Source organism: Mastacembelus armatus, chromosome 6, assembly GCF_900324485.2.
Source record: "Mastacembelus armatus chromosome 6, fMasArm1.2, whole genome shotgun sequence".
NCBI classification, from domain to species: Eukaryota; Metazoa; Chordata; class Actinopteri; order Synbranchiformes; family Mastacembelidae; genus Mastacembelus; species Mastacembelus armatus.
In genome coordinates, this window is record NC_046638.1 from 1,461,618 (window position 1) to 1,747,727 (window position 286,110).

Genomic DNA, 286,110 nt, shown 5'->3' on the forward strand with positions numbered 1-286,110 from the left:
ACTGAGATGCAGTTTGTTGTCGGACCTAAATGTTTATGTGAAGCCTCTGGGAAAACATAATGAAATTCCTCACAATGGATTTCCAACATATTTCTTGGTTTAGTGACAGCTTGTAAACACGCACCTCATCACGACACTTTATTTCCTCCTCTTGTCATGTGACCTCTGCTCTTTGTCCCACAGTCGGGCCCTTGGTGCTCTGTTATGCTAATGAGGGGTTGTTCAGTAATGACGCCACTTCATTACTGTGACAGATGCTGGACAGCCGCTTGGGTTAATGATGTCCCCTCCTGACTGGGCCTCATTATGTACACGACTTAGAGCCAAGCTGGTCCCAGTTAGCCAGGAGGAAGGTGTACTGGGGCAAAAGGCAGAGAAACAGCCACGGTGTCAGTGAGTCTGGACTAAGTTCTCACCACAGGTTTGGTCGTGGAGCCGAGTAGGGATTTCTGGCACCTGCATCCAAGGTGCATGAGTTGGGAAAACTCCAGCAACACCCACGCCGACGCTCATGGACATATCGGCAGGGAATATTTTTTGACATTTGAACTTTTGAAACCCTTAGGCTGGTTGGTAAAAACAGCCAAGCTTCATTTTCTAGTTGTGTCTCTGCAGGTTTGGGCCTGTGGTGGTTTCCAGCTGCAGAATAGGTGGAAGTGTTGGTGATTGTGGATTTGTTTGGCAGCTGTTCAGTGCAAACTTAGCGGTGACTCTGGGCGAGGCAGCAGGTCATATAAAATCAAACCACCAAAAGACATTCCAACCATAAAACCCATTAACGTCCAACCAGCTAATGAATCTGTCAGCTCAGGAATTTAAAAAGACATTTGTCTCTCTGCTTTGTTTCTGTAAAACTTTTTATGACCTTACAGCTGTAATCTGTGGAGTTGACTCTAAGAAAAATGCTAGGAATAACTGAACTTGACTGTATCAGAAAATGGCTCTGCACAGGTGAAAATATGAAGTTGCAGTAGATTTTAAGGAATACAAAGACATAAATGTTCAAATAAACGAGCATCTTTCTTTTTCTGTCTTGCAGCTGGAGCATACGCATACAGGAATCAGCGCAAGTTCTCAGAAGACATCGACTGGTCGTACGCAGGTGAGCAGATTATAAATGACACATGACTCCAACTGTGCATATACGTCTAATTCTATCTGTGTAGCTCAGGACTCAACCACAACATTTAATGTAGTGTGTGTGCAGCAGCGTCGGACGATCCTACATCTGTTCATTGTGGTTTTGGTTATTTATGGACTGCAGATTTCGATGATTCTGGCCTCAGGTCTTCTGGTTTGCATGAAGTCCTGCAGAACTGCTGACACACGTTTTGAAGGCACTGGAGAATTTTCTGTTGCTGAATTTGGGAATATTGAGATATATATATATATATATACAGTGGGTACGGAAAGTATTCAGACCCCTTTAAATTTTTCACTCTTTGTGTCATTGCAGCCATTTGCCAAAATCAAAAAAGTTCATTTTATTTCTCATTAATGTACACTCAGCACCCCATCTTGACAGAAAAAAACAGAAATGTAGAAATTTTTGCAAATTTATTAAAAAAGAAAAACTGAAATATCACATGGTCATAAGTATTCAGACCCTTTGCAGTGACACTCATATTTAACTCACATGCTGTCCATTTCTTCTGATCCTCCTTGAGATGGTTCTGCTCCTTCATTGGAGTCCAGCTGTGTTTAATTAAACTGATTGGACTTGATTAGGAAAGGCTCACACCTGTCTATATAAGACCTTACAGCTCACAGTGCATGTCAGAGCAAATGAGAATCATGAGGTCGAAGGAACTGCCCAAGGAGCTCAGAGACAGAGTTGTGGCAAGGCACAGATCTGGCCAAGGTTACAAAAGAATTTCTGCAGCACTCAAGGTTCCTAAGAGCACAGTGGCCTCCATAATCCTCAAATGGAAAAAGTGTGGGACGACCAGAACTCTTCCTAGACCTGGCCGTCCAGCCAAACTGAGCAATTGTGGGAGAAGAGCCTTGGTGAGAGAGGTAAAGAAGAACCCAAAGATCACTGTGGCTGAGCTCCAGAGATGCAGGAGGGAGATGGGAGAAAGTTCCACAAAGTCAACTATCACTGCAGGCGCTTTATGGCAGAGTGGCCCGACGGAAGCCTCTCCTCAGTGCATGAAAGCCCGCATAGAGTTTGCCAAAAAACACATGAAGGACTCCCAGACTATGAGAAATAAGATTCTCTGGTCTGATGAGACCAAGATTGAACTTTTTGGCGTTAATTCTAAGCGGTATGTGTGGAGAAAACCAGGCACTGCTCATCACCTGCTCAATACAATCCCTACAGTGAAACATGGTGGTGGGAGCATCATGTTGTGGGGGTGTTTTTCAGCTGCAGGGACAGGACGACTGGTTGCAATTGAAGGAAAGATGAATGCGGCCAAGTACAGAGATATCCTGGAAGAAAACCTCTTCCAGAGTGCTCAGGACCTCAGACTGGGCCGAAGGTTCACCTTTCAACAGGACAATGACCCTAAGCACACAGCTAAAATAACAAAGGAGTGGCTTCGGAATAACTCTGTGACCGTTCTTGACTGGCCCAGCCAGAGCCCTGACCTAAACCCAATTGAGCATCTCTGGAGAGACCTGAAAATGGCTGTCCACCAACGTTCACCATCCAACCTGACAGAACTGGAGAGGATCTGCAAGGAAGAATGGCAGAGGATCCCCAAATCCAGGTGTGAAAAACTTGTTGCATCATTCCCAAGAAGACTCATGGCTGTACTAGCTCAAAAGGGTGCTTCTACTCAATACTGAGCACAGGGTCTGAATACTTATGACCATGTGATATTTCAGTTTTTCTTTTTTAATAAATTTGCAAAAATTTCTACATTTCTGTTTTTTTCTGTCAAGATGGGGTGCTGAGTGTACATTAATGAGAAATAAAATGAACTTTTTTGATTTTGGCAAATGGCTGCAATGACACAAAGAGTGAAAAATTTAAAGGGGTCTGAATACTTTCCGTACCCACTGTATATATATATATATATATATATATATATATATATTTTATGTGATTGAACTGAGTTATCGATGAGATTTGACCTTTAACCTGATTTATTTATCTATTTGTGGTTGTTCTATGCATCTATTCATAGTTTTGCATGTATTTCTGGTTGTTTTATATATTTATTATATATATTTTTGCATGTTTGTGGTTGTTTTGCATATATTTCTAATTTTCCATTTGTTTTGGTAGTTTTGCATTTTGTGTCATAATTAATGAAATGAACTTGAGTCTCAGTCAGAACAGCAGTTTATATTTGGAGACTGCTGCTCCTGCTCAAAACTCTGCCTCAACCCTTGAGCAACAGCCTGGACACTGTTGTTACTCGAGCTTCTTTAGAGCAGCTCAGACTCTGAGCTAAAAAGATTATATGGAAATGATCCTGTTGCATCACATGACTCAAGTGTTACTCCCTTTAATCTCACTTCAGGATTTGTATGTGTAAGAACAAAGTTATTTGATATTTAACTGGCTTGTTAAACTTTAGAGATCTGAGAGAAAAGGTCTGTAACAGGATTAACAAGAATAATGTTTATATCATGCTGCCATATATGGATCCTGGTTCTAACTTTATGATTAATTTAAGTGGAATTTGAAGGTAAATATTTAGGATTCAGGTGAATTTATGATCCTTTTAAGGGAAGCTTCATATTCACATATGTGTTCAGACAAATCATCCCAGAAATGTCTTAAAAGCCACTTTTATGGCCTTTTTAGCTGTTTTGTACTTTGATTTGTGTGTCTGTGTGTGTCTGTGTGTGTCTGTGTGTGTCTGTGTGTGTCTGTGTGTGTGTGTCCGTCCATTGACATGCTAATATCCGTCCTGACCCAGAAGTCTGTCTGACCTGGTTGGACTCTTTGTCCTGTAGATGAAGAAGCTCTGACAGCCAATCAGAGTGAGGACAGAGTGTCATGTGACCACTGGTGTACCTGCTGAAAAACACAATACTGTTTGAAACAACATGACACAGTGAAATAGCTGCACACACTTGAGTCTATAATACAAAGCAGTAGTGGAAAGTAACATTTACTGTATTTTAGTACAATTCAGAGGTATTTTTACTTCACCTGAGTATTTGCATGTTGTGCTACTTCATCCTTGAACTTTTATCCTTTCCAGTAATTGTACTTTTACTGCAGTAACATTTTGAATCCAGGACTTTTACTTGGAACAGATGGTTTTCACACTGCAGTATTTTTTTACTGTTACTGCAGTATTTGACAACTGTGACAAGTGTTGCTTTCATTTTTTTTTTTTTTTAACCCAGGTTTGTCTGTAAGACCTTTACAGCAACATCTGGATCAGTTACACATAAAAAATGCAACTTTTATAGTCACAAACAAGATGAAAAGAACATTCATTCATTCATTCATTCATTCATTCATTCATTCATCATCTATACCCGCTTATTCCTAATTAGGATCACATGAATGAACATAACACATGGTGGTGAACACACAGGAATCATTTTTAAAACAGGCAGGTCAGAGCCGATTACTGGTCTTTGAATAACGTATAGCTGCAGCTCTTATCTACGTTAAGATCCAGTTATTCCAGCTCTTTAATTTTCACATCCTGATGTACTCAGCTGGGTAGGAGGGAGTTTTAGAAGCAAATAATGATAATAATCATGATAATGGGGCCGGGGCACGCAGGTGGAGCTGCACCTTTACATGTTGCACAGAAGCTGCATGACAGGTTGTGTATTGTGTTGTAATTCTGGGTTTTCCACGTTACGTTCAGCTGACACATGCTTTTGTCCAGAGCAGCTTGTGATAAATGAAGCCGGATATTATAGAAAGTCAGGACTGAGTCCATTTTAAATAAGTGGCTAAAAGCATGTTGTTCATTTTTATCCTTCACATCTGCAGCAAATCACCAGAGAACTTTTGTCTTTTAGTTTGGAGAAATAAAACATCTCAGCTGCCATTGAAAACTTAATTTATGCAAATGAAAAGGTCAACAAGAACCATAGAACATCTGATCTGACAGTAGTTAAGGTTTGGTTAGGATTAAACACTGGTTAAGGTTAGGGAAAGAGTGTGGTTTAATTAATTAAAATAGGCAAGTAAGGTAAAAAAAAAAAAGAACATCTTGCTTTTGGTTAAGATTTTTATTTCCTTCACTTAATGTAGAAACCAAGAAAATCACCGGCTACTTCCTGTAAAGGACCTTCATTGCCTCAGTTCCAGTAAAAAGCACTTTGGTTACAGAACATTTACGATGGTGGTTAAAAGAAACCAGAGTTCACTGTGAGGCAGCAGCTTCTCGTCCGTGTCTTATCTCCGTTTCAGAAACAGAGTGTGCAGAGAGCAACTCTAACCAGATGTGGACAAATCCACATGTAGTCTGCACTCAGCAGCCGGATATACGAGCAGAACATGCAGTGGTTCTGGTTGTACCTCACATGCTGCTCAGATCGTTTTTGCAACATAGAGCCTGAGGCTGTAGATCTGTTTGACATGAACATGAGCTGCTGCATGACATCTGTGTGCTTCACTTTTCAGGTGCAGCTGATGGATGAATGGACAAACTCTTTGAGGGATAATCTGTTTCTTGCTGTAACATTTTCCATACTGTGTTTATGTCATTCATCATGTCGGGCTGGTCTTTGTGTTTGAAAGTAAAGGGAAACCTGATGCTGAGCCCTTCCTCTGAGCAGCAGTTAAGGAGCTGCAGCTTTTGTCTTAGAAAAGTCTCCCTGAAGGTCGAACAGTCTCGGCTCTGACCTTAATGAAGCTCGGAGTGAAAAGAGTGAGCTGATGTTGTGAGAGCAGCAGAACAGCTGCAGGTCATGACCTCACTGGCTCATTAGCTTGTTAGTGCTATCAGGGCAACTCACTGAATCTGAATCAGTTTGTCCGACTAATGAAGAGACAACAAAGTATTATCAGGGTTATTTATTATCTACATGTGATGTACACTCAGTGGCCACTTTATTAGGTACAACAGTTCTGACAGAAAGTAGAACTTTACACAGGTTTTCAGTACAGAATGATTTCCTAACCTGAACCAGGAGAGGTTACTGCAGGCAGTGTACGTCTTGGTGACGTGTTTCCTGTGTAAGTGAACCCACTTCCTGTTGTTATCATGTTGTGTGTGTTTCTACACAGCTCCTTAACGGATTAGCTCCAGTCTAACTCACCTAAAATCCATCTAGATTCTCTGTACAGCAGTTCATATATCGTATATCATATCATATATGTCCCCTGTACTAGTCAAGTACCGTCTTTTTCTGTCCGGTTCTTCTTGCTCTTTCCGGACTCGCGACCCTCCGTTTGTTAGCTCAGGTAGCTGCTAGCATGGCCTCTCCCTGTGTCTCCTGCTGGATGTGCCACATGTTTAGTTTTTCCTCTGCCTCCTTTAGTCACAATAAGACCTGGAATAAGTGGAGGCTTCTGGCGGCTTTGGAGGCGAGGATCACTGAACTGGAAGCTCCGCACCTTCGAGTAAAAGCCCGATAGCCTAGCCCCGTTAGCGGTTAGCCTGTTAGTGGTTAGCGGTTAGCCCCGTTAGCGGTTAGCCTGTTAGTGGTTAGCCTGTAAGCGGTTAGCCTGTTAGTGGTTAGCCTGTAAGCGGTTAGCCTGTTAGTGGTTAGCGGTTAGCCTGTTAGCTGTCCGACGGAAACATCCTGCAGAGCAGAAGCCCACGGCTCATCCCCTGCCTGTTCACGTTCCTGCCCGGTGTGTAACTTTGCTAAAACAATCTTGGACTGTGTAATTTTCTCTGGGCTCCTCCACAATCTGACCAGCCATGACATGTTGTTCCGTGGCTGGCTGTCCAGGTGCTGGACACCACAGAGAAACTCTTTCGTCTAAATCTCTGTTAGTAAATGATTTGATGACTGATCATCAAATTGACTTATTCACTGAAACCTGGCTGCAGCAGGATGAATATGAATCAACCCCCCTCAGTCATAAAAACTATCACGTTCCTTGAAGCACAGGTCGATCAATCTTCCACTCAAACTTATTAAACTCTCCACCTGTCCCAACTCACTGATTGACAACATTTAATAGTTCTTCCCCAAAATCCTGTTTTGTCAGATCATTCTTTAATAACTTTTGAATTTAAGATGATGGATCATGCAGCATTTGGAAGAAAATTCCACTACAGCAGATGTTTATCTGACTACGCTGTTAATAATGATAAGAAAATGATTCCATCTTTATTTCCATCTATGCCAAGTATGAACACAGTGGAGGGCAGCTGCCTCAGTCCCACAACTTACCAAACTGATCATGTTGACAGTGCTGTGAAACGCTTGATACTGTGGCCCCTCTGAAAAAGAAGTTGGTGAATCAGAGGAGATTAGCCCCATGGTACAGTTCACGCATCCAGGCATCACAAAGGCATCTACAGCCTATTACATCTGTATTCTGTAAGTGCTGTTGTTATGGTGCATTCAAGAGCTTTTTGGACATGCCAATATGTCAGACTTAAGTCTGCTGAGAAAAGAGTAATATCTGATTTTCTGTTCATTAGTTTTCTGGGTAGGATTTTCTTATTCCAGGAGCTACCTCGGTCCTCTGGATGCTATGCTGATGCTTCTTGTTCCCCTCTGTCTTCCAGGAACATTAAACCAAAACAACTGGGCCAAGAAGTTTCCTTCCTGCAGCAACGCCAAGCAGTCTCCCATCAACATCAAGGAGGACTTGGCCCAGGTGAAGCTGCAGTACCAGAAGCTGAGGTTCGAAGGCTGGGACAGTCTGACAAAGGACAGGACAGCCATCAAGAACGATGGCAAGACTGGTGAGAACTTGCTAGACCGATTCAGCCATAGGCATGTTGTCCATCAGCTACTGCCTAGGCCTCGGTCCAAGACTATCAGTAGACCAGAAGCAAGTTCACGTATTGGTTATCTGCAGTTATTGTAATAAGAAAAATCATAAAAATCCTTCCTGTTGCCACCAAACTAAACTACTAAAACCAAAGATATGGAGGTTATCTACTGTCACTCCTGAGACTTGTTGAGTAAAAGATATTAATCCTGGCTTCTGTCTATCAATCTATAACCTTCTCTTTTCTTCTTTTTCTCCTCCCTTCTTCCTCCCTCTCAGCAAAAAGTAAAAGGTTCAACCTCCTGTTTTCCTGACGGTTCTCTCCCAGTTACACACTTACTGACACACAAAGGTGTCCTATTGTGAAGGATACAGTTACCTGTCTCGGATTTGACAGGGTCGAGAGCCTTTTATAGATTTCTCTTTCTCTAAGTGGTGTGAAACACTATAACCTCCACTCTGCCTTCAAGGTAACTGTTAAGTGAAATTGTAGACAAGAGGGATCCCGCCCCGCTTTTTGAAAAGCTCCAAACAGACGAGTCCAACGCTTCTTAGCAACAGCACTCAGCGAAATAAGAAGTACTCTGCTGCACCAAAGGCTTTTATTAATGGAGATGTTTGGTGGGCAATCTGAGCGTGGTTCAGGCTGACAGGAAAACAAACGGGCCCAGTGTAAGTTCAAGGCACAGACTGCCGCAAACACGACCACAAATGGAAGATCTCAGTTCCAGAAAAAAAAAAAAAAAAAGAGGTGATAGATGGGCCACGCAGATCGGTTCGTGCCTTTTTATACGACGCAAACTTTTCAACACAAATGAATCAGCGACAAGATGAGTCAATATTTACCCTCCCACAAGGGGAAATTAGATGTCAGATGAGGTTAAAAGAAAGCACGATAAGAGCCATCACAGACAACAAAGAGGACATGAGTGAGGCTAACCACACACAGATCAAAGTTTAATAAAAGAATAAAAACCTACCAGTAACAAACGGTCCTTCAGGTCTGCAGGTCTGGAAACACTGAATTTCATCAGTGCATTCACATGTATAAAGGTACTATCTTCTCAAAACAATAGTCATGGTCATGGCCATTTGATTTTGAAACTGATGGGCTGGGATGTACAGTGGAGCACAGAAGATGAAAGGACTGTGTGATGCTCCACCTTTTCAAGACATCAAAGAAGGTTTCGATCCTGGAGGGGACTTTTTGTCAGGTCCAACAAAGACAAACCTGAGGAACATGTCCCTGTTGATTCTCTCATTGTATGATGATCCAAAGAAGGTGTTGATGGACAATCATGTGGTGTACAAGCTCATCGAGCTCATGGTTTGATCTAGTGTCAATTTATAATCAGTTATTTTCAGGGAGAGGTTTGTCTGTGTTGAGTTCGAGGCCTCAGAGCTGTAAAAGCAGAAGACAGTTTGTTGTGTAACGTTTTCTTTATAGATGATGAGTGTCGTGCATCCGCTCATGTCTGTGTTTTCTGCTTTCAGTGGCGGTGGATGTGCACGGGGAGTTTTATGTCAGCGGAGGGGGTCTCAGGTCAAAATTCAGAGTCGGACGTATCACCTTCCACTGGGGGCGCTGCAACGCCTCGTCAGACGGCTCCGAACACGGTCTAGATGGAGTCAGATACCCTCTGGAGGTGAATAGAATATGTGGTAGAGGAAGTATTCAGATCCTTTATGTAAGCAAAAGTACTAATACCCAACTGTAAGAATACTGCAAGTAAATATAAAACATATTAATGTAAGGGATAGTCAACAGAAAATTGGAATATCTACCAACTGACTGATGGTTTCAGCTGTCCCTGTATGTTTAGGTAGTTTAATCTTTAACTTAGGTTACAGTCTAACTTTCTGTGAGCAGATCATGTGTTTGTAAAGCTGTTAAATAATTGTCGAGGATTAAAAAATAAAACCTATTTCTGTGTATGTCAGTGCAGTACAAGTATAAGGTTGTGCAAATAAGAAATGTGACTGTGCTGGTGTTTGTGTAGTTTGACATCTTTCCATTTCCTCCCTCAGATGCAGATCTACTGTTATGAAGCCCATCGCTTCGACTCCGTAGACGAAGCCGTTAAGGCGGGAGGCAGGATCGCCGCGCTCGCCGTGCTGTTTGAGGTGTGAGATGACGTGCACGCTCTTTACGAGGCAGGCGGTCGTGTACCCCGATCACACTGAGGTTACAGACAGTGAAGTGGGCGTTTAAATAAAATAAACCAAAGCTAACCAACAGTGTTCAACTCCTAAACTGACCCAGACTCTTTCAGCTGCCATGCTTTAGTAGCTAAAGTCAATCATTAGCTAAAAACAACCAAAATATTTGAATCACTGAACAACTTTTATTAACAGCTACAAACTGAGACACGGTCTCTGCTTTAGCTGTTTATTTTAGCTGGTAGCTAACATGCTAGTTTCAAAGTGTTGTTTTCACTAAATGTCCAAATAGCATGGAATGTATTTTAGATTTAACTTCAATAAAGTGGCCTGCTTCTTTTTTTATTAGTTTTTTCTAAGCGTTTTTGGTATGAGGGGGCAGTCGGGATCAGGGGTCATGCTGCTAACTGTCGTTAGCTCTGTGCTAACAGTTTGACTGTATCTGAGTATTATGGAACAGTATTATTGGAGGGTGACAGGTCTCTTGGCTTTTTCACAACACAGACACTAGTTTAAGATGAGCTTTCAAAGTTTTCTTAAATCCCAAAAGTTCGCAGAATGACCTTATTCATGTCGATTTCTGTGGAGTCAAAGTCTTGCAGTATTTTGCTGTAGTACCACCCCAGTGAGAACGCTGTGTTTGGACGGTTTGATTCATAGCTTTGGCTCAGGATCATTGCAGAGTCTGGTCTGTTTTCATTGGCAGGGCTGGGGTTGTACCAAGCGTTCTGCATACTTTTCTGTCTCTTCCTGCGCTCTGCTTTGTGAGTCGCGTCGCCTGCGGCCACGTTGGCGTGTTCGAACCGACCGAGGCCATGTTGGAGCGAAACTCAGAAAAAACATTTGATGTGAAGCTGCAGGCTGTGTCTGTTGTTTTGGACTTCAGGTTGGGTGGAGAGCAGGGTGGGAAAACTACCAACCAACACAAAAAAGAAAAATGTTTTTCTGCTCTGCCAGTGCCTTGGCAGGTACCTGGGCTGGGGTTTGGGCTTTTTAATTCTCCAAAATTCATGTTGAGAGGTGTCTGGTGGCTTTGTTGTGTAACCCACGAGTCCTGGGTTTAAATCTGGCCTGAGGGTTTTATTTTATGTCATTCCCCTCCTTTTCATTTTCTTCTTTCTGTCTCGGTTGTGAAATACATGTAGTGCCAACCCTTCAAGCTGTCTCAAAAACAGCAAAACAGTTTTACTGCTCTTCTGCTTCTATTTAACCAAACTCATCCACATATTACAGTTCTGATGCTTTCAGCCTGGGCGTGGCATACAGAGCTCTGATGGAGTCCTGAAATCACCTGTGGTCACAATGATTAGGTGATCACCAACAGCCAAGTCTGTTTAAAGATAAAAAGTTCTAACCTGATGTTCAACCTCTTTAGATCCTCCAGGCATCTAAATATTAACAATTGATATATATCAATAGAAAAACTGATTGTCTTCACAGACGAGCATTGAAGACAATGTCAACTACGCTGCCATCATAGACGGCATCTCCAGCGTGAGCAGATACGGTACGTCACTTTCTTCTTCCGTCTTCTCTTCCTTCTGTTGACTTTATTCAACTCGCTTCATCTTCTGTTCAGGGAAGAGTGCAGAGATTTCGCCCTTCACCCTGCGAGGTCTCCTGCCAAACTCCACCGAGAAGTACTTCATCTACAACGGTTCTCTGACCACGCCACCCTGCAGCGAGACCGTGGAATGGATCATCTTCAAATCCACGGTGGCCATCTCTGACGAACAGGTAAGAAATACTGTGCCAGGATGTTAAGGCCAAGGCAGTCATCAAATTCGTACGTAAGATATAGAAATATACTGTGATAGAATGAAATTTAAGGCATCAGCCCTGTTCCCTCAAACTTACATCCAACCCACCTAAGGCAAAAGAACATGTGCTAAAGCAGAACACAGGTTAATGTTATTAAAAGGGATAAAAAGCCAAATATGTAATTATACAAAGGGATCATAAAGGCTTGAAGCAGTCAGAGGTTCAAAACAATCTCTTCTTCATGTGATTTCACTGAACAGGCAGGTTTTCAGGTCAAAGTTCATTTACTTGCACCTGCATCATCACATGACAATAAAACAGTTTGAGCAAAAAACAAAAAGACTTTTTTTGCTAAGAGTGGAAACGTCTGTCAGATAATTTTTACAAAGCGAAACTAAAGGCTGCCTGAGAGGAGGAAAGTGTTCGCCAGGACGGAGGCCAGGAGTCAACCTTGGAGTTTTGTTCAAGATGAAAAGACACAAAGTGACACAATTACAGAAATGTGCGTAAACGAGCTTTTAGAAATGTGTTCAAGATGTTGAAAGGAGGAATTATCATACCAGAGCTCAGGAAACACAAGTGATGGGTGAGGCCGACAGCAGGCTGTCTGTGTGTGTGTGTGTGTGTGTGTGTGTGTGTGTGTGTGTGTGTGTGTGTGTGTGTGTGTGTGTGTGTGTGTGTGTGTGTGTGTGTGTGTGTGTGTGTGTGTGTGTGTGTGAGAGAGACTGCCCTCAGGCTGAGTTTGATTGACAGCCGTACTGACACCGTCATCACATTAGGCAAACAAAAGCTCTTTATGGTATTTAATCTGAAACACACGAGACAATGTGATTTTCAGCATCGACTGGTCTTTGAATGAATTCATGCCACTGAATCATCTTTGTATGCAACCACACCGTGTCCTCAACGAAACAATAGATCAGATGATGTTCAAAGTTGACAGAGCTAGAAGTTAAGGTGCACATGGACGTATTGAAATCTTTGTTGTGACCTAATCACCAGGAATAGCCTTAAATCCTGACAAATATCTGATAAATAATCTGTCAAAGATGAAGAATTAGCTCTCAGAATTGACAAGATCGGTGCAACTTTAGCTTATTTACTTTTCTCTTGAACCTTGTGGCTGTTCTAGGTCTTCCAGGTTTTCCAGGTCTTTCCAAACCTCGGTGACGTGCCTCAGCCCGTCTGCATTCCAGCTCAGTTCAGGCTGCTAATGGTTTAAAATCACAACTTTAACATCAGCAAATGGCTTTAATGGGCCCTGCAGCTCAGATCTGTGTCAGATGATGCACCTCAGTTAAAGGACTAGTCCAATATGGTTTATGGCTCCTCCTTGGACACACTGTACAGAGACCTGCTGCTGTGTGTCCTGGATGTGTTATACTTTGTTTTGGTGCAGTAGAAAACAGATTAGGTGCCTCTGCAGTGACGTGGATGTCTTCATTAAGCACTTTGTATATTTTCACATTTCTGTTTAGTTAATGTCACATGTCATTATCTGCAGTTAAACATGGACAATATTTCTTCAATCTGACTGAAATCATTCCACCTTAACTGTTCACATGGAGCTGATCTATAACAGAATAAACTTCCTGACATGTGCAAAGTGGCTCCACCTGCTGTGAGGTGTTAATAAACAGGAAATACAACAGAAGAAGAAGAATTTAGTCTGACTGGGTTGATGGTTCTGTGGATTCAGGCTTCGTTAATCAACTGGTTGTTTGGAGCCTTTGACCATCAACAATCCTTAAATCTTTGAAAGGCTCCAACAAAAACGTCGTATCAGCCACAGAGCAGTTTGGTTTTGGTGCCTCCATGTTTCTGTCCCCCCCAGAAACACGTCCCATCACCTAATGTTCCCCCCACGTGGGTCAGACATGAGCAGAAAGAACCTGTTTATTCGAACAAGACAGAAATGATGGGATCAAGTGTTTCATGGCCAATATTTTCCTATTGATCGGAGTATTAAAGGTCTCGTAGTTTGTTGTGGCTCCTGGGTCCTTCAGTCTGCTCCTCAGGGTGAATGCAGGAACTGATGGTGCTGATGTTGGTTATCATGTTGTTGTTTGCTGCTGTGTTGCAGCTGGAGATGTTCTGCGAGGTGATGACGATGCAGCAGGCCGGCTACGTGATGTTGAGCGACTACCTGCAGAACAACTACCGGGAGCAGCAGCAGCAGTTCATGGGTCAGGTGTTCGCCTCCTACACTGGCACCGAGGAAGTCCAGAACCCAGGTCAGCATCCAGAATCCTCCCACTGTTCTGCCTCTGCACATCCCAAATAAACAGTAACCTGCAGTGCTTTTACTTAAAGTCTTAATGTTTCTTAAACCTCAGGTGAAATCCTTTTAGTATTCCAAAGAATAACAGGTTTATTTAGCACCAGAGCTAATTAAAGTGTAAATGAAGCAGAGACAAGTGGATCACAGACGATGGAAACAACTGACAGAGGGATTAGCAGAAAACCAGCGACCTAAATTAAACTGCAGCAGATGAGTCGACTGGGTTAACCATTGATTTCTACGCTGCTCGCTGGTTGAACATGATAATCAGCTATGAAGTGGTATTGATCTGTTTCTCTGGGCTTTATTAATGTTTTTATTTGTTGTCTGACCACATAAAAGCCTGAGTTGTGTTTGACCATCATCATCAAACATGTAAAGACAAAAAAAAAAAAGACACGGACATGTTTTTCAAGAACTCGGGGTGGGATGAAGTTTGTTGAGATGGAGGAAGGAGATTTTGCAGATCAGAGGATTTGATGCAGGTGAAGAAAGGTTTGGTTTTTAAGCTGGAGTGGATCCTAATGTAGATGTTGAAGAACTTCTAACAGAATTTCAGCACGTACTGGAGCATTTCTGTCAGAGATTGACCTGGTGGTGAAACTGTAAAAATTACCCATCAGTACTGGCATCTGCTGCCCTCTGCTGGACAACCACACACATCAGCCTCCTCTGGTAAAACCAGTCAGATGAATGTCTGCACCTCAGACACAGTGTGTTGGTTTCACTTTGACCCCTGAAGGAGGATGAAGGTCAGAGGTTTAGTTCAGTGTTTGGAACGATGGAGTCTCTTTCTGACTGTTGTCATCGACGCTCAGACCATTTCTGTTCTGTGTTAATCCCGGAGGTTCTGTCACCTCTAATCTCAGTCATTGTTCTGGTGCAGGAGATGACTCTCAGAACCATAAAGGAGCAGCTCTTGTGTACACATGAAATAATAATTAGGATTAATACGGTGAAGGGACATGGATGCACAAGTACTCATACCCTTCATTTAGAATGAAGTACCACAGTAAATCCACCTTGAAGTAGTATCAGCAAAATTCAAAGTAAAAGTACTTGTTCAGCAGTGAAAACTTGTGTTTGTTCCCGTCTGTGTGTTCCTTCAGTGTGCAGTTCGGAGCCAGAAAACATCCAGGCGTTCCCACAAAACCTCAGCAGCCTGCTGGTGACGTGGGAGCGTCCACGGGCGGTTTACGACGCCAACATTGAGAAATACTCCGTCAGCTACCGCCTGGCCAGTGTGGAGAACTCTGCCCCCTCTGTATACCTGACTGACGGAGACCAGGACGTGGTGAGAGTCCACGATTTATACCAATAACAGGTTCCATCAGTCTTCCACCTCCATCCAGCCTGAACCAGCTGCTCTGAAAATCTAAACACGTCAAACCCACTGGATAAAGAGCAGAGATGGGCAAACCTTTACTCCAATTTAAAAAAGAACATAAACAATTCAGTTTTGAATCCATCTGCATCTTATAAATATCAACGTGATCACTGATTAAAGTCTTTATTTATGCTGTTTCTAAAAAAGATGAAATGTTTGACAGGTTATCCATCTGCATTTATTAATCAAAAGAAGAAAACCAGAAAACTGATGGTCCGTCCTTCTCTCTCCACCAGGGGGCGCTACTCGATGACCTGTCAGCCAACACCAGCTATGTGGTCCAGGTGGTGGCGGTCTGCACCAACGGTCTGTACGGACGTGAGAGTGACCAGCTGACCCTGGTTATGCCCGTCGATGACCCCGGTAAGAGCGACCGAGCCCGAGAACAAGCTTAGAGTTTGGCAGACAAACCGATTCTAGTGAAGTAAAAATGTGAAAACTTGTTTTATAGAACCAATAAAAATAAAAATGAAAGAGTGAAGGGAGACTAGGTGAAATGATTTCATAAAAACAAAACATCAAAGTGAGCTGGTGTAGTATAATTTAACTTTGACATGATAAATCACATGATAGTTAAAAGTCTGGTGTCCCTTGTTTTCCATGTAATGTTTTTAGCCTAGCTTAGCATAAAGACTGGAAGTAAAGGGAAACTGCTAGCATTGGTAAAATAATAAATAAAGTAAAAACTAAATCTTGTGTAAATGATCTGGGAGCAGTTTCTCTGTATAAACTTAGAGGAGAGAACTGACGTAAACTCACCTCTTGTGTTTCTTCATCAATGTTTCTTCTCCAGTCTCTTATTTTAGAAACATCTCCATCCTCCCACTCTTCCTGTCTGTGACCCCTCCATGATAGATCTGTATTTTTTATCTCTACACCTTCTCACCCTTCACTCTGGGCTTTACATTTTCTGTTTTGTCAGGATTTAGTCACAATCACACGCTGCTGTTGTTTGACTCGTGTTTCTTCTTGTACTCTTCTTGTATTTTTCTGTATTTCTGAGATGAAGCTTTTGTTCTTCCATGTCACATTAAAAGTTCGCCATCTTTGTTTTCGTGGTCACAATGTGGCGTCACTTCCTTCTGCCTCTCACAGGAAGACAAATGTTTGCATGTGTGCCGCAGCGTTTTGAGGAACATGGATCGGAACAACGATCGTAGTGACTTTGTATTTGAACTGAACTTCATATGAAATAAACTCATTCGTCTTGTTAAAAAGCAGTGTTGACATACCAGTAGCTTGTTAGACAATGAAGAGAAAAAAGGGCTTTAAATTTAAACATGTCTTCACATTAGTTTGTTTCAGATTCAGAATCTGCAGATTAAGACGATGGGACGTCACACTGAATATTCTGGTAATTAAATAGTTCTAGTTAAACTAAACTAAGCTGCAGTTTACAGTAACAACAGCCTGTGTCTTGGTGGAATAATCATTTGTGCCTTTCAAAGCACAATTAATGTTCTTACTTATTAGATTTAATTAATCAATACAGTGTCAGCAGTGCAGCTAATTCTAGTTGAGATAAATAAATTATGTAGGTGCCACGTCATCCAAAATGTGACGCCTGCACCCTCACTTCAAAGACAGACATTTATTTAATGACGTTTCGATCCATTTTGGGTCTTTGTCAGGTCACGACCCTCAGTTTCAACAGGGAAACAGGTGAATCAATCGCCAGTTAGAGCAGCAGAAACCCTCAAGAGGTCCAACTTGTTTAAGACATAAAAATTACAGCGGCTGAGGACAGTATATTAGGATGTGGCACTGGATTTTAGAATATTTTCTACAATTGTGACCTGACGAAGATCCAAAATGGATTGAGATGTTGTCATTGAATAAATTTCTGGCGTCACGTTTCTGTAGTGAACTAATTCCAGTTCCAAGACCCATAGAATAATTCACAGTGTTATTTTTAGCAGTTGAGTTATTGATTGACAGTTGACTAAACCCTGAGTATCTTCCCATTGAGAAATAAAGTTATTCTTAGACATTTCTGCTCCTGCCTCACTCGTCTCCCTTAAACTCAGTTCGTTAAACTTGTAAAACGTCGCCTCGAACCAGTTCGATCTGGTCTCCATGATGTCACTTGGCCAGGTAAGAGCCACACCTGCCCACCTGTCCCCTGACATGCCCACTGTGTGCTTTGTTGTTGTTGTTGTTCTACCCTCTTGGGTGACGGATGGGTGACACTGTGAAAACCAAGAAGCTAAGATAAAAGTTAGAAGGTGAAGTTTAATGAGGATGAAGCAGAAAATCGATTAGTTGCTTTTGGTCCAAGGTTTTCTGTGTTTGTCTGATCCATGCATGACAGTCCAGTGTGTCTGACGTGTCGCATGCAAACATTTATGAAGCCAACGTGTTAAACCTTCCCTCGTTTCCAGTTCACACATTCGCTTTCAAATCTCAGTATTGTGTTTTTTTTTTAGCTTTTGGAAAAACAGATTTCTTCTTCTTCCCTGAATGTTTTCATCCTATTGTGTCCAAATAGTTTTACTCCTTTGTCACGTCTGTTTTTATTTGTACATTTTCAAACACCAGTGTGATTATAGAGACAGTCTCTTCCATGGTCTTGAAATTTGCTGGGAGCTATTTTAGTTTGTTTACTTTGAGTAACTAATGATGCAATCTGTGCCTTTTTCCAGAAGATGCACTGGATCTGGATTCAGAATTTGAAGTGAGTAATCAGCCTCTGTTTTTTCTTCATGACATTTTACTTATTTATTGGTGTCTATAAAATGTTACTCTCATCAACAGGACCGTAGAAACGGCTTAGACGAGTTTTTGTACTTCATTCGACGGCTCGAAGAAGGGGATTATGATTTCACCGAGATTCCTACAGACTCCCCAAGGACCGCGGCTTCTGGATCACCTCCACCTGGCGTCAGAACCACTACAGCAAAATCGGGTCAGAGAAGAACAAGCACTGATCTGGCTCCCCCCATCAGATCCACCCAGTCTAGTCAATCACTGAGCCATTCAGATGAGGTTACACACTACAGTACCACCACTCAGCCAGCAGGGGTCACCCTGCCACCAGAGACCAATGCTGATGTCGGCAGGAACCTTCCCTTTTACTCCACGACATCATCAACAACAGAAACAACCAGTGACGTGTTTGTTTCCACTACCCCTTTAAAAGCTGATATCGATGATGTTCATGAAGGCATTGGTCCGGACTTGGGTCTTAGCACCACGAGTCCTTCAAAGACAGAAGGTGGTAAAAGTATTTCTTCATTCAGCGCCACAATGGCCACATTGTCTCGTACCAGCAACACTAGCAACACAACATCATCACCCTTCATCCAGACTGAGACTGACCAAGACCTGGTGGATCCATTAAATGAAGACACCACCTCTGGACCCCGAGGTCTTCCAGAGGTCCAAACCTTGACCTCCCAAACTTCCTCTGAGGGTGAAGCTGTTCTGCATAGGCCAACAACTCCCAGCATGCCTCATTTTTCATCTACCACCTCCTCTGTCTGGTCGAATGGCGTTCTCTTGCAGACCACGCGGTCGCTGTCCGACGGTGAGAGCCCCTATGCCCTACCCTCCTCCTCTTCCTCCTCTTCCTCCTCCTTCACCTCCTCCCCTCCGTGTGACACCGCGGACCCCAACGTTGCTTCCTCCACCTGCCTGCATGACCCTCCCTCCTCGTCCTGGCCTGTGCTGTCTGCCTCTGCGTTGGACTCCCAGCATGCCGCTACCGCACTGTTGTCTAGCAAAGACCTGGCTTCTCCTTCAACCCCCACACTCCCTGCCTCCACCCTGCCTCACTCTCCTTACCCCTCACACCCCTTGTCTGATTGGGAGACTGACTCCATCTTCCCCAGTGTTGGGTTTGATGATGATGGTGATGCTGATTTGTTGTCTGGGTCCTCATCTTCATCAGTCTCTTCAGGTGACCCCTTAGTGTTTAGTGATACTCCTCCTCTCCAAACAGTGCTGGAACCATCTGGCACCACCGCCGCCGCCGAGCCGTCCGAATCTTCCTGGGATCCGTCACTCACAACAGTCTCTCTGTCACTCACCCCCACCCTCCAGCCTTCAGTTATCCTCTCTAGTGACTTCACCCTTTCTGGTGCGACCCCTAGTTTATCCCGCTCTTTCTCAGCTGGGTTTGAGGACTTAAGGTATGCCACAGGGAGCACAATGGAGTCTTTTGTCTCAGAAGGCAGTGGTGATGGGTTTCCATTAGTTAGTGATGTGGATGCAATGTGCGCCTGTTCTCTGGAGCCATTGGCGTCCTCGTCGTGGTTGCATGCCTCCCCTCATGCCCCCCTGCCGTCTCACCCGTGGGACTCTGCTAGCTTAGAGCTCTACTCTAGCGTGGGCTTCCTTTCGGCCTCTGGTGTTGGTACAGATAACCTTCTACGTTCTCAGTCTGTGGCAGGTTCTGATGGTCTGTCCTTAGACCAGTCTCTGCCCTCCCTTAGCACCATCTCTCCCTCGTCGTCCTCTCCCCACTCCCACCTTCTCCAAGCCACCCATAGTGACCTTCCCATTTCTGTTGCAGCCACAGTCTCTGGCGTCGGGGATCCCTGGTTCTCGGCGTCAGATGGGAACTCCGCCCTCCATAAACCTGCCCTCCTTTCCTCACCCACAGCCTCCCCCTTCACCCCTACCCCAGAGGGACAGATGTTAGACTCTAGCAGCAGCGCATCAGGCTCAGCCCTGTTCCCCGACTCACAGGAGGGTGTAGATCAGGAGGGGGACAGGGATCAACCTTCTGCCTTTGGGGAGAGCGCACTCCCCTATTCCACTGCAGCCACTAACACCATTCCCCTGACTACGACCTCAGACCAGTCTGGCCAGACAACAGATGATTTGGACGACCGCTCCTCTGCATTTTATTTTGAAAGTGAGAGTGGTAGCGCCGCCACCTCTGAGGTAGGAGGCGCTGCAGCTTCTCCCGTCCCTGTGGTAACCTCGGCTTCACCGTGGTTGCTGGGCGGGGAGGACGAGAGCGGCTCAGGGCAGGGCGAAAGCCTGTACGACAACGAGACCTCCTCTGACTTCAGTATCCCAGAGCGCATGGACCGAGAGTCGGAGGACGAGGAGCCAGTCGCAGGTAAAAAATAAACCGTCCTGTGGGAACATTACCAAGATGAAGTCGAGTTCAGGACATCGTAAAGACGACTAATCCGCCATCTGCCAACAACAAAACCACATTTCACTCTTTCATTTTTGTCTGTTTAAGCAAAATTCACCAACAGGATCCCAAAACTTCACCTTCATCAACATTTGAGGTTCAATCATTTTAGCATCCATCCATTTTCTTACCTGCAGCCTATCCCAGCATGCATTTGGTGAGACTGAATTATTTCACTGACTAAAACAAAGAGACAGTCCAGTAATAACCACAAATTAGTCACAGTGTTTATTCCCTGATGAACCAAAACACGTCAGCAGGTTTGATGGTCCGTTACTTGAAACAAAAACATGTGGAGACTCATTTTTATTATTACTGGACAACTGTCTTTTGTTTTGGCAGAAACACTTTAACTTAACTCATCCATGTTCCTACATTCTTACATTCACCAGCAGGACTTTCACTAACATTTATTCCTTTGTTGTTGTAGACGTTTAAATGTCAGAAATCCACTTTACAACTAAGGGTCATTGAGATCTTTTCTACCTTGTGACCACCAGAGAGCAGCAGAGTCTCAAACACCGTCCAGGTCCATACAGCCTGACTGCACCTTAAAGGACCCTCAGTCCTCAGGAGACAGAGCCCAGTTTAGCAGCAGGTCTGATCCTGCACATTAACAGCCACTGGTCGATTGTTAAGGTGTAATGTTTTAGACTTAGATGGACAGAAATCAACCACAAATCTGCAGGAAAATCGATATGCAGATATTCAGAACGTGCTGCAGATCTGTAATCCAGGATTTCACTCAGCAGTGAAGCACTTTTAGTTACAGTAGAAGGAAGCTAATGGATTACTTATTTAAAAATGATGTAGTGAGGCAGTCGTACGTCGTTCAAATGGTAAAACCAGCCTGGAGTTTTTTAAGATGCAGAAACACACCTACCTTTCCTGCGTTTCCATGATCTTCTGACAGGCAGCTGCACGGTGGCACAGCTTCATCTTCATCTATTAATTTGAATCTTTTCAAAGGAAACTTTGAGGAGAAGTTTTCTGTTCTTATTTCTCATCACGTCTTCGCTTTCTCTCTTCAGTCTCTGCACCGAAACCTTTTCCATCTTCCGTCTGGGCTTTTTCTTTTCTTTGCACATTATCATCATCACCCGTGTGTTCGTGGTTTCTGAAAGTCAGAAACGTTGGATGTTGGATAGACGAGTTGAATGAATGGGTTTTATTCTGAGCGTGCACAGAGTAGAGGGTGCACAACAGGCTCTTTTTGAGCTCCTCAACAGACTTGACCCAGCCATTCAAGGCTGAACTGGGTCCGTTTGTGCGGAAGAGCTAAGTTCTGACAAACAGCCTCCCAGTCAAGGTTAATGCACACTGGTGTTTTCTTCGCTGGTTGTCAGACGATAAAGGGAAGCCTCAGCGGCTCAGCGAGGTCAGGTTCATCCATTAGGTTTTCATTTCCCAGTTCCGAGTTACAATAATGCTGTTTGATTGACTCCAGCTCAGCTTCGCTTGTGCTGCAGTAACGTGTTCTCGCCTGATCTGTGGCGGAGTTTGACGATGGGCCTTTGTGCGTCTCTGTGTTTCTTTCAAGTAGTTTGGCAGGTGTTTTGAATGTGATGAGTTTTGTGCTCGTGAAAGAAGGCGGCTGAATGTGAAGGGGGGCACATTGTGTTTCAGCGCTCGGCTGTTAATACAGTTCGCGTTTCTTTCTGAAGTGCATTATGAGAGATCTGAGAGTTTTGCTTGAGCAAACAGCTCAAGGAGGCAGGAAAAGTTGAGTTAAACCTCAGGAATCTCAGCTCGTCCTTTGGCTCCTCGTACTTTTAGTGTTTTATTCCAGAGAGCAGCACTAAATAGAAGTCAGAAATCATGTGTCAAGAGGACGGAGGACGTATATGGAGATTTTAAGAAACACTCAAACAAAAGTATTAAGTCTGTCCTGATGTTTGAATGTTTCCATTATTTTTTAAAATTTTTTTATATTTTTATTCTGCTTCTGCTTGACGTGCATCAGAACATAGAGTTTAAAATGATCCATAATAAGAGAAATAAGCTTCAGCTGTAGATCAACAATCAACACTGTTCCTGCTGATCATCAACAGCTTATTTAAAATACAGAGCTGGACTGAAGAGTCAGTTTCACAATAAGTGTGAATTAACCTGCAGTTTAATCACTGACTGGTTGTGGGGGCACATCAGGTAAATGAGGCATTTAAGGCCTTGCTGTTTAAACCAGAGCAGCTTTTCCTCTGAGGCACCTTCTCTTCTTTAACTTCCACCTCTTGGTCTGTTCTCTCGCTGCAGACGCCAGTAACAGCAGCCATGAGTCCAGGGTCGGGTCCATCTGGGAAAGCGAGAAGAAGGCCGTGGTTCCTCTGGCCGTCATCTCCAGCCTCACCGTCGTCGGCATGGTCGTCCTCATCGGCATCCTGGTCTACTGGAGGTCAGTGCTGAACAAAGTAATGACACATCAGGTCCCTTCTCTGGGACTGCGGCTCCATCTGGTCCCTCAGTGCTAATCAAAGTGTTTGCATCCAGAGATTCCAGATATAAGAAGGAGCCACAGGTCTGGATCTGATGTGTTTTGTGTGCCAGGTCTGCACGATGTGTTGGATTTGTGTCTCTTTGGAAAACCCTAGTTCCTGCCTTGTCCCCAGACACCACAGAATATAAGTCCCAGTACTTTCTGTGAGAAACTGCAGCTGCAGATCCTGATTATCTCTCTCTCTGTCAAAGTGTGGATCATATATAAACACACCTGAGCACAGGTGGAAGCTCCGCCCCCTCCCTGCCCTCCATTGTATCTCATACAGTGCAAGTGAAGAGGCGCCGTCGGGCCGTGTTGCGGCTCGTTGTCGGTCTCACATTGTGCTGTGTGTTTTTACTTGTGTGTGTGTGTTCACCAACAGGCCTTTGACCAACAACACAGTCCTGAGCTGTTTCTGATTCCTGTCGACCTTGACAGATGCTGTTTTTTTTTTTTTTTGTTATGCTGAATTTAGAGCAAACGGGACTTTTCAGAGGAGAGTTTGAAAGATGTTTTAACGTGTGTTTAGGCAAAACAGTTTCTTCTTGTGCTGAAAACATCTCTCGGGGTGAGGGAGGAAAAAAAAGCCTTCCTGCCCCCTCAGACCGTGAAATAACCAACTTCAGAAATCCGATCAGGGACGTGTCAAACGCTGTGTAAACACTTCTAGTCATATTTTCACAGACTGCACATTTCTCATCTGCCGTGGGGGGAGGCTCAGCATATTGTTCTTGTTTTGCTCTCTGCTTGTTGTTGTATCTCCAAGATTGAGCAGTGCTAAACCGGTAATAATCTGAGGAGCAGAGGGTTTAATCCCCACTGAAGGATGTACCTTGGCTGCAGCCCGGCCAGAGTCCACTCAGCTGAGAGCGTCCAGAGCGTGTCGGCGGATAGAAAAGGACATCCGCCTGATTATGTCAGACAGAAGGAATCGTGTCGGCGAGCGGCAGGAGGCCAAACGGCTCTAATCCTGCTCCCGTCCTGTCCTCCTTCACGCCCTCGTGGCAGCGCGGTGCTCATTTGGACTCTGCTGCTGCTGCTGCGCATTTGAGGTCAAGCAGTTTGAGTGGACTCAGGTCGACTTTACGAGTTTACAACAAGCTGAGAGATGCACAGCAAATTAGCAATAAGTCGTTTTTTAAGGCATCTGATCAAATCCTACTTTAGGACACATGGCTGGATTATCAAACAGGCATCCCAGGGGCCCCCGGGAAAGAATGTGCTAATACTTCTGTTTTTCTTTAACTCTCTTTATTGGACATGCATGTAAAATGTTTGGCCCCCACAGGCTCCACAGTCTAGTCGCTGTTTGTGTTTTTCTACCTCACAGCTAAAAAACACAGGACGACCAAAGACAAAACACTACAAAGACACACAAATCACCATCATATATAGAGCGGACAGCAAAAATACCAAGCTGACCACAACAAGACTCACAAAGACCAGCAGGACTGACCATAAACACACACTAATCAATCATAAACAAACAAATCCACCATATGGGACCATTTCCTGGCCCATAATCCACCTCTGCGTCTTAGAAAAGTTAGTAAAAAGATCAATAAGAGAGAGCAGCATGTTATTAGTGTCCATAAGGTTTCAGATTGATTCTTTCCAGAAATGTCACTGCAGATTAATTTGACTTTCCTGCACCTGCAGACAAACGTCCCTAAGAGGAAACACACACACGTTCAGACTGTTCGGTGCCAAAACATGTAGAAGCTAAATGAGACTGTGTGCGAGTGTTAATGAGCAGCAGCTGTTTCTTATTTAGGGTTAAAGTCCACATGAACATAATCACACCAAGTAGTTTGAGTCTCGGTGGATAAACAGGGAAATGAACTGAATGGACCAATGAACAGCAGCAGAGTTGCAGCTTTGACTGGTGATGTGTGGATGAAACACCATCTGTCAGAAGAGGAACTTTACCCTTAAAACTCCTTAATGATGAAACCAAATATGTACTGAAGCAGTGATGAATCTGACAGCTTTATTGATTAATCTTCAGATTTTGATCAACTAATAAATCCTTTAAGTAGATTTTATTAACAGACGTATATCAAACATAAAAAACAAACAAGCATTTGTCCCTGAGTCCTGATCCCAGTTAAGGTCCCACATCAGATTTAGTTTTTTAATGACTTAGAGAGCAGTCGCTTCATGGCAGCTCTGTCCTCAAGGCTGATCTTCTGTCCTGGATTGTACAGTTCTGGTCCCACCCCTGAGGTGTAACGTCCCCCATGTCCCCCATTTGGTTTAGCAGGTGCTAACGTTTGCTAATTAGCACTAAACACAAAGCAGGAAACCAAAATATCAGACAGTGTTTTGACATGATGACAAACCAGCATCAACAAATAAAAGTTTATTTTACACCTGGAGCAGGAAGAAAGTCACGTTTTTTTTTACCTTTGACCTTGAGGTTGACAATACAAATGAAAACAGCCGAATGAATGAGCAGCTACGGAAACTGAGTGTTTGTGTCCTCAGTGTTTAATCTCACGGCTCAACCCGTCCTCTGTTTGTGTGTCGCTGATAATCCGACAGCACAGGTTCATCACAGCCGATCTGATCCCTTTAAAAACTTGTCTCGGATTAACACGACATCTTTTTTCTTGTGTTTGTGGGAAGATTAACGTGTTTTCTCCACAATCTGGGCTGACACACAGTCGCATGAAAACAAAAGCAGCTCCGGCCTTTTCCCCTTTTGTTTTGCTGCCAAACAAAACTCGTCTGTGTTTTGTGGCAATAACATTTTCCTTCTTTCTTTCTTTCTTTAAAACAGTTTTCTCAGCATTTTTCTGAATGTTTGACATGTTTTGATTGTGGATCATTTTCACACAGTGAAATAAAAAATGGTCCTTTAAATCCAGCGTGTGTGTGTTTTTGTGTGCAGGACCTGTTTTCAGACCGCTCACTTCTACATCGACGACAGCTCCTCACCCAGAGTCATCGCTGCTCCGTCCACAGCTGCATTGACATCTGGTAACACACACACACACACACACACGTTTGTATATGTATGTTTGACAAATATCTAAATGTAGAACCTGTTTATTTTATTATAGTATCTTCATTTTCTAAAAATTATGCTAAGATAGATTTTAAAATTATGCTCCATCTTTTCGTTAACACAATCACTTTCCAAATATACAGATTTTTAAAAAATATCTTCAGTGAACAGAGTCAGGATAAGATGTCACTTTTCCAGAATGTCCTTTTATTATAATAAAAATCATCATTATTTATGATAATGTAGCATCTTTCAGAGTTTTTGTTTAACAAAAATAAAAATATTCCAGTAAAACATTTTGCAGTGTCATTTTCCAAATAAACACGCAGAGACACAATTTGACCAGGTGTTGTTCTTCTTCTTCTTCTGTGGTTGTTCGGTGTCGCTTCCTGTTTCTCTTGCAGACAAACACGCGACGTTTCCAGTCAAAGACTTTGTCCGACACGTGGCTGAACTTCACGACACTCGTGGTTTCCAGCGAGAGTTCGAGGTATGAAACATGATTGAACCTCAGCTGAAAATGAGTTTTGTGATATTTCTTCCCAGTCTGACTGCAGTGTGTGTCTGTGTGCGTGTGTTTGTGGGTTCTGGTTGTTGTCTGCACGATGCATGATCACACTGTCCGGCCTGATGCAGGGCTGCAACATCACAGTTGTTTCATTCTCACTGGGAACAGAAAGAATCTGTGGCGACTGGATGTTGCAGCCCTGACTCGGCTTTTTCTGAGGAGCCTCCATTCACCTGTGGGCAGAGCGTCGGTGTTTTTACCTGTCGACCTGCAGACACATCTGGCGTCTGTCCCCTGATGAATCAAAGCTCCTTTTGTTTTGTTCTGAAAAAAGGAAAAATCAACTCAAACCTAATGAGGCTGCGGAGGAACAGAGGGCTCGAAAAAAAGATGCAGTAAAAGTATCAGCATCCAAATATACTTGAAGTATCCAAAGTAAAAGTGGTCATTGTGCAGAATGGCAGAAAACTGACTGTGTACTCTGTAGTAGAAGTTATATAGTGAGTCCAGAATCCAGCTCGTTTTCGTTTGGGTTGATTTTCCCGCCGTGTGGCAGCAGCATGAGCTGCTCTCTGAGCTGAATTAGCCTGGATGTGTTTTTTCTTTTGTGTCGTCTTGTAATTTGTATTTTTGCACCTCTTTGGTTGACTCCGTCCTGGCTGCCTGCTGCTTCCTCACCCTGGTCATTAGATACTGAAGGAGAGTTACGAGGTAAGACGCTCTCCTGACGGACGCCGCTGCACTCAGACTGTTGTCTCGTCTTGTTAGTGTGAAAGATGCACAAAGCCTGTTGGCTCTTATCGATTATTGGACCACAGTCAGGGATGGTTAGACCAAATCATTTTACTAGTATTGAAACTTCATGGTTTTACAGATGTTTGTTAAAAGTTACTGAGTCCAGATCCCATCCAGAGACCAACAGCACCAGTGAATGTGTGTGAATCCAGAACCTGGTTCAGCTTATGGGTCTGAGCCGTAGACCTCCATTGTTGTCCAAAAACCATTAAAAACCCAGCAGGAAGCCACACCGCTGACCTGGCTCACATGGTTCTTCCTCACCAACAATGGGAGGCCCGTCTGTTTCCAAAAACATCACACTGATTGTTGCTGCTGGTCTCTGGATGGGATTTGGACTCACACACACACACACACACACACACAAACACCAGCTGCTTCCTTTAAGTAATAGTGGTCTGTGGTGAAAATGATGCAGTACCATCACTGGCCACTGAGGCAAACTGGCACTGTGGTCCATCTCCTACATTACATGTATTTGCTTGAGTAGGATTAGACCGTGAAAAGTTGTTTATGTGTTTGTTTTGCACATATTTCCACAGTAAACATCCATTTAGACAGTTTTAGTTTAGTTTCGTGAATAGACTAGTTTGTCATACTGATCACTTTGAAAAATTACATTTGAATATTGTTTCCCACCAGAGATAAAATACTGAAATCTGTCCCCACTGTCTCTGAGGAACAGTCCTGATGCAAAACCAGTACAAATAGAAGCAAAATGACCACAGAGACTGAAAATGAGTAAACTGCTCCCAGTCATGCAAAGTTATGTAAATTACTTCTCAGGCGTTTTATAGTCTTTGCTCTGTGTGTTCAGGAGGTGCAGACGTGCACGGTGGACATGGGGATGACGAGCGACAGCTCCAACCACCCGGACAACAAGACTAAAAACAGATACAGCAACATCCTGGCCTGTGAGTCCAGTCCAGTCCAGTCCACATGGCGCAACATGTTCACTGCAGGTTTCAGATCATAACACTTTGACTACAGGTGGCTCAGTCTTTGTCGTCTGTCTGTGCATACTGGACCAAAACTGACTTTGGACTCGTTGTGACTCTGTTGCTTTTAATCTTTACTCAATAAATGGATCGTTTTTAGGCACCAGACATAAAGTGAGAAAGACCATGAGTAGTTCTAATAATCAATAAACTTGACATGTACAGCCTGGGTCAGATCGGTATTTGCTTTGACCCCGTGTTGGTCTGTTTTTTAAAAGTTCTTTTGTTTTTTGTCTCCAACCTGCAGATGACCACAGCCGGGTGCGACTGACGCCACAGGCCAATAAAGAAGGGAGGACGAGAGATTACATCAATGCAAATTATGTGGATGTAAGGAAACGTTTCGCGCCGTTTTTATTCCTGAGCTCCATACAAACCGAGGCCTTCATCTTCACCCTCTTCTCACGTCTGTGTGTTGAATCTGTCAAAAGTTATTTTCCTTTATTCTCGGCCTCTGCACCTTTTCTGTGTTGTCTGAAGGGAACTTCAGGCTGTCAGTCATCTGAAGGATAATAAACTATGAACGCTGCCCTCCGCTGAGAACGTGACACTTCACTGAGCCCATTCCTAACTTTTGCGTTAACAGTAAACTTTAATATCCTAGATGACTTTTAGTTTTGTCTTTTTTTTTCCTCTAACATGAGAGCTGCCTCAGCAGAGCTCAGTGTTTCTGACCCAGTGACCTTGTGATTTGCTCCCAGCATTGTCACCAAGACTTGGTGAATTGGACTTCTTGTTGTGAATTTCACTGTTTTATTTTGAAAAGCAGGAAGAGACCTCTGTAGAAAATGAATAAATGTCAAACTGTGTAAATGCCACAAAATGAACCCAGAGCTCTGAAATCTGATGAACTATTTGCTCAGTCTAATGAGATCGAGTCAGACTGGAAATTCAATTGAGCTGATTTTGTTCTTCATACTTTTTCACCTTATCACCTTTAGCTGTGACTCACATGTTGGTAAATGGTTCCTGTTTCCTCGTCCAGCCAACAAGAAGGTTATTCCCATTATTATTCCACATTCACTCTCATTTCAGTTTTTTTGTCTCCACCAACTCCAAATATGTGTTAGTTAAATCCAGTGTTTTGGAGCTAAAAGTCAGGATTTCTTTTGTCCACACACTGAAATATCTTAACACTAATAGTCAATGGATTAATGACACGCTGGATCCCCTCGTTTTTCTTCTAGATTCACTTAATATCTCAACTTAGCACTGAAGTCATATGGCGTTCATGGTCCCCGGAAGATGAGTCCTGCTGGCTTCAGTCTGGGTGACTCTTCTTCTGTCTCCATGAACAACTTATTTGTTGTTTACTTAGTGTCTGGTGCATCTTGTGTGTTTCTTCAGGGTTTTAAAAAGCCCAGGTCGTACGTCGCGGCTCAGGGTCCTCTGAGGTCCAGCACCGAGGACTTCTGGAGGATGATCTGGGAACAAAACGTCAGCGTGATCGTCATGATCACCAACCTGGTGGAGAAGGGAAGAGTGAGTGATTTGAAATCAGTCTGTTAATTCATTGAACATTTACTCCACTCAACAAATCAACCATGTCTGATTTGACACAAATTGTTGTTCAGACTGTGGCTGCTCTGCTACTAAACGCTGCTGTTACAAAGTTCACAAGTTGTTTTACATTCGTTCATTTTAACCTTTGGTCATGACTCGAGAATCAAATGTCGCTGACTTGTCTCCTCAGAGGAAGTGTGACCAGTACTGGCCAACGGAGGTGCAGGAGGAGTACGGCAACTTCCTGGTGACGATGAAAAGCAGCAGAACGCTCGCCTACTACACCCAGAGGACCTTCTCCGTCAGGAACACCCACACCAAAAAGGTCCGATACAGTCTACAGATGCTCTCATAAACACATTCATTCCTGAGGTCAGCCAGTCTCCGTTACTGACTTGGTTTGGTGTCATGCACCTGCAGGGCTCCCAGAAGGGACGGAGCCACGAGCGGATGGTGACACAGTATCACTACACCCAGTGGCCCGACATGGGCGTCCCTGACTTTGCTCTGCCGCTGCTCAGCTTCGTCCGCAAGTCGTCCAGCACCAGGACAGACGACATGGGGCCAGTGGTGGTCCACTGCAGGCAAGAGCTGACAGGACCAGATGGGCTCATGATTTATATCAACATACACCACAGGGCTGTACTTAAGTCCAGTTCTGAGATATTTGTACTTTACAAGAATCATCTGGTTTGGTTTGGAAACTGAGTTGTATGAGTGCAATGCTCTAACTCGCTGTATGAGATGTTTATGTGAACAAATAATGTAGAGCACAGGTGAAGCTTCGTTTGATGTGGATTTTCTGTCTTGTTGCTGTGCAGTGCGGGGGTGGGCCGGACGGGGACCTACATCGTCCTGGACAGCATGCTGAAGCAGATAAGAGACGAAGGCACCGTCAACATCACGGGCTTCCTCCGACACATCCGCACCCAGAGGAACTACCTGGTTCAGACAGAGGTCAGAGGTCATCTGATGTCCAGTCCAAACATTATATTTGCTTAATATTCAGCTGGGCTTTAGGTTTTGTGTACTAATTAGTGAACATTATACCTGGTAGAAATCAGCATCGTCACTGATGTCTTATCATGCTAAGATTGTGTATGTATTGAACAACATGGTAAAAATGTTCCACTAGCATGTTCCACTAGTACTGACTCAGCCTTTCAACCAAACGCAGCCTAGTTTAAACTTGGATATAAATATTTGACCTGCAGTAAAATAGTCGTCGAATCATAAAATAATAATAAATAAAAGAATCATAAATCAGCATAAAAACAGTCTGATTCCTCAAAATTAATTTATTTTCCTTAGTCGGTTTGCCCCCTAAAGCTTTGCATGAGTACTAGTTTGATGGATATTTGCATGAGTACTAGTTTGATGGATATGTGCATGAGTACTAGTTTGATGGATATGTACTTGAGTACTAGTTTGATGGATATTTGCATGAGTACTAGTTTGATGGATATTTGCATGAGTACTAGTTTGATGGATATGTGCATGAGTACTAGTTTGATGGATATGTACTTGAGTACTAGTTTGATGGATATTTGCATGAGTACTAGTTTGATGGATATGTGCATGAGTACTAGTTTGATGGATATGTACTTGAGTACTAGTTTGATGGATATTTGCATGAGTACTAGTTTGATGGATATTTGCATGAGTACTAGTTTGATGGATATGTGCATGAGTACTAGTTTGATGGATATGTACTTGAGTACTAGTTTGATGGATATTTGCATGAGTACTAGTTTGATGGATATGTGCATGAGTACTAGTTTGATGGATATGTACTTGAGTACTAGTTTGATGGATATGTACTTGAGTACTAGTTTGATGGATATGTACTTGTGTACTAGTTTGATGGATATTTGCATGAGTACTAGTTTGATGGATATGTACTTGAGTACTAGTTTGATGGATATGTACTTGAGTACTAGTTTGATGGATATGTACTTGAGTACTAGTTTGATGGATATGTACTTGAGTACTAGTTTGATGGATATTTGCATGAGTACTAGTTTGATGGATATTTGCATGAGTACTAGTTTGATGGATATGTGCATGAGTACTAGTTTGATGGATATGTGCATGAGTACTAGTTTGATGGATATGTACTTGAGTACTAGTTTGATGGATATTTGCATGAGTACTAGTTTGATGGATATGTGCATGAGTACTAGTTTGATGGATATGTACTTGAGTACTAGTTTGATGGATATGTACTTGAGTACTAGTTTGATGGATATGTACTTGTGTACTAGTTTGATGGATATTTGCATGAGTACTAGTTTGATGGATATGTACTTGAGTACTAGTTTGATGGATATGTACTTGAGTACTAGTTTGATGGATATGTACTTGAGTACTAGTTTGATGGATATGTACTTGAGTACTAGTTTGATGGATATGTACTTGAGTACTAGTTTGATGGATATTTGCATGAGTACTAGTTTGATGGATATGTACTTGAGTACTAGTTTGATGGATATTTGCATGAGTACAAGTTTGATGGATATTTGCATGAGTACTAGTTTAATGAAAACTTAATAGTTTTAATATCAAAATACAAATAAGACTGAGTCGTATCTCAGCAGAACAAAGTGAGTACATGTCAAACTCTTCGCTCTATTTTCGTGTCTCCTGTCTGCAGGAACAGTACGTTTTCATCCACGATGCCTTGGTGGAAGCCATCTTGTCCGGTGAGACAGAGGTGGCAGCAGCTCACCTGCACAGGTACGTGAACGAGCTGCTGACCCCTGGGCCTGCTGGGAGGACGCACCTGGAGAAACAGTTCAAGGTGAGCAGCTCTTCATGTTATTTCATGACCAATTCATTTAAATATGTAATAGTACTACTGAACTATTCGAATACAGAATATACAACAGGTTTTTAACTTTATTATTATGTTTTTCTCAGAGAAAATGTCTTATTTTAATTGAACAAAGTGACATTACATTGTCTTTGGACTGGCAATGAGAGAAGAACTTACAGGTTCATATAAGACCACATCTTCAGATAAAAAAATCTAAATTAAGAAACCAATAAAACAAAAAAATATTTGTTTATTGAAATAAAATTGTAAAAAAAAATGTTTTTGTTGTAATTCACATCTAAATAAAGAACTGTAACAGTAAAACAAATGCAGAACTTAATTTAAAAATGTTCATATTTAGAGAAGACTCATGTTCTCAGCTAAACAGCTTGTTTCAGTCACTAACAGATGTTTTCCCACAGCTGGTTTGTCACGCCGGAGTGAAGCAGTGTGACTACTCTGCAGCTCTGCAGGACTGCAACCGCAGCAGGAACAGAAGCTGCTCTGTGATACCGGGTGAGTCTGAAGACCTCGGTCTGTTAATGGTGAAGCTTTAATTCACTTCTTCAGATATAGTTTGCTCAAATAAGATCATGTGAATATGGAAAACACAGCACAACTCAGATTATTATTTTTCTCCACATCTTTACTGACTCTGCAGTGGAGCGGTCACGAGTGCGTCTGTCCACGTCAGCAGGGGAAACATCGGACTACATCAACGCGTCCTACATCACAGTAAGAGCAAATTCTTTCTACTCCACTTTAAGATCTGGATCTCATAATTACTTATGGGGACTGGAACGCTATGTACATACAATAGTGTACTTAATGTTCCAAACTGTAAACACACACAGGATATAAAGAAAGGCCTCAGTGTGTAACACGATAGTTTCAGAACTTGCCTGAGTCATAGGATTTTAAAGATTTCTTTATTTACTGACGGTACGTTCAGTAGCACACAGCAGGACTGAACTGTTCATGGTTAAATCAGGATAAAATAAAATGTAAACAAATACGGGATAAAACATGCTGCCCACATTGTGACACTGTATCCATGGCAACATTATACTTCCTGTTTCCAGTAAACATTTATATTTGTTCAGATGAGTCAATATTTACATTTGTTTTCTTCTGATGAAAATATGACCTTAACTGGAAACAGGAAGTATAACGTTGCCATGGATACAGAACGTGGGTGCAGGTTTTATTTATGTACTGGACTGTTATAAATACACTGACTTCACTATAAACACTTCAGTTCTGCTCTGTGCTGTTGGGTGTTCTGACAGGTACTAAAAACACTTCACAACCTGGTGATTTTCAGTAACGTTCTGCAGTGTTTGTCTGTATGTTAGTTATCTCTTAATTACAAGATCAGAGATTCTTATTTTCCAGGTTCTAGGTAATAATTATTAGGTGTTTCATTGGTGAATGCAGCTTCCATTGTTTAGCTTCCTCTGTCTTTACTGTGGAAAAGAGCTTCTATGTGCAGCCTTTTTTATTTAAATGTGGTGGTTCCCTTTTACACAGAACTCACAGCAGCAGTCACAAGGCCATACCGAGTAACTTAGCTGCATCACTTTCTAAACGATTCAAGTCTGAATCCAGTGCTGTCAGATTAAAGCTAAAAGTCAGTCTGCAGTGAATCCTTCACATGGAGGCTGCAGTTTGTGCTGCTGTTGGATTGTATGGAGTTATATCAATAATCTGTCCATCCCCTGTTCATCACTGAGGCAAAGCTAAGTAACAAACAGAGACATAATTGACTGATTGTCACATAAGTCACTTAAGTAAATATATTATCTGTCTTCTGTTATAGACAAATAAAATAAAATGGGTTTTAATAGGTTTAAACCATGAAAGACTCAATTTGAAAGTGCTGAGGAAATGAAATACAGAATATAGACATTTGTCTCTCAGAGTGATTGGACTAAAAGAGGTTAATAAACCTGTGAACAGTCTCTGTCTGAATGACATTAACACTTAGATGAGGTTAGAAACTTGAAATATTCCATGTCTGAAAATGATTTAATCTCCTGACCTGTGTGGATTTTACAAACCCTTTATGTTGTTTCTGCAGGGCTACAGGCAGAGCAGTGAGTTCATCATTACCCAGAATCCTCTGCCAGGCACCATAAAGGACTTCTGGAGGATGATATGGGACAACAACACCCACGTCATTGTGTCACTGTCAGGAGGGGTGAGGACCTGGATTTTAAATACCCATAACATTAGTCTTTGGTGATTATTATATTAATAGCTTGGGAATCACACCCAATATTCAACACACAGAGTAAACCTTAAGTAAATTTGTCTCTACTCCTGGGTTCAGTCTGGATCAGCTTGCTTGTCTGTTCTGTAGACTACATCAGACACACTGGACACATGAAAATTCAACTGCACATGTTAAAGAGCTGCTGAGATGTTAAGTGAAGATCTCATACACACACAGTTAACTTCAATTCCAGGTTTAAAGTTCATTACCAAAGAAACGTGTCCCAGTGTGTCGCTAATCTGTTAATATTGTCTAGACAACAGACGAACAAACCTCTAGTGTTGCTGTTGAGTTTGACCTAACTGTGGTTGGTCTGTGTCATCAGACAGAGGAAGAAGACGAGGAGGAGGCGGAGCTGTGCGACTTCTGGCCCCACAAAGGGCAGCCAATCAGCTACGAGATGTTCACTGTCACCCAGAGGAGCGAGAATCATGTCTGTCTGGCCAACGAGGACATGCTGGTGGTCCAGGAGTATGTACTGGAAGCTACACAGGTTAGACCAACCTAGAATAGGATCATAAACAAGTGACAGTTTGCAGATACAGGTAGTGTTTGGACAATGACACCGTTTTTGTGATTTTGCAAAAGGTTAGAAACCGACACTTATGGGTTGCTGTTGCTAATGTCTGTGGTGTCTCCTCCTCATCCTGACAGGATGACTATGTTCTGGAGGTGAAACACTACCGCGCCCCCTGTTGGCTGAACCCTGACAGTCCCATCAGCAACACCTTCGAGCTCCTCAACCTGGTGAAGGCGGACAGTGCTGCCAAGGACGGGCCTGCTGTGGTGCACGATGAGTAAGGCCTTCTCTGATAACATTTGACGAGTTCTCCAGCCTGCTGCTGTTCTGCAGTGAAAATCAAGAAACGTTTTGATTTTTCCTTCTTAGTGTGGGTGGAGTCACAGCAGGAACCTTCTGTGCTTTACTGTCTCTGACTTGCCAGCTGGAGGCTGAAGGTTCGGTCGACGTCTTCCAAGTGGCCAAACTGACAAACCTCATGAGACCAGGAATGTTCAGCGACATCGTAAGACTTTTCTCTGTGGCATTAAAGAAATTTCACTTGAATATCCATAATTACATTTCAGATACATAAAGTTATAATTATGACCAGTTACATAGTCAAAGGGTAATTCAAGATATACAAGTCTCACTTTTTTACTTCACTTAGCTTATTTTCCAGGCTATAAGTTGCATTTGTAATTATACTAATAGGCTAAATTTAGCCTATGAAGAACGTAGACCAGGCGTAACAACAAGCAGAAGTGCATTAGCAAATTCATTTATCCATGTCAAGTAATGTTTAACTACTGCACCTACATCAGGGTGGGGGAGATGAAACAGCATCTCCTCTCTCAGGTTGTCTGAATGTTGACACTCAGTCCAAACTGTGTTTCAGCTGCAGACTTTATTACCTGCACTTTGTTTTGGCAGCTTTTTCACTGGTGTTACACTAGGAATTAGAGTTTAGGAGTTAGAGTTTAGTGTGAACATAAACGTTTTTACTTTTGCGGCGGAGTCAAGAGTGCTATCTAACACTAGTGACTACTCGACACAATTACTCTAAATGTACACATATAAGTCACTTTGCTGAATAAGTATATGTGTCTTTACAGTAATTGTGTCGAGTGGTCACTAGCGTTAGTTGGCACTTTTGACTCAGTTGAAGATAATATTGTACCGCTGAAAAAGTAAAAACGTTTATGTTCATGCTAAACTAACAGTAACAGAAAAAGCTATACTGCATTGAATGTGGTAATGCATTTGTTGTTATGCCTGACCTACGTTCTTCATAGGCTAATTTACACTATAATTAGAAATATACTGTTTTTTTTTCTTCTGTTTAATAAGGCTGTTTTTGATAAGCTCAATTTATACTCTGGAAAATACAGTAAATGCACATGGAGCCTAAAAAACACACAGGTTAAGGAGAACGAGGGTTTCATGCCTGTATCTTAAAGTCCAACAGATAAAACGGAAGTCTGTCTGCTCAGGGAGATGCACAAATTACACATGTACTGAGCAGGAACTGATTGCTACAGAAATTACTTGACAATTACAGTATTCTTAAAATAAATAAATTATATATATATATTAAGAATACTGTGATCGAGTAATTTCCTCAATTCCTCACATAAACAAATACAGGCTAGAACATGTGCCCTGTTGTAACACATGGTATCCATGGCAACATTATACTTCCTGTTTCCAGTTCTTGGTAATAGTGTAAATCACAAACGCTGGGATCAATTATGATAAATGATAACCACTCTAAGCTTCAAACAGGAAGTATAATGTTGCCATGGATACAGTGTGGGCTGTATGTTTTATCCTGCATTTGTTTACATTTTGGAGCATTGGGTATCCTGATCTAACCATTATCTCTGTGCTACCGAATGTACCGTCAGTAAATAAAGAAAACTTAAAATGCCAATCCTATGACTTGGGCAAGTTATCTTAAAATTACAGGAGTTGTTTTCTTTGGTGTCCATTACACTGATACTGAATCGGCTAATAACTGGTTACCTGTTGCTGTTTTCCAGGAGCAGTATCAGTTCCTGTACAGAGCCATGCTGAGTCTCATCGGGACACAAGAAGACGAGAAAACGCTCCAGTCCTCTGACAACAATGGTACCGTGGTAGTGGGAACTGCCAGCACCGCCGAGAGCCTCGAGTCCCTGGTGTAACTGCAACAACACACAATGAACTTTTAGAAATGAGCAACAGCATTTTGTCCTTCTCTTCAACCAACAGAACTTCTCCTGATGCCAGACTTGTGTTATAGCTAAATAAAAATCCTCGCCCTTCTGGACTTTGTGTTGACGTGTGAGGCTGGTGGGTTTTTCTTTGCTGTATCTGGACACCCTACGGTTTTGTAATGTGTGCCTTTTTGTATTTTTCATCCTGTACTTCTAACTTTCATACAAGCTGTATACTAACTGCCTGATGTTTTAACTGTACTGCCCTGAGACATTTCACTCACTAACAAACCTTTCCTAATCTTTGTATTTATTGGCACTGAGCCAAATGGGGGAAAAAAGGGAAAAACTTTTTACATCAGATGATATTTGTTAGCTTGTCTTTTTAGAGCTCCTGCACTGAACTCCTTTCTGTAAATGCCATCGCAACGGTAGCCGCAGTGTGCTTAAAAGTCAAATATAAAATAAGGGCCTGGAATAATAATCTAATGTAAATAATATTACAGTAATCGCCTCAATGGACCAAATTTCTATTTATATGTTTAGATTTTTATATTTGACCATATTAGTGCATTGAAATGTTATGTTTTAATTACTTAGTTGGAGACCATTAACGCTTTTATATTCTGGATTTTGTAACAGACTAAATATGATGACATGCTTGTTTTTTTTTAGCTGGACATGAAACATTGCTGGATTCTTAGATAGGGGATAAAATTAAAGTGAAGAAGAACACCAAAGACACTGTTGGACTGTTTTGTTCCTGAATACACACCCACAAATACATGGCATCTAAAATTAACTACACATTTTGAATAAGATATTCATGTGTTTTGTGAAATGATTTGGAGGCTTATTCCTGCCTTATTCAAACAAAGCTTTTTTGTGTTCAGATTTCTTCAAATTTGTGCAATTAGTTTTATATCTGAGAGAAGATATAAAACTACAGTTTTGAGCACGAGCAGAGCAAGGACAGGGATTTGAGAGAAAGCATTTGAAAATCTGAACATCAAACAGTCAGACTGCTCCTGAATAAAGACAGAAATAAACCCACAGTTGTTACATGCCGTTTGACTTTCATGGATTACCCAGAATCCCCAGAGCCTCGCCACAGAAAGTTACAACATGTCACTGCTCTGTCTTGCAAACAACCTAGCAAACTAACCTGCTGGAGCACAGGCCAAATAGTAAATTATGTCATTGTTAAATCAAGGGAGTCCATTCACAACAATGGACAATAACCATTTAAAAGTTTGGACACACTCTCATTCAATTCAGTGGTAAAGTGTGTCTAAACTTTTGACCGGTGGATCTGTATAATAAAATTCAATTAAATTCAATTTTATTTGTATAGCGCCAAATCACAATACAAATCATCTCAAGGCACTTTACAAAAACTAAAACTAAAAACCCAACAAATCCCTTATGAGCAGCACTTGGCGACAGTGGAGAGGAAAAACTCCCTATAACGGAAGAAAAACACCTCCAGCAGAACCGGGCTCAGTTTGGGCGGCCATCTGCCTCAACCGGTTGGGGTGAGTACACTGAGTAATGAGTAAATACACTGTGGAAAGGCTCTGAGGGGTGTGTCAAACTCCAGTCCTCGAGGGCCACTGTCCTGCTTCTTTTCCAACTACCCTTGCAGCTTCTTTTTGGCTGAACAGACCTAATCCTGGTAATCAGCAGAGGGTAGGGCAGGGATAGTTGGAAAATAAGCAGAGCAGTGGTCCTCGAGGACTGGAGTTTGACACCTGTAGTCTGAGAAAATCAGGGAATATCAAATTTTAAAGTTTAACATTCTGGAGTAAAGTGAATTAGATGTACATTAGCTGTTAAATAGGGTCTTTAGCTGATGCAAAGTGACTTACGGCAGCAGAATGAACCTCAGCTCCACAGTCAGCAGCGTCTCAGATGAGCAACAGGAAGGAGGTTAAAGGCCTGAAGTCACAACATCCAGACAAAAGATGGAGCAAACGCCACTGTGAACCTGACAGGAGAGAGGTGTTAGTGAAACAGAAAAAATGAAGATTTGGGCTGATGAAAAACGAGTCCCGTCTGACCTGTGGATTATATTTTTCCCTTTATGGACTCATGCTTTAATCCCTGCCCTAAACTGGTTATTCCAACTGATTTCCCATGTGTTAATCCGGGCTAAGACACTGCAAGAAACGTGTCTTTTCAGGACAGAAAATAGGTCAAGTGTCCAGACGTAGTCTTGACCAGCCGCCATAACCACACCTTCATTTGCATTTCTGACTTTTAATAATTACATGCCCAATTATCCCCCTGCTTGGTGGCCTAGTTTGCATGGCTGCCTCCTAATTGAGTGGAAGCTACCAGACTCTCCTTCCAGATGAGCTGAGCTAAAGGCCAAGACGACATGAGGGCAGGATCAGGAATACGAAATCTGGAAAATGTTTTAACTTAAATCTAATAGGTCAGCGTTTAGGTAGACACAGGTGGAAGGAGGAGTCAGATTTATAACATTAAAATTCAAGTGGTTCTGTGTTTAAAATTTCAGTGGAGTAATGTAAGGTAAAATCCACTAAAGGAAGAGCATAGAAAACTTATATATATTCACTATCATGAAAACAGTATTTTAATGGAGTTAGCTGAGTGAAAGCTAATGCTACCTAATTTATAAACCGCTGCATAGTTTACAGGGCTGAGTCATTTACAAACAGGCAATAATAATAATTAGACATTTCAAGTTGCTGCCTTGGCCTCTGGAAACATGGGACTGGCCTTTTTCCAGTGATCTCGCTTCACACACTAAAGGATTAATCAGTTAAAGATATACTGCTCTAATTAATCAAATATTTTTAAAAAACACATTTCAGGTGCAACTCCGTAATGCAGGTTTCCACTTTATGCTAATCTTCTTTTAAATATGTACTTACTATTGCAAACAAATCTGCATTTGATCAAATTACCTCAGCTTCAGCTTCAAATGGTTTCAGCCTGTTTCAGTTCATCAGGAAGGTACAGCATTCACCATGAGCACCTGCATGAACACCTGCAATACACAAATTCAGAAGGAAGTGAACGTTTTATAGAATAAAACCAATCGTGGTTGATCAGACCTAAAAATGCCTTGAAAGTTAAAAACACAGTGTTGAGAAAGCTGATCCTAAAACAAACAAAAACAGAAGGCATTCTCACCTGTACAGGTACATAATCAGGACCGAGTGAGATTTGTTTTGTGAAGCTGGAAGCTCTCATTAAATAAATATGGTGGCTGTAATGTGAGCAAAGACTTCAAGTGTTTAACTGGAAAATTAAACTAATAAATGTAAAAAATGACTGACAATTTTAAGATTTGAAGAAGGGCATTTATAAACCTAAGTGAGTAGAAATAACAAATGCAAATTAATTTTGTGTTTAAATGAAAGAACAAAATAAGGAACCTAAACAAAAAATATTTTTTATTTATGACCATTTTTTTATTTTTATAAAGCAAAAACGTGCTTTCACAAAAAAACTTTACAAACGTGTATTTTAATTGTCAACTCAAACCTTAAATGACAAAAATTCTGTTTATGGGAATCAATATCAATATTTTCCATTTTCACGTTTTAGTTAAGGTGAACCTGATTTGGTAAAGCATGAATATCATATTATTCTGCTTTTCAGAGCCCTATATAGGAACATAACCACATCTCAGATATACACATGTGGATATACTTCTTAAAAAATATATCTTAGGCATAGCTTTTTTTAATATATCAATTTAAAGCATGTAAGAAACTGTTAACAAGGTGACACCACCGTGAACAAAATAAAATAAATATTTCTCAGGCAAAACATATTCACCAGCAAAAACAACTTATGTTCTTTAAAACCAATCAAAGTGTTGAGCTCTAAGCTCCACATGAGCTGAGAACAGCTAATGATAATGTTTGTCACCCAGATCATGAGTTAATCAATAATATTTCAGGTCCTAGTTATTTTAAAGACTGAAGTTTAAACAGCTATTGTCTATAAATTTACCTTCATGTCCTTAGAGACATGCTTGTATCAGGAAATCACTAATTTAAAGCTGTTTTTATTGCTCACTTTAAACACAAAAACACAGCCCACCACAGCCAGGATTCAGGATTTAGCTGCAACAATATTATAATTTACATAATAATAATAATTTTAAACGTTATATTCTCCGACTAGTAGAACAAACTAGATTTAGCTTAACAGCCTGACGAGACAAGCTAACGTTAGCATCAAACAGCTAATGTTCACGGATTGATGGGACGTGCTAACGCTAATTATTAGCGCAAGTGACATAGCCGTGTAAGACAAACTAATGTTTGCTTGACAAAGTGTCAGGACAAGATAACATTTGTGTTACAGACGAGACAAAATAATGTCAGCTGCCCAAACGTATATTAGCTTGATAGACTGACACGGGCGGTTTAGCTTTAACCGAATCCGCTAATGTTAGCTTCGCATGCTAACGGAGGGCGCTAATGTTAGCTTCGCATGCTAACGGAGGGCGCTAACGTTACAAACTTGACAAGACGCACTAACATTAGTCCTGAATCCTGCCGGTCGTGGATTTATTATTGAAACATATGATGTACTTACAAAGTTTAGCTTAGTTTCCACTAGTCCCCATCGCCGTCCGTGAGTTAGCTTTAGTTAACACAGCTAACGGCACTAAGCTAGTTACCCGCTCACCAACGTTGCTTGACTGAACACAACACGAGGCAATCAGCTCAATCGATTACCTAATCGATGATTCATGTAAACTGTACGCAAACCAGACATTAGCAGCTGACAGCTGTAGTGTTGTTCAGATTCGTTAAATGTGTAAAACTGTCATATTTAAGAAGGAGTCAGTCGTTTTGTCTCGACATAAAATAAAATGCAGTGTTGACAGTTTGCTTGGATGAACCTTGACCCTTGGCTGACACACAATCAGATATTTAGAAGGGATTATATCATATTATAGCATATGTTTCTGTGGGTAACATCAAATATCTCACAGGGATTTTTTAAGTTTGCTTTTTTTTTTCTAAGTAACAAAAATACAAAAAAACAGAAATGGCAGTCATTAGATACTAAACTCAGTTGTTTGAATTCTGAATCATACTTTTAATTCTAGCACTCTGAATTGTTTCTTTTCAAGGGCATTACAAACTCATTTTGTAGTATTATTATAATACACTTTAAGATGCTGAAATAGTCAGGTCATTTAGTTCAGTTCATATTGTATAAGCACCAGAAAACCATAAATTCTGACCAGCAAAATAACATTAACTCATCATCATGTGCAAACCAGCTGAAAATCATCATTAACAACTGTTCCTGGGCTCATTAGAGTTCAGTGTGAACATGAACTTCATAACCTGTTATTAAATCACGTGGCGGTAAAATGATTAAAATGATTTTGTGAAAACACTGAAGAGGGGTCAGTAGCTAAGGTGAGGTCTTTACAGTACTGATCTGGCTTTTTTCGACCTTTTAATACAGGAATCCCTTGATACAGGTACTGTATCAACTGAGAAAAAACAGTTAAAATATGTAAAGGTTCAACATATTTGTGGATTTCTAACCAAATGACACTTAAAAAAAAGACTAACAATAAAGGTTTGCAGATATATGATTGCACACAGGTTACAAAACATGCTTGACATACTCTCAAATCTGTGCAAGACCTGGTTTCTACAGTAAGTGTATGTATTTAATGCTTCAAAAATCTTGGTTCCTAAAATAGCACTTGATCTATTAAGCGTCTATACATCTTCACAGAAGAAGTTTCTATGAAACACTCGATGCCAGAGGAGAAACTCAGGATTGTGGATCTTAATCTCACTGGACATCACCACCAGATGCCTTTTTTGACCTAACACTAACAACTGCTCATCAAATAGGCGTAAAAATTTCTTTTGAACTCTGGGGATAAAAAACATCTGATCTTTGGAGGTTGTTTTCTCTATCAAACCTTTTTGACTTTCACATTTATTTTGGAAAATAAATTACTGTTACTATCACATTAGTAAGATTTATTTATCAGCCACGGGCAAGTGAAAGAAAATGTAAGATGATCTAAGTCAGTTGGTTCATAAAAAGACAAACAGCATGCAACTCGACTAGCGTGCAAATCTTCTACATTTTCTCTGAGTTTTTTGGCCATGACCTAGCCCTACTCCTGCAGGGTGCTCTTGGACATGAAGTGGAGTCCTTCCTCCTTCAGTCGGGCTAATGCCGGCCCATAGATTTCCTTTGCCATAGGGACCACCAGGCCCTTTGTACTGATTTCACCTGCAGAGAGAAAACGCAGACTGAGGGTGAGCTCTAATCTCACTATCATTATCTCACATCTTCAAAACTATATATGCTGCTCAGTGAAGGGTCTTTTCATTTTCTACGTTCAGACAGCCACTGGTTTCTGTTCGTTTTGCAGCAGGACGTCACATGTCAATAAAAGAACCATCTAATTTTGGCTTTACAGATGATCATACTAATTTATTTTAACAGACTGAAAAACAAACATTAGCTTCACAGAAGAAAAGACTAACGTTAGGTTCTAACCAGACTAACTATTATCTTCTTGTGCCAACAGGACAAACAAAAATTAGCTTCCCAGACTCATAAACTGTTGTTAGCATCACAACTTTATTTATTTATTCAATAATTTCTTTCTTTCTTTTAAAACCTTGTACCTGGCCAGAGGTACAAATTCCAAATATCAGCTTCAAAAGTTCAAATAATTTTTTTTTCAAAGTGCAGTAAATAAATAAGTCAGTTTAATAAGTGTTTTATTGTGTTTTTTTTATTGTTTTAATTTCAGAATTATATTACTGACCGTCAAGGACCATGCGAGCAGTAATGGCTGTTGGGTATCCTACAGTCTTAGCCATGGCAGAGAAGCCAGAGGGGTCACCATAGACCACCAGGCTGATGTGTTTGGTCTCCAGTTCACCGGTTGGGTGACGAAGACCCACATCGTTCCTCAAGATGATCATGTCCCGCTCGCCTTTATCTGACCATGAGAGAGGAGTCATGAGTAGTTAAATTTAAGACATCTTTAATGCTAAAGGCAATTATTATAAATAAAAACCCAAAGTGAGATAAAACGGACTAGAATTACTCTCCAGGTCCAACATTTATTCCCTTCCAGCTGTGTGTAATACAAAAGAACTCGTTTCAGCACACAGCAACCAACATCTGGAAAGAAAGATGTTTAAGCCCTTTGTAAACGAAATGAACAAATCTTTTAAGGATTTTTAAAAACAAAATCAATGCTTGGTAGAACTTTACGACGCTCCGATTCTATTTTCTTTGCATGTTCTTCAAATCAGTGGCAATAAAATTAGCTTGTGTCTCACCAAAGGCAAGTTTGACTTCCAGATGTTTTGTCAGAGCAGCCAGCACACTCTCAGCAGGAGGGACTGGTTCGTCGCTCAGCATCCCAAACCTGAACACACACACACAAAAAAAAAAAAAAAGGACTTTTTCCTCTCAATAAAATAACCTTCACAAAAGTGTATTAAAAGCTTTAAAAGAAAATTACTCTGCTTTAACACCTCAGCAGCACTGCGGCAGCAGCCCAAACATCCTTGGCTACATCTAAAGAGATGAGCAATTGCTTTTTGTCGCTGCTTTGCTGGTGAATTGAATAAATGAACAACAAGTCATTCAATTTCAGCTGCGAGCACCTTGGCTTTTTACCCTTTTAACAGCACAGCTTTACCGTGGGAGGAATTTACGTTTCAATGCCAGCACAGCCCTCTTTGCCTCACCGCCAGCGACAGCCGAACAATGATGGCACGGAGGCTTGGTCTGAAGAGACCCTTGGAAAAGTTGATTTAAAATGAAGAGTGTGCACGCTACACCACTTCAGGCGTACTCATTAGGGAAGGAAGCGAAAGGTGCTTGCAGCAGAGAAGCAGCCTCGACCTTGCTCTCAGCTCACCATCCACAGGACCAACTAACTTTCAAGAGCAGCCGACATCACATCTGTTCACGGCCGGGCAGCACAGACAAATGGACATCCAAAGCACTGGTTTAAAGGGGCATCACGCAGGATTTGGACTGGATATGTAGCACCAAGTGACTATTGTTCAATTGAAAATGTTTAAGAAGAACTGAATTTGACTTTTATCACTTTTAAAACTCACTTTCTGACATGAAGAGGAAAAAAAAGTATATTCTCCCCTACAAAGTTCAGGAATAAAAGATTCTGGCTTTGGGTCTCTGTCTCAGTGAGGAGAAAAGTATCATGTCATAGAAATACAGGATGTATTTTCATTAACGGCAAATAAAATCTGAAGCAACTTTAAAGCTTTAGCTGAGACTACATTTGTTTACTGGTGTTAGCTCTACCCCTTCATCTTGAATTAAAACCTATTATCTGCGTCTAATGTCCAGTTTCTTTAGGATAAACAGCTTCAGTCTGTTGTTCTGCATTACAAGATGAGGCAGCATGTCAAATGTAACTACTAGCTCAGTTTATGACTCTAGTGAAACTGATGTAAAACGTTCTCACAACCTTAAAGGATCCAGATCAAGAGGAGATGCAGAGGTCGTTGTTTGTATCGGGGAGGTTTAAATATTAACAACTCAACCATCTTTGGTCTCTCACCATCTCAGGGTGTCCATCCTGGTGTTGTCCAGTCCAAGGCGCTCGTAAACGGCTTCTTCGAAGGCATCATGGGACACGGCAGCAGACAATCCCATGTGCTGACAGAGGAACCCTTTCTGTAAACAGAACAGATAACAATAAATGTATTGTACCTTTTATTCTCTCTTCTTTGATCCTCTTCATCTCCTAGACTGGCTCTTTAAGATGCTCTTCAGTACCTGGCCCATCTTCTGGCTCCTCTTTATGCCCTTATCTGTCTTTCTAAGTTCCTCTTTATATCTCTGCCTCTTCTTAGCTCCTCTTTATCTCCTAGTCTCTCTACTTAAGTTCCTCTTTAGCCCCTTGTTTGTCTCCTAGCTCCGGTTCGTATCTTAGCTTTTTCTCTGCATCTCATCTCCAAACAAAAACAACTGTTTTTGAATGTCTTCGTGAAGTGTTAGGATTTGCTAATCATGCTTTGCTTTCTGACAAACACATCCTCAACATATACCTCCGTGTTCATATTTCTTCTCAAAAGAATAAAAAAGTCAGTGCAAACATTGTTCGCTGTAAACTCTCATCTCGGTCAGAAACCCTCAGCTCGCTGCAGCCTTGACAATAATAGACTCTTCAACAAATCCACTTCCTACATTCAGTCACTTGAAGTGGAAAAGTGCAAAAGAGCTCGATTTATAAAAGTGAATGACAGAACCAAGTGGGAGGCACTGCTCAGAGGCTGCCTTTCACCCGTGTGTCTGTGTGCTTTCATCACCCCTATGAAACGCCAACGGATGGATCCTCAGCAGAGGTTCTTACCCAGGAAACAGGAGATGAAGTGGGCTGCAGGATGGGACACGGCTCGCCGTTGATCAGACCCAGTTTGACAAACCCACTCATGGCCTTGGAGAAGCCCTGCGACACAGAACGAGAGCTCAGCTGAGTCACACCAAACACAAAAAAAGCCAAAGATACTGAGAAAAATCAGGTTCACGCAGGAACATATTTCCTGTTTCTGCTGTGCCTGTTTAGAGACAGCACACATACAGTGCACGTCAGCAAAGATCAAGTGAAATGGGAGGCACCTGAATTTAAACAATTGTAGCATCAGGCTGTAACGTAACAGTTTCTGAATGTGCTGTACGTGCAGAGCATCCGTCCAACCTGGACACCATGACGACTAAACTGTACGTTAATGTTTAGCTGAATATCCAACGCTACAATGGGCGTGACATTGGGACGCACCAAATGCAATGCATCCTGGGATTTTTCAACTTTGGGAGCTTTTGGGCATAGTTTTTTGAATGTGTGTGTGTGTGTGTGTGTGTGTGTGTGTGCTGTACCTGGAACCTCAGTGTTCCTCTGATCAGTGTGTGTGCAGTTTGGATGCCGTACATCTCGGCGTACTTGGTGCTGTCGCGGTTGGGAAATCCCTCCAGGTTGAACCCTGGAAACAGGTCCATCGGTACAGCAGAGTCCATGAGAGAGCCACCAGCTGGGATGCTCACCAACTGGAAACAACACACACACACATCCAGTTCCTTTCACCTCAATTCTGGCCACTGTGTTTATACCAAAGAAGAAAATATTGCAGATGAATCTCCTGAGGCCCACATACCTGGCCGTCTTTGAGGAAGACAGCGGGACTGATGGTGTTGAGGAGGACGCCTTGTGGACTCCAGCTGAACTTATAGCGAAGAGGATTGTCTGAACATTCAGGAGCAGGAAGCCCACCACAGAACGAGCTGTAGGACTCTACCTGAATGGCACATTTATTCACAGTGTCCATTTATTTTTCTGTCAGACAACTCCCTCATCACATTCACATATTCTTTAACCGTGCTCCAGAATTCTTCAGTAAGGCGAGCAGTGTTGCTGCTTAATTACCACATCGTGCCCTGTGTAAAAGTTTGGAAGCATGAGCATCAGTGCTTAATGGTTTGTCAAAGAACTGCAGCTCCAAATGTGCCAGGAACCAAAACACAGACTGATGACGAGGCAGGTTACTGATATGCTACATGTGATTCAGTGATGCTGCTGATCTGATGATTTCTGCTCAGTCACTAAACATTTTGGTTCGGTTAGAACCACCTGGACCTAAACCACTTTAGATCAACAGGTTTAAATGTTCATTTTCCAGTTGTACTTTGATTCAGAAATAAAACACAGAAATATCCAGGGCACACCAGGGATCATCTTCATTTATTTAACCTACGGAAATATTTTTTTTAAAAATTGCTTTGCAGCTTCTTCTGGGTCCCTCAGTACGTAATCACCAACAGGTGTGTGTTTTCTGCATGTTGTGTCTTGTTCTGGCTCGGCACCTCGCTGGACGGGAGAACGATCGGCAGTGCACAGGATTATTATGTTTAAAATCATCTCAGTTATTTTATGTCATGTTGTTTTGTTTTCAGGAGCTGATTAACATCTGGACAGAGACAACAGCGGATAACAAGCCTTTCCTGGTTAACTTGCTGTCCTGCTACATGAATGATGAAAAGTGTGTCCTGACTCACGGTGCAGCCGTCGGCTTTGGCCCGATCGATACACTCCATGGCCAGCATGTGGTCAATACCCGGGTCCAGTCCTGTCTCGTTCACTATGGTGATCCCCGCCTCCTCCGCACTGACACACACACACAACAACAACTACAAGTCTGAAGTCCATAAATAAATCACATTATATTATAAAAACCTATAATAGTGAATGTAAAAGTTTTCTTTTACTACTAGTACTACTAAAAGTACTACTAAATACTGCACAAACATTTGAATGAAAATGGCGATGAAATGCAAATAAATCCTGTTTTATGTTTGGTTGTTGTGTAAATGTTGATCACCTGCCCTGCAGCTCCTTCATGGCAGGACTCAGGTAACTGGCCGTCACCAGGTTTACCTTCATCTTGATGCAGTGTTTGGCAACGAGAGGGTGAAATGCGTACGGCAGCAGACTGGGGAGCAGAGGGAGGACATTCAGCACAGATCCCTGACTAATTTGTAATTTATAAGTGAAATGATTAAAGTGGAGTCAGTGCAGCCCATTATTCATCCATCCACTAAACACAACACCCCCATAGGGCTGCCAGGGAGGCTACCCACTTCAATATGACTGGAGACACATGAAGAAATAACAGCATTAATTAACTATTACAAAGAAATAACAAGGAGCCTTTCCAGGACTGATTAAATGACCAGGTGCATGTTTTCTTCAGCACTGACACTGTATTTTGAGGATCCTGAATTTTACAGCTAATTTCCTGGAAACTTTCCTCGTTATTTAGTAGAAAAAAAAGCTAAATAAACAAAGTGTTAATTGCTGCAGTTACTCATAATATTTGAGTTGTATATTCTGTAGTAGGTAAGTGAAAAAGTTTATACACTGACTTTAATATCCATCAGAATTTTCTATAAATAACAAAAAGTCTTAATTAAATGGAAAATAAAGTCTTATCTTTTTTAAAACAAACATTAACTTTGGTTGGTGGAAACAGCAGCGTAGCATAAAAACTAGAGTTTAATCAGAAGCCAAACAAAGTTGACACAGACAACGTGTGTGTGTGTGTGTGTGTGTGTGTGTGTGTGTGTGTGTGTGTGTGTGTGTGTGTGTGTGTGTGTGTGTGTGTGTGCGTGCAGTGTGTGCTCCACCTGATGACCAGGTCGTGATCTTTGACCAGAGAGTTGAGGTGTCCTTCCTGGCTGCTGACGTCCAGTGTGACCGGGATGGTGTTGGGATATTTGGCCGCCAGCTCCTCCGCCTGCCTCAGCAGCACAGATGCTGAACACGAACACAGAATTAAACAACAGGAAAACACAGTTATTGGAAAATCACATCTGTTCAGGTACAGCTGGATCTTAGGTCACTGTGGTGGATGACTGATGGAAAACTGCTGAGAGCACTGTTTCAAACACTTAACTTAGTTTCTCTCTGAAACTTGAGACTCAGATCACATTTAGGTGACAGTTCTTCCCAAGCCACATTGATGTCTTCAAGGTTGTAAATACAAAACACAGCTTATCTGCACTTACTCCCATAAAACTTTCTCAAGCGTCCATGTACAAATGCTGTGTAGTAGTAGAGTGATTTGTTCTTTCCTCGCCCCGAATACTTGATTTCATTAAACGAGACCTGAGACCGCAAAGTTCATCTGAGAGGAACTGATCCAGAAGAAGTTGTCGTGTCTCATGTTTGCAGATTTTCAAAGCTTGTCAGATTAACTCACCCACAGTGACTTGGGTCCTCTCATCCCGAGTCAAATACTCGACCACGGGCCCAGAAACGAATCCTGACCCCAGCAGCAGAACTCGCTTCATCCCAGCTTTCTTCATGATCTGAGCCTTCTCCCTGCAGGACGCGAGATGGACTTAGTTAGAACCAGACCATGGCAACACAGTTCCAGACCATGAAAAACACAGTTCCAGACCATGGAAACACAGTTCCAGACCATAAAAACACAGTTCCAGACCATGGAAACACAGTTGCAGACCATGAAAACACAGTTGCAGACCATGAAAACACAGTTGCAGACCATGAACACACAGTTGCAGACCATAAAAACACAGTTCCAGACCATGGAAACACAGTTCCAGACCATGGAAACACAGTTCCAGACCATGGAAACACAGTTCCAGACCATGAAAAACACAGTTCAAGACCATGGAAACACAGTTCCAGACCATGAAAACAGTTCCAGACCATGGAAACACAGTTCCAGACCATGGAAACACAGTTCCAGACCATGAAAACACAGTTCAAGACCATGAAAACACAGTTCCAGACCATGGAAACACAGTTCCAGACCATGGAAACACAGTTCCAGACCATGGAAACACAGTTCCAGACCATGGAAACACAGTTCCAGACCATGGAAACACAGTTCCAGACCATGGAAACACAGTTCCAGACCATGAAAACACAGTTCAAGACCATGAAAACACAGTTCAAGACCATGAAAACAGTTTTCCCCAGCTCCACTGCTGGGTCTGCGTTTCCATCCAACAGGCTGGAAATCTGTGTCGTTAAAGATGGAAGCACCACGAAGAAAATCTGGGTTTAATTTACAACAAATGACAAATAAAATGCTCCAGTTTCATTATTATCTATGTCACTTTTTATAACAAACTAATTCAGCCTTTCATATTTGATCATCATTAACTTCGAAACAGAAGAGTTTCTATCTGGTCAATCAAATCCTCTTTACTGGGGAGATGTGCTTCCATCTGTGGATGACTGGATGGGAACCAGACTCACCAGTGTTGCAGTAACAAGATTCAGCCACTACATTTTTTGACTCATTAAAAAAGTAATGAAAATAATATAGAGCTAGAGAGAGAAATAATTTAATGATTAAATGTTACAGAACAGGATGTTTGTAAAAAAGGAAGCAATCACTGCCACTTTCAATCTTAATATTCATTGTTTTTCCAGTTCTGAGTCGCCTTAGTGCAGCAGGAAGCGTTAGCTCAAAGCCTTAATTAAACTGAGAGGTCATCTCCAGACAAATGGCTTCAGTTAAAAAGTCTGTGATTTTGCATGTTGGATTATCTAAACACCATTACAACAATAACGCCATAATGGAGGCATCACCCCGAGTGGCCTATGGTATTAATATCCCAGCACCACCCGGGAGTCAGACCCCTGGACTCGTCAGCGTTGGCCTAATTGGATGCGACACCACGAGCGGCAGCGGGGCCGACTGGAGGTCCGAGCCTCCTCGTCTTAATTAAAAAAGAAAGAAAAGAGCCGTTCCCTCAGGAGGATTTCACCCTGAGTTTACATATCTTAAGGAGCCAAACTCAATCAAAAGGATTAAGATTTGGGGGCATAGCTTGTCTGGAAAAACGATACTGAGGATCAATTAGGAAGAAAACTCATCAAGTCTTAGAGGTGGCCTAAATATGAGTGAGCAGCCAAAAAAAACACCAAGGCTGGAGTCTGAAGAAGCTGAAATTGTTAATCATCTACAGAAAGGAACGTTACTGGAGGGTTACGATGTCCACGGCTCATTAAACTGTTTTCAGCAGCAGCGTTGACTCAAACTGCACATAAGCTGAGACGCTGCAAAATAAGCAAAATGTGCAATGGATGGACAGAAATTAATCAAAGCAGGTTTAGAAGACAGAACGACAGGAAGATGACGAGGATTAGAAATAATAAACATGTAGATAAATGAATTTTTAAACTGATTTTGGTTTGTTTTTTTTCTTAGAAATCTCTGGTTTTAAGTCAGATGATTGAATTCATGTCTGCATGTCCGGCATAGAGTGAGATTCAGCTTAGACCCAAAACGGGAAACAGGGACACTGCTAGCCTCCATTAGAAGTAAAATAAGTGGCATTAAGAGCCATCTAGGAAAAGGACCTGGACCATCAGGTGACTCAGTGATCATTAAATAGATTTAATATGTCCTGCATGAACCACACTCACAGAACATGCAGGGAGAAAACTAAAAAGCCAAGGTGCCATTAAGGTGTGCGTACTTACCTGTGTGGTGAGCAGCAGTCTGAGTAAACACATAACAGCTCAGACCTGCTAACGTTGTTTAACCCGCCTGTCTGATCACATGGTAAATCATTTCTGTTTTGGTTTGAGGCTGTAGGAACACGCCCTTTTATACACACACAGGTTGTTGCATAATATCTGGGAATGTCTGAAGGTGGGTTTGGCTCTCTTTTGGCAGGTAAGCATGCCTTGGATCTCTGTACTGGATTTGCACGAATGAATCCTCTCACCTTGCGAACGATTCCCAGTCTCTCAAAACTTCAAGTCAGAACCAGACAAAAAACGAGAAGCGTGAAGACGCTTTTTGTGTATAGTGAGAAGAAAAGATGTTTCTACCCCTCAACACCCAGGGGCAAACTCCAGGAGCTGAGGTCGAATAGCAGCTGTGGCTTATTAGCACACTAGCCATGCAAGGTGTTAATACAGGGGCAGGTTGGCACAGCAGGCACCAGTGGGCAGGGACAACCTGCAGGTGATGTTAGTCCAGATTTCAGCGCTGCTGGCTGAGGGATGCTAAAACATAAAAAAAATGCAAAGCTAAAAAAAAGATGAGTTCATATGGAAAAGATCAGCAACAGGACAAATGTGAGTGCGACTTTAAAGCTACTATTAAAGGTAAAGTCAGAGATTTTACCTCATTACACTCATTACAGCTCTGGGACCTGAAAGACACGAGGACGGACGGACTTTTTCGGCTGCACAGGTTGGTAAACTGTGTTATATTCCACTGAAAACCATTACGGTCAATGTGATGCTGTTCATTTATCTGTGGTAACATTATGTTGATCATTTACATAACCAGTGTCTCCATGGACATTCATCTACAGTGTCAGTTTGACTGTTCTGACACGTCCTAACCAACTGGAGGGATGAAATGTACATTACACTGAATGAAAGTAAATATTTCACAGCTGCAACAACCTGGACAGAAACCTAAGACTGAGTCCGACCTCCCCACGGGTATCGCCTCATGTTCACGAAGCCTGAGCGAGCTGGTCGATCTGCAGACGTGCTGATCAAAATATCAGCTGTTGCACCAGAATCGCTGACTTTACCTTTGTAATGAACAAATGCTGGAAAGTCAAATTAAAATGGGAGAAACAGCCTTTAAATGTTACCTGTGTCGTAATCTTTACACGTCATCATCTATAGGTTGGTTGCATTAACTCGTAAATTAATTTTTATGAATATTTCAAATGAGAGAATTAGCCGCAAACACACACACACACACACACACACACACACACACACACACACACGCTGGACACACAAAGCTGGACTTCATTTCTCAAACACAAACACAAAGTTTTACCTTCTTTCTCGAAGTTTTTCTATGTATTCAAACTTTGGGGTGAGTGCTCCGTTTGAGGTGATCACAGCCTTTAGAAACAAAAAAAATATGACATATGTAAAACAATCCCTCTCTAATAAATATAACTATATAGAGATGGATCTAACGGTGCATTGACTAAATGAATCTTTGGTGCTTACTGACCTTTGATCAAATCCAAATTCAGTCTAAAATCCACTCGTCTAATCCAAATCCTCATGAATCTTTAAGTTCAGATTTCACCATTTGTAAACAAGAACTGCAGTTTTTAGCAGCAGCGACTAAACGAATCAGCGTTAATTAAACTAGTCCAAAAACGCTGACAACACAGTGAGCAGCAGAAGATATTCCAAATACTACAGCTCCTAATTAGCTCCTAACTATGAGCTTCAGAGATGTTATAGAGTGATGTGTCTTTTCAGTAACAAATAATCTGTGGCAGAGTCCAGTCAGCAGCTGGGAGAGAACAGATTAACCACATTAACAACAAAAGAGGGTCTATGCATAATCCACAAGAGCTCCATGTTTCTGTGCTAATACTGAAGATATCACCTAAAAGATATGCTAAAAATATGACCTGCATCAGACACTCATGCATCTGACTAAAGAGTCAACTATACTGACATAAAAGAATAAATATAAATATCATCTGTTGCTCATTTTCCATCACATCGTGACATAAATGACCAAATCATGAATATTCATCTGTGATGTTGAACTGACAGAGATATTTCAGTCAGACAAACATTACAGTTCTTACGTCTCTGACTTGAGGGCTGAAGTCCTCTTCGTCCAGAGGCCTGGTGGCGTCAGAAGGCAGCTGAAAATGACACGAGAATTACCAAAGCACGCAGAAACCCACACAAAACCTGTCCGTCGGGGATTTGATCAGTTCACCAGGTGACACCTGCAGCAGAGCTCTCCCAACAGCAAACTCAACCGGGTCTAAACCAGACGCAGAAAGCAGCACAGAGCGAAGCAGAAACCAGATGAAAACACCGGCTGGTCCCACCTCCCCTGCAGCCCGCACGTCTTACCATCTCCCAGATGTAGGGGAAGAGTCGGTCGCCAAAGTACTCCGTGGCTTCGATGGGGAGCTGAGCGGGAAGGTTGTCAATGGAGCACATGAGGATCCCATTTCCCTCCACGCTGCCGAGACCACAGGCAAAATACTGTTCACTGCTTAGAAGCCCCACAGGCTAGGCAGGGTGGGTTTATTTGTAAAGCACGTTATCACAGAAAAACACAAGTCAAAGGGCTTTGGGCAATGTAGAAAATCTACAACATCAAATCATTCAAAACTACTGACATCAGTGACGAAGGAACATACTTTACTAATAAAGGAGGAGGGCTGCATTTTTTCAGCCTCTGCTAATGAACCAACCAAAGGTGAAAAATGGTCACAGCCTCACCTGTTCCTGAGTCATGGCCAGAAAAGTTCTACTCTACCTGTCATGGTCTATGTGCTGGTCGGCGTCGTACATGCAGAAAGGCTTATCGATGGTGGTGCACTCGTTCATGAACTCTATGGAGCCTCCGGCGTCAGCAGAGATGTCACAGATGGCCAGCAGCCTGCGCAGAGACAGAGCAGACATGCATGTGACCTTTGACCTCTGAGGAGATACAGCAGCTACCACTTTAATTCATCCACTGCAGCATTTCACTGATGATACTTTTGCAGTTTTACCTCGGTCAGACTGGGAGCACAGGATTACTGTATATTCCTGCCTGTAAACCTCAGAACTCTCTGTGGTCAGTTCTACATCCTCATCAATTTTTAGTTTTAGCTTGAGTTACACAAACAGAGGTGAGCAGATGTTGGTTCAAGTTGAAATGATACTATAGCGTTAAAATAAAAGGTGATATCCCAGCGCTCACTTGTGCGGCAGCCTTGGTGATCCCTCATTGGCTGCAGACAAGGTTCTGGGCGGTCGCCTCAGCTTCTGGGCATCCAGTCGTCTGAGGAGTCTGGGGGTGTTGGGATCCCAGTAAATACCATTGATCAGGCAGGTCGTGTACGGTGCCACCTGTGGTTCAAATGAGACATATAAGACAAGATAAAATAAAAACTACAACAGGCTGGTGTTTCTGTTTGTGCATTTGGGGGTTTTTCTGCAGCATATCATAAAACCCTGAGAGATTTCAGTGAAAACCACTAGTGAAGGAAGTTTGGATCATCAATCCTAAAATATGAGCCATAGAAGTTGGTCTACTCTGTTTCTAGCACAAAGGCTCAGGTCCAGGTCCAAATGACTCTCTGCACATGGCTGAGCTAATCCTGAAACTTATTCTGGACCCATTTTCTTCAAAATAATTTCTATACGTTGGGATCCTGTCATGGATCAAGTACAAGCTTCTGAACCAGCTGAGTTTAATTCAAAACCTCAACAGGCTCCAGTGAGTTTTGCTAAAAGAAACTGTGCACAGTCATTTACATGTTTGGCAGAGAAACTTCACATTCGGGCAAAACCAAAAATAGCTTTTTATTTAATTTTACTCATAGGTCAAAGTATCTAGTAACCAACTGCCAGACTTCTGTGTTTGGACAAACTGCCCTAAAACTTTGTATTTTATTTTACTTTTAAAACTTTTTAGGCATTTTACACTTTCCCTGAAGCGCAGACAAGAGAAATGAAGTGAGAGACAGGCAGGAGAAGAGTCAGCTACGTAAACACCTGGAACAACATCCTGACACTCACACTAATCCTGTCCGACCTGCCGACACTCTGTAAACCAACTTAAATCATGCAGGTCACCGTGCAGGAACATTTTGGCTGCAGGTCGAGCTGCAGTAACATGACAAACAGTCAGGTGTTTCAAAATTTGCATAAGTCCTCAGTTAATAAAGCTCTGAGGGTTTGTGGAGACTCTCTGTCACTGTGTGCGTCAAAGCTCAGATCAAACTGGACTTTTTGACAAACAGACGTGTGCATGTGTGAGAAATTTCTACTTTTCTTTTCTCCATTTCCACAGTCAACTTCCACATGAGGTTAAATAGGGTCACAGTTGCGTAACACCTGCCGTGTGTTTCGAAACCTGACAGCGGCCACGTGTTCAGGGCTGAAATAGAGATCGAGGCCTCTGAGTGAGTGACGGGAGCAGCTGGAGGAATGTGGGAACGGGGGGGGGGGTTAGTGAACAGACTCACGCTGGTCCTGAAGTGGGAGGTGTACAGCTCCGGATGGTTCTCGTACTCCATGGGGTCATAGATGCCGTCGCTCTTCCTCACCAGGTGATGGTGTCGGCTCAGAACGGTGGCGTACACTTTGGTCATGTCTGACGGGAAACGACAAGGTTAAACCATCATCTGCCTCACATTCACATCACCTGCTGTCTGATTACTGTAGTTAACACATACACATACTATAATACTTTCTGTATTAGTGAACAGAAATCACATAAATCACATTTTTAGCATAGAACAACCAACGTTGTGCTGCTGCTGAACAGTTTCCCACTGTCCGCCCACTTCCTGTGATCGGCATCAAACCTACCTCCTGTTTCCGAGACGTCCTTCAGCTCATGAGGCTCAACATATTCAACAGGAAGCTCATTGATTATGTCTTGGGCTCCCTGCAGAGAAGGGTAAAGTCACTCAAAGGACTACATTTCCCAAAATGCCTCACTGGAGCGTGTTGGGTTGTATGGTTTTTACCTTGGAGACGTTGCCGGTTCCGGTGAAACAAAAGGTAACGGGTCCAATGGATTTGGGCATGAGCCCCATGGAAATCTCATACCCACAATCCCTCACTGCCTGGACGGCCTGGCTGACGTTCCTGTAGTTATGAGTCATGCCGATGTGCTGGGAGCGGCAGGGAGACAGGAAGTGACATGAAGATGAAGCTGTTTTCATGTCTAAATATTTGACTCTTCACAGCTGACAGGATCAGGGCTAAACAACAATAAACGCTCTAAAATCAAACGTTTTCTTCTTGGATCAAATTTATGGAGCGTGACTTTTCGTACCATGAAGGGAGTGTGGTGACCAAGAGCCAGGAAGCGCAGCCCCAGTCCGTGCAAAATGTTGATCATTCCTACAAAAGACAGAAAAGGGGATTCAGCTATGAAAAAAATACCATAATCATCTTGAAATGTATTAACATGTTTGAAAAGTCTATGCAGAATATTATTAAAATATTAAAAAATACTACTGAATGGTACAGTTACTGTAACTTTATTTATGAAATGCTTTAAAAAAGAAAGTGTTCAAAACACATATTATAGAGAAATGTCAGATGTCAACGCTTTTTATTCTAAACAACATTAGTTGAATTTCTGAAAATAATTTTATAAAGCTCCAAAGAATAAAAATATAGAGAGCACTAAAACATTAGTACAAATGCATTATAGAAATAATATATTGTATACTATCAGAAAAATCTGATTAAAATCCCTGACTGATCTGAAAGTAGTAATAAAAAAAACTGCACTGGGCCATTTCTCTAAACAGCATCTATCAGACTCTCCTGTGTTTACACCTGCATTAACACAATAACAGGAAGTGCAGAGATTTATGGAACCATAAACCTGCTTGTCTTCAGGTTAGTGAGACGTTCGAACCACAGGCCTGATGTGTCTGGACACTTCCTGCTGAGAATCAGCTGAACGTTTCTTACAAACAGGTTGATCAGAGTGAGAAGAAAAACTGATCCTGATTCAGCAGCTGGTCACAGGTGTCACGTCTGTTGGTTGAGTCCATCTCTGATCTTTACTGTTGCACTAGTTTCACCACAGCTGCTGTCGTCACACACTTTCACTACACACTCAGCAGCTGAGGCAAACTGCAAAGCCTCAGAGGACCTTTCCATCTTACCTGCGACTCCGGCCCACTGACCAAACGCTACGATGCGGAAGCCGTTAGCATCCACCATCTTCTCATAGTCGATCAGACGAACTTCCTGAAAAGACAAAATAAACTTCATTTTATTCGATATTTGGGTCTCCCATGTTGTGTCTGTGTGTATTCAGCTTTACTTCAAATTCAAATTGGGCTCTGATTGTCTTATTTCCATATTCAGCTGCTGTTCTGTCTGTTCTCTCTGGGAATCAGCACAAAGAGAAGCATTTCACCCCATTGTCATGCAGGACATTTGCATAAACCTTTCTCTGCTCTCAGCTCACACTTGGCACGTCAGACACTAGCGGCTCCTCGTGTCACAGGTTTTCATTCAAGTCCTGCTGCTTCTTGACCCACAAGACATTTACATACTTTGAATCTGGCTCTTTAAATGTCATGCAAGTGAGAATCTGGTCTTTAAAACCAGAGTAGGGTAGATTTCACCTGGCAAGAGAAACTGAAACTAACACAAATGAATCTCAAATGAAAACACTGCCCTGTGTGCATTAGTAAACACTGATGTTTACATGACGAGTGTCCCATGCTGGGCTTAGGGTCACTGCAGGAGCTTACTGTTCTTCTGAGCTCTCACCTTCTTCAGCAGGTCTTCCAGAAGGCCCATGTTGGCTTCTTGAGCTTTGATTGTGTGGGAGAAAAAAGCGTACGTCTTCCTGGGAATGATCTTCTCCTCAGGCGGCCTCTTCACCCCGATTATCAGCGACGCCTCCGAAATGTCTTCCTGAATGACGGCCCCGGCCCTCATGTAGTACTGAAACCAAAACACGCGATGAATTACATGAAATACTTGAATTACTCCTACTGTACTGTGTTTTTACTACACATTTTTACTTGTGTGAACGCAGATAAGACTGAACTCGTCACCTCACCTTTTCGTGGATGGCTCTGCGGTTGGATGGTTGCACCAGGACCTTGACGCCGGCGTGGGTGAGCTCCTTGACGTGGCGTGGGGCCAGCGGCGCCCTCCTTTCCCAGGGGTTGATGTCTTCCCGGCGGATGGCCATGACAGCACTGTGGTGCTCATAGCGCCGCTGGCTTGAGACGCAGCTCTGCGCCCTTTTACCATGATGATGTAGGAGCCTAAACATGACTTCACCCCCCTGCTCGAGATACAAACATGCAGCCAGAGACTGCTGACCACAGCACATTTAAAATACATATCATAACTATGTGGCACAACCTTCTGCACAGACTTTATAGAATAATAAACGGAAATGTGAGTGTGTTTCTACAGACACACTTCGACAAAACAGCATGGGAAAACTGCACTAATGACTGTTTTAATTATCAGTAAAAAAAAATAAAATAAAATAAAAAAATGTTGTTGCAAAGTTACAATTTCTTTTAAAATGAGGGTCAATGTTTTTGACTAAGAAATGCAGCTAATTCTAGTAGCTTTGAAACGTGTCAGCCAGAGAACGCTTCTCATTTTTGGCTTAACAGAACGACTACATGACAAATATTTGTCTGTCAGTGAACCAGCTGGTTAACCTGTGCAGCACTGACAGTTACAGGCCAGAGGGTAATCAAGAAGTCAAAGGTCAAGTAAATTTTGCTGCTGGGAAAGAGCTGCTGACAAACAGGTGACACAAAAACTCTGTGATGAAACTGAACCAGCATGAACATTAGTAAACAGCACACACATCATAACTAACCAATGACATGGGAACTCAAATAGTTTTAACATTTGAACAAATCTGCTTGTTTGCTTTGTGGCGACGAGTTAGATGAGAAGGATGTGTTCAAATTCAGCTCATTTTAACTGGGACATACACTTTTTAGAGACAGTGGCACTGAGACAAAGACAGGAAGCAGAGCTGGAGGTAGCAGAGCTGAAGATGTTGAGGTTCTCTCTGGGAGTGACGAGGATGGATAGGATCAGGAATGAGGACATCAGAGGGACAGCTCATGTTAGATGGTTTGGAGAAAAAGCCAGGGAAGCCAGATTGAGATGGTTTGGACATGTTCAGAGGAGGGACAGTGAATACATTGGTAAAAGGATGCTGAGGTTAGAGCTGCCAGGAAGGAGGCCTAGAGGAAGACCAAAGAGGAGGTTCTTGGATGTAGTGAAGGAGGACATGAGGATAGTTGGTGTGGGTGAGGAGGATACAGAGGATAGGGTTAAATGGAGGCAGATGATTCACTGTGGAGACCCCTGAAGGGAGCAGCCCAAAGAAGAAGAAGAGGATACACTTTTGATTTAACAAGCTATGAGAATGTAGTCTAAGGCCACCACCTGCAATAACGTCCACACTCACATCATCCTGACTTTGCAAAAACACAGCACACAATCTGAACCCACTCTGACACAATGCACCAGCAGTCATTACATTAGCTTAGCTTAGCACAAAGACTGGAAACAAAGGGAAACTCCTAGCCTGACTCTGTTAAATGACCAAAGCTCCTTAATTTACATCTGGTTTGTTTAATTCACAGAAAAACCAACGCATAAATTCTTTTCTACATAATAAAGTGACAGAGAGAAATAAGAAAATATAGCAATATGTGTCCTAACAATAGTAAAATCAAACTAATGTAACATATTGCCAAAACTAAATTTAATAACATTTGCCTATTAATAATAACTGTGCAGCTAGATTTTAACCATAGCCATGACACAAAATATACATGCCAGCTTTAACACGTGGGATTTTGTACAGATTAGAACAAACAAACAAACAAAAACATATAATGCAGTAATTAGTGAGCTTTGCTGTTGCTGGCTAACTGTTTCCCTCTGTTTCCAGTCTTTGTGCTAAGCTAAGCTAAACAGCTGCACATATTAAGTGTATGGACATCACCTCATACAACTCAGAGCAAGAAAAGAAATAAATATTATTTCCCAAATTGTGCAAATGTTCCTCAAACTTTCTGTGATACCTCAGATTTATCCTGGTTGCCCTTCAGGTGTCCTGTTCCCAGAAAGTTCCCATCAACCTGACCTCAGTCAAATTTATCACAAATATTCCAACAAAACCGTAAATCACGATTTCACAGCATTGTATACAGTGAATACTTAGTACTACATATGTACTGCATGTAGGGTTAATATACTACTGTATTATCAATCCGACGAGTAGAATAAGTCACTGTGAACTGAAGTAACAGTCACTATAAAATCTATATCAATCCCTCAATACTCAGATTTAAAAATTGGAAAAATGTCAAAGGAGTTCCGTGTTGATTTTACCGGAAGCAGATTAGTACAGTTACAATTACGGTATCGATACCGAGTAAGGGACAGAAGGTTATCAATACAGATCAATAAAACCCACCTTTCCGACTGCGTGTCTGTGAACCAATACCGAACTAATGTGGCGACGTTTCACGGGCAACCCGCACGGCCACGCAGAGGAGAATCGCGCTAACCTGCTTCCGGTCAACTTCAAAATAAGACTCCAGTTTCAAAGCTTTCTACTTTTTACTGCCAAACTTTTTAGTCAAACCTTGTACTTTTTCCTGCCCTAAGTTTATCTGATATACTTCAAATTAGAAGTATATAAGGTAGTTAACGTCAGCTACCCAGCGGTATATAAAGTACTTCAAATTAGAAGTATATAAGGTAGTTAACATCAGCTACCCAGCAGTACATAAAGTACTTCAAATTAGAAGTATATAAGGTAGTTAACATCAGCTCCAACATTAAAGTGATCAACACAATAATCATCAATAATTAGAATCCAATAATATCAGATCCATTCATGGGAAATGGGCCATTCTGCACAATGAGTACTTTTACTTTGGATACTTCAAGTACATTTGGATGATGGTACTTTTGGACTGGACTTGGTTCATTCTAATGCTGAAGCTGGTAAAAGAAAAGATCATTACAATGACATTATATAGTGTTTCATTCAACAGTGCACGGACATTTAAAGAAAGTCCATTATAAAGTTATTTACAATTTGCTGTGCCATTTAGTTATATGTAGTTTTCCTAATTATAAATCATTTTGAGTTTTATTTTGAGGAGGCAGTCTCAGCTTTCCCGGTGTGTCTGCAGGCAGCTTGTTTTTCCAGATTAAAAAAAAGGTGGAAGTTACAAGACAAGGGTGAGTTTGTTATTTCTAACAGCGTACCCCGTAGGCGCTTCAATGATGCATAAAAGTGCATGTGACGAGCAAAATCTAACAAGTGCACATCGACACCTGGTTGTGCTTGAACTCAGAAAAATGAAGTGAAGTATATTTTGATTGATTTCTGTAGCGCGGGTGGACCTACCCTAATATGACCGCCCGTCAGAGTCGGCGCAGGTGTTAAAAGCCGAGCTCACACCTGGTGAGGAGGCCTGGCTGTGAGTTCTGCAGATCTACAGCAAAGCTGGAGCCGCGTCTGACGCTGTTTGCGGCGGCGCAGAGCGTTTAGAAATCTGCCCTGTGCGGAAGCGTCTCCACCAATCAGCTTCCAGAGCCGAGGAGACGCCCCTGACGACCAGACCTGGACGAGAGGATCCGGAAAGGTGGTGCGACTTTTTCTGGAGCTTATCCCGACCGGTCGTGGCGACTGCTGCTTCATCTGACACCCAGTTCACCCCCACCCGGCCCAGGCTGCCGTCACCCCCCGCTGCGCCGGTCGCGCTGTGATGACGCACAATTAACACATACACTATAACCACATGATTGAAAACCTATTTAATCGGATTTCATTTTATTTTGATGGTTAGTTCCCTTGTCATTTTGTTTTTCTCTTCATACACTGTAAAACATGGCACAGGGATTTAGGAATTAGCTTCTCTGGTTAATGTTGAATAATGTAATAGAAATAAACACATAAATACTTTTCCTAATGTCTCTAAGTTTCTGTTTGTTTTTCCACCCTCATTAAACTAGGTTAGTTTCATTAAAGTAGTTTAGTTTTACAAAACTCAGAAAAACAATGTTGAATTAATTTCACTTACAAGTTGAACTAGTTTGAATTCACACTTTAAAACTTGAAGGTGTTGACAATATTTAATGAAAAGAAAACGTATCTTTGATTAATAAACTGCAGCTAAAAACAGCCCTGGTCTGTCTCCCTGAAATAATCTTTCAATTGAGAGAAATTAGGTGAGTGTAAATACTATCTACATAACATCAAATCCCTGTTTCTTCATATAGTCAAATATAAAAGTCACCAAAATGTTTATCACATCAGTAAATGACGTCCTTTTGTGTTTTTATTTAATAAGACTTCACAGATTACTCACTGGGTCTACTTTAATTTCAGTCTGATTAACAAAAGCTTAGCCTGTTTTTAAAGTCCATCCATTATCTACCCTCCAGGGTCACCGTGGGCCAGGGCCAATCCCAGCATGCAGTGGGTGAGAGGCGGGTCCCCCCCTGGACGGATCAGCAGCCAATCACAGAGACACACACTCACATTTACACCTACCAACAATTTAGAGTCACCAACCAACCTAAGCTGCATGTGTTTGGACTGTGGGAGGGACAACATGCAGACTCCACACAGAAAGGCCCCGGGGTCCACTGGGGCTCAGACCCACAACCTTCAGGGCAACAGTGCCCTGTTCATAAAATACAGTTTTTACTGCCTGTGCTGGTCAATAGAGAATTACAACAATATGAAAAGTTTTACTTTAACTTGCTCTTTTATATGTGAAACGACCGTTAATGTATTTTCTTAAACAAGAAACCTTTCAGGCCGAACACAAACTCTTCCAAAGCAAATGTCCAGCATAAGGATAAAAAAAAGTATTTATTTATGTTTGTACTTTTGTTTTGGCTAATATGCAGTAAACATATATTATTTAAAATATACAGTGGAATACTTTTAAAGTGTTTGACTTTTGACATGTTTGACTTTATTTCTTATGCTTCCTTGTGAAGCGACTGCAGCAGGAGGCCTGAAACTTTCCACTGGGACCAACAGTTTGTTGTTTTTGTTTTTTTTCTCCAGGTAATGTAGTCTTCAGTTCAGCTCATCTCTTTAGGTTCTAACAGTAGCACAGTTTAAAATAAATATCATAAAACACTTCTTTTTACAACAATCCTGAGACCGAAATCAAAAATATTAACAAGACCGACTGACGGCAAAAAGCTTCAGCTCGTCTTCCTCCGTCAGTCCCAACCAGAGATGTAGAGGTGAAGCAGCATAAGACTGAACTTTACAGGAAGCAGAGGTGAAATTTGTTACTCCCAGAATTCATTTGGGGTTTTTTCACACCCCAGTGACGTGCACAGCATGGCCGGATTAACCTGTTGTGAGGCTCCGGGCCAGAAATTAGTTGTTGGGCCCCCATTGACCCCCAGTTTACATGGCTCTACATCCTAATTTCCCGAGACACCAACCAGAACCAGAGTGCTTCATTAACTGATTGACAGAAAATGATTTGGCAACATTTTTGAGCAAAAATGCCAAAAATTCACTGGTATCAGTTTCTAAATTGTGATTTTTTGTTGGTTTTCACACTTTTCTCTGATGGTAAACAACATTTGGGTCTTTTGACTCTTTCAATCGAGTCTTTCTGGTATTTAATACATTGAACAAGCAACTGAAGAAAACAACTATCACATATTGGAAACATAAATAATTGTTGCTGCTCACTGAGCTGAATATTAGTTTGACACTTTTCTATGGCAGTAATCTCAACATCTGTGTTTTTGACTGTTGGCCTCACAAAAACAAATTATTCAAATATGCCGTTTCCACAGGACAATCAATTATTAGAAACAGTCATCAGGTGTATTGATAAAGGAGCCAGCTGCAGCCGTAGACTTCTCCTGTGGTGGATTAATATTGACCCTCGATAAACAAAGAATATAAAACAAGTTAAGTTCGAGAGCTCTGACCTTAAAGCTTAAATTCTGACACAGCCAGGGTTTGTTGGGGCCTCTGCTTAGTTTGCCTCCCAGTTATTTTTAAAACATGCAGCACTGAAGCTTAAAGGGTTTTTCTATGTGAATACAACTTTGGTTTTATTTGTGCAGTGTTTTTTGTTTTTAATCATTTGCATGAGTAATACTGACATCAGACATGTTGGAACCAAACCAACACTTCATCTTTATGGAGGTCAAACACAAAGTGAGTTTAACCAGAGATATCTGAATAATCTCTCATTTTAAAAAAACAAAAACAGTGTGACAGTAATGGGAGTAACTCACACCGTTTCACACAGTTTAATAATAACGTGCCGAGGTTTGTTTCCAACATGGATGAGCTCGTGTTTCTCGATTCATCAGACGTTGAACTTGGTGAGTGAAGTCTCGGATTTAAGTTGAAATAAAAAGGCTTCAAACCTCACAGTGTTCAGATCTCGGACATGTGTAAAAACTGTAATTCCACACTGAGAAACAGGCCTGGATCTAAAATATTACTGAACTGAAAATAAGTTAAAAAAACAAAAGCACTAAATACAGAAAAAAAAACACCCTTGTCAAGGTTATACTATTTTATATGATTATTGTTGTTGTTGTATATGCTGTTGGACAGTTTACTGTAGAGCTGTGCATCATATTTCATAAGATCATCAGTAGGTTTGTTGTAAAATCATAATGTACGCGTTAAAGCTGTCAGATAAATGTAGTAAAGTGGCTAAAAATGGAAAAACTCAAATACAAGTATTTTATATTTGTTCAGTATTTGAGTAAATGTACTTTCTACTGCTGCTCCAGTGTGGACAGAAACACGTCCAAACACAGAGGCCGTGTGTTTTTTGGACATGCATGGCCACCTGTTGTCATGTGACCAAAGTTCAATATTTGGGTCATGTGACAAGATCGGCTGGCTATTTTATCTGCTGTCTCTCAACGTTCGTCTTTAACACGTTAAACACAAATCTGGTTCTAGTCCTTATTTTCTTACCGTGGACAAACCTCATGGGCAAAGTGACTCTCTACAGTAAAATCTGTGGTTCACCTCTGCTACATCTCTGGTCTCAGAGTTGATCAGTCTCACATCCTGAGATGCAACGGAAAAGGAATCAGAGCTATTGATCACTGGTGGTTAATGACGTAACGATTGGCCACCATACTAACGTGGGAGTTGAACAATGATCAGAGGACGGCAGGGACAAAGTTCAGTCTGTCCTCAGTCCAACACCGGCTGAGAGAGGCAGAAGTGTCGCAGCAGGTCGGGAGGTTTCTTCTGGTGAGCCTGATGTCGGGGCGAGAGGTCAGGGGTCAGGGGTCAGCATGAGGATAAATTAGGTCAGAGGGATTCTGAGGGATGAGGAAGTGTCCTGATGTTTTTTTTTTTTTGTTTATTTATTTATTTTTTGCAGGGTCAAGTTCAGGGCAAAGGTCAAATTAGGGGTCAGAAGACTTGAGAAGCAAGTGGAGGAGTCGAGGAAGTGGCTTCATATTTCGGGTCAAGCACTGGAAGAATCTGCTGCGTTTGGTTTTACTGGGAATTTGCATTTGAAACTGTCGACTTTGTGAACAAATGAACAGATGAGATTCTCATGTTTAAGTGACAGAAATAAAAACATAATCAAAGTCTTTCTTGGCCTGTAATGACCCAAATCTGCCTAATTTTATAGATTTGAGGTAAAAAAAAAAAAAAGTCTTTTTTCAGCAGAACTGTAGCTGAGGTTTCAGAAAATATTGTTCCTGCTGTCAGGAATAAAGTTGTACACTGTTCACTTCTGAAGGGGTCGACACAACAGGTTTCCTCAAAGTTATAAATTAAAAACTCATTTTATAGTTGCAGAGGTCAGAGGTCAGTGCAGAGGGCGATTAGTGCTTTAAGGAAACCTATTGAAGGCTCCAAGTGCCTAATTTCAGTGACAAAGCACAGTACTGAGCACACAAAACGGTGTGTTTGGGGGAAACATTTGAAGTTTGAGACTTTTTGAAGGAGGAATTTCATAGCTGCACAAGAGAGAAGCAAGTGGCCGAACTGAGTCACCCGAGAACAGGATTTAGTGATTTCTGAACACCTGTAAAGGATTTGGGTCACTGCAGGCTGCAAATGACACAAATCATTTATACGAGGCCATGAGTTACTCAAGTCTTCTCCCTGACGCCGACAGACCATCGTGAATCGTCTGAGGACTGAAGTTTAGGCCCCGGCCTGGTGGGGGCGGTCTCGGACTCCAGGAGTTTCTCAGGCCTGGGGGGGCGACTGCGGGCTGGCCGGGTCGTGCAGCTTCCGGACATGTTTCTTCAGATCAAAGTTCCTGCAGAAGCCCTTGCCACAGGTTGGGCAGGTGAAAGGCTTCTTGTCGTTGTGCGTGTGCATGTGGAAGGTGAGGTTGTACACCTGGTGGAACGCCTTGCTGCAGATTGAACACTTGAACTGCTTCTCGCCGCTGTGGGTCAGCTTGTGGTTCTTGTAGTTTCCTGCACAAAGTGAGCGAGATGATGTCAGATCAGGACAAAAAACAACAGAACACCCACGGCACCTTTACCTGCACATTTAAGAATAAGCACAATAATAATATTTGTAAGTCAAAATACCACATAAGGGAAAAAGCCATTTTGAAGATGAATTTCATCATAGTGTTATTTTTTTTTTAGATCTATAGAAAAGTGTAAAATGGAGGGAAGCTCGTTTACTTAGAGTGAATTTATTTTCAGTACAAACGAGGCTCCTGTGTCGGGAAACATCAAACTGTCTGACGGAAAAATTTAGTTCATAAAATTATTTCTCATAGCTGTGATGGGGCATCTGACACAACAACCATAGAGAGGAGCACTGCATCATATACAATCAATACTTATAATCCCAAAATAAACATTAACAAGACATTATGCACCGTTAAAAAACAGCCTGCCTGTCAATGACATGTTCACATTATTTTGTCTACCCTCTGCATAAAGCATCTGGTTTCTGCAGCATCTACAAGTGAAAATAAGACAAAACATTTCAAGTGTTTCTGTTGGATTTAAATCATAAAATATCACAGTGAATTATTATTATAACACACAGAAACACCTGATTAAGATCAATGTGTGAGGGAGGAAAAATGTTTTGTGATCAGTGTTATTTATATAAAAGCTATAATGTTTGTGTAAAGAAAAATAATGTTTGTGTAAATAAGATATTAAAATATTACAGTGGTTGTGTCTTGGTCTTTGTTTTTTCAATGAACAGCTTTAAAACATTTAGACATTTTAGTGTCCTCACCTTTCTGGTGAAATCCTTTCCCGCAAAACTCGCACACGAAAGGTTTGTATCCCGCGTGGATGCGCGTGTGCGTGTTGAGGGTGGAGCTGCGGTTGAAGGCTTTCCCGCACTGGTTGCATTTGTGCGGTTTTTCCTTTTTAAAAAAAAAAAAAAGAGGTGAGAAAATGACACATCAGCTAGAAACATTAAAGAAAATGCGATGAGGTAGATAAAGTCTCTGATGAGCATCAATATCATCTGATCAATTAAAAAAACTATTTCAATTCACTTTAATCAGAATAAAGAAAAAACATCCTTGGAATATTTTACAGGATGTTTATGTGTTGCAGTGAAAATTGTGTTCAACTGTCATTATAATCTGTATTTATATGTATAAATATTACATCTTTGGCTCTAAGGCATAAAAAATATTTTCAGTTTTAATTTTTAGCCTCGACAGACAAAATATATTTTAGTTTCACTGGAGGTGAAATTAAATTTGTTTTATTAATTATTACTTTATTTGTTGCAGATGAAACACCCATGAAGTTTCTATTAATAATTAATGATCGTTTTTAATGATCTACACCTTTTGTCCCGCCCACTAACAATTATTGAAACATATGATTGGACACTGTCATCACTCTATTATTGATCGACAGGTCCTTTAATGTTGGACTTTAAATGTTTGGGTTTTATCAACAACCAGAAAAACTTTCAATCCTAAATCGATACTCAACACGATCGATACGACGGCAGGAACGTAAATAAAGATGTGAACAGTTTGGTGGCAAAAACCATCAATAAATACCAAACGGGATAGATAAACATCAAAACAAATAATAAAATAATATCGTAATAAGGTTCTTTATAAGTGACTAGTTTTCTTTAAGAAAATGATCATTAAAATCGAAGTAAACGATTGTTGGTTCAGTAAATCAAACAAAAAGACTCCAACATAAGGATTGGTCCATGTAAACAAACAAACAACCAACGGTGCATGAGTAACATGAGTAACACTGGGTCGTTACCTGAGTGTGGATGATTTTGTGCCGGCACAGTGTGCTCGCCTGTCTGAAGCCTTTGCCGCAAATTTTACACACGAACGGCCGCGCACCGGTGTGCACGGGCATGTGGCGCGTCAGGTTGTAGTGCGCGTTAAACACCTGAGAGGAAAAAATAAACCACAACAATAATAATAATAATAATAATATCACAAACACTCGAAATCAAACCATTAAAAAATAAATGTGAATTAGAGAGAAATGTCTTCACTTTTGTTAGAAATGATCATTATTCTCCAAAACAAATTCATTTAACTCCCATTAATTATTTAATCCCAGTTTAAGGGCCGTTTTTTAAATTAAACCTTCAATTATCAGATTGAATGTAATTTAACCTAAACTGTCAGGAGCCATTTAATTGGCTCTTTAGAAGAACAATAACCGTGTCAATCTACAGCTAAATAAATAAAAAAACACTAAAGCAGCCAAAGAACCATTTAAGGTCCTTAAATCCTTGTTCGATCAGACCCACTTCAGGCTGAGTTTGGGTTCAGGACGCGTGTGGTTCCAGGACTGTCAGTGTTTGACCAGGTCCTTAAAACGAGAAATAAAAATAAAAAGTGAAGGATGATGAAGACACGACGTGTCCAGGTGTGTTGGACCAAAGGAGAATCTCTAAAGGAGCAAATTAAAAGCCCTGATTTATTTATTATTAAACAATAGGTCAAATAAAGTGATTTATCGCTAAACACAAAATAAATGTATCAGATTTAGTTAATCTCAGGTTAAAGTTCAGCTCATTATTCTGCGAATGTGACGAATTAAAATCACTTCTGAATTTGATGTCACTCGGGTTTAATGAAGCGACATCTAATAATCGATCACACTGATCACTTTATAATCAAACTCTGCTTCACTTTGTTCCCTAACGTTTGGACTTTATTCTGAAAGTCCAGTAAAAATGTTAAACTCGAGCCCCCGGTGTGTCTGTCTGACTAACACGGACCCTCCTGTGGGTTTCGAGTCTCTGCTGTGATCTGGATTAGTTTCCTCGGACCCTCGGTGCGGGACTCACCTTTCCGCAGACCTCGCAGGTGAAAACTTTGGGCTTGCTGCCCGGACAGGAGCCGTTCAGACGCGCCGCCGCCGCGGAGCCCTTGAAGATTTTGTCTGTTAAGATCTGGTCCCGCTCCTTCATGTAGTGCTGGAACTGGCTCTGGGATAGCTCCTTGAAGGCCTGCACCCCGGACACCGGGTACCGCTCCCCGGCCTGCTGCAGGCCCGGCTTACTCTTCTCCGCCATAAAGGCTTTGTGCCGGGCGGTGAGCAGGTACGAGGCCATCGGATGCAAATTCACCAAACCCGCAGGCGGGGGACAAGCGCCGCCGTCCCCGCTGCAATTCAGGTAGCACACCGTGCCCATGGTGGGGAAGGAGGACTGGTTCACCACCCGGGGTCTGAAGAGTTTGTACTGGCCGGCGGTTTGGCTCGGAACAGAGTCCTCCTGCTGGTTCTTATAGTTCAACCCAAAGCCCAGAAAGTCTGCGGGCGCGGCGAGAGAGGACGTGTCAAAGTGGCCCGGATCCAGCCCGGTGATGCTGATCCGGTGGCCCGACTCGTACCCGAGCGGAACCAGAGGGATCATGCAGTGCAGCGAGGACGGACAGACGTCGGGTTTCCCCACGGGAGCGGACTGGAACCAGGTGGGGAGCGGTATCGACTTGGGCTCGGGCGTCCTGGCCATAATCCGGTCGATGGAGAAAGCGAGAGGCTTGCTGCTGCTGCTGCCGCCGGAGGTGAGCATGTCGGAGCCCGCGGGCTGGCTCCCAGAAGCCGGGGGGGAGCCGAGGATCCCCGCTGGGCGGCGGAGAGGGCCGTCCATCACCTCCGCATCAACCGCGCCGCGACAACGACAACAACAAGAAGCTGCTGGAGGGAAGCCGGGGATCGGTGCTGCTCCTCACCGGCCCGTAGGAAAGGGCATCATCTACCGTGGACCCCCCCTCCCCACTCCACCGACTCACCGGGCCCGTTCCTCTTGCTTACTGACGACAATCAGTGAGGCTGCGGCTCGCTCGATAACGGCGTGCGGAGAGCCGGGACCTCGCCGATCGTTACGTCCACAAAGGTAAACGGAAAAGTAGATAATTTGCTCAATTCTCCTCCGTCGATTCTGTGCACTTGTCGCTGCTGGAGGAGGAGGAGGAGGAGGAGGAGAGGAGGTTGTCCTTTACTTGGCAGGACTCCTGCTCAACTGGAAGGTATTTGGTAAATCCCAGGTCCCCTTGTGGCTTCGCGTGACATCATTTTTTTTTTTTAATCGCAATACGCCAGACGCGCAGCGGCCGCGGGGTCGGGAGCTGTCAGAGTTTTAGACCAGATTTAGGCGCATTTTTTGGCTCCAGAAACTCAGCCCTTTACGCACGGTTCAGTGGAGACAGGGCTGTCATGTGGGTGAAGTTCAGACAGAAACCGGATCGCGATATTAGGCGGAAAACGGATTTGAAGCCATTTAATCTCAGCTGGGTGGGCTCCGGGTCTGTGTGCCACAAACTTTGACTCTTTAAGATTCTCTGACGGCGCTTAAAGACAGAAGAAACGGGCTGAAAAATATCTAGTGAAAAACCAGGATGAGAAAAAAAAAACCGTGCGCGCTCTTCTCTTACCACGCACTGCCTTTTTACGCACAGACAGCAGATGATGAAAAACGCAAATTCCACAGGATGAATCCGCGAGTGACGGCGAACAAACCGACAGCAGCACGTCCACCCTGTCACCGAGGAGCGTGTTTGCTGAATGAGCTGAATTTGCTCTTATTAAAGCGCCTGAACAAAAGATAGAGAGAAATAAAAGCGAGGGCCAGAAAACAGCCCGAAGACACGTTAACAAAGGTTGTTGGTGTTACTGCACTGACGCTCATCTTTTTACATGAGCAGCAAACAAATACACTGCAACACCAATAATAATAATCAATATTATTAATCATTAACAATGTTAATTAATAATAATAATAATAAATAAAAGTAATACTACTATAAACAATACATACGCAGTGTGAATGAAGGCAGGACCAAAGAGACATTTACTTCAAATGCCACTAGTCGTCACTTCTGAAAGGTAAAAAAAAAAAAAAAGTATTGATTCATGAATATAGGGGAAATATTCTTTATATGTAAAACCTAAACATTGATATGAAATGAAGGCAGGATGAGATCATTTTAGATTAAGGAGAATAAAATATGTAAAGATGACTATTGATTTCTATAATAAATACTTATAATTGGTATTATATGAGTATAAATATCACTCCTGTCTCAGACTATTTTACAAATAAATACATTTTCTTTAACTCCACAGTTTTAATAGGCCTGTGTAGTGTTTTTTTTATTATAAATAAAATTAATGACCACTCTTACAATAATTTGTGAGCACCTGACATGCACATGACTTACTGCCATTTATTTTATTTTTGAAAATATCTTTTCTTAGTGTTATTTTAAATATTTTAGGTTTTCATTTTATTTTACCATTTTGTTTGTGGCTTTGAAATTGATTTACATTTGTTTTAGAAAGACACTAATAATGAAATACTTTATTTTGTGTCTTCATATTTAATATTTATTTCTAAGTAGATATAAAATAAATCGAAGACGCTATAATTTCAGGTAAAACATTTAGTAGCCTAATTGTTTGTCCTTCTGGGCAGCTGCTCTCTGTATAAACAGATAATGAATGACAATACAGTAAAAGTCAGTGGTTATAATATAAAAAAATATAAAAGTTAAATTTTCTAACATAATAATTTATATTAATAAACAGCATTGTCTTTACAGCTACACAACTACATCATGTTATGACTCATTATATTCTTACTAGATAATATAATGTTATATTGTATTATTGGAAACACACATTAGCTTTATAAATACATCAATAAATACATTTTGATGGAGAATATGATCAAAAAACCTAAATGTGGTTATAATATTACAGTGACAGAACAAATACTACAGGAAATACTAGTAACAAGAGCATATGCAGTAAAAAATAAATAAATAAACACATCGACTAAAACTTAATTGTTCGGTGAGAAAAGGAGCAAAACGTTCAAAAAGGTAAACAAATTAAATTCACATGAGAAAAAATTCAAATTTTGCCATTATTATTATTAATATTTCTAGTGAAAGCACAAAGCAGCTGAAATGATTTATGAGGCCTGGAAATTTAAACCTAAACCTTTAAAAAGTGCACATTATTTAAATATCATCAGTAGCTTGAAATCATTCAGGCAACTGGGTTTATTTTCCTGTTTCCTCTTTCATTTTTGACTTCTGAAATAAAATCTGAGCAATATTAGGGTGAAAAAGCAGGACATCTGGTACCGTCTATTCATCTCTAACACATCTTTTATTTTGGAATCCATTTGGATATCAGAATTTAGACTTAATTTTGTTGTATTTGCTCTTTTTCTCTGTGTGTGGCTGCAGCAGCAGGATTCAGACTCGTGTTTTGTTGGAGGAAAAAGGTCTGATGCTCATTTCAGTGAGGAGAGAAAAGACGCAGCCGCTGATGGACGACAGCCAGCAGACAGCGCGCAGGAAACAAAACCCTTCAAAACCTGCTTAAACCTGCTAGATTACTGTGAGAACCCTGGTTTCTTTTCATTATTCCTGTAAAGAAACAACTTTAAATTCTTAACTTTAATTCTTAATCTGACCCATTGGGATCTGGCTGAACCATTTCTTCAGGTATATATTTCCCCTGATTCAGCATGGCACACCTGCTAACACCAGAGTCTCTGTGGGTGAAGTTTCAACAGTTCTTCCACGTACCTTTGTGTGTTCTAGTTTGATGCTTGTGGACGTTAATCGGCTGCTGCCGCGGCCTCGACTCGTCTGGCTTTGGTTTGACACTGAACCTGCTGCTGGGATTTTCTTCCGTTCTGACACAAGAGCATCGGGGAGGTCCAATACTGATGTGTTTCAGCTCATCCCACAGGTGTTGTATCGAGTCCAGGTCGGAGCTCCGTGTGGGCCAGTCATCTTCCTCCAACAGGGAAAACTATTTCTTCACGTCGTTGACTTTGTGGCTCAGGGGCTTTGTCAGGAAGGGAAAGGGGACAAACACAAACTGTTGCCACAAAGCTGGAGAAACACTCCTGTCTTCTAAAAAACCATTTCACACTGGAGCATTTTGATCTTCCCCATTTGTTCAAGGCCAAAGGCCGGGGAGGCCGTCCAAATACTTTTGACAACCTGCTGAGGTTTAAAGTTGGACTGTTCCATGGCCCCCAAACCTTAAAATTTGTCAAATGCATAAGTGGGATTTCATTCAAATTATTTGCAAATAAAAAAAAAAAAAAGAAAAAAAAAAGAAAATATGAATGAAGGCAGATTCTCTTCTCAAACAAAGTCAGTATTATTTTTCAGTCTTTAGTGTTATTGTGCCCATTATCTCTGATGCCTGTTTCATGAATTTATTTCCTCTGTGGCTGCAAAAAAAAAAAAAAAGTCACACAAGCTTTTAGAAAGTCCTGCAGGTTGGCCTGTGCTAAGAAAACACTGTCAGTGCTGACTAAGTCACAAAGACTCTATAAATGGACTGAAAACATGTGCTAGCACGGTAACACTAAGGCCACAAATAACCCACAATGCAACAGTCTCTGCAGAAGAAGTGTTACTAACCCTACTCGCTTCATTCGTCCTCGAAATGAAAGATGCTGCTCATATTTTTACACTTTAAATTCAGGCCAATATGATGAGTTTCATTTTGACTGAATAACAAGGCACAATGTGAAAACACAGGTGCTTTAAAAACACTTTTAATAGTGACACTTAAGATAAGACACCTGAACAAAACAGGTGCACAATGAGACAATATAAATATACTTCTTCATACAGGTGTTTGTCCTTTAGTTTTTTGGCCTTTGACTGCACGGACACAAAGTGGATCGGACAGTTAAAACAAACGCCATCGGAGGCCTGCACAAAATTCACACGTTAAACTGTTTTTCTTTTCTCTCAACGACAACACACAAACAGATGGTAGCCAATAAACAAACAGCAGCGACGGGATGCTTCCTCCACTCGCAGATGATCAGACTGGACACAGAAATGTGATTAAAAACATCCGTGTCCCTGGTCTGTGCCGCTCGTTGGCACGTTTCTAAGAATTTGATCGATGCTGGATATGATGCACAGCAGGCAGTACGACCATATCACTCCACAGCTCAGAATTATTCTTCACAACAGTAAACATCAAAATGAATAGAGACGACAGCAGAGCTACACCAACATGTAGTCGTGTTCATGGACACATTTTCCCCAGAATTCCAGTTTCTCAGCACGTTCTAATCCAACTGGTACCTAAACCTCTTTAGGTTCATTCACTATAACCTGTAGATCTATTTAATTTTTTATTTTTTTTTGCATCTCTCACCACCTGAGCCCACCTATTTAGCAGTGGGGCGACTTCGAGCTACAGAAAATTCATATTCAGAAGGTACAGCGGTGCCGCAGCGTTTAGCTTGGAGTTGTAAGGCTTTGTCTTCAGATGTGAAACACCGAAGGACAAGCTTTGAGAAGAGGGTTTTTGTTCCGAAGGCTCAGACAACACACGAGCAGTCAGGCGTTCAGACAGGTTGGAAACCAACTATTAGGTTTGCCAAGCTTATTTGGCAGGGGAAACAAAGGCTAATGGGTATGAGTCAAACTGTCCAATGACCCATTTTGCTTCGACTTTGACTCACTGTACTTACTATAATAGTGTGCACTCAGTTTTTCTGTGCAGTGAGGGGTCATTAGATCATCAGATGTGCTCAGATTCAGCTTGACATCCAAACAAAGTGGTTTGGATGATCTGGATCTGGGTTGTTTCTTAGCTGCAGATGTTTCCTGACTTCTTGTCGTTTTCTCAGGTATCCCAGGACCACAAAGACCTAAGCTGTAAAACGTTAATTATCCTTTCAAAGTGTAGGCAGCTGAAACACTTGGCCTAAGCTTAGGGAAAGATCATGAAAGTTAAAAACTGAGTTTGATTGTTTGGTTTGTGATGGGGTGGAAACTGGTCCGCATTATTTTCTGCCATGCTACATTAAAAACACACAGACCTGTGTAGTGTCTACCAGCAGCGCTGTCAGGCCAACCTTTCCACCTTTACAACACAAACACTGGTATCTAATGAGCCAATTTCCATTAATGGACTGCACTTACATTGTTATGGAGTCCTGGGCCTTCGGTGTAGTGTCACTAAGAGGGCAACAACAAGGTTCAGAGCTAAACACTGCAGCCTAAAAACAAAACGTCAACTTCTACAATGACACAACAGTGATTTCTGTTTATCTGCCACCTGTATTGTTAATATTTGGCCACACTGATTGATAAAACTCAAAGAACAGTGCAGGTCAGATAGGACCTTACAAGTCCAAGCTTCAAACAAACATGTCAGTTTAGCTGATTGTGTTGCCGAGTGAAACGAAGGCGGTGAGGTTGCTGAAGGCGTTACCATTTTGAACAATAAGCTTCAACAGTGGATGACAACAGAACAGGACAGTGCTGCACTGATGAGCTCTACTGTACAAAGTGACATCAGTCAGAGTATGGCTGCATGTGGCGGAGGGCGGGGCTTCCCGTCCTGCAGGTGAGAGAGGCAGGACAAGGTTTGCCTCAGCACCGTGCAGGTCGTCTTTCGGGTGCCTCGCCTCACCTTGACTTCCTTTGTGTCATTCATTCTGTCTCATGTACGTTTCAACACGTATGTACATTAGTGTCCCAGCGAGGAGTGTGTGACGAGTGTGCAACGTGTCGCTACCTGAACATCCCTTCCTCCCCTGATCAGGACCTTCAGTCATGATGAATGAGCCGTTTAATCCTAAAAGACGGAAACTAGGGTTTTTATTTCTTTTCTTCCAGATAGGTTCCAGTTTATGGACAGAGGGTTTACCGGCATAAAAAGGTTTCAATCAATCATCAAGTAGTGAGAGAATGACTAAAGCCTTGTTTGTTTTAGTCTGAACAGAAACAATGTACAACTGTCTTCTTTAACTTGTGAATATTATCTAGTTGAACAAAATGAATTAAATCTCATGGTTTCCAAGCAGAAATTTGTGGGAGCTGGGTCACTATGAACCAATAAAGCCATGCAACCGCTGGACTATGTGATATTTATATTTTAGTAACCTATTACTGTAACAAATGACACAAATGGCTTTTGTTCCCTGTTAGCTAATAAGATCACGCTAGCTAGTGAGATTACATTAGCTAGTGAGATTACATTAGCTAGTAAAATCACGCCAGCTAGTGAGATCTCGTTAGCTAATGAGATCACATTAGCTAACGAGACCACGTTTGCTGCTGAGATCACATTAGCTAATGAGATCAAGTTAGCTAGTGAGATCACGTTAGCTAGCTAGCATATGTAACGGTTAATGTAATGACAGGTCATTCATTCATTTTAGTTCACAATGCAACTAAACCTGTTTGTATTACACAACTTTTATAAAATTAAAATGGTCATTCTTGAGAATGCATGAAGTAGAAAATGTGTTAACAGGATGACTCGTTAGCTAACGTTAACTTGTCTTGCTGTTAAAAAAAACTGACAGCTATTATTCTATTGTTTATTCTCGTCTTACAATAAATGTGTATATTATTCTATTTATCGTATATTTATTTGTTCATAATCGCAGTTTTTCCATTTATTCAGTCTATTGACAGTAGAGTAGAGAAAATGCATCGCAGCATGGTTTGTTAGCTAACATTAGCATAGCCTGTCCTGTTCTTTAATACTGGCAAGTTTATTTTGCCCATTTCTGTCTTGTTTTACGATATTTGCTGATTTTTTAAAAATATTATTTATTTTATATTGAGTGAGACTGACTGAGGCGGAGCCACCTGCTACTTGGCATTAAAGCTGTGCCTTTAAATTATTTCCATTTCATTTTTAAAACATTTGTTGACTTTGGTTTCAGTTTTTAGTTTTCATTGATGTTTCATGTTCATAACACGAGCTGGCTGTAGTATTGCTTGCCCTGTTGCACTTGTGGACTGTAGTTTGAACTTGAGTCTCAGTTTTAGTTTCTAAGGAGAACTGCTAGTGGAGTAGAGGCCTCATATCATGAACACTGGATAGAGGGCCCTGATCCAATAGGAAGACTGATGGTCAGGTACCAACGGGTTGCGTGAAGGGAGGATGTGTGTGTGTTTAGTCGTCGTCCTCATCGCTGTCTCTCATGCTGATGCCCTGCAGGCCATCTCCCGCCTTGACAGCAGCAGTGGCTTCCTCCATCGTCAGCCGGTTGTAAATGGTCTCGTAGCTCTTGTTGTTCAGCGTGACGTCCAGGACGCCCTGCAGCCTGAAGTCACGGTAGGTCTTCTGTTGGGGTGTGAGGGAAAAAGAAGAAGTGGCGTTAAAACAGAGAGCATCTTAGGAGGCGGCTGCTGTTCATCCTTCGGCGAGACAAAAGCGGGAACACGCTGAGCCTCAAGGACGAGCTGATTCTTTTATGTGTTGGACCGAGGAGCCTGAGGGATGTTACCTTCATGTAGAAGCCATTATCATCACCTGTCTTATTGCTTGCAAGTTAAACTGTGTATTAGCAAACTATGAACAGACAAAAGCAGCAGCACGCAGTTGAGCAGTTTTCCTTTTTGTGTCTCATCGTCTTTTCACACCACTGCTGCTTTCAAGGACGCCTCAGCGTGGCTTGATTTGTTTTTAATTCTCCTGTTTTGCTTCAGTGTCAGTTCTGACTGTTTTTACATGAATAGGCCACAGTTTTTTCTTCTAGCCGGTCTCATTGTCACTTGTCTAACAGCAAAGCAAAGGAGAATCTGACAGGTAAAAGGAAACTGTCACTATCTGACTATCATTGTGCGAATGTGCACCTTAAGATTCATTTTTATTTATTTATTTTTCAATTTTGACAATTCTAATTTAAGCGTTTGTTTTTACCTTGACAATCTTGATGAGTGTTTTCAGCTGGTACATGTGGAGCTGCAGGTCCAGTCGGTCCGTCAGCCAAACACACACTGCCTTCATGGAGCCCGTATACCATTGCTGTAAAAATGCCAAACAAAAAGAATAAAAGATGTATTTGGAAAAGAAAACAAAGACAAATGGTGAAATTACCACACAAACCGTCAGGTCTTCTACCCATCACAGTTACTTAGACCTACCTGTCTTACAAAATCTGCAACTGGACAGTATTATTGGTTATTACTCACCTTTCTATGTGCTCATCTCCAAGTAAAGTCGTTTATATTTGTCTTACTGACAGTTTGTGTTTCTTCAACTATTCTTGTGTCTGTCCTTTTATTCTCAAAGGCGTCAACTTGGTGACTACAGTCAATCAATCAGTTAAATCGTTTGTTTTGTTCAAGGCTGCACAAAATTTCATGAATTCACAAACTGTTCCTAAACAAAAGTACCTGCTGTGTGTTGACTTTCCCCATCAGCTTTAATACAGTCAGTTTTATTGTGAATAAAAACAATACGTTAATGCTCTGTGGACAAGGGTGGTCTGTGCTTGGCTTTTGTTCGCCTTCACAGAAGTTCAGATAATTGTTTGCTTTCTTACAGCTACTGAAACTCCTTCCTTCAATCACGACGGGGACGCGACAACACAAGGTCAACTGATGTGCGGCATCACAACAGCAGGACTCAAAGAGGGTAAAACATTTACTCATTCAAAGACATTAATTTACTGGAAAACTCTCGAATGTGGCCCTTCAAGGGAAGAGGTCACGGCTCCGCTTCGAACTTCAAAGAAAAAAAAAAAAAAAATTAATCTGATGCCATCTCATTTTCATTAAATGCTTTTCTTTTACGCCTTCCGCTACCAGGCCACAGCTGCAGGGAAATCAAACGCACCTTTTCTCACCTGAAGAGTGAGCCTCACTTACAGCAGCATTCATCACACTTCTGGTTAAATGTACATATTGGGTGGCTTTATTCTGTTACCAGTCAAACAAGAATGCTCGGCGAAATTGCTCTGAGACAGTAATTACCTGTAATATTCAGATCTTCTTTAAGCGCCACCGGCAGACTTAATTTCACACTGACAAGGACTGTAATTACCTTCCAATTTAAGAGAGGAAAACAGTCCAAAGGTTATTTCATGCACTTGAAAAAAGCCAAAACACATGCGTTATAATTCACTGGTCACAGTAACATTGGATTCCATCTATTGTGAGAGTGGCCTCTGACCTCCTTCACACCGACTCAGGGTAATTATATTAAACTAATGAAGCAGTTTTTCACTCTAAATAGTTAAGCATCAACTAAATGCAATAAAAACGTATGTTAACTTACAAATGAAGGTTCAAGTTTAATCATAGGTCCTGATTTTATTTCTTTGCTGCCCAGACAGAACAAACATGTTAGCTCTCTGAAAGAGTCCAACCTCACAGTCTGTAAAGTCACCACAGAGCCACATATTTGGCATCTTCTCGAAATGACTTTGAAACCCAATCTAACGCCTAACTTTCTATACTGTCAAAGTATGTTTGTCGTTTTAAGCCATTTCCGTTGTTTTCTTATGGCAGTTCACATACAGAAGATGCATTTCTCCCATGTGTCACTTGACTGTCACGCAGAAAACATTTAATTCCAGGAAATCTATCCCCATAAACTCTGAAATGAACGCACGCTACATTTTTTTATGCTTCATGTCGATTCTTTCCTCTGCCATGCGTAGTGAAGTGTAATCTCCACAGATCAATGTTTAGATCACACAGATCTCCTCTTATTTATGTGTTGCACATTTTTTTTTGTTGGCATCTGCAGCGACCGATCACGTTCCTGGTGTCACATTGTTGGTACCGAGTCACATTAATCAGTGTGCCAAAACTTTCAAGATGATTTTTAATTGTATAGACATATTGTTTATTACTAAAGGGAATGTAAAGAAGGTGTTTATATGTGAGACATCAGTAATAATCTCAGTGGGTGGGTCTGTTTTTGATTGACAGCTGTCAAAACATGGCAGAGACAGTGTAAACACACTTGTGGTACAAAATGAGAAAAGAGTGTTTTCTTTTTAGTGCAATTATGGACCAAAACAGATTAGGACCTAAAACCACAGACCCCTACCTCTACTGGACACATGGGACTTTTTTCTATTTTCCAAATGTGACATTTTCATCTTATTACTGAAACAAAACTTTGCTTGATGTTTGTGCTATTGCTGGAAAAACACATCAGTCCCTGTTACATTCAACACACAGCATCCGAAGCATTAAGCGCACACCAGATGTGTTTTAAAAACAGTGGACATAGTGACAACAGCTGGAATGTGCAGATGCAGAAACTAAAATAGTTTAGTTTGAATAGATTTAATATAGGACACAGGTTGTACATCTCAGAGCTCTGCTCGCTCCAAGAAATACACCAAAACCTTTACTAATTTCTTATAAAACAATGTGATGAAGTACAATTCTAACATGTTTTTCATATTTTTAATACATTATGTAAGGCACTTTCAATAACGTTTGTGTGTGAAACCCATACCCTTGCTAATGTTTTGCATTTCACGTATTGTTCAGTTTTAAAACGATGAAATGCGAAAACTCAGGACAGTTTCAGCCTTTTCTGCCACAGTATTGTCTCTTTTTCTTTGCCTCCCTCCTCCCTCCATCATTTTCTGCTCCTCTCTCTCTCCGTGACTGTTTGTATTTTTGTGCCGGGATTCGAGCTGAATGCTAATCAGCTTGTCTGACAATCGCCTCGCACTCCGAGTTACTCAAAGATGTTGAAAAAAACTGGATGATATGTGCTGCCCCTTTGATAATTTCTCATTTCTTCTCCCCACTCCTCCTCCCCGTCTCCACCCGCTCAGCGAAACACTTATTTAAGACTGTTTCCTCAGAGCGCCTAATCAGCTGCATGACAGCCGCCTCACAAGCGGCGTTAACTGTCGTGGAAATTGAGGACGAAGCGCTCCTTAATTGAGCCGATTAGAAGATGAGAGTGAAAACAGATGGAGGGAATATGTGGGGGAAGTGGGTGGAGGGTACACAGCATTGTGGTCCTGTCAGAAAAATATCCACATGATGAACAGGAGGTGGGCAGTAATAATGTTCATTTAAAGATCTGACATATATTCTGCTTGTGGCACAAAAAATAATTTCACAATTAAAATCTTATTTAAGTCTTAGAATTATCTTAACATCTTATTTTTATCTGAACGGGTCATTTTTATTTGGCCACTGGCTTGATTCTGGTACAAACAGCTGCTTTATATTGTCTTGTTTCACTTTAATTTCCAGGAAATTTCTAAACATAAATAAAACAAAAACAAAAGAGTTTATTGTTCCTTAAATCTCACTGAGGTTTTTGTCTTCGAGCCAAATTAAATCCTAATTATTTACGTCTTCTACTTCAACATCTAGGTTTTATGTTGTCGTTTCAAGACGTTGGCATCGATTCCTAGAAATTTCTACACTTCATCTTTTACAATAAATCTTGAAGGCTGGAACTGACATTGAATTGCTTTTTTTTTTTTTTGTATCCGTCAGTGCCAACAAACCTTCTGGTAAAAGAAAAGGCCCTGCAGATGAATTTGAGGTCAGCTCGCTCAGACACACGTAAACAAGACAATTGCATACCCATAATGCTGCTGGCAGGAGGCCTGCCGGTGCTGTGTGAACACAAGGTTTTCTTTGTTACCCACAAACTGTATGTTTGTGTGTGCGGTACACGTGGAAGGGCTGAGCGGAGACACTTCGAGGCCCCGCCGTCGCCTCCTCATCGGCGCATGACTGAGAGCTTCTGAGCTCCATTAGACCGATTCTCCTCAAACATACCCCTCTTCAAACACACACACACACACACACACACACACACACACACACACACACACGAATCAGCACAGCGCAGCTCGAGCCACAGCCACATCACTCGAACCCTCAAAGGAGGCGGTGGGCGGCAGAAATCCATCGCTCGGCTTCATGCTGCTAATGTGTGTGAAGGCCTGAGCTGCCATGTCTGCTGCATTGACTCACGGCAGAGAGCCGGGGCGTGTTTGACAACTCTGTGCTGAAATATTCGTATAAATCTGCCTCCTGGAGGGGGGTGGTAGGTGAGGAGAATGGACAGCGTGGGACAGACAGATGGATGTAAAGGTGGAGGTGTGAAGGAGTGTTTGGAGCTCCCGCAGAGCGAGCCGGCAGCTCTCTGTGCTTCCTAAGTGATAAACAGGTCAACAGAAGCGGTCGGTGTTTTCAGCCTCGAAGCGACCTGCTGCTGCTCGGAAACTGCAAAATCAAACTTCACACAACAAACACCCGACTTAGTGCGATCTGGAAAGATTGTTACCAGCCGAATGTTTCCATACAATCAGGAACAGATCCAACGCAATAAAACTTTATCATCACATCTCCCAGTCTGACCAGTGTTTCCGTGATCCTGGTTTTATTTGTGCGTAAAAACAACCCGAGTGTCAACGCTGGAAATACTGTGTAGATGAAAAAGTGTCTGTGTGGTGTTTATTGTCAGCTAGACAAGTCTGACGACTTTGAGCTGCAGAGACTCGTCCATGGCTGCTGTTGGAAACCGCTACTGGCTTCTTCTGACCTTGGCCAGGTGGCAGGGGGGCTCGTTGACGGAGCGGACTTCACCAACACACGGTAGAGAAACTGGAATAACAACTGAAGGGCTGCAGGTAGCAGAGAGTCCTGGGGCGGTAGTATAGCTGAGAGACACCAGGGCCTGGATCTGGGCACCTGCACTTATTAGACCATGTAAAAAATCTTAGTTCATACACCTTTAACTCTGACCTACTGCAGTTATTGTCGGTGTGCACACATGACCCTTCAATGCAATCGGGTTATTACCCAGATCCACCCACTTTCAGTTCGATCGCTCGGGTCTCTTGACCTGCTGGATGTGTAACGGTGACGTCACTGTGCTTTATTCTACAATCTTATTATGACAAAACTACCAAAACAGTTATCCTTTAAAATAACAACGTGCACTCACATCAAACACCTGCTCGATGTAGAGCTCATCGTTGACGCGGTCTCGGAGGACGTCCTGGTTCTGTCGTACAAAGGTGATGTAGGTGTCGGCCAGATCCATCCCCGGTTTCTGCAGGAAAAGAGAACACAGAGACGCCATAACACAGGTGAAGGTTGGATACAGAGAACAACATCAGCAGGCAGTTCAAACAAAGGTGGATATTCATGGGTACATCTCACTTCAGCCATGCTGGTCATATGATAATACCACACTGCAGAACAAGCCAATCAGAAGACAGCCTGCTGGAGGTATGGGATGATGGTGAAGACTGAAATTTAGCTTTTTATTTCAGTGAGATGGAACAAACTCCCAAATAATGTCAACAGGAAGAACATACAGTGATGGACAGGTCAAGTACTGGCCTCGATGCAGACAGATGTGGGTGGAATAAAAAGATTTGTAATACCAAACCCACATCATTCAAAACATACACGTCTCCTGCACTACATTTATCTCATAGCTTTAGTTCCTTTTCTGATTGTCAGGCACACACAAAACCAGCAAACACACGTTTTAATTATGGATTAGTCATTTATTTCTGTTAAAAAAGACAAAAAACATTTATAAACACACAGATTTTCTGCTCACTGTGCCATAAAACATCAGCTTGGTGATGTCCTCCATAAATCCTCCGGTTGTTAATTTAAAAGCCGTCTGATTTATTTCACTGACCAGTCTAGCAGTTCATGAACAATCTGTAAATATGTTTTCATGATCAGTATCAAAAGGACATTGTTGGAAATGTTTGGCTTGATTGAACCTTTAGCAAAAACCTAAATGAAGCAGTGAGTCACTGATCTATTAAGACGTTTCACCCACAGAAACCTCCCTGGGTTTGTGTCACTGGTATCACTGGTCTACAGTCGCAACAAGACGGGGGACAAACATTCAGCATCACCTGCTGCTTCCTGGGTGAAAAGGAGAAAGGAATCATCTACCCTCCCCGTGCTGGAGCAACAAGAAGCTGCTTTCCTCCGTTACGCCGCAGGAAACTTTAACTGCTGTGGAAGCAGCGGTGTGTTGGGTGGGGAGAGGCCAGAGCGAGAGAAGTGGTTAAAGCCCTGTTCATTCACACTCCCTGTTGTCAGGGGAGATTACTACCGTAATGCTTATTGTAATTGCTTTGACATCTTTCACACCCGTTTTCTCTGAGCCGGCATGCGTCGGCCCTGGGGGGTTGTTGTTCTGCTACAGCGCCGCTGAGCGTGGCACGTCAGGTCCCCCATGGAAAAACAAGGAAATGGGGTCTTAAGAAACCTTTTGGCTCCACTTAAAGGCAAAAGGCAGGTTGGAGACTGATTATAAATTTGGGAATGTGACCTTTTGCTTATCAAAGACACACAAACACAAAAGAAACACAAACTGTCACATTCTAATGTCTGAGGACAAACAGCATCAAGTGCCTCAATCTGGGTTTGAGGCAGCTGTGGGAACGTGGACCAGCCGGGGAGATCACAGGAAGCTGCTGTTCCCAAAACTGCTTCACTGCTGCAGAGGTGACTTTCTGTGATGGAAGCTTGAGATTTTGGAAAATCATCTACGGTGCAAATAAACAAACTCTTCTCTCAGCACGGAGGTCACAGTGTACTTCACAGTGTGTGTTGCTGGTACATGCATGGTACCTGAGTCGATTCATCAATTAAAAGCAACCTGTTGTTAATGGTGTGAAGATTTTCATCTGTAGAGATATGAAACACAAGGGTGCACCCCGAACTGTTGGTCCGGAGGCTCTAACGCTGAATGACAGACCCACATCAGTCAGAGGCGCTCAGTTGTAATTCAGACAGACCACTGGACGAGAAAACCTGCAGATACCAGGGGTTAAAGTGGGGTCACGTGGCTGCAGGGCGTGCGGGACTAGGAGGGGCCGCGAGAGCGAAGTGTTCAGCCGGAGAGAGGAGGGGTCAGGCCCAGTGAGTGACAGGCCTGTCGGAGAGGAGAGCTGAGGGGCCAGTGGATCGAGGATCGTTGTCAAAACCTTGATGTCAACGAAACACGTGTGTGTTACTTGTCATGGTGTCTCTGATCCGTTGCAGCAGATGCTTTCAGGTCATGTCCACAGTAATGCAGGTACATTTCAAAAACACACACAACATTCACATGCAGCTCTGCAGGCACGCACGCCGAGTGTCCGTTAACGCTAAAACAGGAAGGATCTGGGTCTGGATGCTACGTCAACACTGTCATTGTTGATGAACGACAACAAGATTACATTTAATATGCAGCCATGTGGAAGATTGTTGTTCTGTGGCTGCACTTTGAGACTCTTTGATATCAGAGTCCTCCTCCACAAACTAACCCTGTCTGCTGTTTCAGGACTCAGCTGGGCCCAACAAGCCTGAAAAAGATCCTCCTTTGTCAGTGCACCTGTGTCCACCCAGCAGCTTCAGACACAGGTGACATTGTGGTCACAGCTCAAACCTTCACAATGGAGGCCTTGAATGCTCAGGATCTAAGCAACGTTCCCAATGTTGCTGGAGAAACATCTGTGGAGTGTGAGGACCAGAGACCAAGACTTACTGGACCTCACAGACCCCCTGATTCAATGCATGACTGTGTGGTGGGTTGACTGACATATAGATGCAGATACATTAATACAAAGCTCATCATCCCTGGTCCTTTTATTGACCTCCACACACTCAGGCAAAGCCATCGCTGCTGGACCTCACTGATGCTCTTGTATCTCAATGGGAACAAATGCTTGCAGCTGGTTCAACATCTGGTGGGAAGCAGGTTGCTGCTTATTGTCTTGGATCACATGTTCAGATGCCCCACGGGGGTAATGCTCTGGGCGTCCGTATACTTTTGTAAATTTCTCATGATACTGAAGCAAAGTAACGTGAGGCGGGAAGGAAAACAGCAAGCGATTAAGCTGAATTTTTAAAAATAAAAAGATAAAATCTGTTGTACAACATTCACCTGTGTGTCACTGGAAACATATCACTGCCCGTGCTGTCACTCGAGACATCAGTACCCCCCTTTCCATCCCCCTAAGGCTTAGTCGCAATCATTTACTCCTCTTTTCTCTCATTCTGACGAGGCGACAAAGCTCCGTGACAGCTGAGAGACGTCGGCACAGTTCCAGCCACCGAGATTAAGATTCGAACACGAGAGGAAATAAAGGCAGACAGAAACAACAACAAAAAAAAAAAAAAACATACAAGCAGCTCAGCGCTCTTGTCACGCTCTGCCCTGCTTTGTCTCCTTCACTGTTTCTTCACGTGTAGCCAAACACCAGTAATCCCCTGTGCGCCTGGATAATGGCGGCCAGCTTACCCGTCAACATTTGACAACAAAAAAACTGAGTGTAAAATTAAGCAGAGCCAGTACGGGCAGGGAAGGGGTGGAGGACTGGGGGCTGGGGAGGGAGGAGAGGCCTGTGGATAATGAGCAGTTAGCAGGGGAGGAGGGCAGTGAAATGCCAGGTAATTACATATCACTACCAGCCCCATTTCCTGCCCTGGATTCATTTCACTTCTGCCAGGTGCACATTGTGCGTGTACAAATATGTGTGTTAGCACGTCACAGCACTAAGTCCCTCTATAATTTAAAATAACTACGCTAATGGTGCTAAAATACAGGGGAGAAAATATCGATTCACTGCCCATTTACTGTAATAGTTAATGGGTGACGCACTGAAAGGGGCTCATTAAACGTCAGTGACGGCTTTATTTTACTGACAAATGTGGATCATCGCTCCAGAGTGTTGTTCATATCGTCTGTTTGGTCCGACCAACGGTCTGAACAGCTTATCATCAAATCCAGCAAAACAGCAGATCTTTGTATTTTAGAAATGGCAACCAGAGGATTGGTATTTTTCATTTCAGTGACTTTGTGTTCATGGATTAATCTCTTATAATTAGTCATTGAAGTCTGAAAGGGCTTAAACAGGGTTTTATTTTGAAGCCAATATTCTTTAACTCTGAACTTTCTAATACATTTTCACCCACATTATATTCACACATGGAACATATATTTTACCCTGAGAAACTTCAAACTATTTCAACTAAAATCAGACTTTTACCAACGGAAACTCCAGCTGGTGGTTAAATTAGAAGCTTACACACAAATTCAGTGTTTCTCATATTTGCATATTTAAATTGTGATCCTACAACAGCAGATTCTGGCAAAGAGGCTGCAGCTACAGGTAAACCTTCACTTGTTTTGACTGACAAAACCATCGGTCAGACTCAAACTGGGGACTTCAACACCTTGAACCTGTCGACCTCTGGCAGGAGTTGGTCGATATATTTTAAATTATTGCGCCGTCCTGCAGGATCGCGTCGTGATGCCAGTGATGAGGCTCGCTCTTCCAATGTTTGTGTTCCTGCGTTGCCAGTGTGCATATGCTTGGTATGAGCATGTGTGGCTGTCAGTCACTAGTATCTTGGCTGTACAGGCGTGAACACGTGTGAGTCACTGTGTGAAACACACATTGAACCACTCCAAGCCTTTACAGTGTCCGGGGGCTGAGAGCTGTAATTCACATAAAATAAAGTATAAATAGTAAAAATCAACATGTGATCCAGACTAGTCCGAGAAGGGTCAAAGGGTAAACACACTCCAAGGAGCTGATGTATTCCCACCTGGGACACGTTACAGTAGAACTATTGGCTAAAGAATTGAGACTAAATTAGAAAATTTAAACTCACATGGAAAAACGAGGGTAAAAATAAAAATACACCTCAATCACGACTTAAAATCCAATATTTGATCAGTATTAGTGCAGGAAACCACATAGATTCACGTCTACCTGTGGTGATAATAGAGATAACACCACTGGGAAACTTAAAATTATATTATTACAATAATGATAATTACTTTGAAATTGTGGTACTTAAAGCCTCAGAACACAGTTAATGCTAAACACTACAAAGTCTCCATTGCTCAGCTAATGTTTCATTAGCAAACACCAACACTGGCTAATGTGACTGTTACAGGACGAGCTGCTGCTGAGGTCCCACTTAGAGTAAGAGCCAAAAATATTGATGCGATCCAAGTTATTTCTTCTGTGCTGGTGTTAACTAACTGACGGGCACGTGAGGAAAGGCCCGTCGACAGACTCGTCCCTGCGTCGGCCGGTTCAAACACCAAAATAACACAAATTAATTAGCCAACTTGTTGACAAAACTGTAGAGAACAGTGACGACAAACCATCTGCGGTCAAGTGATGCACGTTACCTAACTCACATATTTAACAATCAACTAAAGCTGATAAAATCTGAACGTGATGAGGGTTGAGGAGTCGGCACTAACAACATGACTCAGACCTGGAAACAACAGGGCACAGGCAGACTGTGGACATTTTATGTTTGAAATGTTATTATTATTGCTCTGGAGCAAACTACTACAAAATGCACTAAAGGTCCAGAGTAAATTACAGTTTTTTTAAACACAAGTTCAGGTTAGTTTACTGAAAAAACACAAATCCTCAGCTTTAATGACATAAAAAGCCTCAGTCTGAGCTGGAACAAGCTCCTGCAAATAAAAAACAAAGCTCCGACTGTTGATTAAAGTGTGTGAAATATTAAAGTATAAAACAAAGACTTGTAATTGTCAGGCAAAGGACAATATTTCCTTCTGAAACGTAGTGAGAGAAAAGCAGAAAGTCTCCAACATCTAAACTCCCCAGGGGCAAAGCTTCACCATCTCGTGACAAGGTCTGAGGGGGTGGAGCCATCTGGCGAAGAGGCTTACCTGCGTCAGGTTCCCTCCACACAAAGGACCAAAACGCCGAGGTAGCAGTTACATTATAATTTTATGGGAGGAGGCGACTGAGGAGGAAGTCTGGATGGGAACCAGAGAGCATGATGGGATAGGTGGGATGTACCGCGGCGGGGAAAGGGATTAAGGAGGTTAATTGAGGTTGTTGTGTTGCTCTTTATCTCAGCTGTTCAATGACTCAGTGCAGGATATTCTTACACCTGGTGTTTCAGGTGTTTTCATTAAATACAAGGTGGAAAATGCAGAATTCAGGAAGCAGAAAGAGTTTCTGAATTTTTTTTTCTGTTTTGCTCTTAGTTTAGTGATTTGCACGTCTGAATCAACAACTGTGACTTAGAAATGCTCTTTTATCATTTCAAGCACATTTTTCACGTCAGCTCCGAGGATCTTAAACTTTGTTTGGCCTTGACGCTGCTGTAGAATGAAACACAAACTTTATTCTCTAAAGACTTCTACGGTTTTGTCAACACACAACTGGCTCCAACAACCAGTATCATTCTACACTACCTACAGATGTGACGTTCATAAATCAACAGCAGATTATCAGTTAATGCAATAATACATCTACACAGCATGAATCTGTATTAACTGGAATAAAGTGGCAATAACAAAAGGTTTGAACGTGGAGCCTGTTTTCATGTCTCCTCAGTCCAAAGAGGTTTTTTATCTTCAAACCTTATTTGGATTCAACTGTATCACACCAAAATAATTTATAGTGAGTCAACTGGAATGAAGCTCATTTAACAGCAGTGATTTTAGAGGATGGTGATTTCTGAAACCCTGGATTAGTTTTAGTGGTTGTGTTTCATTCTTTCTACCCACAGCAGCTACTGTACGGTTAAAAAGCAGTTTAACGTTTGAGAAAATATGCAGATTTAAAGTGTGAGTTAGCTTAGCTTAAAGAGGATGTTTTGTTAGCTTGAGGCTAGGCTATCTCTTGGTCCATTTCTACTCTTTATGCTAAGCTAAGCTATCTAGTTACCCGGTCTGTGTAAGGTTAATGAAGGTTTGAAGTGTCTGTGATGGGACAAGGACAGGTTCAGTGGGTGGCACCTGTCAATCAACTAATATTATTTTACAGCTATCATTAAATAAATCTCCTGGCAGCGTCACTAATATTGAATGTGAGGCTTTTTTTTTTATTACAGTAGTCACAAACATTTCATTACAGCCTAAGTGGCCCTTCAGGGAAAATAATTGACTTTTTTTTTTTTTTTATTAATTTTCTTTTTGGGTGAAACTCTCCTGCAGTGCTTGGATTAGCCTGAGAGGTTTGGAAAAACTGATTTTAAAATATCTCTGATCCCTGTGGATGCTCTTAAAATCTGCCAGAATTCATATTAAAGAGATGGAGAATGTGCAAAAACCCAAGTCACGGAGGAATTGTACGTTGTTAATTTTGAGCTGCTAATCACATTAGAAAACGTGGGGTCATCTTAAGCTGCGAGAGCTAATTCTGGAGCCTAAACCTCTTCCTCCTTCGCACCTCAGACATCGCCAAACGTCACCGCCTCATCACCTCGACACTGTAGCTCCTGCATCATACACGTCGTCGTCTCCTCCTCCTGCTCACCTCGCTGCACGGCGCCGTCATTCATGACTCGACACCCAAACGCCACCGCCGCCCACAAAACTGACAATTCAGCAAAACACATCTCTAAGGACAAGAGTGCAATTAATTAGGCTTGTAGTGTGATCTTTGGCTCTGGAGCTGCAGATGGAAGAAAAACCCTCTTTATCTTTCACACACGTTTAATACTGTGTGATGACAAACTCAGCAACAACAACAACAACAAGCGCATGACTGAATGCAAAGAATGGCTGCTTTGTATTTCCATGCTCCTTCAACTTTCCAGCCGGCGCTTGGACTGTCTGAATGTGGATGGGAACAAAAATATGGAGACTAACTGTGACGGACAGGGTGAATAATAAGCAGCGGGCAGATCGACGGACTCACAGGGACTTCCACATATTTGGCAGCTGTTTTCACCTTTCGGGGGTGGGGGAGGCGGCAACAGGAGGAGGAGGAGGAGGAGGAATGAAGAAGAAGAAGAAGAATGACACTGAAGTTCAGCTGGGAAGATCTGGTTTCCAGCAAATAACAGGTTGGCTCTGAGCAGTGGAAGAAACAGCTCTGCGCTCTCTGTTCCCAGAACAAAAACATGGCTACTCACTGTGAAAGAGAGGATTGAAGAGAAGAATGTGCCTTCATCGTATCTCGAGAGCTTGGAGAGGACGCCGTCTAAAACACCGGCAAACTGCAGACAGAGGGAGGACACACAACAATTACCTGCCTTCATTTGGAGTGTGCAGAAACTTTTAAGGCTGAAAAATGTCCCTCTCACCATGTCACTGTCTGCAAATGAGTCCTTAACTTCTTATTGATAAGTCTAAAAATGGTAGAATAACTTGCATTCAACTTATTTCAAGTAGGTTTGAAAAGGAAGGTACATTTTTATTGATTCTAATTCAGTGACCTTCTTGTTTCAGATTTTTTTTTTTTTTTAGAAATGTGAAACAGGTGATAGATTATTGTCTCTAAGATGCTATTTTAAGAGAAAATAAAGTAATAAAAATCTCATAGCTGCAACAAAGACCAAAGCTGAGCCAGAAAACCCAAAATAATGACACTAAGAGATAAAAAAAGCCTGAAAAAATTAAAAAAAAGACAAATCTGTAAAATAATTAAGTTAATAGATAAAAATGTCAATAATTAAAATAAATTAGACTAAAACGACCATATAAATCATAAAACAAGAGAAAAAGAAATGAACTAATAAAAACCAAAAGCCCCATAAAATGAATAAAGGTTTAAAACCCATCATCACTTCAGTAAAGGCTATTTGCCCCTGCAAATAAGAGAAAAACGCTAAAATAAAATGAAATCTAAAGAAAAACAAAACTGCCCCCTTCAAGAAAAGAAACCCCCCCAAAAAAAAAAAGATGGTGGAGGATTTGACTGGAGGATAAAAAGACATTTACCTTTGACACAAGGGAGGAAATCATTTCTTTGAACGCCTCGTCAATCAGGACATCGATTTTGGAGTGGTACTGTTGCTGTGGGGGGGGGGGGGACAAAAAGACAAAAACAAAACAAAAAAATGTTTTATTATTTTCAGGAAACTGATGGGGCACAAAGGCTAAAAATGACTCTGTGCCTCCCAGATACTGAACAGCAGTGAGGACATAAAACCGCACAACACTCTAGCATGAACATCGAGTCTGCACACACACACACACACACACACACACACACACACACACACACACGCACACACCCCCCCTCCAGACACGGCGAGGTGTGAAAAACCTTCCCATCCGTGTAACGCTGCTGAGTTAAGCAGCTAATAGGACCATTATGTGGCTGAATAACATTCCTGTCCGCACTGGAAAAGCGAAGGAATCTGAAGGATACTTTTTGTGCGCCTCCCTACAATTAGAGCAGCCTTGTATTTCTCTAAAGCACCGGTCCAGCTGCGAGGACCAAAGGCTCACACAAGATTCAATTAATCCGCCATTTCATGTCTCGTTTGGCCCCCCCAAAATCATATTCATGGCACCTTTTCCCTTGAAGGAAGGAGAGGAAAAAAGGCTGGGGCTGAGTGCTGAATGGCAGCAGCAGCAGGGGAGTTCATCTCTTGGCGACAATGCCCTTTCACTGGCCGTCTAAAGAACACCCAAATTAAAAATTTCAATCAACAAAGCGGACAGATCACTGACAAATTGCAGGTCCAGGGAGGTCACCGCCGTCGGCCCTAATTTAGTTTTTTTTTCTCTCCACAAGTCGGCAAAATGGCAGCTCTCTTTCTGCATGCCGCATCTTCCTGACAAATCATGAGAGCGCTTCGTTTTTTTCCCTCTTCTTCCCTCAATTAATGTGGCTGCTTCTGCCTCATTTTTTCCTAATAGGGTAGCAACAAAAAGCAGAGACGAGGAGAAGAAATTGTTTGGTCTTTGCCATGTGCGCGGCAAAAATTGAAAAGAACAATTATTGCTTTTAAAAACATTTATCTGGTCATTGAGCTGCAGTCGCTGCTGCTCCTTCAGCTCTGAGAGATGTTTGAGATTCTGCATGGGGCCACATTTTCAACGTGACCCCCCGCACCATTTAAAGAACCTCAGCAGGCAAATTAGCATTTTCATTGATTTCGGGTTGATCACCCCCGTTTAACTGGGGCCTGTAAAAGCATAATTCAGGAATCCAGCAGAGAAGTTTCTCGTCTGGATTAAACGGTCAAGTGCAGATTTCTCACCGCTGCCTGCTCGCCTGCCAGTTGAACTCCACACAATCAAAATGTGGCCGGTGTTTTCTCTGGAAACGAGAAGGAGAAAGGAAGAGGGGGCGGCACGGTTTGTACTGAGGCATCAGAAGCGGTCGATTGCTTTTCTGCACATCAACGCACCGTTGGCAGAAAACTGACCACACCAAAGGTCCGGATCAAGTTCAGACTGACCCCTCAGAGCCCTGATCTAAGGTCAGGAGCCCTCATTCACAACACCTACTGGCAGCTGGACATGGACATGCATCAACAAAATCACAGGCATGGAATATCAGGCTGTCTGCTGATATCAGAAAATTTGTCCGATATGTTTTAAGACCACAAAGAAAGACGTGATGAAATCTACAGCGAGGGCTGGAGCCGCAAATTCTGTAACAAACAAAAGGCTTTGTGGGCTGCATCAATGCTGAGCCCTTTTTTAAGACGCTGTCAATGGAAAACAAGCTAACAAACATGCAAAAGAAACAGAAAACCAAGACCATGATCAGTCAGTTATTATTCACTCATGTCAGGTCAGAGTACAGGTCATAGTCTCCTACTACAGACATCAGGAAACAACAAGGCCTCATTATACTGATTCACAGTGAGTGAAAGGTTTTCTCATTAAAACTAATGTCTCACTACCACGACAAAACTGGAACACTGGGAACCCCCGTGGTACTAAAAACACTTCTGTATAGTCTGGACTGCACACACAGGAACATCAACATGACTGCAGTTGCCTTATTGTGGTCATGTTATATGACTTTATTTAATATTAGAATTTCCAATGTCAAAATGTTCTTACCTCCTCCCCAGTACCAAACAAACATTACAGCGTATACCGACGATGTGATGCTTTACATTAGTGGAACTAACTCCAGGTCCTGGAGAGTCTCAACACTGCTGCATTGTTTTGCCTTTTATTTACTTCACCTACACCTAATTAGGTGATTTAGGTGTGTTTAGCTAATGAAGAGTGGTTCAGGTGTAGGACGAGTAAAGATGGGTGGGACACAATAACTGAAGCGACGATTATAAGCAGGATTTTGGCCGTGACGACGGACTGGACTGAGTCAGTTTCAGTCTGGTGTTGACAGTCAGCAGATAAAGTTACATACTGTGTCATGTAAGAGTCTAGTGTTTAAGTCTTAATATCGAAGATTTAAAAATCCTTTAATAAACAAATGACAGAAGGTACAGATCATGAATGAAAAGCAAATATTCAAAGAGCATTTGACAGATGAAATGGAGAAAACCTGACTGGTCTGTGGAAGGAGAGTTAATGCCTCTACAACATTAACACAATCCACAATAGTACTGACAAGGTTCCAGTTCCCTCTGCAGACTATACAGTCCACAATATCCATGCTTCTCCATGAATGCATTGCTTCTAAACACTGCAGGCTTCTGCTTAGCCTCCATGCTTGTTTTGATACAAGGACACACAAGAACTGGCATGATCTTGCTGGATGTGCTGGATCATCTAGTGCCAGAAGTTCCCGTTTTTACAGAACAGTTCTTCTCCGTGACCTGTCCAGGCTCAGAAGGTTTGAGACAGTGTCCCCGCCTTAAGGAAAGATGCAAAATATGCAGTGCTGGGGCTCTCCAGAACAACATGTGGACGCCACCACAGCTGATAAAGACTCAAAACGTTTTGGTTTTTTTCATTTTTCCAAAGGGCATGATGGTATATGAGCCTCCCGTCAATTGGTAATTTTGGTTCAATTTTCCACCTGGGAGGAGGATTTCAAACATTTCTCCATGGAGATCATGTGAGGGGGGAAAAAAGCTGATGAGGCGATGGAAGGACTTACCCATTGTTTGTCAATCTGGGATTCAAACAATGACGTGCAGGACACATGCAAATGAGGGACGGGGAGGTCACGAGACAGAGAAGAGAAGGGAAACAGTCAGTTACATTAACGTCAGTGACATTTGAAACTTTTCTCTTAAAACATTAGAACAAACACATCTTCAAATGAAACGTCCACAGACGTCACACAGAACCTGACAGTGTATAATTGATTTTAAAAACCAGCGTTTGATTAACTGTGCAGGGTGTGATGAGGCTGCACATCCTCCATTTACACTCTTTTGGTTTTTACTCGGGTCTTTTCTGGAATTACCTGGAAAATGTTTAGCAGAAATGTTAAGCTATAGAAGAAGAAGCAGTCTGATGTGTGTAACACTGGTCGATCTATCAGTGTCTGCAGGCAGGTTTTCAGTGGGTGTTAGTGGAAGCTGCAGAAGAGAGGAAGCTCAAGGTTAAGAGAATAGTGAGCTTAGCTCTCTGTCAAGACTGCCGGCGGCCAAGGGTTTCGCTCTCAGCGATGCCAAGGCTGCTGCCTCACACAGGCTTCACGGTCATCCATTTAACAGCTCGTGTCGAGCGCTTGGCCGCTTCAAGTGAACACGACTACACCTGAACTCCCCATCTGCTGGATGTTTGGAGGCAAACGTCACGTTTTAGTGGCTGATCTGACAGTTTGACCCGACCTGTTCAGTGTGAAGCTGAAAATAAAAAGACGGCTGAGGGTTTTAGGAGCTGACACGCTTTGGCTGTGTGAGGAACGAGCCTCTGATGATGAGCTGTGAGTTGCAGGCTGAAAAACACAAACATCCATCCATCTTAAGTGATTTAGTCTGATATGAAGCCAATTTGGTTTTCTACAAACAAGAAAATGATTCTGCCAACGTGGAGATGGTTTCTCTTGGTCCAAGTTCAGTTTCTTCCCTCGTTTCAGCTTTTTTTCTGGAAATGAGTTTAGTCTTTTGAAACTTCACAGATGAGGCTTTGGTAGCACCAGCATCAATACCAGCAAAACCAGTTCTTTTCTACGGATCTGAGACAATACAGATTCTTCAAAGGGTGAAGTGAGTTTATTCATCTACTAGTCCATTAGTTTAGGCTGAGTGTCTACATGAAGCTTCTTCTTCTGCTTCAGGTGTGTGCTAATCTGTCTTAATTCTCCTAAATGACACAGAAAGCCTCATTTTAGTGCTGTAACGAACAGAACTGGTTCAGACCTGCATCTCTGTCTACGGTGGCTGGTTAGCACCGGCATGTGACCCAATACCTTCCAGCTAGTCCCTACATTAATGTTTTACATTACATTTTGTTGACCAGGCGCTAAGAACACTAGAACATGAGAACACTAGAATAATCCAGCTTTCAGTGGGCTGAGGAAACTGCAACAATCTCCCTCGTTATCAGAAACGTATTTAAAATGTGTTTTGCTTGTATAGAGAAGCAGCTAAGAGGTTAGAAGAACAGCTGTCTCATTCAGAGCTGATTTCTTGTGTGTGTGACACCTTCAGTTAAAAACCGAGAAGTGAGTGTAGTCAGGGACCGTTAGCTCACCTCCTGACCGGTGTCCAGCACGCACAGTTTAGAGCACTGCTTCTTGGCGTCCATCAGCACGTTGAACATGGTGCAGACCGACAGCGGCACCCGGAAGTCAGTTGACTTACTCGCTTTCTGCATTTTGGCATCAAATGCAGATTTTGTCCTGTGGGACAAAACACAAAGAGGTTTCGAGCTTTGTTGTTGCACACAATTACAGACAGTTTTTGCCCTTTGTTTTCACATTACAACAGATTGTGGCATTTAAAAACATCTACAGGATCATTTTCATTGAAATATTATCTAGAGGAGTCAAAGACAACTAGCGTGACAAAAGAAAAAGTTGGTTTCCAGATAAAATGTTTTGCATTTCCGGATTTTCAGGTTAGAAATGAGTTTGCTCAGAAGCCAGAGGTGCAGATGTGGTGAGCTCTGGTCTGACCTGTTGACACAGGCCTCCATCATGTCACTGGCCATCAGTTTGAGTCTCTGCTCCAGATGTTTGGCAAACTCAGGTTCTGGCCAGTGCAGGTCCATCACGAACATCTGCAGAGCATCCAGCTTCCAAAACAAATCCTCAGAGGTGGCCGAGCCATTACTGCAGGAAAGGAAGCAACACCACAAACACCGAATGAACACACATTTTAAAACCAGTCCGGATGGTGTTTGCAACACGGCCGGGGGGACTCTTATTTTGGTAAGAATGTGCAGAAGTGAGTATCTCTGTTGTAGAGTTGCATTTTGAGTGACCAACTTTTTATGACTCTTCCTAATTTACCAACATGAGACATTTTCACTTGAATAAACACGATTCAGTAGAGTAACAGTTTGATTTCTGTACCTGTTGCATGAATATATATATGTTTATATGTTCCGGAGTTAGATTTTTACCTGTTGTGCTCTGTCTTTTGCTGTGTGCAACTGTTTTTTCTATGAGTGCTCAGCTTTTATTTACATATATAAAAACACACAGCAGAAAGAATAATCCCAGACAACAATGTTCTGCTGTCTCAATGCAATGCAGCTGTGAGCAGGGACCTATTTTAGAAAACCACTTGGTCGTGGTGCATTCAAGAAAACTCCAACACCTGAGGCTTCATTCTGCTTTTCAAAAAATTATTTGGAAATGCTACAATTATGCAAGTCTGTACACTAATTTTCTTGGAAGTTTCCTGGAAAGAACCATGTCATTTGGGCCAACATATCTGCTATTATTAGGAGACCGCACACTAATGAAATCAACTATTGCCAATTTAATATAAGGAGCAACCAAATTCACATCACCATTTTCATTATTTCATTCCATGTTATCTTTTAATATTTGCTCCCTAATGGTTGATTTTCTGGCAACACGGGTCACTAAAAACATTTCAGACTGTCAATTAAATCCCTGCAACAAACTTCTTCACAAACAGGAGCATGAATCTAAAAACAGACCTAAAAATATTACTTTTTTTTTTTTTGCATTGAATCTGCACTAAAATGTAGATTCACAGCACAATCCTTTCTTCAGTCAGTGGCATCTTGAGAAAGACTCATAGAAGACAAGTGTCTTTGGGTTCTGGTCTGGTTCCTCAACAGGTTTTGTGTTTTTTGGAGCAGAGCTGTGTGGTTTCAGTCAGTAAACACAGCACCAGGCTGAAACGGAGACAGATGGACGTCTCCCCGCCTTCTCCCCTGCGCACAGGTTACACAGCAACACATGGCAACGCTCGCCGCCACCGACATCCAAGTGTACAGCGCCCGGCTAGAATGACAGCCACAGGAGGATGGAGGAGGGAGGAGGTGGGTGACAGAGGGGTTACGACAAGCACCACTCACTCCCTCACTATTCTCACTTCGCCTTTAAAAGACTGTTACCTTAACAAGTGGCGCACAGGAATAAACGCTTTGGGCTGAGTCCACAGTGCAATTAAATGCTCGGTGGCTATCCCCCTCATGTCTAATTAGTGGTGCTCTTCTCTGAGCGCGCTCCGCCCTGCTCCCCGGGGAACGGGACGATCCCACTCGCCCGTCTGTGCTCGCTAATGAAGTGCCAGCTTTTTTTTCTCTCTTCTTTCATTGGATCGAGGAGGGCCAAGTGAAGTGAGGTAGAGGAACAGTGCGGTCTGTGTTGTGGGAAAGGCTGGGGGAGTCGGAATGAGGAGCCTTTTTAAGAAACACACCCTCGACCAGCCTCCTGAGACCCCCCCTCCCCGAAAACCTCACCCCCCCCAACATGGCCACCAACGCTGACACTTCTGTTGCAGACTCAACAGACAGACACATAAAAACCTCTGATTTCTCTGATTTAGCAGCTGAATGTACAGGACACATTCACTGTTTTACATGCACTCATTTATTTTGGTAATTATCAGTCAATAAGATGTCAGGAAAGACTGATAAATATCTGAGTCCAAGGTAAGGCCTGGAACAACCTGTTTGCCGTTTGGTTTGCTGATAAACAGACAAAAGCAAATCCTCACACTGGAGAAGCTGCAAAAGCAGAAAATGTGCTTTGGAACTTACATTTCATATTTTCTACCTGCCTGAAGGCTTCGTTGGTCAAAACCAACAAAACTAAACTCAAGATAAAGTAAATCTGGGTCTAATCCAACGCTGGTGAACTTCAACACACGAATCTTCTCCAGTGAATAATAAAGAGTCGACTCAAACGGAGGGAGCCATCTTAGCTTATTAAACTTGTCGGCCCGTCGGGTTTTAATTAAAATCCTCTGAGAAAGTAAAAACTGCTCAATAAAGAGACATCACTGAGACTCATGGGACAGATATGTTTTTTGGATAAATGGTGTGAACGTATTGTCCCCTTAGCAGCCAAGCTAACACGTTTGCTAACTGAAACGTAAAAACTAGGAGCTGCAACCAAATGTGGACCGTGACACTTTAAAAACCCTGCGCTCGGTTGTTTATCTTCTCTGTGCATCATCTCCCTGCTCCTGATTTCACATGTTTAACAAATAATTAGCATAAGAACAAGGGGATAAAATAAAACTCAACTAAAATAGTTAGTATTATATACTATAGGTGCAGAATAGATTCTAACTGTGATCAGCAGCTTGAAGTCACAGTGTTTCCTATGATGTTTAGTTGCAGCTCATCACTTTAAGTTATTGCCATTAGTCCTTATATATTAGTGTTGTGCATTAGAGACTGATTACATTTGCAAAGATGCTTCACCCTGAGGTGTCAGTTTCAGTACACTAACACAGAGACTGCTGTTAAGACTCATTTACGTGATGACAGGAAGTCTCTTAAATTATCTTTGCAGATCAGCTCTTATTTGCTGCCTGATGTACGTTGAATTAATTTGTAATCACAGTGTTAGCCAGACAAACATTAAGTGCCTTATATAGAAACACGCTTACTTTGGTTCCTGGGAAATTACCGCCTGAAAGTAAATATGTAAGAAAACTGACTTCCTGAAACTCTAAGATGTTTTTAGACAGCAAACCCTCAAGGACAATATTCTTGATTCATTTCTAATATTCTGCCTCGCGTGATACTCGGGAGCTTTTAGGGGTGAAAAGGGGCAGGTGGGTTTTCTCACATGCGAAACACAGAACATCTCTCAACTTACAAGATGTCAGGCAGATTTACTCCTTGCAAGCTGCAACAGAAAATTGAGGTGGTGCGTTAATATTCTTGTGTGACATTCTTCACATTGTGACATGCACACTGCACACCACAAGGACCGGAGACACAGGGTGTATCATAAAACCTTCACAGACCCTCTGAGGAACCACGGCATGCAGGCAGCCACAGTGTCAAAGGAAACAATTTGAAACCACAAACCTCCCTCTCATGCTGGAAATAATGCGGCACGCTCTTCAGCTGACACTCAGATACCACATTTGAATGGCAAAACAAACTTTTTCTACATTTCAATAATTCACTTTACAAGAGCGACTCAAGCAGGGCTTCATGCGGGGAAGTAAAAAAAGAGCTCTGACTGGAGGAGTTGATGATAAATCGATATAGTGACGCTGACAAACATGCAAATGGGTGAACGGAGACAAAAGTGCAAAGCAACTGCTGAGCATCCAAACAGGCAGAGGACAGTCCGGGCTAGAGGTCTTCACCCACACCTGAGACCCTAAAAAACCAAAAAGACCAGACCTGATCTGATCCAGGTCTCTGGGTCACTTGAATTCTGATTCAGGTCTATCTACAAGCTTCCATTTTGAATTGTACATTGTTGACTTGCACAGGTCTGAGGTTAGTGAGCGAGTGCAGGAGCTTTTCCCATGTGTGTTTTATTTATTTATTTATTAATTCATATATTTATTAAGTTGTACTGCTGCTAATGCTAGCATGCTAAGGCTACATCAGACCTGACAGTAACCCTGAACTGATCATTATGCAAAACGAATATGCTAATATGCCAAAGTGCAGAAATGACGTTAGTTTTTTAATGACTATTAGTTTATTGTGCAGCTGAGTGACAAAATACACAGCTGAGACATTGGAGCTTTGGCACAGACCAGGTGGATTTTTGAGGATCTTCTACCCAGCAGACCACAAGCTCTATTCTGATTCCAAACATCAGCAAAGTCAGGGGCTGCTGTCTTTGCATCTAATTGGTCTTAGTGAGGGACCCCATCCTGGTTTCAGGTGAGGTGGTTCTTCACAAATTCTCAGATCACGCGAAGACCTCTAGTCCAGACCACACGGATGCCTCTGAGGAACCTGAACCTGACCCCCCGCCCCCCGTCGTACGTACGTGTTCTCGCAGAGCGGCCCCATCCAGGCGGGCGCTGAGAAACTGGGCATCTGCGGCAGAGTGAGGGGAAGGCTGGGGACTTTGGGAAGAGGAACGCTCGCTAGATTGTTAGTTAATGACCTGCCGGGTGAGAGGCAGCGGTGAGGTCGATCGATGGCAGCAAAGCAAAACGTTAAAAGACAAAGAGAAAGAGAAGAAATTGTGACAGTGGGCGTTCTTCACCACACTGAACACACACAGACACTGAGCAGCATTAGAATAACAGCCACTTGTTCTTTCTGCAGGAATTCACGAATAGCGAACACCAATAAAAGAGAAAAGTCACTTCTCACTTCTATTCATTCTATTTTCTTTCAGTTCAGGTGCTTTTTGTTCAAGCAGCTCTCAGCACATTGTTCCTGACTGCAGTGTGTCCTTGCTGTGTTGTACATTCAGCTCTGCCTCCTCTGCTGTCCTCACTTTGTGCAGCTCGCTCAGCTTTCATTGTTTCTGTGACATTCATGCAGCTGCGAGTATCACTCTTCAGCAAATCATGGCTGCTGATAGTAAACAGGAGGTAAAAGCGGCAATAAGAGCCAGTAAAGGAACTACTGAAACAGACCGAGGGGGGAATTATATCACAGAAAAATGGATATTTAGACCAGAAGTAATTTACAATTTTAATAAAAAATGTCTGTGTGTGTGTGTGTGTGTGTGTGTGTGTCAGCCTTGATCTGTCCAGCAGTAGATGAAACATTTGCCTTATTAGTGCTTGTCTTTACATTCAGGAGCTGCAGTCTGATACTCACCTTGTAAACGATGCACTTTCTTAACTGCAGGTGAACATGTTGGAAATATTTGGTGCAACAAGTGAAAGATGTATTAAAAAGAGTAATAATCAAAGTATAGAAGACACATGTCCATGTTTACTTCACAGTATGCCGGATCCTAACTCCTGTAACTGAATGTGAATAAACTCCTGTTAAAACAAATTAAATGTAGCTTCAAATTTCATCTAAAACACAGGTAACGTCAAAATCCAGGTGCCCCTTGACCTTCAAATCACCAAAACAGTGACGGGAAAGAGTAAAAATGTACCATGTGAGAAAACTGGACATTCTGTACCTGTGTAAGTTCAGTCTGTGTGGTGCTAGTTAGTTGAGTAGCAGCTAAAGCTAATGCTAGTCGCTCATGCAGGTGAGGAACAGGTGGGCGGACTCCTACTTAACCGACTGCCAGGTCTCCTGCTCGAAGCCGCGGTGGATGGACTGGGCGATGGACGACTCCATCAGGTCTATGTAGCGGACCACCAGGGGGACGAACAGGTCCTGCAGGTGTTTGTGGAACGCTCCATTGCACAGGTGAGCTGTAAGGGGCGGGGCCAAAAGGAAACCAGGTGAGTCCACATATATTTTCATTAAATCTCAAACATGTTGTCATCGTGAAATGAACAGACCCAGACGGCACCTATAGACATGACATATCCCGCACGTGATCTCGATAATTAAAGTCTTTTGTGTATTTTTGTTCTGTGATGTCGTGGCGGAACATTGTCGTGTTTACTCATTAGCATGTTGAAGCTAAGCTAACCAGCAACAGGGTATTTCTCAAAATATCCCAAACTACGTCTTCAGTGCTACAGTAAACAATATCATCATAAACAATAGTGTCTCCACAACATGACCTTAAGGAGACGGTTTCTGGACCGACCCCAACCCATCAGAAAACCTTCTGAAGAAATTTGAATCTGACATTTGTAGCCAGAAGTGAACATGACACACTTTCCAAAGCAGTGATGAACATGACCGCACAGGTGTTCAAGATATCACCCCCCACGACGCCCCTCGCCCCAGCCCGTCACCGCAGGTTTGAGACAGACAGTCAAACAGACAGACGAATCCTCTGTGACACAAACAGTCCACAAGCCAGGAGAGACAAAGACAAAGTGCTGGGTAGGGAAGCGAGCAGGCTGGTCTCTCAGGACTTCATTAGTTTTAATTCCTCTCACTCTGCTCCATCATGATTAACACTAGCCTTTTTGCCCTCCAGAGAGTAAAATCCACCTCCCTCGCAACCGCTCGCTTCACATGCTGACAATCAAGTGAGCATTTAAATAATCTACAGAACAACTGAGAGATAATACACTTGGTGAAATATAGTCGCGTCACCTGAGATCAGCTGAGGAGGTTATATGGTGGTTCTCCTCAACCGTTTGAAAGTGGAGGACGGTTCATGTTTGATTATCGGTGATGTTCAGGCAAGGTAACCTTAAGCCAACGTCATTTTCCTTCACTCTCGTCAGTATCAGACTTGGCTGAAATCTCTTTCCTCCCACTTTCCATGTAATTATCAAGGAGGGAAGACCTCATTTGTGCAAACAGTCAAAACTATGGTTTTACTCGTTCTGTGTTCCGGCTCGATCCATTGCCTCATTACGCTCCAATTCAAGTCAGCTAATGTTGTGACACTTGGAATAATTAGAGCATTAGGATGGTAATTAGAAAAAGAAATATAAAAGATATGAGCCACAAAGAAGAGATCTGTGAGTTCTTCACATAATGAAACGCTGAGTTTTTGTTCCCAACAGTGCCCTTGGGCTGTCTGTCTATCTGCGTGCCTGTCTGTTACTGTATTTGAGGTACTTTGGCATCAGCCATGTTAAATAACGCCTCGCATCTCGCCAAATCTCTGCTGGCGCCGAGACAAAGCCTCGGAGCCGACGGAGGGCTTGGAGAGAGGAAACAATGAGCCGAGCTTTTTCCTCCAGCAGTCAAATGAAATCTTAACAGTTTATCAGGAAGAAAATGCTGCAACAATCTGAGACGCGGCCGTGCAATGTCGATGTTTGTCATACTTTAATCTAAAGTTTCCACTTTCATTTCTGAGGTTTTTGTTTTTTTCACACCACTGGGACCTTGAGACATAGAAATGCACATTTCAAAAATAAGTGGGTGTCCAACAAAATGTTTGCTTACTTCTGAAATCATGTTGTTTGTTGCTGCAGTGATATGTTCCAGAAAACGGTTTGCTATTCAAAAATTCACAAAATGGATGGATGATGATTAGAAATGATGATATGAGCAATGAAATCTAATCTTCTGCTTTGATGTGTCTTTATTTTCTCCTTTATTTAATCCCTGTCTGTGTTTAACTCTGCCTTTCTTTGAGTCCTGAAGCCCCCATCATGCTTCGCTGTTACAATACAACTTAAAACAAATTATCTTTCCGTTTTTACATCTGCCGAAAAGAAAAACAACAACTCAAAAGTTCAGATGAAGTGAGACGTCCTCTGCAGGCACCTGCTGACAGGTGCACAGGTTACCTGAGCATAAACCACCAACTGTGCTGCTGGTTCGGCCTCCACACTTTTCTCCGCCGCTTGTGTTAATTATCTCTGACGGAGCGAGCGAGGTGGCGTTGACCTCATGTCTGATCGTTAGTCGCAAGGTGATCAGTGGGTCACAAAGCTAATTCTTAGTTCCTGTGTATTTATTTTTAATCCTGCGCAGGCGAGTTTTAATTTGTTATTGTTACATTACATGTTTACTTTAATGCTGAACATGTTTTCAGTTTAAATATGCATCTTAAAGACTCCATTACCCAGAAACCCTGTGGGGTCAATAAGCCAAATGTCATTTTGTCATTGTGAGTATTGGGGGAAGGTTTTTTGGATTTTAGTTTGGATCTTTCACTTTCAGTGTGCAGCAGATTTCCCGTCATAACCAGCACTAGTCTGGACCTGAGCCTCCTCACTGGAGGGTAGTGGTCCACGGGTTGGTTCTGAGGGGGTCGTGCATGTGCCAACTTTAAAAAAGACGCAGTGAAGAATTTGGCAAAAAAAATATCCCTAAAGAATCTTTAATGAAAAAAAAGAAACATGAAAAATACTGAATTTCTAAATTATTTTTGAGTTTCTGCTCCTCAAGAGACTAAATAATTAATCAAACACTAAATATTCGACCTAGTTTTAATTAAACCAGACCCAAAAGACTAACTGCTCTGTTGCTCCAGTGATTCTTGGTTTACTGAGCTTTAGGTCTCCTTATTTTCATTTTCATTTTGGAAACTAAAATGGAAGTTTAGTGGGAAAGTTTTATGAGGCTCTAACTTCTTACTGTTTCTGAATCTCCACAACAAAAGGTGGTGGAACTTTTCTTTTCAACGACCTTTAAAAGTGCAAACACAGCTGTCCTCAACGACAAGTCTGACAGAATCAGTTCACCTGTAGAAACAAAAGCTGAGACTCACGGTCTGTTCGCAGGAAGTTGTTAAGGAGCTGGAATAGCGGGAAGCTGTCCCAGGAGTCCACAGGCTGCACCTGCAGTGCGGCATCCATGTCGGTTCTGTACAGAGACAGAAAGGTCTCGGCGTGATCGGCCATCAGCTCTGGCCACCAGGAGAACGCCTGAGAAGACAGAGAGACGTGACAAAGTGAGTCCAGAGGAAAAAAAATCTGTGTTCTGTTGTTTTATTCTGAGGACTGGCTGGTCCCTCACAGGTTTCTGGAGGTCCAGCCTTAAGTTTGGTGGATGGTGAGACCCAATGAAGTGAGTCTGTTTCTTCTCCTGTTCTGTCTTTGCTCATTAACACAGTGTTTAAATTTGAAATATTCACATTGTTCATCCCGTTTAGAAAGAAAATGAAGAATCCATTTCCAGAGTCAGGCGCCCTGCTGCAGCTTTTGACTCAGAACCGTTTGGACTCAGCTTCTCTGACTGGAAACACTGATCAGAGGCTTCGGTCACAGCTCTCACTGAAATGTTCTACGTTCAACTGTCGTTTCAGCCTTTCAACACAGATTTTCTTTCATTTGTTTGGCGTCTTCATCGCAGGAGTTTAGACCTCTCAGACACAGGTGCAGCATTTCTACTAAAATAAATTAGATTTTATTGGGTTATATGTCTGGACAATGCAAATTAATTATTACTGTTTATTTCTGTTAACTTGGTTCAACTGTTCTAACTCTGCGACTTTTCCACTGATGGCTGTGGTTTGTACTGCAGGTAAATATTAATGCAAACATCTGTAATTACTATAGACGAGTTTGGAGAGATCTGTTTTTGCTTCGGCATTAAAGTGTTTTTTCACATTAAAACATCTGACTAAACGTTGGAAAACAATAAAACATAAAAGGCTTGAACCTGATCTCACTCCAACATGCACAAAGGGAAACACAGTGTGTTATTTGTGCACCAAACACCAATTTCACATCCAGCACATAAACCCAGTTATGCCAGTATGGCAGATGGTCATGATGAGGATGAGGGATCAGGGCGTCATGTGCATTTCCACTGCACACAAAATGGCAAACTTCTTTCCAAAGTGTGTTATTTGGATACGTTGATACATTAACTGGAGTTAAACAGTTTGTACTTTATTGCTTCTTCCACGTCTAATGTTTTATACAAGGTCTTAAGGACCAAAGCGTTTGAATCTGAATAAGGACGACGGTCCGTTAAAAGCTGCAGAAATCTGAATAAATGGGGGCAGATGTGTCTTCAGTTGCTGTGCTCTTAAAACTGGAGAGGAAAGAAAAAAAGCCCAGAGGTGCTGCTGGGAAAGTACTGCAGATACCTTCGGTCTAAAGAGCATCCAGGCTGCGTGCTCGCCGCTGGACGGAGGTCAGCCTGCTCAGATGACCACAGCTATTGACGGCTAAAGGACCTCTGAGAGAAAAGTGCAAGCAGCCTTGAATCACGCGCTGATGGACTGAGGTCGGTATTCAGGTACGGCAGAGGACAAAGAGGCAGAGATGGAAGATGAGGAAAAGAGAAACCACATGGCAGAGCCTCGTACTCGTGACCTTGCAGGACGACTCGTCAGGCCTTTCAAAAGCGCCTTTTTAGTTTCCTGCTACTGACGACAAACCGCTCGATGAAACTGGTCTTTGGTCTCAAGACACCCAGTTCAACCACAGCTGCTGATGAATAGATGCTGCTGTCATCAGGAGAAACAAAGGAAAAGGCAGAAGACGAGAAAAAGGGGATGCAAAGAAATAAACGGAATAAAGGGCGTTTGGAAGAACAGATTTAATTAAGAAAGGTTGGGAGAGAGTAAGAAGTATGAAAAATGAACGAGAGAAAGGTGATGAAAAGGGAAACAAATGAAAATAAGACAAGAAGAAGAGAGAAAGAAATATCAGGAGGAAGGGAATAAAGAGAAAATGGACTAGACAAAGAATAAAATTGGAGGAGGTGAAGAAAGCAAGAAATCAAAGAAGCAGAGAAGGTGCGGAAATGAATGAAAGAAAGAAAAAATAAGAAAAACAAAAACGGAGGAGAGATAAAGGAAGGAAAAATGAGGGGAAGCTAAATGCGAAGAGAAAAAGAGGTAGAAATAAAAGACAAACAGTAGAGGAATAAGAGAAGGGACAAAAAATGATGCTGATGTAGAAAATGGGAATAAAGAGAGTGAAGAACATGAGGAGGCAGAAATAAGATGATGAGAATAAAAAGGGAAGTGCTTTGTTTTTCACACTGTGGACGGAGAAGAAGCGTCTGGGAGGTGAAGCACATGTTGGGCTCATTCAGCCACCAGAGCATTTAATGAGGCGACGAGACTCCAGCTCATCCCGAAGGTGCTGGACCAGGCTGAGATCACGACTCTGTGTGGAAACATCCAGCTGTTGAGCAACAAACTGGGAAAACAGTTTCTTCTTCGTGGAGCCTGAAGGTGAAAGCTCCTGTTAGAGGCAGATATTTACATTTGCATGCAGGGATAAAAGTCAGACTTATGAAAAAAGGATTTATTTTCAGGGCCTTTCTTTCATGTTTACATTATTAATCCTATCTGACCTGCATTTCCTGCTTCTTATGTTTGTGATTCGCTGCTGCAGTGACCTTCAGCTCACACAGCGGGCACAGCAGCAAAATAATTAACCTCAAACTACACTTAACAGGAGCAGAGAGGTTACTAACAGTCTGGATTGTCACGCACAGATGAAATCACAGGGGAGACGGTGTTGCTCTGTGTTTTCAATGGAACCATGGATGAACCTGAACAGGTTCTTCTCTTCTTTAATCTCTAGTTCCTTTGTTCCAGAACAGCTTTAATTCTTTCTCTCTTCAACATATCGTTGTTTACGAGGTTTGGACCTTGTTTGACTTGGTCAGGAATAATTTACTTAAGTTTGACTTTGGCTTCATACATCAGCTCCTTTTTCCTGCATGTTTGAAATTAGACCATTGACAAACTGCAGCATTAGTCTGGTGGTTTTAGTCTGATCCATAGGTGACACTGAGCGCTCTGATTGGCTGTTAGTGGATCAGTGTGGTCTCCATGATCATTTAGTCCAGTTTTTTATTTTTCTTCCTTTCTTCTTCTTCTTCCCCAACCAAAGACCAAGTCCTGCCAACGGCAGCTCCCCCTGCAGCTTCTTCTCAGACAGGTTCTGGATCAGAAGCAGCTATAAACCGTCTGTGGTGTGTATACCTGGAGTATAGGTCTTCGAAGGACCAATACAGACTACTGCCCCCTGCTGGTGTGGAGAGGTATTTCCTCTCACCAGGTGTGGAACAAACGAGCTGGTTGGCCGTAGGCTGGAGTCTGTGTGGTGCGTTCAGTGACACTTCTTGGTCCAGTCAAAGACGACGTTCAGAGACGCAGCAGTCGGTCTTTGGTGATGCTGGTTCTTTACCGTCAGCCCAGTGTTTCTCTACCAACTGGGCACTGATTGAATCTGGGGAAATTAGGATAATATTTCCTGGGAAATCTCACCAAAGTTTACTCCTGTCCAGGAGAAATGCCTGCAGGAACTGTAGGATCAGTTTTTAGCTGCACGTTATTTAGGAGGACGAGGACCATCCAGATCCAAGAACAATGATCCAAACCAACAAAACCACAAATGGAAACGGCTCCAATCAGCCTGTTGTTTCCTTATAACTGCTCATGATTTAGAGAAATTAAAGAGGATATTCTGAAAAACACATCTAGTTAAGTTTAGTTTTCATCTGTAGCTGTGGAATCACAGAAATTCTTCAAACATCTGTTGGACTAACAACCTCATGTGTTTCACAGGAGAAGACTGAACGATCCACTCACAGTGAAACTCAACAGTCAGAGGGTCGGCAGGGCCCCGTGGAGAACAGGCTGTGATGAAAACAAAACCAGAAAGATGAGAAACTCACCTCTCTCCCCTTCCCATGGTGGAAACCAGAAAGAGAGAAAGAGGAAGGAGAAACAGATAAATCAGATAAATAAAACGTTCAGTGTCACATTTTGGGCCTAATGCGCTTCAGTACATTTGACATTAATGTGAATGTTTTCAGCTTCAGTTTTCACATCCCCCAGTGCACAAACACCATGATCATGTGATCAGCAGCTAAATTATGAAATGAACAATATCTGCATTTTCAGAGAAAGTTTTCTTGGTGAGGGAGGAGCTGTGATTCATACACATTATCTCAAGCAGCGGTTTCACATATCTGGAGGGATCTTTAAATAAAACGAGGGCAAAGAGAAGAAAGCAGTGTCTATGTGTCCAAACTCAAACAGCAGCTCGTCCCTTTGACACCTTCGTAAAGAAACACCGGCAAAAAAAAAATACACAACCACCACCAGCAGCGGAGAGGCAGCGGGCACGCCGGTGACGCTGACAGTAACCGGGTAAACAATTATGATTCATCTCTAAATTTAAGATGTGACAGCTTGTGATGGTGCTCTGATAAAAAGCCTCTAATTTGCAGTTAACTTCACATCTGAAGCTCGGAGCAGAGATCCACCGGTCGCCATGGCAGCGGCAGAGCGCGGCGTGTTATTATTAGCTCAGAAACAGATGCCTGAGCGCCACGCTGCCACTTAAGGACGATCAAACCGCCACGTTTCAACACCTATGATTGATCAGTTTTACACTGTGCCGTGCATATGGGCCGTGGGCGTTGTTTTCATGGTGCCTCCGCCGCAGACGTTATTGCAGCAGCACCGCTCGCCGTGTCATATGCCACTTTGGTGCGAGTGCTGCCAAAGGAAGAAAATGGACAGTGCTGCGAAAAGTGATCAAAGAACATTAATGAAATGATCAAGCGACTCGTGGCGTCTTCGCTGCTGTCACTCAGAGAGAAAAGACGAGTTTGTGCTAAAGAGTCTGAGGGTTTCGTCCTTAGAATAAACAACCTGAAGCTAAAGACATCCATTTATTTTGACACTTTACAGAGCCAATCATTCTCCAGTTAATTCCAACTAAAAGAACTCGTAATGAAAATGCTTTATCTTCCACCACTGTGTTACTGCAGCAGCTGAGTCAAATGGTCTGGTTCTAAAATTAAACGTCTTCCATGATATTTCCCAAACATCAGACCTTTTTTTTTTAAAGCTCATCTGCTCACATCTTCTCTGCACGTGATGTGCGAAAAAAGCAAACCAACAAACAACAAAAATATTAAAAATAAAGAAACTACCTCAGAGTGATGTTCGTCGTTCTGCTGAAGGACCTCGATGCAGAGCTCCCCCAGTCGCATCACGTCCTCCAGTCTTTTCTCTGGAGCCGCCTGAGAATCCGCTGAAGGGCCGAACACAACAGGACACATGGACATTATGCACAGACGTTCACATAACTACATTCCCCACAATCCTATGCTGCGTGCACAGCACTGTGGCCTCTAGGTCGGTCAGTGCCGGATGTTCCTGCCCCACAGAGGATGAACCGTTTAGATTTGAAAATGGTCAGTCTGAATTTAGAGCCTTTAGATTCGGTTTTTTAGGAACATGCATCCTGAGCGGGACAGTTCAGGCCTCTAACAGTGTCATGCATTGTGTCTTCAGTGTCTGAAGCTACAAACTCACCCTTGATCTGAGAGTATTCGATCAGCTGACTGTAGTTGATCCGAGCCGCTTTTTCCAGACACCTCCGCACCAGCTTCTTCATGTCGTCCGGAGGGACGGGCGTGGTGATGTCCTTCATCAGAACCTGAAACGACACAAACGTCGTCTCCATCTCACTGACGTTTGGAGCCATCACCCACACAGAACAGAAACACAGCAGCCGCTTTGATAAGATCAGGGCACAGAGCAGAAACTCAGTGCGCTGCAGTTTTGGTTTTACTTTGAGGCTTCAGAGGATTTTCTCAACTTTCCTAACTTGGTAAATCACTGCTCTCTGTGCTGAGACAGTGCTCAAGTAGAGATGTGTTGATTTGTTGTCTGCAACAACTGAAAAATATTGGAAATATCTGAGTGTGTCTCTGTACCCGTTCCTGCAGGGACAGCATCGCCTTCAGGGCCCCATCTGGTCGTCCGAAAGGAAAACAGTACCTGCAGATGCAAGACGTCGATGAGCATCACATTTAGAAACGATCTCAAGGACAACTGTGCGGAAAACAAAAAGGAAGGAGCAGAATGGGAGGATGGAAGCAGGGGCAGGAAGACGTCGGTCAGCATCAACAGATGGCTGCATCCTTTCATCTAATTACACTGACGGAGGAAGCGTTTCTCACCTCCAGCTCCGCCTGAGCGCAGACAAGACAGTTCAGGGAGGTTTCACGTAGCTAATTGACAAGTGAAGAGTACTTAACAAACAAAAGGCACGCAGTCACACAGGTCAGACATTTATTGGACAAAAACCCACAGGCAGATGTCCTGTTACTTCACACTGACGCCACTGAAAAAATGATAAAACAAAGTGGGTTATTATCAGGCAGGACTTTGTTTGAAGGTTCTGTTCATACTTGAAATAAAGTCACAAGTTCATGATGTTCACTTAAATTAAAATTCATTACAGAGCACGGTATGGTGAAAAGGCCTGGGCTGTCTTTGAGGGATGCATTGTGCAGGCCGTCGACAGAATATGTCAGAACATGTGATATTTGAACTTTTATGACACATGAATGAAAAGGCAATGAAAACACATCAGGAGAAAAATTAGAATAAAAAGACTTTCAGCACAAAGAAAGATTTATTGATTCACTTGATTCAGTAATTAAATCATTTTAGTCAGACGTTAAATACTAATATTGACTTTCAGACCGACACAGAGCTGTAGGACAATCCTGGGTCGGTGGTTTGCAAAGTAAAAACTGGCTTCTCTCCTAAAAATTGAATTTATACCTGTGATTTCCTTTGTCTAAAGCATTTGGAGAGAAATGTCATTTGTTTGTGTTCAGTCAGACTTTTTTATATTATTTTTTTTAGTGAAAATCAGATTTCGCCCCCAGAGACCACGGCTGGTTTGGACGGACGGGCCGAGCAGGGTCAATGTTACCACTCATTCAATGGCCTGTTATCACTTGTTATCAGACCATAGTTATGGTCCTCAGTAGGTCCCTGCTCACCTACTGGAACACTGAGAGCTCCAAATTTAAAGTCGTCCTTAGGTCAACGCACAAAAGCTACTAGGCATTTACATTAGACATTAAATCTCCTCTTAGACCCTTAGGCAAAGACTGGTATGTGGCTGATGATCGTGGAGAACAAAATGAATAAGAGATAAGAGCCTCCTGAGCCTACTAGTAGGGGCTGTGGCTCATACTGACGGAGGAGGCCGCAGATCAAGGCCCATGACATGGTCGCCCGTCCACATATTTTTGGCCGTATGCTGGTGTTGAGGACCTAAAACCAAACAGCGAGTAAGACTGAAGTCTTAAATGTCTGGACAAAGAGTAAGAACCATCAGAGGCAGCACAGCAGCTGCAGGTCTTAACATTTAGGACCAAACATGGATCTTTAGCGACTGAGCTCAGCTTTAATCTAAACCAAACTCTGGAAATCCTTCTCTTGTCTCGGGGATGTCGGCATAATCCCGGCTTTGTCCCGGCCTTTGTTTACCAGCATTAGCCTCTTGTTGAGGTGAGTTAGTAAAGCCCCCCCCCCTCCGCTCTCCTCTCTGGGGCCCGATGGGGGGCCCCTGGGCCGGGCTCTGGGACAGTTAATGGCACAGGCCCATTCAGACAAGTGTTGCTCAAGGTCTCGGGGCTGTTGCTTTCACACCGCGCTCACAATGTGTTCACACGGCGTCGGCGGCGCTGAATAGCAGCACGCAGATGCAGGGAGGTCTCTTCAGCCGCTGTCGACGCACGTCCTGCACCTGTTGTGTGCCGCTCACGGGGCTAAAAACACCCAGACAACCTCAGTTCATTATGACGGAGGTAAAGGAGCAGGCCGGCGGTTTGACGTGTTTTCGGTGTTTGCTTTTCAAATCACTTCTCAGCTCAGCGCTTAGCAAGACGTGCCGACGTATTTTAGAGGTCAAGATATATTATATACGTAGAAGTTCTGACGGTAAAGTCTGGCCCAGAGTCACAACCACCTCTGGCTCATCCTCAGCTTTCTCTGTTCATTCATTCATCCATTAATGTGCTTTATCCAGGACAAATGTCTAAACAAAAGCAAACATCACCGAGGACACTGAGAATGTTTACATGCATGTTCGTAGACTGGGGTTGTTCTTGTTATGTGATGTTACATGATAAAACTGATTTCTCATATGCAGGTTTCTTACAGTGTCAGTCCAGATCTGTATCCAGAGTCCAGTCCAGGATGAACTCAGGTTTTTCAGCAGTTACTCCATTTTTACATCCTTTATTTACATCCAACTCAGTTGCCAACACACGTGGAGGTGGCAGAGTGTGGACAGAAACCTGCATGAGGCGCTTAAAACCCACGGTTTACTCGAACACCTGATGATCACCAGGACACTGCCGCATGTGGACACACACTCAGTGTCTTTGAAAGAGATGATGACAAAAAAAACACAAACTAGAACTAGAAGACGGATTTTTGTGTGTTTTCTGTGACTGATGGAAAAAGTGTTCATACCTAAAATGTGTGATCTGGTTCTCCAGCAGAGTCATGAGGCGACTCCTCACGGCCTCAAACCGCTCCTTCTCCTCCAGGGTCACCGTCCCCATCCCGTCCGGCCTGACGAGAGACAAAAAAGAGAGACAGGCCTCCCATTGTTGGTGAGGAAGAACCATGTGAGCCAGTGCAGCGGTGTGATTACTGCTAGTATTAGTATTTGTACAGTACTGTACTGTACATAAATGATAATATACTGTAAAAGCTGTTTCAAACAAAGGCCTGCTTCAGTTTTCAGTTCATGCAAAATAACCTTTTCCATCAGTTGAGTGTCTTTGTTATGCTGTTAGCATTTTAGCACAAGGAGCCTGTTGTTCAGATTTATCACAGCAAATTGTGCAGGTCATTTCTATAAGTAACACCACTGCACATACTAAAGTCCTAAACACATCAAGAACCCAAAGAGTCTGTGCAGGAATCACTATTTTCTGTCAAAGCAGGAAAAACAAAGACAAACTGGGCTGCTTTTCTGTTTTTTTTGTTTTTTTTTTTCTTGCTCTGACAAGTTTGACTGGCTTGTTTTCACAAAACTAACTGATCAAGCAGCCAAATTCTCCACGCTGACCTCAGAGTCAACCAATCGCACTGAGAGCTGCTCAGGCTCCTCTGCCTCCTCCACAACTCGTCCGGTCGCCAGGAGGAGAGTCGATAAAGAAAAAACTGTTAGCTGAGCGCTTCATTAATGTTTGTAAAGCTTTCATTCCCTGCTTGCCTTCGTCTGAATAGGCACTCTGGCAAAAAAGGGGAAAAATGCAATCAGTACCCAGAGCGAGCAGCCTTGACTTTCTGGGCTTTCTCTGTGCAGCTGAAAGAGAAAAGCACCCTCTCCAAACGGCACTCGCGGTCGCCGGAGGGAAGAAGCGAGAAGGTTGTCTGTTAATGAGTTGTTCTTATAAAAGCCTTCTCTGGTTCAGCCTGACCGCCGCGCCTCCAGCACCTCGCCGCCCGCTCCAGAGATGAAAATCAAAATATGACGAGAGAGGAGCAGAGTCAGGTGAGGCGAGGATACTGAAGCATCGGCGATTAACTGCCTTTAATTATCACTGTGAAAAGAATAACTTGTTTTAACCCAGAAGATTTTCGGCCTATTTTACAGGAGACCCCTGAACGTGACATCAGCCCAGAGCTTATACAACAATACAAACAGATGCTGCAGATATGGATCTGTTCAAAATGAATAAAACTAAATTACACAGAAGGAAATGACCTGTATGTGTCACGTGAGCCGATCGAAGATGAATAATAAAAAGAAATAATTGAAGAACCTGAATAAAGTGAAATGAATTATAACAAAACATCTAAATAATCATTTAACAAAAAACATTAAATGAATAATAAAACATTTAAAACACATTTGGAAAATATAAATAAAAACTAGACATTCAGTCATTCAAAATTTTAAATAATATAAAATTTGAGTTATTTCATATAAAAATGAAACATAAATACACAATAAATAACAAAAGCTGAAATAAAGCTACAAATAAATATAGGAAAAGATAAAATAAACAGCCTGCACTGACACTGAGGTTGTTTCTGCTCAGTTTAACCCCGTGTGCTCGGAGCAGGGTGGCGTTCGGGGGGTGGAGGCTGGACGTGGAAGTGTTGGTGTTTTGTGCGAGCGCGTCAGGTCCACTCTACGTAATGAGAGGCAGCTTTCTCTGCACAACAGCACTTGTTAGCACAACTTCTAAACTCTGTTGTTCCCCAAATCTGTCAACTCATTACCCCCACCCTCCCCTCCCCATATTTAACAAGCACCAGTTAATCCTGAGGACAGATAAAGCAGGGCTGATGGGAGGGGCAGCGCACTCACTCATGTAAAGGCAAGAAAAGCTCGCTTTCATGTCGGAGCGGCCGAAAGCCTCTGTGCACCCCTGCTGACAAATGAAGACGTGAGGACCCTGGTCACAGCGAGGGCTTTGGAGGGTGGAGGGACGGATGTTAATGCCAGCTGTCCTGTCATCTCAAACAACCATGTTTCACATGCAGAAAATAAAACTGACTGATCAGTTTTGCAGCTGCACCGTAGGTTCAGAATATAAACTTTCACTTCAGAGCAATAACCTTAGTCGTTGCTTCTTTTATTTCTAAAAGACTTCTGCAAACTGTCAGCGAAAAATAAAAGACAAAAAATAAAAGACAAAACAGACCCAACCATCCAAACACAAATCCTCCATTTTCAATCATATAACAGAGAAGAGCCTCCCCCTTTACATTTAAATATCCACAGGATCATTTGATAGTTTCAGGGCTGATAGTTGGGTCATTCAAGTGATGCTGGGAAACCAAAACAAGGAAAAAGTCCCTCAAAGCTGCTGGTTACAACCTGTGAAGCCTGATAAAATATCAGCACACAAATTAAATCTACTTCATAAACCTTTGTCATAATGGACAACACATAGCACTTTCTGCTGTTTCTATGAAAAGAAGAAATCTGTTCTAAGGGGCGTCTGTGTATACTCAAATCACTCCAGTGAAATGTTTTCCTCCAGCTGTCACAAAGAGCTTTGAAACGATATGACCCCCCCCACACACAAATGTCACTCACACCCTCCACTTCCTCCGAACATGACGACGAACAACAAATCTGAAGAGGAACAAGTCGGCAGGAAGCCAGATGAGGAAACGCAGCGAGTTCAGGAAAACGCAGCGCATGGTTTGGTTTGGTAGCTCTCCTCGTGGTGCCATCAATGCCAGTCAGATGTGTGTTCATGCTTGGGCTCACATGGTGATGCGACAGCTTGCCGCGGTTCAGACACATTGTTGCCACTAAATGAAGCGAGCGAGTTGGAGGCAAGGCTGCCGTCAGCGCCGCTCTGGGGCCGAGGAGGGTGAAGGTGGCGGTGGGGTTTATAGACTCACTTTAGCGTGTTTAGACTCCATGTGGCTCAAGTGTAAAACAATAAGTACCATATCTGCCTGCAGGCTCCGCAGGACCCTCTGGAGGTTTGGGTCTGATGTCAGGAGCCGTCATGAGTCGGACTCCTGGAGCAGCATGGCAGGGTACTGGGTGTGGATGCCACTCGACCTTAAGAGGTGTGGAAAGGAGATGAGACAGGTGATCATGGGTGCCACCTTCCACCTCCCCCATCACCCTCGGGAGACGGGGGGCTGCTGTGTGAAGGGTTGGGGAGGTAAAAGCTCCCGTCACATCTCGTGTCGCTGAGGTGTAGACGTCTTGGCGAGAAGGAGATCTGACGTGACAGGTGAGAGGAAGGCGACGGAGGCAAGTGGACCCCCCCCCTCCCCTCACCAGCCCTGGTTCTTGTAATGCTCCTTTAATCCAGACCCCAGTCCAAAGGCAGTCACAGCTCCTGACAGTCGGATCTCATCGCAGTGTAAAAATCAGCCTCGGAAACACCGTGTGGTGTGTGCGCCTGACGCCTGTTTCACACGCACATACACTCCAAACTCCAGTTATGCCACTAGGGGCGATGTTCTTGCTACCAAAACCCGTACGGGATCCACTACACAGAAAATAAGCGTTGGGCATACAACCCGCACGGTGCTTCTAAAGCTCATTCGTATTTGCTGGGGTGAGATTTTTCTGCTTTATCAAATCCTGCAGGACCAGGCTCATATTCTTTCGCTCCTGTGACTAAATCGTGTGCACAAACTAGTAAAACAGCAGAGTCCACCAGGCCCAGATGTGCCACGTTGCAGCCGCTGTCATGTGAACAGAGGCCAGACACTAACTTCAGAGATATGAGGGTTTATTGTTGCACGCTCATAAAACGTTTGTGTCTTTAAAGCCTCTTCTCAGACTGATCAATCCTACGACACTGAAACAGCAGCTGAAACTAAAAAAAATTCACTTATGGATAAAATCTTTCATCAAAGTACAAAGTGCGGCATAAGATGAAAACCTGCTTTAAGGTGTCATCTGAAAATGACCCAATAGCTGAAGTGATCTCAGACCACTAAAGGTTTGAAAGAGTCTCCAACAAAGCAAAGACTTTCACATATCAGGAAAATATTTACATCTTCAATCAAGGTCCAACATGTTTCTCTCAGTCAGAACTGAGTTTTCTGAAGAAAAGCACAGTCTGATACTCTCTCAATAAATCGCCTTGAAGTATTAGTCAAGTACTCGGCTGTTGATCGTTCTGTGGCATCTCTCTTTGTCCTCTCTGCCTCCCGCCGTAGTTTCGTCTCTTCGAGCAGCCCTCCGGGGAAAACTCGAGTTCTGTAATTAAGTTTGTTTTTTTTCCACCTCCGAGCCTGCCAGCCATCCAAAAACCTCTTTTTCCCATCCACACCCACTCAGGCAGCTCCAGGAGCCCTGAATGGGCATCAATTATTCAAATTAGAGCTCCAACTGACAAAAAGCCAATTCCAGTAAATCACCCCCTCCCCCAAATTTATATCTGGTGATTAGCTTGGGAAGCTAATCATTGCGCTTTCTAATTGACTAAATGAGTCAACAAAGAGAGAAAGCACAGATATCAGTAATTACCAGCCGGGGAGTCAAGCAGGGGCTGCTGGGAAGGGAAGTGGAGAACTGAACTGCTGGAGCGACGCTGGTGCCAACAAGTGGAACAAGTGGCTAAAAGCTGCCGCTGCTGCTCATATCTGTGCAGGTCAACGCCGACGAGGCTGAGCTGCCCTGAAGAGACGTCCAGCCAACGCAGGAGGAGGAGCACCAGTCGAGTTTTATGTCCATTGGCTCTTCTGATACAAACTTTGACCGGAGGTGTATATAACAACATCTAACTGCCCTCGACGTCTCGTATAATAACTGAACCTAAACATGTGGTTCATGTCTGTGAGTTCAAGTCATGACTTAGCGAAAAACGTCACCGTCAGAAATTTATTTTTGCCTCCATGAGCTGCATCACAGCAGCTGCAAACGAGTTCCAGATGTTGTCAGGCAACACCTGCACACACCTGTCCCCCCTTCTGCCACAGTCTGGACACCTGACTTAGCTTAGCCAAGTTGTTTTTCTGCTTCAGCCCAACCAGCTGTTGCACTGTCCCATGTTAAACCTTTATTTGTCATCGGTAACAAGAACGTTGTCCTGCAGACACCGCCCTCACTATTCAAATTTAATCTGGGAAATAATAGTTTGACCGAGCCAGTTTCTTGCTTTTAACGTCAAATAAAAGAGCTAATTCATCATGAGGCTTAGTGCATGAGTTACATAGATGTCTTTAAATACATATGGTGCATTAAGGCTGCAGCGGTATAACAAGTCTTCCTTCACACATGCTGGACACATGACTGGTGAAAGTCTGCACCCGGACTGGACTTCCTGGACGACTGCAGAAGAAAAGGCACTTGATGAAACGTGGATTTGGACAGCGCTCTGCAGTCCAGACTTTAGGACTGTGTGCCCAAAAATCTGCAAACGTGTGGAAGTCCAGACATTGGATGCAGCCTGAGCGTGTGGCTGAAAAAGAGCATGTGTGCCCAGTGAAGATATACAGAATAAATTAAAGGTCAAACTGCAGTCTGTTCACACGACTGTTCTGAGATTGTATTTCAGGGCTGGTACAGCACATATACAGTAACCGTAAATGTGCTGTACTGAATTCACTCAATGAAATGTATTGTCTTCCCGTACACTGCAGGAGTCAAAGTGGGGAATAAGAATGAGATCCCACACCGGCTTCCCACCCACAGAAACACCCAGATGTGTTGTTTGCACTGTAAGGACAAGGCGCGTGGTCACACCGGTACGTCCTGTGACTCGTCTCAGTCTAACGGGACAGAAATGCTGGGCGTACCTGTTTCCGTGGACGTGTGAGGCGCAGAAGGCGTAGCTGTAGTGCAGCAGCGTGGGGTCGATCAGCGCGTTGTTCTCGGAATAATCCATCAGATCCTTCAGGTAGCTCAGGTGACGGTGGCAGCCTCGAACGCCGTACCGAGCACAGTATTCGTCCAGGACAAACACTTGACCAGGACTGAACCAACCCTGAAGACAGAACAACAATTTACTCAGTTTACATTCACAGTCTGTAATTCAGTCATTCTCATCGTCCATATGTTAAATATTGTGTTGTCTGTTCCTCTTCCTGAGGTTTCTTCTTTTGTCCAGTCACAGGGTATTAGTGACATCTTTGTATTTCAGCTGTTTGACACATAAACAGCTGTATTAAATAATAATTCTAATAATAATCGTCTGTGGAGCAGTGGGTTGTTCCCTTCAGGTGACAGCAGCTGTTTGTTTTGTGCTGCATAAAATAAGCAGATTAACGAGACTTCCTGTCAGATCGGCCTCATGACTACGACGATAAAGACCCAACAGCAGCAGCAGCCGTGTCGTTTTGGTGTGGTCACTTTCTGAGTGTGCTCTAAAAAAGTACGGTGTTGACGCATCATCGTACCATCAAATTGGTTTTCGGCCCCGAGAAACAGCCTGAGCTTGGGAGGGTGCAGCTACCTGGAGAACATGAACTGCAGTTTGTTCTGAGCTTGACTGAAGCCTCCTGTTACCATTGGAGGTGTAAACAGACTTGAACCAACATCATTCACCTTCCGGTGCCACAGACGCAATAAAAATCCCCTCGATTCTTTACCACAATTAAACACAGAGGGGGAAAGGTTAACTCTTCAACTGTTAATTCTTGGCTGGAGTGAAAACGAAGCAGCATGAAGGTGTGGAACAACTGGAACATCATTAGTTCATTCATCCTGCACGTAATCACTAAATTAGGCATGAAACCTACAACGCTAATTAAGATTCCTCACGGAACCGGCATTAACAAATTAGCACCTCCACCGAGCCTATGTGCGCACACACACACACACGTGCACACACACGCGCGCACGCACACACACACGCACGCACGCACGCACGCACACACACACACGCGTGCACACACACACACACGCACACACACACCCTGCCTCACGGTGGCTCTCCGCCCGGCACCAGGCCGCCCAGGAGAGAAGAGGAGCAGCAGAGAAAATACAGTGTCTGATTCTCTGCTGCTTGAAAGACGAAACAGTTTCCACAGTGAAATGACAGTAAATACATCCAGTTTGTATTTTAATGAAACCAGAGGATTTTTAATGTCTAACTGCAGAATATTAAATTAGAAAGCGAAGGGTTTATTTTTTTTACTCTGAACATACTGAGTTTCTTCCTCAGTGCAGACAAACATGATGCCTGAACATGAAACGATTATTTTTGGGGTGATAGTTCCTGATTCTGTACGTTAATATAAAAAAAATAAATCATGATGTCAGAGGAGTCACAGCTTTAAGACCCATCAGGCCCAGTTTAAACTCATTTTCATCTAATCCACATATTATGTGTGATCTATGCTCATTTACAGCATTTTAAAACATGTTGGGATGGTTAATATCAGGAGAAGGTTTCGCTTGATTTGTGTCACTCACTAAATAACCATGAAGAAAAACTGGGCCTGGTAGATTCCTCCCCTGCAGGCCTTTTAGTGTCTCCTCTCCTCCCCATCCCTCCGTTTCCAGTTTGTTTGTCTTCTCTCTCCGGTTTCTTTCTTTCTTCATGTCTGTCTCCGTCTGTGAGCCCGAGCTATTAATATCACACCAGAGAGAGAGAGAGGGGCCTGTCGACGGGCGTGAAGCGACAAGATGTTCCTCTGTGACAAACAGATGGCGAACTCCAGTCTTGGCGGTGACCGCTCAATTAGTGGCTAACGAGCCAACTGCCTCGTTAGCTCAGTCAGCCGTAGCTGCACGTCTCCGTGTCACAGCGCCAGCATCCGCGGCCTCCCTCCGAGGAATGACACGACCCCCCCCCCCCCCCACCACCCCACCCAAAAAAAAAGTGAAAGCAGCGTGTGGTTGTGAAGCGGCGACCACCCCGGCTCGCTGCTCGGCACCTGGGGGGAGCCGAGCTGAACATCCTGAGGATCCGTCATGTTTTACCTCGGGGGTTCTCAGACTTTTTATGGCCCGTGAAACCATTTACTGGTCCAAAAATCCATCTGACCCCAACAGTCGGAGAGTTGCCACTTTGCCACATGACACGGTTCTACATGTGCTATTTCCGAAAGCACAGAGGAAGCAGATTTACTCAAAAATACACACATATAAAAATACTACTGGCTGTGTTTTAGAAAACTTAGGAAAAAATCCATCCTGTCTGCAAATTAAGGGCCAAGGCTGGTGTTCAAACCCTTGGCTGGACTACTGAAGACGCCTACTGGGCACAGGCCAGAGCCTCTGTCTGAAGTGACTGTTCACATTTCATGTTGGAAAATCCACCAGAATGAATTAAAGAGGACCCGAAACATCCACAGAGTCACAGAGGTACTGCACAAATACAGTAATACTAAAACAGAGCTCCATCATAGCAGGGGCCTGCTGCTAATTATTCTAATGTTCCCGTACAGCTGGGTTTATATTTTGTCATAGCTCTAGAAACAAGATATAAGGGTCCTTAGAAACAAACTGCGGTATAATAAGTCTCAACACTGGCTGCTACCTGCTGAACGTTGTTGTTGTTTATCCTGTTTAGCAGCAGACTGATGAGTTATTTTCTCAGATGGCCACTGCATTAATCAAAAACAGGCAGTAAACACAAATATTGGTAAATCTCTCCCAACATTTTGGTTGGTTTGGCTTTTTTCCTTCGAGGTCAGCGGTTCGTCTCCATGCGAACACTGCAATGCAATCTGGAGCCGCTCTCTTCTTCTGCACATTCCTCTAATTAGCACAAATGTAAGTGAATCACCGGGAAGCCTCCGATTTGAAAGAAGCGGGAGCCTGAACCGTGTGCAGGCATAGAGCTGAGTGATTATATTACAGCGTGTAATGGTAGAGCTCCACAGGAAGCTAATTTGACAGCAGGACCCTCATCAGGACCGAAGCGAGGACAGGACACCTGCGCCCTCGACCTCCAGAAGTAAAGGTGGAGAAAGAGAAGTGTCTATGTTTTGTAGAGTCAAGCTCGTCTGAAGTGGGTCAGAAGACGTTAAAAGACCACAGACGGCTACAGACTGGTCTTCGGATGGCGTCCAGCTCATTCACACTCCATCATCGCACGTCGAAGGAAGCCGGAGGATCGTGGGATGACAACACTTTGTTATTCTGGAAGTTTTTCTTTTCACGTTTGCAGTTTATGTTCAAACTTAAATTTATTTTCAATTTTAGGCTCCAAAAGATGCTAATCACACCAGGCTGTGTCGTCTAAAGACAAACAAACAAGTGCTGCAACAACACGGTGACACTAGACTACAGCACGGTAAGACCAGGAATTAAACAACATTCATCATTTACGAGGTTAAATAACAGCTGGATGAACAAACCCTGTCCTGTTGATCACTTCCTAAATGAATCCTGACAGATGTGTAACTGCTGCTTTCTGCTGTGTCTGGGCTACAGCGTCTCCCAACGGAAGGAGGAACGTGAAACGATGGTAACACGCACTTTTAACCATTTTTGAGCCGCTTGGCCACAAACCTTATTGTTTCTAAGCTGGTAAATATGTCGGGGGCTGTGTATTGATCTCCTTCTGCTGATTAAAACACGGATTAGTGAGGTTTTAAGGAAGAAGCTAAACCACCTGAGTCCTGTTTTGATAAAACCTAATCTAGTCTAAACTTTCATTTTCATCCTATAGAGGATTTAATGTAATAAAACATGTCCGAGATCTGGCTCCTATTTAAACCTCTCACCTGTATCTCAAACGATTACACACATTAGTCTAAATGAATGTTGACTTTTAATTTTCGAGTTCTGGATCAAACTGAAAACCAAAACGTTTGGACAAAGAATAAAGTTCTTTCTTGTTGGTTCTGCAGAAAGAGGATTTTTCCTGGCGCAGGTCTGAGGACCGACATGGTCTAATGTGGTTTGCTCTCACTTTAAAGACATTTCCACTCTACTTATTTGTGAACATTGTCTTATGGTTCAGGATTAAACAAATGCAATAAAAACATTTTGAGCTGGACGACCAGCAGCAGCTCCACTGGAGGATTTAACCCTTCAATCACCAGATAGCAGGACTCTGGGCTCCAGCTACAAACTACATTGCTGCCTAATTACTGTTGTTGTTGTTGGGTTCAACTCTTTGTGAATAAAATATGACCCCGTCTATGACATGAATCCGAGCCACTTCTCAACAGATGTCCCCCCACGCCGAGGCACTGGCCTTTTCTCTGAGTGTTTGGTGAAAAGGGGCTCAGGTTGGAACACAAAGCCCTCAAGCTCTCACAAAAGGCTGAGCAGAGAAGAGCTGGAGGGGCGGCGTGAATGGACGGGTCTAATTGCAGGGCTGGAAGGAGTCCTGGTGAGGCAGGTAGAGAAATGAAAGCAGCACAGATGTCACTCTGGTGAAGATCTTCTCGTTCGACTGCTTTTAAAAGATGAGAACACAATGCAACACATGTCAGGATGAGCCGACTCCTCGAGACCGGTCCTAGTTGGTGTTTCAGTAGAAGGATGTTGTCCACAGGGGCAGGAGGATTCCTTCAGGTTTTTATGAAGTGGGTCAAAAACAGACAGTTAATCTTTGGTAAAACTGGCAATGGTTGAAACTCTAATAAGATTCTTCAGCTTTAAGGTTCGTTCATCGGTTGAAAGGGATGTAAATTCTAATTTAACCATCTGGAACCTGCAAAAACATGTTGCTGGTCTGTAAATCCCAGTTTCCATTGGACACAGTGGAAATTTAAAGCACAACTTTTTAGAAGCTGCAGCAACAGGACAAGGCGTCTCTTTCAGCAGCCAGAAAAACTGTCTCACTGCAGGCACTATAATCACAACTCCTACAGAGAAGTTTTATTTTTGATATTGAGGGTTGATTTTCCCTCCCATGTAGCTGCTCCTGTACCTTTTTCCATCCAAAAAGCTCCCAGTCAATGTGGCGGTTCCCAACTTTTGGACACGTGTGCGTGTGTTTTAAGCTGCTGCACCACACTAACAGACAGATGTTTAAACAGATGTGTTTCCTGGAGTCAGCGAGGACTGATCTGTCTGCAGGAGGACCTGTTCTCTAAGCTTGATGAGGACCAACCTGAGAAAAGCTCCAGGAGCTTCAAAATGCTGCCCATGTGCTTTTTCCCTTCACATCATCTCCACATTAAGGTGGATCAAGATAAAAACGCAGATTACGTGTGAAAAGGACAGAAAAGGACATGCACCCAACACCAGTGTCTTACAGGTCAGTTGTGAAAAGTCCTCTGTCCACACAGAAACAACCAAATCAGTCTTTTCTCCTCCTCTTTGCTGCCATCATGTGCCTGCGGTGCAAACGAGCAGCGTCTGACGTAGCCAGACTCAGGGCTGCTTTCAAAGCCAAAGCCTCAGCGACGTGAAGGTGAATGACGCTGCACGTCGAGTCTTCAGGCCTCAAGTCTTTCATGAAAACCAAGAAAATGTCAGTTAAACATGTAGTTTTCAATGTTGTTGACAGCAACACTTTACACAGACAGATACGCTGTTGTTTTCCAGAGCCTCCATTTGTCCAGACCATAATACCCTGCAAAGCTGTTGGGTTTAGGGTCGTCCACAGTCAACAGATCTGGGACTGAGCTGGACCCGTTCCTGTTCCAAAAGCCTCGGCCGTAACGGTGAAAACCTAAAACTAAATAAGAAGCATTTCTGCACAGTTTGAGGTTCATGTCTCTTGCTTAGTTGCACACAACACAAAACCCTTCACTTCACCCCCCACACACTGATTTAGGCTTCAGCCTCCTCCCCCTCCTCCACTGAGCCCACCCAGCAGTTGTCCATGAGGGTCATGTTCCTATTTGGAAAGTATTGATTAGAGCGTTTATCCCCTCAATCAGTGTGAGAAGGCCCCAGGCTGTACAGAGAGAGGGAGAGCCCATTCTGTTCCTCTCACTTTCTCCATCTTTTAGTTTCACAGGCTTCCAGAGTCCAAACGACCAAACCTGGAATCTCTTTTTGAGCAACCAGCGTCTCAAAAGCTTCTCAGTTTACTATGAAATCAATAAATATTCACATTTGAGAAGCTGGGAGCAGTAAATGACATGAAGTAGATCTGCAGACACTGAGCTGATCTGAACACTGACTGCACTTTAACATCTAAAGCTCAGGAACCAAAGAGAGGACACCTTTCATGACCACACCAAAACAAATGAAATGCACCAATTGGTGCGTGGAACCTATTTCCAAAGCCAGTCCTGCATTTGTTTAGATATTTGACAAGAAACTTTAAATATTTTTACAATTAAATACAACTATTTTCATTAGTGCAAAAATATCTGCTGTACAGAAAAAATAGTTTTTAGAGTTTGAGGTCAAAACCCAGACCTGACTTGAATCCTCCTCCTCTTTTAATGCCGACCTGTGGTACATTACACATCATGGCCAGGACTGAATGCTTTAATTAACACGGTAAGAAGTGAACGACACAAAAAGTGCATTTTCATATATAATCTATGGCTGCGACTAATCAAACAACTGAGCCACAGTGAGTCAGTTCATCTATTATCAAAATATTTCCTGAAAAATGTTCAATTCAGTCAATTCAGTTCAATGAATCATTCCCTTCAGCTTGAACAGTGTGTTAGTCTCTAACTAAATACACAGACACGGTTCAGAAAAATGCTTCCACTTCCTCTGTGGCTGCTCTTTCCACATGCGGCCAACGTTTAAAGCTTCCTTGAAAAGAACAACAGAAGAAGAACTGAAGTTTGTGTCAGCAGTGACCAAAGACCAAAAGCTGCTACACTGAGAAACTCACAGACTGAACATGAGTCTCGCCCACATGGTTTGACTCAGAGCTGATCTCTGGGTCGTGGAGTTAAAAAATAAATAAATAAATAAATAAATATATAAAAATCACTGAGCTCGGACTAGAGGCCGAGAGCGTGTCACGTACCAGGCAGGAGAAGGAGTCGTTCATCCGGTGCTGCAGAGTGTGTTTCTGTAAAATGGTGAAGAGGGCGGCGTGGTCGAAGCGACACGGCGCTGCAGAGATCAGCTCCTCGACCCCCTGACGCTGGGACGGATCCAGACCTGAACAGGACACACAGGGAAGGAGGAAAAAGGCTGAGAGCTGCACAAACCTGTAGACACTCACACTGGATGTTCAGTTTGGTTATATGGGAACTTTCAGAGCACTATGAAACACCAGTAGGATTAAAACCCGGTTAACGTTAAAGGAAGATGCTCATGATTTAAACAACAAGTGGTCAATGAATTATCATCAATGGACTCCTGAGGATACTGGGCCATGATGAGCATCACTACAGACACACACAACACACTGAGCTGGTAACACCACATGTTGTGGCCTCTGGATACACGGATTTGAACAAACCCTGGATCTAGACTCCTGTGAAGAATGTGGGACAAAGACAAAAGACACTGGATCGACCACGTCTGGCTTCTTACAGCACCTGGAAACGATAATGCTGAGGAAAGGTGTGATGGTCTGTGGCAGCTCAGTAAAGTCACTGTAAAGTCAACTACACACTGGAACAGACACATACAGGTGGGAACATCAGACACTTGGGGATGAGCACAGTCCACCTCCTGGACACAGATATCGATCACCTGTTAAATGAATCTTACACAGACATGGTGATGGACTCTTATGAAAGGCTCCCTTCAGGTGAAACCATTAAAGCTGCTCCATCAGGACAACCATCATTGTATTTATGGACAATCCAAGCAGATTTAAGTTTGTGGTCTTGGGAAGGTGGTTTTTGTAAACGAGGGGAAGAAGAAGAAGCAACAAACAAAGAGCTGAAAAACAAAAGAGACACCGAGGACTGTACAGATTTCTTTACGTAGTCCCCTCAGCTAAACCACAGCTAAAGAGGTGCTACATAAATGTGATCTGATTCACAACCATTTACGCCTCTGTTCGAGCACACACACACACACACACACACAGGACTACATTGGCAGTGTCAGTTCTCAGTGCTGTGGTTAATAGTTCCCACCTCGGTTGGCTACAGATCCTCTGTGAAGCTGTCAGGACGCTCAGCTGACACCAAACACTCGCCAACATGGACGACATGTGAGGGAAAACACTGGAAGTGACTCACGGAGTCGAGAAACCAGCCAGGAAGACAAAAGACGGCAACACATCCCTGATCGACTGCAGCAGGAGATCAGGCTTCATGAAATGCGATATTTCACTTGCAGCAGGCTCAAAGCAGGAAATGTGTCAAGACCAACTCACTATGTAAATAAACACACCCTGGAAAACTGGGTGGATTAGTCTGAAATTAATTAATGGAGTTAATGATTATACACACGTGAAAAATCAATGACTAGAAAACAAAAGACTGAGCATCTCTGGTCTGAGCCCGAGGGTGAAGTGTGAATGAAATCCAGCTACAAAGACACAAAACTACTAAAGACAGAGATGCAAAACCTCAAAATGGGCAAAAACTGGCTAAAAAAGACACAAACTGGCAACAAATCACACGGTTGCTCCTTCAAACTTGAAATAAAGGGACTTTCACGTGTGTGTGCCCAGAGTTAGTCGTCCTCCACCCTCAGCTATTGATATATTCAAAACAATATTTGGATTATAATAATCCAGAAGCCCAGCAGCTTCCCAAGCTTTCCACCACACGTCACAGTGTTCGCTCAGGTGTCATCACAGACGTACCTTCACCTTTGTAGGTCACGTGACACCTGAGCAAACTTTGTTCAACACAGGCACGATGTGATTCTCGGTTCACCTTACAGGATGTTTTCTTAAAGCAGACGCTGTCGTTCTTAATGTCACGTCAGGAAACAGGAAGATTTTCCTATTAATCGGATTATTAAAGGTTTAACCCCCCCCCCCACCCCACCCCTTGGAAAGCCCTTCTGATCAGGTCAGACCACTGAGGTGGTCACATGATGCGGTTTGGGTCTGATTGAATATCAGGGTCCAGGTAAAAACAGCTACTGATGAAGCTACTGAAACGTATGGAAAAACACAGAAAACCTGCAGTGAGTTGGGAGCAGAGGCAGCATCTGTGTGTGACATCAATCCATATTTTCTGTCAGACACACTCATTCACACACATCCCCCCTTCTTTAACACACACACACACACACGAACACACACACTCAGGAGATAATAGCTGAAAGTTGGACTTGACACGGATCAACATCACTCCTCCGCCGTCTGTTGCCCAATCAATACTCCCCCTCCCGACCCTTCCTCTTATTATCAGCACTAATCTATATCTCTTTGTCTCGTTTTCTTTGGAGTCGCGTCCTTCACTCCCTGTCTTTCCTACAAATTACATTAAGGACCAATCCCGTTTATTTGGATGTAACGAATGTAAAATGACCTACATTGGAATCGGACAGAGGGAAAACAGGCCACTGCAGCCAAAGGGCAGCCAGAGACAGAGAGGTGGGAGAATCTGAAGGAAGGAAAGGAGAAGAGCGTTGATTGGAAGTTGATTGTGAACATTTCACTTTTGCTGCCTTTTTTCTCTTTTGGACAAAAGCGACAAAGAAAGGATGGAGGAGGGGGCGACGAAACTCAAATGTCTGAGAGTCCTTGCGGGCTTCTCTGTGTCCAGACAAAAACAAAATGGCAGCGTTAATAAAAAGCGATCACTAATGGTCGTCTCAAGCACGAGGCCGCAGGCGTGGAAACAGCGCCAGCATTCTTCGGCGAGCCGCGTTCTTTTGTGGTCCCATGTGTCGCACTCAGAAACTTCCCATCCCGAAATGTACTCCCACAATAAAAGCAGAGTGGAGAGTGTTAGGCTTTTCATTTGGCGGGGCCATTAACAGGAAGGCCTGAAAGGACTGGAAATGAACCCAGGTTTGCTCAGGCCAGGACGCCATGTGCCTCTTCTGTTTCTTTTATTTTTACGTTTTCTGTTTAGTCTGACCCCAAAGCCTCGTTATCATCTGCTGCTTCAGGCGCTTGAAGTGTCTGTGGAAAAATACCTAACTAGTGGTCTTACCCAGTTAGTGGCACTCGCAGTCTAAGTTCGGTCAATAATCCAAGGAAAACCCACAAACCAACAACTTGTAACGAGTCATGTTGTGATGCGGTTCGAGCACGTCTTGGTATCCTATTCACAAAATGAGTGAGGATGTTGAGGGCTGTGTGTGTGTGTGTGTGTGTGTGTGTGTGTTGGGGTAGGAGGGTGGGGGTAGTTTTCTCTGCTCGATCTCTCCATATCCATCTTGTCTGGGCTCCGTCGGTATCGTCACGGCAACAGTCACATCTATGTGACATCCTGCTCTGAGAGGTGGCGGCGGCCGCTGATGGCAGGTTATTGATGCAGACGAGGAGCAGGAGGACGGAGAGTGTTTGAGTGTGTGACTTGATCTGCCTGTCGGAGCGTGGCGGCGCAGACGAAGATGAGGACGGACAAGCCCATCAGCCTCCGTCTGGCTGAGCGAGGCTTCTCGCCGCGCACGGCGCAAATGGACAAACTCAGGGAAAAGTTTGAGATGAGAGCACAGACACGTCCTCGGCCGCTCTGCCGTGTTTGAGGAAGGTTAAGACGAACGGACAGCTTGGCGTCACTCCTCAGGATCATCCTCGTTGTGAAACTGACCACCTGCTTCTTCAAAAACACAACTGACAGGTGTAAACATCGGCGAAAAACACCTTAAGGTGTGAGTCCCGACCCCCAGCAGGCCCGTCCGGTGATACTGCAGACAGAAGTCACGGTCCGTGAGATAAAAGTGGATTTCAGGTCAGAGGCCACAGCCAAACGTCCCTGCAGCTGCTGCTGATTTCACTTGTTTGGACTCAGTCTGAACCTGGTCCATGTGATCCGCTGGCTGCACAGAACAGGCAGTGAAGGCGAAGCCTGCTGGAGTTTGTCCTTTTCTTTACACTTTTCACTTCAGAGCAACGAACATCACGAAGGCCACCTGTTGAAATCTGCTCACAAAGCAGTAAAACCTAAAGGCCTCGTTCTTCTTCTTCTCAAAACGTTTTTTTTCCCCTTCCTTTGTTACTTTCCATCTTTTTTCCTTAAATAAGGTCACCAGTCTTTTCACTGAGAAAACACAACGTGAAGAACGTCACGGTTCTTTTGACTTTTCTCGTGATGTCATTGTTGGTATCTTCGGTCTTCTGACCGCAGCAGGAACCGCCTCAAGCTGCCTTAGTTTTTCCATGTCAGTCAGAAATGATTAAAGAGGTTGTTTAATGCTGGAACCTGAGGAGATGAAAACACATATATAATATAAACATAAATAAATGCTCATGAAGGACATTAAAAATTTGTCATATCTTAAAAACGAATCAAAGACAAAAGTCTCCTCGGTGCAAACAAAGTCCTAAAGGTGAGAATCAAACATGCGTACGTGCACCCCAGGGTGTCTGCATAAATATCTGAATATATTTCACACACGTGCAGCTGCAACGGAAATGATTCTTTATAATCCAGCATTTTGCTTTTCTAGGCACAGAAACCTCGTGGACATGAGCAGCAGATTTACATCAACACAGCACCGCAGGATAAATCTGCCTTTAGTTGTACCGTGTGTGTTCATCTCCAGTAACAGCTAAACTTTACACACATTAAGAGGAAGATTCGAGTCTCTAAACCTGCCTGTCTTTGTGACGGAACGGGATTTACTCAACCTCAGTCAAAAGTTCACTGATACCACTGCTAGTGATCGTCACCGTTGCACATATTGTAATTTAACAGAGGGTGTGAGTGTGTCTGCGGGAAGAACAAAATGGTTTGTTGTTCCAAATAAAAATCCGGACATCAGGTGAAAAAGGAAGCTGAGGATTCATTCAGCAGCCTGCTCTCTCTGAGCCTCCGACACGACGTCCACCTGCAAACAGCCTCATTACTCGCTCTCACACGCCGCTCAATAAAACGTGATGTCGACGCCGCCTGCTCGCTCTTTGTGCCCCAACACATGGAGCTGAAAACAGACAAAGGGAAGGTGTTGCTGTCACCGTCTCACCTGAGTTATTAATATTTAACAGACAAGGAGAAGAAGAAGAAGGAGAAGAAGAAGAACGGCTCTTTTGTGTTCAAAACCACATGTGTTTACATGGAGTCGCTCAGGAAGTACAACTTTATTCAGGGTAAATAACTCATCTTAGTTTGTGTGTGTGTGGTTGTGTATCAGTGTTCAGTGTGCACATACCAGTCATTAGTGTAATTTAACCTCAGTTTTACAGTGATATGAGAAATGGCTGCAAAGAAGCAGATTCACAACACAATCACTGTTAAAGAGAGAGAGCAGCTCACACACACACACACACACACACACACACACACAGGTACTTAGCATCCAGTTAAGAGCTATTTCAGGGACACCTTCTATTTCCCCCTGCAAACAGCATGTCAGCACCTCTCACCATTAGCGCTTCAATCTGTTCCATTAAACGCTAACAAGTGGTGGTGAGAACGGGCCGGTGCCGCACCACATTACACAAATACTGCCCTAATCAGCTCTCAGTGTGAGGCTCTTCATGTCACAATGCTCGCCTGGGAGGCCGGCAAACACGCACACACCGACGCCCTCCACACCCCGCTAATAAATAAAATGATTTGTAGATGAAAGAGAAGACCTGCAAGAAGAAAACCGCATGAAAGAAAGCAAAGGGAGAAAGAAAGGAGTATAAATAAATATTGGGGAAAAAAGGAAAAACCTAAAAGTACCTTTAGAGATTTTGGCCACTGGGAGCGCTGCAGAGAAATTTTTTAATAGTTTAACAGTTTTACTTGTTGGCACCGAAGAGAAGCCGCAAAGTCTTGAAAAAGGAATTTCCCTTGTGGATCAATAAAGTTTATCTTATCTAATCTAATCTAAAGATGCAAACTATGTACAGTTTAAAATATTTAACATTCGAGCTTCATTTGTCAGCAAGAAATCTTCACAGAAACAAAAGGAGAAGAGACTAAAGGTGGAAGAGAGAAAACACTGAATAAAGGAAGAAAGAGGAGTGACAGAAGAAGCAGATGGAAAAAGATGAATGAAAGTGTGAAGAAAAAACATGAGAAGAAGAAATAAACTGGACTAAATTTTGATGGAAGATGAAGAAAGAGAGATGATCTAAGGCAGAAAATGAGAGAGAGAGGAAAAAGAAAAAGAAATGTGGTGTGTGTTGTCCTGAAGAAGCAGCGTCCCTCCTTTTGTGTCTTTGTCATTCTCTTCATCCTTTTTTCCATCTCTCCCAGTGTGTTGTCTCTCTCACAGAGGCACAAACTGCACACTGGTAACCTGTTTCAATCCACCTCCTGCTGTGTGTGTGTGTGCACCTGCAACCAATCAGCACTCTGCAAATAAACCAAATTTCAGTCCTGATGTGTCTCTAATAAGGACAGTTCCAATGTTTTTCAACCCAGGGTCGACTAAAACTTTAATGAAGAAATGGAAATGGATCAATTCAGAAACGAAGTGAAGGAAGGGCAGATGGAGCGAGGAAATGTTGAGAAAGGGAGCAATCAAAAACAACTGAGAGGGAGAAAGGGAAGGAAAGAAAAAAGTTAAAACAATGTGAAAATATTAAATATGCTTAAGGTGTTTTGTCATGTTTGCTGCAGACCTGATGATGTGAAACACAAATTAATTCATCTTCTCTAAGTTAAAAAATACGTATCAGAACCACATGACAACCCACCTGCATCCAACATGCAAAGAAAAGAACCAAAAGCCTAAAACCAAGACAGTGTGAGTCCAGCATCGAGAGAACCTTCAAACATGATAACTGTACACTGCAAAAACATGGAGACAATTGTAACCATGGTAACCGCACACTGCAGAGATGGAGACGGCTGTAACCATAGTAACCCCACACTGCAAAGATGGAGAGGGCTGTAACCATAGTAACCACACACTGCAAAGATGGAGACGGCTGTAACCATAGTAACCACACACTGCAAAGATGGAGACGGCTGTAACCATAGTAACCACACACTGCAAAGATGGAGACGGCTGTAACCATAGTAACCACACACTGCAAAGATGGAGACGGCTGTAACCATAGTAACCACACACTGCAAAGATGGAGACGGCTGTAACCATAGTAACCACACACTGCAAAGATGGAGACGGCTGTAACCATAGTAACCACACACTGCAAAGATGGAGACGGCTGTAACCATGGTAACCACACACTGCAAAGATGGAGACGGCTGTAACCATAGTAACCACACACTGCAAAGATGGAGACGGCTGTAACCATGGTAAAATGAGCAGTGGAGCTACAGTGAATGTTTTTCTTTTAATTCTCCTGCTTTTGTTTCGTTTCAGTCAGAATCAGAACCTACTGATCGGAGACGCCGCTTTCTGGTTTCCTCCTCTGCAGTTCATGGTTTTGTTCTGTGGCGGGGGGACCGGTTTGTAGGACTGTCCGGTGGCTCGGTACATAGCCTGAACCCACAGCACCCGATCCTGCTCGTCATCACAGGCGAACATGACCAGGTCGCCCTCCTTCACGGCGTTAAAGAACACCCGGCCGCCCTGCAGACCTGAGGAGGAGGAAGAGTAAAAAGTACAAGGCTCTGCACCAAATGCTATAAAGATCAACCAACATAATGAAACGCTAAGAAACCCTTACATCAGGCTGAAGACTGGTCATGTGTTGTGTTACTGGTTTTACTGTTAAATGTTTTAATGTCCTATTGTCCTTTTCTTCATTAGAGGCTGTTTTTGAAATTCAATTAATCTAATTCATGAAGAAGTAAAAACCACGTTCAGTGGGTGCCTCATTTTTTCTCTCAAATCTTTTGTGTTTCTGATTTTTCCAAAATAACATTCACATTTCATAACCACTGCTCAACACATGAAGTTAAACGTGCTAAGACCAGGCTGTCTGTGTGATGATGTCCCTTCAGCTCAGCTCAGGTGCACCCACCTGGCTGTGGGTCGCAGTAGTCCACCGTGTAGCCCTCCAGCTGCATCAGCTCCTGGGGCTCGGCCTTCTTCTCCCTGTAGCTGCACATGGCGAACGTGTACTGACTCACCTGCAGGACAAAGACACGGTGATGAGCTGCAACTCTTAATGCTAATTTCAGCTGTAAGACAGATTTTGGTCTCCACCATCTCTGGCTCTTTAGCTGCCGAACGCTCCAGTGTGTGATAAAGAAAATTAGTAAAACGCAGCAGGTCATTTTGAAGGTTTCTTTCCTGTTGATGTGAACAACAGTCAACAGTCCAACTGCAAACTGAAGCTGATTTCTTTTTTTTTTGCCAAGTTTCACATGAGGAGGGATTCAATGGGTCAAGGTTTGGGGACAGATGACACCTGAAGTCCACATCAGCCTGCAGCTGGAACAGCCTACACTCTACTGGTTTCAGGTTTTCCACCAGATGTTGAATCTTCTGCAGGGATTTCAGGTTCAGCTCTGGCATAAAGTTTTTCTCCCAGGTGGGTTTTCAGTTCATCCTGGTCCCCAAACTGGGAAAATCATTTCCTTACTGGGCTCAATTTGTCCAACACTCTCAGGCAGTGATTCACACAAAAGTTTAAAAAACCCCAGCCAGAATATTTTTCACACCTTTAGAAGAGAAGAGTCACTACCAAACTCTAAACAACCATTCACATCATCAGCTGAAATCAATGAGGCTTAAGTGACACTCAGTCTCTTAATGTATTTAAAGCGCTTTCAAAACAGACTTTTACTTCACAAAGGAAACTAAATTTTCATGTAGATGTTTGCCCTTGCCCTCAAAGATCCTGAGATCACTGTGCTCAAAAGAAAAAGTGCAATAATGTTCCAATTTCCAAAACTTAATTAACTTTGCTTTAGTGGGACTCTTGTGTTCAGATGGGATGTAAAAAGCCTTTAGAGTAGATTTTATTTTTCTCTTTCGATCGCCTCCTCGCTGCAAAATCGAAACATGAAATGAGAGTTTCTGGAAGAGCGACGCTTCAGTGCGAAGGCTGAAGCTTCAATCTAATACACGTCAAATACTCAAACACTTTTCTTCTGGAGATTTATTTCAGTTCCACCCTGAACCTTTAGTCCCCGTGGTGCATCTCTGATCTTCAGGACCAATACACTAATCGATCATAAATCAATATATGTCATCGGAGCTCACTTTCTCACCTGAACCAGAACAAAATATCTTCTTTTCCAGCGTTTCCAGACTCTCTGTCCCTGAGCGAACATGTACCTGAAACACAAACGACAACATGACACCAACTCAAAGGACAAACTTAGACACTGGCAGGTGTTTCTGTCAATTTCATCATTTTTCTGACCAGGCTGGAGACGGTTTTCTTCCCTGGACCACTTGGTCTACATCCCCAGACAAAGAGGGAGTGATATCTGCACATGTGGTCTTAAATACACTTTCACATGTGAGCTGTGATTTTTCAGGCAGCAGCTGAGACTCCTGACTTATTATAGTTATGTCATGTGATGCACGTAAACAAAAGCCACCAGGAGCCTGTAAAAGTCGTCAACAATCAGCAGGATCCGTACGGAGCCTCCTTATATGTCCCCACATTGTGTTATTTACTGTAGGACACAGACAGCAGCTCATTGAGGAAGTCTTGAAGAAAAAGGAAGAATGACCAGCGTGGCCTCTCAATCAATGGCTGCTCCCGAGCCTCCTGAAGCGTGGGATACAGGCAAGTGCAAGTGAGGAAAATCAATCGATGGCGAGACCTCTTTCTTCAGCCCTGCAGCCCGCCCTTAAAGAAAAGGCCTCCAGTCAAGGCTGCGGCACGTCTGGACCGAGAATCTGGGCCATTCTGTACAACGCCGGGTTAACATGTGGCACCGCTCACCGGCCACTTGTGAAAATTAGGTTTCAAACATCCATTCAGCCGCAGGACGCCGTGGCCGGACAGACAGAGAGTTCACTGCAGTCATTTAACAGCCCTCCCTGTGAACAAACGCTTCCTGTCACTGGTCATTTAGCTGGAAATTCAGCCTCAGGAAAAAAAAAGAAAGAAAAACAAACCTTTCCCATCTCGCAGCAACTTTCTAGAGATTAGTCAGTAAATTAAAATAACACAGAAAAGACACTTTGCTGCATCACAATCAAAAAAACTGACACTTGCAAGAATTTGTGCAGAAGAACAGGTGAAATCATGTCACTACACTGGCTGATCAAAGATTTTATTGATGGAAAAACTCCTTAAAAATAAATAAGAAGAAAGGATTCCTCCCACTGGTACCTGCAGAAAATCTAATCATCCTGAGCTGCTTTTACACAAAAAAAAACATATTCTATTTTCTACTTGTTTTTAAGAAGCATGTTTTTGAGATCAATCTATTAAAGCACTGATAAGGAGTTTTTTGTCTTTTTGGAAACGGCACCTGCAGAGCCAATAATTTTCTGTTCGTCTTTTTCAGTTTTTCAGACTTATAATTTTTTTTAAAAAATTGTATTGTATTTATTTTTCACCAGGCTTCTTGTTCCCAGGCATCCAAACATTGTTGTGTTTTATGAGATGAAATAATAAAAGTAAATCATTTGTAAGAAACAGTTTTGTTGTGGGATTTGTCAGATTCCACTGACGCTCAATTTTTTTTCACTTTCAGAAAAGATTTTTTTTCTTTTACAAACAAATTGTCTTAAATTGATTTTAACTATTTCTCCCCCTCCAGTTGCTAAAGTCATTTAATTTCCTGTGAAGTGGAATAATGTCACTACACTCACAGCCTTTTTTGACTTCTTCTGCACGAATGCACCATAATTACATTAAATATTTATACATACATGATGACGCCTTTTGTTGAGAGTCTCTCTCCCCCTGATAAAATCACTCTAGGCAGGAGAAGTTAGCACAAAGCCTTTTTCTAATGATCTGAATTATTAATGGGATTAGTTTTCCTGCTGCGTCTGTACAATCAGGAAGAAAAAGACAAAAACAACCAAGAGTCGTGCATCTGTCGCCCTGTTAAATGATTCACGTTTTTGTTTTGTTTTTATTTAGCCTGAACTAGGAATAAAAGGAATAAACACAAATGTCAAACTGTTATGACGGAAACATTTTCTGCTATTTGTGGCTCTTCTCGGACGTTACGTATTTGGCTTTTTCTGTCTGGCTCCTGTCAGGCCTCCGATCAAAGACTCTCAGGGAGAGAACAGCAACAAACAAAAAGAAAAACACAGGAGACAGACAAGGCTCCTGCAAACACATGAAGAAGAGCTGATCCAGAGTCAGGCCAACACTGACCCCTGCTGGAGGTTTTTAAATGCTAAACTGTGCAGTCAGATCAGAGACCTCAGGTTAAACACAGTGTGATGCGCTTTAAGACGAGGAGTGGTGAGTATTTAATTCATTTATTTAGTCCAGTATGTGGTTCTGATGAGTGAAAAGCTTTGGGAACACAGCAGGAACCTGTTCTTTAGCAAACACTAACAGTTCGGATGTTTGAAATGTGGGAAACAGCTGCACTGGAACAACAAAGACGTGTTGTGTTTTTGATATGGCTCATCATAAGGTGCTGGCTCAAAAGTAAGATTTTGCTGCCACCTTCTGGCTGCAAAGAAGAACTAAACTTATAATAACTCCACATAAACATGGCCTCAGCAGGTTTTATATGGTTGTGTTACTTTGAAACACTGCAGTGATAAATTTTATTTTTTTATTTTCAGCTGGATCCAAGAACAAACATTAATAAATTCTGTCAAAGGACAATTTGGGGATTTTTCATGTCTGATGATTACAATCGAGAATATATCCAAAGTTGGAGCCTTTTTAAAGATGAATTTCCAGATACTATGGTCGTGTGAAGGTTTGTTGTTTGGTCCTTATTTCTGAATAAATTTGGCAGTAAATTTGTTCAGATGTGAAAACCGCAGGATATTTGAAGTTAGCGGGTTCTGGGTTTGAAGTAGATTTGTTTCTGGCCCATCTCCGTCTCACAAAACACAGAACAAAGTCTGATTCTGTTTATTCAGAGTCTTCTGAAAGAATCAATCCACAGATTTCTCCTTAGAGCTCCATGCTGAGGCTGCCAGCAGTCAAAACACAGTAAATACATAAAAACACTTTATGTATTTAGTTCTGGCACAGCTGGAACATCAGAAACTAAAGCAGATGATTGGAGAAATGTAAAGAAACACCTTGTAGGTGTTTTTATGTTCCCTATTAAAGTGTAAGAGTCCAAAGTCCAAAACAGCTCTGATGGTTCTGACACTGTCCTTATTCCTCCCCTCGGCCCGTCGGTGTTGACCTCCACCCCACACACAGACAAGTTAACAGACCTACAACAAAACATCCACCAAAGGTTTCCCTCCACAGCTCAACATGGGCCGAGGTCTTAAATCCACTTTAGAGACTCATTTAGCTCAGTGGGACAGAGTCTGAACTCTGGACTGTGTTTGTAGAACTCAGAACTCAGAACATGTGTGCAGTCTGTCCAATATCACTCTCAGTGGAGATGAGCCAAGCTTCAGGGACCATGAGCTCCTCTCATGTACATATTGCACAAGACGTGTCCTTTAAAATGACTTTGGAAGATTTTTAATTGAGCTGATGTTAGATCTATAAAATCTATGACTTCATTTAACCAGCAGGTGGCGCCAACAGCCTGCACATGCATCAAACACACTGTCTATTAAAGCTGTGCAGAGCTTTGAATAAAATGTCATATTATTATATATATTTCAGAAACCGCTCATTAATGTGAAATCCTCGTCTTGTCTCTGCACGTTTCCTGTTTGTGTCTAAAGACCGAGAAGCAGCTCGACTCACCCGCTGTGCTTCATGTTGGGGGGTTTGTCCATGCGGACCGCCAGCTTGATCTTCAGCTCCGTGTCCTGACTGCTCTTGGGCACGACCATCCGGTGGAACTCGGCCTGCTTCGGCCCGTTTGTGGTTGGGTTCAGCACCACCTGGGGGCAGGGGGACCGGTTAGTAAGGCTCATAAAAGGAAGTCATAACTTTTCTTTTTTTGAGTTGTCAGGACTTTTGTCTGCATGTTTTCTAACTGTGTGTAAACAAACCCTGAGGTTCATCAGAAGGATCATAAATCCCCATAGTCCCACTTCATTTTCATTTTAAGTTCAATCCAGATTCACCACCGATCTGTGTTCTCAGTGAGCGCCGTGCAAACGCAAACACAGGAGACTGGTGGGTGATCAGATCTGCTGTAGCTGCATCAGGACCGATTGGGTGATGATCATCACTGATAGAAACAGAATTTACAGGAAGTGGAAATCCACTTGTTTATCTCACCTCAAATCAGTTGTCGGCTGGTTCTGGACGTGAAGACTCATGGAATAAAATCGCTCCATTAAAGTGCAACCATCTCTGCTGCTTTTGTTTACTGTGTTTCGTCTTCAGTGTCCTTCGTCTGTCGGCTTCCATTACAACAGTCTGAGCTGTGTCTTCAGTCCACTCTGGACTCTGCTGACACAGACTGGTGCCGTGTGTGATTCACGTTAACGTCTCCACGTCTTGAAGGACGTTCTTCCCGTCCAGGCCAATCAGAACCTGTCAGTAATTAAAGGGTCTTAACCTTGACCAGTGGTTTTATTTCTCCAGGGGAGGTTACCGCTGATTTAATATTTCATCAGCTCCTCTATGATTCTCTTTCTCCTCTGGTTTATTTATTTTCATATCCAGTAATTAGTCTGTAGAGATTGTAAACACTGGATCCCATCGTTTGTCTCTCGTTCTTTCTGCTCATGTCTGACCCACGTGGGGGGAACATTAGGTGACGGGACGAGTTTCTGGAGGGGACAGAAACATGGAGGCACCAAAACCAAACTGGTCTGTGGCTGATACGACATTTTTGTTGGAGCCTTTCAAAGATTCTCTAATCAGAAAGATTTCAGTCATAATACAGTTGGAAACATTAGATGTTGTTAGAACTGATAGCAGGTGGGATCCATCGCTCACAGGGACCCATGGGGATCATTTGTCAGGGAGACAGGTCGCTGGACTTTATTTAGAAACCAGAGTGTGTGTCAGCGTATGTGTGTGTGTGTGTGTGTGTGTGTGTGTGGCACAGTGTGCCTGGACTCACCCGGCCCAGCTCCTTGTCCTCCAGAGCCAGGACCCCGGTGCTCTCTGTGAACAGCTTCACTTTGACCGAGGGCAGAGGGTGAGTCGTGGTGAAGTCGCCCTGGGTCCCCCACCTGAAACACAATATGTGTTTTCATTAATACACACAGACAGGCTGTGAGCTCTGCTCGGCACAAACTGGTCATCGGACATGAACGTGTGTTTGGTCAGCAGGTCGGATTTAAACCTCACAGCTGCAGGTGACAGACTCTTGCTGCGGCTCGTCTAAACCAACACACCTGTAACCATCATTTGGTTCTGGAAAATCTCTCCCAGACTCAAAATGAGGAGAAACTCTGCTTCTGTCCTGCTTCCTGTTGTATCAGTAACAGTGTTTGCTGGCTGAGCTAAAACAAACAGCACCCGTCAGGCTCGGATGAATCTCGGCCCATATTTTCCAGGTTTGAAATCTCACGGGGAGAGAGGCGAGCGTGTGGGTTTCAGTCGGGCTTTGTGTGGGTATGAGTTTTTTACGTCCTGAATCCTCAAGAGCCCGACAGTCAGAAAGCTTTCAGGTGTGAATCCCCGGTGCTGACACCGGAGCATGAACAAAGTGAGGCTGCGCTGCACAGGAATCAATCTATCGTGCATTTCAAACCTGTTGGTGTTTTACACCTGCACGACGAGGCGACTGCTGCGGCTTCACGGGCTGCAAAGTTAACTTCAACAAGAGGCGACGCCGCGAACGCCGCTCCGTTTCCTGCAGCAACGCTACACCAGGTCTCTGTAAACAGTCCAACAGTCCCATCAGCTGTTATCAAGAACCACATATTGTTCATCTCTCAGACGCTAATGGAGCTGAGGATGATGGAGACAGGGCCATTATACACGCTCCTGTGATTACATGCCTTTATGTCAAAACTGTCATTTTAAGTGACTGTGCAAGTGTGTGTGTGTGTGTGTGTGTGTTTGTGGTGCACAGATGACAAGTGACCCCTTCACTTGTGGAGGACGTGAAGCGAAGCTGAGCTCCATATTCAGTTTCCCCAGTTTCCAAGGCAACATCGTACAGAAAGGTGTGTTTGCTACACACACACACACACACACACACACACACACACACTATTTTTTTAGGTAATCACAGAGACATCAGACACGAATGACAGAGGACAGACACTGATCCAAAGAGCTCTGACCTCCTGACCTGCTGTAATGGCTTTAATGTGAGTGATAACACGAGCGCGGCTGTTACTCCACTTTCCATCTGAGTCTTGTCTGGTTCTCAACTTCACCTTGAGAATTAAACACCTTGAAAGCAGCAGGCGTGGGTGAAAATGTAGGACGGAGCGAAAAGTGAAATCTGTGAAGCTGATTAGTGAAAAGCTCCAAACACACCTCCAGTGTCTGGGTTTGACAACAATAAAATACACTATTATTTCATAATAATATTATGGTACAATTCTCCAGTTGAAATGAACTTTTATTTTGCCTATGGCTGCATTCAGTAGAGGGGATTTCTGGTTTTATCTTTATTTAGTATTTATATTTACAGCACTAATTTAACTGGCTCTTACATACTAATTATTGTTATTAAATATTTACACTCATTAACTGTCAGGTGAAACTCAATTAACTGGCACTAACCTTCTGATAAATTACCTGCTAAAATGGATTATACTTAAAAGGATGTGACATTTTATTTTCAAAATAAAACAATATACAAACGCAGGGTGCATGAGAACATTTTTTTTAGCTCTAATTAAAACTGGTTAACACAATAATGTAGTGGTGGTTTAACCAACAGCTGAGTTCTTCACCATTTTCTGGAAGATGTCCTGGATTTGTGTGTGAAGCCCTGCACCAGGTGACGCAGCAGCAAAATAACTGAACTTCAGAACAGATTTCATTCATAAGCCTTTTGCACCTCTGTCTATTTTCACCAGGAGTGGAGGAAGCTAAATTCAAGGCTGGAGGAAACATGAAGGAACCGTGTTTTGGTTCTTCAAGTGAACTATAAATGAAGGGTGTTATTATTGAAAAGGCCCTGAGTGATTAAAGAGCTGCAGGACTCGCAGCTAATCATGTCGTCTGTGTGATTACAGTTCACTGCAGCACGGGCTAATTACAGTGAAGGTTACAGCACGTTACACCTCAGGATCCAGGCTGACCGGCGAGGTCACCAGGTGACACTGAGCTGCCCTAATTGGCTCTGTTTGGTTGACTCAAGCAGACAGAGGCCTGCAGGAAAGAACAGGGAAACGAAAACCCAGCACCAACAGCTGGAGGATGTGAAAGGGCAGCCTCATTACTGCACGGCCCCCCGCTGTCCGCCCTGCATCCAGCGACCGACAACCGCTGCCAACTTTGAGCCGAGCGGCGCTCACTCGCTAGCAGGTTGTGACATCACAGCAAAGAAAAAAATAACACAGCTATAAATCAAAGGTTCTGGATGAGAACCAATAAGCTCAACTGGGTATTTGGTCGTTTTCCTGCAGGAGATTCAGGTAAATTGTTGATTTTTGATTTGTTTCCAAAGTGTGATGGGGCTGATCTCTGTTAGGATGTTATATTTCTCTTTCACTGCACAGTCAACTTGATTACTAACACAAATCTATTTTTATGATCTCTGGGTAACGTCATGGCCGCACAACAGTTTTTGAACCTGAATGCTGGTTTAGTGTGGAGCCCTGTTAGAAACACTGATAGCTTCACGCTAAATCTCAGACTCCTACGGAGAGAGGACAGAATCATCCACCAGGGACTCGCAGCAGCAACAGCAATATTCCCCCATTTATTCTTATCGCCTTATGTGAAATGCTAAACCTGAGCACTGTGCAGCTGTAAATCCTGACTTGGTATGGCAGCACTGTAACATACTGACATGAATAGACTGTGGAGGGGCCTAAAGTGCAGAGAGACTCCAGGTTTCTGCCCTGATCTCTGGACTGGGAGGTTTAATCTGGATGAAGTGAATCAGCCTCATTACTAGACACAGCAGCTGTAGTAAAGTTTCATTATGCTCCATTTCATTTGTTACTGACTTTGTCTTAATTAGATCTTGTTGTATGTGTTTAGCGACAGAGACAGAGGAAAAACAAAGAGAACAGAACCTGCTGCTTTCTGTGCTCGCCGGGTTTTAATGGAGCTGAATTCCCAACAGAGACGTTCCCCATTGACACACGTTTTGGTTTGAGCATGTTGAACATGTTAGAGGTCGAGTCGGGGCAACTGGACTTCTAGCTTTAACTACTCATCCAAGGGGCTTCATCAGTCTGAGAAAATGCTGCAAGTCATCAGTCCAGCTGGTCTGGAACCTCCAATTTATCTTTCAGGTTGGTTTCACTCCACCCTTAGTCCAAGTCAGAGTCCTTAGACCCACAGTCCTGAGTTGGTTTGTGCAACCTGTGTGTGCAACCAAAGTGCAGCCTGGCTTCTCTTACTCCTCTCTCAAACCATCCAGAATCTCCACAAACACGTTAGCATGATAATAGGACTGTAAGAAGACTGTATCTGCTGACACTGAGTCAGAGATGTCCTAAAAGGGCCACCGTACAGAGGAGAAGATGATCATAAAGCTCCAACACAAACCGACGTGTGTCTTTCTGTTTATGAGACCGACTCCGTCACTGTAACATCGCTGCCTTATCTCCTCGCCGAACGTGGCTCAGCTCTTCCTCTCTTACACTAAACGTGGAGTTATCTACAGTCCGCAGAGCGCCGAGTGCATTTCACAGCTGTGTGCGTCTGCTGTGGTTCAGCTTCAGGTAACTGCGTTAAAGCTTTCCACAGAGGCCTGTGTGTTCATTTCATCTTCACAGCCTCGGACGATAAATCTGATTAGGCTTCAAGGCTTAGCCAGCTAAAAGCACAGAACTGAACCGAGTAATTGAGCTCTGATCACCGCTGGCGTCTCCTCGGTATCAGCACAGACTACAGCTCCGTCACACTCACACGCAGCCTTTATCTCTGCACAATGAAAATAAAATGAGGGTTTGTCTTTAGAAGAACAACAACAGGCAGATAAACACCACATGAAGCTATAGCTGTGCAGAAACTGAGACCTTATTATCTGAACCTTAAAACTTCAGTTTGAGCGTGGAGTCTGCACGTTCTCCTCACGTCTGTGTCTCCAGCGTCTCCTCACAGCCCAAACACCTGTTGTCAGACTGACTGCAGGTAAAAAACTCACTAACTTTGGTTATTTCTGTCTATTTAATCCAGATGTGTAGAGCCAAAAGTGTTGAATACTGAAAGCTGAAGGCAAACACTTGGTCAGATTACTGAGCATGTTTACTTATTCCTGTCATCATCAGATATTTATTGATTTGAATGAGGAAACTTTTCTAACTTAGACGTACGGTCAGTAACCTTTTCCACACATCGATTCATTTTTTAGGTCAGACAGCTGAAAGAAAAAATCCCTCAGAGCCTCAACAATGCTGCTTTCTCCTTTCAAGTGCCCTGCGCTCAAGCATGAGTTCAGTTTTTTGTTATTTCACTTGGATGTTTGACCTTCACTGTGCAGCTTCACAATAAGAGGCTGCAGGAGAAGGTTTCCCATGTGTTCTCCTTAAATTCTCAGCCAGAGGTGAATTAAAGGAAAAACCGTAACAACTAAATGGAAGATAAATGAACGCAGATGCTTCAGTGCAGATTACTGAAAGGTAATGATGTAAATCATGGCCTTTACCCATCAAACACCTACGGGAGACTCTGCACCAACGTGACACACTGCACTTAATTTATTTTATCAAGAAAAACACATTATTTAACATAATTATAACATCTGCAGCCCCAGGTGTGTTGATGTTACACATTAAATGACGTTGCACAAAAATAAAGATCATAAAACATCAACAGGTTGTTTATCCCTTCAGGAAAGAATCAATGAAATTTAAATTAAAGGTAAAAAAAGGTCATTTTTTGGTTTTTCCTTTAACGAGTCACATGACAACTAGTCTGGAGCCAGTCGTGGCCCAGGGCGACATGACAAATACTAGAAATCTGCACATTTTTATCTCTTTGAGGACCAACAAAGACTCTGAGCAGAGGACAGAAGGACTCACTGTGGTCTGGAAGCCTCAGCTTGGTCCGTCTGCAGCTTCTCTCCTCCCTCCACCTCCATGGTGCAGTAAACAATCCGGTTTGGGGCTACAGACCTCAGTCCCTGAACCTCCACAATCACAATCTGAAACCAGCAGCAGAAGGTTGGACTCATACTCTGCTCTGAGTGAACAGACACAAAAACTAAACTAAGACACTGGGCTGCTTAACATTTCCATTCTTTAAAGGTTCAGGTCCCCTCATGTGCAACAGTCCTGTCTATCCCAACAATATTAGATTTCAGCCACAGGGTGCTGGGCTGCTGGAGGATCCAACATTTACATCACATTTGCTGAAGAGTTTTCATTTGCATGTTTGCTTGTTTCTGCTTTTAACTTCAGACACACAGAGAAATTACACACATTTTATAAGAGCTGGAACAAGAGCAGGGCGAGCTCTCTAGCTGCTCCACAACACTAACTACCAGCAGATCCTTGAGCTGTTTCTGGGGCTTTTATTTTGGTAATTTTTCCAGTAAAGGAGGAAAGAATTATTATCACTGGGGAAAATGTTTGTTTTACTTTACAAAAACATTATCTACAAAATGTAATGACCTGCAGAAAATCACACATACAAGAACTATTGTACTACTGTAATATTGTGCTACTGTATAGAAATACTTCTACTAGTATTGTGATCATGTTCCTAGACCCCAACTCGAACCTTGACCTTGAGCCCTAAAATCAGGACAGTCCTCTGAAGGTGTGAGGACCAAACAAACTTCACGACCATAAAACGACACACAGACCTCCAGAGTGAAGGACAGCACCACGTCAGACTTGGACAGGATGTCTGCCTCGTCTCCCAAGTCCAGGAAGGAGTTGTTCACCGAGGAGCGCTTGAGCTTCTGTTTGAAGTCCGGGCCTCCTTTGGACACCGGCAGACTCTCCAGGTTCGCCATCAGCAGGTTGACGGACGAGCGCAGCTCCTCCACATACAGAGCTTCCATGTCAGGGGACGCAAACTTTGGGTGTCTCTTCTCCTGCAAGACACAGGCTCAGTTACTGAACAGTTTCCTTCACGTCAACATGAAGCTCTTAATCACAAGTAATAACTGTGTGTGTGTGTGTGTGTGTGTGTGTGTGTGTGTCTCACCCTGGCGATCTTCTCGGCCAGCTGTAACCTGCCGTCGAGCTCTCTGCGGATCTGAGCTGCCTGCTCATCCACATTGTCCAGCTGGGGAACAAAAGGAAACGATCGGGATCAATAAACCAATCACATTGTTTAACAGAGCAGGACATTCAGTTGTGTATCGATAAACCAATCAGCAGCTGAAGTGGTAACAGTAATGAGCCAATTAGGATGGACACAACCTTTTATGCCTGTTGGTGTTAATACTCTTTTATCATCACATGGAGTCAGGGGCCACTTAGACCAGAGACCTCTGAACGGACCGTTCACCTTTCCCCTGGGAAGTCGATCAAATGACAACAATCTGACTATGAAAACCACAAAACAAGGAAAATGTGATGCAAATCTGCACAAACTGTTAAAAAGAGACACCAACTCTCTGAAAAGTCACAGAAAATAACCCTGAAGACAGTAAAACAACCAAAAGAGACACAAAACAACCAAAAATGATTTTAAAATGACCATGAAGTGAAGCAAAATGAGTCACAGTTACCATATTACCTCTAAAAAACACACACAGTTCAACACAAACTGACTACAGGTCAGTGGTTCCTCAATCTGTGAATGAGAGGCCTTCCACACGTCTGTACTCATGGGCCCATGATCCATCCACGGGTTTCACCATCCTCTAAAGCGAGCCGAGTCTGTGCGAGAGCAGCCGGCAGGTCGTCAGCGAGACTCAGAGAGGAGACGAAATGTGTGAAAAGTGAAAGAAGGTTTGCTTACTGTGCAGAAAACAGCTTCATCGCGCAAATCTGCGATGAGCGAAGGCGTTTAAAACGACAGTCGCAGATAAAACGGCTCCGATGGAAACGGCCTGAAGCCAGAGGAGCTTTCTGAGCTGATAACAGACAGAAAAGATAAGCCGTTTAATTTGAGCCTGTTTCAGTTCAAAATCAGCCGCCAGAGTCTCATTTGCACTGATCCAAACTGCCTTTGGTCACAGTCCTGCACAAAATCACTGAACAGACAAGTCTGCAGCACAAAATGAAACAAATGCCACAGTTACAGACGGTTATTTCTGGGTTGTTTACATGAGGCCCTGAAAGCCTCTTCACTCCTCTCAGACTCCGGATCCTGGACTCATCAGATCTGTGGCTGCAGCTCTTTCCCGCCAACACAGCCTCAGCTCAAAGAAAAGAGAAGCCGACCTTGTCTGGTCCTTCACCCGGCTGCTAAATCGACTCACACAGACACGTATCCACCGCAGCCTCCTTTATGTTTCTGTTTGTAGTTTCTCTAAAAGGAGAAAACACCCTGCAAGTCTCAAACGTCTGCCTTCAGGCTGTTTGCAATAAAAAAAACATGGAATCTGGTGGATAAAGGTAACTGGTAACTGATACCTACAGTGGGAAGGTCAGAGCATGTTTATGCTTTAATAATAAATAATATAAAAATAAGACTGGTTCATAATCTTTTTAACACGTTCGGTTTCCGTCTAACGATATTTCTATCATTTTGTTTTGTGAATTTTTTTTACTTTTCCTTTTTTAAACTTTCAGAAGCTGTGCCAACATAAAACAGGGTCTCAGTCCTTAAAAAGTCTGCAAAACAAACCGTGAACCGTTGTGTTTACATACAATGCAAATATCTAATATTTATTTATTTCCCTCAGCCTTCCTGTCTTTTGTTGTTTGTTTGTCTGAAATGTGCCTCAGCGTGTTGGAAAATGTTCTTATTGTTAATAAAGGCTGAATGAATGAAGCTAGTCTCTAGACCCCTGATGACGATGATGATGATGATGATGATGAAAGTGTGACCCAGAGGCAGTTTGACTTTATGTGTTTGTGCAGTGAGAAATGTGATTACGTTGCTGTGGTGAGAAAAACATCTACAGGCTGTGACTTTGGTCAAGTCTCTGGTTAATAGGAGTCAAATCAACTGTAGTGACATCACAGAGCTCTGTCTGTCCATCAGTCTCTGTCTGTCCATCAGTCTCTGTCTGTCCATCAGTCTCTGTCTGTCCATCAGTCTCTGTCTGTCCATCAGTCTCTGTCTGCACAGCAAGTTTCACTTTCACAAATAATCCTGATTATGAAATAACAGCAACAGCCATCAACACAAATCCAACATGTTGCAAGCAAAAATATGATAAATCTGTAGGATCAAGAAGGAAATATATCATCCTGGATTACATCCATCCATCATCTGTACCCCCTTAGTCCTAACCAGGGTCCCAGGGATCTGCTGGAGCCTATCCCAGCTCTCTCTGGGTGAAAGGCAGGGGTCCACCCTGGACAGGTCCCCAGTCCATCACAGGGCCACATAGAGACAAACAACCTCACACACTCACACTCACTCCTATGGGCAATTTAGAGTCACCAATCAACCTGACATACATGTTTTTGGACTGTGGGAGGAAACCAGAGTACCTGGAGAAAACCCACACAAGCACAGGGAGAACATGCAGACTCCACACAGAAAGGCCCCTGATGGGTTTCAGACCAGGAACCTTCTTGATGTGAGGCAACAGTGCTAACCACTAACCCACCATGCTGCCTAAATATTTGTTTATTTAACAGATAAAACTGTTTAAACATGTAAAACAGCTGTAATATTCTGACGACTGAGGCACCAATAAAATAAATTCTGAATATTTCTATCACATAAAAAACTAAAATACAATTTGTGGCTTTAATTTTATATTAAATATTGTGTTTATGTTTAAAAAAGACAACCTATATACGTCACAGTTTTACGTTGGAAACAGTTGTTTGGTTTTGAAACAGACTTTTCAGGAGTAAAATGTTTGAGACATTTCATAGATGAAGTTAAATCCCTGCTCTGAACCAAACCCAGTGCTCACTACAGTCCAAGATAGAAACTTCAACTGAAAACTTCAAAGTTCAGGTGCCAACTGTTAAAATCACACAGAAGAAATTAATGATCGAGCATTTAATTGATCTAAAATTCATTAGAGCGTCTGTTGATCAGTCATCGTCCCCTGAACAAGGACATCAGAGACAATTACTGACACACCCCCAGTTTGACTGCATGTGCTAAAATTAACACACACACACACACACACACACACACACACACACACACACACACACACACACACACACACACACACACACACACACACACACACACACACACACACACACACACACACAGGCTTTGTTACCATGACTTCTATTATGCGGTCTTTGTTGGCAGCCTTTCTAGTTCCACCTCACAGAGCATTTCTATGACAACCAGCCCTCGGATGAAGCTGTTAATCAAAGTCTCTGCATCGCGTCAACACGTCAGAGACGCCGAATCCACATCCAACTGTTAGACGACAACAACAACAACACACATGAAGAAATGTGTCCGCTGAGAGCTGTGAGGGCGGAGGCAGACGTCAACATCACTGCATCTCTGACACTTTCCCTGCTTTGCTTTGGACCAGTTCAGCTTCAGCCCCAGACCCGAGCTGTTCACATGGAGGTGACCTGAACTTTGACCTGTGGTGGGTTAGGGTTAAAGAACGCAGACGATCAGCAGCTCAGTGTTTCTGTTTGGTGGTGGATTAAAGTTTGGACTCTTCAATTAAACGTGTGTGTTTCCATAGCAAAACACTTATAGGTAGTAACACAAGGTTAATACAGCGTTACCCAGAACGAGCCTCGAGGTGTTTCTGTTCTTTCTTCTTCTAGTTGTGAAAATAAATGAAAAGCGTATTCATGAACCGATATCACCACAACATTTTCTCACAATTCTGTTATTAATTTATTTCTCAGTGACCCAAATCTATGCCCAGTGTATCAGCAGAGGTCAGAGTCGCAGTCTGACTATTGGATCAGACAAACTTCTGGTTCTGCAGAAATGAAATTAAAGACACCAGGAAAAGACGTGAGCTGCATGTTCACACGTGACAGGCGAACAAAACAAATGGAGCTCTAGTCTCATATATATCATTAAAAAGATGGATGACGACTGATACACAACGTTGTGAAAAACTATTTGCCCCATTCCTGCTTTTTCAGACCATCAAACACATTTTAATATTACACGAAGACAACCTGAGCAAATACAAAATGCAGTTTTTTAAATGATGGTTCCATTTATCAGGGGGAGAAAGTGTCCAAATCTGTGTGGCCCTGTGTGAAAGACTAATTGCCCCCTAACCCTAATAACTGGCTGTGCAGCAACAACTGCAAACAAGCATTTGCAATAACTGGCAATGAGCCTTTCACATCAGTGTGGAGGAATTTAGGCCCAATGTTCTGTTATTTATTACTTTATTTCAGCCACATTAGAGGGTTTTCCAGCATGAACAACCTGATGAAGGTCACGCCACAGCATCTCAATCGATTTAAGTCTGGACTCACTTTCATATGATCCTGGACGGGTCGTCATTGTGGCTCTTGGAGTCACTCTGGGAGACCAGCCGATCCTGGGGAAGGATTTAGTTTTTATCAGTCAGGTTCTGTTTTAGTGGCAGTAATCAGGCCTGGGTGTGGGACGTGAAATTTAACTCTGCTTTTCCCAAAGAAATGTGGTTAATCACAGTCCATTCATGATTTAGCATGTGGGGGCAATTACTTTTTCCACACAGGGCCATGCATCATTTAAAAAACTGCATTTTGCATTTAGGCATCTTATCTTTGTGTCATATTAAAATGTGAATCGTTTCAACGTGACAAAGATGCTAAAAAACTAAAAAAAAAAAAGCAGGAATGGGGCAAATAGTTTTTCACAGCAATGTACTTCAAAAATATTTTAAGGCCATGGTCCAGACTCGCACCAAACCTGCAGCTGGTCCGACAGTAGAACATCTAATTATTCTGCATAATGAAGCAAACACGAAACAACAAACAACAAAGTCAGACAGCTAATATTCCCTCTGCAGAGAACGTGTCCTTCAGATCAGAATCAGCAAGTGGCTCTTTCTATGCTGATGTTAAATGGTGTGGAAACTGAACCAGCGTGATCCAGAAAACAACCACTAAAATATTTTATTCAGGAAGCTTCATTGCTGCAGTCGCAAACTAACACGCATCATAACAAAAAGGGGTTACGGAAAAGTCACAAAAGACCAGTGACATTAGCCGTGAAGTAACAGACGTCTGACTGGATGGTTCCTGCAGCAAAGGACTCTGGGACTTATTTCATTCACATAAAAATAACAAATCTGATATCCACAGAAAGTATTGAGGCAAATACTTCGCATTTTTATTTAAGCAATATTGTTTCCCACCAAAGCAAAAGGCCTCTCATGTTGAAGAGCTGTTGTCTTACAAACTGTCCTCAGACGAATCATCAGACACAGATTAAAAACTAAAGTTACAGTCGCAGCAAGAATCAAAAGATGGAGAGATCAGAAGACATGGAGCTTCAGTTCAAAAGGATGAGACAGGGAAATAAAGCAGCAAAGAAGAAAAAGAAAGCAGCTCGAGGGCAGAAAGCAGGTTTGCAGACAGAACTAAAGAGGCCACTGTCTCACACTGGCCTGGAGCTGCTGCTCATTTATTAGAGCGTCATCTACCTGGCTCTTACCCATAATCAGAGCCGACACCCAGACGGAGCCGAAACAGAAATCGATGGATCCCGTCCACAGCTGATTGGCCCCCGGTTTTTGGTTAAAACACCCAGGAAGGAGAAGAAGAAGCTAAAACACCAGAGACGACTGGGCTGGGCTGAAAAGGCTGCGTTCACAACCTGCACTTTGCTTTGGACGACATGCAAACTCTCAGAGACAGACTGAAGAGGAGGATCTGGGTCCAACCAGTAAAAACCAGTATCTCCAGTTGGGGGAACCAGAGGTTAGTATAAATGCTCTGATAATAAACTTGCTCTTGAGAATTCAAGAGCAATTTGGACTTTTAGTGTCAGAAATTTAACAATGAACAGCAGAAAACAAAATAAACACCTTTAGCTTCACTGCAGCAAAAGGTTAATGTGACAATGGGATAAATTACATTACATTTATTTACACTGTCATCACGTCTCTGCACTTTAATTAAACATCTGCCCTGTGGTTCACCATCAGACTAATATATACACACACACACACACACACACACACACACACACACACACACACACACACACACACACACACACACACACACACACACACACACACACACACACACACACACACACACACACACACACACACACACACACACACACACACACACACACACACACACTTCTGTGCTCTAATTATGCATCCACACATACGTATGAGTGAAACGGGCAGCACACACTCAGACCACTGGAGTGGAGACAAACAGACCTCGTCATTTCACACTGGAGGCTTTTCTTGTATATTTATATAAAGTCTGATTCTAAAAGAACAGGAGTTTTATTTATTTTCAGCTGCTTGTCTGCAAAGTGCAAAGTGGAGGTGGAGGCACAGGATGAATTCACTTTGTGAGAGGCATCAATGAAAAACTGAGAAAACTCTGGTCAGATTCGGTGTGAACAGGAGGAGACCTGCAAAAACAGGCACTAACACAATGAAAACACAAATTATGATTCAATTTGTAAAGAACGTCTGACGACGAGAGAATCCAGAGGTGACGTTCCTGTAACAGTGGAGAATGTAAATCCTCTGAAATCACTATGAAATGTTTTTGGAGACTTTGGCAGCACATCAGTAAACAAACGCACAGGTGTGGTGGACTGTCACTGCTGTTTATCCTCAGGGACCAGCTGATCTGAACAGCTGGGCCCCTCTCTCCTCCTCCCTCTGATCTATTTTTATCTATTTTATTTTTTCCCCAGACAGAAAGAGAAAGGTACACCCTCTCTCCTCCATGTTCTCAGCTGAAGAGGAGGCTCAGGATCCACCACACTGGGAGCTCTGGTATCAACGTTCAGCCTCACACAGACAACACAAAAACAGCTTTTTACCATCAGTGTGAACGTGACGTTGACGTGGTCACACAAACATCAAACTCTCGACAATCGCAGCTGTAATCCATCGAAAACAGACGTATTCTTCTTCTCTGCAAACAGATTGTTGTGAATATAGCAGGAGCTGCTGAATTCTAATAGCCTGATTTTATTACTCCATCTATTCAGGAGCAGTGGTGCTTTTAGGGAATGAGCTGTTAGTCATGAGTCATTATCATCACAATAAATATTTCACAACTAGTTTGGTTTTTAACAAGTCCCCAAATCCAACAGACGGCAAGAATTCAACAGACACTGTCAGTGCAAACACAGATTTTAGGACGTTACTTCCATTTAGCTGCTCAGCAGTATGGAAAGTACTTCAAATAAGAAGTATATAAGGTAGTTGACGTCAGCTACCCAGCGGTATATAAAGTACTTCAAATCAGAAGTATATAAGGTAGTTGACGTCAGCTACCCAGCGGTATATAAAGTACTTCAAATCAGAAGTATATAAGGTAGTTGACGTCAGCTACCCAGCGGTATATAAAGTACTTCAAATCAGAAGTATATAAGGTAGTTGACGTCAGCTACCCAGCGGTATATAAAGTACTTCAAATCAGAAGTATATAAGGTAGTTGACGTCAGCTACCCAGCGGTATATAAAGTACTTCAAATCAGAAGTATATAAGGTAGTTGACGTCAGCTACCCAGCGGTATATAAAGTACTTCAAATCAGAAGTATATAAGGTAGTTGACGTCAGCTACCCAGCGGTATATAAAGTACTTCAAATCAGAAGTATATAAGGTAGTTGACGTCAGCTACCCAGCGGTATATAAAGTACTTCAAATCAGAAGTATATAAGGTAGTTGACGTCAGCTACCCAGCGGTATATAAAGTACTTCAAATCAGAAGTATATAAGGTAGTTGACGTCAGCTACCCAGCGGTATATAAAGTACTTCAAATCAGAAGTATATAAGGTAGTTGACGTCAGCTACCCAGCGGTATATAAAGTACTTCAAATCAGAAGTATATAAGGTAGTTGACGTCAGCTACCCAGCGGTATATAAAGTACTTCAAATCAGAAGTATATAAGGTAGTTGACGTCAGCTACCCAGCGGTATATAAAGTACTTCAAATCAGAAGTATATAAGGTAGTTGACGTCAGCTACCCAGCGGTATATAAAGTACTTCAAATCAGAAGTATATAAGGTAGTTGACGTCAGCTACCCAGCGGTATATAAAGTACTTCAAATCAGAAGTATATAAGGTAGCTGACGTCAGCTACCCAGCGGTATATAAAGTACTTCAAATCAGAAGTATATAAGGTAGTTGACGTCAGCTACCCAGCGGTATATAAAGTACTTCAAATCAGAAGTATATAAGGTAGTTAACGTCAGCTACCCAGCGGTATATAAAGTACTTCAAATCAGAAGTATATAAGGTAGTTAACGTCAGCTACCCAGCGGTATATAAAGTACTTCAAATCAGAAGTATATAAGGTAGTTAACGTCAGCTACCCAGCGGTATATTTAAAAGTCCTCAGAGGTCAGAGGTGAATCATGGATGTATCCAGCAGCACTGAGGTGTGTTTAGTCCAAAAGTCCCTCTGTGATCCAGGATTAATGTTCATGTCGAGTTGGTTCCAGGGAGAAAAATCACTGACACCGTCTAAAAAAGTGAAGAGCTGTTGCTGGCAGATTTCAATGAAACCCTGGAGACACGGCAGAGAGTTTAAAAATGGAATTAGCTCTGGTTGCTTTTAATTTCTCCCCTCTCGTCTGCTCCTTCAGCCTTTCTTCTTCTTTCCACACTGGGCTCTAATGAAGCGGGACAATAATAGAATCTGTCCTGGCAACAGACACATCCTGGTTGGTATACGGCCGAGGACGGCGTCTCAATGGGCCGTGAAGTGATCTGTAAATGGAGGCTATTTATGTTTGCAGCCAGTTACCGAGAAGGAAATAATCAGCAGAGAATCGCTGAGGATTCCTGATGCACAGGTTCTTCTGCAGGTTTGCAGAGACTGGTCTTTAAACTGGTCTGCTCACTCAAACTGAATAAAGAACCTGATTTCTTCTCTTCTCTCTGGGGGTAAAACAAACCATGCAGATCGTTTTCATTGGCTTCACTTGTCTGGGTTGATTTAAAAAACAAACATCTGCCCATCTGGTGTTCAGCTTCCCTGAGTTCTCAGTTCTCCTCTGGTCCCTGTTGCATCCTCTCAGGAGTCTGGAGCTGGAAAACCTAATTTCCTCCTCTGCCTCTGGGCAGCTGCTCAGTCAAAATGACTGCCACACTTTGACAGATATGTTCTGATCACCTTCTCCATAAGGAACCTGATCACAAAGACTTTAGGTTCTTTCTGTGCCCAGTCGCCATCAAAAGGCTCAAATAATCAGACCTGAACTTCATCCATCCATGATCCACCACTGGTCGTACTGTCCAGTGCCGGTTGCAGAACCAATTTACGGTAATAAAGCTGAAGTTGTTCTAAATGTCTGGTTCAGATCTAACAGAACCAGCACACACAAAGAGAGGACTGCACAGGCAGACAGAGATGATACACAGACTCTTTCCTACAAAAACCACTAAAAGATCCCATGGTACCATGAACACGTGTTAATGTGGAGAAACGGAACAAATGTGGAGCTGAAAGGTCCGTTTTATTCTGCGTTGTTCTCAAACTGCCGACCGAACACGCCGATTATTCATTTTCAGCGTCTGACCTTTAAATTTGACCTTTACGTAGCAGCAGATTGAAGACGGCCGAGGTCCCTGCAGGTCAGGAGACGGACTCTGAACCAGTCAGACCTGAAGACCGAGCACACAGGCTGAGTGGGATTAATGAGACCTGACTGTCAGGGGGGTCAGAGTTCAACAGGCTCCCTGCAGTGATCTTGACATTTGATCAACAAACTGATTCAGACATGAATCTTCCAGTAACATTCACTATTTAGATCAACAGCCGATGAGTCCTTCGGACTGACGGGGTTCAGGTTTGAATCTGTAGTTTCTGGCTCGATGAAGCTCAAAATAAAAATCTGCTTCCCAGATGATTAAAGTTTTTAAAGTCACGTCTTCCCACAGAGACGTGAACCTGCAGCAGCTTCTCTAGCAGCAAAACGCAGAACGGATTTAGGTCTAACCTCATAATATCAGACATGATCTAAAGGTTGAAGGACTGAAAGCAGCAAATTCAACAACTAACCCACACACAGTGACACGGCTAGTTATACTTTACCCTAACCTGTTAGCAATTAACATATTCATAATGCTAAACCTGGTCTTAGGAAAGATCCACATGAAACACACAAAACGCTTTGAGTAACAAGTTCTCTCATTAACAAGACGTCAGACGTTTGTGTTGGATTAGTGTTCACCGCTTCTGACAGAAAAACCCAGCCGAGCTGAATCATGGGTAGTTTCCTTTGCCCAAATAATGTGAAACAAATCAATTATGGATTTGATTCTTGGTCGGGCAGCACTTCACAGCTGCCGCCCACAGCATCTCGTGTCCACACCGAGAGATCAGAGCAAACCACTGATCCTGATAAACAAACCACGGCCCTGTATGTGCGTGTGGTTTCTAGAGAGAGATTTACGTCACTCGGTACCATTTTCCTCCATAACACAGTGGAAACAGGTAGAGCAGCTCTGCAGCTACAATTACCTGCATCCATCTACTGCTGCTGCTCCAGACCACATGGCGTTCACTGTGCAGAGCCGGTGACCGTCTAATTACCGAGCAGCAGTTTGTGGAGACACCGAGACTCACGGATGAGGCTCTGCAGCGTCTGCTGCTAATTAGGCTGTTTGCCCTAAAAAGAAATCTCAAAATTCCCCACGTTCATATTAAATTTATTCGTAATCAGAAGTGTAAAAACGAAAGAAATGTCAGGTCCAATAATGAGACAGCAGCGGGCTAAAGGTCGGAGAGGTCAGACCTGAAAGCTGCTGGTTGGAGTTTTTTTGGGTTTATGAGGGGAGAAAATGAAAAATACACGAAGTGAGAAAAGGATTTGAGTGACGTTCGGATCAAACTGCTCATCAGCGAATATGTTCTAATAGAGACGTAAACCACAATTAAACTGTTGACACAGCTCAAGGACAATTAAAGCAACAATTTGCAGCCACAGCAGATCCTGTGGATGTTTCTGTAATTCCACCCATTTAAAATTTCAAATTCAAATTAAATCTACAATATGACGACGTGAAGAAAAGTGAAGAACAGTTTCTGAAGCCGCTGTTTGTTGATATTTCTCAGCAGATTTGTCACTGAACATTAACCACAACACGACTCAACCGACAACTAAATCAGTCAGAGGTTCAGGTTTGTTGTTGCAGCTGCAGGAATCAGGTTTGTTTTTTTTCTTCTCAAACTTACACTGAGCTGAGTGAAACTTACTGTAAATCACTTTAGGAAACTCCATATGGACCCTATAGGAACCAGGACTAGTCCCAACACATGCAAACAGATTTTGATGTGAACATTTTTGCATCTGGGGCTTGTCTGCAGCCAGTGAGTTTCCACTTGTCCAAAAAAAAGTCGAAGAAACTATCAAAAAGTTTTACAGCAAACTGAAAGTTTGAACCAACTTCCACCGCTTTTTCCTATTCCAGAGGGTGAGAGGTCGGTCCACCTGGACAGAGCAGCAGCCAATCACAGGCTGACACACACTCACATTGATTTAGAGTCACCGACCAACAGAACCTGCATGGGTTTGGACTGTGACACAGAAAGGCCCTGGGTCCCACCAGGATTTGACGCTAATCAGAGATGCTTCCTCTCAGAGTCAGTGTGGTTAGGGCGACCTCAGCTCTGATCACCATCCCAATGTGCTTCAGGCCTGAAGCGGAGTGTTCAAACAGGAATACACAGCGTGTTAGTGCTGGTGTGTGTGAAGCTGTTAACCACTCACCTGACAGGCGTTGTACAGAAGCTGATGCTCAAACTTGCGGATGCCGAGGATCTGCTGGAACATCTCGTACAGCTGCTCCTTGCTGAGGATGAGCTCTGACACGGCGCTCAGGTGCGCCCGCTGTGGCTGGCGCCGCATGTCCTCATCCCCCCTGTAGATGGCGTCATACTTGGCGATCCAGGAGCTCAGCACCGTCTCTTTGCTCAGGCCGTTGATCTCCGGGAGGCTCCGAACGCGCCGCTCGATGTTCTTCTTGAAGACCTCGCGGAAGTCGTTGGCCGAGCAGCCGCCGCTCTGAACCATCCGGGTAACTCGCTCGCTCTTCAGGAAGCCCTGCCCGAGAACAGACGGGGAGAATGATCAATACTCACAGCCTTACTAATCGATCAAGATATTCTAAACGACATCTACATGTTCAAGTCGACTCCGTCAGGAGAAAGCTCCTCAGATTATCATGTTTCCTCCACAAACACAAACCAGCGGACAGATAAGAGCTCAGGATAGATACCATCATAAAAGTGATGCAGAGCAGCTCCAGGCAAACGAAGCGTTAGAGATAAACAGGACCATAAAAGAGGAGCTGATCATCTTAATTTGAGATGTAAGAGACACAAACTGCTTTAAACAGTAACGGTGGTTGGAATAAATGAGCTCAGGCTTGAACACTGACTGCTGAACGGCTGGAATCACAGTAACTCAGAGTCTAATGTTAAACCCGCAGCTGATTCTCCTTTTCGACTTTCAGCAGAAGCTCCTCATCCACCGAGTCTCACAGAGGAATAAGAGGTGAAGAAGCAGCTCGATGGGGCATTAGAGAGTCTCTCAGCTGGCTGCTTCACCTCTTCCTGCGAGTCGCTCCGAGACGCCAAACGCCACAACATCAGTGACAAAATGATTCATTTAAAGGAGACGGAGCTTTAGGGAGCAGCGGCTGAGGACAGGCACAAACACCAAAATGGACTGAATCATTACAGTTGGGGAAAAACATTTTACTTCTTCAGCTTCTCTGGAGGGGTCACACAGGTTTTATCGAATTTTACTAAATCATTAGCACAAATTGGAGAAACGAGAGAACAAAGTACTAAAATGTGAACCCAAAATACTTCAGATGTGCATACAAATGAGGAAATGAGGCAAAGAAATCTATATCAGAAACCTGAAACACCCTCATGTGAAAAACTTTGAAAACCATTAAAACAGTATATAGAAGTGTCAAAGCATGATTGATTCTCCTGTTCTAACGGTTATTGTAGTGTTCTAGCTGCTCAGGATCAACGTGCACATCTACAAATACCTGAACAGCATCTTGTGCCCTAAATGAACATAAACCTGAGAATAAATTATATCATGTGCACATGCAATAGGATGAAGTGCTAAATGTTGTTAATTAAACTCGGCATTGATGTGGATCTTTTCCACTTCTGTCAAAACACAGGTGGCTCCATAGAAACCAGACGCCGGTCGTTTTTAGATTAGGGAACATTTCTAGGAAACGAATGTGAGTCACTGTAAATTCCCCGTGACGGACGAAAACCACCAATCTGCAGGTAAAGAAAGCAGCGAGAAGAAAAACAAGTTTTAAAGATGGAAAAACACTGAATCCTTTCAGCCACTTGGTTCCTCTGTGTCTGATTTAAGTTAAACGTATAGAGGAAAAGTGATTAAACGATAAAAGCAGAACTTCATTGAAGTTGTAAACTAGTAGAATTGATGCAGCAGGTAAGACGTCCTGGGAGCTACAGTGAGCAGCTACACGTTCGTGCAATCATTTCAGATTTATGAGAGCCAGTGGGATGAAAACACAGGTTTTAATGTGGGCCCCAGTCTGCAGAGAGTTTGTGCAATTACACATAATGGATAACTTCTCCAGGGGCAGAGACACTGGCAGCGTCTGCACATATAAACAAGCTTTTCCCTCCATCTCATTTATTCTCCGTTAGCGCCCAGAACTGATTCCTGTCTGATTAAATACTAATTATATAATAACATTTTTTTAAATAGATTTATTTACGCACATAAACGTTTTATCTGACACTTTATGTTCAAGCTCTTAATTATTTAACAGAATCTAATAAATAATTCTCAAACCAACAGTGAACTGGTTCTGTAGTTTTCTCTCAGCTCCATGACAAACACAGTTAAACACCAGCAGCTGATGTTAAACAGCTCAGGTAACAGTAAGCTGACCTAAAATATTCACACGGTAGTCAAACACAGACACTTTGGTAATACAGGCATGATCAGCGGACGTCACAAACGCAAACCAGTAACTTTGCTCCTTCCTAAACGACAACAGGTGGAAATGTGCTCGTCTGGGTTTCATTACGTTTGGATTTATGGCCACAGATTCTTGTTTTTGTGAGTCAAATGTGAGTTAACTGTTGTTTAAGCCCCAACTCCCCTCTTCCCTTTTACACACAGTCACAACAGTCGTGGCAGTTTTTTTGGACTCTAGTGTCGGAGCAACAGTGAAAACAGATCCCTCCTCAAACGGGCACTATCCTGTGACACACACCTGTGGATCAGGCCTTAACTTACAGCTGAGATTTCACCTGTTTAAACACATAACATGATCAGATTTTCTGCAGTAACTGCTTTCATTTCATTTCTGATAGAGACTGTAAAAAAAACCTTGTCACATGAAAAAGGATGTTTAGATGCTGATACTCTGCAACTTCTGTTCCCTGATGTCGCTTCATGACAGCGACAGACCTGCAGAGATGGAGGAACCGAGCTTCAGGTGTGACGACGTGGAACAGGAGAGTCAGTCCTGTTCTCCGCAGAGTCAACTAGGAGATAAAAGAGAAGCACCAGAGAAAACAAACGTTTCGGTGCCAAAGAAATCAGCAGTGAGATTTGAAACCACGACGCAGAAGGGCTTCCTCTTTACGGTGATAAATGGAAATGGGCAAACGTTAAGTGGATGAAGTGGGAGGTGACAGATGCAGCTGCCACCAGAGGCGCCTGCTAAGAGCAGCTAATCTGCCTCCCTGCATCACTCAGCACAAACTGCACAGGACAAAAAGTCATTAAACAGGACGCAGGAAGGCCCAACACCACAAAGCTCAGCGTTTCAACCGATCCCAGCTCAAACAAGGGCAGAGATGTTTGAGCTTCTGGTGCGGATTAAGCCCCGACTACGTAATGAGGCTGCTAAGTGACTGGCTGGTTTCAGGTTTATCCAGCCATCCAGGTGGGACAGGAAGATCTGTTCCTGTCTGTTTAATTTTCCGTTCAGCTCTTAATCCAAAACGAAAAGTCAGGCGGCCGAGACAGACGCCTGTAAATTAAGTGTTAGCGACTATATCTGATAGTTTTTCAGAAAGACAACGTTCTGTTTGAGGACTGCAGTCCTTCTTCTGGACAACACCTTGAATAAATCAAATAATGACACACACAAACACTTCCAGAAATAGAACAGTGCTTTCACTGTGTGTGTCCTGTTACTAAGCAGGAGACAACAATCCTGTAATCACAGCAGTAAAAACTCTTTAACTTGATGTTCATTAAGTTAACGGCCCCTTCAGTGACAAAAACAACACGCACATTTTTTACTGTCTCTGCTCCACAACGTCCTTTCCCCAAATCCAGACAACTTTATCACATTTGAAACAAATGTTACTTATTTAAAAACCTCTTTGGAAATTAAATCCTGAGTGCTTGTATCCAAAATATTTAACAAAAGTCAAAGAGGAAGCAGCTTGTGATCTATTGAACGTTCAACAGCATGTTTCCACCATAACAATTAGTTTGTTGCTGGCTCTTCTCCCTGCTGCTTTTCATTCTGGTGATATAATCAGACATTTTCTATTTCGATCAAAGCAGAAAACATGACATTTAGCAGACAGACCAGAGAGAAGAACATGCTGCAGCCTCATCGGCCTGTCTTGATGTGAACGGTGCAGCAATGAGCAGATGGTTAAATGGGAATCATTTAATAATGGTGACTGGCATGAAGACGGACTAATGGTGAAGCCAGCGGCTCATTAACCAGCACAGATTATTTCTCCATGTCAGCATGATTACTGTTTTCTGTCTGCTCTGATGTTTCATTACAGGGAAAAACGATCCTGTTGGACTGGTAGCAACACACACACACACACACTTTAACTGGTCCTACTGAAAACAAACCCCATGAAACAACACTCCAAGCTCTGGTTCCTACTGAAGAGGTGACTCTGGTGCAGCTGAGTTTAGGTAGTGAAGTTTTCAGTGCATCTGTTTTGCTCAGTGGCTCAGTGATATTTTCTTTTTCCTCGGTTTTGGACAACAGTGCAGCTTCACAGCGCAGAAACAGCCTGGGATTTGGTGACAGTAAGAAAAGTGCATCATGACTCATTGGTTTGAAAAGGGGAAGTGGTCTGTGTGTGCATCTCTGTAAAGGTCACTCTCTTCTTGGTGGCTGTGGGAGGTTCTGACCCCCCGTCCAGATGAGCCTGGATCGATGACTCCCCCTACCTGATGCTGTACATGATCCTTATTTTTTATTCATTTATTTTTAAATCGACTACAATCCCTGATAACAGTTTGTGTGTACAGTTTTTTTTATTCAGCGTGTTAGTGCGTTCAGTCAGGTGTTTTATTTGCCACCTGTGGGGGCAGGGGACTAGAAACCTAATGCAGTTTTAAATAAACACACACAGAAGAAAAACCTGTATTTGGGATATTTGTCTTACAGTCAGTGCCACGTTATCTGAGCTCTGAGTTTACACAGATTGTTTTCAATATTTTGGACAACGATCCATCACATTGACAGTAGAAAAACTATTTTTATAATTTGCAAACGGCTGCATATCAGATTTTATTGTGAGGACAATGAATAAAAGAAAACCACAGCCTTCTTTAAGACTCAGGTTGGGTTCAGGCTGAACCATCATGTCTGTAAAAAGACCAGGTTTGAGACCTGGTCCTGGTCCTCAGTCTGAGCAGCCCCGTCTCTGCTGCTCTTGACTCTATAGGCTTCCTCTATTTTGTCTGGTGACACAAATGTCAGCCATTATTACCAAAGAATTAACCAGCAGGAGACTTCCTCCCTCCCTGCTGCTTGAATTAATTGGGGCTTTAAAATCTCACTAAATTATTTACAGCCCGGCTCAGCGCCGGGCTGTGTGTCAGGAGATTAAAGACTGTTTGCAGTCGGCCGAGTGTCCTGGAGAAAGAAGACCAGTCTGACCGACTTCAACAGCAACAAGTTTAAAACAGAACTGAACCAGGTCCAGCTGGAACACCAGTCAGAACAATAGTGTTGGATATGAAGGGAGAAGTCACACAGAAGATCCTAGAGGCTGCAGTGACACAAAGCTCATGTGCACACAGGAGAAGATGCAGCCAGAGGACAGTTGGAGATTTTGTCTGATGATTTACCCAAAATGTTTCAACTCACCTGCTACAGCAACTAATTCCTGCACAGGTGCAGACACAGTAAATGAAAACGGGAAAGTTGATTATATCTCCAAAAGTATCATTCAATCGATAGGGTCATTTTAAAAACCATGGCAGCATATTTTGTCCACAGAATCAGAAACACAGTGTTCTTGGATTTGCTGCTGATCTGATTCACACCTTTTTCATGCCAATGTTAGCTGAGGCTCATGGGTATTGTAGTATTTAGAGCAGCCCTTCATGCCAAAATGAGAGAAACATTTTTTCTTAGCAAGTTTAAATAATTAAAGATGCTGGTCATAAGATATTGTTTGATTTGGGGCTTATTTCAGTCTGACTGTGAAGATGAGCAGCAGACGCAGCCTCAGGTACAAGGCCTGAGCCCTCAACCTGATGGAGATTATGGAGGAAGGTGAGTCCATTTTGGCTTCACCAGCTGATGAAGACAGAATTATTGATGACAATACGATTCTAAAAATGTTCTAGTAATAATAATCTTGTTCATGTTTTGAAATAAATCTTGTTCTTGCTCAAAGTAAACTTAAATAAGGCATTAGTCCATTAAAAAATCCACTTTGCATTCAGTATATTGGAAATATTTCTGTTTTTATGAGCATTTCCCTATAAAAATTACAGTATTGTCACAGAAACTGGCATTTAAAGAGTTAAAGTTATGGAACAAAGTTATCAGTAGGGACACAAATGGAGCACAAAATGAAGGGACCTCCAAGGGTTAAATTCTACAGCTGGGTTTGATGGCCCTGAATGACAGGGTTGATGTGAACAGACTATATTTATTTGTCATGTTTTTATTCATTATTAATCTCAAATCGACTGTCAGAGCTTTCATACAAACTAGAATGTGGGGGGGGGGGAAAGGCTATAATTGCAACTCATGTTGAAATGTGAAAGGATGGATAGTTGGTTGTCATGTAAACAGCGAAGTATAATTAACTGGTCTAATAAAAAGAGAAGGGAAATCTTTGTTACAAACAGAATCAACCAACATCTCTAGAGGTAACAAGCAAATGTTTCTTAAAAATAAAGAGTTTGCTGCCGCCGTGACGAGAACATCAACACAAAATTTCAACTCTGAACACAACTGACAACAAAATGCTTCTATTTCTGATCATCGCTTTATCATTATGGCAAGAAAGTGTCTCTGCACCAGCCAGACTGCTTGGTTGATGTACGCTTTTAATCTGACTCTGTCACAACATTATTCAAGCTTTCTTTTAAGTGCTCCACCATCAAGGGGCCATCAATGCTGATATTGTTCCTTCATGCATAAAACACCTTTCAGCTTGATATTAAAATGTCACCTTCACCTCCTTCAACTCAACCAGTTAGAGAGACAGCCTCATATATACACTTCATATATAGACATAACAAACATCTAAATTCAGAGTAACTGTATAGTAAGTTTCACTGACCACAAAGCAGAAGTTGAACCATCTCTGCTGTGAGCTAAACAAGCTACATTCAGGTACACTCTGATATCTGGAGCAGAGTAAAGATCTGAAATGTCCAGTTTTTCACAATTCAGGCAGACCTGCTGTTTGCTCAGTGTTAGAGTCATATTTAAGTAAAAGGAGAAACAGACCTGAAAATCATCTCCATGTCGATAGAAATGGAAAAGGATCGAGAACTGATCCCTGTGGTACTCCACAAGTAAAACAGAGAATAGAGAAGTTTCATTGCTATATCACTGATCAAGAACTAGAACAGAAAGATGCTGAAGTCCAGAAAATACCGACAATTTTAAGCTACAACATTATTTCAGTCCAGTATGAGATACAGCTGATTATGATCAATATGTTAATCCAGTAAAGGCAACTGTTCATGACAGCTCTTGTCCCAGAGCAACGCTGACAGCTGGACATCTCCAAAGGAAAGTCAACATGAACTGACTCTGAATCCTGACACTTTGATAAAAAAAATCAAATAAAATCAGTTTAAACACGATTCTGGGTTGTGCTGATTATGGAAATGAAGCTCAGAAAACTAAACACTTTGTTTTGACTGTAGCTGCAGGTAAAACACAAGATCACTAAGAGAAATAGAACCAGGAACTGCATCGCTACAAAGTAAAGCCAAAGGCTGTTACAGTGCGAGTTGTCCTGCACACCTGTTTTATCTTTTTGCAGCCTGAAGTCAGTGGACAGATTTTAAATTAACAGGAACACATTCAGACTTCGTAGTCTCGTCTTTTTAACAGAAGTGTGGGAGCTGAGTTTTGTGCATTTTGACTGACAGAAACCTCGACACAAAACTCCCACACTGGCAGTTTTATCGAGGCCCTGTGACAATTTGTGCCGAGCCTGTAACAGATCATCTACCAGCTGAACTGATCTGATAGAGTTTATTCTAAAAACCAATTACTTCATGTTCAATAAAACCCTGATGATGAGCAGACTGAACGAACTGGCGTAGACTTCTCCTCTGCCTCGAGCGGAGCTGCAGAATCTTTTTAACACCAGCCTCATTTTTCCTTGCAAATTGCAAATGTCACAGATGAACCATGAAGTGGTGGAGTTAGGAAAGTCATCAGTGTGTGGGGGGAACTAAAGGACCACAGAGCAGTATCAGAGCCATAACCATTAGCTGTCAACTGTTTGAGGTGAAAGCTCTGATTTGTCAGGAGTACCTGGTTCTGGTTTGACAAGAAATGTTCCGATTGATCCTCCTGCTTTATGTCGGATCACACAGGTGACCACAGTGTGGGGTTTCAGAGCAGACCTGGCTTATACACCAAAAGTACAGGGACCAGGCCAAGGGAAAGAAACAACACCAGCAGATTGTTAGTCTAAGATGTTTAAAAATAGTAAACTATATTTTACAATAACCATCAATAAAGAAAAAAGGTCAAGCCCTTCTCCTTAAGTCCCCTGCAAACCATTTTGTCCATCCTGGCCCACAAGATCAAACCTAAACTTATAACAAATCCAGAGGGAAAGGTCACAGCCTTTCAGCTGAATGACCAGCCAGACCATGTGTGATGCAGAAAGGAAGAGAAAGGAAAGTTTGATGGGAAGTAACTGGACAGCTGACAGTTCGAAATGCATCCATTGGTGTAAAGCCTGTTGTTCTTCTGTTTGGTATGAAAGAAGGAAAACCTGTCCAGGACAAAGGCCTAGGACTTAATGATGTAACATGCTGTGTCTTATATTTGATTAGTTTTCATTCGTACCTGTCCATCCTAAAGCTGCTGCTAAATTTTTTAATCCTTACAAATTCCTTCTGGTCTCGATGCACGTTCCAAATAAGGATCGAAGTCCCCTCTCTACAAACCCAGTTTGAATCTGAACTGATAGAAAAACTGTCTGAACACTGATCATGTACAATGATCATGTACCTGAGGCAAATATCTGCAAATTATAAAGTCAACTCCACGTAAGAGCAGGATGAAAGAAAGGAAAACCACTTTTCGTCTGTTGCTATAGTGAAGGAATAAAGACCAGTCTAAATTTAAAAATAATGACATGGTATGAAAAGAGGCTGAAAAACCATGTTGATTCATTAAATATGAACAGTAGCACTGAGGAGCAACAGGGTCAAAAAGCGGAAATTACACATAACTTTGATGATGATGATGATGATGATGATGTTCGTTAGTGGTTTAGTGTCCTAACATGGAAAAATGTATCCATTTGTGAGAAGAGAGAAAATATCACTCCTGTCTTTAATTAGCATCCAGCACCTGCATGTTTATTTTTACACTCATTGTATTTATGTCATATAATGCCCACGTAGTTATTTTATATTATATGCTCTGCATCAACAGGACTAACGACATTCTCAGTAAGGATTCGAGGTTAATTCATGTCACATATCTGCACAAATATTAGCACTATTAACTCTCACAGTCTGCATTTCTGCAGGGGGGGGGGGGGGGGGGGGGGGGGTCGAAGAGAATACGATGCTGCAAGAAATGTAGACAACATTACAAAACTTCACACTGAGCTGATGATAGAATGTAAGCTCATTAGATCTGCTTTAAAATCCAAGGACGTCGCTCCAGACTGGATTTAAATTACAAGAGGACCAGTGAGTTCTCAGAAAAGCAGCAGGTAATAGCCGATGTAATTATTACCGCTGAATAAACACGCACCTACACTGAAGGAGATAAAAATCACTGCTCGCTAATAGTGGATGATATATCAAAACTATCATCACACATTTTCCAAAGAGATAATTAGAAAATTACTGATACACAATTGATACGATAATATTTGTGAGAAGGTGGATACAGAGGGTGGTGAGTTACACCGACTGAAAAAGGTTTGTTGTGGGTCTAAACTATTATTGATTTTGAATCAATAACATTTACACCTCCATGAGGCAACAACGCTTTTAATCAGGGCTGAAGAAGTAGAGGTACTAGCATTACCACACAGAGAAAACACTTCACTACAAGTAGGAGTACTGCATTCAAATCCTATTTAAGTCAGAGTATTATCAGCAAAATGTACTGAAAGTATCAAAGTAAAAGTACTCGTTGTGCAGTAAACTGGTCCTTGCCAGTGTTTTACTGTTATATCTGATGTTGCTGGATGAATATTCCTGCTGCATTAATGTACATGTTGAACTTTACTGTAGTAGTTGTTTAAGACCGGACCAGTTTGAAGTATTTTATACACTGTGGAGAACTTCATCTGCAGCAGAGCATCATATTCTACAAGATCTGATGTGCTGGGAGTTTTACCTGCACAGGGAGGGGATTGGCAAAGTAACTGCAGCTGTCAGACAGATGTGGAGCAGTAAAAAGAACAATATCTGCCTACTGCAAATACGCCACCAAAGTACAAGTACCTCCAATACTACTCCTTTATAAATAAGACACACAAAAACAGTCCAGGTTGGGGGTGAGCTGCTGCCCAAAGCCAGTACCTCAAGTACCTCAAGTACCTCAAGTACCTCAAGTACCTCAAGTACCTCAAGTACCTCAAGTACCTCAAGTACCTCAAGTACTGCTGAGGCAAGTACCTCAAGTACAAGCTGAGGCAACATAAACATAAAAGCCCATAGAGATTTTGGAAAGCTGTGCATCCTCAGCAAAAGACTAAAGTTGAATGGAAGAAGAAACCCAGCAGTGTATTTTCTAATAGGAGAAAGACAAACTGCCTGCATAAACACTTCTAGTGCTTCCACACTCCTCCTCAGCTGAGGCTAAATCCACTTTCATGCTGCATTAGCAGGCTTCCATGTGAAACTAGTATCAAAGCAAACAGGCGCTGACAGATACAGGCCTCCCACTCACACACTGAGGAATACATGCATCCAACAGCCTGAAGGCACAATGACGGAGCTCCCGATGTGTTCACTGCCTCTCTGTAAATGCCAGGTGTGTTTGTTTGGTAGGTAAACACAAACATGTGGCCGATCACACATTCAGGTGTGGTCCTGTGTTATTGTCTTTATGCTGTCACCTGATATTCAGTCTTAGCAGAGACAAAAGCTATTTCATCAGTTTGTTTTATCCATTATTTCAGCAAATCCCAATCAATTTCCAAATAACAGCTGACGCGGTGATCCAGCTGACCTTTGACCTTAGCCAGCGCAAGCTTGGCGATGGCAGACCAGTCTGTGTTGAGAGCAATATTATACTGAGAAGCACCAGCAGCAGGTCTGGGGTCAGAGGACGAAGGAGAATCACCTGCTGGGCTGCAGAAAGGTCAGATCTGAAGAACTGAGCTCCACCTGCTTTAACACACCAAATTACAGGTCACACACCTGCAGCTCCAGCACTAAATGACTCCTTCAAAAAACATAACCTACCACTATCTGACTGAACCGATCCGTTTTCAACAAAACGTCAGTGACGGTGTTGTAATTTCTACAATACAGCAGAGACCAACAGAGATCAGGGATGGACAGTTAAGTGCATTTTCATTAATGTCACGACCCAATCTGGTCACGTGACACTTAAGGGAGTCGGCAGAGAGATTATTAACTTGGCACGCGAAGGTTATGCTGTAACCTCAGTGGACAACACTACTAACCTGCACTGTAAGAAACAAAGACACGTCTGACTGAAATGTTCGAATGCATAACTGCATATATTTTTGTTTGTGGGATTTTTTTGTTGTTGCTGACATTCGTATCATGTTAATGTAATATCAATTCATACATCAGCAGTTTCTATTTATAATGTGTTGGTCACAGCTACGGCTCCTTGTTTGTTGAATTGTCCCAAAGATAAGGAATTTATACATAATTGTATAATAAATCATAATTGCAGTGCGGTTTGAAATTTAAAAGACAAATCGCTATTTGAGCCTCGACAGATTAAACCAGAATCCTACGTGTTTACTGTACAGCAGCGATGAGTAATATCCTCATATGCCAAACCATCCATCAGTTTTTAGATGAACTGGCTCTCTTCCAGGCGGCCGACTGCTTTCATTTAATTTCCATGTAAATCAAATTGCACAGACTTGAAACTTAATACAGAGTGAGTATTCAAATGTACTTTCATGCAGCTGCATTTTTAAAAAACACTGAATTTATAGCTAATGTTAATGGGCAATAAAATTAAATATTCAGTTAATGACACAGTGTACAGTGAACGTTCAGACTCTAGAAACTTGTCACATTAAAGACGCCAAAACCAGTTTGTGGTCTCCCATCTCCTCCATGAAGGAGGATTTACTGCAGGACTGTTGATTAGACCGACTCATTGTGAGCTCGGCGTTCCTAATAAACTGACTATCTCAGACTGTAAATGTGACGTCGTGCTTCCAGACGGGCCAAATGAGACCAGAACCCAGAGACAGAAGGAAGGAAAAGCCCTGGTGGTGTCATCACCAACAGGCGTGAAGCGTGTTACATTTCCACAAGAAACACTACAGCTGTTAAAGTTTCCTCCCAGCGAGCGACGTTAAAATAAATCACCTCCTCTGTTTCCATGATCTGCCACATCATGGCTCCACACTGGGAAGCGTAAGACAATTAAGGTAATAATTTAGGTAATTAAGCCCACCTCACCTCTCAGAGGGACGACTGATGGATGAGGATTTCATTTTCTATTTCTCCCCTGAGCCTCACGCACAAATGAAAAGCTGAGGATATGCTGAAGTGGTCAGAGCAGGTCGATACAGGGAAGAGCCAATAAAGCACTGCCTCGCTTCACAGACACAGAGAGAAGATGAAATCACTGAGGAGTCACTGAGCTGATCGGACTTTTCCTTCATCTCACCTTTGACTGGGACCGAACAGCCCAGTGTGACAGTTTCTAAAAGGACTGAACAAGCAGAACAGGAACAAAACAAATAAAGTCTCGTCTCTACCTGATGAGTAACAGGTGGCCTTGATTTATATTTAGACGTTTCATCTGTTCACTTAAGATATTGTCCAGTTTGAAGGGTTGATACCCAACGTTACTGCAAACTTTGCATCTGCTGCCACATTCTTTCTGCAACATGTTTACCAGGAAGGACGCAGAGCTGGAGCAGGATCGCGTTTCTCGTGTTTCTTGGCCATGACGGGCAGTATTACACTGGGAACGTCCTCAGGTGCGACATCTGCCATGGCTTTACATGATAATTGAAGAACAGCACAAATGGCTGTTGTCATTATGGGTTGGCAGCTGTTACTGATGCCCTGACTCCAGGAAAATACAGTAACGTTCCCAAACATCACGGGGACAAAGGAGGACGAGCTTCAGTCATTCAGCCTGTCAGTTTCCCTGAATCTGCTCATCTTAGTTTTGCTGGAAATGAAAAAGACAAGTGGCACGTGGCCAGTGGGATCTCTATTTCATGGCAGATGACGAGTTCAGCAGAGAGGAGGAGACAAAGATGAGGCGAGAGAATCCAACAGCGACGTACGAAGCAAAGAAAATCTATATTAAATCATAAAATCTGTGTGAAACCTGATCTGCTGATCCTAGTGGCCCCTCTTTAGCTGCAGTAACACCAGGCGTCTTTGGAGGAGGAGGGAAAATGTCTCAGAAAGTAACTTAAAACTCCTAATGAAAGAAAACCTCCCTCACAAAGAGAAAACAGCTACTGGATCGATCTTCTAATCTGCTTCAGTCTGACGCTGGAGAAAAATTTAATTACTTTGTGCCATGAGAGCTCAACAACCACTTTGTCAGCAGAGGTGTGGAGGACGAAGCCAGGACCAGAGCTGGACACAGAAGAGCCTGAAGCACAGCAAAGCCCCGAGCTTTGAAAAGTGTCAATGAAAAATAATCATCTGCCTTTTCCCCCCTTTTGTCTGCTGACAAGACAAACTGTGACTAAATCTCCACAGAGCTGATGAAGATGAGGTGACTCTAACAGAGTGTTAGTGTGCTGTGTTTACGTCTGTGCACATTCAAGACTAAAGAAAAACTGGGACACAAAAACACTTTCAACTCTCACCAACCTGCTCCGGTTTATGTTGTTTCAATAAAAGTGCAGATCATTCTTCAGTATTAGGTTTTATAAAACCATAACTCTACCTGCTCTGAATCTGGGGGGACACCTGAGAGCCCCTCAGATTTCTAAAGATAAAAACATGTCCGAGTTTTCACAGGAGCACTGTAGAGCAGAGACAAAGCCAACTTGCCTCGTAATAGCTCCTCACAGCGTTGCAGAAAGCTTCGTCCGCCACTATCTGAGTTTCCCCGTTGAGAAAGGCCAGAAAACGCTCCTTCACCGCCTGCAGCTGCTGCTTGTTCACCTGAGAGAGAGAGAGACGAGATGATGGAGGAGAAAAATGATGGAACGCACAGAGTTGAGGAGGAGAAATGACAAGACAAGATGTTGCAGGAGGGTGTAATCAATTAGAAACAGATGGAGAGAAAGAAGAAGATGAGAGGAAGGCAGGATGGATGAGGAACAGAACAAAAGTACAAGATTAGACTCATTGTTAAACTGTGACAGAAAGTCTCATTATCAAACAAATGCCTTTCATTAGGAAGCTGAGCTCCCCAAACAACACAGGAAGACGAATCTGTCTGGAAAAGAAGCTCAAACATCTTTTGACACTCATGGAAATCCCTTTAAAAAAAGGAACCACATCCAGGATTTTAGCTCGTTAACCACAAACCGTGTTTATTTTTCTTCACTGCCGACACTTTTCAAAGTTATGAGCTCAGGGTTAGGTTGGTTTTCCATTGATTTCCATTAGCTGCACTTCATTTCCATAACACAAGTTACTGTTGCATGGTGGCATGTAGGGACTGCAGTAAAATAAATATACTGTACATATGTCTGTGAGCTTCTGATGGTCACACACCGGTTGAGAGCATCCTCCATCACCGACACGTCCGTGAGATGCAGTAAAACCCCCTGACCAGTGGGGGCAGTGTATCAGGATGCAGAGGACAAAGAACTAAATCAATCAAACCTTAGCAGACAAATGAATAAAGCCTTTTGTTGCTGACGTCAATGACCTCTGCATATCTGACGGTCAAAAATGTGTAGTTCACTGTGATGTCTCAGTGTCTGAAGTTAAACCAGAAACAAACATGCAGGTTAAAACTCTCCAGGTGTCAGTAAATGTTGATGTGCTTTGCTTTGGACCTTTGAAGCACAGGGTGAAAACTGAGGCTCATGCTGCAGCTGCTTGCACACACTGAACTCTGCTTCGTACAAACACAGTCCAGACTCAGTCTGATTAGTTATTTGGGATCTGTTGGTAAAAGCGTGAAACGTCAGTCAAACCTGTCATGTGGATGAGAACGTGGAAGTCAAACACCTCAACACCCAGAGTCCATTTAATGTCTTCCTATTCATCTCATCACAGCTACGCTATAACTATTTTTCAACGTCTCATTTGGAGAAATAAATATTTTTCCTATAACAACACTTTTCACAGAGCTTCAATTCTCAGCAGAGCAGTCGGGCTGGAAAAAAATAAATAAAAAAAAAAAAAATCGTTCCCATAAATGTCAAGAGTCCTGGCAATTTCTGCCCAGTGAACCACAGCGGGCACATTGTGTTGTATGAGGGTTTTAAGTTTTCATGAGCAACACAATCACCAGAAGCTGCTGCTCAGAAGCTGCATATGTATGAGGCACCAGGAGGACGGCGGCGTCGGGGGAAAATTAAACCATTATTCTTCCATTTGTTGCAACTCTGCCGGCAACAAATACATTCTGAAAGTCGGAGCAGCACAAAGTGAGCAGAGACTTATCTCCCGCTGACAGCCCCTCGTGTGGGTTTCCTCGCCCATTCTGTGTCTAAATGGAGACGCCGCGGTACACCTTTAACCACGGGACAACGAAGATATGAAAAGCAGCAGGTTGAGACCATTCACATTTAAAATGACTCGGCTCCTATCGAACTGGGAGAAAATGTCACAGGCTGTTTATCAGAAATGAGGCAGCTCCTGTTCAAGGCCAGAGCTGCAATCTCCAAATGTTACCGTAGGCTCATCAGCTGTAAAAACATTGAGGATATAAAAACCATGGCTCAGAAGAGATTTCAGGAGCATTGTTGGTTTGCATGACGCTGGACAGGTTTTCAGAGGAATGTCAGAGTCAGATGAAGCAGCTCTGTGAGGTCGGTTCCTCAGGTCTGGTCTGCAGCTCCCAGGAAGGTTTTTTTTTCGAGGTCCAGCCACTAACATACACATACCAGAGAAAAACACTGATGATATGAGTACACAAGCATTTGGGACACTGCACAGTTAAGGTGAAGCCTCTGTTGTTATGTCATTCTGCAACTACAAACTCATCTCCTGGTCTGGAGCCTTCAGGCTGAATTTCACAGCCCGTTTGCACCATCTCCTTTCAGGTGACTGCAGCAGTAATGGCTCCTCTCCAACAAATGCATCCAGCCCATGAAATAAGTGGCGACAACCAGGAAAGAAGGTTCACTGTGAAAAGCCGCCAGCAGAAGGATTTATCTGGGGGAGGACGGGTTTATAAGCAGACACTTCTGCTGTTTTGGAAAAACATCCAGGTGGACAAATGATTTTCTCCCTCAGGGCCTCGTTCTGCAAGTTGCAGTTCTTCAAAAGACGTCATGCCAAGTACGACCACCCACAGGTTCTTAATGAAACAGGAAAAGCCAGTGAGGAGGTCTGAATAGTTACTGTCCTAAGAATCATTTAGTAAAACAAGCTGCTCCTTTAGAGCTTCTGACGGCCCTGTAGGAGGCGGAGACGCTTTGTGAAGGCTCATTAGTTTAAATTTCTTCAGCCTCCAGAAAATCCAGATTTATGCCTTTAGAGAGTTTTCCGGCAGTTTCATCATTGATTTCTTGTCAAGTCAATCTGCCATTACGAGACTCTGGATGAGGATGAGGACGCCAACACAGTCAGCGGTGGTTCACAAACGTAAAAACCACAAAAATAAACAAAAAAATCCTACATGGTCTCTGATGGATGGACAAAGTGTGGACCAGGAGTGGACTGAACAGATGTTACCAAACACATAGATCACTAGATATGATTTGACATCAGAGCTGTCGATCATCATCCTCGACTCCAAACAAATCAAACAGGAACCTGTCAAAGTGACAACAGACATGTAGGAGACAAAATAAACTGGGTCTACAGTCCTACAGGCTGTTTTGTGCCAGTGACCAGTTCCCACATCAACATATTAAGTGATGGACCACAGTGCAATAACCAAGAAGAGCCTTCCTCATCATTAGGGTCTCCTGGTCATGAACATTTCATCTTTCCACTGAGAAACACCAACATCACACCAACACCAGCATCACGGTTAGTAGAAACACTGCGTCCTTCATCATTTAAACAGCCTTTCCCTGCTAGTTCAGATCCAACACTAACCCAGATCAGTTGTCGAGGTGTTGACCACACATTAGAGGTGATTGATCCAGAGTTTGAAATCCCTTCACATCAACCACGTTAGGCAGAAAGTCAAAGCAGCACTGTTCATTTCATTGATGCTGCATTTAAAAAGGTAATTTATAAAACATTCAAATTGCTGATGTTTCTAATAAATGACAAGTGTATGGGTGTGTGTGTATATATATATATATATATATATATATATATATATATATATATATATATACACACAGTGGGTACGGAAAGTATTCAGACCCCTTTAAATTTTTCACTCTTTGTGTCATTGCAGCCATTTGCCAAAATCAAAAAAGTTCATTTTATTTCTCATTAATGTACACTCAGCACCCCATCTTGACAGAAAAAAACAGAAATGTAGAAATTTTTGCAAATTTATTAAAAAAGAAAAACTGAAATATCACATGGTCATAAGTATTCAGACCCTGTGCTCAGTATTGAGTAGAAGCACCTTTTGAGCTAGTACAGCCATGAGTCTTCTTGGGAATGATGCAACAAGTTTTTCACACCTGGATTTGGGGATCCTCTGCCATTCTTCCTTGCAGATCCTCTCCAGTTCTGTCAGGTTGGATGGTGAACGTTGGTGGACAGCCATTTTCAGGTCTCTCCAGAGATGCTCAATTGGGTTTAGGTCAGGGCTCTGGCTGGGCCAGTCAAGAACGGTCACAGAGTTGTTCCGAAGCCACTCCTTTGTTATTTTAACTGTGTGCTTAGGGTCATTGTCCTGTTCAAAAGTGAACCTTCGGCCCAGTCTGAGGTCCTGAGCACTCTGGAAGAGGTTTTCTTCCAGGATATCTCTGTACTTGGCCACATTCATCTTTCCTTCAATTGCAACCAGTCGTCCTGTCCCTGCAGCTGAAAAACACCCCCACAACATGATGCTCCCACCACCATGTTTCACTGTAGGGATTGTATTGGGCAGGTGATGAGCAGTGCCTGGTTTTCTCCACACATACCACTTAGAATTAATGCCAAAAAGTTCAATCTTGGTCTCATCAGACCAGAGAATCTTATTTCTCATGGTCTGGGAGTCCTTCATGTGTTTTTTGGCAAACTCTATGCAGGCTTTCATGTGTCTTGCACTGAGGAGAGGCTTCCGTCGGGCCCCTCTGCCATAAAGCCCCGACTGGTGGAGGGCTGCAGTGATAGTGGACTTTGTGGAACTTTCTCCCATCTCCCTACTGCATCTCTGGAGCTCAGCCACAGTGATCTTTGGGTTCTTCTTTACCTCTCTCACCAAGGCTCTTCTCCCACGATTGCTCAGTTTGGCTGGACGGCCAGGTCTAGGAAGAGTTCTGGTCGTCCCAAACTTTTTCCATTTGAGGATTATGGGGGCCACTGTGCTCTTAGGAACCTTGAGTGCTGCAGAAATTCTTTTGTAACCTTGGCCAGATCTGTGCCTTGCCACAATTCTGTCTCTGAGCTCCTTGGGCAGTTCCTTCGACCTCATGATTCTCATTTGCTCTGACATGCACTGTGAGCTGTAAGGTCTTATATAGACAGGTGTGTGCCTTTCCTAATCAAGTCCAATCAGTTTAATTAAACACAGCTGGACTCCAGTGAAGGAGCAGAACCATCTCAAGGAGGATCAGAAGAAATGGACAGCATGTGAGTTAAATATGAGTGTCACTGCAAAGGGTCTGAATACTTATGACCATGTGATATTTCAGTTTTTCTTTTTTAATAAATTTGCAAAAATTTCTACATTTCTGTTTTTTTCTGTCAAGATGGGGTGCTGAGTGTACATTAATGAGAAATAAAATGAACTTTTTTGATTTTGGCAAATGGCTGCAATGACACAAAGAGTGAAAAATTTAAAGGGGTCTGAATACTTTCCGTACCCACTGTATATATATATATATATATATATATATATATATATATATATATATATATATATATATATATATATATATATATATATATATATATATATATATATATATATATATAGCAGACTCTAAACAAACAAACAAACCAGCATGTTTGTTAGAGCAGTTACAGCTGGTGGGAAACCTGCTGAGGTTCCCTGTGAAGACATATTTCTAAGTTACAGGAGACTCGATTGATGTGACGAGACCAGACGTTTAACGGCTTTTTCTCTTCCAGCTCTGACTGTGAAGCATCCGACCTGCTGCTCTTTGTCGGGGGGCAACAATGAGAGCAGGTGACAGAGCTTTCACAGGTGTGTGTGTGTGTGTGTGTGAGATGCACATTAGTTTGTTTATGCTTCAAGGCTTTAATCTGGGTTCCTTCCACTCCCTGCAGGAGGTGATAACTTTATAGAGGACAGCTAACAGCTTATTTGGGCAACAGCATGGACCCCACGACAGCGGATCGCAAAAATACCAGTGTGTGTGTGTGTGTGTGTGTTGTGACCACTTCTCTTCATTGCCTGCAGCACTTTCAGCTGTCAGGATGAGGCTCCAGTGAGAAAACATGAGCCGAAAGAAAGTGAGACATTTCTGTCAGACGTCTCAGATTAATGGACAGAGGGCAGAGTGGGTCTGTAAACACACACACACACACACACACACACACACACACACACACACACACACACACACACACACACACACACACACACACACACACACACACACACACACACACACACACACACACACACACACACACACACACAGTGTGGGGGACCTGCTCGGTGCCAGGACACGGACGTAATGTGACTGCATTTCAGCTTTGGTCTCAAAGTCTTAAAAACTGCGGCTAATTATCAATTATTGAGCTGATTATTTTTAGAATTCATCATTTAGTTTCTGAAATAGTGAAAGATTCTGTTCTGCTTGGCTAAAAGATCAAATATAGCACATCAAAAATAATAAATCTACAATAAAGACAAAAGCAGCAGGTCATCTCTCAACTTTTCCACAAGTTTTGCTTGAAACAATTAAACCAACTATCAAAATACTTTCATTCTTCTTCTGTGGATCGTAACAGTAGTTACTACGGTGCAGTGTGGGACACTAGGGCGTGTTTTTTTTGTTAATTAAACACAGAAGGACTCAAACTGAGTCAATTCAGTGCAGCATAAAGTAAAAAAGTGAATTCAGACACAGTTTGAAAGTGTTTTGAAAGTCACGACTACATGACTATATGTCTCTTTAGCTGTTTGGTTCCCATGTCTTTCTGCTTTAATAGGTAGTTACCTTTCAGCGTACTCAGCATTATAGCATCACAGTATCACTGTGGTTCAGCTGTTGTCAGCAAAACAGTGATGAATCATAGTAATGATGACAATACGGTATATCAGTCAGTACTATTTATACTGCGTTTCCACAGACTTACTCCAGACGATGCATTAATGTGGGAAATTAGTGGCACTTTCTGTTCACTGGCTCGAGAGCTGATTCTCAGTCAAGTCTTCACTGCCAGAGATGAAACCGGATTCAAGATCTCCAGCATCATCTGGTTTTACAGCATTAACCACTTCATCTGGGGGGGAAGAAGGTGAGTGGCCCTGAAATGATCCTCCTCAGTGCTGTCACACAGGTGTTACTGCACTTCATTAAAACACAAACACCCTCGAATCACTTGCTGTCACTTTTATAATTAGACATTTTCACCAGGCACTTCTTCTTCTTCTATCACGCTGGCCACCGACACACTCCAGCTCCTGCAACCTCCAGGCCACACACACACACACACACACACACACACACACACACACACACACACACACACACACACACACACACACACACACACACAGAGCCGATACACAGACTGACTGATTGTTTTTTCCCCCTCAGAGACGTTTGCTTCAGACTGAAATAGTTTGTGCGCAGCTGAAGTGACAGGGGGAGAAATTTATGTTCGTCACCATGAAACACTGGAGCCGGTGTCTCCAGGACAAGACGTGCTTCTTCTCGGTGGATTTATGGATGTTTACTTCTGATGGATGACGAGCTAATGAAAATATAAGTCACACTGAATCTAAACGGTTGTGTTTTCATGTAGATCTGACTGAGTTATGACTCCAGCTACTGGGGGTTTTGAGGTATGTGTGTCACGGGCTCGGCTGCAGATCCGGCTGCTCACTGGGTTGATAAATGACCAGATCAGTGCAGCAGAGCAGCGAAGGGATCAGGACATTTCATCACAGCCCAGCCTGGTGGGCCTGTAGAGAAAAGATTTTAAAAATATACAGTAGACATGTCCACACATTTGTGTTTAAGAAGAAAACTGCTGCTCTGCACTTTAAAGGAGGAGGATGGGGAAGCCCAGAGTGCATCAGTACCATCTAAGCCATGTCTCTGAAGAGACTCTCCTTTATTTTTAGACTGACTAAGCTCTAAAACTGAAACCTCTCTCAACAGCTTCACCTGAGCAGTGATGTTTGTTGCAGTGAGGAAATTTCAATGCATGTGCAGCTGCGACACAAACATGACACCAGACATCACCGAGCAGCAGCAGGTGCAGCTAAACAAGCCGCCCCGAGCTGCAAGGGCCGCCCCCCCTAGATGTACTGTACTCAGTCCGATTCCACGGGTCTGGATCCAACAGCGATTATCGAGTCACCATTATGACAGTCAACTCCTTGTCTTTCAAATATGCTGGTTAACTATCATTTATGTGACAAAACAGGAGCAGCACTGTTGATTATCTGCCCACTCTATGTCTTCTTTATACGTTTAGAATCATGTGAATGCCAAAGAGCCCAGAGTTCAAGCCATAAAATGGAAAAGATAACACAGAAATCCCAAAACTGACAATTCAGGACACCATGGAGCCACTTTCCTTCTGAAAAAGGTGTGTGATCTTCCTCGCAGATATGATTCTAGCTCAACTACATTTTTCAGCTAAAAATAAAGCTCTGACAAACAACCTGCTACCAAGCTGTGAAAGTGTTGATTGCTTTGGAACAGATTCCTGTCAGAGTAAAGTAAAGTTGCCCAGTTACAGAGCAAAGAACCAGAGTTTTCCCATCCTGTAAGTGAAGAGTCTGGTTCAAACACCACAACACAACAATCAATCAACCATCAGGGAAGTTGGCTAATTAAAATAAATAAATAAATAAAGGCCACAAACCTCGTGCCCCTGCACCTGGGACACTTCCCCCTGGTCAACCTGAATCCTCTACATTCCTGAGCATCGAAACTGTTTTGGTTTCATGTGTCATGGTTTCCAAACCTCAGATCAGTCGAACGTCCGTCCGTCTGTACAGCCACAGGACAGCGATCACTCCCCCAAGACAAACACGTCCTCCCCTCCCTTAATAAACAGCAGCAGCTGACCGCCGCAGTCTGTCTGCACCTGAACGTCTCTCACACACACACACACACACACACACACACACACACACACACACACACACTTTCCCATGATAAAACACCTCTGTGTGTGTTTAAGGCCTCCTGACTCTCACCCTCCTTTACACACAGTGACTTTATCTGTTTAAAGTCAGACCAGGTCAAACAAAGGTCAAAGAGTGTCTGAAAATATCACAGGAACATTTTATCTGATGGGAAATTACCTTCAGTGCAGCCTCACACTGCTGGGAACAGATCTGCTGCTTTTAATGGATGAATGCTGCTGATTTTGAAAGTTTCCAGGGTCATGCTGACATTCACATGAGGTCTGGCTGACAGGACACGACGCCTTTTTCAGACAGTCTGACTCGTCTGTGCGTGGCTCAGTTTGTTTTGAAGGAAGTACCAGGTTCAATTCCTGGCAGCCAACGTTACACAACCTCACATGTACTAAACCAGTAACTATTGTTTTGAATTAGATCAGCAACACAAGATGTTTCAACAATGAGTTAATAAAGTTTTGTCAAACATATTTCAGTCTGTGCTAAAACACCAACACTGCCACTTGTAACAGGCTAATCCCTGATCAAATCATGATTTCACTCATCTCAGTTCAATTTAACATTTTTATTCAGATGTATGTTTTTCCAACTGTGGTGGGGACCCGAGCACCTGGAGAAAACCCACATATTACATATTATATCTGTCCACATATCACACAAAGTGGCCTACATGGAGAGTGAAGACAGGACAGCTTTCACTGATATAGAGCTTTCACTCCATAGAGCTGTTCAGCTCTTCGATGTCCCTTCGTAGGGTCGTATTTTGCTCATGGATTTCCTCAGTTTCCGCCTTCACGTGTGCACATTTCTCCTCCAAACCTTTCTGCTTGGCCAGTTTCTTTAGAAGACCCTTCAGTTCTTTGTGCAGCGTCTGATTCTGGAGTCTCACCGCTCTGTTCTCCGCTCGCAGAGAATCGTACATGCTGTCCAGAACCTTTTCGTTGTCCACGCTGCCGTGGAGTTTGTGGATCTTGGCCTGGAGAGCGCGCTTGTCTATGTCCAGGTATTTGGTGTCTTTAATGAGCTCGTCACATTTCTCTTTCAGAGCCTGTTGATCTAGAAGATGTTGCTCCATGTCTTTCAGATCTTTGTGGAGTGTTTGGTTTTTGATTCTAAGATCCTTCTTATATTCCACCAAAAATTTATATTCTTCCTCAAGTTTCCTACACTTTTCAGTTTTCTCACATAACGTCTGAATTTCTTGATCAATCCTCTGGTTTCCTGCCCTCAGTTGATCCGTCTCCCTCCTCAGGTTACCGTGCTTCAAACTGAGCTCCTCTTCAGGTTGGAGCTTTTTCTCAAGCTCAGTCCGTGTTTTAACCAGGACTTTCTTCTGGGCCAGTATGGCTTTCTTTTCAGATTTCAGCTCCTTCATTTGGTCCTTGAAAGTACTTTCGAACTGGAGCCGTATTCTGATGCTCTGGATTTGGGTTTCCAGATTGTCGTTTTCCTTTTTCAGCCTGTCCATGTAGGCCTCGGTTTCTTTGTATAGTTCGCTGAAACGAGCTGTATTTTCTTTCTCCATCTTGAGCCTCTCAAGTTCCTCCCACAATGCTTTATTTCTCTGTCTCAGGGCTACTTGTGTCTCCTTAATTGTCTTGTACATTTTCTCAAAAGGTTTTTCATACAAGACGTCTTTGCGGAGCTTCTGTAGTTCTCCTTTTAAAGAGAAGTTCTGCTGGGTAAGCAGAGCTTCTTCTGCTCTGGCCTCATTATAAGAGTCATGCCTGCTCGTCAGCTCAACGATCTCCTTTTGCAGGCTGATGTTCTGCTGTCCTACTCTTTCTATTTCCTCCTTCAGGGCATCATACCTTTGCTGAAAATCATCAGGGATTTTTTCCTGCAGGTGCTGAAATTCATTCTTGAGTTGCTCGTTCTCTCTTCTAGCTGCTACACTTTCTGCTTCAATGGCCTCCATGGCTTTTTCTTTTTCCCTGAACGCATGAATCTTTTGTCGCAGAAAGCTGTTTTCATCGTCCAGGTCTTCGTTTGAGCTCTTCATGTCTTCATATTTTTCATGTAGAGCCATATAGTTTCTGAATTTGTCGGTGAGCTCGTCGACTGTAATTTGAAGGCTGCTATATTCTTGTCTTGCAGCTGCTTCTCTGGCCTTCACTATGTCGTATCTTTGCTCCAGATATTCAGACTTTTGAAGCTGTTCACGAAGCTTCTCAGTTTCTAGGTGGACGGTATGAAGTTGCTGCTTGATGGTCTGGATGGTCTCGTCCAGGAAACTTAGGTCACCGGGTTCAGGTGGTTCCTCCATCATCCGAAGAGACTCTCGGCCGTCCCCCATCCTGCTGGATTCACCGTCGGAGGGAGACGCTGTGTCTCGGCTGTGGTTCATTCTGCTCTCTCAAAGCTCACGGCGTCACAAACGCACCACCAGCTGTACTCAGCACAGTCGTGGATCTACTGGTGAGGGAGGAGTCTCCTTCACCTTCGGTGTTTAGAACATGGAGAGGGCGACCTCACCTCGTGTTCTAGAATGGATCAAAGCCACAAAGGCCTGAGACCAGTTGGTCGCCATGGCAACATGATGTGGCCTGATGATGTAAACTTCACTCATTCCTGAAGGGAAATAATCTGGTAGTACGGCTCATCGTCAGGCCGTAGGACACCTCACCTCAGACACTGAACCAGATCAGACTTTAGTATTAGACGTGGTCCCACAGCTCGACTGCTGTAATGTTTCACTGTTCCAGCCTTATTAGACACCCTGTTCCTGACTGGTCCATCTGTACCATCACCTGCTGTCCTCTCAGGGTAATTCATCAACACCGCTTTGCTTCCAAAGATTTATTACTCGATGCCTCCTTTCCTGTACACACAGGCGCAGATATCACTATGACTCAAAATGAGATTTTCACCACACGGAGGTGTGAAGAATCAATCCTCAGCTGCTGCTCTTATTTTCAACTGTCAGAAATCATCAGACTTCTGTCCCAAGCCCTGCAGCAGTCAGACAAGCTGTCGGCGTCACTCTGCAGTCATCGACCTGTGCAGGTAACGAGCTGACGCACGACACCTGCTCAGGATCACATAGAGACACAGGTCTGACTGATAAGGCTGACAGTGTCCTGTGGCTGGACAGAAATCTGTGTCAACACCATCTGTGCAAAATAAAAAACAGTGTTTAGGTGATGGTGGGATGGATTAACAAGACAATGTACCTACTCCACTACATTTTGAACAAACACATGATTTGCAGTCAGTCTGTGCCTCATTACAGATGTTATGTCTGTTTTCTGTTATTTATACTCAGGTTGCATGTTTGTGTAGTCACTGTGAATCTATGTTTCAGCCTTTTGACTTCTGTTTGTAGGTGGTGAGTGCCTCTTGTCATCCTGCATCGCTCTGCAGATACTGTGCACCTATTTTTTTTTTTTTTTTAGTTATTTTGCATATTTTCACAGTTGGTTTCCAGTCATTTTGTGTTTTACTGGTTTGGTATCTCTTTAATTGCTTTGTGTCTACTGTCGCAGCCCAGTTGTCCAGTTAAGAGATCTGGCGACTGGTTAGAGGGAGAATTGGCACCGTGCAAAAAGCGAGGACGCGTTGGTGTGATCGCTGTTTTCCCAGCTGTTTCCTGACATTGTTGTTAACTCAGCACGTGAACAAACTGTGATTCCGCTTTCGGGACTCACCGCCCTGCACCGAGGAGACGCCGCACAAACTCACAAGACTTCAGTGTTTGTTTGACTGAAACTGTTCCACTTTCCTGATTAAACACAGAGTCAATGCAGCATGACAGCAAAGTAAACAGCAGTAAAAACAGCTTGTCATCATTCAGGAATGATGGAGCTCAACAAGACACCGCCCTGTGTGTAAAACTAATGCATCTGTAAAGACATGATCCCTCCTGTTGATCTCTCTTTTTGTATTTACTACACACACAAACTCAGCTGTAGGTTCATCCATTCTTATGAGCAATGCATTAAACGTTTCTGCTGCAGAATAATGACATCACAGGTTTGTATTGATGCACCCACCACCTGGACTGTTTTAATTAGTGTAGAAACACACGACAGCCTCCATCATCCTTCACACAGTAGACACAACAGGAGTTTGTAGAGGTGATATAGAAATGATTACTTGTGTAACTTGACTTTTGGGCCACCGGTTGTAATTTTAAATCCTGGGAAGACAAACACTGCCCCCAGTCAGGAAACACCCACATTCCTGTTTCTGCAGCAGCAGGAATCCACATATCGTGACCTTTGCCTATTAATGAAGTTACCTGTTGAATAATCAGCAAATCAGCAGAATAGAATAATGAGCAAATGGATCAGTCTCAACAACCAAACAAACTTTTTAGTCATTTCTAAAACACAGCTGACCGTTCTCTGCTTGCAGCTTCAGCAGTGTGAGGGTCTGCAGCTTCATTTTTAGTTTCTTGTGAACCGAATCTCTCGTCAGCGTTTAGACTGTTGGTCGGACAGAACAAGACGCCTGAGGACATCAGACAGACTCTATAAAGACAGATTCAACATGTTCTCATCACCACATTTTTTTTTTTTTTTTACTGTTTCAAGAAAGAAAAGACAGGACTGAATATTTGAGAACAAAGCTTCTTATAACACATTGGTCATTTTAATTGTGATTTAGGGCCCAACTGTCAGACAAGCATGAGACTGAAAACTATGGTTTAGTCCAGAGGAAATCCATCACAATGACAGACCTAATTTAATTTAAATAAAATATGCATTTCCACAGCTGAGGTGCAAAACCTGACATTTCCATGCAGTTAAAACTAAAGCTGCACTGATTCAAGGAATGCGAAACGGCTGTAACATTTTTGAAAAAACACAAATAACTAATAAAACAAACAACAATACACCTGCAGACATTTCTGTTTCTGCACGTGCTTTACCTTTAACACTGTCACATATTCTCCCCAATGAGGAGGAAAACTCAGCAGGGAAAAAGGAAATTTTTGCACAAATGGCTCGAAAAGCTCAAATTAATATCGAGCTTTTCTTGCCAAATCACACGTGATGAAGCAAATGGTCTGTGGCTGCTGGAGAACCTGGGTGGCTGGAACATTCTGACTCGATTCGAGAGGCTTTTATGGATCTACAGCTAGAGAAGAGCTCATTCTCTGGCTGAGAGAAAGAAATTCCTGTGGGGATGGAGATAAGAGCTGAAATCCGAGAGACTCTGAAACTCCAGTAAATGAAGAGACAAAGCTGCAGATCTAGACAGAAGTGGGAGATCTTGTTTTATCAAGGCCAACAGGCTGTTTGACAGGGAAATGTACAACACAGACACAGTGGATCAGATAAATAAGGAAACAAAAGCATCTCCTTTCTAATGACTGCCGGTGGGTCGGGCCAATGAGGCAGAAAAGCTCCAGGCTGGCTCTCAGCAGGCGAACGAGAGCAGGAGAGGCAAGGAAGGAAAAACAGGAGGAGAGCAGGGAGGACGGAGGAGATGCATCGAGGAGGTGGAGGAGGAGGAGGAGAGCGAGGATGAGATTGAAAAGACTGGACTGGGGAGACGATGTCTGAGGAGGGATATAAATAGAAGCGGGTGCTGCCTCGGCTCGTCCGCTCAGCCCATTTTGAATCAATTGATCATTGCTGCACAGGAGGAGTTGAGGTCTGTTATTAGATTAGAGCATCAGAGAGCTGCACTCGTGATAATATCTGATTCATCAGCAGCTAAACACGTTCCAGCGTCACCTGCCAAACCTGACGAGACGCTGCGGACACGTCAGGACATTTTAGAAACCACAACATCAACACAAATCCCAATCCAGTCCACGAGCCTCCAGAGCCGACGGCCTCTTAAAGTCACTGCACGTTTCCAGGACTGTGACTACATTTGACCTTTTTCATACTCTCAGCACCAGAAACCCAGCACGGACCAAGGAGAGGAGCTGGCCTTCTGGTCCTGTTTAGTCCTGAAACAACATATTTACTGGCCTGCATCTCTAGATTTTTAAGAAATTATATTTGATCAGTGTCAAACATAATGATTCATGTGCAAGTACTCAGATCCTTTACTGCAGTAACAGTAGCAGTACCACATGGTGACAAAATACTTCACTACAAGTAGGAGTACTGCATTCACAACCTACTTAAGTAAAATGTACTGAAAGTATCACAGTAAAAGTACTCAGTCAGTGTTTTACTGTCATATCTGATGTTTCTGGATGAACATTCCTGCTACATTAATTAATGTACATGTTGAATTTTACTGCAGTATTTGTTTAAGACCGGACCAGTTTGAAGTACTTTATACACTGTGGAGAACTTCACCTGCAGCAGAGCATCATATTCTACAAGATCTGATGTGCTGGGAGTTTTACCTGCACAGGGAGGGGATGAAAAGTAACTGCAGTAAAATGTGATGTAAAACTATAAAGCTGGAGAAAATGCAAACACGCCAGTAAAGTACTGAGTACTTGTGCAGTACGCGAGTAAATGTACTTCCACCATCATTTTCCTCTCACACATGCTCAGAATAAGATTTTGAAAACCACGTGACAATCCAATACCACAAAATACTGAGGATCCATCTGAGCTCAGTCTCATCGTGAACTTGAACTACACTTTCACATTTTCCTTCGTCACAGTCTGGAAATTAGCGTTGAAGGTGTAATTTCTGATTTAAACCAAAAGCCGACTAACGGATTCAAATAAAACAAAACAGTGATAGGAGTGTGTAATGAGACTGCTGCCATCAAACACAGCAAAGACAAAGAGAGGAGCAGTGGTGATGCCTGCACTGCCTTTTGTCCCCGACACTACAAATATGTTGAACGTATTTGTCATGTGTGCAAAATAATGGCAGCCTGCAGCGTCTGGGACTGTGAAGCTCACAGATAAGAAAAGATGTCACCCACAAAGTGTCAGACGTTTTTCCATTCACATGGAAATGTGCTCGTACTGGAGCTGTGCACACATGACGGGTCTCAACACAAACAGTTTCACATTCAGAAGACTTTGTGGACAGACGCCCTGTTGCCTCAGACACACAGCAGCTAAAACTCTTTTTCATGTTAGACACTCAAATCTCGTTTTACACTGGAGGTTGGACTGAAGGTCCAAAGGCTCCTGTTAAGTCGACGTTCAGTGTTGGAAAAACTTTGTCTTCTAGGAAATATTTTTACATTTTTGTAAGTAATGAACTAAAAGGCATTAAAACTGTTTTGGTTTTTCTTCTCTGAATTAAAACTACAGAAAAGCTCGGTAAAAAAACTGAAACAAAGACAGTTACCACTAAAACAGGCTGCAGCTTCTCTGCACCGTCCAGACAGGACCAAGCATCAAACTGGAACATGTGTAATTCACACGCTACAGGCAATAAACCACTATCTGAAAATCTAGCTAAAGAAGAAACAGCGAACAGACATTTCTGAGATTACGGCTCTGATATGATTTGATTTTGGAGTGCACAGTGTCCAAGGACTGGCAGGAGAAATAGGGTGCGTTTAAGAACAACCTGTTACACCAGGAGCTGGTGACAATCAGGTCTAATCACAATGAGATAAAGAAGCAGAGAGAGCATTGTCTGAGAGGAAACTAACACACAGTGATGCACGTCAACTGTTCAGAAAAGCAGCAGCTTTAACTTATTCCTCTCCGGCACAGATACATCCCACGTTTGTCGCATGGAAGAGAAACGTCAGACACCAAACACACACCACGACCGCCAATACACAAACTTCTCCTGCGCCTTCCTGTCTCTGCAACATACGACGACTCTAGTTTATGTAGCAGCTGCTGAAATGAGCTCTACCCCCCTGCTGTACTCGCACGTCCTCACACTCCCGAGGCATTAATGAGTCTCCAGACCAGGCAGTTGCTCTGCATCCTAATGAGAGTGTCAATTATTGCCACAACACGTAACCGAAGTGCTGCCCTGCTGCAGAAACAGCAAACACCACAAGGACAACACACACACACACAGAGGGGGAACACCGGGAAGTATACGAGCGTTTGATGCACACACACACACACACACACTGCAGAGAGTGTGTAGGAATGTGCAGCACTCTGTGTGTGTGTGTCTTTATCAGCTGAGAGCAGAGACGCTGTGGGGGTGAACCAGCCATGACAAATCAAATTGAGACTGTTTCCCTGAACAACCAAAGGGAAGTCTCCATCATCGTCCCCTCACTTCATTTCATCTGCTGTCACATAAACGGCCGACTGTGCCCTTCATTGAAGATGGATCCTGTCATTCCAGACAGGAGGAACGCATGTGTGTGTGTGTGTGAGTGTGTGTGAGTCATGGTTAGCCTAGCTTAGCATAAAGACTGAGAGCAGAGGGAAACTGCTAGCTATCTGCAGATTGGATCACATACAGGATTTAAAACCTAACCAAGTAGCTTTTAATATGAAAACCTGATGAAAGTGAACAACAGGGTTGCTTAACGTTGTGAACCGTTCAGGGGCAGCGCTCCCGTTTCTTTTCGTCTTGGTCTGAGTTAAACACGGGGGCTCTGCATGCAGCACATGTGAAACAATCCCCGCGGAGCAGGTCATCATTATATGTGCAGGGATCAAACGTGCTCGCGGCAGAGAAGCTGATCACAGACTGAACCCAACATGAGCAAAGAAGAAATAAACGAGGGGGCAGAGATGGCTCAGTGTGACTTTTTCCCCAATTTCATCTCTTTATCTATTACATATCAAACTTCACACCCTCAGTGGGGAACTACAGGTGAGCAAGATTAAACACATTCAAATCCACAGCCTTAAAGCAGAAGTTCAAGCCACTGCATCAATAAATCATTGGAAAAGAAAGAAGAGAGAGAGTTTGCTCAGTTTGCTGAGTAAAGTGACAGAGGACAGCTGAGGCTGATGGGAACGTCGACAGTTTTGCAGCCGTTTGATCACGAACACATTTCATCCACATCTCATGATGCTGCTGAAGGAAAAGTCAGGATTCATCCCCTGGCTGCCATGAACGTGCCAAACCATCTGGTAGATTCTGGCGAATATTATCGCAAATACTAGGAATCACTAGCAACAGCAGCGACTCCTGAAGCTGCAGGGGAATAACATCAGTCTGACGGCCAACATGGAGCGAGGCGATCAAAAGCTTCAAACTGGGTGAGTGTGCAGCTCAGAGGGAGAAATTCAATCACAAGTGACTGGTCTGAAGGGTTCAGCTGTGAAAAGCAAACTGACTGCTTATACAAAAGGCATCAATTTCAATTTCACAGACAGAGCTCTGCAGAGCCTTTTGTGCGTTACCTCCACTCAGTTAATAGTTCATGAAAAGGAACAATAGCAACATACAGGACTGTGTGGGATGACACTTATTAATACCACAAATCGTCCTGAAATGACTCATTACAACAAGAGCACTTCATCAGACCTAAAATGGAAACAATTGGCTAAAAAAGAAAACGCCACTGTTTTGTGCGGAGTTAAATCCTGCTCATTCAGGGGGCTGATAGAGCTCTGCTGATAACCGAACATTAAAGTGAAAAATCAATTAAAAGAATAAGTGCGGCCCTGCTGGAGCTCTGGCTTCGCACTGAACATGACAGAGAGGCTTCCTGTAAAACGTATTATTAAAGGAATGAATGAAGAGATTCACACTGTGCCGATGCACAACAGCCACAACATGTGACAAGGCGCTGCTCAGGAAAGTTTAATGGCACTGAAGGAGACCCAGCAGTGTGGAGATGGATGGATGGATGGATGGATAAAATCTGAAGGACAGAAATAATTTCCCATAATGCAACTGGATGGCAACTGTCTCTGCCTGCTCCTTCTTCCATCAACTTTATAACTCACCCTCCCTGTGTAAACGTACTTGGCTTTCACTCTGGATCCTTCCTGGGGACAAACTTCACATTTTTTAGTTCCAGTAGCTGAGAAGTGTAAAATCCGTCTTCCTGTCCGTTCAAGCTGCTAAAGCCTTGGTAACGTATTCTTGTTTTGAGAGACACAGACTTTTTTTGGGCCTTGGACTTGTGGCTGTAACCTATTGAGCTGTGAATCAGACTCCTGACAGGTCAGCACATCAGTCTGTGGTAGAGACACTTCAGCCTTCAAACTAACAAGCTCTTGTGCTGGATGACACATGTCCTCCTCCTGATGGGCGACTGAAGGATTCACGACCGCTGCCAAGCTGCGTTCACTGCCAGGAAGGATTTACTGGCGCCGCCTATGTTTTCTTAAACGAGTGGATTGACCTCACAAAGTCCTTTGCCACGCTCAGCAGCGACAGAGGAGTCGGTTTTGTTCCGGAGAGAAGAGGCTGCTATAAAACAGAAGTTTATGTGTCGGTGGAGACAAAAACAAAGACATGACAGTGTGGGATTGCTTTTCTTTTCCTCTGTGTTAAAACACCAAAGTCATCAAAACAAAGGAAACAAATGCCAGAGACAGAAAATTAGCATAAACACAGACCAGACACCTGCGAGAGTCATCCTGAGAGCCAACGAGCAGGGATTCAACTACAGTCTTTACAGTCTAACTGCATTACACATAAAAACCATCAGGCTGTACTGAAACATGGACATGCAGCCTCAAAGATGGTCTATGATGTGCACGATTAAAATTCCTGTACCTGAAACTTCACATGTGCAAAACTTTGTGACCAACAGGATGAAGGTGAAGCAAAGTTTGCCACATTTTCCTACAAGTATCTTAAAATCTCAGAGACATCAAAAGGTTCAGGCCAGCAAGACTCTGCAGACCGGATCATAGGAATTAGCTGTACAGGCTGTTTGAAGGTCCTGATCCAAAGTACTGGTTTAGTGCAGATGTTTAGAGGAGGCACGTGATGACAAGTAAGGCGATCAGCAAAAGAAGAAAGCGTGAAGCAGCTTTCAGGTTATTTCGAGATATTTCAGTTTGGAGGAAACAGACGGCTGATGCATCAGTCCTGACACGCTGCCAGCACAGAAAACCATGTCCCGGTTCTGAATATTCATCGAAACCGATTCTCTTCTCTGATTTATAGACTGTTGGTCTAATAAAGTATTTCCCTCAGTCAACAATTACATCAGTATTGAACGTTTGTTCATTGCATCACAGTAGGACAGTGTCCGAGGGTGAATTTTGATTTTTTATGTGGAGCAGAAAATATATCGAACTGGATGGGTTCACTGTTGTGTTGGAAAATGAAGCTGCTGCAGATTTAATGAGCTCTCTGCATCTGCACAGCAGCAAAAATCCTTCACACGAACTCTGCAAACTAAAATGTTCACTCTTCTTCGTTCTGATCAGCAAAGGCAGCAGTGACTAATAATCATTGTCAGAATAAAAGAGCTGCTCTGTTCTCCTTGGAAAGGAGGTGAGCAGGAGGAAAGAGCCTCCATCCTGCTGTTGTCTTTCCCAGCAGGCGTTTCCTGGTGGTGGTTCCTGAACCTTCACTAGATTCTCCTCTCAGCAGAGACAAACAGTGGGAGCTGATACGGTTCAGTTTGTGTTGAAACTGTGTCAGACAGGAGATGATTCAGCTCTGCTGTTTGTTGTATTCGACTGTATTGTACTGAAATCTGTTCCCACTTATGTTCCTTATGTTCCACAGAGAAGCTGCAAGTGAAAACTGTTTGTTCCGTCAGTGAAACATGTTTTTAGACTCAATTTTATTAAGTTAAAACCTGAAATCTTTCTTTTGCAAGAGCATGGAGATGTTAAACTCAGCACTTTGTCAAAGCATCACTGGCAGCAGTTCCAGCTTCAGTCTCTACAGACTCTGCACACCTGGATCTGCAGATCTTCCCAGGAAGGAGGGTCTGAACCTCCATCTTCAGGTCTGTGGGGTTCAAGTCTGGACTTCAGCTGGAACTAAAGCTGAAGACTTTTGGAAAATACAGATTTGGGTTTTTAATTTTAAACATGTTTTCATTTAGTGATTATGGGTAAAAATGGAGGTTTGATCCATTTAAAGTGAAATCTGCATCTGAGCTCAGAGAGGGAAGGGGTTTGTACATCATTCTTTTAAACGGAAAACATTTAGACTGCAACACAACGAAGGAATTAATGCTGCGTTTTCCTTTGATCAGATCACGTGAGAAAACAAAGTCTTCCTCACTTTAAAGAACAGATCGAGTGCATGGCTTCAAACCAGACTTGCTGCAGTGCTGCTTGGAGAGAGGACTGTACTGTAACACAGAGTCTGATCTGACTGAGGCCCTTCTTTGGCCCCAGGCCTGAGCCGCCTTGCTGTCTGATGCTCTTCATGGAGCTCCCCGCTCTGTCAGAGCCCTGCTGAGACGTGCTCTCACTTCTCTGAGGAGAAGAAAAGGAGGAGGAGGAGGAGGAGGAGGCTTTACATAACCCTCTGAGAGAGCTCAGACTCAGGGAATCTGACAGGGGAAGCAGAGATGACAAAGGAGGACGGAAGTCGCCTCCAGCAAATCTTCGGCCAAAACTTGCGCCCACTACCCGGCACAGAAAAACAACACAACCTCCACATCAGCAGAAGTGGCTTCTTATAGCAGAGAAGCTGGAAGAGATGGTGGTTATCTTGTTTGTGTAATAAACAGCTGCCAGGGGATTAGACGTGTGCAGAGGGGGATGCGTGGGTCTTCTTCAGGAGGGGGTTTCTGCAGTCATGGTTTCCCAGCTCGGTTTGTCATCTGCACAAAAACAGAAACACCGGGGGAAGACTGGAGGCTTCCAATGTTTGAGAAACCACCAATAAAACACAACAGGTGGGAGTTTCCTCATTATAGCACAGAAATATCTTAGAAATAAACACATATGTGCATATTCACCGGTTCCCATTACTGACCCCTTTCACCAGTTTCCACATTTCTCTACATGTTAAATCAGAATGGCTGAATGTTTAGAGATGCTGCTGAGCAAACTGTATCTACGAGGTGATTGTTTCACCTCTTCACTCAGCATTGGTAAAGACGGAGGTAGTTAAACCTTCGTAGCTTCACGACCTCGTCCAGCTGCGATGCTGCTGCTGCTCTGACTCCCTGCAGCTTCAGGCCACACATCAACCCAAACCTGCCTCCGGATTCTGCTGGTAAAGATCAGAAACCTGCCTCCACCCCGGGGGCAGAAAACCACCATGGCTCAGCCCTTCAGAGCTTCAAACCTTCAACCATGTTTTGTTTGCAGTTTCATCTTCTGTGCCTCAGTAAAGGAGTTTTAACTAGACTGGTTCAGATTTCTTCATGTCATTTACAACAAATGGAAAAAAGAAAAAACAAGGTTAGCATCGAGCCCTGCACAGGGCGGATCAGATTTGTAGCTCTGGGGGGACAGAGCCTGAGCTGCTGCTGTACAACTTGAAATGTAAATTATTTAGTAGAAGTAGGAATAAACCTTAGTCGCTGGGCTCTTTGGGAAATAAACATCCTTTATTTTATGTGTATGGCCTCAGGTGAAATCTGAGCAGTTTCCTTCCTCTCATCTGACTCCCAACGTGTTTCATCGATACCAGACGCTTGTTCGAGTCCACACGTACATCAAACAGCTCAGACAGAATATTATGGACCTAAACCTCCTTTACTCCTTTTTTCATCTCGTACAACTCAGGAGACGTTTTCAACGACCAGACGAGCCCAGAATTAAATCTAAGACAGGAACAAAATACAAGATCCAGTAAACAACAAGCTGGAGCAGAGCTCAACATTCAGACTATGTCGTCAACAACAACAAAACGTTGCACAGCTGGTTTCTCTGGCCCAGTTTCTCTACAGAACTGTCCCAAAGGTGTCAGGTTTTTGGTCAGTCCGACTCAGACCTGTGGGGACTCTGTGAAGCGGACTGATGTCCCTGTACTACACAAACACCAGCAACAGCACCAGTGTTTAATCAGCAAACAGTCTGATAATTAATTTGTGGCTTTAGAGCAAAGTTCAACACAGCTACAGCAGAAACCATCTCAGCTGCTGACAGCCAAGGAGTCGCTGGGGTCCAACACTCTAACCCAGACTTTAACCCGAGCGTGTCCTCGTCTTAAGACTGCTTTATTTATTTATTACAACATGTGCCTGTCCAGGTTTTGCTCCAATGACGTAACATAAATGCAGGTAATCCAGCACCAAAACCCAGATCTGGCTTCACTCTGGTCATTTTGAACTAGACCCGGTCCAAGGATTTGGATCGTGTCAGCGCTTAGTTCACAAACTTATATTAGCAGTCATTGGTTTCTGTTCGTTTCTATACAGAGGCACCTTCTCCTGCCCAGAGATGAAAGACACTTAACTAAAACGTTGGTTAAACTCAGAGTTAAACTTTACTGCTCAACTTGGAAAACAACTTTGCTTTAAGGCCCAGCTGGTTGATGCTCTGCAGCTTTCAGTCACATCACGTCACTTCGTCTGGCTGGAAATAGAGAAATCAGGACTTTTTGCTCAACACTTTAATAATTTATCATGTTGGTTTAAAAGTTTCCTCCAGTTACTACACACACACACACACACACACACACACACACACACACACACACACACACACACACACACACACACACACACACACACACACACACACACACACACACACACACACACACACACACACACACACACACAAACGCTTGTTTTTCATTATGCAGATGCTTTTTCAAAAGTAAAACAAACATTCACCGTCATGAAAAACAAAAGACACGTCTGAGCAAACACCAGGTTTGAAACACCCAGTTTCATCAGCCTGTTTCCCACGAGGTGAACCCCTGAGGTTTGAGCATCATGGCGTCTCTCAGTGAACCTGCTGACGGCTGAGTGTGAGTGTGTGTGTGTGTGTGTGTGCGTGTGTGCGTGTGTGCGTGTGCGTGTGCGTGTGTGTGTGGGCTGACACTAAGCGCCACTTGCTTCATTAACTCCACCTCCACAGCAGCCATCAGGACCCTGACGAGATTCAAGGAGACTGCTGGTCTTGGTTCGTGTCTCACTGTTCCAGCCAACGACCCGAGCAAAGTGGAAACCAGAGCGTTACTGAATATTTTGTCTCTTCTTTCTAGCAAACATTCAGGTAAGCAGCTTTGTTAAAACGACAAACAGGCAGCGATGACGGCCGGGCGGAGGAACTGACGACGCTGATCCTGACAGGCTGTGTCAAAGCTGCTCTCGCTGTCTAAAGGACATGCTAGAGATTTTTATTTACTGCTTTTAGTTCTATGAGACTGTCCATCCTCTTGGAAAGACTCACTGAGCTACACGTTGATCCTGGTTCTGCGGATCAGAGATTTTCTCTCCTGCCGCCCACAGAGAGTGCTCGAGCTTTAGGCACAGGCTGCCCACGAGGCAGCGTCCTCTGTCCTGTGCTCACTTCTCTTTTTACTAATAATCATTTGAAATGAATCAAACATGCTGGTGACACAGCTCTGGTGGGTCTGATACAGAGAACCAGCCCCAACGACGAAGCTGTTTTTAAGTTTTTAAATACCTGGGTACACTTCAGGACAGTCAAATCACTTTCTCTGGGATTATGTCCACAGAGACTGAGTAGCCTCAGGGTGTCAGCCAGCAGGCACTTCAACTTGTGTCCTCACATATCAAGTCTGTTTAGTTTGGTCACCTAACGTGCAAATGCAAAAACTAACTTAAAATTCTGAACATGGCAAACAAAATACTGGGCAAACCTCAAAAGCCCCTGACAAACCAGTACGCAGAAAGGACGAGGGGGAAAGCAGCAAGTCTGAACCCCTGAAGTCGGGGAGGAGAGACCGGGTTCCCCTGACCAAAGGGGCCTTTAAAGTCTTGTATCCCAAAGGCCAGACGCACTTCACTCCACTAAATGACCACAGAAAGAAAGAACCAATAGCAGAGACTGGTTGTAAACATCTGTAACCTGATCTGCAAACTACGAACTTCGTCTTATTTGACTTATTTACTTTTTTTAAATTCTCTATTTGTGTCAGTGAGCCAAAGACCCTTTTCCAGCCTGGTGGACAATAAAGATTTATTCTATTCTGTTAACCCTGCAGTCACCTGAGCACAGGTCGAACTTAAAGCTGCGTTTTCTCCACAAACCAGCAAATACATCCAGACAAAGCACCTTGGTGGTTACCACAAGTGGATTCCCAGTTTCACATGACTCACCGACCTGATCCTCACGTCTGGACAACACCTGATCGGCTTTATCAGGCCGTTATCAGCACAAACACTGATTCAGGGAACCAGTTTGGAGTTTCCCTCATTACAGCTGTTTAGAAAGTCAACACAAACATTGACTGTTCTCAGATCTGCTTCCCGGCAGTTTCCACTACATCAGTTTCCCCGTGGGGGGGTCAACATGGCCGACAGCTTTTTAATTGATTTCTCAGTGATCCAGAGGGGGTCTGCTGGGCACGAGTCAGGGGATTCAAACTGGCAACCGACCACGTACAGGACTCGCCTACTGCCGCCTCCCACCGGGGAGCAGAGCACCACGAGAAGCTCTACTTCCACTGTCAGACAACAACCCGACGCCACCTTCTCCAGGATTTTAATGAATTCACACTGTCTGTTTGTGAGCGAGACCTTCCAGCATCGGTTGGAGCGAAGTGGCTGATTTTCTCCTGCTGGAGCTCAAGTTTCTGTCTCATTAATGTGACACGGGTTTAATATTCTGAACTTACACTTGTGCACAAATAAACTCCCACGTCTGCCTTCTGTCGAAGCAGACTCATCTCACACACACACACACACACTGAATGAAAACACCTCATCTGCATATTGAAATGAAACACCAGGAGACGCTCATTAACAAGTTTCCCAGCGGGAAGGGAGAACATGGGGGTTCTTCAGTCCTGCTTCATTAGTGAGAGCTCGCAGGTCCAGCGCTTCCATCCAGCACAACACAAACACATCCACCTGAACAACCTGAAGGTTCAGGTGGACGAACCCGCAGAGAACAGCCCTCGAATGTGGCGCAGCCAAGTCCAGCCCCTCAAACTAAAGACAGAGAACCTCTGAAGAAGAACAGCTTCAGTTCCAGCTGTGTCAGTTTCATAAGATGGTGTGCCCTGATGTGCAGTGACTCCCTCACTGAGCCCAGTGAAGCTGCATCAGTCAAACGCTGTTTTCTGTAGTGATGCTGGGATTTTACTGCAATATTCCTGACCTGACAGTTCCCCGTTGATGTGACATATTTCGATTCCTTTTTAGACTTTCTCTCAATTAAACATTTCCAAGAGGCGAACTCCAAATATTTACGCTGCGCAAACAACATTAAACACGTCCAGTTTCTACTGAAGTTCATTTTATACTGAAAGAATAAATAAATACTTGTGTTGGATCACAATGTCAAGGGAGCAACAACATGGAAGCGACAACCAAACTAGTTAATGTGGTTCAAATGTGCGTCAGAAATGAGCCGAATTGATCCTCATCTCCCAAAGGTCGTAACAAGACTCAGGTTTTGTTGCCTGTTTGGGATATTTTTGCACGTAAGAGAATCAGCTTCCTACTGATTCAATTGTACAGAGGACTTTGGGTTGCACGTCCCTGCGCCCCAGACCACAGGTGCAGACTCACCTTCTGCTGCCGCCGGGCCATGTCGGTGGGCTGCTTGGCGTTGAACGGGTAGGCGATGCAGCGCAGGACGAAGACGTAAATCTGCAGTTTAATTTTCCGCTCCTCTTCCTCCTTCTGGATTCGCTGCCGCTCCTTCTTCTCCTCATCTTCACCTGTAGCGCCGCTGTCTTTTGCACCTTTACCGGAGCCGCCTCCAGGTGCGGCGGGCTGTCGCTGCTGGCCGCCCGTCCGGCTGCTACTCCCCCGTTTCCCCGCCGAGGAGGCGGCCGGTTTCCTCGGAGGCACCTGGACAACTTCTGGGTCGGACTCTCCGCCGGTGTCTTCGCTGGAGGACGGGTCCAGCATAGTTCAGGGCGCTGAAGCTCCGGTTCAGTCCGACGCAGAAAGAGAGACGCAACTGTCTCAGACTTTGTTTGTTTTAGCCGACGTGGCGTTAACGGCTGCACTTCACCGACCGACGCTCCGGTCCTGCAGCGGTCGGTGGTGTGTTTGAAGACACGACCCCAGAGGACCGTCGGTTTTCAGCGGAAGGGGGAAGTGGGCGGGGTTTAACGGTAACGGTGCGCCTCGCTCCGGTGCGCCGCGGACGCATGTGTTGGAATGGCCGCGCGTGCCCGCCGCCGCTGACTGCTGCACGGAGCTCGCGCGCTCCAGCACACAGGTGAGCCACCTGTAGCTGCAGCCACAGATAGGAGAACCAGAGACAGGAGGTCTCACTCTGCCTGCTTTTTAATCTACGGACAACTGAGACTTCTACTCGTTTAGCGTCGCTTTGCGTCTTCGTGTTGCACCGATTTTACTTGGTTTGCGTCTGGGTTTTAGTTGTGTGGCATCTCTTCGTGTATATTGTTGCAGTCCCTTTTTGTTTTTTGGGAAAATCGTCTTTTATAGTAACTTGTTCTGTTTTGTGGGTTTTTGTATTTGTTTAATTGACTTTTAAATGAAAAGGTTCACAGTCATGGTGCTTTGGCCCCCAGACCCAAGGGGCCCCTGGGCCTCTGCACAGAAGGCCCATTCTGTTGGCAGCTGTTCTGACCCAGCCGTCTGTCCATCACAGTTTGGACTTTGTCAAAGTGGCTCAGGTCCTTAAAGTCATTTTCTTCTACTTCAAACATGTCAGCCTGAAAAACACGACTGAGGCTGATGCCAAATATATCCCACCCCAGGACTGGTGCCATTGTAACATTAAAACTAAAAGAAGTTTTATGTTCTTCAAACATTCATCTCTCTACCATAATCCCCAGAGAAACAGGTTTTGGGACATTTTGGGAAATCCCAATATAGAGCTACAGACTGTTAGCCTAGCTTAGCACACAGCCTGGAAACAGAGTACCAGGTTTTTGGTTTTCATCATAAATAATAAAGCACATTGACAGTTATACCCAGCAAACGTTTTGCCATAAACTGATTTTTTTAAGCTACAGTCCAGGTACCAGCATCTTAACCTCACTAATGATCCAGTTACATTTCTTTTGTTTAATCTGTAAACAAAAAAAACAAAGTCAAAAGTGTCAAAGTGCCAAAGCAAAATAAGACAAAATTCTGGTGCACTGAGTGAAACATCTTCCTACATAGACAATCTTTGACTGGAGCACACACCCCAAGAGCTGGAAAACAAAAATATTTAAAGATGAAGGCCTCATGGTAAAATTAGTATTTGTCAATATTAACAAAGGTAATATGTCAACATTTTCTTCCTCCAACTGGGAAATAAAAATGTTATTAACTCCAACTGAACCAACCAAAGATAGAAAATGTGGATTTAAAGAGTTCAGGGTCACTGCACTGAAGGAAAAACATCCCAATGCCAGACTGTGTTATCTGTTACGCCATTTATACCAATGAGGTTGGTAGACTAGGAAATATTAGCAATAACTCAACAGCAACACAGACCAGATCCTTTAAAATGGCCAAAGGTTGAATCAATAAATCTCTGAAACAGTTCAAAATATTTGTTTGAAGGCTGGATTTATCTCTGGGCTGCCACATTAATCTGGACTAGTTTAAATTGGGACTTTTTCCACATATTTTTCTATACAGAGCGTGAATGAAGCCTGCACTCGGTGTGTTTTACTTTATAAACACAGGAGGAACAAACACAAACAAACGACTGGACACAACATGTGAGTGTGTACATGTGCAATGTTGCTGTCGCTGGAAGTAGAAGGCAACACAATAAATCAGTGAGGTTTTTTATTTTCACTTTTCATGTTTCAAAATTTTGTTTAGGTTTTTGTTCGCTGCAGCTACTGACACCACATCGCAGTACCTGAACCGTACCAGAGTACTCAAAGTACTCAAAGTACTTTTCTTTGAACAGATCGACATTTCTGCCACTTGTGCAGATTCATCCGTTTTCATTCAAACTTACATTCAGAAGAACACTCTAATAAACCCCCAAATAAAAACACTGGAACTAAATTGGATTTTGACAATTTTCAAACATTATAATCACAAGTTACACAAATTAGTGTTTTGTCACATGGTAGTTTGAAAACATCATTCACTAGCTATAATAAATATCCACGAATACAAGACTTTTCAGTTTGCTAAAAAGAGGTCCTATTTGGTTTCATTTTCTGCTCTGGGGCATTTTCCAAACACATTTATATTTTGGCCACTTGGGGGCAGCAAAACATCTGGTCTCAGTGATTAGAAGCTGGTAAAGGAGCTGCAGCTAAAATGTTAGCAGATGCAGAGCATCATTATTATCCCACTGGAGTTGTCTTTGTGACCCCCAGATGAACCTCAGTCCAGTGTTCCCTCAGTTTGAGCTCTGGGTTTGGTCTCCACCACCTCCTGAGGGAAATCTCTGGCTCTTTAGCTGCTAAATGTTCACCAGCTGGTCTCTGGCTGTGTCTGTCTGCTGCTTGCTGCTGACAGTCATTGGTGTTGGACAGCAGTGATGAAAACACAGTAAATATTTACAGTAAATATGCTTTACAACCAAAACTTGGAAATAAAACAGGCTGAAAGTAAAATTGAGGAATTAGAATTTTTCTCTGTGAGTTCATTAACTTTCACATCAGTGTTATCTGATGCAGTGTTTGTATAAAAATATTGATAACCTGACTTTGCTGCACTGAGTAAAAGTCATCCATGAATACTTTTTGTTTTTTAGAAATATTTTCTGAAGGTGCTGTTTGTCTCACCTTTCATATGCAAGTCTGGTCATATATATTTTTATATTGTCAATAAATTCCAGGAAGACCCCAACCAACAACGTGTTAGTCCGACTCTTTATACTCTTTGACTTCCTTAACTCTTGTGCCAGTAAACAGCAGGACAGTGGATACTGGACTGAGTCAAAGAGAGTCCATGTGGTCTGGTTGTGTTGTGTTTTCTATGGCAAAGAGGAGACAGATATATCAGGCTCTGGATCCGCACAGGGAATACTAGCAGGATTGTTTCATTGTTGGCTTGAGTCTACACATGGGCTTTGTTGACAAGAAGGAAATTAAAGAATAAAACCAGATTTATTCTTTAATTATAGTGCTTAAATTTAATACCCGCAGAGAAACTTTTCGGGCAAAAACACAGACATCATACATAACCTGGTTTAAGTGGCCTGCCAGTCTTAAAACAGGAGCTGTCTCTCTGTGGGGAGGGGCTGTAAAACCACTACAAACAATAAATACATCCTCTCAGCATAGAGTGAGTAAAAACTCATTCATCTATTGCTCATGAGCTGCATTAAGCTGATTTCTCACAGCCGCCTTAAGAGGCCCGTGGAGGTCCCTGAGCCTCATGTGGAGAACCAATGCCTGGGGGCCCATCTTCAAGGTGCTGTGGAGTTGAACTCAGGGAGGACTGGCGCCCAGTCAGGGTAGGTATTCAGAGAGAAGAGTGGAACTCCCCACGTGGCCACAGCCAACAGGACAGAAAGGAGGCCTATAACGTTAACGCCAAGCCCCGCCTTCACCTGCAGCAACAGGGTTGTGGTCAAATGTACGAAGACTTAAATTGCACACTGAGTTTATGTGCATCACAGCCAGTGCAGATTTCATGACAGAGTAAATTCTAACTGCAATAACAAACCACGGAGCTCACCATGTCCATGATGCTGACGTGTCCGTAGGCAAACACGACGGCGTTGGGCGGGTTGGACACGGGCAGCAGGAAGGAGAAGGATGTGCACAGGGTGGAGGGGATCAGGACGTACAGCGGGTTGACGTGGATGGCCTCAGCCTGAAGAAGTACAAATCACAAAGTCAGGCAGCAGTGGACAGTCTCATTGTCCCTGGAGACGTTACCAACCCAGCATGTTAGCATGTCAGTGATAGGCATCTCCATGGACCATCTCCATGGACCATCTCCATGGACCATCTCCATGGACCATCTCCATGGACCATCTCCATGGACCATCTCCATGGACCATCTGCATCGACCATCTCCATGAACCATCTCCTGACAGCTCCAAGTCAAATATCACTGCACAGGTGGAAATCACATCAAAACATTTCTGCTTCAGTTCATCCCAAGCTAAGCAGCTACATCCCGGTTCAAATGTACTTCAGTAACAGTAAGTGAACAGCCCTGGTGCTGTATCCTGGTCTGTACTAATCCCAGTTTGTTGCTAGTTCAAGCTGATTAGTGTAAAGCTCCACCTGTACAAACAGTTAATAGCTCAGCAGCGTCTTATTTACGACAGTGTCATCCAGTGTCTGATTGTTGCTGCGTCTTTCATGGCCTTTTTATTCCATCTTTAACAATGAACCAAAGTGAGCTGACAAGGGCTCTGGTCACCAGTTAGTGGAGCTCCGCTGCTAAAAGTGTTCACGGAGCCGCAGCAGAGTGAAACGGTCAGACTACAACAGAAGCTGGGCCTGTGCATGAAGGTGTTACTACACTGACCTATAACTGTCAGTGGGCTGGACTTTGGACAGTATGATTGTTGGAAGCCTATAAAGGGACTGTAAAAGGAACCTCACAACTCACCGACCTAAAGATAAACTGTGATTGTACAGATCTTGGACTGACCTGTGTGGTCTTTAGTGTGTCAGTAGTGTGTCTCTCAGGTACTTGTACTAAAAGTCTACTAAAAGTTTTATCACATGGAAGCAGGCACCAGTTTAAGGAAAATGGACATTTTTATACTGGTTCACAGCCAGAGTACTGAAGTGGTATAAACTCTGGAGTCTCTGCTGGCAGACGCTGGGGGAAGTCTTTCCAGGTGTTTAGGAGAAAGCATTTTAAGTTTTTATCATTTGTTCCTTCAGTGTTGTCAGAATGGTAAACACAGTAAGCTGCGGTCTCAGTGTATAATCTTACTATCCTCTTTCTTTTTGTCACTGTTTTGTCTGAAAATTTGAAAATGAACCAAATACATTTCAGTGAATTTATAAAAATGTAATATCTAGGCTGAAAAAAACGCATTTTATCATTATTGTATTTAGTTTCTAATGACATGACAGCCAAGCACTGAGAATACAAACCCCACCTGCTGGTAAATGAAGGTAAAGAAGCATTAAAGTGTGCAAACGCTGTGAGAACCTACCAGGGGGGACAGGATGGGGAGGAAGATGGTGATGGTGGCGGCGTTGCTGGCCACCTCTGTGATTGTGGTGACGATGATGCAGGCGATCGTGATCGTGGCCAAGACTGGCAGAAAACCCAGAGGTGTCAGCAGCTCGGCCACCCACAACGACAGGCCTGATTCCTGCAGACACACACACACACACACACAACCATGAGTGCTCAGTCCCCGAGCAGGTTTGGAACCAGTTTAATGTGTATTCATGTCTGGTTTCAAGGTTCAGGACACCAGAATTAAAAGACCTGTGCTCCCTCTGCTGGAATCTAATGTATTCATAACAGTAGTTTGTCTGTAATTGCTCAGCGGACCCATGGTGGACATATGAGCGTCTCACACACACACACACACTTTACCTTTGTGCCTTCAGCGAGTGCAAAGCCTCCACCAACCAGCAGGGCAACTTTCCACGGCATTGAGGCCTGGAACTCCTTCCAGGAGATCATGGACTCTGGATGGACAGATATGGAATAGTTGGCATGCTTAGAATATTGTTAGTTACAGCCTTATTATTATGTGAGTCAGACATAATGAATAGTTAGTCCTAAGAAACTAATGAATGGAACCTGGTGACTACGGTCCAATACAAACACAGTAGGTGCATTTGACAAATCAGGGATTGGATGTTACAAACGTTTCTACAGGGAAACAAAAATAAAAATGAAATAAATGTCTTGAAACAAAAGAAGATCAATAATCAATAATCTGTGCTCAGCCTCAGTTGGCAAACCAAACCAAGCTCAGCTCACTGACGTGACTATTGATAGTATTGACCATTTAATAGTGATGGATACGTTTTCTTTGCCTCAGTGCATTTACTGTTGTAGCTGGTTGAGGTGGAACTAGTTTTAACTACTTTATAAACGGTTTGCAAGTTTAGTCCCGTGGTTCCCAACCTGTGGGTCGAGTCCTTCCAGAGGGTCACAAAATAAATGCTGACCAGTCTGACCAATCTAAGCCTGAATCAGGTTTTTAAATGAACCAGTGTGAGAAGCTGAGAAGGAACATGTGTCTATGTGGTTCCAACTTTTCTGTTAAGGACTCAAGGCAAATACCTGGGAACCACTGATTCGATCCTTAACGGTGTGTTGTATTTTATGAGCTCATCATCTGTGTTTTTATGACGTATATTAATCTGTAAAGCAATAACAACTACAGCTGTCAGATACCATATTTTCTGGAGGGTCCGTAGGCAGGAACGATAAAGAAGAGGAAACCCAGCAGCAGAGATACGGTGGCATCAGTGATGTACCCCTTTTGACTGAAACAGAGAAGAACAGAAAAAAGAAAACATCAATTAACTAAATATTCATTGTGGGAGTCTCTAAAGGGTCCAGGTGGTGTGTTCATTCTCAAAATGAAGATAAAAACCTTAAAGAAACACAAAAACAGCCACTGGAATTTTTAGTAAATATCCCTCAAACAGGTGGAAATAGCTCTTCTGATGAGGACTACTTTCAGCGGTGGATGAATCAGCGTTTGGCGCTGCTGTGAGTACTGGACTGTGTATGTGGGACTGGGTCAAAATAAACTGCAGTGAGGTGAACACATGAACACATGGGACTCACTGAGGGAAGAGAGAAGCCCAGCCCGGTATAAAACCTGGAGATCTGGTCAACCACAACGCCACCATCACCAGGAAAACTGCTCCGGTGAAGATCTCCTGGGAGCTGGAGGGAGGGAACGGATGAACACGTGAATCATAAATGGATGGATGAATGAGTAATGAGTGGGTGGACGAATAAATAAATTAGGGAATCAGTGTGAGAGGATGATTGGGTGATGGGTGAATACATGAAAATGAATGATTGGACAAATAACTGAATGAATGAATGAATTAATTAATTAATACATTAGTGAATTAATGAATGAATGCAGGAATGAACATACAGTCTGACGCAATGAATAAATGATTACATGACAGACTGAATGAATGAAGATATGACAAGGAGTGAATGAATAATTGAATGAACACATAACTGAATCTAATGAATGAATGCATAAAATAGTGGACATTAAATTGACAGGCGAATCAATGAATATATACATTAATAAATGAATGAATGAATGAATGAATGGTCACCTCATGGGTCCCAGCGACTTGTACTCGTCTTCTATCACTTTTCTCGCTGCTTTTTCTTTCTCGGTGTGTTCTCCTCCACGTCGACACAGGAACCTGAAGCTGCGCACACACAATAAACGTCACGTCATCGAGGGGCGACGGAGAAATGTGAAACAAAAACCAGTATTTCATGTCCACATTAAACCTTCTTAACATCCTGTGCTGTATCCATCTCAGAACTACAGTTTGTTTTAAGGTTGACTAGAAATGTTGAGGCTCAGAAAAGACTAATCTGTTTATCACAGCGCGAGGTATAAAACATGTTGTGTTAGCTCTCTTTATGGCTTTGACTGTGAGGTGATAAAGATTAATGTAAGTCATCTCATGCTAGGTATGTTGAGGCGACAAAGCACAGATGTGACACTGAAAGTGTGATAATAGTCACAACAACAAATAGGGAGAAAACTGACAGAGGAAAAAGTTGAAATGGAAATAACAGAAGACAGGATGTAGTAAGAATAAACAGAATAAAGAATAAAAACAAAGTTGGGAGGTGATTGATGGGGCAGATGGTGTATTGACACTCACTCAGAGCCAATGAACAGCCAGTACAGCCATATCCACGTCAGCAGCAGCATTATAACACTGATGGGCAGGCACAACATGAGCCAGTTCCCGAAGTTAATGGAGTTGCAATCTGGGTAAATCCTGAAAGTAAAGATGGTGTTTGAGCTGGATGTAATTATATTTTTTAAATGCACACAGGAGCTTTGATTGCTTTGGTTTTTGGTTCTTCTCTTTAGTGCATCAGACTAAAATAAGGAAACGTTCTTCACCGGGAAATTTTAATTGCACTTTTATATTTAGAGCACAAACTCTTTCACAGATTACTGTTCATTTATTTCATCCATTGCTGCAAATACCTTCACAGTATTTCCCTTCCTTTGTACTGTATTTTAGTTTTACTGAACCACTCACTGGTTGAGATACTCGGAGAAGATGAGGTTGGGCGAGGTTCCTGGCAGTGTGGTGATGCCGCCGATGCTGGAGGAGTATGCGATGCCAATGCACATGGCTTTACACATCATCAGGTCCTGCTTACTCCTGCAGGGAGGCCTGGCCTGTACACCCTTTGAAAACAGCAGCAGTATTAGTACTACAGGCGGTGGCACTAGTAGTAGTAGTAGTTATATTGACATTAAACAGCATAAAAATAGGCTGAGTTGGAAGTAGCTCTAGAGCAACAATTAAGAAAGTTCTATTATTAAAAGCAGTATTAGTAGCAGCAGTAGGTATTAAACAGTAAGCAAATAGTAACTGCAGCTGCAGAATCAGCAGTAAGTAGTAGTAGTAGTAGTAAAAATAGCAGTAGCGGCAGCAGTAGTTGTAATTACAATTCTAGGAGAAGTTGCAGCTGCTGCAGATTCAGAGTATCAGCAGTAATAACAGTAATATGATGGTAAGAAGTAAGTTTACAGTAAGTTTGCAGTAAGTCTGCAGTGTATTTTATACCTGAGCTGCATCAGGCTGTGACACTGGCTGTATCTGAACACAAGTGAAGGATTCATCAGGACCGTTTGGATTCTTCTTTTCACTGAGGCACAGAGGAATGCAGTATTAATAAGTACTAGAGGTACTGGAGGTACTGGACAGCAGTTTCTCTGCAGTGATAAATATACCACATGACAAAAAAAACAAAAACAGGATCTGTCACATACCTGACAATTTCACTCATCTTTCCAGTGTAGTTGTTTTCTTCTGCAACAACAACAACAGACTCTGGTTAACTTCAGTTTGTTCGTGAGAAGTTCTTAAGTTTGGGCTAACATAATATTTCTTCTCCATTACTTTTGGTCCACTTTATTTATGTGACTTTATTTCCTTCCTCGCTCTAAGGCATTTCTTCTTCTTTCTGCTTTGTTTATTTGATTTGGATCCTGTGAATCAGTAACCAATTAGACAATACCATCCAAATCATGTAGTGGGCAATTTTATACTTGTGTGTAAAAAGTGAAATGTCACATGCTGATACAACAAGGTGGAATACACAGCCCTAAGTAGTAGTAGTAGTAGTAGTAGTAGTAGTAGTAGTAGTAGTAGTAGTAGTAGTAGTAGTAGTAGTAGTAGTAGTAGTAGTAGTAGTAGTAGTAGTAGCACTAAAAATCTTCAGTGTGATTCAGTATGTGTCTGTAGGAGCAGGTACCGTCCAGCTGCAGGCAGGGGTTGTCTTTGCCGGCACATTCTGCCTTGGCCTTCATGATTTGCTGGAGAACAGCCTCCACGATGGGCATCACCATCGTTACAGCTGAGATGTTCTGGACCCACATGGAGATGAAGGCACAGCCCGACATGAAGCCCAGAATCAGCCTGTGGACGATGATCCGGAGGTCAGAGGGTCAGGTCAGAGCAGAAACTAACACAACCTCCACACTGTAACATTTCCTTTCTCACATTGGTCAAACCAGCTGAGTGTGGACTGAAGGCTCAAATGACAAGTACTGGTTTTTAAATGTAAACAATTTAATGTCACTGGGCAGAGTATGAAGGAAATACCACTATAAGGTGATGTACTACACACATGTGTTTAGTTTGTGTGTATAACAGGAAAAATGTGTGTTATATTTATGCAGGGTGCTGCTCACCATGCGGGGTTGACTCCCACCAAGGTGACGAGCCTCAGGGCGATTCTGCGGTGGAGACCCCATTTCTCGATGGAAGTGGCGAGGCAGATTACGCCGATGAGCAAGAAGTGGAAGTCTTTAAAGTACTCCTTGGCTACCTGGAGGAGAGAACAACTTTATGTGTTTTATACTGGAATGAGTCTTAAAGTCGAGGGCAGACGCATAATTTGCTGAAGACTGTGTCGCTTTTCATTTGCAGTGATAATGTACATGGTATAATGGTGGATGATTTTAGTGAATGGTGTAAATGTTCCTCTTTGAATATCAGTGTGTCGATAACGATGGAAATGATCATTGATTTTCAAAAGAAACCTTCATCTGTTTGTATTTATGATCAGACATTTGAAGTGGTGAAGCAGTACAAACATCTGGGGACAATAATTGTTATTTCATTGTGTATTATTATTAAGTGCTATGTGTGGTCGCAAAGTTATTGCTGGCTGCAAAACAAAGTGCCCCAATAGGGAAAATAAAGTTTGACCTTCACCTGAAATTGATTTGGTAAAGCTGAAAGCAAACAACTGCCTATTGAAACACCCAGCTGTCATGAAAAAAACATTAGCATTAATTTAAGTCATATTTTTGGGTGCTTGACAAATACAAACCCTAGTCACTCGCTTTTAGCTCTGTTTTTGGTCTCTACCACCATTAAGAGACACATTTTTAGGCTTTTCTGGACTGACAGCAGTAAAGCTGTGGGCTGTACAGTTAATCAAGGAGCTGGACTTTACTGTAAAACTGATGGTTAATCATTTTCCATAGTTTAACCACTAAAGGCAACACCTTTGACCCATTTTTTACACTGTTATTATTGAAAGGACAGTTTATAGCTGCTTTAAACGAAGAAGATGGAACTGGCTTGATAATAGAGAGATGGACTCACGGCGGAGGACTTCATGACACCAAACAAGGGGAAGAGGATGGCCGGAAGCATGGCGGTCATGGACAGAGGGATCACCTCTGTCATCCAGTATGTCGCCATCAGCAGCAACACAAACGCACATTCTGCCTCCTACGGCGACAAAACAAGGATCAGTCTGCACTGATGTGTGACAGTAAGCTCAAAAGCAAAGCAAAGCTTGTGTTAAAGCACATATGCTTAGAATAATCCCTCAGCAGCCACGATGTAGTGCTGCTGCACTGAAGTGATGGGAAAATCACAGTTTCCCTCCTTCAAAGTTTTGCATTTCATTTTATTTTGATATTCTCAAGAGTTTGCCTCTTACTTGTTGTTTATATTGTTTCACGCTACAGTTTGTGTGTTTTTATTACAATAACATCTGGCACATTGATGCAGCTGTAACCCTTTCTGAAAACTCAGTTAAGATTTGTTCTCCAGTGGGATGCAAACCTGGCTACCATCTGCTGTGTGATGCTGGATAAAGGAATTCACACTCATTCACTTAAATATAAAGTGACTGTGCTGTAAAACCAAAACTAAGAGCTAAAAGACGCTAAACTGCTTCGTAGAGCTTCAGTGGTCAGGGAGAGAACTGGTTCTTAGGTGAACACTTTGAGCAACACCTGTACAATCAAACAGTCATGTGATCCATTGTTAATTCATAACTCTACTCATTGAAGCTTTGGCAAAAAAAGAAGCTCCTCCCACACATCTGGTTTCCATAAAAGGTGAAATGCAGAGACGGTGACGTCAAAGACAAACTCTAATGATTATGTCAGTTAAGAAATCACAACATATTTTAGTACAATTCAGTACAATGACCTTCTTTCATCCCTTCATTTAATATAGTTGCCCTTTGCACTGGTCTGGTTCTTAGCATGTAGAGTAAAGGGGACGCACCTTCTGCCTGAAGACAAGAGGAAGAGGAAGCAGCAGCAGCGGCATAAGGACGATCAGGGCCACGTTGTGGTAGTTCCACAGTCCTTGACGCAACTTTTTCAACATTTTCTTTTCTTTCTTTCTTTCTTTTGTCCTTCTGCTGAGACACTTTATGGTTTGTAGAGTCAGGTTGGCCTTGTTTACTCAGACTGCTGGAGGTCACAGGTTATGTGTCCAGATGTGTTGAGGTTTTCTTGAGCAGAACACCAAATCTGGGTAATTGCTGCTGGTTAACTCTGTTCCAACACAAAAGCGAGATATTAATGATGGGGCTAGGCTAGCAGTTTCCCCCTGCTTCCAGTCTGTGTGCTAAGCTATGCTAACCATAACCTACCTGCACTAAATACATATAGAAATGAAACTGATGTAAATCTGAAACAACTGACACTGGATTTAACTCCTTCAAAACATTTGAGGATGATGAAGATGAAGACGGGGACAGTGATAATGTGTGATATTTGCACAAAGCAATGGCAAACTTAAAACTGTCACGTTAAAAAGTGGTAAGTAGTAAAGTGTGTAACTGAATAAACATTCAGAGGATAAAGTGCAGTGGATACTGGTGTTTCATTTACCTTAACGCTTCCATTTTCTTGTCTCAGTGTACTCATTGAACTCACTTTTAGGCTGAATTTCCCAGAAAGCATTAGGGGTCCAGTGGGTTGTAGATAATTTAACACAATGTAAGATATTTGTGAGAGAAAATGGAAAACTATTTTTTTTTTTTTTTTAAGTTTGTCCTTGTGTAAGAAAATCAGTCACTGTTCATTGGAAGTAAATGTTTAGAGTACATAGTTGATGCCTGCTCGAATTCTTAGAAATATTTTGCCTGAATCATAACTGTGGTTTGACAGTGGATTGAATATTTGACATATTTGTCCCACTTTCACCGTCATATCTGCCAGCTCCTCTGGGACTGAACATTTCACCGGGCTAAAATAAATAAGACATACCAACATCCAATTCAGGCTGGAAGCAAATTGTTGTAGGAGCAAGTCAGTCTAATGCCACAACACGTTAAGAATTTATGATAGGCTGTAGTTGGTTCATCAGGATGCATGATATCTACAAGTTTTAAAGGACTTTTGTCTCTTTCTTAGAGTGTTTGAAAAGAACAAATCTGAAAATATTACAGACTTGGGCCTTTGGTCTAATTTTGATCACAGATATCTGCTGGAAACATTGCACTTACATGACACCTGCCTTACCTTTGACCGCCACTAAAATTGAACTGAAGTTCAGTGAGTTCAGCTTGGCCCGCTACACAGTTCACGTCACACACACTACTGACTGAATTTGTGTGAAATACATAATAAATTAGAAGATTTTTGAAACTTGGTTTACACTGTGTTTCAAATTTACCAGTTAACACAAATAAATTAATAAAAACTGAATAAAACCCACAACTTGTGCCATTAGTCTATAACAAGCTTAAAACTCATCAACCACTTTTTAACCTTTTATAAGGTAAACAAATACATTTTAGGCCTAGTTTGATTTTTCAGCTATGATTTAATTAAAAAAAAATAAAAACACAGACAGAATAAGCTCCTGATAATTAGAGCAGTAGATCTCACCTCACTCGCTGATCCGGGCTCTCTGGGTGTAGGAGCATCTGCATACATCCCTGCTATTAAGTCCTCCTTTAATGGGCTTTACCACTCCTCAGGTGTCACATGGTGAGAGATAAAAAACAGAAGCAGACTCTTCGCGGAAACAGAAAATGTGAACATGAATTAGTTCCTAGAACATGTGCTACCCTTTAACTCCTTGTATAAAGGTCCAGAAGGAACATGTTCCACTGAAACATACCAGAAGGAACATGAATTTGGGGCAAGCTGGAAATACTGAAATTATGGATTAAATTGTGGATTTAGTCAAGATTCCTTGAATATTTTACACCAACAACAGACGAGACAGAGTGTGTTAGAGTATGATTAACCCACATTATGTCAGAGTTTTTAGTTTTAATTCATTCATACAGTGATTTAATGAATAAGATATACTCAGATCCTTTACTTAAGTAAAAGTACAATGTAAATATACAGTACAACATTACTGTAATCCTACTTCAGTACAAATACAGAAGTATTATCAGCACAATAGATAGAGCATATCAATAGTAATCAGTAATAAAAACTACTTTTATCACATATAACATTAGTGTAGAACCTTACAACCCTTTAGTAAAACACAAAAAGCCTAAGGTGGATTTCAGGATGAGCTTATTGTATAATTTCTGGGAGGCTGAGGCTCTAAGAACAACATATAAAGGTCACTACATTCTACTTTCAGAATAAAAGCACCAAACCTAAATGAATTAATTTCCAAGTCAAACAATGAGTCAAACCATCATGACCTTCATTTTAGATTTCACAGAAAAGAATGTGACAAAGTGAGAGAAGGAAAAATGACAAAAGAAGAAACCGCAGGGTGGATCTTAATGAGCTGAGGCCGCTGTGGTGTCGCCCAGGGCAGCAGCCGAATGGGAGTGCAGGTACCCAGCCATGACAGGGATTTGGCCGAAGTGGCGTCGAGCCAGCATGTGGTTGTGTTCGATCCTGCGGATGAACATCGCCTCGTACGTCTGAACACAGACACACACGCACAGGAGGGAGACTAAGTTTATGCAACAGCTGGAGTCACACTCAGATTAACAGCTGCTCAGCATGTTTAAACAGGAACAAACACATAAAGCAAAGTGCTGGTGACTGACAACGAGGGTTGGGATCAGCTGTCACGGTGCAACATCTATACAAAGTTCAATTTATAATCTTCCCTTTTGAAGACGAAGCAGAACGTTCAGTTTTTAGTTTGTAGAAGGACCTGTCTAGTTTAACCCGATCTGTGCCCCCAGCACAAAGCCAAATCCAAGAACGTGCTCGTTGACTGCCCATGTTTCCTACCCACCCAGATTTAACCTTTGACAGGACAACTGACCTTCCAAATTAGGTCAATAAAAGTGGGAAGATAATGTTGACTCTACTCTGTGGATGAACAAATCAATGTTTTTTTGTTTTCAGGCATTAATGTTAACCAGATGTAGACACATAGAGCCTGGGGTTGTTGAAACAGCTCCTGCAGCGGAAAATATCCACATGTGTGATGGGAGTGTGTCTACATGTCGACATGCACGGACCTTGTGGACATCTTGCACCTCCAGGTGAGCTGAAGTCTCTTCTTTGGACAGCAGGATGCAGTTCCAGGGGCTCCAGTCCTTTTTAGGTTCCCAGCGGACAAACACCAGGTTGTAGAGGTCAGTGCTAGCGTGGAGGGCTGAGCGGGACCCCCAGATCACCTCCACCAGGTACCGTACATCCTCCACCTGAGAAGAAACACATAGACATTAGAGTTAGGTTTTCTGCACCAACAAACATCACAGCAAACTGTGCAGGATCATCTGAAGCGATGTTGTTCCAACTGGCAAACACAGGGAGTGAAAGTGGCGTCACCTGCAGCAGGAAGGGGATCTTGGCATTCTTGCTGACCCGCTGCTCGTCGGCCCTCAGCCTCTTCAGGATGCTTCTGTAGCAGGAGAAGTCATCACGGGACCTTGCTATGTTGTCAAGTCGAGCACAGTCCCGGCACCGACCGCTCAGACGGGCGCCGGCAGCCGGGCTGAAGTCGGCAGAGCGCAGATAGCGCTGACAGCTGCGGCAGAGGAACATATCGTTCCTCAGCTGGGAGAGATTCTGGGGAACCTGGGATGGATTTTAGATTATATAGAGATATTTACACCCTCAAGTGCCCGAAACATACAACATCACACCAGCAGGCCTCTGCTCACCTTCAGCAGCTTGGCCACTTCAGGGTTAAATGCTGGTGTCTTGATGTACTGCAGGAACAGCGTGGAGATCCTCTTCCTCAGTCCCTCCAGACTGGCTACCTTAACCCCCCGAGTCATCAGGTCTACCTCCCTGTCAATCAAATCCACGATGTCCCGGGTCAGCTGACAGTCATGCTCCTGCCCAATAAGGACGAAAATAGAAACATCATAATACTGTGACATACAGACATCATAAAGTCTATAACATCTGATTGTCTGCTTGTTCTTGGCAAACGTTGTACGTTCCTCTGATGTAGTCTGTTGAGGAGTGTGAGGCACCTTGACGGTGTGTTTGAGTGTCATCAGGACGAGGAGTCTCTGGTCCTGGTTGCTAGTGGTCTGGTTCACGCTGTTGTACAGATCCCGCAGCTCTCTCGCTCTGAGTGTGTGTTGACTGTCCATCTCAATCAGACGACCGTCTGCTGCTTGCCACCGATGAGGAGCCGCAGACTGAAACACACCAGAATACTGTTAGTATTACCTCTGAAAGTACTACTAACACTACTGCCGATAATACCAGTACTAGTACTAGACTGAACCTAGAGAGCTGGAAGGGGAGAAGGAGCAGTGACCTCTGACCTTGTCCAGGAAGTTCCTGATGGTTGCGTCATAGTTGTTGTTTTGGACGGCGATGCGATGACGTCCTATGGCGGCGATGAGCTGCATCTCCTGCTCCAGCAGTGAGCAGAGAGCTGCCTTCCTCTCGGCTCCTCGTAGGGACAAGTTGATCTGCTGCTCCTCCTCACGCCTCCACTCTGAAACACAGAACACATTGTGTTCATCGACGCCTTTTCCAGCTGTATAGTAAAGTGGCACCTCCTCATGCCCAGCGTCCCCTCTCTCAGCCTACTCTCCAGAGCGTGGTACAGCAGGTTGAAGTCCTCCCTCCTCTGTGGGTTCAGCCAGCGCTGGCGGCGGTCCCTCAGCTGCTCCTCCTTCTCCTCATTCCTCTGCTTCTCCTGTAGGTCCAGCCAAGCCAGTCGCCGGTCTCGCTCCTGCCTCAGCCGGTTCACCGCCTGCTGGGCAAGCCAGCGCCGAGCGTACGACTGCAGACAGATCAGCTGGTGATGAGGGGAAGAGGAAAGCAGGTCACCACGGCTGAGCAACAAATACAACCAGCAGCAAAAACATCACAGACTATTTTTGATTTTATACAGTATCTTCGTGTCAGTATAAATAGAGTTTCCAATAAATGAATTTATTACATTATTATTGAACGTTTGAGTGTGGTGTCTTGTCTTTTGTTATCTGCTCTTTAATGTTAGGTTTAATATATGTCTTTATTAGGAACACAGACTTAAAAGTCATATTTTAGTGTTTTTCCAAAATGAAAATATCTCTAAGATTCAGACTTTTTGCTCCCATAGCAGTGAGGCCAAAGAATGGCACTAATGTCCATCTGTACAAAACTCCAGTCCAGTGCAAGATATGTCAGAACTAATTAAAGCCACTTTACACTAAAATCCACTATGGGTTTTCTGTGGTCACCAGCAGATTCAAATGTCACTGCCACATATAAAAGACACACTTCACTATGACCACACAGAGTCACCCACAGCTCGCAGCCTCCTGCCATGATACTCGTCAGCGGTGGTGTAGTTGCCAGGGACAACCAGCTTGTTGTTGATGCAGGAGATGTAGCAGCCGATCCCGGTCATCTGGGTGGAGACGCTGACCGGACATTGCTGGGCCTGAGACTTCAGCTCTACTGTCTGACAGAACCACAGACAGAGACCCAATGAATTTAAAGAAGCTTCTAAAAGCCAACACTGTCACCTTTCTTTTTCATTTTTAAAGATGCATTTATTTCTTTGTTAGATAGAGCGGAAAATATTAGAAGCATGAAAGAAAAACTTGAATCTGACCTGATTCCCGTATAAATAAAACACTTTTAAAACCACAGGTAATATTGGGTGGTAAACAGAAAGAAGAGCTAAGAAGACAAAGAAGGCAGGTTCCTGTGATTAGTGAACAGTCTTTACTGTGGGGTGACAGGCGCTGACGACACCACACAGCAACAGACAGACAGAGGTCTCATTACTGCAGCGCCGTGTGTGTGTGTGTGTGTGTGTGTGTGTGTGTGCCTTCACGTGTACATCTATAATGAGCCAACCGCCATCATTATAGAGAGACCATGTCCCTTTGTACCGCCTCGTATTTCTTTTAAAATTACACCACGGTACGTTTCTTCATGGGGGCGGTACAGTGATGCAGTGGTTAGCACTATTGCCTCATAGCTAGAACGATCCAGCGTCAAATCCCAGTTGACCCCGGGGTCGTTCAGTGTGGAGTCTGCATGTTGTCCCTCCCACAGTCCAAACACATGCAGGTCAGGTTGGTTGATTCTAAGTTGCCCGTAGGTGTTGAGTGTGTGTCTGTCTCTGTCAGCCCTGTGATTGGCTGCTGATCTGTCCAGGGGGGACCCCACCTCTCACCCAGTGCATTCTGGGATTGGCTGCAGCCCCCTGTAACCCCGAATGTTCCAGGGTAAACAACAGAAGATGGATTTATTTTTGTGAGGGAGAAACACACTAACAATCGTCTGATCGTCTGCTGAAAATTAAAATATTCAGAAAACTTTGATGGAGCTCAAGACTCATTATGACGATGGTCATTATCTTACAAACGTTATAAACGTAGGGGCCATTACTGTATGAGACTGTTGCTGATGTCTCAGTGCAGATAATTCACCTCAGATTACACTCAGAGTAATCAAATATCTGTCTCCCGTCACAGACTGACTGCAGTGTCATTTTTAGGGACATGCCAATCTGTAAAAAATGTGAAATTCAAAGCAAAGTCAGAGACACATGAAAAGGTTTGCAGAGATTTGTGTGTGTGCACCTCGCCAAATTAAAGGCACAAACTGGGGCTTTCGCACCATCTGTAATGCCACCGAATGTGTGAAGCTGAAATCACACAGTTGATCCAGGTTCATAACCATAAAGGCATTCAGGGTCAGAATACAGCAGATGGCTGTGGTAATAAGAGATGGACAGTCTGTTTGTTCCAGTCTGATAATCAATATACAAACGTTCCCAGGTTTTCTCTGAAAATCAAGATTTGATTTTGGCAAGAAGCCATGGGATCTTAATTCCTGGCATTCAAACCAAGCTCCGATTTGTTGGTAGGTATTAAAATGATACAAGGAACATGGTGAAGTCCTGAGGTCTGTTCCAAGAAGCACATATGCTCAGCTGTCTGGAAAACTTTGCTGAGAACAAACTCCCTCACATCATACATGCAGTCTGATGTAAAAAGATGGTTTCCAAGTTTGATTCAGCAGAGTTATTGGATAACTCAGTGCACCTGCTTCTTGGAAGGTTAAGACTTCATGAAATGGTCAGTTGAACTTCCTAGAAAAATGCTACTTCCTGGAAAGCAGTGGATCCTCAGTTGTGCTGCTGTCCAAAAGTCAAGACAATAAAATTAGGGAGTTCATTTACGCTATTTTCTTCTCTCTGTAATTAGATTGTTGATTTTGCACGTGAAATCATTTACCAAGCCTGAATGGGAATGCTGATTTGCAGTAATGAGTGACCTTTAAAAGCAACAAACAGACATCCAGCTTCAAACTGCAGCTCCGTTTTACTCTGCTGTTCAGTTTCATGTGTTTTTTATGTTTCTATTTTTATTTTTAATCCAGTATAGTTCAGTATAGTTATTTCTGTGTGATAACTCTGAAGCTCTGTGTTGTACCTGTGTGTTGCGGCTGAAGACGACCACTCCTTTCTCTGGTCTCCTCTTGGGCAGAGTCTGGACAAAGGCGTGGTGGTACTCCGCCCCCGTCAGCCGGTGTCTGTAGCCGCCCAGGAAAACCTTCTGTTGACGTGGACGCTCGATCTCCACCACCACCTCCTGGAACACTTCATCATCTGGACGTGACAGAGATCATAATGTACAAAAAGTTTGAGGTTTGGCCATTTTGTCGGTTGTAAATAGTGTTTTTGGGATCTGAAACAAGAAAACAAAACAACTTTTACTTTGGTCTGTAGGTTTGAGTGTGTAAGGTAGTGGTCAACCCTGCAGAAAATAATCCTGGATCTGAAGTCGGACTGCTGCTTTACAATGAATGATTATTTTAAGGTTTATTGCATCTGTCTGAAGCAAGATAAAGTGGTTTTTATCTCCATATGCTCCATTTCTACTAATAAGTTCATTTACAACATTTGTGTTATCTGTCCACCTCCAAACCTCATGGGAAGTGTAGTTGTGTAAGAATCTGAAGACGTATTTCTTATTTATCTTAGTTGTACAACTGTTCCTTCTGGAAGTTAAAATGCAACTAACCTTTATATTATCTTGAGTTGATAAGGACACAGCTCTGTTTCCCCCTATATAACACGAAACGTTTTAAAGTGAAAAAGCCAAATAACACAGACAAGCCGACCCTGAAGCTTCACAGAGATCAAAGTACAGAGCAGGGAAGAATAAGAGCACTGACTGACTGGATTTGGACGCAGGCATTTACTCCACCACACACACCTGAAAAAATGTCTACATTCACAATCTTAACTGTATAAACGTTAGAAGGCAGATTCCAATCCTGAGATGCCAATACATGCACTAAATACATGAGGATAGAAAAAGTGGACTTTTTTAAACTTTCACCAATAACAATGAAATTAATTGTTAAATCAATGAAAAAAAGCTTTTACAACTTAAATGCTTCACGTCACTGTGTGTGTGTGTGTGTGTGTGTGTGTGTGTGTGTGTGCCCTGTATATTGATAGGTAAGAATCATTGAGAGATGACCAGATGCTCCACACAGACACATAACTTTTCCAGAAAGGAGACGTGTCCCTGATGCTACGCAGCCCAGTGAATCAATTTAGACCCTACTAAATGTCTCACACACACACACACACACACACACACACACACACACGCACGCACGCACATGCACACACAATCAGCCTGCAGAGACAGCACAGAGGACGTGATGTACTCACCTGTTTGGACTCGTACAGTGATGACGTCGGGCATGTTGTCATGCTCCGGAGGACGAACGGGACGGAGTGGGTGGGCTGTTGGGTCAGTGGAGCTCATTTCCATTCGGGTGGAGCCGTGAGGCCGGACGCCAAGCTCCATCAAGGTCTGCTGCTCCTCCACCACTCTGCCTGAAACCAGAACAGGCCGGTCATGCTGACTCAGAGAAAATATAACACACTGCAAATTAGTCTCTGAAAGTACGTTTGGTTATGTCATAAGAGACAATTGCATTTTATTGCATTTAGGACAAAGGTAGGTTTATAATGTTCTACAAAAAGTCATATTAACATCAAGCAGGTTTTTATGTCACAAGTCCCACATTCTCTCTATAAATAGTGGGACTGAATGACATTAAGTTGGTTTCAGGATTTCATCAGAATCAGTTAAGTAAAATACAAACGAATGCATGTTTTTATCATTCTGTGAATAGCAGGAGTTAGTTCATCAGTCAAACCTGGAATAGGAAAAAAAGTCGAAAACATTAGGGCAGTTTATTTTCGGTGTTAATTTGGTTGAACTTTCCAGCGTTTCCACTAATCATTTTAAATGTGCAAACTGAAATGCAAATAAAAACCTTTGGATGGAAACCCACCAATTATAAAAGAAAACTATCTATTGTTAAAAAAAAAAAGAAGCACATCTCCAGCTCAGTTATGAAGAAATGAATGTGCTCATTTTCCTTAACAATTCCTGTCTGTTTCTTATGGGATTTCACATATTTTATATTCAAAATTCACGCTTGTAAACTTCTAATTATGTATGACCGTGCAGGGTTAGGGTTACAGGCAGAGTGGGTATGTGCATGTATGTGAATGTAAAAATAAAATAATGTGATGTGCATGACCTGGGGGAAAATGTGGAGCGAATCTACAGTTTTATAAACAAGATTTATTTGGAAAAAAGTAACAGCCACATACTTTTACTGTGTCAAACTCGTCAGCCTTGACCTTTAGATGTAGTTTTGGGTACCTGGGGTCATTAACCAAACATGTAAGTGACATTTAAAAGAAAAAAAAAACAAAAACATTCCTGCTTTTTTTTGCATCAAACATACCACTAGTTTAAAAACGTACCATCCAGTGAGATCTGCAGAACTTCTGGAGGGACTTTGAGCTCTGAGGCGAGGTGACGTTTCAGCTCCTGGATGCTGAGACCAATGGTGAAGGCCACGGTCAACACATGACCCTCTGGCACCAGCACCACCTTCACTGCAACCACACACAGAGATATGCTATTGCTTTAGGCTTAGCTCCATGATCTGTCACCTTTATGTTGTGAAATTGTACTATGACAGTGTTATATTGCTTTTCATAAGCATAATAAAAAAGAACAATCTCCCTATTCATCATAAAGTGATTTTAATTGTGTCTTTGATGGATTTTATAATCAGTCGGGTCTTATAAAATTTTCATTGAACTGAGATTAAGTTCAGTTGCACATCATCAGTCTCCAGAGTCTCCATCCACAGTCCTAGAACTGGGGGTTTAGTTATTGTCATTTCCTAAACAACATATTGATCCTCATGTATAATACCTGTATCAGGTTACATTAAAACAGCACAGCAGGTCTCAGCCACTGCTTCATTTCAGCCAATAATACGTGAACATTTTGTTAATCACATAATACCTGCATATTTTAAGGTATGGTTATATAATGCATTGGAATCTTATCGCTCAGTGATGATATAAAAGTGATATTTAAATGGAATTAGCTGCAAATAGATTAAGAGATCTATTTAAGTTCTATCATGTAAAAGCAACAGAGCAAACTGAATCTCATCAGGCAGCATCAGGACCATTGCGATAATGAACATTAATGTCCACTATAAAACACTGTTGTTGTGTTCATATGCCTTAACATCTGTAAGTCTGAGTTTCACCTGTAGCTGTTGAGCTTCCAACATCTTCTGTTCTCGGAGGATCTCTAATCTGCTCAGCATCATCAGGCAGATCAGCCTGAGTTTCAGCTTCTTCCACGGTCTGCAGCTCATCTGTACAGTCCAGAGAGTTAAGGATCTCACATGAAATACATCTGACTGCCTGTTAATCAGTCTGCAACCTTAGTTTATATCTCAACAACCACTGGCTGTTTGTTTATAGATGTTTGTCTAGGGTAAATAATGACAATGTGCCAATAACATATTCTCTAATGGCAGCTCAGCTGAGCCCTTTTATATAATATATTGTGAGAAAACTCACATGAATCAAACCATCCATGTTTTCATCACACTGCCTTAATATCAGTCACTGAATTGTCTCACCAGTTTCTACTGGATTTAAAGTATTTTCTGTCATGTGAAGCTGCTCGTTGTCGCCAGGCAGATCAGCCTGAGTTTCAGCTTCTTCCACATCCTCCAGGTCATCTGTACAGTCCAGAAAGGTAACACAATTAGACTTACACCTTGAAACACTAATCATTCTGATAGCTTAATAAATGCATCCATCACACAACCAGGACATCTGCAATTATAAGTAAGGTTTAAGAAGCTGAACTTCACGGTTTTAAATTCTTTAAAGCAAGATTTTGTTTGGAAATTTTGGACAGTTTTATCATTTTAATATTTATTCCTCCTTATGTTCTTTTAAGGATCTGAGCTGAAACTTTACCAAAGACCTTAGCCTCAAACTGGACTCACCTGGACTTAAACTAGACTCACCAGGGGTCAAAGTGGACACACCTGGTGTCAAGCTGGACTTGCCCAGAGTTAATCTGGACTCACCTGGGGTCAAAGTGGACACACCTGGTGTCAAGCTGGATTTGCCCAGAGTTAATCTGGACTCACCTGGGGTCAAAGTGGACACATCTGGTGTCGACGTGGCGGGCTGCACCTCCTCTCCATCACTTCTTTGCTCTGTGTCGTCCTCTGGCGGCTGCTCTGTAGTGTGTCCATCTGTTTGTGGGTTTGTTATCGTGTTATCCTCCTCATATTCTCTCAACTCTTCCATGGCAGTTTTGACTGAGCGGCTAATGCTAAAGCGTTAGCTTCGTCACTCAGCTGAAGTTACCAAACGAGTCTAAAAGAGCTCTGAGCCACCAGGGCAGGGATGACACGGCAAGAAACGGATCCACCTTAGTCGCTCAAACTTCTTCCTTAATTCATTGAGCGTTTTATTTTACTTATTTAACGAGGTATTAAGTTAGCAGCTAGCTAACGCTGCCTTCCTAATGTTAACTTGGTTTCCTGGCAACGCCGGAGTTTACACGTTGCTATAACAACCAGGAGACACGTCACGTCCGTGTACAAGCGGAACCATATTTATTTACCATTTTTTTAGTATTTCATTTTATTTATTTATTTATTTTACCTGTTATTAATTGGAACTAAGTAAGTCCTGCTGCATGGGCAAATAAAGTCAAATAAAAAGATGGAAGCTGAAATTAAATGTAATAATGCTGTTTGTATGAGTATTAAATTAAGACCATTTCAAATTCTTAATTTCAATTTCCAGTTTCTTATGGATATCCCTCGCTACCATGCTATTTTTAGTTTTAATACCTCATGTTTAGGTATCGGGGTTGTGTTTAGTTTATTATATTAAATATCTTCTTTATATGAGTCATTGTTGTATTATTTGACCTTTAACGTGCGTACCATATGCAGTACTTATGTGGGAGCATATTAACGTGGGTAAACCTTTAGTGATTAAGCAGCTGAGCAGGTTTTGGTGGAGATGTGGTAAAAATATTCACATTAGAAGAAGAAAAGTTCAAACACAAGCCGTTTTCCTTAACTACACTTTGATATGATCGAATCAGATTTGCTGGACTATGACGAGCATTTATTTTACAATTTTAATATCCAACCTTTTCAGACTGCTCTAAAACTATAAGCTGAATGAGGAAGCATTCAGTGCTTGGCCTTCAAAGTAAAAGTCCTATGAAATGTCACCGCTTTCAAAAATCTAAGCTGTGCGTATTTAAGTTGTGACTTCAAAGTTGCAAAACTAGTAGAAGTAAAAATTAAGCAGTAAACCATTAGAGCACATGAGGCGGTACAAGTAATATTAGTATTTATAATGGTAGTTATAATTTTCACTGAGCCACGGAGTCAGAAACATCAACAAAACCATGCACAGTTTATACTTGGGCCAAACATGAAAAGCTGGTTGTGTCAGTGTGAAGATGAAAACCAGTCTTATTTTAGTCATTTCATAGTGTCTCTCTCTCTGCGTTGATGTATAGGAGCTTTACATGGAGATATTTAAGTCTGAGAGCCAGAGGAGGCGACATGGTGGTCACTGTAAAGCTTCACTAATCTGCTGCCGGACATCTGCTGGCTCTGCTGGCTCACACAGGCTACAGCAGAGCAGCAAGACCAGTGTAAACCTGTCACACATCTATTTATTTAAAAGCACATAATAACATGATATGTGGCCCTGTGATGGACTGGTGACCTGTCCAGGGTGGACCCCTGCCTTTCACCCAGAGAGAGCTGGGATAGGCACCAGCAGATCCCCGTGACCCTGGTTAGGACTAAGGGGGTATAGATGATGGATGGATGGATGGATGAACATGAACAGGACATGAAACAACACTAGAGCCTGAGGCAACAACTGCATTGCATTTTGGGCATTTTGGAGCATCCAGGATTATCACCATTAAAGTTTATATTACCAAAGGTTGCCTATTTATGGGGCCTACACAGCTGATGAAAAGTAACATGATCATCCTATCAGAGTCCTGTCCACCTGACAAATGAAAGTCCAATACTTATTTTATCTCATCTTATTTTATGTTCACCACCAGCCTCTGTGTGTTTCTGCTCTTTGGGGCTGGAGATGTGGTGTTCAGTGGGTTAATCAGCAGCCTGCTGATAAGAGCAGTGAGACTGAACCAAATCAGTAAAAAAAATTAGCTAAAACAGGCACAAAAACAAACAAAAAAACAAAACTGCAGAGCTGAGCGGATCTGCAAAATTTAGTGATAATTAATAATCAGCTTTCTGCAACTGTTATGCTAAGAGACTGATTTTAATATTCTCTGTGTTCAATTTATATGCAATTTCCTTAAACATGATTTTCCTTACGTTATATTATCATATTATTACTGAACACATTCAGTATCTCATTGTTTGTTTGCAACCCCATATTACACACTCTTATTTTGGAAAGATTTAATCCAAAGCATCAGAGTGATTATATTAGTTGCTGCCAGAGTCGTCCTGACTGTGTTTATTACAGGACATGGCTCCCTCTACACACATCCTTCCATCCACGCATTATCTACGGCTTATTCATTGGTCATAGTGGCCTGCAGCCAATCCCAGCATGCAGTGGGTGAGTGATGGGGACAAATCAGCAGCCTATAGTGCTGTTAGGTGTCAGTGCTGACCATTATTCTGTTGTGCCACCTGTATGATGTTTTTGTTTATGCTTGCCCTCTCAGGCTCTAGTTGTTTCACCAGTATAAGAGTCAGAAACTATGACATTCAGAGATGGCTTCAAATCAGTCTGTTAACAAGGACTAATCAATGAAATACATATGAAGCTTGGTCTCATTTTTATTTAGATTAATAAGGAACAGTTATATAAGAATGTGTTGCATCACCTTCTTTGTAATTGTTATGTATTTTATTTGTATGTTTGCGTGTGAGTTTTTATTTCTGCACAGACTTGTCCAATTTGTTCTGTAATTTGCACTGTTTTTTGGTTTGTTGTAGTCATCCTGTGGCGGCTATTTGTGGAAATAGTTAATAATGAGTTTAAAAAAGGAGTGATTGGCTATTTCAACAAGGTTTTCCAAGGCTTTTAAAACATCAAAATAAAAAGGTACTTTGCTGAAAAAATAAAGAAGTAATAAAATTGGGGGGAAAACAGACAGAAAGCAAAACAACTTAAATCAAATGGATGGAAGCCATCAAAAGTCAATAAACCACAGTCACAAACAGCAGAAAATAAAAGCAGAACATTAAAATCACAGCAGGAAACAATTACAAAACTCTTTCCTCATAAAAGAAGATTTAAAGTAGGGATTGCAGAGACGGCACAGGCTTCTGCTGTCGCCTGGCTCATTTTTCCTGCAGCTCCCACTTGAAGTCAGCCAACAATTTACGAGACATCCATCATCTCATATTTCTTAGACAAAGCAGTGGAGTTAAAAATAGACCCAATTGATTTTTGCTTTCCACAAAACAATAAGCAGTGAACTTGTAGGTTGCATGAGTCCACAGCCTAAGCCCCGGAGGATTGTGGGATCCTGAATGGGCCAAAGACCTGGCTTAGCTCGCACAATAGCACATATGACCCGGCTATATTTAAGACCAGGTGTCGAACAGGCATTTGACTGCAGTCACACCTAAAGATAAAAACACTGTGCTGTCAGAGGAGTTGGACCCATCAGTGTGAGCTGCAAACAAACCTCACAGGTGAGAGTGCACAAAATAGAGATATTTGATTTTAAAAGGCAGATTTATGGCTGGACACTTTTTGGTGGTGAGATGAAGAGAATCAGGGATTTTTACTGTCTACAAAGGGCATGGACACAACAACAGGAACACCTGAAGGTCTGCAACCTAATGGTTTTGTTGTCATCTTTTTTATAGTGTAAGTTACGATTGTCAGAGATCGATTTCATTTTACTAGGTAATGCTATCTGCAAGTTCAAAATCAAAAAACTATAAAATCTGGTATACTCATTATAGGAAAAATGTCAATTGAAACAAGGTGTCTCTAAGTAAAAATATCCATAGTTCCTTTACAATTGTAGATTTCCTACAGGTTGAACTGTGCGTGTAAACAAATTTCACATATTTTTATGTTGAGTTGACCTGCTGAGCTCTGGCTCTCTAGATAACAGCAAATAATTGTAATAAACGAACCTGTCTGCATGTTCTCTAAGCGTCTAAGTATACAGCTGACTGCACCTGCAGGAAACCTCTTGGAATCATGTTACATTCAAATTTAGATAGAACTAATTTATTGTTAATATAGTCCAAGTCTATAACCACCAATTTGGTCTTTTCAGTTCTGGATGAATGAGTTAATTCTGGAAACACAGTCATTATAAAGCTGTTTATCAGCTGGAATCATGTGTCTCCTCCCTGCAGGGATGAACACTCATGAAGAATCTGGTGAAGAGGAGCTCAGTGACTATATAATCCAGCTTAGTATTCAAGACTCGTGTCAGGATGCTTTTCTGAAATCTGCAGCCAGGTATGGAAACCAAATGCAAACTTCACCTTTCTCCAGAAAACCACATGTATGAACCTCGAGGTGACTGTCCTCTGCTCCTGACTGTTAGTTTAGCAGCGGCGACGGATGAAAACCTGAGAGTCCTGGCTGCCATTGAGCAAGGTAGGCTGGACATCACACTGCAAATAGCTGCACCATTGTTGTCTTTGTGTTTAGTCTGTTACCTCCTGTCTGAAGCTGGCAGCCAAAGTCACACGGTCTGCAGGCTCCAGGTGAGGATTGCCAGGAATCAGCTGGCGTTAGACCCACAGAGAGAGGCAGACGAACAGGGAGAGACATAAGAGAAGTGAAAGGTGGAAAAGGAAATATTTGCACAAAAAGGAAGAATGTACAGAAAACTGTCTAACACTGTCTCAGGTCCAGTGAGGCCTGAATGTTCCTTTCCTCTTGTCTACCCTAAAACCCTCGGGTGTTGTCCTGTTGCCATGGTAACCAGGTGAGGTCTCGGTGCTCAGGGAGATGCTGCGGCACACCTTCGCCTTCAGGGAGTCGGACAGTCGAGGCTGGCTTCCCCTCCACCGAGCCGCATCCCAACCAGTCCTGGAGGTTCTGGAGACTGTCCTGACATGTAGGTACAGTGGCTTAGCATGAGGGCAGATTTTAATTAATTTGTTTAATACTGGAGCAATTTGAAGTACTTTATAAACTCTGGATAACTGCAGCAGTGCTTCATGTTCTACAAGATCTCATTTGTTTGAGGTTTGTAAAGGGGATGTAAACTAAAACGAGCTGTCATGCAGATGTAGTGCAGTAAAAACTCTGGAGTGGGTTAAAAGTATAAAGTGTCATAAAGTGGAAATACTAATACTTGTATGTTACAGTAAATGTAGATTATGCAGCTCTGCTGCTTGGCTCCAAGTGGCACAGCAACATAACCTCATCCTGCCTTTGGCCAGTGCAGGTGACATCAGTAAATAAATAAAGATGACAAGTAAAGATGAAATATCAGGTCACATCAGGTTGAATGCAGGAAAGACGACAGGACCGATGGCGCCGTTGAAATATTGTCTGTCTGCTGTAATGTTAATCACAGAGTACTTCACTGAGAAATGATGCTGCCTTCCTGCTGAAATCAGCTGATGTCAACAGTCCTGTCGGTCTAAAATAACCTGTGATGTCTCCACATTCATTCAGCCTGGAGGTCGGCCAGCGTGATGTGTCCCCGGCTTATCGGCTCACCTGCCCTGGTTAGTTCAGCTGCCAGATATAAACTCCAGGAATGTACACACTGACCTCCTCTGTGTGTTGTTTGTGTTAGTGGCAGCTCAGGGACTCAGCCTGGAGGAGAGGACGGCCGCGGGAGGAGAGACGGCCCTCACCCTGGCTGTCAAAGCCGGACTGGTGCAACACGTAAAGAGCCTGCTGGAGCACGGAGCCTCGCCTCAGAGCACCAACAGCAAGAACGAGTCACCGCTGCTGCTGGGTAATAACTGGAGAGCAGACAGTGACACACAACAATATACAATAGATGAAAAATGCAGGGACTTCTTTGTTATTCATCTTCACCATGGGTGGAGTAAATCTGTGAAGTTATAATGAGATCAATTCAGCTCAGGAATTTCACATTGAAAGTGCAGTTTAAACAGGAACACATGCAACTTCACTGCTTAGCGCCATAAAATTAGCTGGTGAATATCCCCCGTATATTAAATAAAAACATTCAGAGTGCAGCTTTAAAAGAAGAAAATCCTTTTGTTATATGTATGTTGTATGTCAGAAAAATCAGTTCTCAGCGATGTGAAAGGTACATATCACTACCACAACCTTACTGACGGAAACACACTGACCTCTGACCTTACAGCGGTGAGGGCGGGCTCTTTGGAGATGACGTATACACTGGTGTCTCACGGTGCCTGGGTGGAGCAGGTGTGCAGGAAGAAGTGGACGGCCATACATGAGGCGGCCCGGGTCGGCAACGCAGATATCATGATGCTGCTGCTGAGGAACGGAGGCTGCGTAAACCAAAAGGACGTGACGGGAGTGACGCCGCTCGCTGTGGCTGCAGAGCAGGGACACTTCCACATCACTGAGATTCTGCTGCATTGTGGTCAGTGACAGTTGACTCAATGCAAGAGGAAGGAAAAGAAAATATACTGTAGCAAACTATAAAACAATTTACAAGAATTTTTGCACCAAAACATTTGATTAGTTCTGACAATGTGAGCGATTTGTTTATCTAACCTCGCCTCTAATAATACCTTTTATTTGTAGGTGCCTTTCTCAGCACTCAAGGTCACCACACAATTCATTAAAACAAAGAATAATAAAATAGACAGGATAAACAAGAGGACAATATAAAAAATGGACAATGAGGCAAAATGGGTTAAAATGAGATGAGGAGGTGATTGCTATTGCGCAGATGCAAATATGCAGACCAGGTGAGGTTATTAATATGGTTTTGAAAAGAAGGATGACACCCACACTCTTAACCTGAGGGGAGGGGGAAACAGAGGAGTTGTTGATTGTTAAAGAAAAACTGTTAGCTCTGGCTAAAGTTGGTTTTGCACGTACAAGTAGAAGTGCAGTTTTATCACTGTTTAACTTGAGAAAGTTGGAGGAGAACCAGGATTTAAGTTCCATAAGGCAGTCAGTGAGGGAGGAAGGTGGGAGGGTGAAGTTAGGTTTGCTGTAGAGATTGAGCTGGGTGTCATCTGCGTAACAGTGGAAATTAATGTTAAATTTAAGGAAGATATTGCCAATGGGAACGGGGTAGATGATAAAGAGAAGGGCCCCCAGGACAGAGCCCTGGGGCACACCAGTAGTGATGGGGGATGGCTGGGAACTGAAAGACTGAAAATGAAGAAGTGCGGCCTGAGAGACAGGACTTAAAGGAGGAGGTCATTTGTGATTTTTATTAGTGCAGTTTCTGTACTAAGGAAGGGGCAGAAAGCAGGCTGGAATTGTTCATACAGATTATTGTGCGTTTGATGATGCACAATAATCTGAAAGTTGTGAAGTTGATTGGCAACTGTTTTTGTTTGTGAAATTCCCAATTTCTTCCCTCTTTGCTCAGGTAGTCAAGTGAACTCTCAGGCCTGTAATGGGGAGAGTGTCCTGCTGGATGCAGCCGGATCAGGAAACACTGCCTGCATTCAGCTGCTGCTGGACAATGGAGCCAACCCGAACCTGCCCAGCATCACCGGACACCTGCCCATCCACAAGGCAGCGCACGCCGGGCACTATGAGTGAGCTCCTTCTGCCACACTGTGGACTGTAATTACCACTGTGATCTGTGGGGGACACCAGGCACAAAATGGCACAGTGAAATACACCCACCCCAATACACTCCCATGAAGCAGGCAGCAGAAGATGCTTTTTGGTATTAGGCTCACTTTGAAATGCTGCAGCTGGGGAGATACCAGCTAATACACCAGCTAGCTACAGTGTATGAGCTTCTTTGAGTTCATTTACTGTATTTTCCTTTCAGCATTATACACTGTTTTATTTAAGGGTTTATAAAGAGGAGAAATAATCTCCCTCTCCAAATCCAGATTCATGATTTTTGCTTTTTTGTTTGTTCAGTCTGTTTCTTCTACCAACCTGGGTAACTGTGGCTTTTGAACTTATTCAGTCAAAACAAATAATCTTGAGGCAGGCATTAAATATTTTCACTACTCATTTCCAGTTAGGAAGCCTGTTGGCTCAGCCCCCAACAATGTTTGCATGGTTTATTAAAAAGATGCGTTTATGCTCCTGTCTCATGACTTTGTCTCTGTTATGGAGCAGTTTAAAGTCTGGTTCAATAAAACTGAAGAGTGACAGTTTAATAGGTTAGAACAGCATCCTCCATTTTTGGACTCTTCAGCTCTCTGTTCCCCCCAAAGGTCAGAGTTCACCAAAGCTGAATTTTCAGTCACGTATTTTGCCTTTGTGACCAAATTTGCAGATTGTTCCAGTTCCACTGAAGTCAGTTGAATTCACCATGAAGATGGTGGTGACATGAACTTTTTTGGTCTAAACGACCTTTGTTTTTGTTCGATGCAGTGCCCTCAAGATGCTGATACCTCTGACCACAAAGAAGGCCATTAAAGAAGCAGGTCAGAGCCCAGTCCACTCTGCAGCAGAGGGAGGCCAGAGCCGTTGTCTACGGCTCCTGCTGGCCTGTGGTTTCGACGTCAACTACCGCATGAACACCAGAAACTCTGAAAACTACCGGGACATGAGGAGAAGCGCTTTGTACTTCGCCGTCTCCAATGGAGACGTGGAATGCACCAAAATCCTGCTGGCAGCTGGAGCAAAGACAGACCTGGACCCACTGTGCTGTCTCCTGGTGGCGGTCCGGTCCGGGCGCTATGAGATCGTGAAGCTGCTGCTGGAGGCCAAAGCTGACGTGAACTGTTACTTCACCGTGGTGAGCGACACGGTGTTTCCCACGGCGCTGCAGTACTGCCTGAAGGACGAGGTGATGATGAGGCTGCTGCTCAACAATGGCTACAAGGTGGAGAGATGCTTCCTCTGTCACCATGACAACGGCTGTGATGCTAAGGAAGACGTGGATGGCAAAATCCCAGTGAGTTAAAAGAACAGTTTGACATTTTGGCAAACGTGTTACTATATTTATCACCGATATCTCTCTGTTAAAGATCAGTGGCTTAGTTAAGTTAGCACAAATACTGGAAAACAGCATGCACCATCATAAAAGATATTTTCACAAAATAACTGATTATAAAAGATCAGAGACAAACTGTGGGGTCTGCAGAACATCTTTAGTGGGGGCCAGTCAGGTCCAATGAAAATAAGAGGAATTTCAGGGTAGGCAGGTTTACAGAAAGTTAATATACACAAAGATAAAGAAAAAAATGCTAACTTTCTGTATGCAATCCCCCTTTTCTAGTTCTGTGAGTTCATGTGTCTCTGCTGCCTCATGCATCTGGCGGGGAGTGTGATCCGGACTTTGCTGGACTACGTCAACCACGTCCACATCTGCTCGAAGCTCAGACTCATCCTGGAGAAACAGAAAGAGTGGCCTGAAATACGTGAAATCCTCAGTGAGTTTCTAGGTTTCAGCATGATAGGATAAAACCACCTCACACAGGATCCAACACATATTTAAGCATTAATCATTAGAACTGAATTGATTATGAGCCAGGATGTGTCACAATCAAATGTGTTGACAGACACATCGTCTGTAGTATGAGGACTTTTACCTTTGATACTTTAAGTACATTCTGCTGACAATACTTAGACACTTGTACATATGTGGGGTCTGAATGCCGGATGCTTGGTCACAGTAGCTCACAACTTGTAGTGGTAGTATTTTCACATTTCACACTACTAATACTGCAGTAAAGGAAGTAACACAGACAATGTCACTATGTGTCTGTCCTACAATAATAAATAATTTTGGCCACTTGGGGGAAACAAAACCAAACAGCAATAACACATAAGCACCTTTCAGGTTGATATATTGAACTTGTTAGCAAACAGTGTCTTATTTACACATCCAGCAATTAGAGCAGCAGTATCATCCACATGGACCAGTGTCTGAGTCCACCTGCTGAGTCTCAGTCCAGTGTTTGCTCAGTTTGAGCTCTGGGTTTGGTCTCCACCACCTCTGGCTCTGTAGCTGCGTTAGGGTTAGGGTTAGAATGCTCCACTATGCTCACCAGCTGGTCTCTAACTGTGTTTGTTTGCTGTTTGCTGATAAACAATGAGCTGCGACCTGCTCTGAAGTTGCTGCACATGGAGGTTTAGTCCTGTTAGTTTCCTCTAAGCTCATCACTATTACAAAGATTTTAAGAAATATTGTCTCAGTGCTCCCTGGGTGCTATTACCTAAAGGTTTTACGACTTGTTGACTTATTCGCCAACACAATGACCCCAGGAGTTTTTCTCCAGCACCACTCCTAGGACAAACTTTATGTTTAAGATAAAGCACAGACCATCAGTATGTGTCCAAAACCTTACTTACTGTGGCTATAATGAACAGAGCAGGCTGTAGGGGACACTAGCAGCACTGTCAGCCATCTAAATGTTACTTTCCCCTCTCTATCCTTCTGTTTAATCTACTCACTTGCCTATTTTACAACAGTCTAATTCATAAGCTGAAACGATGTCCTGAACCTTGCTCTCCAGGCAGTCCTCGGTCCCTCAGGCACCTCTGCAGACTGAAGATTAGGAGGCGTCTGACCCTGAAGAGACTCAAAAACCCTGAAATCATGAACTCGCATGTTTTCCCTCCGAGACTGAAAAGCTTCATACTGTACCAGGAGCTCGACCTCTACAGTCAGGACCCTGAACGCATCATGTGAACATGTGTGGGACTCCTGCAAAAATCCTGCTTCTCCTGGAAGCATGTAGCTATTTTTAGTGTTTGTAATCTCTGGTTGTGATCAACATTGATGTTATCTTTTTTTTTTTTTATTTACTTTTTATATCACTGCAAGAACTCTGACAGACTGTGAGACAGTCTACAGTGATTGTTTTGCTGAGACTTTTAATAAGGGAAACTATTTATTTCTCAACAAGTTTTCAGGAAAGCCAGAAACACTTCGACAAACTAACACTTTTTGGCACTGTCATGGGATTTGTTGACACAGAAAAATACAGATTAATCATTTATCTTTGGTTTTCTAGTCTCAGAGCCGATCACCTTCTTGATTATTAATTCTGCTTCATCCGATGCCTTAAAATATTTCTGATGCTTGAGAATTCAAGTGCATCATTTAGGACTTTGCAGAGCTGTAATATTACCTGCAGTACTTCAGACTGAAGTGTGAAATTTAAGCCAACAGTAAAGTCACAATTTGACAGTTGTCATAATAATGAACAGCACAGAGTTGAGAGGTCGGAGCTGTAAATTATTATTATTTTGTTAATTAGTTGTCTGACAGTGTTTGGACTCATCTCTTTTGTAGCTAATGAGTGAACAAGTGTTTTGTGTGACGCCAAAATAAATATTGATACAGCAGGCCGACTCATTACTGCTCGTCATTAGCTGTGGAAAACATGCACAGAGACGTTACACCCGTTAGGTGCTGTGGAGAGTTCGTGTTAAATAAACTCAAACAGGTGACACCTATAAATAGCATGGTGGACTCTGTGTGTGTGTTGGGGGGGTCAGCCATGACACAAACACTGTGGTGCTGCTGCTTCGTGCTCTGACTTCAACACTGACACGTTTACCAGGTGAGAATTGCAGAATTTGGGTTTTACTGTGTTTCAGGTGTATTTTCCAGGTTCTCCTACAAAGACTGATGAGAAATCCACGTGTAAACCTGGAGGTTCTAGTGTTATAAGTGCTCAGGGGTCAAAGTGAAAATAGAGCTGATGACACCAAAAATGAAGCGCTCAGGAAGGACAACACAGGTCACTGCCAAACAAAACGAAATTTAGTGTCAGACGACTGCGTCTGTTATCAAAGCTTCATGTCTCAGTTCACTAAATGTCAGTGGTGGAAAGTAACTAAGTACATTTACTTTAGTACAACTTGAGGTACTTTACTTATTTCCACTACTACTACTTGATACTTCCTTATGTTCCAGAGTGAAATATTTCATTTTTACCACATTGCAATGATGTGATCCATGTAGTTACTGTACTCCTGGTTGCAGAGGCAAAGCTGATTAAGAAGAACTTTTATCTCTGGTGAAGAAACAAACTTGTGTCTGACCATTTAAAAACCTGTAAGCAGGAGGAGTTTTAGTTTGAGTGTGAAGAGTATGAAATTTTAGCAGGAACTCATCTTCAGGCTTGTGGAGGAGCTGAAGTCGTGTGCAGGGGAAGCTTTGAGTGACTTTACCTGCGAATGTCCGAAAGATGGACGTAGCTGACAACGTGGATGAAGAAGAACTTCTGGACGGTGATGTTCAGGTGATCATTGAGGAGTCGTGTCAGAGAGGACAGCTGGTGGGACCAGGGAGGTACAACATGAACCCACGTCACCATCGGTATCTCAGTTGGGCTTGTCACCTTCTTCTAAACTTTACCTTCATCTTCTCGTTTGTACGTTTAGGAGTGAAGCTCTGAAGCTTGTGGACTCCATCCATGGAGGTGACTGCGTCTTACACCTGCAAAGAAATAAATACATCAAGGTTTAAACAAAAAGAGTTCACTGACAGAGTCTCTCTGCAGGTGACATCCTGATGCTGCAGGAGCTCTGTGATTTCCCAGCAGCCTTCAGTCAGGTGGATGAGCACGGTTGGTATCCTCTGCACAGGGCGGCGGTCCAACCTCTGGTCCCGGTCCTGGAGATGGTGCTGTACGGTGGGTAAAGGGTCCAAACTTGATTTTACACGATAGTCAGAGGGGAAGAGAGTGATGTGTGACGATGACATCGTCGGCACCACAATGAGATTTACTGTGTTTTTGTTCCTGAATGTTGTTAATAACGTTAGAAGTCGATAAGAAAAATAACATTGTCATAAAAACACCTTAAAAAGCATCGCGATTAATCACCTCTTCACTCCTTATTTTATTCTTTGGATTTTACTTTTATTTGCACCCAGTCGAAGGATAAAGCAAAAACCTGGCGAGTGTGTTAACCCCACAGGTCACACTGCAGCCGAGAGCATTGTAACAGTTAACACGACCTCTGAACTCTTTTCTGTGTATTTTACAGTCTGTTATTGTCTGCATGTGATTGTTCTGTCCAGCTTGTCCGTCAGGCTGTGTCAGTATGTGCTGGTGCAGGAGTGCTGAGGAATCAGGCCTGGGCTTTTCTGGTGTGTTGCAGCATCTTTCAGTCTGACCCTGGAGGAGACGACAGCAGAGGGCGAGACCTTCCTGACTTTAGCAGTGAAAGCTGGTTTGGTGGAGAATGTGAAGATGCTGCTGGACCACGGAGCTTCTCCTCACACACCCAACGGCAGAAATGAGTCTCCTCTGCTTTTAGGTCAGTGAACAGACTTTGGATGTTCTCAGCAGATGTGGAACAACATGTGGAGTTTTGTCTCCTCTCATGTCGTCCCAGCAGCAGTCAGAGCCGGATCTCATCAGATGGTGTCCTGTTTGATAGCCGGAGGAGCTCGGGGGGACCAGGTGTGCCTGAAGAAGTGGACGGCCGTGCACGAGGCCTCCAGGGTTGGCTGTGCCCACATCTTGGAGCTCCTGCTGCAGAACGGAGGCCAGGTGTTAGAGCCAGACCAGCATGGAGTGACTCCACTGGGCATCGCTGCAGAATACAGCCACCCTGACGTCCTGGAGCTCCTCATTAAAAACGGTGAACCACCGCCACACGGTCTCGTTTCTGTCCTCAGGGAGCCTCCTTTCAAATCACTCAGTGTTCAGCACTAATCTGTATTTTTCTGTTAATAGCACCTGTGCATTTTAAAAGGGGTCCCCTGTTGGTTCATATTCAAGATCACATGAATATTGTGTCTATCATCCTGCAATTATGCTTCAACATGAGGACATTTCTGGTGATCAGGTCTTAAATCTGCCATTATCTGGGGATTACAGGCCTGGGGTCCTTAATGGTTTCTAAATGCTGGTCTGAGTCATTTCTCTCAGACTCTAAAGAAAACCTCTGAAGCCTTTCAGCAACTCAGACATTTCTCCATTCATATTTAAATCAATTATTAAACTTACATAATAAAACATCCACTGTGTCTGATTAATCTGGATGCAAACGTCCAGTATCACTGTACAATATTATCCTGTACTAACTAACTCAAGATGTTTACCAGGCAGGACAACAGTTGCATTTAGTCCACAGGTCGTCACAGTGAGTCCTAAGGAGTACTGCTGAAGACAGATTACAAAAAGAAGCTGCACACCCTGATCTTGTTATTTTGTTCATCTGCTCCAAAGTAAATGTTTCTGCTTTTCCGTCAAGGTGCCGACGTAAATGCTCAGGCTCCAAACGGCGACACCGTCCTGTACGACGCTGCAGGTTCAGGGAATCCAGACTGCATCGACCTCCTGCTGCAGCACGGAGCGAATCCCAACATCCCCAACCTGAGCTCCCAGCTGCCCATCCACCGAGCGGCGTACGAAGGACACTACCTGTGAGTGGTCGACGTCACACCACCACCGTGTTAACTCAACGAGGCCTGTTAGGAAATTCATTTTATTCACTCATGGTGTGATACAGAACAACCAGGATCACTGATATCTGTTCTGACAGACACGTCTTACTTACAAAAGCACCTTCTGGACTATATGGAAGGGGGAGAACTACAGGTACCAGAAAGTTTTCTGCACTTTATTGTGTTGTAGATTGAGTTTTAAAAAATAGCCGGATATGGATTTGGACCAAAACTTAGTGTCTGAACCTCCATCTTCAGGTCTCTGCTCCTGGGGGGGTCCAAGTCTGAACAGCCAGTCAGAGACGTGTCCTGAGGCTCCTTTAAAACATGTTTCCAGTAGAAAGAAACGTTAATCGTGTGAATTCTCTGAACTAAAGAGATGAAAATATTGCAGCAAAATAACGTCTGATGGATCAAACCAATCGTTTTGTTATTGATACATTGGGGATTGATTTGCTTGCTCACACAGGTTTCATGTTTAGACCTCCATTGTTTTGCTTTCTGATGATTTGCAGTCCTGGAACAAACTGATTTATTTTCTCCATCAGAGCTTTGAGGGTTTTGATCCCAATCACCACTCGGCGGGCCCTGCGTCTGTCCGGCCACAGTCCGGTCCACTCGGCCGCTGATGGAGGCCACGCTCACTGCCTGGAGCTCCTGCTGCTCAAAGGCTTCGAGGTCAATGCTCTGTTATCCCCTCACATCTCTAAGAACTACGGAGACATGAGGAGGAGCCCGCTGTACTTCGCCGTCTCCAACGGGGACGCGTCATGTACGGAGACACTGCTCAAATTTGGCGCCAAACCCGACCTGGACCCACTGTGCTGTCTCCTGGTGGCGGTCCGGTCCGGGCGCTATGAGATCGTGAAGCTGCTGCTGGAGGCCAAAGCTGACGTGAACTGTTACTTCACAGTGGTGAGCGACACGGTGTTTCCCACGGCGCTGCAGTACTGCCTGAAGGACGAGGTGATGATGAGGCTGCTGCTCAACAACGGCTACGACGCTCAGAAGTGTTTCTGTTGTCACCACGATGGCGACTGGGACGAGTCTGATTACTCTCAGCATCCGGACGAAAAACTTGCTGTGAGCTGTCAAATATCAAACCGTTGTAGCTTAGATAGTTGGAGAAAAGGCAAAACAAACGTCTTATTCTTATGGTCACTGGTTGATGTGGAGTGGATCTTACTGGATAAGCAGGTGTGACTCCACGTGTAATAAAACGTTGGCGCCACAAATGATTGTGTACTTTAAAAAGAAAGTGAAAATGTCAAACTAAGTTTAACTCAAATATTTTGACTCTTTTCTAAACCAAATGCTAAAAGAAAAAAAAAAATCCTCCTCTCATTCTTCTCTTGATGTGGCCTGAATATTTTGGTCTAAGAAATAATAGTAAAATGATGAAAAATGACCTGTCGCAGTAGGTTGTTCATCTTTTCATGCTGCATGAAAGGACAGTACAATTATACACAGTCCAAATACTTATAGTCACCAAAAACATAAGTGATACTTGAAGTATCAAACAGCTCCAGGATAATTCTTTTATATCATAACGAATAACATCCTGATAACCTCGTTATTCATAGATCTTTATAGGAGTCGAATTAAAATGTTAAACTTTCCCTGAACTTTCTGAAACACAAAGTCACAATGAATGAAAACTGTGTGTGACAGTACGACTACCTGTGACATCTGTGTCTGTCTCATCTAGTTTTGTGATTTCATCAGCGTCTCCTGCCTGGTGAACCTGGCGGGCCGAGTCGTGTCGACCCTCCTCGACTACGTCGGGCAGGTTTGTCTCTGCTGGAAACTGACAAAGATCCTGGAGAAACACAAAGAGTGGCCTCACATTCACAGGACCACACGTGAGTTCACGCTCAGCAAAGCAGCTGCAGTCGCACATGTGCACGCCCAGTCACGCTGGTACAAACCGCAGGTCTCTGTGCTCCAGGTAACCCCCGCTCTCTGTCTCACCTGAGCAGAGTGGTGATCAGGAAACACCTGAGCTGCTGCAGCCTGATGTCTGCCCAGCTGCCCAACAGGCTGAAGGACTACCTGCTGTTCAAGGACAACGACCTGTACGCCAAGGTCATCTGCAGGGAGGACTGAGGACAGCAGGACTACTGGTACCACTACTGGTACCAGCATCTAATGAGTCTTAAATGTCAGTTAAACCACTTTTTCCCTTCATATATACGTTATTGAGCTACTCTGGATCTTTCTTCAAATTAAGAGCATCATTCCACTCACTTTAACTTTGCTGTTTGTTTTTTGAGCTTCAGTAAAACTAAACACTTCCTGCACAGATGTTTCACAATAAAAGCTTCCCAGTGTCTTCCAAAAGCTCCTGGTAGACTTTTAATGTGAAAGAGCAGCAGTATTTAACTGACAGGAGCTTAACAGAGATTGTAAAGAAGAAAGTAAAAAGCAACATTTAGTTAATTAGTAAATTAAATCAGTGTTAAACAGAAAAATAAATGTTGCATTGATGGAATAAATGGGTTAGAAATTAACACTATACTGAATTAATTATGATAATCAGTGTTGGTTTTGTACCTAAATCAATTTTAGATGAGACTAAGAGAAAACAGGGAGGAAGAGTAATTAATTTAATTACCTACAAAAAGTCCCGTCTCTGCTTTAGTGTGGAAGTGAAAAATGTCACTTATGGGAAATGAGTTTCTACTGTCACATTTCTAACAGCTGTAAATGTATTTATACCATTGTTTATTAAACATATAATCTGTGAACTGTTAATGTCTGTAACAGATTTGGTGTCAGTCCATGTTTTAGTTACTGAAATATTTAAATATTTTACAATATTTAACTTCGACCCACAGGTGGCGCTAGAGGAAAAGACATTATTAAAATATTTTCAGTAGATTTCACAACAACCCAGTCAAGAGCAGGGGAGATATTTCAGTCTGGAGGTGTGACCTGGCTCCTCTGGCTGCTCGACTAAATTTAACCTCCTGACCTGCAGAGACAACAACAACAACATGGCTCCAGATTCTGGCAGGTCACCCGAGAACCTGATAACACAAAGAGGTCACGTTGTTGTGAACGACCTCCGAACTGTTGACAGCAGCTGGAACTAGCAGGCGTGCTAATGCGCTAAAACAAAGCAGAGAGTGTAGGAGAACAACACAAGGAACACAGAACACACTGCAGGAGCTTCAGGCGTCGTAGCTGCCACGTTGTGGACCTGAGCTCTGAACAGTGTCACTAGACAAAAGTCCTTTTACAGAACAAGGGTCAGCAAATCTTATGAGTCATTGAGGTCAAAAGAACAAAACCTGCTCATACAAGGTGAAATTTCACTCCTCCTGCTTGTTTTATTGGATTTTCTCTGCAGCCTGTTGTTCATGCAAACAGACAGTAACAACAGAGACTGAGATACTTCAGATCCAGTTCGCTGTAAAAAGAGAACATGTTCTTATCAATAGATGCTGACAGCACCAGGAATAATCCACAAACACACATCAAATAGCTCAAGATGATCAGAGGACAGTGGTGCAAGTTACACCTGAAGCGATCGAGTCAGAGAAAGATAACACTCTTCTCAATTTGTGGTGGATCTGTTTTCTAAACCCCCGTTACGCTGCATGTAAAGGTGACCTGGACAGGATATGACAAGACCCAGCTCCTATGATTCCAAAGCAGCCACAAACCTGCTGCATCTCAGATGTGATGGACACAGGATATAGAAAATAGATGATTTGTTTGTTTGATAAAGTTAAGCGATGATGCTAATCAGCAATAATCCAGGTCAAAGGTCAAAATCACAGTTGATTAAATGGGGGGGCTGTTACGGCACTTGGAGCATCACACAGCTTGGGGAACCGTCTCAGAGATGGACGGACCCTGAGCTCCGATTGGTGTCTTGACAACCACACAACAAACTGGTCTGTGCTGAGGCACAAAGACCAGACAACAGCAGGTCCCCACAACAGGGACATAACACAAACACACTGAACATGATGGCACCCTGGGAGAACAAGTGTTTCCTCGACAACACCACAACCACGCTGTTTCTGTCCTGGCGTGTTGTGTAACGCTGCAGAGCTTCATCTCCAGTGTCTCCCCAGGGTTTTGTTCTTTTCATTTACTTTGAGTCACTGACGAGCTTCCAGCACAGGCCACTCAGAGGGCTCACATTCCTGCGGTAAGCCTATCTCACTGACCCCCACCCAACACCCTAAAAAAAGACAGAACTATCAGAGGCATGGCGGACCACCCCTTTCTTCCTGTCAGGGCCCTGTGGGTGCTGGGACCAGCAGATGAACGTGGACTGAGTTGCTCACAGCATCCCTGGTCTCTAGGAATCTGATGGAGAGCAAGTCAGTGAAGTCAGTGAACAAAAGCAGGCTAGACAAAACCACTTAAAGAAGAGTCAAAGTTAGAGATCTAAGAGTTTCTAGTGTCCCGAAACCAGCAGGGAACCATGAGTACCTTTGGGTACTGCAGGGAGCTGAAGAAGTACGAGGAGGTGGACGAAGATGAGCTGCTGGCCATGCTGTCCCCTGAGGAGCTCCAGGAGCTGGAGAGGGAGCTGACTGACCTCGACCCCGACGACAACGTCCCTATTGGCCTGAGACAGAAGGACCAGACCGCCAAAACCCCAACTGGGACCTTCGATAGGGACGCTCTGCTGAGATACTGGGAGGACGAGAACAAGAAGCTGCTGGAGGATGGGAAGGTGGAATCCAATCCCAGACAGGTGATGTCAGGACTCTGCCAGTCCTATAACACAGTACAATCCTGTTTTAGTTGGTGTGGGGGCTAAATCCACAACATCCCTGCTGATGATGTCAAATTCAACATGGTTAGACTTGAAACTTGTTTTGTCATGAGGTAAAACATCTGAACATTTAAGAGCAGGGGCTTTTTTCAAATCTTTGCTTTTTGGTTCCTTCAAGAATTTTTTAAACTATAAAATTTGTGCTTTTTCCAACTTTCATGTTTGTTTGTTTTCAGTATTGATCCTTAAATACCAGGCATGTTGGCCATTTATATAGAAAACAAAAGAACAATCAGTTTATCTAAATGTATAGAAACATGGTGGTTCTGGTTAGTCCTGGTCAGCTGGTGAAACAGTTGTATAATGTCTAACCCCTGATAACATCCTCTTTCCTGCCACTGTATTCTTGTGCAAATTACCATATAAAGTGGTCTGTGTTCACATTCGGCCACACAGAGTCCTCTGTGGTTGTAGATCGCGTGTTCAGACCTGAGCCCACTGGTACAATGAATAATGCAGAAAGTGTCACGTGTGTCCAATTTAATGAAATGAGTCTAAAAATAAAGCCTGTCTGAGAAATGCCAGCTCTAATCACTGTCTGTCTGAGTTGGAGATGCTTCTTCACTGAGAGCCAGAGGCTGGAAAATGTCAGGGTTCAACCTAATTTTCTGTTGTGTAATTATCAGCAGGAGGTTTGGCCGGATAAGAGCAGGGGGCAACGAGTGTCAGAGACCAGCAGCAACACCAGCAAGACTCTGGGCAATGACAGGAAGAAGATTTCAAACAAGGCAAAGAAAGCGCAAGGAGTTTCTGGCAAAAATGATGTGAAGGTAGATGAGAGAGAAAAGAGAGATGAGAGTAAAAAAGAGGCTCTAATCAGGAGCAAGTGTCCTCAGAAGAATGGTCCAACCAAAGGCTCCAGGAGTGAGCTGAAGAGGACTGAAACCCCAGACCAAGACCTTAACGTGACCTCCGACAGACTGAGTGGGAACCCAATAGTCATTGACAAAGCTCTGGAGCAGATTCTGCGTGACGATCCTACCATGAATGAAGTCAACCTCAATAACATTGAAGACATCTCCCAGGAGACCTTGCTTCGCTTTGCCCAGGCCTTGTGCACCAACACTCACGTGCACGTCTTCAGTCTAGCGAACACTCACGCTGATGACCGGGTCGCCTTCGCCATCTCTAAGATGCTCCGTGAGAACTGTTCCATCAGAAACCTAAACATCGAGTCCAACTTTGTGTCTGGTCAAGGGATCCTGGCTCTGCTGGCAGCGCTGAAGCACAACAAGACGCTGGTGGAGCTTCGCTTCCACAACCAGAGGCACATCTGTGGGGGCAAGGTGGAGATGGAGATGGTCCAGTTGCTGAGGGAGAACACCACTCTGCTCAAGCTTGGCTACCAGTTTGACCTCCCCGGCCCGAGGATGACGGTGACCAGCATCCTGACCCGCAACCAGGACCAAGAGCGACAGAGGAGGCTTCAACAGAGGAAGGAACAGAGTCCTCCAGAGGGGTCAGCACAAGCTCCCAGTTCATCTGCAGAAAACAGGCCACCCAAAAAACCAGCACAATCTTCTAAGACTGTTGAAAATCAGAAGAGAAATCCTGCTCCTCCATCTCTAGACCTGCCGATGAGGAAGATCGCCGAAACGGTCAAACAGCACGAAGGTTCGAACTGCACGAAAGCTCAGTCGAACCAGAGGAAAGCGAAGTCAAAGAAGCTGAAGAACGGCACCACTGAAAAGGAGAGCGCTGATATTCTCAAAGACCTAAAGAACGCCCTGAAGCCGTCACTGCAGAAGAGACGAGATGAACCGTCCCACCTGCCGCTCCCACAGAGGTCGAGCCGCGACGCCCTTATGGCGGCGATTCGAGGGAGCAGCATCAGGTCTTTAAAAAAGGTGAGACTTCTTCTGAGTCTGTCACTAACTGAGACACGTTAGGGGTTGGAAGACAAGTCCAGGTCAGTGTGAGCACTAACCTGTGTTTCTCAACAAATTCCCCAACTCTGGCAGGTTATAAATAGTTTGATAGGACTGATTAAGGAGTGCTGCTGGGAAGACAGCAGATGAGCAGCTGACATTGGGCTTTGGTTAAACTAATTTAATTATATATGTCCATCCATCCATCCATCCATCATCTATACCCCCTTAGTCCTAACCAGGGTCACAGGGATCTGCTGGAGCCTATCCCACCTGTTTGGGTGGAAGGCAGTGGTACGGTGAAGAATAAATAGGGAAAAGGAACAAATATAATAATTTTTTATTTAACATTATCAATCTCTGAGTCTCCAGAGAATCAATCTAAGTCAATGCAACGTCCTTACACTTATATACAAATATCACACCAATGATAAATTAAATAATCCAATTAAATCTGAAAGTTGGATGAAATTAATATGAGTGAATCTGACTCATCACATGCTCCAGAACAATAGTCCATTTAAATCTTAGTGGGAAAACTACTTTTGTTTTGAAATGCGATTAATTTTGTAAACTCTGCTATAATGATTCATGTGTGTGACGTTTGTTGTTTCAGGTGGATCTGTCACACACATCAACTCACCGACAGACGGACCGCACCTGAACCGTTCACACTTTCCACTGAAACATTTGGTTTTATTTCACGTTTACTGTCACTTTTTAACAGCATTTTATTTAAACCGTCACAGTTACTGTTGTTGTGTTTTGTTTTGTAGAGAAATAAAACTTTATGTTCTCACTCAGGAATAAACTGATGCGTGAGTTCAGATGTTGGTTTTGATTCAGGGTCTGAAATACCACCTGTCCATCAGGGACAGGACTGGGACAGGACTGGGACAGGACTGGGACAGGACAGGGACAGGACTGGGACAGGACTGGGACAGGACTGGGACAGGACTGGGACAGGACTGTGCCTGTTTAAGGCTGTATGCAGGAAAAGATCAACATCATTTTTTAGATGTTTTTCCACATTTGCAAAGTGGGAAACTATTTTCTGTCGTCTGTCCAGATCTATCAAGCACCTGCAGGGCTCAGCATCAGCTCTGGACCTAACTCAGCCTGTGTTTGTTTACTGGCGAGCAAATATGGAAATCAGACATGGCCCGAGCTGCTGTTTTTGATTTCATAAATCGTTTAGGATGTTAGGATTAAAGTTTCTTTATTCATCTGCATTAATGTGCAAATTCATGACAAAAACTCTAAGTTCACAGGTTTTGTTGTTGACATCTTTGTGCACTTGTCTCTGCAGTGTAACTGTAACAGGGGTGTGACACCTCATACGAGGTAGGTAACAGATGCGTTAATGCACAGTGGTTATTTCTGCCACTCTGTGATAAGAGTTGATCAAACTGTCTCTGCGCTGGGTGGTTTTGGTGTAAAGTGCTCTGTAGTGCCTGCCAGGTCTGCAGAGATGTTTCTGGTCTTTGGTTGTTTATGAGAGTTACAGCTTCATTACTGGAGGCAGAGCAGCAGGAGACTTTCAGCATTAAAAATCAGAAAAAACTAATTCTTCCGCTTTGACTAAAAGTCGCTCCTGCAGTTTCCGTCAGTCTGTTCAGTTCATGGTACAATATGAGGAACATGCAACAATTATGGACATGACAGTAAGTGCTATTTTTCCTCAACAACACTGTCGTGTATAATGATCAGAGTTCCTCCTCCCCCTCAATGGCCAGCAGAGTTTCATCTGATCAGGGAAACAGCAGGGACTCCATCCATTTGTCTGCACAGGAGTCAGTGTCACACACACAAGTCACTGATGCTCATTAAACAGCTGCTCAAAGAGAAGATCTTCCCTCCTCTGGGACATGTGGGGCTTTACTTTGAATAAGTGACCCTTCATTACAACATCTCTAATAACAGGAGAGAAGGGCCCTGCTGTCCACTCACTAATGGCCTACTGTACCCACTGTAGTACTCATCACAGTGACTCAGTACAGCTGAGGATTAGTTTATTTCCACTTATCTTTTAATACAATCCTGGTCAGTTAACATGGAGCTGTTGAGATATTGTCAACAGACTGATCACTGAGACAAACAGTTTGACATTTGAGTTGTTTTTAGAAGAGATTTTCATTCACTTAGTGTGAAAATTAAAACTACTTATTCTGAGCACGTCTCCATATTATTATTATTATTACTGATAAATTAACATGTAAATTGTATTGAAGTGTTGAAGCTGGTCAGGGTGGAGCTCATTATAATAGTTCTTACCTACAGGTAGTTGTTTAATTTATAACAAGGCATCAGATTTGTTTTGTGTGTAAAATCAAGTTATATATGTGTGTGTGTGCCTGTTCATAAAGGCTGAGGTCACTTGTGCACACATTGAATATTACAGTGCACCGGACAGTTGTGATTCCAGCCTGACCTGACGACCTTCAGAACATCTGTGGAGACTCGTTCAGGTCATGCTTCTTCCAGCAGCTTGGGCAGACTTGCTTCTGGTGCTTGAAGATGGTTCATGTCTCACCTGAGAAGCTTCTTTGGCTCTGAGGGAAAAAAAGAAACAGAAACAGAACAACAACACAAGAGCGGACTCCTCAGAACCGGAAAGGAGTATCAGCCTGGACCTGAAGGAGCAGGGACACTGAGGAAAGGAAAGTTCAAACTCATCAATCATCAGAGGGGGATCTTCGATGTGACTTACAATACATCCCTCCCCAGGCAGTTTAACACCCAATCACACCTTCACTCATGTAACCATGACAACCCAGACAGCGACCACCCACACGTGACCTCAGCAGCCTTCAATTTGTAAAACAACTGACCTTAAAGATTCTTGGGTCAGAGGTGAAATGTCACCAAGAACCTCAAGCAAATCCAGCTGCCTATTTTAGCACATCTGGAGTTTTGTTGTCCGTCTTTATAATCCGTCACTACTGACGATCTTCAGTAGCTGCTGTCACATCAATAAAAATGTCGTCAGTCTGATTAAAATCATTTTTCTAACAAAAACGTCGTTTCAGCCACAGACCAGTTTGGTTTTTGTCCCCTCCAGAAACTAGTCCCATCCCCTGATGTTCCCATTAGAGAAACAAAACCACTTTTCCACACGCACATAAAACAGAAGACAAAACTTCTCTGTAAATATTAACATTTATTTAAGTATACAATTTAGTATTCTCATTGCCCCCCCCCATCCCTCTTCACAGGTTCATGTCAGTATCTCAGTTTGTCACTGCAGCATTAAGCCTCTGGAGGACGAACAGTTAAAACGAGCGCTGATTTTTTCGTTGCACCGTGGACAGATCACAGGCATCACCAAACCCACAAGCTGTTTGCAGACGCCACATTTGGTTCATTATTTGCTTTTAGTTATTTTTCTCCATGAGGAGGCTTTTACAGTCGCGTTGCATAAAATGACGCTTTGTTAACTGAAGGACAGCGGAGGGCGAGTGGTTCCTGTTTGAAATACTGAGCGGAGCGCTGCTGCTGCTGATGCTTCCCTCTGCCGGAAATAACGGAATGACGTCACAACAAAAACTTCCCAAAGTGACGTAAGAACAAAACTCTCAAATAATGTGTGTGTGTGTGTGTGTGTGTGTGTGTAACGTTTGTGTTGAGCAGAAACTCAAACATCGTCAGTCACGTCTATAATCACACTTACAAGCTGTGATATAGCAAAATGTTCGGCTCCTAAAAGTGTCTGTTATTTCCGCCTGAAAGAAAAAAAATAAAAATTATCTTTGACAGACACACACTGAAAAAAAAAAAACCAACACAAAACCGAACTACTGTATCACAGCAAGTGTGTGCAAATTAATTACATTACAAAAAAAAAAAGTCAAGGATCCACGTGAGGCAACTGAGCCGTCATGTTTTGGTCAACAAATATTTTTCAGAAAAAATAATAACAACATGACTAAACTACGGTTCATAGGTAGGTATGAAAAGAAGCACGGTAAGAAAATAGTGTTATTTCGCATTTAAATCGACTCACGATCAAACACAAAGAGGATCCTGCCTGTTTGGTCGCACACACGCCTCCTTTAGTTTCTCAAACAAGGAACGAAAACATGAAAGTAACATGAAATGTTTCCTAAGGATCACATGAGGCCTGGAGCAGCCAGTGTTTTCTATTATTGATTATTACTGATGATCGCCGTCGCCTGCAGCTCCATGTAATGACGGATTTAAGTGCTTTCTAATGAGACGACTTCCCGGGGGAAGTGTAGGGTCTTTAACGATGAGGACGCGTGAGGAATGGGACTGATTTAACGGATGAGGTATTGCACAGATTAATTATAACAAGTATTTAAAAAAAAACAACAAAAAAAAAAAACAAAAACACAAAGGAAAAGCAAAAAGGCAAAAATAAATATACAGCAAATTCTTACAACATTTACAATTTTAGTCAGGAAGATTTTTAGGAGATATTTTAGTGTCAGCGGTTGTTGCGAGGGGGAAGTCATCACTAGTCATCCCATTCATCATCATCCTCGAAGTCCTCGTCTTCATCATCATCCTCGTCTTCATCTGAGGAGAGTAAACACAAAAGAAAGTGTGGAGAAGAAAGAGAGGACAGGGCTGACAGGGTGTATAAAAAAAAAAAAAAAACCTTGTGGTCACATGGTACAAACAGGTAAGAGAGATACCTGCTCTGTCAGCAGTTACCTGAGGAATGGATGGCTTTGCTCCTCTTCTGCATCACTTCCATGAGAGCCCCGACAATACCCGCGGCAGGAGCCGGCGTTGGAGGGCCAGACTCTGGAAGATCTGATACCTGTCAGACACACAAACAAGGTCCAGTCCACTTCCTGGCAGGCACGAATCACGTTTCTTTCACCATGTAAATCACACGAACATTTAGAGACAGTAGATCGAAGACAATAATGTGTAATCAGGGTGCTGCTTTAAGTTAAAAAGCTAAAACAGCATCAAAAACTTCGGCTTCGGGTTTCAATAGCATTTTACTGAATCTGAATCCAGTTCTGAATCTGCTTATCAAATCTGAACTTATATTAAAATGTAGGTTTTTTTTGATGAAGGAATCTGTTAAAAAACGTTTTCTACATTTTTATAACAGTAACATCAAACTCAATATTTAAAACTCAACTTCTTCAAACCACTTTTTGGTTCCGATTTGATCACTCGATGTAAAAATGCATTTTGTAAACTGCATCAATCTGACAGGTTTACACGTGAACATCAGACACTGATCGTCTTACGGTCTTGAGCTGGATTCCTTGTCGGATCTGGTCCAGCAGGGCGTCACGCCCGGTGCTGGAAGCCGGTGCTCTGTGGTTCTGCTCCACCTTCTTCAGCTGGGTCCCTCCTCTGATCTGCTCCAGCAGCGCCGACTTCCCGCCTGGGCTCGGTGAATGAGGCGAGTCTCCGCCTCCACTCACGCTGTCCGGCTCTGGAGGTGGAGGGGGCGGGGGAGGTGGAGGAGGCGGCGGAGCAACGGCCGTACCTGTTGGAGACTGTTGAGCCAGTGGAGGTGGTGGAGGGGGAGGAGCTTGGGGGGCAACGGAGGAGTGCGAGGAAGTTGGGGGAGGAGGAGGAGGAGGCTGGTGTAGGTGGGCTGGAGTAGGGGGCTGGTGGCCTCCTCTGGTGGGAGGAGGTGGTGGAGGCGGGGCACCCAGAGCTCCGGGTCTGGAGGGGGGCGGCGGAGGAGGTGCTGAGGCAGGGGCTCTGGAAGGAGGAGGTGGAGGAGGGGCCCCTCGCACCCCTCTAGATGGGGGAGGAGGGGGTGGAGCCGAGCTGTGAGGTGGTGGAGGAGGAGGAGGGGGGCCGCCACGAGAAGGAGGTGGAGGGGGAGCTGGAGGGGAAAAAGACACATGAGATCAGGTCGTACCGACAGACAACAGGCCGAAAGCAAAGAGCCAGCAGGGATGAGGCCGACTGCTGTCTCTCTGAACGTTGTCTTCGTCTGAACCAAAAAGCGTCTTTGAACGCACCACACAGACTGACGGCCAATCAGCACGTGAGAGGAAATACCTCTCCATACCAGCAGGGGGCAGTAGTCTGAATTGGCCAGTCAAAAAGGGAAAGACCTGTGTTTGTGTTTACTACAAAAAATGATTTATCAATAATCAAGTGTCACCAATAAAAAGTACCAGAGTTTTATTTAATCAAATTCAGCTTGTTAATATTAATATAAACGCTTAATCACATCCACCACTTTCAACACACACACACACACACACACACACACACACACACACACACACACACACACACACACACACACACACACACACACACACACACTCAGATTCAGCTCACTGTACGTGTCTCTCCTGTTTTCGGTCCAGCTCAGGTTTACATGAATAAAACATGGAGAGAAACTGTCACAGAGAATAAAAAAGTCAGACAGAAAATATTGTTTCATCTGTGCACCTGAAAAAAAGGAAGGAAGTTCAAGACAACTGAAGAATTTTAATGTGTTCAAATGGTGAAAACTAGAGAATTACTGTTAAATGTTGCTGCTGTATTATTCACATTACATGGACTCAGAAGTTAAAAATCCCACGTCTGTGATGTGATGCTGAACAGCACATTCAGCCGCCGTGTTCTTTGCTCGGTGTTTAGACACTGTCACCATAAAACTAACAGAAATAAAACTACAGACTGATTCCATGTTCCCCACAGGCTCGATCTCTGCACAGTTCAGCCTTCAACTTTACATGTTTTTCTTTTTTTGTTAGCGTTTATATTTAACTGCAACTGTTTCAGGGGATTTTTCACTTTGACAAAGGAAACAAACTGACACTGATTTGTCAGTTCTGTGAAGAAAATCTCCATGATAACTTGAAGCTGCTTGTTTTGTCTGAAGACATCAAATATATTGTGACAGGAACGAGAACATATCAAAGGGTATCTGTGTGTGTGTGTGTGTGTGTACTCACCCTGCCTCCTCAGCTCGTTCTTCACGGCCTCCACCCCTCCCTTCTTCTCGATGAAGTCGTAGATGACCTTGGACGTCTCTCGGTCCTTCAGCTGAGCCTCGGAGATGCCGCACATGTCGAACAGGTTCTTCAGTTCAGGGTCCAGGTTGTTCAGCTGCAACAGCAACAACATTTTAAAAAGACTGAGCTGAGGAAAAGTTGTGATTTGTCATATGGGGCCACATAAATATTTCATCATCTATGGATGTGTGGGTTATTACTCATGATTCCAGCTCCTAAAGGTTTAGACTTGCAGCTTGTTTCACATTTTTGAGTATTTTTCATTATATAACACATAATCCTGGACTTTCATTTGTAATTGACTAAACAATTACTCAAATATATAATTGGCACATCAATACGTAATGAAAACAGTGAGTTCTAGCTGAGATTATATTTTTAGTTTTCTATACTTACAGTCTGACCGAATATCACCTTATTTAAATCCCAACTTCACCAAGTTCAGATCCTTGTTTCAGGCAAAGTCCATGTACAAAACATTAGTAAATGATGTATTGACAAGTTGAAGATGCTAATAAAAGACAGAAAACTTCCTGTAAGTATTACATTAGTAAGTTAGTAAGCATGTACTATTTGGGATCTGTACTGAAAAGCAGAATTTGTAACTGGACCAAGGATCTCAACAAAATTCACTTTCTTAGACTTTACTGTTTTTAAATGGTTGTAATTATCATCATCCTCATCATCATCTATTCTTCCTCATTTTATCTACTTTTATTTTTTGTTTCCTCAGGTAAAATACACCAACAGACAATGAAATGTGTGAATGAATGTTCATTCAGGCTTATTACACAAAATGCATCCTGCTCAGTTCTGCCTGGCTCTGTTTAGCCAGAATTAACTGTGGCCGCAGTATAAAAACTGTGAGTTTGTTTGACACAGTGTCAGTGTGCCCCCTGGTGGCCATGAGGTAGAAACACAACCTGCTTCCAACCTGGCAACAAACACTACAAACCACTCAGCTGCTGTTACCTGCAGCTCTGTACTGTCTCAGCACACATACTATTCACGGCGTATGTTTGCATCATGCTGCAGTGCATTCTGGGATTGCACGCTGTGTGACTCAGGAGACGGTTCAGGATTCGCGTTCAAAGTCGAGTAAACACTGAACAGGCAGAAAACAGAAAGCAATCAGCGTCCTGCTCGTTATCATCAGGCTGCGGACAAACCTCATGATGACACGAGTCAGCGGCTCCGGTTGCTACGAGAAACTAGCCAGGGTTTTTAAAATAGCCTCCGTTTCACAATGACAAACCTTTGTCAAATGATTTTCTTTGCTTCCCTGCAATCTGAGTGCAGTGATGGTGCATTAGGAAACAGAAACCAGCACCCACACACAAACCTTCTGAGCTTTTAATCTGAAATACCACAATAATTAATGAAGCAGATGCTTTTGAGGTGTGCCTCGGATCAGATTGTCTTTATTTTATTACTTTATTAATTTCTCCAGCACGCAGCTCTCTAATGGCTTTAAGAGGCTGCAGCCTGGTTCCCTCTGGACTCAGCGTCTGAGATGCAGCGAGATGTTTGTGAATATGAGCAGGAAGCAACAAGAGCCTATTGTGTGATTTCATCATGCAGCCACCACATAGGTCACTATTGTGAGCGAGTGTGTAGGTCAGAGGCAGTGTGTGTGGTTGTGTGTGTGTCAGTGGGGTGGGTGTGGGTACTCACATCAAAACCCGTGTTTGGGTCCCAGCCCACGTGACCGATGTGCCTGAAGAAGACAGGACAGATATGAGGTGAAATCTCACACACACACACACACACACACACACTCCCAGTTTATCACATGCACTCGACCGCCCACGTGCACATGCTAAATAGTGAGCCCACACTCGCAGCTCCGAGCCGTCCGCCACAGAAACAGTGTGGTCATTGAGCACGGTCAGACTCAAAATGTTTACTGCTGCTATGAAGCTGAGTGTTAGTGCCGGAACACACACACACACACACACAGGTAAGAACAACAACACAACAGGATCCAAACACTTCATCTGAAGACTAAACAGTTATTTCTTTTATTTTTATTTTGACTTCCTGTGCATCACATTCATGTTTGTGAGTGACATGCATTCGACAGAGCTGACATCCTAAACTCTAAAGAAACATTCTGTGTCTAAACCAATAAATTGGTCAATGAAGAAAACAACCGGCAGCTTAATGACCCTTTGAGTTTCTACCTGCTGCAGCACCAAACCGATCAGTGGCGTTAAAAACACGCGGTGCGACTCACTGGAAGTTGCTGGGTGTGCCGATGTCCGCCTTAGTCAGCTTCTTCTTCTTGCCTTTGGTCTTCTTGTCCTTGCGGGCGAGGCCGCTGTGGCTCAGCATGTTGTTGAGGTGGTACGGCTGCTGGTGACTCTGGGAGTTGTGGAATCGGACGTTGTTGATTTCTGGGTTCTTGATGTCGACCGTGGCCATGGGCAGAGCTGGACCTGCAGAGGAGGAGAAGACAGTCGGAGAAATGTCTGAGAGCTGTGGAGGATTTTTAATAACAACATTTGCAACTGAACAACATAAACATATAAATGTCTCAGCCCTGCTGCAGTGGACGAACTCTTCTGGTATTAATGAACTCATGACCTTTCAGGACAAACTTCACATTTTTAGTTCCACAACTGGAACAATCAGCTGCTGTTTGTTCTGTCGCTCATTAAAAGCACCACAGAATCTAATTTAATGCCCTTTTTCACAGTGGAACACATTCAACAAGCTGCTCATACAACTACAACTCAAATGGCAGCTTATCGTCGTCACTGGAGCCTTGAACCTGGCGACAAAACACAATTACTGATTCAAGTGTCTTAGCAGCTGCAGCATGAACACACAGGTTTAGTCTGGACTGCAGGACAATCAACACATTTCTCTCTGCTGCTCTTTGAGAATTTGCTTCCTTGGTTACGTTCTCATTAAGTGCGACGTTGTGTGTGTTTACCTAGACGGGCCTTTGGGCACCGCCTCCGTGTCCCAGACGTAAACGATCACTTACATAAGGTCTAACGTACAAACACTCCCATACGCTTCTGAACAATTCAGGAGTTACTGGAAACTGGTTCTTGCTCACCATAGTGACCACGAAGAGAGTGAGACACAAAAAGCAGATCATTTCCACTGTTTAAAATCTTTTCATTATAAAATCTCCTGTTTATTTTTCTTTCCCTCCACCACCTCTCATCCAGGGAGGGAACACACTGTGCCTGTCTGTGTGTCAGGGGAAACAATCTCCCAACATCTCACACACACACACACACAAAGGACTTTTTAGGAAATTGAATTCAATATCATTATGACTTGAGACCTGACAGGACTAGTCAGGCTTTACTGCAGTTAATAATCTAACTGCCCCCTCTTGACTCTCACACATATCATCAATATGTCTTTAATAATCGCTGGTACCTGAGGGACCTGACCTGCACTCATATTGTATAATCCGTCTCTTCTAATATAAATGTCGAGCAGCCATCCCCGCTGCCCGTTCAGTCCTCGAATTCGACATAATCGTCACAAATCGCAGAGGCATCGGACAAAACCACTAATCCAGTGCTAATCCCGGTCCAAATCCCTGGACTCCCCATAAATGCTAGATGTTTATGAGCAGACCAACGGGGTCGCCTCAAACCCCGTCTCCTGAGGACCAGGACGAGCCTTGTGGCTGTTCACTAGTGTCAAACACAGCTGCACGGGATGGTTGTGTGTGGGAGCTGAATACCAAAGATCAGTGTCTGTGTGGCACTGACTGATGAAAACAGAAAGGTTTCAATACATATAAATATGTTGGTCAAGTAGTGAAAACTAGGATCAAATGTGTGGTGTGTTTACTGTTTCTGTGCCTGTTCAGACAGCTCCTGATTTAAATCGTTGTACAGATTATATCTGATTTAGACAGTTATATTATCAACAGCAGCACAAAGTGTTTTAGTGTTTTATCAACTACTTCACAGTGGATCTAAAGTTTGATCACATCAGGGAACAAGAGACCCCACGGGGACCACTCGGCGTTCCCAAACGATGTGAATAATCCGTGAAGTACCACCACGAGTAGCTTCTTCTTCTATTACTACTAAAGGGCATTTTACTCAGTGAGGACGAGGACAATACACTCAAAGAGGGAGGAAGCAAACTGGCATCCCCCAAACTGGGAGGCAAATCCAGGGCAGTGCTGCACTCACAGACTCATGTTTGGGTGCGGAAATGTCAGAATCAATCTGTGCCACCGGGGAGAAACTTCAGTGAAAGAACGATCCGAGGAAGTAACGACTGATCTTTTCAGTATGTGCTAATCCTACTCACAACAGGCCGGTGTCTGCCAACGGTCAGCGGGCTTAACCAAAACAAAGCGTCTTGGAGCATCATGTAGGCACAGCTCCAGACGAGAAGATCTCATCTTAGTCTGAGAGAGACCACTCTGATTGGCTGCCCATCCTACTGGATCAGTGTAGTGTCAATGATTTCACCCATTTAGTGCAGTTTCTCCTCATTTCTACTTCCACAACCAAAGTCCAAAAGCTGACGACACCAGCGCCACCTGCAGCTTCTTCTCAGACATGTTCTGAATCAGAAGCAGCTATAACTGTTTCTGAATGACCAACACAGACTAATGCCCCATGCTGGCATGGACAGTGCTGGTTAACAGGGGTGAATTCAGATCCACACCCACATTAAGATGGGTGCATGTAAAAACTAATCATTGGTTCTCTGTCAGGTGACTTAGCGACATGTGAACTAAGAGTTCGACATTTCCTGAGGAACGCTATAATGAAGTATACACAAACACTCAGCAGCACAGTCTGTGGGATTATAGATTAGGCCTAATGTGCATCACAACAGGGTTTAAAGTGAACAACACAGGCCATGTGGTCCACATATGGCACAGATGGGCTTCCTGCTGACCAGATTAACCTGCAGCAGACTCTACTCTGTGTCAGCATGTGATCAAACTGTCTGCGAAACAACAACGGCATCAACACCACAACCCCGACACCCAGGTCTCCTGGTATCTGCCGCCACATACCATCTACTCTGATCACTGACATTAATCAGGGTCTTCCTTCTAACCTTCAAACAGTTGTCAGATACATGCACTCAAGATACACAGGATTTTCTGATCTGGACTGTATTTCCCCCCGTGGATCCATCAAAGCCACTGAACCCAAAGCACAACATGACAACAGTCCAACCAGACCCCAGAACTGCTGATCTCACTCAAAGTCACGTTGTCCCAGATCAGAATGACTGAAGAGTTTGTAAAAGCAAATACTGAATAAAAAAAGGAAACTCCCAGTCTCAGGAAGCTTAGAAGCTTGTCAGGAGAGGAAAAGAAAGAGTTTTTAAAGAACATATAAACTGTCTCAATTATCAGTACTGAGAGTTCAACATACCATTTTTAGCGTCACCTCTTTTCTCTGCAAAAGAGAAATTAACACAGTTACAGCTCAGAAACAAATTTACCAGGAGCTAACTTGAAAAAAAAAAAAAAAGATATTTAGTGTTTATAAAAGCGGTGAGAGAAGAGCGTTAGCTGTTCCAGAGTTAGAAAGTGTGTTGAAGTTCAGTTAGTGTAGCTCTGCGACAGCTGTCAGAGAAAACATGCGTGACCAAACGGTGAGAAAGACAGTTCAGGGAGTCTCTGGCATGAGCAGGAGAGTGAAAAGCAAAAGGTTTGAAAGCTCAGACATGTCTGACATAAACCACCACCCCCCTTTCCAAAAGCTGCCTGTGCCCCATCTCTTTCAGCCTTTGAACCTACAGTCATCATCTCAGTGTGAGCAGTGCACTTCAAAGGGCCGGCGTGCTGAGAGAGGCTGGAGAGGAGCCAGAGAGGAGCCTCGCTGCAGAGACGTTCACCACACAGACAGCGAGGAGGAGCACACCGAGCTCACGGCACCAGAGGAAGGAAAACGTGTCTCACACCAAACCTCATTTCATGCCCTCATGTAAAACTACGTCCACGTTACAGCTGCCAATTGCACATGTGGGGCTAGAGCCGATTCCTGTTCGATGTGCGAGTGTGTGAGCTCCGTCAGAACGGTCAGACCAGAATCCATGTGGTCGTTTTAACGTCTCCTTCCTCTGCACATGTCGCCTGTCGTCATCATTCAGTGTGGGAAACATCAGCATGGAGGAGGGGGGGCAGTGGAGAGACCAGGACGCTTCACATGTGTTGGACATTTATGGAGAAGCTTCTGGTCGATTTTAATTGCATTTAATAAGCCCTGCACATGAGTGAGGCACTGAGGTTTGGGTTGTGCTAGTGGAAGAAAAGGTGAGTTCTCTAGTTTGAGATGAGGAAAAGTCAGACAGATTGGAAAAAGCGGAGAAAGCAAAAATAAAAGACGAAGCAGTGAAACTCACCGGTTTTACGCTGCCGTCGGTTGAGCAGGTCGTTGATGGCGACTCTGAATCTTTTGGCCTCTTCTTCACTAGCGAAGTTCAGACCGATCTGACAGATCTAAGAGGAAGATGAAAATCTTTCCTCAAAGTACTGAACAGAAAGATTACAGAGCCTTGTATAACAGACAAGGTATTTAATGTACACAGGTAGAAATTTCTAAGACTGGCATTTAATTTTACAACACTGCAGTATTTACACTGTAACACACATCCTGAAGGCCTGAGGCTGCTCCACAGGATGTCCGTGTTCACACGTGACAGTAAACACAGTCGGTGGCTAATCATGAAAAAGCTGCACACTTACATCTCCTGTAAATGAGATGAAGTAGGGTCTGGAGCTGCTGATGGAGAAGTTGTGGTAAAGTTCCTGTTCAAACATGGTTTTTCCCTCCTGCAAAAACACAAGACAGAAAGAAATATCAGAAAAGATTGTCCCTGATGCTTTAAACAATTAGATCGGTCACTGTGCAGACTGTCCGGGGAATAGAAATCAGTGAAAAAGCAAACCATCAGGTCTTAGACTCCTTCCCTTCCTTCCCTATAGAGTTTATTACACCAAAAATCAATGTCCAACAATTGTTCCACATTTTCCTATGGTTAGTGGTGACGATGACAGAGCTCAGTGAACAGTGGTGCGTTTGTTTGCATTACCAACCACAGCAGGCTGACAAAAAAAAAGTGTCCAGGATTAGTTTATGTGATTTGTTTCCGCAGACTCATTTTAATCGAATTAAGCGAAACCCACGGTGCCTTCAGTCCTCAGACACTGCAGCACCCAGACAGACTCCTGAACCCGAGTCTCATGCAGTATTTACAGATCAGTAGCTTTTAATTCACTGCCCATTAGAGTTGCTCCGCCGATTGCACACCACCTTCACATATTATTTTTTGCTGACTTCCAAAAGTGTACGGATGCAGTGCGGCAACAGTGCACAGACAGCAGAGAACGTCAACACTGAGCACTGGTGCTGAGTCACAGCTGTCCAGATGTTACAGGCCTGCTCACCTTGATGTCAAACACTCTGATGAAGTAAGACCTCTGTGGGTTGTCTTTGACCAGACAGGCCACACCGCAGCACCTCTTCACCCAGCTGCAGCTGCGCTCGGCCCCGTACACCTGGACCACCGCTGAACACAGGGTCTGAAACCACACAGGTGAGAGGTGCAGAAACTGATTATTAGGTCAGTACGGCTCATTGAACAAAAATGTTTAAACATATTAAATGGAAGCAGAAGTGAAGCAGGAAAGTCATGAAGTTTTTTTTATATTTTATTTTTTTTATATTGCTTGGCTGTGACCTCCGTCCAGATTTTACATAAACATCTGGTCCCTTGTTAAAAGCTCCACATGTGACGCAGCAGCAACAGAGCAGCCAGTGAGGAAGAGGAAATCTACATGATGCAAAACCTTTCAATGGAGATAAGGACAAAGACAGAACACACCTGGTGAAAAACAAGACCTGGTCTCTGGGCGACACGGAGACCTTTTGAAATCAGATTACAGGTCGCAAATGCAAATATCTTAACAATAGACTCGAATGTGCAGAATAACGTGATAGATTCTTTGCTCGGCTTCGCACTCCAGCACACTAGAATAAAAAAAAAACAAAAACAAAACTTTGAGGTCAAAGTGACAAAGTTTCACCTGGAACATGAGTGAACAATGCATGAACATCATATGCATTCTCCTATAAAACAGCACATCCCACTCATGCTTCAGCCAAACAAACATATCATCACATACTGAAACAGCATCTAACACACACAGTGCTCTGACAGTGTCAGGGAGCTCCACTCAACAACACAGACATTTCTGAAAGTGAAACTTCTTTCTCTTCACAACATACGTGTTGGGAAACATATTTTATATATATATATATATATATATAATGCAGAGAAGTTTTTCCTAATCCAATTCAAAGGTCTAACAGCAGAGGACCATGCTGGTAACAGATGGTAACAGTTCCTGAAAGCCAATTTGTGATATTGGGCTACAGCAATAAAATCTGCCTTGAACATCTTTGAAGAGAGGCTGGAAGTGTGCACATTATCCACATCTGTGTTAATTACCACGGTCTTGCTCCTCTCTACAACATGTTTTAGCAAACACATGCAGACATCGATCAAACCACAGAGCATCTCTCCTCATCAAACGGTGCCAACAACTGGTTAACAGGTAGTAACAACCAACCCCAGAGCTGAGAGCAGCAGAGCAGCGAGCAGGAAGGATGGTGAAGGAACAGGGTGCCCTCAAGGCTGTTTACATAAGCCTGAAGCCTGCAGGAAAATAACACAGCTCTCTTGGTCAAGTGGAGTCAGTCCATCAGCACAGCACTGGTGCTCACTGGGAGCCCAGGCAGAACTTCTGTTACCTAAAATGCTGCTGCAGAAAGATTTACAATGAGGAAAAACAGGCCCTACTGCACACTCTGTCAGGCCTGGACTGCAGACCACTTCATTTCCTTCTTGTTTGTGAGACTCTTTAATTTTTATATTGCCTTCAGCAGTAAAATCAGGAGGACTGAGGTAATGTGCCTGATTTGGGCCAAGAAAACACTCCATTGTGCGGAAGGGCTGTGAAACAACAAGCCTTTGTTTCTGTCAGTATGTTTAAGATCACTGCCCTGCTGCATTATCCTAAAACAGGGAGTCTGTGTATTAAAAGTGTCCTGAGTCTTTAACTCTTCAGCCATTTTGGATGTGAAGAGCTTTAGATTAAATTTGAAAGTCAGCTCTTTAACCTCTCGGTTACTGCCTCCTTCCTCCACGGCGCTTAACTTTCATTTTTGCAGGACAGGAAGCCGAGTCCAGCTGCTGTCCTCAGCAAGGTGTGGTTCTGGTTTCTGGTTTTGAGGTTTCTGCAGAGGTCACACTGTGTTAAACCCTGTGCCAGGATCCCTCCCTTTGCGGTAGAAGGAGGAAATGCCACTGGGCTGGTTTCCTCCTCTGTGATTTATAAATGCGGGTCAGAAGAGCAGCAGGAAACACTTTTCACCATGAAATCACTGCTCAGCATCACACTGCAAAGGCCGTAGGTCACCTGTTAAAAACCTCATTTGGCTCAGTAAATTGTCACTGTGGGAAAGAACTCAATGATGGACAGATACCACACTGCAGCGACATCACTTTAGCATTCGACAACCACAAACCCATTACCCTAACCCTTACCCATAACTACACAATGCCTTATAATTTACATCAAGGCAGTCATTGGTCTGAATTGGTCCTGAACTGATTTGTACAATCATCAATTATCTAACTGACAGAAAATGTGTCCACATTATTGTTTAAGCCAGGCACCAAAACAAAACACCTTCCAGTTCCACTTTTTCCAGTGTGAAGATTTGCTGCAGGTGCTCGTTTGCCTCTGGACATGATTTTCCGACCTTGTGGCGAAAGCAGCGTCTCATTGGCTGAGTCGAGTTGTTTATCGTGGACCTCGGGATCTCATGGGGAGACTCTTTTTCTCAACTGCTGTTTCCAAGGTCAAAAATAAAAGTTTCAGTCTCACCACCAAGAGGAGCTTTCAGAACAAAACCTATGGCAAAAGCTCAAGTTCTACTGTAAAATACTGTTAATGCCAAAGTTGTTCAAAGTTTCTCAAGCTTTAAAAATGTTTTAAAAATTTGTGGTGAATATCTGTTAAGAGAATTCACAAATCCAAACTAATCTAAGACAATCTAAGACCTGTGCTGCCCCAAACTAAATCCCTCACAGAGCACTTTAAAGAGCAGAGGGGCCCTCTGCAAAGCCGCATTAGCAAATTAGCCACATATGTTTAGGAGGCTGATACTCAATATTTTGCTTATTTTCTCTAATTGTTTTTTTTTTCTCCTCTCTTTCAGAAATTATCACCTTGCATGTCTAAAATTACTTACTTTCTAATACTGATTTTTGAAATAAACACTGGTACCATCTGTTTAAGTAAGAATGTTTAAATACAGTCTAGATCTGACAGACTGTGACAGTCAGGTCTACAGACCCACATTCAGTCAGTACTAAAACATATTTTGGTTCTATATCCAAACCCACTGGTCACCTCGGTCTCAGAAACCTGCAGCAGCACAACTTTAAAAACTGCTGAGCTGTCCTGCAACCATCACATTACATCAGCCCCAAATAAACCAGATTAAACTACAGACTCATGTTTTATGAGCTGTTCTCCCGACCTGAGTGGATTTCTGCAGATAATTACGATACGAAGCAAAAACACAGGGCGATAAAACAACGTTCAGCTGTACGACACTCAGGTGCTGCTGGGTTTTCAGGGTGAGATGTTTCAGTGCCTTCCACAATAACAGGTGATTAAAATCTTAAGGAAAGCAGCTTCAGAGATTCTTACCACCATATGTCAAGAAAACAGGACCATCATTGATGGAGTGGAAGGAAATGCTGCACCCCCATGATCCCTGGCTCCAGCAATAGTTTTACAGACAACAGTTGACATTTCTATCTAGAAAGCATCTTAACCTCATATTGTGTTACGGCACAATCAATAAAGAAGTGCCTACGTGGAGGACAAGATAGTTTTTAGAATTCCTCAAGCCAATTTAAGACTCGGAGCATCAGTAAAAGCAATTAACACAATATTGATCAACTATATTTCAGTTTGCTGCGACCAGCTACAGACACACTTAGTATCCCAGTCGTCTCTCCCAAACCTCAGGTCACCGTAAGCACAGACATGGAAAATAACGTTCAAGCTCAATAATCTCATCGTGGTGCGTGTGGTGCTCCACCTCGGCCCGATCTAAGTGTTCCCACTTATTCTGGGGTCGATAATGTTGACAAGAAAATAATATATTAAAAATGCCCATCCCAGTTTGCCACTGTAAGAGAGTATATCTTTATATTGTTTGTTTTGTCCAAGGGCCCAAAGGTGTTTATTCTATTCACAGCTGTGGACTAAAATCCCCTCACAGAAAAAATACCTTAAAAACATAATTAATCATTAAAATACTAGTCAGTATACTTTGAAAGTCCAATTTGTATCTTTAGCCATTATTCTTTAACTACTTTGATCATAATTATAAAACGGCTAATGTGACTGATGTCACTAAAACACAATATTATAGGCCTTTACTTTCCCAATCAATCTATAAAACACCAGAAAACAAAACATCAGTCACTGTTTCTAAAGGTCAAAGGGAAAATCATTCCCTTTAGAGGAGAAGACCCAGTTAAACTAACAATTACTGACATCTGTTCTGAGGTTTGACTCTTTATGGTGACAGCTGACCAGATGTTCACATGTGGATCACTGACTGTAACCAAACATAGACCGGGTCGCAGGATTTGACCAAACGCGTGTTAACGGTGAAAACGACGTGGACTCAGCTGCATCGTAGAACCAGAACCGAACCAGAAAGTCTGTTTGTGCTGCCTCCTGTGAAAAGAGAGGGGTCAAACACAGAGCACTCTGACACGCTGTCCAGGTGAAACACCTGCGCCGTCAGGTGGGAAACAAACGGGAGAACTTACGGCGCACTTCCTGCCCAGGTACCCGAACAGGCACTCGTTCTCCTGCGGGGTCAGGAGGAGGGAGCCGACGTTAGCGACCCTGCGGGGCGGCGGGTGGCTGTTCATGGCTCTGGTTTAGTCTGGTTAACCCCGAAATAATGCGGTTTTCCCCGGCCGGGCTCAGCGAACACCTCTGGTTACAGAAAATCCATGCGGGCTCCGGTTGCTATGGCCTGCAACCGGACCATCTCAGACTCCCGAGTCCGGGGAGGACGAGGAGCGCTGTCTAGGCTTACTCCTCTTCACGAAATAGTCTTAACTCCTCCGTTTGGGGTTGAGTAAAGAAACAGGAGCCCGTCGTGTGACTGCGGACGGATAAACGCTCAACTTTCATTCGGAAAGTGCAGCAGCAATGCGTACATCCAACATGGCAGCAAGACGGAGCACACCACTTTAAAGCGGAGGAGAGGGGGGGGGGGCGTCGGTGTGGACAAACTCTCGAAACACCAACCGGGATATAAAACGAGCGGTTTGATATCGAACCGTAAAGCGCAGGGGTGAATATACACATAACACACGAACGTGAATATGTCGTTTAAAAATATCTTTCGGTTAAAGCTGCGTGTTTTTTTTTTTTGGTTCGTGTTGCTGCACCAAAATGGTTCATCCCGCAGGAATGCTGCTCTGCGGAGGGAAAAGGAGGGGCGGGGCGAGACGTAGCGAGGGGGAGGGACCATTGCGATGACGTAATATGTAAATAAGTCGGAATAATTAATGTATAAAATGCTTTGTAATTGTCTTTTAATGAGAAGAGCAAAATATTTTATTTTTTTCTAATAATGATACAAAATCCATCCAGAAAAAGTATAGGTCTATCTATTGTTATATCAATAATAATTTTATTGAAGAGATAAGTAAAAAAATATAATAAAATTTAAATCTAATCCTTGTATTAATCATTATCTTGACACTATTTGCCTAAATGACACTGGATTACATTATTTTAAAAAATGCTACCAGATTTTAGCCTCTATGTTTGCTGTACATTCTGTTGAACAGATTTGTAGTTTTGTAAAAATACAAGGATACAAATCTTTGTATTGATAAAGATAAAAAATATTCCGTGTTTTTTTGTTGTAAAGCAATGTGAGCAGCTGTTTGAATATTGACATCTCTCCGAGCAACAAATTATAATCCATAGTGACTGGATCTCTACATTAAGGAAGCAACAAATCAAACTTAGTTAACATTTTAAGGTAAACGCCCATGCAAATAAAATCAGAAAGGTGTGAATGTGTGGTGGCAGATGGACAGATGACACCGGAGGTCGGTATCCTGCGGGTCCCGCCTGCCTGCTGCAGGGTTAAACCAGACACTCTAGTATTAACAAAAACACTAATCTGTAGACCAGCTGCTTCTACTCTCTGCTGTGGGCCTGGAGAAAACTGAGGAGAGGCCAAGGAGGAGGAGCTAAAGGACCATTCACAACAGAGACCCTGTGCTGTAAAACACCCATCCTGCTAATGTCCCATGGGGCTGCAGAATTCATTACAGCCACAATACAAAAGTGAGGAACTGAACAAAACACATAAAGCTAATTTATCTGGACAAAAGGTCACAGCAACTTTAAAACTGAAATGTTTCATCCTCTATAGAGCAGGAACAGAAGATATATTTGACTGCTAGTTACAGCACATGGCTCAAAGCACTTCAGAGACCCAGCAGTTTCACAGAGCTGCTAACTTTGCTGCAGATACTTAGTCTTGCTTATGTTTGAGTTTGTTTATTCTGCAGGTTTATTCTGTGTAATAAGGGTTTTACATAACGTTTCAAAAACCTGACAGAAAGAAAAACTGCTTACATCATTAAAATGCAAATTTAAAGGGCAGAAATCCCTTAAAACCAAATTAAATGGCTAATAAAAATCAAGTTCTAACTTATTTTATTTCATACACACCTGTTTTAAAGAGACAGCAGGGATTATCGGGGGATGATGAACAGATGGTGGAGGGAGTAGGAAGAAGAGTTGGTGGTGGTTTCTGAGGCAGAACAGAGACTGCAAGATTCAGATGGATTTGATGATCATTATCTGGACTCTGGCTTGTTTTGTTCAGGTGTTTCTCAGCTTCATAAATCTGCATCCAATATTTCATCAATATAGAGGAAAACTGATCCTCTGCCAAAAGTCCTCCAGCTGTCCTTCTGTCAGATTTGAACTTTTTGTCTAATTATGTACAGATGCATCAATTTAATTTCATATCTCACAGAATATTTATCACATTTCCTGCAGAAAAAGTAATTTGACCTTTGACACTTCTACATTGTACTATACTTGCATGTTTTTTTATACATGAGTACATAAAGAATTTAAATATTCCACCAATGTTTTAAAGTAAAGTTATTCAGCATATGTGTTGGGAGCAACTTGGGCTTTATTGCCTTTCTCAATAACAGGAGCCAGACACTGAACCACAAACCCTACCATTAACATCTCACCCAGAGCTATCTTTATTACTGCTGCCCACGGTTTATGGTGTTGTATACTGTTGTTTATAGTGTGTTTTCCTCTCCCAACATCTGTCCAGAGATGGACCTCAGTTTCCCTTCTTTGAGTCCATTCATAACTATTGTAATGTCACATATAAAGAAAGAAAATCATAGTTACACAGTGTAAATAACAGAATGTGTGATAATAATGTATTTCGCTGATGGTGCCACTAGATGGCGATAGACAATCGACTTCTCTGATTTCACCCAGACTGAAAAAGAAGCAGGAACATGGTCAAACCTCAGCTGAGCCCATTTAAACGGCTGGACCAAAAGTGGTGCCAACAACAGTTAGAGGATGTTGGTCACAGCCAACAGCCAAAAGATTGTTTGGTCAATATCACAACTTTGAGATGAGATGAGACAAACTTTATTAATCCCCAAAAGAAAATTCAAGGTTTCTAGGATAATTCTAAGACACCCAAACAAACAACACAAAATCATTCTTGCATTTGACTGTTTTTGTTGTTAAAACAACCTTCTGTGTGAGTTTTACTTTTAATTCTTCTCATAGTTTAGTTTCATATTGTTCATTACGTGGCCTTAAATTGCTCTCTGCTCCCTCACAACCCCATCTGTCTGTTATTACAGCTTTAAGAGGCCCGTAGTGAACGAGGAGCCAAGAGACTGTAGGTACAAATGAAACCGATGATAATAACTTGTTTCATTCTTAAACTGTTAAAGCATCCATGTAATCAGTCAGTCAGATGGGCTGCACACACTAGCTATATATTACCCACAAGCATGAATCCAAAATGTCATTCAAATATCTGTACTTTAATGAAAGCATTTAAAAACTATCATAAAGACACATCACATTTTGGTGCAGACGTTTTATTTTTCAAGGATTGTGCTACTATTCTATGTCATTTTGATGTTTCTAGTCCAGTAAAGGATTTGTGGACTTCTTCCACATCACCAAAATGGACTGAAATTCAAATCAGTTGAAAAAACAATTTAGAAAACACGATAGACGTCTGTAATGACGCTCCCTTCCCAGAATCCTCCCCTGTGGCCCAGACATAACCTGGGCTCTTTCCTCTCAGTCTGCCAGTCTAATCCAATAAAAACTACAGCAGAACAGCACGATGGGAGACATCACGTTTAACTGTCTGTGCTGCTTCCTGTCCAACAGATCATTCACAAATTACACAATCCAGCAATTGCAGCCACTTAACATAGTAACTAACCAGGTGTGTCTTTCTCTCTCAAACTCTCTTTTCCTTCCTTCAGCTATTATCGTCACTGAAATGTGCAAAATTCTCCGCACATTGTGTCCTTCCTCTTTCTGTGATGCCCTGCTTTTCACTTCACCTTCAAGTTTGGCCGTTCAGACAAGCGAGGCCTTAACTTCCAATATGGCCAGACAAAATCCTGTATGGAATAATTAAGCATAATTTGACCATAACAATCTACAGCATATGGAAAATATTTGTTGAACCAAATCCCAGCTAAAAATCCTGAAAACACACAAGGTTACAGAAAATGTAAGGCACATTTAGGCTCAAGTAAAGCAGCAGCAGATAGATATAGATCAATGCATATAATATAATCCATTATTATATTTACAGTATCATGGAGGCATGTCTAACCACCTCTACAGTGGATTCAGATGGGATTTGGATTAATAACATGACAGCTTGTTTACAGGTAAGTTCGTAAACAGGTTTACGAGGAGACCAAGAACAACTAGTCCACAAAGGCATGAAAGCACAGAATATGATCTGGACAGGTATATTTAAATTGCTGAGGGAAACGTAAAGAGGTGAGGTGGGTGGGTATTGAGGGAATGAGAGGCTGGTTTCCTCCATTAGGCAGGGAACACACTTGTTTGCTACTGTGTGGGTAAAGTCCTAAATTGCATCCCAGGTAATTGTATTTCCTGACAAATCTTAAGACATTAAAATGTGCTGCAGCTTCTTTACTGTCCAGGGCTTCAACTGCTGTTCGGTCCAGTAAATGAGAGTCCTGTTGGGCACAGACAAGGAGGGGCCAGAATAACAGTAATGGGGCATCACTTGCCCCAAAAACATCTAGGGGACCCCAGAGAGGGGGGACAGATTCCATTCGGCAGTTTTTCAGAAAGACAACTCCTCAATCTAATGTTAAAACACCAAGTGACGAGGATATAATCCAACAGGAGGCCCTGATCCTCAGCAAAACCAGCAGGGACAGGAAGGTATGTTTATCCTAAATCTGGTTTTAGTGAATGACTCTTATTGAAATGCTGTACTTTCTTAAACCATAAAGGGCAGATTTGGTCACAGTTAACACCAGTAGCCCTGCAGGTCTTTACAGGTCTGTCTCTCCCTAATAATAGTAAAAAAATAATTAAAACATTCTGGTAATGTTGGTGATCTCTGGGTAAAACATTATTTTATGCTCTGGATGGAAGAGTTTAAAACCTGTTTTTTCCTGAAAAAGAAAATGAGCTTTGCAAATGAGATCGAGAGGCATTTCCATGATCAAGTATGAGCTGTCAGGGATTAATATTTGTTGAGTGTTCGACTTGATAATGATAAGTCGGGTGTCTAGTGGAGAATTCCTCTAATATTGTATTGTTGGTTGTGTTCAGTGTTTATGAACTGCAGGACAACTGTTAAATGACTGCTGGGTTTGTGATGCGAAAGCTACAGATGCTGTGCACTGACATCCAGACCATTTGGGTTTAACTTCCAGTGTGCAGTTTCCATATTTGATTGACTTTTCAGAGACTTTTGAATTATTGATTTATGTCTTTGGATTTTTGTTTTCAAACTGACCAGTAACAGATACTGTGTCCCACATAGATAGGACAGATGGCTGGATGGGCAGGTTTGATGACCAAGCTGTGAAAGTGAAATGTAAAAAGCAGCGTCTTGTTGTTGTTGCAATGGAGAAGGTTCTTAGTGCTGGCGTTAATAAAACCATAAAATCGCATCTGGAAAGTGCAACAGAGAGCCCGCAGCCTGAAAACCACATGTGAACATAATCAAGACTTCACTGAAACTCGGTAATGAACCAGATATAATCATGGTGTGTGTGCGAAAACTTCAAATGGAGTAGTTTGTTTGTTTAAAGCACGCTGAAGGCTAAACTGTACATTTCATCTGTGGTTTGCAGAAGCAGAAGTGTGACACAAACTTTGGAAACTTAATGTTTTAGAGTCACAACATGAAAGCCCTGGACAGGACAACATCCAGACGACTTATTTATTCTTGGACCCTTATTATTGTGGAATAGGTGCTAGATGAAAGGTCAGAGGGTCATTAAAATAATTACTATTTATGGATGTTGTCTTGTACATAGATTTGTAACTCCATACATATAAATCTATGGACATGTTGGCAGCAACACACACACGCACACACACACACACACACACACCCTCCATGATGTGTGAATAATGACAGTCACAAATGCTGGACTGGATCATTAACTGTGAACTCCGGCTTCATATTTTCCAGATTACACTGTTGGAAATGAATAAAAGAAATGAATTTGCAATATGTTTATCTGCTCTAAAGTGAGCTGCAAATGTTAGCATGTGTGGCTAACTAACACACTGCCCACAGTAATAACAGTGTTACTCCCAAGGACTGTGTGTGATTAGCATACACACTATACAGTTTCTCCCACTGGGTGTGAGGCAGAGCTCGATGCTATCAGTGTTAGCAGTCTGTCCAGATCTTGTGTTTTACCTTAGGATATCTAGAACCTATTAAGGTTATTTTTTTAATTTAATGTCCTCTATACAGATTGGTAACTGTGCAGTGCTTTGAAACAACAACATTTGTTCAGTAGCTAAAGAGACAGTATGTAAATGTCAATGGACCAGTGACTTCAGTCTTACAGGAGTATAAATAAAACTGGACGATTCAGCAGAGCAAATTAGCTATGACAGCATCCTTCATTGGAATCTTTGCTCAAGAGTTCACAGAAGGTGAAGCCGATGGAAAACATTCATGCAGCAAATCTAATAATTGTGCAATTGCACTTAAACTGCACTACTTAAATTATGTTGACCACAGCCTTAATAGTCAGCTTTACTAGTGTTTGGTTTATAAACCAAAGCAACGAACAAAGTGACATTTTTAATGGTGCTGGTGAAAAGTTAGAGGATCACCAAAGTCAGTACAGGTCGTCCACTGACAACCATGACGACCATTTACCTACTCAAACATTTTCACTCAACAACACAAATGTCAATGAAAAGTTAAGCAGTCACCAAAGTAGTTTTCTTCTCCTGGGAGACAAGAATTTAATGATATAGTTTGGTTGAGGTTTGGTTTGGTATTTTCAGCTGACTGTTTGCCCCTAGTCCTCATCTGGATCCGATCTGTACAACTTCTTTCTGACATTTCATTGTGTCTGTCTGAGACAAAATATCAAACTGAGTCTCCCGCATCAGTTTAGACTTAGACTTTGTGTTTGGGGGGTCTTTCTTCTGGTTTGGAGTCATGCTGTTTCCAAGAGGCTCCAGGCCTTTCTGTGGTTTGAAAGGCAGCCTGAGTGGCTTCACCACACTCTGTTTGTCTTGGATCAGCATCACCAGAAAAACCATCATGCTCGGATGATTGTGACACTGGTGTGAGGCACAGCCTGAAGAAAAGCTGGACATGAGCAAACTTTCTGATAAACTATAACTTTTGGAAAAGTTGGAAGGAACCATTTCATTGCAACAATTTCTTTGTGACAGTAACGTAGTATTCCCGATCGTAGTAACGTCCTGCGTCTTCTACTATTTTCTCTTCCAGCTTACTCACTGATCCAGATCCAGGATTACAGCAGTCATAAAGTTTTTGTGGAATTAAAGCCATTAGAGAATATCAGCTTCAGGCAAGAGCTTCGGCACATGAATGAAAGGTTGAAACGATCGGAGAAGCCTCAGCCCACTGGTGGTTTCCTGCTCCCCTTCCTCTGGTTTCAATCCTACAAAGAGAATGATGGAATTTTTTTCTGTGGCGTCCTTGGAGGCAACCTCAGTGGCAATGTTTCCCAAGAGCTGGGTCACAATGTTTTTTCCCTGTCTTTGGAAAAACTGAAATATGAAGTACTTGCATATGAGGGGGCGCCAAGAGCAATTAAATGGGGAGGGTTCAGGGGGTTCTTACATAAAGAGCTGCAGGGAAAAGTTTCAGAAGTATGGCAAAGAAAGCAAACGGCAGAGCAATAAAGAAACTGAGCTTGTGTTTGAATATATATACTACATGTGTAACTGAGCATATACAGGATGGTTGTTGGGATCAGTTCACTTTTTGTGTTGATTCAAGAAATATGTTAATTTATGGGACAAGTCAAGTACAGCTGCAAACATCTCATCCACGCTTGTCAATATTTTATGGCAATAACATGGAGGATGATGTCCACATTATACATTTCTCCACTTCCCTCAAAGAAGCTATGAAACCTTCATATCTGAGCATTAAAATAATAATAAAAATCATAATCGATTTTAATGGATCAGATCAGTCAGAATGTATGAATTCAGTCCTCCAGTACAGAGCCCACAGTTGGACCTTCTGACTGTGGGAAAAGTGTCTCTGGTTAGAGTCTTCCTGGTTGTCAAATGATGAAAAGTAAGTGGAAAAGAGCTTATTGTGATTGATCTTCCTGTTCACACCGTCTCTGGTGCTCTGAGGTCCTTTATGTCACAGTCCTGCTCCCCTAGAGAACAGAGAAGCTTGCTGTTTTATTGTGTTGTGGAATTTGGACCGTTCTCTTCAGTGATTATACCTCATGCGTCCTTTCACAGGCCTGCCTGATTATCTCTGTTCACTGAAGCTCATAATCTGTATATTTTCTCTCTAAACAATTTCATCATTTCTTCCCTCTGCTTGTGTAGGACCACTAATTGCTCCATGAAGAACTGGGGCCCATGGTGCTGATGGGGCTCCATCTCCTGGTGCTGGCTTTGTCGGTGACTGTTGGGGTAAAGCTCCAAGCTCACGGAGATCAGATGAAGCCAGCCCGGGCACCCTTGATTCCTCACCGGCCTTTTGTTGTAGTCTGGAACGCTCCTACAGAGTCCTGTCGCCTTCGATTCAAGGTGGACCTGGACCTCAGCGTTTTTGACATCATAGCAAACCATAACGAAACTCTGAGCGGACCAAATGTTACAATATTCTACCACAGCCACCTGGGATACTACCCATACTACTCCAACTCTGGGGTCCCTATCAATGGTGGACTGCCGCAGAACCAGAGCATCTCCAAACATCTTATCAAGGCCCGGGCCGACATCGACAAGCTGATCCCCCACAAGGATTTTCGAGGTCTGGGGGTCATTGACTGGGAAAATTGGAGGCCTCAATGGGTCCGAAATTGGGGCTCCAAGGACATCTACCGCAACAAGTCTAAGGAGCAGACCCGGAAACTTCACCCAAACTGGCCAGAGAGCAAGGTGGAGAAGGAAGCAAAGGAAAGTTTTGAGAGGGCTGGGCTGGCCTTTATGAACTTAACTTTGGCCCTGGCTGAAGGTCGCAGGCCGGATGGGCTATGGGGTTTTTACTTGTTCCCAGACTGCTACAACTACGGGTACAAGCAGCACCCACAAAGGTACACCGGCGAATGCCCCAACGTTGAGCACCTACGCAATGACCACCTGATGTGGCTCTGGAAGGAGAGCACAGCCCTCTATCCGTCCATCTACCTGGACTACGAGCTCAAGTCCTCCCCCAACACTGTCAAGTTCGTTCACTACCGAGTCAAAGAAGCCATGAGGATTGCGTCGATTGCTCGTACGGACTACACTTTGCCCGTGTTTGTCTACTCGAGACCTTTCTATGCCTACACCTTTGTGATTCTTTCAGAGGTATGTTTTCAGGTTTGAGTTCTTTGATGGTTCATTCAGACCAATAACAACCAAACAGCTGTGATAAACTACTCGTCATTCTATTTCAGAGTGACCTGGTTCACACCATTGGGGAGAGCGCCGCCTTAGGAGCATCAGGAGTTGTCCTGTGGGGCTCGTCAGAGTATTCCCGATCGCAGGTAACAGTAAAATGAACAACAAATAAAAAATATCGTCGTAATTGAGCTAGAACTGATTTAAAGTACACAAACCTGGTGTACATTTACCAATAGGAACAATAAAAGTTTAAAAAAGTGATTCAGTACTAAATTTAATAATGTTCCCAACCCACAAACGTTTAAATTAACATATAATCTGATCAAAAAAACAACAGAAAACAGAACGTTTATTACGTTATAGGATTAGCCCAACATTACAGCATACATTGCAGTAAACAAGCCACAAAGCATTAGGTTGTGGATAAAACAAGGCTTTAGGATGTTTTACTGTGCTAAATACAAGCTGTGTCATGATTCTTTCCATGATTCTTCTCCAAATTCCAAAATTAGAGATATGTCTCTCCCCAAACTATGACATCAAATAAAGAAAAAGCGTCTGATTTATATGTGAAAGTGGTCAGAATCTCTGTTGGTGGCTGTGGATTGTTTAGCAGCCTGTTTACAGCAGATTCAACTGTAAATCCTGTAGGGGCAGAGAAAATTAAATGTCTAGTAATTACAACACTACATTTCAAACTTAACATGACACAACTGAAGTGATGGAAGTGATGTTATTCTAACTTGACTTAAATATTTCCATGGCCCTTTAAGTCCTGGGGTTAGTAATGTGCAGGAGATGACCTGTAGCTGCTGGTGTATTAAAGCAAGACCAAACACTATTTGAATCATTTAACTTTACGAACAGTGTCTTTTGTTTTCTGCCTCCTCCAGAGAAACTGCCTAACAGTGAAGAAGTACATTGATGGTCCACTGGGACATTATGTGATCAACGTCACTTCTGCTGCCAAGCTGTGCAGCAAAGCGATGTGCAAGAAGAACGGCAGGTGCGTCCGCAAGAGCCTGGACTCAGACACTTACCTGCACCTGAACCCACGGTTCTTCCACATCCACCACAACCCAGGGGCTCGGGGTCCACGTTTCCACGTCAGCGGTCACCTCAACAACCACGACATCCTGGACATGAAGCACAAGTTCACCTGCCAGTGTTACCAGGGCTGGACAGGTGTTTACTGCGAGATGCCCCAGACTCTGCTCAGTCCCGCATCCCCGCCTCAGCCTGCCTTCCCTATGCCTCGCCCTCGTCAGAACAGCCTGCTGGGAGACATCCTGCTCCTGCTTTCCCTCCATTTCTCCTGTCTGTGCGTCATTACATTCCTGGCACTTTGTCTGATTATCAAATGTCTGATACTGTAGAAACCGAGACCACATACAGAAGACCACATACAGGTCTGCAGAAAAAGCTACGTGTTAGACAGATGTGCAGCTGCTGCTCCAGGAAACCTGATTGTAGTGGAAATAGATAGACACATAGATAGATAGATTAGATAGATACTGGCTGAGTTCACTTCATCTGTGTCTTAGGGATGAGCCACTGTCACAGACTAAAAGTATGAAGAAACGTCTCCCACCTCAACTCCAAACATAACTTGAGTCTACCAGTCGTCTGAGTCCGTCCTCCATCTCCCTCCTTTTTCTCCTTTATCGATCTTTTAATGTAACAGCAGCACTTTTATTCAGCCAAAAACAAAAATACACATGGATATCTGATCCATTAGATCTTTTTGTGCATGTAACATTTTTCTTTTCACCAAATTACTATTGACGTAAACCCCTGTAAGCCTTTACCAGCTAACGGGAGGCACGGCATCACTCAGAGATTGTTATATAAGCCGATTTTACTCTGTGTTTTCACTGCACCGGTGTAATATGGACCCCTCTGTAAAAATGGCCCTTTGTTGAGCTGACCCCTGCTCTGGAGGAAAGTGTCTAAGGATCGACTATGATGCCGAAACCAACTGACTCCTCCTGACTTCTCTGCAAGGCTTGGTTTGTCTGATTTGATATATTTGCTGAAAATCCTTCACAGTAATTCCAGAGGACAAAATAGTCTTCTAAAGAAATCACAAAACAATAACTGAATCAGCCTTTAGAGGGAAGTTCACTAGTTTACAGGCTCAGTCATTTGTTAAAGTCGGGATAATGACTGTAATGAGGCCGACATCCCAGCCGGCACTTCATCCGGCTGCTGAGTGACTCTGCAGTTTGGTGGCCACAGCGCAGTCAGTCGAATGAGTCTGAGCGAGCTGCGGCGAGACGTGGTCACATGACAAACAACTTAACAATAGTCCCAGTTCGTCCCACGGGAAAGGGAGGGACAGCCGGGAGACAAACCCCATCCTGGGTAAAGAGACGAGGGAGGAGACTGTTGTCGCTGGGGTTTGTGATTGATGCCCTTTAAGAGAAAAAACGTCAAGCTGAGTGAACTGTTGAGTCAAATGTTTAAGGTCGTCAGCTCTGATTTAACAGGAGCTTCAGTTTCATCAACCTCAATTCAATTCAATTGATTTATCATCACTAATCTGCTCTACCTGGAGGATCACAGAGCTCCTTCAGATGAGGACCTGAAGGCACAGTCAACGACACGTATAAAGCTCATGAACGAACACGTTAGCTCAAGTTGACGGGCTCAGGTTTGGTCTTTATTCAGGCTCAGTGGTACAGGACCAAACCTGGCAACCTCACTGTGAATTCAGAAAGCTGATATTCTGGTAAGAGCCCAGTATTCTGGTGTGTTGGAGCTGGGGCCTTGGGATAAATGTGAGGGGCTGTCACCTTCTGATGAACCTGAACCGTTAAAGACGTTCTGGAAATAACACACACTGACTAAGAACATTTTATACGCTTTTAAAAATGGAGATTTACTCCAGGAAAAACACGGCTAAGCAGCTTATAGTGGTTTTTAGCTCCTCTGAGTGGAAACTGTCAGGTCCACTCACGACGAACATTAATTTCCACTCCTGGTCTAGTTATTTTTGAAATAATGGGAATCACAGCCAGACCTCACTCCTCTCTCCTAAATGTCTTTTGCCCACTTCAGCTTTTAGAATCAGTTCATCATTAAGAAACCAACGTACTGCAGATACATTAAAATATCATACACGTCTTACCTGACAGGTGCATGTGGTTTTTGAGCTTCTGATAGTGAGGTTTGACACGTTCCTGCTCACAATTCTCGAATTTGGTGACGGTCCTGCTGCAGCTCATCCTTCACCCGTCCGGATGGTCGACTGAGACGCCTGATTGGACGTCCGCCTGCCGTCTGCAGCCGTGTGGAGTGACCTGACAGGATCTTCAGCTCTGAGAAGGAGTGAGACACTTGAATCAAAACAAACAAAGAAGAAACCTGCAGGGAGGCTAATCAGGAAGAAACAACTTGAGGAAGTTTCTGCTTCTCTGAATGAAAAGTCTTGTTTGAGATTACCGGCTGTGTAAATAAAATTGCCTTAAACCCACATACTGTCAATTTTAAACCATTCCGACATTATTAGTATTATTATTATTAGGACCTTTCACTAAGATCACTGAAGCCAGGAGAGGATCCATCCTTTGTTGACAGTGAATGTCTGAACCAGATTTCATGGCCTTCAAAAATCCTCAGGACTAAACGCGACTGTGGCAGAGCTGAAGCTGAGTCGGCTGAACTGTTCTGACAGGATCTCTGTCGGTGTTATTACTGGATTATGAAGACTGACAGCCGGGGAAGTAAACAGCCTCAGCATCCTCAACGCACAGTCCTCTCACTTTCATGTTGTGATGTTTTCTTCTTCTTCGTCTACACACGAACCTGAGAAGGGAAGAAATGACGCCATTAATGAAACGTACCTCAGAAAAACAAACCCATCTGTGTTTTTACACAGCTGCGTTTAAGGTTCACTTTCTGAGATACTGTGTCCGCTTTATAAAATAAACTCCTGAGGTTCATCAGCCTATGTCTTACATACACAGAAACCAAACACCTGTAATTTCACAAACCACAGACGTCAGTTAGCTCCAGTACTTCACCTAATAACCATAATCAGGTTAGTTCAGTGTCAGCAGCTGCTCCGGATGTTCAGTTCGTCTATAGTGAAGCTGGTTTTTCTCAAACTGAATCTGTCAGTGACATATTTCCCTCTCAGAAATGAAACACATGATCAGCACAGAAGCTTTCAGTATGGCCTTAGCTGTCTAACCCTGAATTATGTTTGGTTTTATTGCCATGAAATCCAGTGAAAACCCCAGAACCATTGGTGTGTTCTCCTGTCTATCACTATTAACTTCCCTTCCCTCATATCCAGTTTAAAAATAAGAGGCTCTGCAATTTCCTAAAGCAGCTGGACACGGTACTTTTAGCAAATATTACACGAACAGGTGGAAACAGTGCAGTTAATGGGGGACTATGTTCACTGGTTGGATTAGTTCAAACCCAGAATCTTAAAGGATCAATCCGGTGTTTTTCTATTTTAACAGTTTTTCCAGCACTGCCCCTACAGAGACCAAACAACAGCAGCCTCTTTGATTAGCTTGTTGGTCTGTTTCACAGAAGTTTGTTGTTCAGAAATGAATAAAAATACATGCGTGACACACCCTGCTGCACTGGGAGACATGTTCCTTCACTACCAAACACCAGACCTGAAGGTTTGTTAAAAATGTCACCAACCAGTCACAGTCAGCTGTGCGTGTATGAGCTCTCCATGTCAGAGATGAGTGTAGCACAAGTATAAAACACTGTTAACACAGAAAATGAGCCGAATGATCCTTTAAACTCTTGTATAAACAGAGTCTGACTTCCGGCTTTGCAGCTCTGATTGGCTGTTTATCATCTGATTACAGGCTGGGAGGGAAAGCAGCTAAACATTTACAGCCACTGCAAACAAACAATTAACGAGCTCTAAACACTGACGAGGGATTGAATGTCTCACCTCCAAACAAGCTCTGATGGGAAAAACATCCAAACCGTCTCGGCCGCTGCTGCTCTGCCTCTCTAAGACTGATCATTAACCCTCTGGGAAACACATCACTTCGTCCTTTCAAACACAGAAGCGTGTTTAGCAGAATAAAGCCACAGTTACAAATAAGCTCATACGGATCTCATTTTCTTTTTTATGTCTTTCATTTCTTGTGCTGAGATGTGAAAACAGAGCCGGAGGAAAAGGTGTGTGTGTTTTTCAGACAGAGATATGTTTGCTTCAAATGTTCAAACTAACAAACTGGGATGAGAGTATGAATAATTATTTACCACAGTCTATGGTTGTTTTTCTATGTTAACACTAGCATAGCATTTTAGAAAGCTGTGCTCTCCACCAGTGGACTGAAGCAGTAATAACCACTGGTCACAAGTCTGTTTATACTTGCTGGGGGCCAAGACTGTGAGAAAACCAGTGTAGAACAATATTCTCAAAACAAACAGAGTTAAAACCTGGAAATAAAACAAAACTAGTTAAAATCCATTTAAAGCATTTATAGTATTACACATCAGCTCAGAGTAGAAGTCGGGCCCTCCAATAAAAACATGGCTGCTGTGCAAACAGCCTGGCGTCAGTCTGTTGATCTTGAATCCAGTCGACCTTTAAGATCCTGATCCCACATCAACACACAAACTCAGCAGCTCCTCAAGGGCCATAAAAACGCTGAGTTAGGTCGGTGGGTGAAGATGGCATCAGAAACAATAATATGGCTGCTGGAGGAAAACTGGCAACGGCATTAAAACACACACAAGTCTGTGAAATTCTGTTACATACGTTAAAGAAACCACGAGGTCACGGACTCCTGCAGATCCCTCGTGTCTGTTCAACACGTGTTAACGACTGCTAAGCTTCTCATCCTGCAGGACAAAGGCTGGTTTTAGTTGTTACATGTACGGGCTGGAAACGTCAGTGAAGAGACTCTTGTAGTATCACACAAGCCAAACGACGGTTGCTGTTAAAAAGCTGCAGGGGCTGAGGTTTACTGTGCTCAGTGTGAACACATCGTCCTGCCCATATCAAGTGAGGAAAGAGGAATCAAGGAAAACATGTTTTTGTGACATAAGACACCTCAACCTTCATCTGAAGCTTCCAATCACCAAGCAAATCTGTCAGTTTTCATATCTTGCAGAACGTACTGAACGTAGGCCGACCCCGAACCATCACTTCCTCCCTGGGAAACTCAGGGTCTCGTTCCAGCTGAGGCCATTAGAGCAGCGTGAGGATCTGCTCTGTATGAGCCCACACTCTTCCATAACACAGTCCATATGTTGGCGAGGAGGCTCTGACCGCCACAGCCCACGGACGCCGAGCTTTCCGTGCAGCGGTGGGGGTGAGGAGGTGCGGGGTGGGGGGCTGGATGGGTTTAGGGTGGGCCTTTCATCTACGGAGGTGGTGGAAAGGAAACTGCAGTCAGGATCACAACGCCAAAGGCCAGAGTAGTCCAAACACACCCCTCTCCTCAGCCCGCCACCCCCTGTGGGAAAGTGGTTTCCACACACACACACACACACACACTGGGCTGAGGTATTATGAAACCAGCTTGTAGATCTTGTGATTTAGGATTTTGTAAGAGTAAGGTAAGTGTATATGTCTTTCTTTGTTTGTGTGGACAAAGTTCTCACTGGTCCCCACATCTCCTAAGGCCTGTTTAAGGTTTGGGGTAAGACATGTATTTGTGAGGGTCTTGGGCGTAGATTGTGTATTTCTTGAAAACGTGCAAAGTCCTCAGGATTTCATTGTCAATAAAAGAAGATGGAGGACTGTGGCCCTGGGAGATTATGGACGTCACTGCTGCAGCACGTTGTTCAACAGAGACACCATAAGCAGTAAAGTCACAGAGGCTGACGTTGACGAAGAGTTAACATGTGACCACTGGAACCAGGAGAGAGAGGAGCAGTCTTGTGCCATGTGAAGACACTTTAACAAAGCAAGAACGATTTGGAAACTTCTCACTGCTGTTAATTACTGAGTTTATTTGATGTGTATGTGAAATATCAAACCTTGAAATGAACATTTTAGAAAATCACTTTTTACAGCATTAGTGGACTTTTATGTCATAAATGATTTCATTAATAATTTAAGCCTGAATCTTGTGTCATTAATTATTTTACTGATGGATCAATTATTTTCACCACTAACAATATTGCATTGTATTAATCACAAATAAAACTTTTTCCCTTTTTATTTACTCCTTATCTCTAATTTAACAGGATCTTCTGTTCCTCAAACCTGTTTATCCAACTTGGATGGAAAACGTGTTGAACTCAAAAGACACAGATGACTTGACCAAACAACGCTCCTCAGACTTCCATTCACAGCTCGGTCCTCTTGCTCCTACGCTGAGAAGCAGAGCATGTGATTACCACCCACAGCTGTTGCAGAGCCACAGCTTCAGATTTCCTGTTCACTGTGAGCTCTGTGTGCTTTTTGTTCTATAAGGTCAAAATTGAAAAGTGCACCCAGAGAGCAAATTAGAGAAAATTGCAGCTGTTGAGCTCAGGGAGAAGATTTGAGGGAGTCACTGATGATTATCAGGGAAAGAGGAAAAACCTCTGAGGTTCAGCGGTGATTTCAAGGATCCACACTTCGTTGTCATGCCAGATCATGTAGAAACACAAGCGTGTGTGGGAAATCCTCTTGTTCTCGGTGTTTTCCAGAACCACATAAGAAGCAGAGTACCAGGTTATTTCTGGGCATCCAGGACGTGTCGCACAAAGACGGGAGGAGACTGCAAACACAGAGAGATGACGCCATGGCTGCTCCTGAATCATCAGGCTCAAACGCAGCAGCTTCATTGGAGATGCATTTTTAAAAAAAACAAAACAAAGTTGATTCATGAACAACCTGGTGCTTGACTACGACTCTTGAATGGGCCTGAGCAGCACCGGGTCACGATACGTGTAACAGCAGGAGAAAGTTTTACTGGAAATCAGTCTATGATCTTTCTTCGTGGAATGTGGTTTGCAGATATAACATTATTATTTTCTATCGCCTGTTCGGTCGAACAGTTTCCATTGTTGGTGCAGGAGATGAAAACCAGCTTCATGTCTCTTGTCCATATCAGATTTTGGACACTGTCTGGAATTTTAGTCAAGGCTTCAGTTTGAGAGTTTTTGAGCCGTCACTGCACAAAAATGTACAAATCTGCACTTTTCATGATGTTCTGAGGCTAAAAACATTAGAGGGAAGTCCCTCAGCCTGAAAGAGCAGCCATATATACGCACAAAGCAGCAATGTGTAGTTTTTTGTGTATATTGTCATGTTGAGCAGCCAAACAACAAGTGAACTATGAAGCTCCCGGCTACAGAAATGCATCTATTCAGGTAATTTCACTGCCCAATCCTCGTCTGGCTGCCTGTTGCACATTGGCAGCTTGTTTTATGACCCACATAAAACATACCCTAAACCTGGCAGGTCCAGTCCGGTCCCATTAGTTTGCCTTCAATAAAACAGTAAAAGTCTATGGAAAGATGAAAACAAAGCAGCAGCTGAAGAGAAACTTTTCAGCTTCTTTCCATCAGAAGCATCTTAGAATTCAAACACGCTCTGTGATGTTTGAAGGTCATAATGAATGAACAGACGATCTGAGATGTTAATATTTTAATTATGGGGGATCAGGTTTTACTGATGCAGAGAGCGAGTCAGGTTTCTCCCATAATAATATATTCTCCCATAACCCAACACAGCCGTGTTTCATTAGAAGTATATAAACTCTCCCTACAGACGGAGATCTCTGCTCAGTGCTGTTTAGTCAGGCGACATATTTACTCAATATGAAGACACACACTGTTAAAAAGGCAAAATCCACATGTATATCTGACAGAGAGACTTCCAGGGATCTGGCTCGCTCTGACTTTTGTCTTCTGGTTGTAAGTATGTGCGGTTAACCACTGGAATCTCAGCTCGGCTTGGGTTAAAGTGCTGCGTCATTTAATCAGCGCAGTGACACTCTGCTGCACTGAGGAGTGAGAGTACAAATTAAGAAATGCAGAGGGATGAAGATACTAGTTAACTCTGCTGCAGATTTATTTTGGCTGAAAAATGAATAGACATGACGGTTTTGAGACCCTGCTGATTTCCTGCTCTGTCTCCTACACAGATTTTCTCAGAGTTGTTTTATGCATTTTCACTTACTAAACTGGTTTGAAAGGGACAGACTGGATTGAGTTTGAATGTATTAGCCAAATTAGGGTGAAGGAATATGAAAAAAACTGCACATAGCGGCACAGAAAATGGGTCTAACATTCATTTCAGGAGGATTCCCTGTAAACCCAGACCTATCAGCTCCAGTGGATTTGGTTCTTTATAAAACCACATCCAGAAAATGAATTGAATCAAACAAAAAGCAAAAAAACAAAGTCTAAATCTCAGTAAAAAGCCCTGCATCGTTTACATTGTTTACATTGTTTACACCAGTTTTCAGTCTTCTTCTTCCCTGCTTTTTACTGTTGCTTGGTGTCTTTCCTTCACCTTTAACACCTAGTGGTGTGAAACCACCAACAGGAATATGTTTTCACCCACATGCACGAGAAACAAAAGAAAACAGGGAACCACATGCACAAACTTTGCTCCACAGAGATACCAGTCCTCAAAGTTTACCATGAGGAGGCTGCAAAGGATGCAGGTCATGCTGCCTCCACCATTAGCTCCACAGACCGATCAGTAGTTCTGCTACATAAAAAAAAAAAACACTCTCCAGTCCGTCTAACAACCAGTCCACCCAGGGTCTCTTCAGGCGTGACAGTGATTTAGGAGCAGAGTCAAGAGGCCATGACCTATTGTCCAGGTTAAGTGGATATACGGCACATTATTATCTCAAAGTAGCACACTCATCTGATCTGAACGCGTTCAGTCATGCCTTTCCACAGCAAAGTCAGAAAAATGCCCTTTCAGACAAAAGACCCATGATGCTCCACAAAAGAAAGGCCCAGCTGGTTCAGTGTTTGAGCAGGACTTAAGCCAAAAAGACACAACTGAGTGGAAGGAGGCTGAACTGGAAGTAAATGTGTTTAACTGTGACTGATGCCAGCCTTACTTAGTTACAGTTGAATATATAACTGTTTTACATGATGTTCTAATTCTTCCCCTCTGCACTCATCTGGTCACTGAGTTTACATGCAATTGTATCTGCTCTGACTTTGTTTCTACACACAGTTTGATGCAATGAGACTTAATGAATCGCAGGTACAGATTCCTGAAAATTGCACTTGAACGAATATGGATAGGAATAAACTAAGTGCTGGTCCTGGACTCAGAGTGTTTGTCGTGTCTCCGTCTGTCTTCCTGTCTGGTGCTGATTGAAGTGGATGACTTGAGACTTTTCTTCTTCCACAGAGGATCAGACCTCAGAGGAGCTCAGCAAACTCACATGGATTTAAACTCTCCCTCGCTCCCTCTTTACTGTGTGTCTATGTCTCTCGCCCCCTCCCTCCATCTCTGCTCTCTAATCGCTGTGTTGTGGTGGTGACGCTTTCTCCTCCCCTCTCTGCTCTCCGGGCTGTATATAAGCGTGCATGGCAGGCTTGTGTTTCAGACTGACAGCAGAATGAATGCAGCCTTGTTGGATGTACGGTGCTGAGGGCCACCATGACCCCTGCGGTGACCCCGAAGAAGAGACCTCCACCACTTCACCTCGGACTGCTAATTATTGACCAGCGTGCAGCATCTACAGGTGAGCTGTTAAACAAAACTACCAAGTCTGTAACTTGATTCATCGTTGTCCGGCTTTTCTGCAGCTTTTGTTTTGCTGCACAAAGAGGAAAATAAAGTGTATTTTTAAACCCTGATGGAGGCGGCAACCCTGGGTGTCACAGCATGGCCTGAGCGTCTGTTTTGGTTGATGCAGGAAGGGAGAGGAGGAGGGGGCACCCTCACTCCAGGAATGTTGGCTCACCCTTAACAATAGGCTTGCACAGAAAGTTTTTACTTGAAGTCTCTGGGTGTTTTTGCCCAACAGGCAACAACTCTCTGCTCAGAAGCTGCACATCAGCTGTGACGGAGATGCTAAAGGTCCTGTTTAGGTAGTTTCGGTCCTCCAGTACATCACCTGGCTCATAGTGACTTACAGTAAACAGGAAGATGAAGGTCTTCGAGGAATGTCAGTGAGAGGGTTAAAGTTCATCACAGGCACAGGACCGTGCACGTTGCTCTGTAGTGAAATGGAGATAATGTGAAGGATGTTCTGCCTTCAGGTGTTTCCTTTGAATGATGATAACCTGAAGAACTTAAGATGCACATTGGGCTGATATGATGAAAAGTGATGTTTAGTCTCTGCAGCTGCATCAGTAAAACTCCTGCACCCAAATCAAAAAGTAAACATAAAAACACGTCGTGTGCAACAAAAAATGCATTTACTTGGATTCAGGGGCTTTTCTGTTTCTACGTGATCAATCTCATCAGGATGCACAACTTCTGATCAATAATTACCCACACAACCTGGCGATGCATGACCTTTCATCCATAATGGTGCACATTTTAAATAATACATTGTGTATGTTAAAACTAATAACTATACCTGCCAGTTAAATGAGGCATAATACTACGTTTAATAGTGGAGCAGAAGTAGAAAGTAGCAGAGAATAGAAATACGTGAAGTATGAGTAAATATACTGTACTCGGGTAAAGTGGGGTCACTTCAGGCTTGAACCACATAAACATCTTTCTCCAAACAAACCAACAGGAGGCATTGACGAATGATCGTGATGAAAATGAGGAGATACGTTGGAATAAACACAGATCCACATGTAGTGAAGAGGTGCTCCTGGATGAAAACAGTCATCCGCTCTCTCTTTCATTATTTTCATCCACATTTGTTTTGTCTTCTCTTCCTCTGAGGTCATCCATCTGTTTTCTCCATCTGACAAATCCACCCCAAACCCAAGCTCGCCAATCGTTTTCGTGCCGGCAGGCTGCTTTCTCACCAGGCGCTACGACTCGCTCTGGCTCCGCTCACTGGAAAGATTTCAGCTTTGGTGGTTCCTGTTCTCCAACTTTTGTTTTCAGGCTGTCGTGTGAGGACCATGAATCACGACCACATTCAGTCACCAGGAATATTTGTTTCAACACTTCTCTTTGCTCTGGTTAACGTGGCTCCACCAGCTTCGTGTGTGATTCAGGCAGAGTCCTCATGCACAGTCATGTTACTGAGCGTTCGAAGAGATGAGGGGCATAAACTACAGGGCCCGCTTCAGGATTTACATGGCTCATTTTCCAAATGACCAATTTAGAACGTGTTTATTTAAATAGTTTCCAGTCTCCAATTCTCTGCATGACTGATAAAATAAATACATTCAATACTTTACAACATGTGGCAAGTGTCAACACTGCTGTGGGTTTTCAGGTTGGCTTCCCTCTTTCCAGGCAACTTTTCCATCTCATTTCTTGCAGGAACCTGCAGGTACCTTCTGATGATTTGCAAATATCAGTCTGTTCATTTTTTAGCCGCAAGTGTGAAATATCTGCAGCTTTCCTGGTATTTATTGTGTTCACACAGTCAGAATCAGCCTGAGAGAGTGGAACTGTGACTTGGTGAGGTCCACTTGGCGTTGGAACATATTTAGGTGACAGATGGTGTATCTGAGAATCTGTTATTTTGGCTTCTGGACTTGGATCTCCATGAGGGGTTCAGCTTGATTCTGAAACATCAAACCCAGGACATGCTTCTCCCTCTCCTGGCATCTCTGAATGTGCTCAGTGTTCCCATCTTTCCATCCTCTTAGAAATGTCCCCATCAAACTGTCAGCTTCATTTATTCCTCAGTTCAAAAATGCTTCTTTAGGCACGAA

At 43.0% G+C, this 286,110-nt stretch overlaps 12 protein-coding genes and 1 long non-coding RNA gene across 31 annotated transcripts in view; 6 read left to right on the forward strand and 7 right to left on the reverse strand.

The window, feature by feature from the left end:
• The window catches only part of ptprz1a (protein tyrosine phosphatase receptor type Z1a), a 56,816-nt gene extending 18,478 nt beyond the window's left edge, over positions 1 to 38,338 (forward strand). The window contains exons 2-31 of one of the 3 annotated variants that reach the window (XM_026311622.1): positions 1,040 to 1,102; positions 7,617 to 7,796; positions 9,320 to 9,471; positions 9,854 to 9,949; positions 11,426 to 11,492; positions 11,565 to 11,722; positions 13,830 to 13,980; positions 15,137 to 15,321; positions 15,651 to 15,777; positions 18,057 to 18,088; positions 18,169 to 18,940; positions 19,928 to 20,482; positions 22,817 to 22,955; positions 25,933 to 26,021; positions 26,454 to 26,539; positions 27,248 to 27,268; positions 28,170 to 28,266; positions 28,598 to 28,680; positions 29,698 to 29,832; positions 30,044 to 30,178; positions 30,274 to 30,437; positions 30,675 to 30,810; positions 32,507 to 32,653; positions 33,091 to 33,184; positions 33,330 to 33,403; positions 34,749 to 34,868; positions 35,269 to 35,436; positions 35,598 to 35,740; positions 35,833 to 35,968; positions 37,485 to 38,338. In XM_026311622.1, the coding sequence (XP_026167407.1) occupies positions 1,040 to 1,102; positions 7,617 to 7,796; positions 9,320 to 9,471; positions 9,854 to 9,949; positions 11,426 to 11,492; positions 11,565 to 11,722; positions 13,830 to 13,980; positions 15,137 to 15,321; positions 15,651 to 15,777; positions 18,057 to 18,088; positions 18,169 to 18,940; positions 19,928 to 20,482; positions 22,817 to 22,955; positions 25,933 to 26,021; positions 26,454 to 26,539; positions 27,248 to 27,268; positions 28,170 to 28,266; positions 28,598 to 28,680; positions 29,698 to 29,832; positions 30,044 to 30,178; positions 30,274 to 30,437; positions 30,675 to 30,810; positions 32,507 to 32,653; positions 33,091 to 33,184; positions 33,330 to 33,403; positions 34,749 to 34,868; positions 35,269 to 35,436; positions 35,598 to 35,740; positions 35,833 to 35,968; positions 37,485 to 37,628 (4,649 nt within the window). In that variant the 3' untranslated portion in view covers positions 37,629 to 38,338. The remainder of the gene's footprint in view (positions 1 to 1,039; positions 1,103 to 7,616; positions 7,797 to 9,319; positions 9,472 to 9,853; positions 9,950 to 11,425; positions 11,493 to 11,564; positions 11,723 to 13,829; positions 13,981 to 15,136; positions 15,322 to 15,650; positions 15,778 to 18,056; positions 18,089 to 18,168; positions 18,941 to 19,927; positions 20,483 to 22,816; positions 22,956 to 25,932; positions 26,022 to 26,453; positions 26,540 to 27,247; positions 27,269 to 28,169; positions 28,267 to 28,597; positions 28,681 to 29,697; positions 29,833 to 30,043; positions 30,179 to 30,273; positions 30,438 to 30,674; positions 30,811 to 32,506; positions 32,654 to 33,090; positions 33,185 to 33,329; positions 33,404 to 34,748; positions 34,869 to 35,268; positions 35,437 to 35,597; positions 35,741 to 35,832; positions 35,969 to 37,484) is intronic. The other 2 variants (XM_026311623.1, XM_026311624.1) reach the window with 2 other exon arrangements.
• Positions 30,661 to 39,629, reverse strand: LOC113133079 (uncharacterized). Its single transcript, XR_003295951.2, has 6 exons — positions 39,509 to 39,629; positions 37,468 to 37,628; positions 35,247 to 35,981; positions 34,729 to 34,813; positions 32,582 to 32,635; positions 30,661 to 30,795 (listed from the first exon to the last, which is right to left on the reverse strand). It is a non-coding gene; the product is annotated as an uncharacterized LOC113133079 (long non-coding RNA).
• A 3,145-nt stretch (positions 39,630 to 42,774) lies between these two features.
• On the reverse strand, positions 42,775 to 62,290 carry aass (aminoadipate-semialdehyde synthase). Of its 5 annotated transcripts, none has more exons than XM_026310931.1 (24): positions 62,159 to 62,290; positions 59,753 to 59,983; positions 59,458 to 59,634; positions 58,842 to 58,926; positions 57,995 to 58,062; positions 57,684 to 57,830; positions 57,523 to 57,601; positions 57,177 to 57,304; positions 55,907 to 56,055; positions 55,478 to 55,600; positions 55,066 to 55,177; positions 54,789 to 54,848; positions 54,011 to 54,078; positions 50,420 to 50,541; positions 49,845 to 49,974; positions 49,040 to 49,150; positions 48,717 to 48,825; positions 47,819 to 47,959; positions 47,544 to 47,711; positions 47,020 to 47,115; positions 46,225 to 46,340; positions 44,969 to 45,057; positions 44,446 to 44,622; positions 42,775 to 43,901 (listed from the first exon to the last, which is right to left on the reverse strand). In XM_026310931.1, the coding sequence occupies exons 2-24, from the start codon at positions 59,969 to 59,971 to the stop codon at positions 43,783 to 43,785; spliced, it is 2,793 nt and encodes a 930-aa protein (XP_026166716.1). In that variant the 5' UTR covers positions 59,972 to 59,983; positions 62,159 to 62,290; the 3' UTR covers positions 42,775 to 43,782. The 5 variants fall into 5 exon arrangements, with proteins under 5 accessions (XP_026166716.1, XP_026166714.1, XP_026166713.1 ...); XM_026310929.1 differs by having other exon boundaries at positions 59,753 to 60,016; XM_026310928.1 differs by having other exon boundaries at positions 59,753 to 60,013; positions 62,159 to 62,289.
• A 5,634-nt stretch (positions 62,291 to 67,924) lies between these two features.
• Positions 67,925 to 71,812, reverse strand: fezf1 (FEZ family zinc finger 1). The gene is made up of 4 exons (XM_026311950.1): positions 71,006 to 71,812; positions 69,958 to 70,092; positions 68,948 to 69,080; positions 67,925 to 68,160 (listed from the first exon to the last, which is right to left on the reverse strand). Exons 1-4 carry the CDS (start codon positions 71,810 to 71,812, stop codon positions 67,925 to 67,927), a joined length of 1,311 nt encoding a protein of 436 aa, XP_026167735.1.
• Positions 71,813 to 75,735: 3,923 nt separating this feature from the next.
• On the reverse strand, positions 75,736 to 200,916 carry cadps2 (Ca++-dependent secretion activator 2). Of its 3 annotated transcripts, none has more exons than XM_026312359.1 (27): positions 200,398 to 200,916; positions 174,458 to 174,571; positions 160,523 to 160,855; positions 148,729 to 148,809; positions 148,382 to 148,615; positions 147,597 to 147,718; positions 142,553 to 142,664; positions 141,277 to 141,416; positions 137,669 to 137,735; positions 136,474 to 136,582; positions 135,887 to 136,087; positions 128,542 to 128,678; positions 121,490 to 121,677; positions 115,721 to 115,822; positions 113,158 to 113,221; positions 112,754 to 112,877; positions 112,369 to 112,469; positions 107,222 to 107,378; positions 104,198 to 104,339; positions 102,995 to 103,114; positions 98,717 to 98,872; positions 98,293 to 98,440; positions 93,652 to 93,726; positions 92,844 to 92,927; positions 84,907 to 85,014; positions 79,882 to 79,986; positions 75,736 to 79,302 (listed from the first exon to the last, which is right to left on the reverse strand). In XM_026312359.1, exons 1-27 carry the CDS (start codon positions 200,740 to 200,742, stop codon positions 79,132 to 79,134), a joined length of 3,840 nt encoding a protein of 1,279 aa, XP_026168144.1. In that variant the 5' UTR covers positions 200,743 to 200,916; the 3' UTR covers positions 75,736 to 79,131. The 3 variants fall into 3 exon arrangements, with proteins under 3 accessions (XP_026168144.1, XP_026168142.1, XP_026168143.1); XM_026312357.1 differs by lacking the exon at positions 102,995 to 103,114 and adding an exon at positions 96,746 to 96,760 and having other exon boundaries at positions 200,398 to 200,742; XM_026312358.1 differs by lacking the exon at positions 102,995 to 103,114 and having other exon boundaries at positions 79,132 to 79,302; positions 200,398 to 200,742.
• Positions 200,917 to 204,175: 3,259 nt separating this feature from the next.
• slc13a1 (solute carrier family 13 member 1) lies at positions 204,176 to 212,579 on the reverse strand. The gene is made up of 14 exons (XM_026311116.1): positions 212,475 to 212,579; positions 211,557 to 211,685; positions 210,635 to 210,771; positions 210,196 to 210,359; positions 209,711 to 209,750; positions 209,505 to 209,586; positions 208,971 to 209,122; positions 208,014 to 208,112; positions 207,499 to 207,600; positions 207,100 to 207,191; positions 206,287 to 206,381; positions 205,895 to 206,056; positions 204,448 to 204,585; positions 204,176 to 204,319 (listed from the first exon to the last, which is right to left on the reverse strand). The coding sequence occupies exons 1-14, from the start codon at positions 212,577 to 212,579 to the stop codon at positions 204,176 to 204,178; spliced, it is 1,641 nt and encodes a 546-aa protein (XP_026166901.1).
• An 11-nt stretch (positions 212,580 to 212,590) lies between these two features.
• iqub (IQ motif and ubiquitin domain containing) lies at positions 212,591 to 224,521 on the reverse strand. Its single transcript, XM_026312360.2, has 15 exons — positions 224,114 to 224,521; positions 223,592 to 223,693; positions 223,211 to 223,321; positions 222,405 to 222,539; positions 221,292 to 221,459; positions 220,039 to 220,214; positions 217,896 to 218,051; positions 217,190 to 217,400; positions 216,919 to 217,094; positions 216,619 to 216,789; positions 216,301 to 216,477; positions 215,966 to 216,214; positions 215,653 to 215,838; positions 214,091 to 215,100; positions 212,591 to 212,749 (listed from the first exon to the last, which is right to left on the reverse strand). The coding sequence occupies exons 1-14, from the start codon at positions 224,274 to 224,276 to the stop codon at positions 214,954 to 214,956; spliced, it is 2,328 nt and encodes a 775-aa protein (XP_026168145.1). The 5' UTR covers positions 224,277 to 224,521; the 3' UTR covers positions 212,591 to 212,749; positions 214,091 to 214,953.
• A 3,109-nt stretch (positions 224,522 to 227,630) lies between these two features.
• Positions 227,631 to 235,305, forward strand: LOC113133081 (ankyrin repeat and SOCS box protein 15-like). 4 transcript variants are annotated; one of them, XM_026311629.1, is made up of 11 exons: positions 227,678 to 227,695; positions 227,803 to 227,873; positions 228,377 to 228,482; positions 228,571 to 228,623; positions 228,958 to 229,089; positions 229,780 to 229,944; positions 230,323 to 230,568; positions 231,535 to 231,706; positions 232,506 to 233,031; positions 233,356 to 233,509; positions 234,596 to 235,305. In XM_026311629.1, exons 3-11 carry the CDS (start codon positions 228,379 to 228,381, stop codon positions 234,769 to 234,771), a joined length of 1,728 nt encoding a protein of 575 aa, XP_026167414.1. In that variant the 5' UTR covers positions 227,678 to 227,695; positions 227,803 to 227,873; positions 228,377 to 228,378; the 3' UTR covers positions 234,772 to 235,305. The 4 variants fall into 4 exon arrangements, with proteins under 4 accessions (XP_026167412.1, XP_026167413.1, XP_026167414.1 ...); XM_026311627.1 differs by having other exon boundaries at positions 227,631 to 227,833; XM_026311628.1 differs by lacking the exon at positions 227,803 to 227,873 and having other exon boundaries at positions 227,631 to 227,695.
• A 267-nt stretch (positions 235,306 to 235,572) lies between these two features.
• On the forward strand, positions 235,573 to 241,242 carry asb15a (ankyrin repeat and SOCS box containing 15a). Of its 7 annotated transcripts, none has more exons than XM_026311609.2 (10): positions 235,573 to 235,648; positions 236,194 to 236,382; positions 236,475 to 236,512; positions 236,594 to 236,725; positions 237,195 to 237,353; positions 237,435 to 237,680; positions 238,296 to 238,467; positions 239,037 to 239,571; positions 240,197 to 240,350; positions 240,437 to 241,242. In XM_026311609.2, the coding sequence occupies exons 2-10, from the start codon at positions 236,279 to 236,281 to the stop codon at positions 240,592 to 240,594; spliced, it is 1,698 nt and encodes a 565-aa protein (XP_026167394.1). In that variant the 5' UTR covers positions 235,573 to 235,648; positions 236,194 to 236,278; the 3' UTR covers positions 240,595 to 241,242. The 7 variants fall into 7 exon arrangements, with proteins under 7 accessions (XP_026167394.1, XP_026167397.1, XP_026167398.1 ...); XM_026311612.2 differs by having other exon boundaries at positions 240,214 to 240,350; positions 240,468 to 241,242; XM_026311613.1 differs by having other exon boundaries at positions 240,468 to 240,596.
• Positions 241,243 to 242,929: 1,687 nt separating this feature from the next.
• lmod2a (leiomodin 2 (cardiac) a) lies at positions 242,930 to 245,818 on the forward strand. Its single transcript, XM_026311117.1, has 3 exons — positions 242,930 to 243,248; positions 243,950 to 245,133; positions 245,771 to 245,818. The coding sequence occupies exons 1-3, from the start codon at positions 242,930 to 242,932 to the stop codon at positions 245,816 to 245,818; spliced, it is 1,551 nt and encodes a 516-aa protein (XP_026166902.1).
• A 2,532-nt stretch (positions 245,819 to 248,350) lies between these two features.
• Positions 248,351 to 264,449, reverse strand: wasla (WASP like actin nucleation promoting factor a). 2 transcript variants are annotated; one of them, XM_026312362.1, is made up of 11 exons: positions 264,003 to 264,447; positions 259,528 to 259,662; positions 258,826 to 258,912; positions 258,483 to 258,579; positions 257,510 to 257,533; positions 254,365 to 254,566; positions 253,803 to 253,845; positions 252,069 to 252,222; positions 250,386 to 250,978; positions 249,832 to 249,940; positions 248,351 to 249,693 (listed from the first exon to the last, which is right to left on the reverse strand). In XM_026312362.1, the coding sequence occupies exons 1-11, from the start codon at positions 264,105 to 264,107 to the stop codon at positions 249,632 to 249,634; spliced, it is 1,611 nt and encodes a 536-aa protein (XP_026168147.1). In that variant the 5' UTR covers positions 264,108 to 264,447; the 3' UTR covers positions 248,351 to 249,631. The 2 variants fall into 2 exon arrangements, with proteins under 2 accessions (XP_026168147.1, XP_026168148.1); XM_026312363.1 differs by lacking the exon at positions 257,510 to 257,533 and having other exon boundaries at positions 264,003 to 264,449.
• A 7,936-nt stretch (positions 264,450 to 272,385) lies between these two features.
• hyal6 (hyaluronoglucosaminidase 6) lies at positions 272,386 to 274,733 on the forward strand. Its single transcript, XM_026311855.1, has 3 exons — positions 272,386 to 273,321; positions 273,411 to 273,500; positions 274,251 to 274,733. The coding sequence occupies exons 1-3, from the start codon at positions 272,386 to 272,388 to the stop codon at positions 274,731 to 274,733; spliced, it is 1,509 nt and encodes a 502-aa protein (XP_026167640.1).
• A 9,132-nt stretch (positions 274,734 to 283,865) lies between these two features.
• The window catches only part of hyal4 (hyaluronidase 4), an 11,030-nt gene continuing 8,785 nt past the window's right edge, over positions 283,866 to 286,110 (forward strand). Inside the window, exon 1 of the mRNA XM_026312322.2 lies at positions 283,866 to 283,997. The gene's annotated coding sequence lies outside the window, so the exon portion shown is untranslated. The remainder of the gene's footprint in view (positions 283,998 to 286,110) is intronic.

What these genes read in the sequence shown, in the direction of transcription:
- aass (XM_026310927.1), bottom strand. Translation starts at nt 60,031, where the DNA reads ATGTGCTGTGGTCAGCAGTCTCTGGCTGCATGTTTGTATCTCGAGCAG. An exon ending in CTTCATCTCCTGTTTCCTGG is followed by an intron (nt 46,341 to 47,019) that starts GTAAGAACCTCT and finishes TTCTGTTTACAG; the next exon opens with AAAGGGTTCCTCTGTCAGCA. An exon ending in GGAAGTCAAACTTGCCTTTG is followed by an intron (nt 44,623 to 44,968) that starts GTGAGACACAAG and finishes TCTCATGGTCAG; the next exon opens with ATAAAGGCGAGCGGGACATG.
- fezf1 (XM_026311950.1), bottom strand. Translation starts at nt 71,812, where the DNA reads ATGGACGGCCCTCTCCGCCGCCCAGCGGGGATCCTCGGCTCCCCCCCG. An exon ending in ACAAAATCATCCACACTCAG is followed by an intron (nt 69,081 to 69,957) that starts GTAACGACCCAG and finishes TTTTTTAAAAAG; the next exon opens with GAAAAACCGCACAAATGCAA. An exon ending in GAAAGGATTTCACCAGAAAG is followed by an intron (nt 68,161 to 68,947) that starts GTGAGGACACTA and finishes CACTTTGTGCAG; the next exon opens with GAAACTACAAGAACCACAAG.
- cadps2 (XM_026312359.1), bottom strand. Translation starts at nt 200,742, where the DNA reads ATGCTGGACCCGTCCTCCAGCGAAGACACCGGCGGAGAGTCCGACCCA. An exon ending in TGGCCGAGAAGATCGCCAGG is followed by an intron (nt 148,616 to 148,728) that starts GTGAGACACACA and finishes TGTGTCTTGCAG; the next exon opens with GAGAAGAGACACCCAAAGTT. An exon ending in CGAATACTCTCAGATCAAGG is followed by an intron (nt 112,470 to 112,753) that starts GTGAGTTTGTAG and finishes TCGGCCCTTCAG; the next exon opens with CGGATTCTCAGGCGGCTCCA.
- slc13a1 (XM_026311116.1), bottom strand. Translation starts at nt 212,579, where the DNA reads ATGTTGAAAAAGTTGCGTCAAGGACTGTGGAACTACCACAACGTGGCC. An exon ending in TTCTCCGAGTATCTCAACCA is followed by an intron (nt 208,113 to 208,970) that starts GTGAGTGGTTCA and finishes GTGTGTGCGCAG; the next exon opens with CTTCAGGTTCCTGTGTCGAC. An exon ending in CGGACCCTCCAGAAAATATG is followed by an intron (nt 206,382 to 207,099) that starts GTATCTGACAGC and finishes CTGTCCATCCAG; the next exon opens with AGTCCATGATCTCCTGGAAG.
- iqub (XM_026312360.2), bottom strand. Translation starts at nt 224,276, where the DNA reads ATGGAAGAGTTGAGAGAATATGAGGAGGATAACACGATAACAAACCCA. An exon ending in TCTGCAGATCTCACTGGATG is followed by an intron (nt 221,460 to 222,404) that starts GTACGTTTTTAA and finishes TTCTGGTTTCAG; the next exon opens with GCAGAGTGGTGGAGGAGCAG. An exon ending in TCTTCAGCCGCAACACACAG is followed by an intron (nt 218,052 to 220,038) that starts GTACAACACAGA and finishes TGGTTCTGTCAG; the next exon opens with ACAGTAGAGCTGAAGTCTCA.
- LOC113133081 (XM_026311627.1), top strand. Translation starts at nt 227,806, where the DNA reads ATGGACACAACAACAGGAACACCTGAAG. An exon ending in CGAGTCACCGCTGCTGCTGG is followed by an intron (nt 229,945 to 230,322) that starts GTAATAACTGGA and finishes CTGACCTTACAG; the next exon opens with CGGTGAGGGCGGGCTCTTTG. An exon ending in TGAAATACGTGAAATCCTCA is followed by an intron (nt 233,510 to 234,595) that starts GTGAGTTTCTAG and finishes CTTGCTCTCCAG; the next exon opens with GCAGTCCTCGGTCCCTCAGG.
- asb15a (XM_026311609.2), top strand. Translation starts at nt 236,279, where the DNA reads ATGGACGTAGCTGACAACGTGGATGAAGAAGAACTTCTGGACGGTGAT. An exon ending in CAGCTGGTGGGACCAGGGAG is followed by an intron (nt 236,383 to 236,474) that starts GTACAACATGAA and finishes TTGTACGTTTAG; the next exon opens with GAGTGAAGCTCTGAAGCTTG. An exon ending in TGTGGACTCCATCCATGGAG is followed by an intron (nt 236,513 to 236,593) that starts GTGACTGCGTCT and finishes GTCTCTCTGCAG; the next exon opens with GTGACATCCTGATGCTGCAG.
- lmod2a (XM_026311117.1), top strand. Translation starts at nt 242,930, where the DNA reads ATGAGTACCTTTGGGTACTGCAGGGAGCTGAAGAAGTACGAGGAGGTG. An exon ending in CTATAACACAGTACAATCCT is followed by an intron (nt 243,249 to 243,949) that starts GTTTTAGTTGGT and finishes GGGGGCAACGAG; the next exon opens with TGTCAGAGACCAGCAGCAAC. An exon ending in GCATCAGGTCTTTAAAAAAG is followed by an intron (nt 245,134 to 245,770) that starts GTGAGACTTCTT and finishes TTGTTGTTTCAG; the next exon opens with GTGGATCTGTCACACACATC.
- wasla (XM_026312362.1), bottom strand. Translation starts at nt 264,107, where the DNA reads ATGAACAGCCACCCGCCGCCCCGCAGGGTCGCTAACGTCGGCTCCCTC. An exon ending in TCAGAGTGTTTGACATCAAG is followed by an intron (nt 258,913 to 259,527) that starts GTGAGCAGGCCT and finishes GTGTTTTTGCAG; the next exon opens with GAGGGAAAAACCATGTTTGA. An exon ending in AAGGAATCCAGCTCAAGACC is followed by an intron (nt 249,941 to 250,385) that starts GTAAGACGATCA and finishes TGTGTCTGACAG; the next exon opens with GTATCAGATCTTCCAGAGTC.
- hyal6 (XM_026311855.1), top strand. Translation starts at nt 272,386, where the DNA reads ATGGTGCTGATGGGGCTCCATCTCCTGGTGCTGGCTTTGTCGGTGACT. An exon ending in CCTTTGTGATTCTTTCAGAG is followed by an intron (nt 273,322 to 273,410) that starts GTATGTTTTCAG and finishes ATTCTATTTCAG; the next exon opens with AGTGACCTGGTTCACACCAT. An exon ending in CAGAGTATTCCCGATCGCAG is followed by an intron (nt 273,501 to 274,250) that starts GTAACAGTAAAA and finishes TGCCTCCTCCAG; the next exon opens with AGAAACTGCCTAACAGTGAA.